This window comes from Pleurodeles waltl, chromosome 3_1 (genome assembly GCF_031143425.1).
Source record: "Pleurodeles waltl isolate 20211129_DDA chromosome 3_1, aPleWal1.hap1.20221129, whole genome shotgun sequence".
NCBI classification, from domain to species: domain Eukaryota; kingdom Metazoa; phylum Chordata; class Amphibia; order Caudata; family Salamandridae; genus Pleurodeles; species Pleurodeles waltl.
In genome coordinates, this window is record NC_090440.1 from 1791079999 (window position 1) to 1791368356 (window position 288358).

Below are 288358 nucleotides of genomic sequence, written 5' to 3' on the forward strand. Positions count from 1 at the left end.
GATGGAAACTTCCAGAATCTGCAGGAATTCACAAAATTCCTACCACCCAGCATTTTCGCATCTATATCGATAAGAATTCTGCCCCACTTATCAGCCTAAGAATATTTTTTTTCAAACTCTCCTTTTGGATCTGCTTTGGTTCGCCCTCAATTTCGACATGTTTTCGGCTCTTCCCTGGCACAGACACTCTCTCTACCTACACAAGTGAGGTATCATTTTTACTGGGAGACTGAGGGGAATGTTGGGTGGTAGGAAATTTGTCCCGGTGCAGTGATCCCACACAGAAATGTGGGTAAAATGTGATTTTGTTTTGTTAAATTTGAGCTTTGCTGAGGATTCTGGGTAAGAAAACACTGGGGGATCCACGCACGTCACACCTCCCTGGACTCCCTCTGGTGTCTAGTTTTCAGGAATGTTTGGGTTTGGTAGGTTTCCCTATATGGCTGCTGAGCCCAGGACCAAAAACGCAGGTGTCCCCCCCTAACCCCCTACCCACCACAAAAACAGGTAGTTTTGTATTTGATAATTTTGATGTGTCCAGATAGTGTTTTGGGGCATTTCCTGTTGCGGGCACTAGGCCTACCCACACAAGTGAGGTACCATTTTTATCGGGAGACTTGAGGAAACGCTGGGTGGAAGGACATTTGTGGTTCCTCTCAGATTCCAGAACTTTCTGCCACCGAAATGTGAGGAAAAAGTGTTTTTTGGCCACATTTTGAGGTTTGCAAAGGATTCTGGGTAACAGAACATGGTGAAAGCCCCACAAGCCACTCCATCTTGGATTCCCCTAGGTGTCTAGCTTTGAAAAATGCACAGGTTTGGTAGGTTTTCCTTAGGTGTCGGCTGAGCTAGAGGCTAAAATCCACAGCTGGGCACTTTGCAAAAAACAGCTCTGTTTTCTTTGGGAAAATGTGATGTGTCCATGTTGTGTTTTGGGGCATTTCCTGTTGTGGGCACTAGGTCTACCCACACAAGTGAGGTACCATTTTTATTGGGAGCCTTGGGGAAACGCTGGGTGGGAAGAAATGTGTGTCTCCTCTCAGATTCCAGAAACTTCTATCACCGAAATGTGAGTAATAAGTGTTTTTTTGACCAAAGTTTGAGGTTTGCAAAGGATTCTGAGTAACAGAACCTGGTGAGAGCCCCACAAGTCACCTCACCCTGGATTTCCCTAGGTATCTAGTTTTAAAAAATGCACAGGTTTCGTACGTTTTCCTAGGTGCCAGCTGAGCTAGAGATCAAAATCCACAGCTAGGCACTTTCCAAAAAACACGTCAGTGTTCAATGTAAAAATGTGATGTGTCCATGTTGCGTTTCCTGTCGCGGGCATTAGGCCTACCCATGTAAGTGAGGTACCATTTTTTAGCAGGAGACTTGGGGGAACACAGAATAGCAAAACATTTGTTATATCCCCTTGTCTTTCTCTACATTTGTTCCTTCCAAATGTAATACAGTGTGTAGAAAAGACGTCTATTTGCTAGTATGGGTGCCCCGAAATTCAGAGATGTGCAAATAACCACGGCTTCTCAACACCTTATCTTGTGCCCATTTTGGAAATACAAAGGTTACAGTGATACCTATTTTCCACTCTTTATATTTCAGCAAATGAATTGCTGTATACCCGGTATACAAGGAAAAACCATTGCAAGGTGCAGCTCATTTATTGGCTCTGGGTACCTAGGGTTCTTGATGAACCTACAAGCCCTATACATCCCCGCAACCAGAACAGTCCAGCAGACGTAACAGTATATTGCTTTTAAAAATTTGACATCGCAGGAAGAGTAAAACGTGGAGAAAAATGGCTGTTTTTTTCACCTCAATTTCAATATTTTTTTATTTCAGCTGTTATTTTCTGTGGAAAACCTTGTGGGATCTACACAAATGACCCCTTTCTGACTTCAGAATTTTGTCTACTTTTCCGAAATGTTTTGCTTTTCAGGATCCCCCCCATTTTTGTCACTAACTGAAGGAGGCTAAAAGCACAAAATATAGTAAAAATGGGGTATGTCCCAGTAAAATGCCAGAATTGTGTTGAAAAATGTGGTTTTCTGATTCAAGTCTGCCTGTTCCTGAAAGCTGGGAAGATGGTGATCTCAGCACCACAATCACTTTGTTGATGCCATTTTCAGTTGTATTTTGGCTAATTCCTTGGTCTCCTCCAAGGGAACCCACAATGTCTGGGTACCTCAAGAACCACTAGGATGTTGGAAAAAAAGGATGCAAATTTGGAGTGGGTAGCTTATGTGGACAAAACGGTATGAGGGCCTAAGCGAGAACTGCTCCAAGTAGCCAAAAAAAGGCCTGGCACCTGAGGGGGAGAAGGCCTGGCAGCGAAGCGGTTAAAAATAATTTGCATAAATTATTTAAAAATATTGGTGGTCATTATGACATTGGCGGTCAGCTGACCGCCAGGCCAGTCGATTGCAGTAGGTCCGTCGCCAGTCTGGCGGTGAAGACCGCCAGATTATGACCATGGCAGTGATCCCTCCTGTAGGCAGCTGATGTACCACCTGAACCGCTAGTGTGGTCCGTCCACTGACCATGGCGGTTGACATCTTCAGGATGGCAGAACAACATTACCCGCCCACCATATTAGGACATAGCAGACCACGGGGATTTCCGGGGCGGCACCACCGCCACCAAAAGCCTGGCGGAAATGAATCATATAAAGGAGACACTCACCTCCAAGGACACAGAGGAGTCCGGCCGCCATGGAACCCGAACTGGAAGTCCTGCTGATGCTGTACCACGTGATGGCAGTCCAGGAGCAGCAAAGCTGACAACGACAGTGAGTCCAGCCGCCTAGCACACAAGGGAGGGAGGGGAAAGTGACACACCCACACGCACAACACACACCATACATACATACCACACACCGAGAAATATATGCAGAGAAATAGAACAGAAGCCAGCAGCAAAGAAAGCCAGGAACCATACCTTTGGTCCAACCACTGTAATTCCGTAAAACAGCTACCCCAATAAAATAAATTATATATATAAATACATATACATAAAGGGCCATTGGCCAGTCCAATGTCAGTAAAAAGCCACAGGTCCAAGGCCCAACTGGACTCCTGACAGCCCAATCACTCCACAGGGCAGGTAGATCTTGCAGATGGTAGGCAGGCACCTCAGGGAGCCAGGGTGGGGTTCTTAGGTGGGAGTGGGGTCCTTGGACTTGGATTTGGGAGGGGGCGGGTCCTTGCTCCGTTGCTTAGGGGTCAGAGGTGGTGGCTTGAAATGGGGGGCTGGAGTGCCACTCTTGTGCCCCTTAGTGGCAGGTGTAGCTGCAGGGGGAGGGACATGAGTGGACTGGGAGCTGGAGGTACTCGCCTGGGGGAGAGGGAGCTTCCTCTTAGGGGCAGGACGGGTGGAGGAGTAGGGAAGAGGTCAAGGCGGGTAAAGAAAGGTTTCTTAGGTCCAATGGGGGGGGTTGTGGGAGGAGGTTTGGGAGTGGAGGTAGAGGGAGTGGTTGTAGGAGGAGTAGGTGTGCTGGGCTGTGTTGCAGGTGCATGGACAGTGTGCGTGTGTAAGGTGGGTGGCTGTTGAGTGCCTGAGTGGGAGCGTGTATGTGTCTTTGGAGGGGGGCAGACAGGGTGGGAGAGGACAAACAGGACGTGTATATGTATGTTGTGGTGGTGTGTGCTGCATGAGGTTGTGATGGTGGTGGTGACTGCGCTTGTGGTGTATGGGGTGCTAGTCTGTGTGTCTGCTGTTGTGACTGTGGGCAAGGCTGTACAGGTGGCAGGATCTGGGACTGAAGATGCAGTGCTTGGAAGTGTGAGTGTTGATGTGACTGTGAGAGAGGAGGAGAAGGTGAGACAGTAGAGGCAGTGGCTGTTGTTATATGTGCTTCTGTGTGTTGGCTTTGTGTGTGCTTGTGGATTGAAGTGTGGTGCCTGTGCGAGTCCTGTCTGTTGTCTTGGGTGCATGCTGGGGACAGGTAGCTGGAGTGGGGGCGGAAGAACCAGAGACACTGGCCACAGTCAAAGAGGAAGCCAGAGGGTGAAATGATCTTTGTAGGGCAGCCAAGCCACTGTGAATGCCCTCCAAGTAGGCATTGCATTGCTGCATCTGGGATGCCAGTCCCTGGATTGCATTCACTATGGTTGACTGCCCTACAGAGATGGATTGCAGGAAATCAATAACCTCCTCAATGAGGGCAGCTGGGCTGACTGGTGCAGGGGCTGAGGTTGAAGTACCTGGGGCGAAGGAGATGCCCACCCTCCTGGGTGAGTGGGCACGGGCAACTGGGTGGGGGGCTACTGAAAGGGCAGTGCTGGTACGGGGATGGCAGAAGATGTAGCTAGGGTGGCCCAAAAGGGTCCACCACCACCAGAGAGCTTCCATCGGAAGAGGAATCTGAGTCAGATGTCGTAGCTCCTGTCTCTCCTGTGGTGCTCCCTTCACCCTCCAACCCACTGGTCCCCTTGGCTTTGGTGGACGCTGCAGCTCCTCCACTCGCCGGTGACCCTGCTCCTTCACCAGATGATGCTAATGCACACAAGGACAGGATGAGAAAAGGAGAGAGGGTAGGCGAGAAAGAAAGAGCGCACAGGGTCAATCAGAACAACAACAGCACATATGGCATACACATCACAATTACTCACTGAGACTAACACTGTGAAGTATGAACCACAATGACAAACCATTACCTGGGAACAACAGCAGAAATTAACCAACACACTACCATCTGCACACCTACTGGGACTCACTAAGCCATGTCTGCCATGGTATGCCAGCTTCTTGCCATTACTAAATGTACATACCACCCTACATTGCCTAGCAGGACTCCACAAGATTAGCTAAAGCGGCACATTGGGGCATCCGTTGACTAGAACCTTGCACCCAAACACCATGGCAGGCAACAAAAAAGAATACCACACATTGTGTACTCACCCCCTTGTGGCTGCTGTGCTGCCCTTAAGCGCCCATCCAACTAAGGATTGGCTACCGCCAGTGTGCGGGCCATTAGGGGGGTTAGGGTCCGACGGGCATCCCTCCCTCATTGGGAGGCCATCCCCAGCTGAGCCTCAGCGGTCTTCCGGGCCCAGCATCTTAGGTCCTCCCAACGTTTCCTGCAGTGGGTGCTCCACAGGATATGGACTCCCAGGGTCCCCACGTCATTGGCTATGGCACAACACAACCCCTTCTTCTGATGGGCGCTGACCTACATAGGGAACACAGACGAATCGACACTATGAATTCAACACTCCAGTATGTAACAGAAATGGCTTACATACTTCAAAGATCTCACATCAATCCCACACATGACCCGTACCTCTCCATACACATTGCATGCAGCAAAAATACATTCCACAAATGACACACTGCCAGCTCACACATATATCTCCATACAGCCATGTTGCATCCAACATATTCATAAGGTACTCACCTGTTGGTCTGGAGGCCCATACAACTGTCCATACAAGGGTAGGACCCCATCCACAAGCTTCTCCAACTCCTCAGATGTGAAGGCTGGGGCCTTTCCCCTGTAGCACGGGCAATCACGGGTTCCAGACACAGGACACAGCAGCACACACAGTGGAGGTGTTGACCTATAAAGTCAGGAATCAAGTGAAGTGGGACAGAGAAAATAGCGGTCATGTCCGTGGCGGTGAATACCTTCACCACCGGCGTTGATCATCATTGGTTCCTGTGCTCCATAGACCTCCATCTTGACCAATGAGGAGTTGCACGGCGGTGCAGACTGCCTTGCGCCATGATGCCAAATACCGGCAAAGTGAGGTCACTCCCACCTGTACCTGCATGCAGGACAGGCGGTTGTCAAATCCTAATGCTGGTACTCATGGCGGACAATATAATGTGTGTTGTAGGTACCAATGACACACACCAAGACAATTCCAGGCTGCTATATACATATATGCTCTGTGTACTGTGATATTGTGTGTCCATACTTCCTGTAGTCACACACATCTCATGTTTGGTTTACCTAGATACCTACCACTGCAGAGGAGAAGGCAAGCACCTGTGTACAGACCCTTAGTGAACTTGGCTATACTGGAGGAATGCAACATCATTATGACCTATCGTCTGGACAGGGACACAATTACTGAACTGTGTCAACAATTGGAGCCAGATCTGATTCCTGCTATCTGTAGCACTACAGAAATACCCCCTGCAGTACAGGCACTGTCTGTACTCCACTTCCTGGCAAGTGGTTCCTCCCAGGTGACTGTGGGCTTGGCTGCAGGAATGTCACAGCCAATGTTTTTTCGACTGTGCTTGGAAGAGTATTGGCTGCCTTGCTAAAACACATGTGCTCCACTTCCTGGCAAGTGGTTCCTTCCAGGTGACTGTGGGCATGGCTGCAGGAAAGTCACAGCCACTGTTATTGGATTGTGCTTGGAAGAGTATTGGCTGCTTTGCTAAAACACATGAGCAGCTACATCGCCTTCCCCCAGAGTGAAGATTTACCCACTGTGAAGGCTGAATTCTATGCCATGGGACACATACCACGTGTGATTGGGGCCATTGATGGGACCCATATTGCCTTGGGCGAATGAGCAGGTCTACAGGATTAGGAAAAGTTACCACTCAATAAATGTCCAGATGGTGTGCCTTGCTGAGCAATCCATCTCCCATATCACTGGCAAGTTTCCTGGATCTGTGCATGATGCCTATGTGATGAGGAATAGCAACATCCCAGAGGTGATGGCATGACCACAGAGGCACAGAGTGTGGCTCATAGGTGAGCTTGAGTATTCACCCAATGTATGTCACTGTATGCCACCTGAAGTTGTACTCTGTGCCACTGAACATGAGTAATGTGTGTCCCTCACTACTTCCAGTTGACTCTGGCTACCCAAACCTGTCCTGGCTGTTGACACCAGTGAGGCATTCGAGGACAGAAGCAGAAATGTGTTACAATAAAACACATGGGCATACCAGGAGGGTTATTGAATGTACATTTGGCTTACTGAAAGCAAGGTTCCAGTGCCTCTATGTAACTGGTGGATCCCTATTCTACGGCCCTAATAAGGTCTGCCAGATAGTGGTGGCTTGCTGCTTGCTGCTTGCTGCTTGCTGCTTGCTGCATGCTGCACGATTTGGCACTCAGACGCCATGTGCCCTACCTGCAGGAAGAGGGGGGGAGACAATGCACCTGTGGCAGCAGAAGGCACTGAAGACAGTAATGATGAGGAGGAGGATGTGGACAACAGGACACATATGATACAGCAATACTTCCACTGACACTTAGGTAAGACTGTACTCCTGTTCATACCTCCATTACAGTTCAGTGCTGTGTGGCTGCTGTGTTGTGCCAAGTACTACCTTTACTTCTTAATTGACTGTCACTTATGCTTTCCCTTTTTGCAGATGTTGGTGTGGGCACAACTGTGTACTGATGTGATGACTACAGACTGCTTACGCAAATTTTTTGGATGGATTCACATATAACAGGACAATTGCACAACATGATGCAGTTTGAGACATTGCATATTGTTTTATGATAAAGCACAGAAACTTCAGTTGTGTTCAAGATTGTTTATTGAAGTGACAAAAAGGATGGGATAGTGCAATAGAGTAGGGTGATGGTAGCGGTAAACTTCAGTGTAGTGGCCCAGTTGGTTTGTTGCAGTATCCATGGGGCCATAGGAAAAGGAGCAATGGTAGTCCAAAGTGAACAAGGTATCTCAGTGGCACACAAGGGAGACATTCAGGAGGAGCTCATTTCCTGGCGGTGGTTTGTCTTGGCAACAGTCTCTGGTATCTGTCTGGGTCTCAGGGAATGTTTGCGGGGTGGTTTACCTTCTGCAGGGGGTGGGGTGCTGGTGGCCTGTGAGTGATGTGGCAGGTCCTCCTGTTGACTGGCTTCAGCAGATGTTGTTGGCTGGTGAGTTGATTTTCTAGTGGAAAGGGCCGGCTGGTGTGCTATGTACTCATGCATCGTGTTGTCCATGTCACACAACACCCATGCAATGGTGGCCATGTTGGCATTTAGGGCCTGCAACTGCTGCATGACCTCTTGGTGGTGTACCCCCTGCAGCCGTTGGTTCTCCTGCAAGATGGTAATCACCTGGCCCATCCTGTCCTGGGATTGTTGGTAGGCCCCCAGGACATATGTGAGTGCCTCCTGGGCAGTCGGTTCCCTGGGTTGGGCCTTCCCCTGGCGCACAGCTAACCTCCCGCTAGGACTGGCCCACTGTGCCTGTGTCCCCTGAACGGTGTGCGCACTCCCACTTACACCAGGGCCTTCATCGTCTTGCCTGTGTGGTGTTGACTCGGGTCCCTGTACAGGTGGGCACACAAGTGATCGACATGTCCTGGGGACCGAGGTTTGGGGACATTGGGTGGATGCTGTAGTGTTGGAGTTCAGTTGGGGGTGCCCTGTGGAGGACTGGGTGTGGGATGTGGAAGCCGACTGACCAGTGGTGCCAAATGGGCCAGGGATATCATCAAGATTGGGACATCCAGAGTTGCTGTCATCACTGAGGACATCTTCTGGTGGGGGACTGGGTTGCCGTGGCACATCCTCATCACTGACATTGGCTGGTGTACCTGTGGACATGTGAAAGATTTGTTACAGTTATTGTGTGTCACATATTCAGCATTTCTGGCTTTCCCTATGGGTTTTGTGTTGTCTTCCCACTTTTGGTTAGTGTATGCTGGTGAATTGTGGGATTGTAGTACAACATGCTGCCCATGCATTAGTGTTGTGTGAGCATGCAGAGCTGGGAGGGATGTGCTTACAGCGGGTAGGGTATACAGGGGTACACCATTGAGGGTGGTTCTCTGCATGGGATTGAATGGGGTGAAGGGAGTCAGGGTGAGATGCCATGCAGGTATTGGTGGTGGTAGGGTAGTAATGGTGACTTACCAGTGTCCAGCCCTCCAGTGACTCCAGGGAGGCCCTCAGGATGCAGGATTGCCAAGACTTTCTCCTCCCATGCTGTCAACTGTGGGGGAGGAGGTGGGGGGTCCACTGACAGTCTTCCTGATGGCAACTTAGTGCTTGGAGGCCACTGCATACACCTTTCCCCCTAGGTTGTTCCACCTCTTGCGAATGTCATCCCGTGTGCGTGGATATGTTCCATGGAGTTCACCCTGTCCACGATCCTCTGCCATAGCTCCATCTTTCTGGCAATAGATATCTACTGGACCTGTGGACCAAACAGCTGTGGCTATACCCTGACGATTTCCTCCACTATCACCTGCAACTCCTAAGCTGTGAAATGGGGATTCATCTGTGGGAACATGCCTATTGTGTGCTGCATGTGCTGTGTGTGTGCTGTGCAGAGTGTGATAGGTGTTGGGGTATGGTGTGTGGTGTGTGATGCGTGTAAGGTGAATAGGTAGCTATGGTTTGTGTGTGCAGTTCTTGTATTGTCATTTGCTGACAAGGTGTAGCAGTATTTTTGTGTTTGCAAAGGATTGTGGGTTGTGGTGGGGTGTGTTTTATGGTGCTGTTGGTGGGTGTGTACGGTGTGTGTATGTGTGTCAGGTGTGGGTTTTTCAATCTGGCCAATGTTGGCTACTGTTGGTGTTGGGTGCCCAATTCTGCTGCGGCGGTGTGAACTGCCAATGGCTGACTGCCATTGAGTGGCCAATGTGGTGATTCGTGGTCCATAATTTGGAGAGGGGTGTATTGCTGGTGAGGGTGGTGGGTCCGACACTTTTTCGCCTCCATTGGGTCTGGTGGATTTGTGGTTGTGGCTGGTTTCTGTTGTTTTGTGTTTGTGTGTCATTATCCTGTGGGTGGATTTTTGCCCCCGCTGTGGTCTGTTGGCGGCCATCACCGCGGCGGTAATCGGAAAAGACCACCAATGTCATAATGACCATCATTATGGGGGGCATTTTGACCTTGGCGGTCTTTTTTGAAGACCGTCGAGGGACCGCCGTGCGGAAGACCGCCAGTGGTGGCGGTTTGCCACTCTGCCTATTATGACCGTTGGCAGCTCTCTGTCCTTTTACGGATGGAGAGCCACCAACAGTCATACTGGCGGGAGGCGGGGAAGTGGAGGTTGCTCCACCTCCACCGCCACGCCAACAGAACACCGCCCAGCGAATCACGTCCTGTGTTTCGCCGTGGCTGTGTTCTGTTGGCGGTGTGGTGTCGGCAGAGCTGCCCCCATGGCTCCCGTCCCCTCCCGGAGGATCGTCGGACCAGGTAAGTCGATCGTCTGTGAGGGGTGGGGGGTGTTGTGTGGGTGCATGGGGGTGTACTTGTGTGTATGTAGAGGGGGTGTATGAGTGCGTGTATGCTTGTGGGGGTGTTGTGTGTATGGGAACAAGTGCGTGTATGTCTGTGGGTATGTCTGTATGGATGTGTTCGTGTATGTTTGAATGTGGGTGTACGTGTCTGACTGTGTGTGTGGATGTAGGCATGTATGTGTGCGTGTAAGTGTGTAGGTGGTGCCTGCGTGCGTGTCGTGTGGGTATGGGTGATGTGATGTTGGGGGTCGGGGGGGGGAGGGGGGCCCTGCCACCTTTGGGGGGTGGCAGGGGTGGTGGGGGGGTAGGGGAGGGAGTCGGGGTGGGGGTGGGGTGTGGGGGAGACCCCTATCAGTGCCAGGGAAGGAATTCCCTGGCACTGATAGTGCTTACCACCATGGATTTCATGGCGGTTCAAACCGCTGGAAATCCACGGCGGTAAGCCGGGTCCAAATACCGCTGGCGGTCTAGTGACGGCCGCCGGGCTGGAGACCCAGGTCTCCAGCCCGGCGGTCGTCTCCGCCCTGGCAGGCGGAACGGAGAACCGGCGGATGACCATGGCGGTAACCGCCATGGTCATAATTCCACAAAGTAAGACCGCCAGCCTGTTGGCGGTCTTACCGCCGGTTCTCCGCCTTCTGCCAGGGTCATAATGACCCCCTATATGTGTTTTAATTTACCCTAAGGGTCTTATTTAGATATTTGCATAATCGGTCCCGCCATCACTTTATCAGATTTCCCCTTCGCTGCCTTGGTGGTCCGTCCACTCTATTTAGCTGTTGGCAATCCCAAGCCGCCAATGGTAAGCATTACATATTATTAGTAAACTTTGTTTGGCCAATTAATCTTAGCCCAGGGAACAGTGCAGTAGTATAAGTGACACAATCATATTGTTGAAAACATAAGGTGACATGCATATGTCCAGAAAACATCTGTGTCAGACATTAATAGAGACACACCTATATTATAAAAATATGTGTCTATATACAATGTATATTTTGGTGTAAATATCATAACCAAATGAATGCTTGCACCAACATAAATGAACATCACAATTGTAAACTATGTCCATGTGTACACATTGAAATGGGACCTGTAAGTGTAATATAGTGCTTCCAGTTGTGAATGTGAGTCAGTACATTTATTATGACAATGAAACTCATATGTGCCAATAAAAAATGTTTGGATGGTACAATTTCCCCTGGCTTTGTCTATAGTCCAGGCATCTATTGGGCACATATCTGGCACTTCTAAGCTTTTACTTGGGAGGGGTGGTAGTAGATTGGCTTGTTGAGGTAGGTGAAGCTGGAGGGTGTGATGTGGTTTTGTCTGTATGTGTGCACTTGCATATGGGTCTGATAGTTGTGTATGTTTGGTTGTGTGTTGTGATGTTGTGTGCAAAATTCTGGTGGGTGCTGTTGTTTGGTTGCGGTCATTGTTTTGAAGTGTGTAGTTCTGCCTTTGAGTATGTTTGTGCAGATGAGTGTGTCATTGTATTGGTAGTTGTGGTTGTGTTGTATGTGGGTGTAGTTTCAATAATGTGTGAATGTTGTGTGTCGAATGTATGGCATTGTGTGTCTCCTGCATGCAAATCCTGTGTTTTGGTGGAATGGCAAAGAATCATGGTGTGTACATAGTGTGTTGTGTAGTGTGTTATGCAGGTGTACACATATGGCTAAGGTATGTGGGGTGTGTGTAACTTGCATCTTTTCCATTGCCACTGCCACTGTACATTGACTCCCGCAACCGGCTTAATGTGCCAGCAATCCGCCGCCAGTACACTGCCTGTGGAACTGTAACATCTAAAAATGGTTGGCTGGAGCCCGCCAGCCTGAAGGCTAGGAAGAGCACTCCGTTGTGGCGGTCAGTTGTTCACTCATAATACATCTAAATACGGTGGTCGGAACTCTGTCGACCAGACAGAGTACATGGGACCACCGTGGTGGCAGGATGGTGGTATTCCTACCAAGATCTAAATCAGGCCTAAATGTTTATACTCAGATATTTAGGTTGATACCTGAGAATTAATACACTTCCCCACCCATTACCCTTACATTCCTAACATCCCTTTCTTTACATATTTTAAAGATAATTTGCATACATTATTTCAAAAATATTATATCTGTATTTTAAAGAACATTTCATATTTATTATCTGGTATCTTAGTTGGTACCCGAGTCTTAATACCATGCTCCCCCAAATTACCCCAAAATCCATTACATACTTCTAAAATTTTATTAACCTAATTTTAAAATAATTTGCATACATTGTTTTGGAAATACGTGTTTTTTCTAAATTACATTAACTATGTAATACTCAGTTTTCTTAATGTATATCTGGATATTAATACATTTCCCCACCCATGTCCCCTAAATCCCTTACATCCCGCTTTGAAAGCTTTATTTACATATTTTTAAAATATTTTTTAAAAATATTATGAGTTGTATTTACATTACCTAATTATTACTCATGTGCCTTAGTTGATACCTAAGGATTCATATACATCCATCACTCATTACTTCTATAGCACTAACATCCCACTCATAAAACCTTACTAACGTATTTTTAACATAAGCTGCATACATGTATTTTTAGAAAAAATAATAAATGCTTTATGGCAATATTACATAGTTAATACTGAGGTATCTTAGTTGTTACCTGAGAATTGATACACTTCCCCACCCATTGATCCTATCTATATCACTTACGTTCTACTTTAAAATCTATATTAATATATTTTATATTTACAAATATATACACATTGATAATATTACTTCTTTTAAATAATGAAAACATATTTTTACTTACCGATACCTACATATATTTGCCATGATGCGTGGAAAAGGCAAGCATGGTCATGGCATATGCCTGGTAAATGCACAATTGTGGTCTAGACTGCTTGGAAATAGCATTTTGTGATAAAGATTCGGTGTTAATGGATGTTTCCCTTAAACAAAAAAGGGCCTCAAATAGGGCCCGTAAAACAACTGAGCCACACTCTGACATCGTTCAAAAAAGAAAACCAAAGAAAGGCTCTCGGTGAAGAACACCAGATCCCCTACCATATGGGTGGACTCCCTGAAGACTAAAATTCGCATCCCGCATCCAGAGGCCCCCACAATGCAGGTAAAGATCTCAGCAAGCCGGCGATGGAGGAAACAAGCCCAGCAGATGCCTCAGCGTCTCTGCTCTTGATCCAGCCAAACAGGACACAAAACAGGATGTCTTCAGGTAAGGCTATGACCTATAGCCCTAGCTGAAGGGTGGGTGGTGTAAGCTAAGCATTTCCTGTTTTGTTTCCTGTTTACGATTGGATGACAATCCTCATTTTGAATTGACTGGGTCGAAGACTAGTGACGTAGAGGTAATGTGGGGTGTACAAGAGTGAAGGGGCAAGAGTTAATTGTATTTTTGGGGACAGGTGAGGCTGAGCACCTACAGCCAAATACGTTGGTATTGGTGAAAAGTGGGATGTACATGAACTACTTTTAGGTAATTTCTTTTCCTGTGTAGGAAAATCAAGTTATATAAATCCATATTTTTATTTGCACATTTTAAAGAGCAATCTCACGATCGGCTAGAACTTGATCCGTTTAAACAAGTAGTGGCGACGCAAGCTAATTCTTTTAAATAATGTCATAAAGCAAGACTTTTACTTAAACAATAGACTTTGGTTCAGTTAACAATCTCATATGGGTTTACATTTGCGGCTCTGAGGTTAATCTGTGTGTTTAGTTATGATGTTTCAGCCATTTTAAAACTTGAACTATCTCTCTATTTGAAAAGACAAATTACGTATGCCACCATTAAACATAACGTTAAAAAATATGGAAAATGTCAATTTGAAATGTGGAGAAATTCTCAAGGAGGAGATATATTGCCTATCTTTTACCATCTTTTTTAAACTTGATTCCACAGAAATATCGACAACCAACTCCAGTTCACTTAAAAAGGCTGAAATTGAGATACTTGAAGACAGATATTGGAATTTATTTTTCCTTGAATCCTGCAGTCAGATAGAAAGGAGGTTGCCCGTGTTACCTGTCAAAGGACACATTGGGGCAGATTATTTGCATCTGTTGAGGTTTGCACTTTTCATGGATACATTTTTCAAAAACTGTTGTTTAAAATCCAGAATGTCAAAGCATTGAAAAATGCGGTTTTTATGTGTAAGTTCTTAGTCCTGCCAATTGGCTGTAACGCTAGTGAAGTTTCTTAATTTTTTTTAATTGATCTTCCTGAATTGTAATAGTCAAGTGTGAGTAAGCTATTTACGCAACAGGTTTTTACTGTTCTTGATTTTGTAATGTAATTTTTCAATGTGTGATTTAGAATTATTTTTGTTAATAATTGGCAATAGAATTTATTATTAGCTTAGTTCGTAAATGTTTTTGGGTCAGCTGACCTTTACTGAAAGTATATAGACACTTCTGCTCGATCAGTATTTGCACTTGGCAAATACATTTATAATGTATGTTAAATATTTATATTTGTAAATATAACAGGTCTATAGAGTATGTTAATAATGCTTTTCATTAAAAAAATGTGTTGTATAAGGCTTGTGTGGTAAAGGTATGCATGGTAAAAGTATACCTGGTATAGGTATTTCCTATGTTACCCTATGAGGATGCATGGTAAACATATGTGTGGAAAAGATTTATGCGTTGTAAAAGCATGCATGGTAAAAATGCATGGTAAAGGCATAAGTGGTACAGGAATGTGTTGTTCTGTCATGCTACCTTTGTTTAATGGCTTTGGATTAAGTTATCGGAGCAGGGTATGGGGTGTACTCTTCCGGCTCCAGAATGTACTGGGCCTTCCGCATTATGTGAAGGCAAGTGCATGCGGGTGGGATTTTAGCTGTTTCCCAATCCACACATGCTCTGTTCTGTTTCTCCTATTAGTGTATTTGTGGGTGGAACCCGCCTGAGGTGGTTCCAGGTGTTTTTTCCTAGTTATTGTACCTGGGATATTTAAAGTTTTATTCAGGTGGCTGATTGCCATTCTGTAATCGGTTTTGAATACTGCGGAATGAGTAAACATTCGGCAAAGAGGAAACATTGTTCTCCTTCCTCATCATTGAATGAGGTTGGACCTTTTCCTGGCAAAAAATGCCGCTCTGGTGATGATGAAACAATACATTTTGGAGACTCTTCTGTCTTTGAAGAAAAAGAAGGAGGTCCCTCTCACTTTTTCATGCCACAAGAGTATTTACTCTGATATTTCTTACTCTGAGGACTCAGATGACTAATCTAAGGTGGCTCTGGATCATAAGGAAAATTGGATTCAATGTGACATGCTGCCTGGCATGTTGTGACATATGAGGGATAATATGGGTTTTCTCAGGATGAGGCTTCTTCTTCATCCAAAGATACAGTGCTACCTCAATTCAAGAAGCCTTTCAGCACCTCAGTGCTCATCCATCAGTTTGTTCGAGTGGTAATTTTGAATGAGTGGAAGACCCGTAGTGGATTTCCGTTCCACAATAGATGGCGAAACTGTATCCATTAGAAAATGTGGAGGACTCAATGCCTGATGTGGTACAGTGGAGAGAGCATTGTGTTACTTCAAGCACCATGTGGAGGGGTTCAATGCTGTAGGGAGCTCAGACAGTGCTGTTTCTGTTGCATATATCAACCATCAAGGCAGTACTCACAGCCAGTCTCTAAATCGTGTGGCTGGTTCTTTGGTCCAGTGGGTGGCCATCCATCTACTCTCATTGTCAGCTATTCACATCAGAAGACTGGACAATTAAACTGTAAATGTGCTCACTCACAGGTTTCCATCTAAACTCAATCTGAGGTTGACCTAAAGGACTTTTTGGTGGATCTGAAGAAGATTTGGTCATCCAGTGATTGACCTTCTCTCATCCAAGAAGGAACCACTACTCCCATTGTTCTGTTTGAGAGTGATCGAAGTGGGGGCATGGGGCATGGACGCCTTGACTCTGCCATTGCCTCATCTTCTTCTGTATGCTTTTCGTCCTTTCCCTCTTATCCAGAAGTTTCTGGGGAACGTCCAGCAGGAGAGAGCACAGGTGGTGGCAGTTCTTCCCTTTTGGCCTCGGAGACCTTAGTTCTCTCTGGTGAAGAGTTTGACTATGGGGCTCCATGGGTTCTATCCCTGATACCTTCTCCATTATAGTCCCTGGTCTATCCTTTCCTGGCTCCTCTTACCCCTGCTGTTTGGAGGTTGAGCAGAGTGCGTTAGAGAGGCAAGGCTTTTCCTCTCATATGGCTTCAGTGGTGCAGGGATCCAGGAAGATGAGCACTGGGCTAATTTTGATGGATGGTGTTCTTCTCATAATCTATCTTCTTATTCTTGTTCTACCTCTTTGTTTCTACAATTCTTTTTCGATGGCTCTGAGAAGGGTTATTACTACCGGTAAGAAATGAAGTCATTAACCAAGAAATACCTATTAAATAAAGAAGCTCCTTTGTGAAAGTTTACTATTCTTTTGGTATCAACAAATTCCGAGTTAAATTTTTACTAATAGTAATTCTACACTGGCCCATTTTTTATGTGTGGGGTCGCCACAGTCCTAAAATGACTATTAGTACAAATAAACTCGCAGTTTGTGAATACCAAAAAAAGGCCCCCAGTGAACATGGAGCCTGGATCCTCCCAATATCAATGAAACATCCATCTGTCTGCCTTTCTACATAGGACTATAGGACCTCTTTTTTCTTATGTTTGCTTGCTTGTTTGCTATGTGAACCTGTGTGTATTGTGTGGAATGAATTTAGGAATGCATGTTCACTGTCTTTGCGTCACTCATTGCCTCTGTCCCAGAGTTCCAGACAATTGGACCATTGGAGTAACATAAAAAAGCTGCACTTGTGCGAAGCACTAGCGGTCCAGAGTCAGCACATAAAGCACGCAGTATGTTCTTGTTTGGAGAAGTCTTTCTCCATAGTGTTTATTTTTACACTTCATTCTGTCTGGGTGGACTTTTATTAAATACCTTTTGCCCTGTACACCTTGCAGGGAGTTGTGAAGGAGTGCTTTGTGGCAGATTCACTTGAAGAGTTTTGGAATACAGCATATTCTGAATATTTGTCATTTATGCACTCTGCGGCTCTATCTATTTAATAATGGAAGTTGGATGCATATGCGGTTGGTGGTCTTGTGATTGTCAATAAATTCTCTCTGATGTCTGTGTAGAATGTCGTTGTTCTAGATGTGTGCTTGGATTATTTTTTCTCATATAGCACAGAAGACCTCTTTCATTCCTTTGTATGCAGATGCTATTGTACTTATATAGGTTCTAGCGGTCACGATTTTGGCTTTATGGGGGTGATGACGTCCTTGGACCATGCAAACATCCGCTCAACTTAGAATAGATAATAGAATTTCAAGTGTACCGATTTAGAGGGAAACTCCAGTATATGCAACCAGCGAAAACGCTGACGCTTTGAAATAGTCCAAACCCTTGCTTAAAAACCTGCGTTGCCTGTTATTTGTCAGAGATGCATCATGCACAGCTTGCTGAGCGCCTATCCTGTCAGGTACCTGCCTCTTTCAAGGACGCAGGATTGATGATGGATTTTAAATTCAATGCACCGAGTCCAACACCAAGGTCAGAATCAATGAGCCTGAGCTAGTTTGCAGACAGCTCCCTTTGCGCCATCAAAAAATGTGTGCCTTCGGTGATTGCATGACACGGATAGTTAAGGCTTCCTTTAGAACAATGATCGTCGAACTTTTTAATGCAGCGTCCCACATTCGAGTAAAAAATACTACTGGCATCCTCAGAATGAAAAAACATATTTCCTTACAATAATTTGATCAAATCTTCGGCGCTAACATATTTGACAATTCAAACATTGAGGTTAATTCAGCTTTCCCTTTTGTCTGGCACTTTTTTTTGGCAGTTTGGCCTCTAAAATGTAAACGTCTGAACGTCTCTACAGTGAGATCCTTTATCAGTAAGGGGGTGAAGCCCCCCCACCCTACTTTGATACCCACAGTGCATGAATGACATAAGGTCACAAGACGGTACTGATGGCCCATTACAGAGTGGCTCACGCTATTCTAGTTGTATTCACTAAAACATAGCCTTATTTCATTTTTCCCCAGAGGCAAAGTAAGTGCCCCTCTTGGCCAGAGACTGAAGTACCTTTGAGATCAATTCAAGAACCACCCACAGGGCGGTATGCTGCACAGTTTGATGACCTCTGCTTAAGATAATTGAAGATTAACACAAAGTTACAGTACCGTTTTCAGAAAATAACAATACATAATGTAATGCTCACACCAATCAATTCAAATTTAAAAACTAATTAATAAAAGTGTAACTAAGAGCTGGAAGATAGGGTTTGACATATACGATTTTCACCTGGATAAAAACTATATTTAAATTCAAGCACATAGTTGAGTTGGACAAAATGCCATTTTGCTCCAAAGCCAGAAATTTCCAGGTTGAAGAACATCCAAGAATCGTAACTGGAAATCTCAAGAAAATAATGCCTTCCTTTGTCAGATTCATATGTTGGAAATATCAAGTAACATCCACTGGTAGGACTGGAAAGGTAAGGTACATAAGAACATGGTTCTTTCTGCCTCCATTGAATAGGAGGCAATACAGCGACTTATGCTGGGGAAATTATGTTGGGTCATTACGACCCTGGCGGACGGCTGTAGTTTGGGGAAAGGTACTGCCAGCAGGCTGGTGGTACCTTTTGCCGAATTATGGCATTGACAGTTTGGCTCAAGCCAAAACGCAAATGTACTGTTCCGTCCACCAGGGTGATAACAGCCGCTGGGCTGGAGACTTAGGTCTCCAGCCCGGCGACCGTCACAATCCCACCCGCGGGATTATGACCGCGCCTACCGCCATGGTTTTCGTGGCTATGTTACTGCCACGAAAACCATGCCGGTAGGCACTATCAGTGCCAGGAAATTTCTTCCCTGGCACTGATAGGGGTTTCCCCCGCCCCGTCCATCTCCCCAGAGTCCTCCTCCACCCTACCCCTCCCAACGCCCCCAACATCCACACACCCACACGCACATACAAACACACTAATACACACAAGCATACCCACACACTGCAACACACACTAACATACATTGTCGCACACACGAATTTACAACACACAACAGACATGTACACTCACATTCAGCCATACATGCATGCATTCCACGCGACTCACACCTGCATGCACGCATACAAACACAGACTCACACACCCCACAGTCACAGACCCCCTCCCACACACACACACACAACACCTCCCACTCCCCTCTCCTGTCGGAGAACCCGACTTACCTGCTTCCAGGGGGTCCTCCGGCAGGAGGCAGGATGTGGCGCTGCTGCCAGCAGCAGCATCCGCCAGCAAAACACCGCCAGGCCGTATCATGCAACATGATACGGTCAGTGGTATTTTGCTGGTGTGGTGCTGCTGCTGGCAGCAGCGCCACCTTACCGCCGTCCGCCGCCATAACTATCGATGAAATTCCACCAGCCTTCTGGCGGTATTCCTTCTATGGTCATAATGCGGTTGGTGGCTGGTAGCCACGGCGATGGTATAAGGCAGCATTTGCCGCCAATGTCATAATGAGGGCTTATGACTACTAATTATAACTGTGATCACATCAGCCCGTAGAGAGGGTAAAAGGGTAAGGGGAAGAGATAGAAAACAGTGATGTGATGATTGCCACATCCCCTCCTGAACGGGTATGGAAGTCTGTAAGTAACAATAACACATTAGTAAAGAACCTTGTATCTTAAGTATAATATACAATCCTTCTACCAAATTCCCTTACATAATAAGTTCTTTAACCTAGCCCTTTCTAATCTAAACATAGATGCAGTTCTCTCACTGAAATATAGAAAAACAATGATTACCAATATCCTTTGGAAATAATGCAGTGTGGTTTTCATGTATGACTCTGCAACCGTACTACAGATTTCAAAGCACAGGAGTCCAAACTAGTTAATTGTTGAACATTATGATATGTACAATGGCGGTGATAAAAACTGAAGGGCCACCAAGTGCAAATAAGAATATGCCTGCAAATTAGAAATGTGATAAAATAGAGTGTTCAAATATATTTATAAATATATAAGGCGTTGAAATTGTAACCAATCGTAACTACAGTTTGAATGGGCAAGATAGTGAGAAAAGCAGGAAGCCAGATTTTTAACCCTCCTTGTAAGGAAATGCCTCCTTGGCATGGTTACCCCCTGGCTTTTTGCCTTTTGCTGATGCCAGTTATGATGGAAAGTGTGCTGGGACCCCGCTAACCAGGCCACAGCACCAGTGTTCTTTCCCTAAATTGTACCTTTGCTTCCACAAAACAGACCTGGCACTCAGATAAGTCCCTTGTAAATGGTACCCCTGGTACCAAGGGTCCTGATACCAGGGAAGGTCTCTAAGGGCTGCAGCATGTCTTATGCCACCCTGGGGACCCCTCAAGCAGCACATGCACACTGACTCACAGTATGTGTGTTCTGGTGGGGAGAAAATGACTAAGTCGACATGGCACTCCCCTCAGAGTGCCATGCCAACCTCACACTGCCTGTGGCATAGGTAAGTCACCCCTCTAGCAAGCCTTACAGCCCTAAGGCATGTGCACTATACCATAGGTGAGGGCATATGTGCAGGAGCACTATGCCCCTACAGTGTCTAAGCAAAACCTTAGACATTGTAAGTGCAGGGTAGCCATAAAGAGTATATGGTCTGGGAAATTGTCAAACACGAACTCCACAGTTCCATAATGGCTACACTGAAATCTGGGAAGTTTGGTATCAAACGTCTCAGCACAATAAATGCACACTGATGCCAGTGTGGAATTTATTGTAAAATTCAGCCTAAGGGCATCTCAGAGATGCCCCCTGAATACCAGTCCGACTCCTAGTGTTAGGCTGACCAGTTTCTGCCAGCCTGCCACAACCAGATGAGTTGCTGGCCACATGGGGAGAGGGCCTTTGTCACTCTGTGGCCAGGAACAAAGCCTGCACTGGGTGGAGGTGCTTCTCACCTCCCTCTGCAGGAACTGTAACACCTGGCGGTGAGCCTCAAAGGCTCATGCCTTTTGTTACAGCACCCCAGGGCATCCCAGCTAGTGGAGATGCCCGCCCCTCTGGACTGCCTCCACTTTTGGCAACAAGGCTGGAGGAGATAATGAGAAAAACAAGGAGGAGTCAATCACAAGTCAGGACAGCCCCTTAGGTGTCCTGAGCTGAGGTAACCCCTGCCTTTAGAAATCCTCCATCTTGAGATTGGAGAATTCCCCCAATAGGATTTGGCATGTGCCTCCCTCCCTTCAGGGAGGAGGCACAAAGAGGGTGTAGCCACAATCCAGGACAGTAGCCATTGGCTACTGCCCCCAGACCTAAACACACCACTAAATTTAGTATTTAGGGGCACCTCAGAACCCAGAAAATCAGATTCCTGCAACCTAAAACAAGAAGAAGGACTGCTGACCTGAAAGCTCTGCAGAGACAACAGAGGCGACAACTGCTTTGGTCCCATCCCTACCGACCTGTCTCCTGACTCTGCAACAGCGATGCATCTGACAGGGACCAGTGACCTCTGAAGTCTCAGAGGACTGCCCTAAAAAAAGGACCAAGAAACTCCAGTGAGCAGCAGCTGTGTTCAATAACAGCAAAAACTTTGCAACTTTCTTGCAACTTTTAAAGACCTCACTCTTCCCGCCGGAAGCGTGAGACTTCACCCTCTGCACCAGATGCCCCTGGCTCGAGCTCCAGAGAACCAACACTACAGGGAGGACTCCCAGGTGACTGCGACCTCATGAGTAGCCCGAGACGACCCCCCTGGATCCCCACAGTGACGAATGCAGAGAGAATCCAGAGGCTCCCCCTGACCGCGACTGTCTGTAACAAGGAACCCGACGCCTGGACCAAGCACTGCACCCGCAGCCCTCAGGACCAGAAGGAACTGAACCTCAGTGCAGGAGTGAGCCTCAGGCGACCCTCTGCCTAGCCCAGTTGGTGGCTGGCACGAGAAACCCCCCTGTGCCCTGCCTGCACCGCAAGAGTGACCCCCGGGTCCCTCCATTGATTTCAATTACAAACCCGATGCCTGCTTTGCACACTGCACCCGGCCACCCCTGTGCCACTGAGGGTGTGTTTTGTGTGCCTACGTTTGTACTCGCCCAGTGCTCTACAAAACCCCCGGGTCTGCCCTCTGAGGACGCGGGTACTTACCTGCTGGCAGACTGGAACCGGAGCACCCCTGTTCTTCATCGGCGCCTATGTGTTTTGGGCACCTCTTTGACCTCTGCACCTGACCGGCCCTGAGCTGCTGGTGTGGTAACTTTGGTGTTGCCTTGAACCCCCAACAGTGGGCTGCCTATGCCCAGGAATTTAGACTTGTAAGTGTCTTACTTACCTGACAAACTAACCATTACTTACCTCCCCCAGGAACTGTTGATTTTTGCACTGTGTCCACTTCTTAAATAGCTTATTGCCATTTTTACTAAAACTGTGTATGCCATTGCTCTAATTCAAAGTGCCTAACTTACCTGTGTGGAGTACCTTGTATTTTATGCATTTACTTCAAATCTTGAACTTGTGGTTCTAAAAATAAATTAAGAAAATATATTTTTCTATATAAAAAGTATTGGTCTGGAGTTAAGTCTTTGAGTGTGTGTTCCTCATTTGTTGCCTGTGTGTGTACAACAAATGCTTAACACTACCCTCGGATAAGCCTACCGCTCGACCACAGTACCAAAAATAGAGCATTAGAATTATCTAATTTTGCCACTATCTTGCCTCTAAGGGGAACCCTTGGACTCTGTGCACACTAACTCTTACTTTGAGATAGTATATACAGAGCCAACTTCCTCTACTCCTCTACAATGATCCTCGACAACGGCGAACTAAAGGCTGTTTTGAGAAGCAATTAAACTCTCATTCTCATTTTATACATAGCATCTGGGAAATTCTGCTTTCTGTCAAATTCAAGTGAGTTCCATTTTGTTGCAGCGGTTTACAACTGCACATGCCACCTTTCATATAAAAGTGATCATTACCATATCTAGCACTCCAATTGTGTTAAGCACGCAGCAAACACCATTTAAACATATTATTTCCTGCATCTTTAAAGTTCCTGACAAATGTGGTCTTGACAGTAGCTCCATCTTTATGTTTTTTGGGATTGGCTTTACGGAATGTTTCTATTGTTTCAGTGGCATAAAAACGTTGTGTTGGCTCTTCTATACCATGACCCTTCCATTTGAAGAAATATTGCAATGTCTTATTATTGGTGAGTCCGGGATATCCTGGTATTGATATTCAATTTCAGAGTCATGAAATGTAGGATGTAGTGGTTTTTCAAATTGAGTATCCTTAACTGGTTCTATTAAAAAAACACATGAAATATTAGGTGAATTGTCATTGTTTCTGCTGATATCAGTTCCATAGCCACAGAGTTAACTATGTTGCATATAGAAAAGGGTCCAAAAACCTGGGCTTGAATTTTCTTTTACCATGCAATGGAAAGTTAAAGTTCCAACCTGATGCACCTACCATGACTGCTCAATGAGCAGTTGTGAAGATGCTACTCATAACTTACCTTTGTTAATAGCAGACAATTCTAAATTTACACAAAATATAAGTTTACCATTATGATTCAGGTCCAAAGTGTCTGTGCTCCCCCTTTAAACATGGTTGAATAAGCTTAAACCTGACTGGAACATTTAACTTTCCTGTAAGGTCATAGTATATGGTGCAAAAATACACCCATGACCCATTGTTGGAAATGTAACTTTTAGGAAGTTACCCTTTCCCTGCTTGAGCTTTCACAAGGCTACTTAGAATTAGCCGTTGCCAACTTCTAGCCTAATTGAAGTGTGAAATTCCTCCCAGGGGCTACACAATGGCTCTGCTTAATTGACAGGTCATCCCGAATGGCCAGGGATGAGTCCTCTGAGTTCAGCAGAAAATACAAGGTGGGAGCTGTGGGTATCCTGTTGGCACAACAGTGTGAAATTCTACCTGATAGGTGTGTCTGATGCACTTAAAAAAAATTGGTGCACTTGAAAGGGAGCAAAGAGGATGCCTGGATAATTCATGTTTTATTCCCTGTCCTAATGCTTCAGGGCTACGATTTCGTCCTATCAGACTTCAATCTTCAGATTTTTTGTAAATAAAGGGCCTCCTGCTTAAAGCTGGATTTTAGGGTTAGATGTGGGAACTGACTAGTGATTTCCCTTCTGACACTCCCACCAAAAACTTCAACTGTCAGGGCCCACGTTTTGTGTGTCTGAAGTCTATTGCCATATTGAAAGTACCCTGGCACATAGCATCGTGGGCCTGTTTACAGTAGGACAAACAGGAACTACTGAAAATAATGTATAGGGTTGCCGCCAGGGAACTCTTACTCCATTGGTTAAGAGTGCCCATTAGTCACCTCTACTCATTTGCTGGTGCCAACCATGAATGTGGTACTCAAAGGCACATCCACTTCAGAACACTTTCTGGACATGAGTATGAATACAAGAGTACTGGACATGCTGTCTGTGACCTGAGAGGTGCTCCGAAGGACGAGGCCTTCTCCCGTTTGTGCTCAGGGCAAGATAATGAACTCCAAGAGTCAGGTGACTGACCTGTATGGCTACAGGAATACAACTAGCTGCAAGATGCTTTTTCCTAAAGTATCCAGCTTATTAGTGGCAACTGGACTTAAACTGGACTTAGGTGTTGGCCTATGCCAGATACACCAGGAAACTCAATATGCCTTCCCCCTAGGGCCCGGGGTCCATGGAAGTGCATTCCTAAGGTTGTTGGTGTGCTAGAAGAAAGTTTAGAAACTTTTGAAAACTTTTGCTTCACAGTTCAATAGCTTCAGGGGACCTTCTGCAAAAAGTATCTGCCCAGAAGTTTAACAGTGTTCAATGTTCAGTTGAATTCCTGCTTCGTCCTGCTCAAGGCTCCAAAGAAGATTAAGTTATATTATGCATTGACATTTTGAAAAATTTCACCAAGCAAACTCCAGAGCTTTAGCTGGACCAGCAGGACCATTCAGCTTGAAGTATCTGCCTTTGGTTTCATGGCAGCAGCTACTATTTCAATGGCGACTTTCTCATGGAGAATTGTTCTTCTCAAAAAGTGAAAAAAGTCCCTTTTTGCTATGAGACTTAGAATAAATTTTAACAGTTTTCTTCAGAGAAGTGAAAAAGTCTCTTTCTGTATTGGAACTTTTTTTAAACATTTTGACTTCTAGACTTTCATTGGGACCTATCCACTTGATGTATTCAACAGGGCTCCATTGGCACATTGTACCTTTTGGTTCTATTTTATTATAAATCTTTGAAATTCATTTCTCCTTGGATTTTTGTCATTTGGGTGTCATTTTCTTTATCAAATTTTACTGTCTCAATCTAAAACCTTTTGAAATTGTTATTGTTTGGTGTTTACTATGTGTTAGAAATTGGATTGTTAGTTGACTGGGGTGTAAGCCCTGGTCAAGCAGCAACCACAATCCTTGTCAGGGAAGACACAAGCGAGTCCTAAATTAAGCTGTGCTCACCCTCTGGTAGATTGGCACAGAGCAGTAAGGCTTAACTTAGAGGCAATGTATAAAGTAATTGCGGAACACTTCAAACAGTAAAACTGTGAAAATACCACGCACAAAGATTCCCCACCAGGATAGAAAAATAGATCTGAATTAAATAAATAAAACATGACCAAAACAGCAAAATCCAAATATTAGAAGTAGAGTTCTTTTATTACAAAGTTTTAAAGTACAAATTGTGCTAAAAAGCAAGAAGGTCTTTTGGGGATACATGCTTGCGCTGGACCAGGACAGAGTAAAAAGTTCAGGATGACTCAGATGGAGCACAGACCAGCTAAAGGGGCTCAGTATGTCTTGTTGAACCAAAGTACCTTAAATCCTGTCTGCGAAGCGGTGCATGGATCTGAGTCAGCTGAGGTGATGCATTGGTTTCATGATGCAGCAAGTCCACAGTGCGAGGGCCCGTTGCACTGACATTGAGGATCCTGTCACCACGGCTTGCGATACGAAGGCATCTGTTGAGGATGCATTGCGCAGTCAAGGCAGTGAATTGGTTCCGAAGAGCGGTGAAGCTGCGATGCGGTGTTCTCAGCTGTGCCATCGAGGCTGCCATCAATGGGAGATGGAGGGAGCTTGAGCCGGGAAAAATGTTGAACAGCTGTGGTCCAAAGGTGATAAATCAAACCCAAGATGTGAGAATGCGACGGCGATGCAAGCCTTTTGTGAGGGGTCTAATCCAGAAAGCAGTGGCGATGCATCGGTTCTGCTTGAGGATGTGCCGCTCAGCCAAGGAGATGCATTGGTTCTGCTCAGGTATGCATTGCTCAGTAGTTCTGCTGGCAAGCAACTTAGGCCCATTCCCCAAAGTCCAGGATTGGGGTGACAGCACTTGTCACAGTAGACACACAGCTGGCAGAGTTCAGGTGCAGACGCAGGGTGGTTGGAAGTCTTTTAGGTCCCTGAGACTTGAGATCAGGAGGCCAGCCAACTAGTCCTTGGAGTCACTCTGGATTGTGGGGTCAAGTGGTGCAGGTCCAGTCTTTCTCAGGCAGGCAGATGACAGCAGGTAGCAGGTCAACACAGCAGAGCAGGAGTCCAGGAGAGTAGCAGTCTAGCAGAGTGTCAGTCCTTGTAGCAGCTCAGCTGCCCTTCTTCCTGGCAGAGTAGTCATAGGACCAGATGTGTACTCAAGTGGTGTCTGAGGTCCTGGTGTATACCCAGTGGTGCCTTTGAAGTGGGGCAAACTTCAAAGTTGTGCCTTTTAAGTGCACAGAGCTCCTCCATTTCTGCCCTGGTTCCAGACTCACTACAGGGGGGTATGTATCCCTTTGTGTGGGGACAGGACACTGCCTATTAAGGTGTAAGTGAGGCTTGGTCTAGCTCCTCCTTCCCAGCCTGCCAGGATGCCACATCAATTCACACCTAAGCTCCCAGTACGTGTTTTAAAATATGATTCCAGAGACACCAAACTTGGAGGAAATATCTATTCCCATTTGGAAATTACATTTATAAAGTAGAATAAGGTGATCCCAATGTTATTCTATGGGGGATATAGTGCTTGCTATGGTGAAAAACGAATACATGTCCTGCCATTTACATAAATTGCACTCTGCCTCTAGGTTAACCAGGGACTACCTTAGGGGTGACTAATAGGTGTAAAAAGGCAAAGTTTAGTCCTGGCAAAAGGGTTATTTTGGCAGGTTAACAAGACAGTGTTAGACTGCACATACAGGCCCTGCAATGATAGGCCTGGACAATCGTTAGAGTGTTAGAGGAGCGAGCACAAGCATGTTAACACTGCTTAGCAGTAATAAAGTGCATAGAGTCCTAATACCAGCAAAAACAAGGCCAGTAAAGTTGAGGAGGTAGGCAAATGTTGAAGGGAAGAGCCCCTAAGTCTATCAGGTCTAACATTATTGTTTTGCTATCTCAGAAATGCTTCATACGTGTTAACTTAAGCCTGTCGTCTTTGTCCCATAGCTACCAGGGCTCTGGGCCCATGTTAATTTAGTAACTTTGAGATTTCATCCTGACAAGAGCTGTGATTATCCCTTGAGATGGGCTATCACTAAACACAAAAAATAATCAAGATTCCTGCAGCCATTATTTGACTTAAAATTCTTCTATTGTGCCATCTGGCAGTTGAAATTATACATAGAAGACCGAGGATCACCTTGAAGATATTTCAGTGAAGCTTTGCAAGAATTTGCTGGATTTATGTCAATGTAAGTGTTAAGGAACTGTGGGGGTCAACGACCGCGGGAGCACCGCCAACAGGCTGGCGGTGCTTCCAAGGGCATTCTGACCGCGGCGGTTTGGCCGCGGTCAGAAAGGGAAAACCGGTGGTCTCCCGCCGGTTTTCCGCTGCCCTAAGGAATCCTCCATGGCGGCGCAGCTTGCTGCGCCGCCATGGGGATTCCGACACCCCATACCGCCATCCTGTTCCTGGCGGTTCGGCCGCCAGGAACAGGATGTCGGTATGGGTTGATGTGGGCCCCTGGGGGCCCCTGCAGTGCCCATGCCAATGGCATGGGCACTGCAGGGGCCCCCGTAAGAGGGCCCCACAAAGAATTTCAGTGTCTGCTTAGCAGACACTGACATTCGCGACGGGTGCAACTGCACCCGTCGCACCCTTCCCACTCTGCCGGCTCCATTCGGAGCCGGCTTCCTCGTGGGAAGGGGTTTCCCGCTGGGCTAGCGGGCGGCCTTCTGGCGGTCGCCCGCCAGCCCAGCGGGAAACACAGAATCACTGCGGCGGTCTTCTGACCGCGGAGCGGTGTTCTGGAGGGGGAACTCTGGCGGGCGGCCTCCGCCGCCCGCCAGAGTTAGAATGACCCCCTGTATGTGTTAAGGGACCCACACTTAGTTTTGGCTCACTGACAGCCACAAAAAATGTCCTGCTCATGAAAATAGTTCAATTTCTAGTGAAGAGCAGCAGTTCCTTCTTTGTTGGTATCCATAAAGCAGACAAAATGTGAACTGGCAAATCTCACAATCTCACAGCCTAGCCACATTGTTAAACCTGTCAGCTTTAGGTTGGGTCCTGAGCACAAACTCCCGGAGTAGGGAATCCTCTGCCCACTGAGAGAGAGCCCATAGTGAGGGAAGGAGGCAGTGTGACTTTGGAGAGCCTGTCCTGAGAGGAGTTGGAGAACAGGAAGCAAAAAAGGGAGCTCAAACTACAAGTGTCCAAAATGAAACTGGCGGCGGAATAGAGGAAGTTTGAGGGCCTTGGCAGAAAACAAAATGCTGCTGGAGCATAATATAAACCTGAGGCAGCTAGAACACAAAGCTAGACAAGCCTCAGGGTCCAGAAGCAATGGTGGCACCATTACCCCAGTGTCCACTGGAGAAAAGAGGGGACCACATCCTGAAATATCTGGTGACTAATTGTGTTGTGGGGGATGACATAGGTAACTGGTTTGAGGCCTATGAGTATGCCTTAGAGAGGAACAGGGTCCCTAAAGAGGATTGAGGGGCAGTCTTTGGAGGCACATTCCCAGTGAAGGGAGGGATGACCTGTTAGCCCCAGGGTGAAATATCCCCTCATGAAGGATTCCTAGCCCAGGAAGTATGGGCCAGATGTAGTAACTGTTTTGCATGGCGCAAACTGCAAAAATCGCAGTTTGCGCCATGCAAAATGGCCATTGTGATGCACATTCCCATTTTGCGAGTCGGCACCTACTTTCAAAATGGGAATGCGACTCGCAAATAGGAAGGGGTGTTCCCTTCCTATTTGCGACTCGCACCGCAATGCAGAATTGCTTTGTGACCGCGAAAGCGGTTGCAAAGCAATTCGCAGTTACCACCCACTTGAAGTGGGTGCTATCTCATTCGCAAAAGGGAAGGGGTCCCCAGGGGACCCCTTCCTTCGTGAATGTCGCTAAAAAAAAAAATCAGAGCAGGCAGTGGTCCAATGGACCACTGCCTACTCTGAAAAAACAAAAACAAATGTTTTTTTTCTTTTGTATTGCAACTCGTTTTCCTTTAAGGAAAACGGGCTGCAATACAAAAAAAAAAAAAACTGCTTTATTGAAAATGCAGTCACATACATGGAGGTCTGCTGTCTCCAGCAGGCCACCATCCCTGTGAGTGCAGGGAATCTCAAGGGGATCGCAAATTGTATTTGTAATATTAATGAGGTGGGTCTTTGCGACCCCCTTGAGATTCGCAGGTGTCTGAGACACCATTCTGCATACGATTTTGCGAATCGGAAATTGCGAGTCTCACCAACTCGCAATTTCCGATTCACAAAATATTTTTTTGCTACATCTGGCCCTATGACTTGACCCTGAAAAAGTGTAGGTAGAAGTTTAGGGACAGCCAGAAGCTGCCATAGCAGACCTGGATAGATTATGCGGATAATTTTTGCAAGGCATAGGGTAGTTTGGTGGAGGACAGTGAAATAAAGGATTACAGAGAGCTGTGTAGTCTGAATTTTGGAAAGCATATGTTCAGTCTTTGTTTTACAGATCTGCTCCAACGCCTTATGGACAGTGAGATCACTGATCCTAGGCAGCTTCCTAGGGAAGTGGACAGCTGGATCGGCAGCAGGGTCCACAAGAAGATATCTCGGGGGGACACCCAAAAGGATGACTAGGTTTCCCACGATAAGAAGTAGGGGGGGAATAAAAACAAGAAAGAGTTCTCTCAAGTCCCCCAAAATAGTTCATAGAGGAAAAGTAACTTTTTCCAATCTATCCAACAGAAAAAAGGCTTCATAGATAAGAACACTGGTAGGTGTATCCCTAATTGTTATTGGTGCTACCAGTATGGGCACACAAAGGGTGATGCCAAGTATCAAAGACGGCACAGCCCCCCAATGGTGGGCAGTCCCAAAGGTTGGCCCGTGTGGGGCTCGGGGAGTAAATGGTCGCAGTCAGTACGGAGGGCTTAGCTGAGGTTCTCTTAGTGTCACTGGGTGACAGAGAGATGGTGCCTAATGCCCACATGGCTTCCATTACTTCCAAGTATAGGCAGTGGGTTACTGTCAATAGGCAGAGGGTGGAGGCTCTGAGAGAGAAAGGCTACTGTCAGGCGTCATTTGGTGTTCTCAGAGCAGCTGATACCCAATAGATTTCCCCAGTTGAGGTAGCAGACAACCGTGAGAGCCACTGGTTCCCTTCAATTGAAGTGGTGGGACTCAGGATCTCTTAATGTAGCTGTGAGCAATGTCATGTCCGGGGACTGTTTGCTATGGAATGACTTGGAGGACAAGGACACTGCCTAGAAGGAAGTGGAAGTTATGTCACACCTGAAAATGTTGGGGCTACCTGTGTGGGTATAAGTGACCACTCTCTCCATGGTTGCCCATGAGGGGTGTCAGGAGAGACTGGAAGAATGGCAGAGGCATCTATAAAGAAGGGGAAGGGCAAGGGCTGGGAAAGCACCCCTGAAGTTCCCGTGGTACTGAAAGGATGTCTCCCCAGAACTGATCGTGGAGCACATTTCCTCCTAGGAGACCTGTCTAAGCTTTCTGGGCAGCAAGTTGAGGGTGGGCCCTCCAGGGAGGAGTTCTGCAAGACGTAGAGAGTGCCTAACCCTAGAGGGGCTGACGCCCAGACAGTTGATGATACTTTTGGAGATCACCTTATGTACTGGGAAAATAGCCTCCTTTACAGTGGGCCTAAGGTGCCTGAGCATTGGGCAGCACGTGTGCTGGTGGTCCCCCACTGTTATGGGCCTCAGATTAATACAGCCTCTGATGCTCACTACAGGTCTTTCCTCACCTGAGAGGCCAGTGGGAAGACAGGGAAGAAGCTCAGTGCTCCCCTGAATCCCATGTCTGTCACTGGCACCCCTTTTGAGAGGGTGGGCATTAATATTGTTGTGCCCGTGGACCCCCAAACAGCTCTGTAAAAAAGGTTTATCCTGGTTTTGATTGACCATGCCACCAGGTACCCAAAGGCCATCCCTCTGCGGACTGTGACTGCACTTCCAGTGGCTAGGGCATTGATGGGGTTTTTTCACAAGTAGGTCTCCCCAAGAAAGGTGTGTCTGACAGCTGCATCAGCTTCATGTCCTCATACATGAAGTCCATGTGAGAGGGATGTGGTGTAAGCTACGAGTTCTCCACATCTTACCATTCCTAAACTAATGGGCTTGTTGAAAGGTTCAAAAACATCCTCAAGTGCATGATTATGGGTCTGCCTGAGCCCATGAGGAGGAAGTGGGACATCCTCTTGCCATGCCTGTTCTCTGCATCTAGGAAGGTACCACAGAAGGGAGTAGGTTTTAGCTCTTTTGAACTCCTCTATGGTCACTCTGTAAAAGGGCATCTCATTTTGGTAAAGGAGGGGTGGGAGCAAGACCCTGCATGCTAACCCTTTGCAACTAAATGCAGAATTTTTAGAAGAAGGCTTCCGAGGGTTTAGAAGCTAGCCAGGGGGTAATGAAACAGTGGTAGGACCATAATGCTACTGTGGTGAGTTTCAACTTGGTCAGACGGTCTGGGTGTTGGAGTCAGTTGAGCCCAGGGCCCTCCAAGATTGTTGGACAGGGCCCTATGTGGTGAATGAAAGGAAGGGAGAAGCCTCCTACCTGGTGGAACTCAAGACCATCAGAAATTCCTTAGGGTTCCTCCATATCAATCACCTCAAGCCCCACTATGAGTGCTCCGAGATCACCATGCTGTTGGTGACTGATGATGCAAAGAGGAGGATAGTGAACTTCTCACTGATCTTCTATCATCCAAGGACAAAGATGTGTCAGTGGAAGGTGTCAACCTCTCTCCTACCCTGACCCCAGAACAGCAGAGAGACTTCTGCCCAGTATTGGGACAGTTTGCTTCACTGTTCTCCCTCACCCCTGGGCTTATACACTTATGTACCTATGACAGTGACACTGGTGACAGTTCCCCTGTCAAGAAAAACATCTACAGGCTGGTAGACAAGGTGATGGCCACTATCAAGGAGGAAGCCTCAAAGATCCTGGAAATGGGAGTAATTGAGAACTTCAGTTGTCCATGTTCCAGCCTTAAAGGACTGGTTGCCAAGGCTGCCCCAATGGGTGCTACATCAGAACTCTGAATCTGTGTGGCCTACAGTGGGGTTAACACAGTCATGGAGATTGATGCTCAACCCATTCCCCCAACTGAAGAGCTCATTGGAGGCTGCCACGTTCCTCATGTTTGACCTAAATCCTGGGTACTGACATATCACCCTAACTGAGAGGGCAAAAGAGAGGTGTGCCTTTTCCACTCCAGAGGCTTACATCCAGTTTAAAGGGATGACCTTTGGGCTCAACAATGCTCCAGCAGTTGGTGAATCAGGCCCTAGCTAAGATGGAGACCTTCAATGCAGCTTACCTGGATAACATAGCTGTCATCTGTAGCAGCTAAAAGAACCTCTTCCAGGAGGAGCTTCATGCTCCTCCGCAGGTAGCCTGACTATCAAGGCCAATAAGTGCAAGATAGGGCAGGGGTCAGTGGTGTACTTGGGACAACTCATGGGTGGGGATAAGGTGTAGCCCCTCCAGGCCAAGATAGAAACCATCATGGCCTGGGAGCCCCCCAAAACATAGTCAGAAGTGAGGGCCTTCCTTGACCTCACTGGTTACTGCAGGAGGTTTGCAAGGTTTGGCACGTTGTTGCCCCTTTGACTGAGCTGACTTTGAAGAAGCAGCCCAAGAAAGTGATCTGGACAGAGGCCTGTTAGAAAGCCTTTAACTTCCTCAAACATGCATGTATACAGTCCTGCTACTCACAACTCCTGACATTTCCCAGGAGTTCCTTGTGCAAACAGATGTCTCGTAGCAATGTAATAGGGGCAGTATTGTCAGTCACTGTTGAATGAGGAGGGCCCAGACCAACGTGTAGCCCTCATTAATAGGATGTTACTACCCACGAACAGAGGTGGAGTGCTATTGAGAGATAAGCTTTTGCTGTGGTCCTGGCACTGAAGAAGTTGAGACCATACCTGTTTGTGACTCACTTCCAGATTCACATGGACCACAGGCCCCTCAGATGGTTAATACAGATGAAAGTTGAGAATCCAAATTTGTTGAGGTGGTCGATCTTCCTCCAGGAAATGGAATTTATAGTGGATCACCATCCTGGGTCCGACAATGCCAATGCTCGGCATGGTCTCTCCAGGTCTTTCCGCTTTAGTGATAATAACTCCCAGGAGGTCGGGTAGTTCTCACCACTGTCAGCTCGGGAGTGGGAATAGCATGTTAAATCTATCAGCCTTACGGTGGTCTTCCCCTAAACACTTTGCCTTCACCCCATCTGTTTTCACTGATCTCATTTTTGTTGACCATAGGACTCGCACTTTACTACTGCTAACCATTGCTAAAGTGCTTGTACTCTGTCTCCTAAACATGGCAGAATTATCTTATACCCAATTGCCACATTTAATTTACTTGTACGTCCCTATTACAGTGGTACCCAGGGTCTGTAAGTTAAATATATTAGTGAGCCTCCATTTCTGATTGTACCACCCTTAAGTAGCCCTGTAAAACATGCCTCAGGCCTGATATTGCAGTCTTTGTGGGCAGTTTTAAACTGCCATTATGACCTAGGAAAATAAGCATTTTCTAGCCCCAAACCTTTCTTTTAAGTATATAGGTCACCCCTATGTAGGTTCTAAACAGCCCAGAGGGCAGTGTGCAGTTTACTTAAAACAGTAGACATGAGACTTTTACATTTTACATGTCCTGGTAGTGAACAACCCTTAAATTCATTTTTCACTACTACAAGGTCTACCTCTCCTATAGGATAGCATTGGGGTTCCTTATTACATTTAATAAGTGATAACTTTCAATTGAGAACAGGTAGATAGGCCGAGTTTGGTGTCTACGAAATTGTCATTAAAATCCCACTTTAATGGTAAAGTAAAATTTTAGGTGACAATTCTGAAAATGCCGCTTTTAGAAAGTTGGCATTTTCTTGTCCTAACCAGTTGGTGCCTGTTTCCTGTCTAGGGGACACATGACTACTAGGTGTAGCTGGCAGTTGGTCCTTGTGTACTGCTCCCAGACAGTGAGACAAAGGGAAAATAGTTGAAGCGGGATGGGCCATTGTGACTTAACAAGTGGGTGCAGCTATTACCTATCTCACTTGCACATCACAAAGGCCCTGCCTCAACACACTCACATAGAGCTTGTCACCAGTCCTCTGTGTCCTGGCAAGCTGGAGCCAGGGCATGGAGTAAGGGGATAAAGGGGTATAAATAATAGTCCCTCAGATCCATCTCTTCAGCTGGACCTGTGGAAGACTCAGAAAAAGGCTGCTGTGCTGCTTTGCTGCTAGAAGGAATACCATTCTACTGCTTTGCTGTGCTACCCTGCTGCCCTCATGCCTGAGTAAGAAGAACTGGACCTACATCTTGAATCCACAATCATCAGAGTAACTCAAAAGGATAGTTGGTTGACTTCCTGATCCGATTTTTAAAGACAGAATGGGCTCCAACAATTTTGAACCCAGCATCTTGCCTCTTCCAGCTGTGAGTCTTGCCCTCCCAAGTGGTGCCACCCCAGTCCTTGACCCTTGGAAGTGGGCCTGACAGTGCTCTGCCAGCCCAGTTGTGGTCCCAGCAGAACTGAAGCAGCGCAACACATTACCTTGCAGGACTTCTCTTCTCAGCCGTGGAACTCATTGGAACCGCCACTGGGTGACACATCCTTGACACAGGCCTTCACATTGCAAGCCCCTCATCGACGGCATTCCTGACAATGGCACAGGACTCTGGATTGCAAGTTCAGCAATTTTTTCTGAACCAGCCAGTGCGCAACATAGCTTTGACGCAGGTCTTCACATTGCAAGGCCCTTGTTGAAGGCATCCTTGATGGTGACGCAGGACCTCCAATTGCAGCCTCACAACTTCAGGAAACTACTGTTACGTGACACAACTTTGCACCAGGGCCTTGCATCACCTCTTCCACAACACAGCCTTGACATAGGACTTTGCATCACTCCACAACTACGATTTAAGGCACTTTGTTCAGTGTGCCTAACTGGGTCCCAGTAGCCGGCCCCTTTCAATCAAGGACAGCCTGAATTTGTGCCTGTACCCAGGTCTAGTGCGACCAGATAACCACAATTGGTGCTCTGTGCTTTTTGGTGCTATTTTCAAAAAATCTTTAAAATTGCATATATCCAGTTCTACTGAGTTTTTGTTGTTTTGATCTTACATTATTTATTAGAGATGACTCTATTCTATTTTTCTAAATTAGTGTGGAATTTTCTTGTGTTGTGTTTCACTTTATTACTGTTTGAAGTGCTGCATAAATACTTGACACATTGCCTCTAAGTTAATCATGTGTGCTCTGTGCCAAGCTACTAAAGGGTTGAGCACAGGTTAGTTTAGGGTTTGTTTGTGACTTCACCATGACAAACAGTGATTGCTGCATGAGTAGGGTTTCACCACCATTAACCAACAACCCAACTTCTGTCATTCCAGGTAAATCTCATACAAAGTGATTATTATATGACTATGGCCCTCATTATGACATTGGCGGTAAGTCCCGCTTACCGCCATGCCGACTGCCGCCAATATACAGCGACCGCAGCGGTATACCGCTACCCATATCATGACCCACACATAGCAATCCGTCACTATACGGACACAAACACAAGTCCGCCAGCCCAAAGGTCAGTGAAAAAATGGCAGTAGCAAAACCCACCCTGTTACGCCAACAGAACTATGCCCGCAGCATTAGGACCCACGAATCACCGTGGCGGACATTCAACCACGGTAAACCATTGGAACTACATACCGCCGTGCTCAAAATACACATACACACATACAAAATACCACATTGGACAATTCAAACTACACACACCTGACACTCATACACACACCACACCCACACCAATATAAAACACACAACCACAGTACCCACAACCCTTTCCGACACAAAGAAATTGACAACTGAGAGAGAGACACACCAAGAGCACCCACAGAACCAGAGCCACAGAACACCATCACCCATACACCATCCACACACCTCACAGTACACACCCCAACACATCACCCTACACACCCTCACACACACCACACACATTACACCCCTGGCACCACAAAGACACCCCAGGTTCTCAGAGGAGGAGCTAAGGGTCATGGTGGAGGAAATCATCTGGGTAGAGCCACAGCTATTTGGATTAGAGGTGCAGCAGACATCCATTGCTAGGAAGATAGAGCTATGGCAGAGAATCGTGGACAGGATCAACGCCGTGGGACAACACCCCAGAAAAAGGGATGACATCAGGAAGAGGTGGAACGACCTACGGGGGAAGGTGCATTCCATGGTTGCAAGACACCAGATAGCTGTACAGAGGACTGGCGGTGGACCCCCACCTTCTCCCCCACAACTATCAACATGGGAGGAGCAAGTCTTGGCAATATTGCATCCTGAGGGCCTGGCAGGAGTAGCAGAAGGACTGGACTCTGGTAAGTCAACTCTTTACTACTTTCATCCCCCCACCTGCATGCCATCACATACCCCCACCCTCACCCCATCACCCCATCACCCCACCACCTCACATACACCCCACCATCACAACCCACCCATCCCAGTACCCAGCACTGCATGCACCACCAATGCATGGACATCACTCACAGCCCTGCATGGACACCCATCACCACAGCACGCACACTAGAGAGAGCCACCTAGTCCACAAAATAACTACTCACACAACGCAGAGCTGACAGGGCACTCACAACGATACAGGGCAACACACCCATGCACAAGATGTCACACACAGAAACATTAATACTGCATTTACATCCTCACAGGTCCCACACCCAACGTCACCGGAGAGGAGGTGCCAGCAACAACCAGTTCACCCCTCCCAAGAGGTCCACAGTGATGACAGCAGCTCTGCTCGCCTGGATCTGGATGGCCAACCTGGCCCATCAGGAACCTCCGGACAGTCGGTTACCCAGGCACAGTCCCATTTCACCACAGAGACTCCTCCCTCAGGAAACACCACCACAGCACCCATCCAGCGGGCCCATACCTCTGTCCCCAGGACACATCAATCAGCAGTGTGTCCACCACTACAGGGAGCCCAGGCACCCCCACAAACACAGTACGATCAGTGACCTGGGGGTCAGTGGCAGTGGACACACGGTTCAGGGGACAGAGGCACAGGACAACAGGGAAATTGGGAGGACTGCTGTGCAACAGGGGGAGGACAGGCCCAGGGAACCAACTCTCCACGAGGCACTCACTGACATCCTGGGAGTATACCACCATTCCCAGGAGATGATGGGCCAGATACTGACCAAGTTTCAGGAGACCCAGCGGCTGCAGGAGGGACAGTACCTGGGGATCAGGGAGGACCTGAGGGACATCCACACCACCCTGGTCACCATTGCAGGGGTGCTGGCAGACATGGTCAACAACATGAGGGAGACAATGGCGCACCAACGGGCCCTGACACTAGCCACACACATGATGAACAGCCCTCCACCTCCGCTGACGCTAGTGGACAGGAGGCCCTGCCACAGGAACAACAGGCCACCAGCACCCCTCCCCCTGCAGAAGGAGAATCACCCCGCAAACGGTCCCTGCGATCCAGGCAGAAGCCAGAGACTATTGCCAAGACCCCCACCAGGAAATAAGACTCTCCTGATTGTCACCCTTGTGTCGCAAACTCTCCCTGTCCACCTTGAACTGCCATTGCTCCACTTCCTATGCCCCCTTGGACAATACACCTGTGATACAAATAGACTGGACTCTATCCTGGACTCTCCTCCACCATCACCCAAACCCACTGCACATCCCCATTAAATGTTCAGCAAATAAATAAACACCATTTGAAAAAATACAATTATGTAGTATCAAATGATTTAAGTATGTATTCCTTAAACAATCTGTAGACATTGCAAGTAGACTGTACAGTAATGTATACATAGGTATGACCTGTATTGTGCTGCAGTCAGTACACCAGGAGACAGAGTAGGGCACAAATATCTGTGAATAGACATGTCAAAGGGTACAGTAAGTGGCCATAGTAGTGGGAACAGCAGCCTGCCAGTGAAAATGTACGACACACAACTGCAATGGAAGGTGAAGTTACAATGTCTTACCTGTGTGTCACTGGAAGTACTGTCGAATGATAGATGTTCTGTTGTCCACATCCTCATCCTCTGGCTCCTCTTCGTCACTGTGCACAGGCTTCAATGCTGCCACACTCCCATCTCCAGCCAGCTCATCCTGCAGAAAAGGGCCCTGGTGTCTCAAGGCAAGGTTGTGCAACATGCAACATGCCACGATGATCTGGCACACCTTCTTGGATGAGTAGCACAGGGAACCACCTGTTAAATGGATGCACCGAAACCTGGCCTTCAGGAGCCCAAAGGTTTGCTCTATAATCCTTCTTGTTCGCCCATGTGCCTCATTGTAACGTTTCTCTGCCCTTGTCCTGGGATTCCTCACTGGGGTCAGTAGCCATGAGAGGTTGGGGTAACCAGAGTCACCTGCAAATATCGAGGGATATCTGATAGCCAGACACTCACCCTTAGAGCCAACCCCACACCCATATACCAACATACACTGAGTGGGGACCATGGGCTCACCTACTAGCCACACCCTGTGCCTCTGGAGTCATCACATATGGGATGCTGCTATTCCTCAGGATATAGGCATCATGCACAGACCCAGGATACTTTGCATTCACATGGGAGATGTACTGGTCCGCCAGGCACACTATCTGCACATTCATCGAGTGAAAGCTCTTTCGATTTCTGAACACCTGTTCATTTCTCCTGGGGAGGGCAATGGCAATATGGGTACCATCAGTTGCCCCAACCATGTTGGGGATATGTCCCATTGCATAGAAGTCAGCTTTCACTGTGGCCAAATCCTCCACCTGGGGGAATACGATGTAGCTGCGCATGTGTTTCATCAGGGCAGACAACACCCTGGTCAGCACGTTTAAGAACATTGGCTAGGACATTCCTGCTGCCTTGGCCACTGTCACTTGGAAGGAGCCACTTGCCAAGAAATGGAGCACAGATAGGACTTGCACAAGAGGGGGATCCCAGTGGGCTGAAGGATAACTGAGATCAGGTCAGGCTCCAATTGTGCACACAGCTCTTGGATTGCGGCCCTATCAAGTCTGTAGGTGAGGATAATGTGTCTGTCATCCATTGTTGCCAAGTCCACCATGGGCCTGTACACGGGGGGATGTCTCCATCTCCTAATCATCCTCAGAGGTTAAAATCTAGGGGGCAAAATGATGAGCATCTGGTCAGTTGCATTGCATGTTGTGACAGAAACAGTATGTTGATGTTTAGTCCCAAAATGTGCTTATGTCCACTGTGACGCAGTTAGGTGCCATGGCCTGCCCCCCCTGAAATGGCGTCCGCCTGTCCTGTGTGGAGGGACAGGTGGAAATAAGGTAATGCCGCTGGCGTGCGCCAATGCTAGGGGTATCGAGGACCACTGTGCAACTCCTCATTAGTTGTCATTGTGCCACGTGGGTTACAGTGGCCAATGATGATGTACGCTGGTGGTGACGGTACGCACCGCCGCGGACGTGACCGCCATTTTTTATCTATTCACTCACTTGCTACCTGATCTTCAACGGGAGAGGACCTACACTGCAGGTGCTGCTGTGACCTGTGTCTGGAACCGACCATGGCTCGAGTCACTGGGGAAAGGGCCTCTGCCTTCACCGCTGCGGAGTTGGAGAAACTGGTGAATCGATTGCTATATGGGTCTCCAGACCAACAGGTGAGTACACTGTGGCCACGATGCATGGGGCATGAATGCATGGAGTGCTGTGTGTAAAGGCCTTGAGTAAGGGAGGGTGGTTAAGGGGTCCTGGGCAGCGTGCTGCATGTATGGTCGGCAATGTATGTGCGTAAGGGGATGGGAGGGATATGGTGGGCCATGGGTGTAACAAGCCGGATGGTATGACTGATCCCTTTTTCTATTTTCCTTTTTCTGCAGGTCAGCGCCCATCAGAAAAAGGGTATATGGCGTGCCATCGCCAAGGATGGGCAGACCCTGGGGGTCTACGGCAGGCGGAGCACCCACTGACGCAAACGGTGGGAGGACCTGAGACGCTGGGCAAGGAGGATGGCGGGGGCCCAGCTGGGGATGGCCTCCCAACGAGGAAGGGGTGCCTGTCGAACCCTGACTCCCCTGATGTTCTGCATACTGGCGGTGGCCTATCCGGAGCTGGATGGGCGCTTGAGGCCATAACAGCAGCCACAAGGGCGTGAGTACAGTTTCCAAATCTGCAAATTGCGTATGGTGGGGTGGTCTCTGGGTGGGGGGTGTGCACCTGTGGGTGCCCCTAGGCCAGGCTGGACATTGCAGGGTAGGTGCCATATTGGGCAGGGGCTGATGCACTCCACCCCCAAACATACTAGTGAGCATCTACTACTGGGCAGGGATCTGTGGGTCTCAGGTATGCTGCTATTGGGGTTAGGTATTCCTGTCCATGGCCTGCTGACTAGCATTGTGACTGGTAGTACATTGCCTAGTGCGTAGGGCTGTCCCCTGTGTGTTGTGTACGCCAACGGTGGTGTTGTTGCTGGCATTGACCAAGTGTATCCTCTGTCTCTCCCCCCACCCCTTTTTGTTATGTCACCCTGTCCTTCTGTGCATTAGCATAATCTGGCGGAGGAGCAGAGGCACCGGCGACGGAGGTAGCTGCATCCCACATGGCCCCGGAGGCCGAATACACCGACTGTGAGGGCACCCGTGGGACGTAGGGCGAGGGGAGCACCACGGCGGAGTCTGAAGGGGACAATTTGGAAAGTGATACCTCCTCCGATGGAAGCTCCCTGCTTGTGGTGGACACCTCTCTGCCCACCCCAGTACCAGCACTGCCCTCCCAGCAGCCCCTCAGCAAGTTTCCCATGCCTGCTCACCCAGCAGGGTGAGCATCTCCTTCGCCCCTGGCACCTCAGGCCCTGCCCCAGTCAGCCCTCCTGCCCTGAGCGAGAAGGCTATTGACCTCCTGCAATCCATCGCTGTTGGGCAGTCAACTATAGTGAATGCCATCCAGGGGCTGTCAGGGCATTTGCAACATACAAATGCATTCCTGGAGGGCATTAACTCTGGCCTGGCGGACCAACAGAGATCATTCCAGGCTCTGGCCTCCTCCCTGATGGCAGCCAATGTCCCTGTCTCTAGCCTCCCCCTCTAACTTCCTCTACCCAGTCCCATTCCCCTGAACCCCAACCAATCCCGAGCACACAATCAGACCAGCATGCACCCAAGTCAACACACAGGAGTGGCTCAGGCAAACACAAGCACTCACACAATCACCACCCAGAAGCAGACATACCAACATCCACTGCCTCCACTGTGTCCCCCTTCTCCTCATCCTCCACCTCCCTCCCAGTAGTGTCTCCACTCACACCTGCATGCACTACATCCTCATACCCTACCACCATCACTTCCATCAGTACACGCTTCTCACTGACAGTCACCACCCCCACATCCATGCCCATGTCCCCTGTGTCCTCTCCTACTGTGTCTGTGCCCCCTCCTCCCAAAGTACACAAACGCAAGCACTCAGAAACCCAACAGCCATCCACCTCACAACAACATCCATCCCATGCACCTGCACCCAAACACAGCAGACGGACACCTCCTACAACCACTCCCTCTTCCTCCACTCCCAAACCTTCATCCTCTTCCCACTCCAGTGTCCCTAAGAAGCTTTTCCTCTTCACCCTTGACCTCTTCTCCACCCCTCCCCCGTCCTTCACTTCAGGCCAGGGTGGGCAAAACCCAGGTTAGCACCTCATCCACCCAGTCCACGGCCACTGTAGTTTCGGCAGCTACTGCAGGTGTGAGAGGCTTGAAGGAGACACCCATCAGCACTGGCAGTGTACCTGCACCAGCTGGCAAGGGCAAAGGCAAGGAATAACCACCAGCTGCAAGGGCAAGAATGGACCACTAGCTGCCAAGGGCAAGAAGGAACCTCCAGCTGCCGAGGGCAAGGATGCACCACCAGCTGCCAAGAGCCAGCAGGCACCACCAGCTGCCAAGGCAAGGAGGCACCACCAGCTGCCAAGGGCAAAGGGCCTGCCCGTGCAGGCAGGAGGGACAGGAGGCCTGGTGCTGTGACAGGATCTGAGACCCCACCACCAACCATGGCGCTTCAGCCGTCTGAGGCTGCAGGGGAAGGGCTGAAGCCTCCCCCCACCACTGGCAGCACTGCCACCAGCACCACTGGCAGCAGCCCCAGTGGGCAGCCATCTGAGGCTGCAGGGGAAGGGCTGGAGCCTCCCCCCACCACTGGCATCTCTGCCACCAGCACTGCCACCAGCAGCACTGGCAGCAGCCCCGGTGGGCAGCTGTCTGAGGCTGCAGGGGAAGGGCTTGAGCCTCCCCCACCACTGGCACCGCCGCCACCAGCACTGGCACTGCCACCACTGTGCAGCCGTTGCCGGCGGCGGATGGACTGTAGTCCTGCCTCCATGGAGTGTCATGCATCCTGCCCTCTGCAAATCTTGTGGGTATGACACCTAGGTGAGAGACTGTGACCTTGCACTCCCCATGTGCTGCATCACAGGGCACAAGGCCCCCTCCAGAACTAGTGGAAGAAGGTATCCACTCACCCCCTCCTTGCCAGGACGAAGCACACTGGGCATAAGGCCCCCTCCAGAACCATTGGAAGAAGGCATCCACTCACCCACTCCTAGCCAGGATGAAGCACACTGGGCACAAGGCCCCCTCCAGAACCAGTGGAAGAAGGCATCCACTAGAGAGACTGCGGCCTTGCACTCCCCAAGACCAAGCAGTGGGCAAACCACCCACTTGAGAGACTGTGGCCTTGCACTCGCCAGGACCAAGCAGTGGGCAAACCACCCCCCTTGAGAGACTGTGGCCTTGGACTCCCCAGGAGCAAACAGTGGGCAAACCACCCACTTGAGAGACTGTGGCTTTACACTCCCCAGGACCAAGCAGTGGGCAAACCACCCACTTGAGAGACTGTGGCCTTGCACTCCCCAGAACCAAGCAGTGGACAAACCACCCACTTGAGAGACTGTGGCTTTGCACTCCCCAGGACATCGCAGAGGGCATGTAGCCACCTCCAGGTGCAGTGGCATTGTACCATTTTCCAGCTGAAGTGCCTCCCCTTCCCCCTGAGCTGAATGTGTATTTTCGACCTGATGTCCCAGCAGTGTTCTCTCCGTATTGAGGCAGGAGTCAAGTGGGGCCTTGGAGTAAGTGATATGGCACTGTGGCCCACGGACATTATGGACTGGGCAGAGTCCCTACATTTGTACATCTGCAAATACTGTTTTGATTTTTGAGGATGTATTTCTAGTATTTGATTGTATTTCACTCACTTTCTTCAAATCATTTTGTCCTTGCATTATTCCCGAGGGGTACGGAGTGAATATGTAATGTTACTGAATCTGTTTGTGTGTATGGTGGTGGGGGTGTTGTGTGTTGCATATATGTGTCACTCTCTTTTTCCTCCCCTGCCCATGTGTGCTAGGCGGCAGTACTCACTGTGGTGGTCGTCGCAGGCATTGGTATTCCTGGTGTAGGAGGAGGTAGACCAGCATGGGGAACACCTGCAGTTCGGGCTCCATCACGTCGTGGTTCTTCCCTGAGTCTTCATAGGTGAGTCCCTTGCCTTTTGTGTACTGTTTCTGCCATGCTTTTGATGTTGTTGGTACCGCCCCGGAAAAGGTGGTGGATAGGCCAGTTGTAATATTGTGGGTGGTACATTGTCTTCCGCCTGGCTGTTGGCGGTTCTTTCCGCACTACTTGTTGCTACTGCTGTGGCGGTCGGGGTGTTAAAGTGGCTGTCTGTGTTGGCGGTTTCCGCCATGGTCAAAATTCTATTTTTGTTACCGCCGGCCTGTTGGCGGTATTACCACCGCTTTATCACCGACTGCCAGGGTTGTAATGAGGGCCAATATCAGATACATGCAGTGCTGTCTACTGGGGAATACAATGACAAAGACAGATCTGGTCTTGCCTCAGGTAAGATTAAATGCAATGTGGAGCTGCCATTACATAATCCGTGTTTTCACAAAAGCAGTCAAGACAGGACAAGGCTTTGCTTTAGATATAAAGGAGCTAGGTATTGATTTGGCTTATGTTAGCTATCACTTAATATGGCAGAAATACAATGGTGTATTCGTTGACGGTCAGTATTTCTAGCAAAACTGGATGTGGCAGAAAACCCAATAGTTTAAGTAAAGATGTGAGGAAAGATTGTAAGAGAAGACCCACAGTGAAGTTAATACACATACAAAAAAGGAAAATAGGGGAAATGTAAAGTGGCCCTTTACTCTTTATTTCTAATACCACATTTATATTAATGAAAGTTTGTTGTATAAATAAATAAAAGCTGTTGATTGCAGGTGTCTGAAGTGTAACCTGTATTTTCCTTCTTACTAACATATTTGAAGATGATCTTGGCTAAATAAGAATGAAAATGTTCTAGCTCCCTCAGAAAATTCGGAGTTTAATATTTTATCCACACTCTTACAGTTCAACAAATTGCTATTTTTAATTAAAGAAAGGTATCCCTTAAACCAAGGTATGTAATTATTATTTCAGACATGGCCTCTTTGAAGGCTAGCTGTTATACTTGGTGTTTGAGAGATGCACTATTGATATTAGGAGATCTGGCTAAATGTATTTAGGATGTTTTTGTGAAACATACAAAGGTTGTCATAGGTGATAAACATTTACAAACATTGCCAAGGTCACTTGGTTTGACATTTACAGACAGAATGCAGAGATGCACCATAGTCATGAGCACGCACATTGAGATAGATGGCACATTCATGCAATTATGATGATAGAGTAACTTACCTACAAACATTCATACAAAGACCAAAACACCACCATGTAGATCATAAGCTGACACCCACGAATGTAGACATACAGGCACTCTTAGGCATACTTGCAATCATACACGCACAGACTGGGAGTCATGTCTGATATTATGTTGATTGTGAGTAGAAATGAGAGCACACAATAGAAAGATGAATAAAGGGCCATATGAATGCAAAGGTAATTGATAGCCCAGCGGGACAGAGGGAAAGGAAAAAATGGAGAGCTACCTCAATTTCCCCACAAAATCACTACAATATCAAGAGTGGTAACCTGCATGAAAAAATGCCTCAGAAGGGCATGTCTCCTGTATTTTAGCATATTCTCATCCCCACATTTCTATGTGGTGTGGTTCATCATTGAGTCCTCACCTGGTACCTTTTGACGGCTGCTGGTGGGCTCAACCCCTCTTGTGGGGGAAAGACTCTGTTGTTACCTGCAAATATATTCTGCAGATTTGGGAAAAGAGAATTAAAATACCTAAGTTTGTTTGTATTTGGAATTCAATTTTAATAGAAAGAGCTCCCTTCGCACAAAGAGGAACAAGAATGGGCCATATATGGAGAGCTGAATGGCTTCCCCGCCCCCAGGTCAACATGTTTCAGCTGGTTATGATGTAGCTTCACAGGTCATCCAGCTTTCATCAGGACCATCTGAGTCCCACAATTTTCAATGGTAAATACTGCCAAAATATTTATAGCTAAAGATTGGTGTGATCCACTCATAACATGCACTGACTTATACTGCATACTAATACTACAATTCTCAATATCACCTTCCTAATTTAGGGCTTGGGATTTCTTTGGGTATGGAAATTCATTAAGGGAACCCTCTTAGCCCCATGGGAAGTCACTGGCGGGTTACTGTCAGTGTCACACTTTTGTCATGAAGGAAACCAACCCAGCTTGACATCTAGCCTTGTCCAATGATTCCTGAATGTTCTTGATAGCCAACGTTAAGAAAAGAAGTGTGAACCAAGAGGGTAGGAGAAAGGTTAAATGATTAAGGCCTGGTTGACAATCGGAGCAGTGTCATTGTCTAATCAATCCAGATAATCTCTTTAGGGCAATCACTTCTACTGCATGGGGCACCGATGCCAATTAAATCACTGCCCTCTTTTTAATAATCACCTGTTGGTTACAACGTTTGTAACAATGCAATGCTTGTTGTCTACCTATTCCATCCTTTGTAACTGTTACTTAAATGTATATATGTAGCACTACATTTGCATATCTTCATTTATATAATACTCATATATAATTCTCATAGGTTTAAAATATCAGTCTATGTACATCACCCATTGTGCATCCAGACTGTCCCTTTACATATCATTTTGTATTGGCTAATTAAAGTGCATAAACACTTAATTGTTAAGCAATGGTTTGCAACCTAGACTGTGGTACAAATGTAAAAGGAGCACACCAGGTAAAGGTCTTCTTCTTTTCCTGCCACTGATTTCAAGTTACATGTATTTTGGGATTTGACTAGATGCCAAGTAAAAGAAAATGCTGTACAATGCTTTAAGTCTTCTCCTGTCCCAAGCATACATTTGAAGTTTAGAAAATCATATTGTCATAATCATGCCTTTAAACGAGTTAAATTATTTGCAATGCCTATACCAGTTCTTATTAATGCGTTTACCAAGCTGACCTACGTGAGTCTGCTCACTATATTTTTGACAATTACTACCTTGCAATTAATCGATGTAATGGCACGTGTGGATCCCTTCCTTGACAATGAGGGTATATTACCACCAGTCAGGCATGCGTTTAATGTACATACCTCTAGGAGCTAATAAATTATATAGTCAAGCCCCCAATCTCTTTTGGCATGGCAGGAGCACCACTACTTGAGCCCCAAAATGGAGAAAAAAGGTTGAAAAAGACACTGGGCAAGGAACCGGACTGTGAGAATGCAAATGAAAGGAGAGCATAAGGGCAGTCAATCACATTCAACAATAGTGCCTAAGGAATAGCTAACTCAGGTGGTGGAAGTCCAGATGCCGCACTCCACAATATTTTGCTCTAGGATGTCCTACTCGTGACATTCTGCATAAGGAAATTATCACACATGGAAGGTGTGAAAGTATAAAACTTACCTCACCTAAGGGTAGAAATATTCATGTGCTTCATAAAGTATAGAGGGCCCCAATTCCACCTGGCTCAATAAGTGACATTTTAATTTAACTCCCCCCTCATTTAAAATTACTTTATAGAAAGCTTGGAGAATATCCATGAAGACATTTTGGAAAATTAGGGGTGAACAATGTGTTCTAAACATTTTAGGGCTGAATTGTGAAAACTAATTTGAATTTAGATGCCATTTTACAAGGGAATATCCCACAATGAATTCAACTGTAAGGTGGTAACAAAAGATTGATTGTTCAATTACATTTGATCATAACCACCTGTCAAAACTGCATGGACTTGAAGCAGGCTTGGACATTGGCAAACACCCTCCTCATAGTTACAGGCATGTAGTGCGGAAGATGTTGCAGCAAAGGAAGCCTTTCTTAGACATCAACCAGTAAGATAGGTAGGCATGCAAAGGATAGGTGATTGTGTGAACCTGCGATGAGTCCCTCTAAGGCACGTGACCTAACTGGAGACATTACTTTCATCTCCAGTTTCAGGAGCCAAAGGTGGGTAGATACCAGCACTGCCTCTAAAACTCTGAGTTGTGATTTCAAGGTTTACTCCTCAGATAATGCTCTGTATTAACATCTCTCATTGATGCTGCTTGCAGGTTACCTCCCATTTGGATGCTACAAAGTCCTCCACTTCCAGAATTATGGACAATCTCAACTCTTTCACATGCAATAAACTCTTTGCATAGAAGCTTCACGGTGGCACCCTCTATGTGACTAATATTGCTTGATTGAGCATGCACTTTCAGAGTGGTGAATTTGGAAGGTGTGGAAGCCTGACATGTTTTACTAAAAATTTAAAATACTTACATGCAGAGGGATTGTTTTGGCATTTCTACAGATGCAGATAAAAATCAAGCTTCATTTTACAAAACAGTTAATAGACTGCCATATTTGAATGTACACTAGACAGCCAAATCGTCTACTTAATGGAACTTGGACTTCTCACCAAGTAGGTTTTACTTTTCAGTGACTATACCAGAAAATGTAGGCATGGCTGATATGCATTAAAAAACATTATAAGCTATAAATGTCACTTAAACTTTGCTAGCAGCTTTTCTCCATGTGTATCTAGCTCTCATTTTGCCCCTTTAAGCTCTCTCCTACTTTCTCCATTCTCTACCCATCTATCTACTAATCTCTGTCCCCACTGCCCCCCTCAACCTTTTCCCCAGCACCCCTTTCTGATTGCTGCTCCATCTATAGTCCCATTCCTGACTCTCCTGCTCTTGCTTGTTCTATTTACGCTTCTTTCTTTCGCTTAATATTCTCAACTTTCCTAAAACCTTTTTTCCCTCTCTTCTCTGTACTTCTCGATATATTTTATTCTCCTTCTAGCCCTATTCCCCATAGACAATGTATGGCAACTAAAACGTTCTCTTGTCTGTGATTGGCCATAACAGCACCTGCTACATTTCTTTGCTGACTGGGCTTTTTGCTATTCCCAGTCTACCATCCTGGGAGCCTTCTGGAACTGGAGAAGCCCCTACGATCATGGAACAAAGATGTTAGTGCTATATGGCCATCATATCCCTGCACCTTGTGTCAGTTCTTGTTGGACAGGGCATCAGGCTGCATGGATATGGTGAGTTTTAACTGCTTTAAGACAGAGGACCCCCCTTTGACGTCCACCACACTAGACCAGTGGTCTTCAACATGTATTTCACAGTACTAGAAAAGAAAATGTTTCAGGTAAAAACAACAAAAACATTTTGTTTTCCAAAACCAAAGTTGGAACGTGAGGTAAATTCTTTCTCCGAGTCAGATTTTTTGTTTAGCTGTGTTGTGCAAACACTGAGTATGCTGATGTCACAGAGAAAAACAAAAGTGAAAGGAGATAAATGTTTTACCACAAGCTTTCCTACACTTCTCTCGATAACAATAGTACCACACTTGCGTGATGGGGATATGGCCCATGAAGGAAAAGGCTCCCTAAGCCCCCTAACACATGGAAACGTCCTTTTTTTGCCATTCAAGTTAACCCATTCTGGGGATATGCGTAACTCCGATATTTAGACCAGGGCTCGGTCGACACCCAGAGAAACCTGCTAGGCCGAGACATTTATGTTATGTTATTTTATAAAATGTATAAAGCGCATAGCTACCCTAGGGCCTCCCAGCGCTGACGGACCTCAACCTGAACTAGGCCGAGGGAACAGACAATTCTAAAACAGCCAAGTTTTAAGTGCCTTACGAAAGTTATATTCATGGCTTAAAAGTCGAAGTCTGGGAGGAAGGGACTTCCACAACTTGGCTCTCAAATATGCCATTGTGGCACCACCCCATCTAGCTTTTTTAACTCTAGGTAGGGTGGCCAAAGCTGCTGAGGCTGACCTGAGGTCTCTGTTAGGCTTATAGAAGGAAGCAAGGTTCTTTAGTAGCGGAGGACCTCTGTTGTAAAGAGACCTGTGAATTCAGCACAAAGCCTTACATTTTATGCCCTGTTTCACAGGCACCCAGTGTAACGAAACTAATGCTGATTTAACAGAGGTACATCTGGGGATGTCCAGTAGAAGGCGGGCTGCCGCATTTTGTACCAACTGCAGTTTCTTTTTCACATATGTAGGAGAGCCAAGAAATAAACCATTGCCGTAATCAAGTTTGGAGAGAATGATTGCCTGAATGATAAGTCTTTTTGCCAGGGATGGAAGAATTGTAAAAACCTTCCTCAAGAGTCTCAATAAGCCAAAGCAAGTGGCCGATATATGCCTAGCATGCTGTTCCAGTGTTAGTAAAGGGTCCAACCATATCCCTAGACTCTTAATATGTTTCTTCGGGGGAGGGAGTTCCCCCAGGGCGCTTGGAATCATAAGAGGCTTGCCTTGACCAGGATCATTAGCTCTGTTTTATCACTGTTTAGTTGCAACCTACTGTCCGTCATCCATCCTGTGACTGCTCGTAAACAGGAGGACAGTAAGGAGCCCTCCAGGGCAGAATTTGATGAAAAAGAGACCACCAATTGGGTGTCATCGGCGTAGGACACCAATGATAATCCAAAGGATTCCACCAGCTCAACCAAAGGTGCCATTTATATGTTAAAAAGCGTGGGGCTAAGCGATGAGCCCTGTGGCACACCGCAGCTGAGGTGGAGTTTATCCGAGAGGAGGGATCGGTCAAGGACCTGAAATGATTTACCCTCTGGGAAAGAGGTAAGCCATGCAAGGGATGAACCCTCAATTCGATCTTCCTCATCCCTTGGCCCAAGACCTGATGGTCTACGGTGTCGAAAGCCGCACTCAAATCAAGAAGTATGACAGCTGTAGTCTGTCCCTAATCCATGCACTTCCTAGCCTCTTCCATGACTGCAATCAGCGCTGTTTCTGTTATGCGCCGGGGTCTAAAACCCATCTGGGTAGGATGGAGACAGTTATTTTCTTCCAGAAAGGTGGAGAGTTGAGTATTAATATGCTTGTCTAATATTTTGGCCGGAGTGGGTAGTAGAGAAATGGGTCTGTAATTCTTGAGAGCCGCGGCATCCAAGGTGGATTTCTTTAGCAGTGGTTTAACTATAGCATGCTTCCACTGACCAGGGACTGACCCCCTAGATATTGATCCATTCAGAATTTCTGTCAGGACCAGGACAATCGCCGCCACCCCTCGAGCTAATATATGGGGAGGAGCAGGGTCCAAAGGAGATCCTGACTTGAGCGAGGTGAGAAGCGAAGCAACCTGCTCCTGGGAGAGGAGAGTGAACTGGGAAATAGTCACTATGCCGTTATTGGTGGATTTATCCTGCTCTCCAAACCTGGGCATACTGTTAGGAAAATCAGAATATATGTCCAGGATTTTTTGTTGGAAGAAACCGGCTAGCTTATTGCTAGGCTCTAGGGAAGCTTCAATGAGATTCTCCTCTAGGGGTACCTGGAGAATTTCTTTTAACACCTGAAAGACTTCTTTGGGAGAGCCAGAGGCTTCTCCAGTTCTGTCAGCATAATAGGTGCTCTGTGCTGATTTTATCTCGGCGTGGTAGAATCTAATTGCTTTCCTAAACACATCCCTATCAGCCAAGTCGTATGATTTTCTCCACCTTCTCTCTAACCTTCTACACTTTCTTTTAAGAAGATGCAGGTGAGGGGTAAACCACAGAGCTCTAGCTTTCCTACAAGTACCATGTTTTACCTTACGAGGGAGTGCTATATCCAGACTGTCAATGATCCAATCATTGAATGACTGAAAGCAAAGCAAAGCACCTAGGATAGTCTGTTGTGGTGTTGCTTGCATGGATCCCAATACATCTTGTTACCCAGAATGTCCTACGACCACCAAACATTTTCTATTTCACAAATCTTCATCATTTTTCTATGAAAATTTCAGAATCTACCAGGATCCATTGAATTCCTACCACCCAGTGCTCCCATGTGTTTGCCAAAAAACATGTTAACCAAATGTTCACAAACTATTATGCATTTAGGGCAACTGATTAAATAGGAACTCAAAACAGCAATTTATTTGCAATGACCTTAAACTAGATTAACATACAGCAAATTTTCAAAAGATCTTAACATGAAGCAGAATTTCAAAAGTTCAATACATTTCGAAAAGCAAATTAACAGTACACAGACCTTAGATTAGTGTATATAAAAATCAGAAAATGTTGGTTGTTGTTCTGCAGGACTGTCTAGAGATTTCAATTATAATACAAATGCTTTTTCAGATGCCTTAATTATGGAATACACAATATCTCATTCAAGCAGATGAATCTTCAGCGTGTTGACTCTGGCAGGGTTATTTAGATATTAATCTATTTTTGTAAAGATAGTTGGTCTGTTATAGCAGCCCTTTGTGACATGACATATTATGTTGGGTCATTTCAGATTCACACTAGTGCTAGTTATGGTATTTACAGACCTCCACTGTATCCACATTAACCTAGGAAACTATCTGGCTCATGTAAATGAAATAAAGATCTGTGGAGCAGATACATTATCTCATCAAGCTATATTTCACAACAGACCAGACTAGGCAGGAGTGATGCGAGTCTAATGTAAGTCACACCTGACTTTTGATGATTCTGCCCCAGCCCAAAAGGCTAATCAAAATACAATGCCATATTGGAATCTGGAATGTCCTGACTTGGCATTGCTTCTGAATGGTTTGTAGGTTTAGACACTGACAACCATATATGTATCAGGAATAGGAAAGGTAATGAAAGTTGCTGGCTTTAGAACAACATGATTCAATGTCCTGTCCAGTTAAATCTTTTCCCACAGCAAATTCTTGTTTGACATACACTATGTAAGAGGTGAGGTGGCGTTCAGCTACTGGCCATTGAATTATTCACCTCTCAGGTGCGAGTTTGAACTAGTGCTGGTACTACCTTTCACATCAGTTTCTCACACAACACTGTGGTATCCCTCAGGTGGTCCATCATATCACCTCTGTTATTCAACATCTACCAAGTCCTCTTACCAAACCTGATTAACTCATTCAGTTTCACCTGTTACAACTATGCAGATGACACCCAAATCTATTTTGAAATAGTTGGTCTGGTAGACCTCTACAATTTAAAACTTGATTGACTGCCATTGGGCAATATACATATGGAAAATGAATAACCATCTAAAACTAAGTACCGCAAAGACAGAGATTATGAACCGCAGGCAATGGCAAAAATGCCAGCCTACTGCATGGGAACATGAGGCCCCTTCAACAATATCAAGAGAATCCAGAAACCTCGAAGTAGCCATGGATTCTGATCTAGGTATGATACCACTTGTTAATTATGTCAAACAGAGTACCTTCAACACAATGAAAACATTAGATTGCATCCTTCCATACCTTGAATACCAATAGAACTACAAGCCATCCTCACACTTGTAATATCCAAGCTTGACTATGCCAATAGCCAATGCCCTGGTGCACCCGGGTTCATCATACACAAGGTACAACTCTTCAAAAACGCTGTTGCAGGACTTCTTTTCCGTCTTCACCCAGGAGAAGACACGACTCTAGTATTGCAATCACTCCACTGGCTACCTATAGCAAGAAAGGCAATGTTCAAGGCACTTTGTCCACAGAGCCTCAAAGGAAAAGGATCGCTATACCTACAAGCTAAGTTCAAGCAATACAAACAAAACACAATACTCCACTCCAGACCTACACCACTTATTATTATACTACCCTGCCATAAGAAATAGGAGAGGGACTGCTTTCTCAGTACAATCTGCCAAGCTCTAGAACTAACTACCAGCCAACATTCAAAGCATTCACGAGCATATACACTTCAGAAGACAGTTGAAAACATTTTTAAGACACCTATAATACCACACATTCCGCACCCTGAAAGACAGTCACAACCTGAAGTTCAATCTTCAACTTACAATCCACAGATTGGAAACAACCCAACCAACAAAAAATTTTGATAGGCAGGTAAGTTAACGGTGGGGGTCTCTGGGGTATTATATAGTTATGTAATTTCATACATAACGTTTCTGACACACTAATATTAATAATATCACAGTCACAGATTTTCAACCCACTGTAACTTACACCACGTACATTGACATAAGACACATCTGATACGAGCTTTGTCTACTACCATTACTGTGTAGTCAATAAGCCAGCCATCACTAAATGAACGGGCATGGAATAAAGGGAGAAGTCTGTCACACACTGAGGGTCAATCATAAGACTTTCATTGGTCCACAACTGCAGGTCCCATATACATACATTATGGCAACTTCTTTACATCTCAAAATGACACTCAGATATGGGACGATAGTAACAATGCATATCCCAGCCGATCTCTCCTTACAACCAATCCAAGTCAGGCCTACATCTAAACACAAAAAGTGTGATTAGACAGCCCAGTACAGTAAGTATATAAGCAGACTATAATCATAAGAAATATAATAAAGAGACCTGCAAAGCTGTTGAAAGCTGTCTACGTACTGAAAAACCATAAACTAGACGTCTGTGTCTCACACCTCATCATCCACCACACAGCTATGCGCTGAAGCCCATAATATGATGATTGCATCTTGTGGTCAATATGCAATGGAAACACTTCCCACATAGGTTCACAGAACAAAGACAACACCCTTCCAACCACAAGCTCTCCTATAAAGCGTAGCTTGCTGTCCATGTATGTAAGAGCTTCAGTACCATAAATGGTGTAGTAAGTGCTATACAAATGCTGCAGTACAATAAAATAAAGTATTTAACATTTGTGTATCACTCTAATTTGTTTTGATCCTATTAAAATCATCGTTTCCATCACACTTCAGAATTACAAAACAAAATGTGCTTCATTGGTGCTTTCATAACTGCTGATATATGTTGAAATATGTGTACAGTTTATATAAAGTAATCTGTTTTTTGTGTATTAGAACAAATTTACATCTTACAGTTTTTCTTTATGCACACCCTACATGCAGGGCCACTGGAATTATGAAATTCTGCTGCGCCTTCTGCATTAATATCTATTTTCCACATAATCTGCAGATTTTAACTAAAAGAAATCTTGGGGCTTATTTACAAGCAAGCCCCTTGTGCCAATGTAGCATCACTTTTTGTGATGCTGCGGCATCGCAAGCAGTCCCCTACGCCACATTTACAAACTGGTGCAATGGGACCATTGCACCAGTTTGTAAAGCACTGCTTCACATTATACCTGCTAATGAATGCAGGGTGGTGTTGCCAAATTAAAAGCCACACAGAATTGGGGCAGTGAAATTTACTACCTTTCACAGCACCATTCTATAATTTCACTGTGTCATAAATGTAATGCCTGCTCAGAGCAAGCGTTAAACTGGAGAAGGGATTTTTAACAAGAGAGCCTTATACACATTGCTGGAGTGACATCATTTTTTTACACTAGTCCAACAAAGACTAGTGCCAGTTTAGTGCCACAGATGCGTCAGAATTTCTGACGCATCTGTGGAAACGTGCGCCATGGAGCACTGTATCATAAATACACGGTACCATGGCATTGTTAAGGGGTTCAGGGCTGGTGCAAAAAAACTGACACTTGATTCGGATGTACTCATTTCTTGTAAATGAGGCCCCTTGTTTCTTGCTCAAACGGACTTAAAGTTGTTAAAAATATTGTAACGTGCTGCTGTGCTGTTGGGAAGTCCTTCACAAAGATTGACTAGTCACCCTTCAGATACTTATATCTGTATTTATATATGGAACTGGTACTAATAAAGTGAAACTTTTACACAGACAGTGCTGATATGCAAACAAATGACAAATAAATGACGGAATACTATAAAAAATGTGCCACATTCAACTGCTTAGTTTGTGTTTTCTTGACGCATAATTTAGTCAACCTAGCTGAATAATTTGGGGCTCCCCCTGCTGCATAATTCCAGTGACCCTTCCTGCACCCCAAATATTGTCACATTTTTCACTTTACAAAATCTTCTCACTTTTCAGACAGAGAAAGAAAGGTAAACAACATTTTCTCATTGAAATGTATCCGAATACATAGCTGGCATTTAACCTCTTTCTTTAAACATGCAGCAGATGTAAGGAGATAAAAAAGGCATTTTTATTGTGCCTTTGCCTTCTGAACATGTCAGCATTTTTTTTTTTTTTACAGTTAAACTGTATCCGTTCAAATGTGAATGCAGTTTGTTTTGTTTCATAAATACTGTGCCAGCTGCTTTGGTCATTTGAGGGGCAAAAGATTAATAAGGGCGGGCAGGCCCTCAAATGACCCCTGTGGTAACGGCCCTGATCAGGAGAAAAAGTCGAAAGTCAAAAAGCGAGCAGCAATTCTTAAATCAAAAATATAAACATGTAGGATCTAATGGCGCATAGGAATACTGAAAACAAACATTTCAGAAAGCATTTTTTCAAGAACGCAGCTCTTCAGTTGTTTCAACAATGTGCACGGGAGAGTTTGCTCCGAAAGGAGGTCATAAAACAGAGAATGGGTTTGCTTCGTTTCCGAATTTGGAACGCCCAGCGTTCATGAGATCAATCAAGTCATCTGATATAGTTACCTCACTGAAGTTGAGAGCTTTGTGTGCTACCTTTTGCACTTTCGTATTACTGTTTAATTGACTTTTAGAAAACGCCCATCCTTGATACAGGTAGTCACTGAAGACTTCAGAGTATGATTAAGATGATCTCTCCCATTCACTTTCTTAACAAGTGGATGATGTTAAAGCGTTGTGAATTGTATTGGAGCACTTCGGGCACAGACCTTTACTGTGGTCCAAGTGTTAGTTTTGTGCAAAAAAGGTGGTGAGTTGTCATTTTCAATCTTTCATTTTTGGCCTGACCTCAGTTGTTGCTTGCATGTAAACACAGCCAAAGTTAGAGGCCTTTACAAGCATTAGCAATGTCAATAGATCAGGCTTTAAAGGAATGTTGTATGGTAATGTGAAATATTACAAGTAGATAGCATGGGAGTAGATATGTATTTGTGTGGGAGCAAAGAACTGTAGAATTATATTGGTGTAGGTTAAGAGGTCAGGAGACGTTTCTACTGTCAAGCCAGGCCTAAAACTCCATGTAGGTTAATGACTGCCCTGCTTCCAGATGTGCTGCTGAGACAGAAACGTACCATAAATTATCTAGTTATCTAAGACACTTTAATAACTTCACATAACATATTTATGTGTATGCCCCTGAATGTACAAGCTGAGGCAGCTGGATAAATAAACGATTCACAGCTGTGTGGAAGGCAAGCTTTTTATTGTGGAAGCAGAAAACTTCTGCCCAATCAAAATGCACGCCTGGCTTCCAACTGGAAGGCAGAGCCAAAGCCCCTCTCCTGGTGATACATAGACAGCTGCAATGTCAAGCCGGACCATAAAAGCTTTGAAGAAGCGAGCCTTTAATCCTCGGCATATTCCACATAAATTCGACAGCTAAAAATATCAAAGCAAATATTGTTTGCAGTATAAATACATTGCAATGGACACGATAAGATAAGCTCATCAAGAACGAGCAAGCACAAATTCAAAGTACAGAAGTGCAAAGGTCTTAAATCTGCAGTGTGGGAATGAATATGTAAGATAGTAATTAGACAGCAATCACGTTGTTACATCTTGCATAGGGAAACAAACTGAAAACAAGGAGAAAAAAGTCAATTAGATAAAAAAGATTAAATAGGAAACGGGGCAAACGGCTTTGTATTTCTTTGCGATCTTTTGTGGATTTTCTGGATGTTCAGTTTCAAACTACATCCACTCTATTTTTTCTGTTTTCTTTACATACATTTTGGTGACATTATTGACAGCTGTTGCACTCAGCACTTTATACCGGACAAGCACTACTTATTAATCTGTAATAGTGCTTTTGGCACTGCCTAAGGTTTACAGGAGAAGCAGTGAGCGTGAGGAGGATTCATTCATTGTCCATTGCCTCCTGTCACATACTACTGGCATATGCAGGGCCTTGCCCAGCCCTCTTTTTCTGCTCCAGTCACCAATCTCCAATAAGCCCCAGGCACCCATGGTGCTTTCCACTCCTGTAAAATCACTCTGGAGGACTATGTCCCAAAGAGCAGTATGCTCCAGGTCTTTCAATAGCTAGGTCGAGCCAAGCTTTGACTATTACAAAATTAGGTAAAACCTACACTCACTAACCAACAGTTTGATTTTTATAACTCTATTGTGATGCTAAAATGGCTCCGTTCTCACAACAATAATACATCTAGGCCCATATTTATACTTTTTTAGCGCCGCATTTGTGTCGTTTTTTGACGCAAAATCGTCGCAAACTTACAAAATATAATTGTATTTTGTATGTTTGCGCCGTTTTTGCGTCAAAAGGCGGCGCAAATGCGGTGCTAAAAAAGTATAAATACGGGCCCTAATGTTTACTCTTTAACTTTGTGTCTTTCTCCGCCACAGTCCTGCTTCTACATGCTGGTTCTTGCGGATTGTAGACAAATAATAACAGCGATATTATGCAAAATCAGCAATTCGTCTTAACTCATTCCTAATTTTCTGAGATTGTATCTTGTCCTCGGGAACATGATAACATTTCAGAAGATGAAGGTGCCTGTGCTGTCAGTGCTTGAAGTAATAATGTTATTGCAGGAAACTTTACAAGGCACCCTGGAATCCTCAGTATTTGTATTTGTAGAGCAGTCAGCACAGACTAATTTAATAGAACAGATTGTGGGTCATCTAACTAGACTCAGTTGGCCATTTAATAATGAAGGGATTTCAGAGGATTGGCCTCTAACTAACCAAGCTATCCCAGAGAAGGAGGGCCATACTACATTTATTTCCAAAATCCCTTATCGAATTGTTAAGTGCTCAACCAACTATCAACTGGTTTATTTTGTCATTGACTCGTGGAGCTGAACATTTAGGAAGGCATGTAGAGCATTCTGAAGAAGAAGAACTCAGAAATAAAAACTTGTAGAAAGAAGCATAATTTACTACCAAACTATGTGTAAACTTGTTGGCAATCATTAACCTGTTTGGAAGGCATAAAGAAAAAAGAAAAGTAGGGGAAATAAAAATAAGGAGGAAAATAGAAAGATTTTGACAAATAAACAAAGTGTTTTAGAGAGGCACAAAATGAATGTATCACTTGACAAAGGACTAGTGCCAAACATCGTGTCACAGACTTCTAATTTGAACTTTCGGAGATCTAGAAAAAACGTCAGATATGAAACATTTTTAAAATAAAAAATGCAATTTTACACAATAACTGAGAACATTTGGCTTATTCGATTATTGGGGAGTCATATTTTACCATTTAAACACACTTCAAATTATGGTACTGATGACACTCTGGGCCAATATTCTTATTTTTCGTCTTTCAATAGATACTTGAGAGGTAAAGGAGAGTTAAAATCACCCTTTCAATTCAATTGACTGTGTAACCTAAATGGTCACACATTAAGATCCAAGAAAAGATAAGTAAGGTTCAATATTTATTACAGATTAAGAGCCAAACTGATGTAAATGAATCTCAAAACATGCTGTATAAGTACAAAATTACCAAAGGTGAAGTAAAACACTGAATTCAGTTAAATCATATAAGCATAAGGCACACAAGAATTGCAGTTGAAGCAATACAAAAGAAACAGAATCTGATCATCTATATACAAATTGACATCTTCTTGCTTAATCATTGGAGAAACTAAGGGCCAGATGTAGCAAACATTTTGCATGGTGCAAACTGCGAAAATCGCAGTTTATGCCATGCAAAATGCCATTTGCGATGCTCATTCACAATTTGCGAGTCGTGAATGCGACTCACAAATAGGAAGGGGTGTCCCCTTCCTATTTGCGACTCGCATCGCTATGCTAAATTCCTTTGTGACCGCGAATGCGGTCGCAAAGCAATCCGCAGTTACCACCAGTGTCACACTGGTGGTAACCCATTCGCAAAAGGGAAGGGGTCCCCATGGAAACCCTTCCCCTTTGTGAATGTTGACAAAAAGGGATTTTCAGAGCAGGCAGTGTTCCAATGGACCACTGCCTACTCTGAAAAACCGAAACCGAATGGTTTTGTTGTTTTTTTTATTTTGCAACTCGTTTTCCTTTAAGGAAAACGGGCTGCAATACAAAAAATAAAAACTGCTTTATTTAAAAAGCAGTCACAGACATGGAGGTCTGCTGTCTTCAGCAGGCCACCATCCCTGTGAGTGCAGAGACTCGCTATGGGGTTCCAAAATGCGACCCACCTCATTAATATTAATGAGGTGGGTCTTTGCGACCCCATAGCGAATCGCAGACGGTGTCTGAGACACTGTTCTGCATCCGCATTTGCAATTCGGAAATTGCGAGTCGCACCGACTCGCAATTTCCGAATCGCAAATGCGGGAATTGCTACATCTGGCCCCAAGACACACAATATATGTATTGTTGATTACATTATTATGTCACTTCTGTAATGCATGATGGTGTAACCAAAATTATGCATCTCCAGTACTGTGAGTTTTTCACCTTGTCACTAGGCTATTGTCTTTAACAGGTTACAACATTGCTTCTATGGCTGTTCCATACGATGTGAATGCAGAATAAATTACAGTTCTCACATCTTCCTCCCAAAATGTGTTTCATCTTTTGGTCTTAGTTAAGTAAAGTTTATGAAACTTGGTCTCTGGACTAATAGGGAAAGAGAGTTAAACTAGTAGAGTCTTACAGTACTGTAGGCCAATGCTTTGCGCCTTCTCTGATTTCATAAACCATCGGTCATCTGGACTATAGTTCTGGAGCTTGGCCCTGAGATTCATGTTGAGTGATTTTCACCCCTTAAGGGTAGATATGTTGATTGATAACTGCCTAAAATATAACATCGCTGCCTTTTTCAATGACTGTTGGGTCCCAAAAGTTAGGTATGACACTTCTCACAACTGAGAGTTTGCCCCTTTACCCTAAGCTTAAACTGGGAGTTTACCATTTTCTAGATTATCCCCGGGAATATAAATGGTTTTAACTACTGGTCTAAATTTTTTTGTGATTGTACTAATTTACTGACTAACATGTCAATTCTATATCTCCAAGAGACTGGGCTATCAGAGCCTCTCTATTTAAATGTTTATGTAATATCCAACCAAAATGGACCACTTCATCCAGCAGGATATCAATACGGACATATAGTGCAACATCATCCATGTTGAGAGAAATCAGGACAGGGCGCTGCCAAAATGCCAACCACCTATGGTTGTGATGCTGGCGTAAACAATGCGCAAGGGTTTCCATAGCCACTGCGAAAAGAAGTGCTGAAAGAGGGCAACCCTGACGAGTTCCTCGAGCAATCGAAAAAGAGTCCAAAAGCGACCCATTAACCCTCAAATGAGCAGTCGGCCTAGCATACAACAGACAAATCAGCTGAATGGATCTTGCAGTATGGGCCACCCTGGCCAAAAGAGCAAATATATATACGACCAGGCCAGTGAGTCAAACGCCTTTGCAGCGTCTAAAAAACCCACCACCGGACGATCCTCAGGCCTGATCATATGGGAAATTGAAAAAAGGTACGAAGATTATAAGAAGTTTCGCCTAGATCTTAGTATTTATGTTTATGAGCGAGAGAGGTTGGTAAGAATCACATCTGCTAGGATCTTTCCAGGGTTTTAAAATCGGCAGTATGAGAGCTTTTTGCAGCGAAGGCGGGAGGACACCACCATCAAGCGCTTCAGCATAAACCTCAAGAAGACGCAGCACCAGAATATCGGCATATGCCTTATAAAAGGCAGGCGTCAGCCCATCTAATCCCAGAGCCTTGTCACTGGGGAAGCTACGTATAGCCTGAATCACATCGTCAAGTGAGAAGGAGACATCAAGATATTGCCTGAGGGAGTCTTCCAACCAAAGCAGACTAATCTCCTCAAAGTAACTAATGGCATCCAAAGCAGACAATCCCAGGCGTTCAGCGTACAGGTCAGAGTAAAAGTCAGACATGGCGCACTGAACCTCAGCCATACCCATTCGAAGCATCCCCCCAGAGTCGGTGAGTTCAACTACATAATTCCTGGCCCATGGCTTGCAGAGCATAGCTTTCAGCGTCTTCCCAGCCCATTAGCCCTCACCATAACGCTGTGCCTTCGCCTCCTTACCCAAATAATATACCTCAGGCTGTGCTGCCTCCTCATTACAGGACAACATCTCCCAGAATTCAGCCAGAAGGCTTGCTGACCAGGCAGGCGCTAATCTCTTTTCCAAATCAGCTAGGCGAGCCTCCAACCCTGCCAGTTCCCTTCGAAGTGCCCTCAGCACCGCATGTTGTTTAGCAAAACAAACTCCCCAGATGACAAACTTGAAGGCTCCCCAAAGGGTGCCCGCCGAGGGCACCAAACCCTGATTTATATCAAAGAAGTCTACAATAGCAGTATGAATTTCTTCCCGGAAGACAGGATCCCTCGGCGGCCCACAAGGCAGCTGCCATGAAAATGAGCATCAAGGGCACCCAGGCACATGTAGCTCCATCAGGACCGGAGCATGGTCCAACAGTGTACCAGGCATATGCTCAACAGAGGTTGTCCGGAGTCCCACATCCCAGCTGCCCTGCGCATGGACAATGCACATTCCCTGCCTGTCCTCGCCATGCTTGGCTCTCCATAAATCCACAAGAGCACCTTCGTCCATAATATGTGCCAAAGCCCTCGCAGCCACTACATGTTGAGGTCTGGCCCTGCTCTCCTTGTCCGCCACTGAGTCCAGAACCATATTAAAGTCTCCACCCACAGCAGAGAACCAGGACCCAGTGAGCCAATCAAGCGCCAGACCTCCACAAACAACCCAGTATTGTCAACATTGGGGCCATGAAGGGAGACGACATGACATATCGACCACACAAATCTAACAGCACCCTTCCCATGTGCCACGGTAGTCCCTTCTGAATCGAAATCTCATAGTCTAGTGCATATCCCGAGTATGTCATCATATGACTCCCACCAATCCAGCCAGCCATCACCCTCATCTTCATTCCATCAGACAGATGTGTTTCCTGCAACATGCAGACATCAACTGCATGCGCTGTACATACGCTGACAACAGTCTCATCTTGCTGCTATCATTCAGCCCCATGACGTTCCAAATGAGGCACCTAACAGCAGGCGCATCTGTAGGCACCACCCCGACAATCACTAAAATGCGTGCCATCTGACAGGAAACGACAGCTGCTAATAAAAGAAAAGAAGAAGGAAAAGGAAGAAAGATAGCACCAACGCCCTCAAAGAACCCAACAGCTAACCCCCACCCACGCTGGCTCCCCAATCGTGCCAGCCCAGTAGACCGGCCCCACCCAAACTCAAAACCTGCAGCAAAACAACAAACATCTGATTAGGACTCATCCACTAGGGCATCAGCGAGGCCGTCCGATAACCGCCCCAGTAGGGGTTGGGTGAGCAGGGGCATCAGGATAGCGTCCAAAGTCCAGCATCAGCCACCAAGGAACCGGTTCCTCACAAAGCGAGGTTTAGGCCTGGCCCGCAAGCAGAGGTGCAGAGCGGTCGGCAGCAACAAACCAAATTCTAGTCATTATCACTTCCATTGGGAAGTGCATCGCCCGCCCCCTCCGCCGGGGCACAAGCTGGAGGCGCCTTCTTAGGAATAGTCTTAACATACTTGGTCGCCAGCTTTGGGTAAGTAAAAAAGTGCAACTTGCCCTTGTGTAACACACGTAACTTGGCAGGGTAAATGAGAGAAAACTTAGCATCTGTCTGGCTTAGGGTACGCTTGACAGGGAAAAACACCCAGCGCGCAGCCTGCACTCCATGTGTATAATCCTGAAAAATGCTGAGCTCATTGTTGTTATAAATCACTGGACTTTGCTCCTGAGTCAGCCGAAGTATTGCATCCCTATCGTGATAGTTCAATAAACGCACAATGCTCGGCTCCGGAGGAGGCCTGGGGCCAAGCGATTGATGCGCCCGCTCCACCACCAACACCTGAGAGAGCTCACCTGGGCACAATGATGTAAACATAGTCTTCACGTAGTCCTCCATGTGGCCCATGGCTGTCGAATCAGGTAGACCCAAAATGCGAACATTATTGCATCGGGATCGGGCCTCAAGATCTTCATTTTTATTACGAAGGAGCTCTAGCACATGTTTCATCCTCAACAATTTCTCTCCATCCTCGCAGCGGTTATCTTCCAAATCCGACGTCTGAGAGTCCACCTGGTCGAGGCGGGTGGCATGTCCATCCACCTTTTCCTTTAGGCGATCCATCTGCGGAGTCAGGTGGTCCAGCTTCCCATCAATACTGGCCAAGCTATGTTCAAGACCTGCAAACATAGCCTTCACAGTCAACAATTGCATGTCCTCTTCTTGGGGAAGTCCATCCATCAACCTACTCGCCTGGCTACTTTTCTTTTTGCCCTCGAATGTCAGCTTGGGCTGTTTCTGATCTGCCTTCCCCATGTCTGGGCACAGTCACCACCACCCACCGGTGGTCACTGTAAACGTCACCTGCCCAAATGCTCACATGGGACAAAAAAATGCGCTGGGGTCCCACCCGCCTCTTTGCCAGGCCAAGAGTCGTGCACCAACACCGGCAAGCACCAAGTAGAGCCAGTTGAGCGTGCCAGACAGGGCCAAGTCGCCATGTCGTAAGCACGGTGGTCAGCAAAGCCAGGCGTTGTCATGGAGCCTCCAAATCCGACACCAGCTCCAGGGGCCGCAATGCACGAGGTTACCGCCCGAGCCGCGAGGCCAATCGTCCAGCCCAGGGGCAACTTCTCCAAAAAGCCAGGGCAGGAGCAGGGCCAGTGCTCAGTTGCTGCCCTGCGGTGACTTCCAGCTCTCAGGGCGAAACGCGGCAGCAGGGCAGCTCCAGGCGCCTATTTTACCTGGCAAGCCCATATGCACAAAGCGGAGTAAAAGCACAGCTCCGATCACCCTACTGGGCCACCAGCTAGCCAACTACAGTGCCTGCGGGCCGATCCACCTGGCGACCTGGCCCCCGAGCAGCCCACCTGATAGCGTTCTGCGCAAACTGCAGCGTCTCCCAACTCCCCCATGTGGGGAGCAGAAAGGGGCCGAACCACTTCAGCCAGCCACGGGAGCACCGAAATTCGGGACGCTCCCGGGGTACAGCAGGGAGGGGGACACCAGGCCTAGCCCCGCCCCACCTCTCCACATTGCAGCCACTGGTTCCGCAAGGGAATCTGTGGCGCTCCGGGCTCTCATAGCTGCACCTCGACCCCCCACGTCGAGGGGAGCCCCAACCAGCACCCGGCAGCCGATCCTAGAAGGGGAAATGACAGGATAAGATCCCCTGCTCGGCAGAGCCTCACAGAGTGGCAGCCATTAGCAGGAAGGCCAAGCCATGCCCACCCCGAACAATGAGAGTTTATACTCCTGAATATACATTAAAGACCATGCAAATGTTTAGAAGATTTTTCAAAACATTGTTGTTTTGTTACAGATGGATATTGCACATGTGCAAATAATTTATTGCGCAGCAATGTTCATACTGTAAGACAACTGAAATGTTAGAATTCAAGCCCTCAGGTTAATAACGTAGATAACGCAGATCTCATAAAAGCACTAGATCTGACATTGTTTTGAATACAACTGTGTAAACGGTACAGTTTTAGCAACATTACTTAGCCAATTTAATTTATGCATTTTAAATGGATGCTTTAGAGTTGATTCTTCTGCATGTTGAACATTCATAGTGTCTCCTACACACCAACTATTTTGCTGTATTGATCACCAAAAACATACTTATGGGCTGAAAATCAGAACTGAAGACTTCTGCACAACTAATATATATATTCGGGAGATCTAATTTCCCAGATAACATCAAAGTCATCAAATAGTTCTATTGAGGAACTATGTCCTTGAATTGGGGGAATAATATCATAACTTTGTCGCATACAAGGTTGTTTCAATGTCCAGCTAACTACAAAATCAGGTGCACTGTAAAGAACTGCCATAAGGGTGATCTGTAGTTTTCGCAACAAGCCCTAAATTGTCAACTATTATGTTCTTCTTATAAGGTATAGGTTTGCAGCTGTAGTTCTGCCACACCTTGAGTGGCTTGTTGGCACTAGAAACAAGCACTGGGAAACCCAATATATTCGTGTAAGCTGCTGGCATTTTGGCTTTCCTAAAGCATTTAATTTCTAATATTTTTGTAAAGCTTTTACAAAAACATAAAAAACAGGTTCCAGCATGTGAACATGCTTGAAAACACAAAGGGGTAATCTTTCAAAGTTTCAGTACTAACACCTTACAAAAACATTGAAAAATGGCTATCTGTGGATGTGAATGCGTGAGCATACACAGGTGTACATGACTGAATTTTAAGTAATCTGCTGATTCAGTTAAGCCTGTTTACTAAGTGCAAGAGTGGGCAAATCATTCACCTCAGCCAGTTTTTCACATCCTCCTCAGTAACTGCCTCCTCTTCAGACTACGGCCCTTTAAAGAACCTCTGAAACACAGTCTCTATGTCTGAGCTATTTGTTCACTTCTCACCGATCTGCCCACAGTCAATCTCCTTAATAACATTCCTGACTTTAACCACCTTGATCTTCCAAGCTAACAGCTTCCCTGCCCCCTCTCCATACTCAAAGTGGCAAGTTTACTAGCTTCCCATTTCTTTTTGAACCTAGCCTGTAATAGTTCATCTAACTGATCCTTCAACAATCTCAACCTGTTTTCTATTGGGAGTCTTCCTTCTGTTCCTAAACTTGACACCAGTTGTTTCTCTAGCTTAGCCATCTCTGTCTCTAAGTATCTTACTTCATTCTTATACTTCTTATTTCTAATACTCATGAGGCTTGTGATTTTCCTTCTTATGTCAGCCTTAAAGATGTCTCAAACCACAGTCAAGGGAGCGGATACCATATTTGCCTTAAATACAGAGGTGGGAAACTATCCAACGATACTGTACAATCAAGGGTCCATCTCCTTGCCACTTCTTTTCAAATAGGTTTGATTGTTAATACTACAGCTGAGTGGTCAGATAAATGGGCAGCTAGATACGTGATATCATGGACTGCTTCTTTTAACACCTGATCAAGAATGAAGTAATCTATTCTTGAAGCAAGGCCATACTTTGTGTTGTAAAAGGAACCACCCTGTTGTACCCCTACTCCATGCCTCCATAAATCACACAATCCTAACTGTTTTATCATTCTCTTGAGATATGCCTGTGATTTAGGAGTCCCTATCGGCCTGCTCTTAGTAGGCCTATCCAATATATTGCCCAGGATCACATTAAATTCACCTGCCATTATAACAAGGTATGGGAAATCAAGGAGACTGTAAAAAACAGCCCTAAGTGGTTCAATGTCATCACAGATCAGGCTGTAAAACCCTACTAATGCAAAGATCCTATCATCTGATTGGAATTTTGTTATGATCCACCTCTCAGATTTATGTGTCACGACTCCCAATATCTGCTTTAACCTGCTGCTTCACAAATATGGCCACCCCCTCTGTGTTAAAATTCTGGTCTGTGCAGACATAAAATTAGACTGACTTTTGGGACTTAAAGAATTCTACACATTCAGCTTTGATCAAGTGCATTTCCTGCAGGATTACTATGTGTGCTGGTGCATCCTTTAAATATTGTAAAATCTTTTCCCTCCTTCCTGTGGTACACAACCCATTCTCTCTCTGAATCAACCCACCTCTTTCTCCCTGGTATATGTCAAGACTACACATTTAATAAACCAACTGAGGATCCATTTTTTTCCTAACTGCTCCCCACCCTGTGCTCCCCATCCCATCCATGCCCGTGCCACTGCCCCACCAAACCCTCAGAGAACCCTACCCAGCTTCCACATAGATGATTGTATGATGGAACCACGCATGCTGGAATAATGCATGCCTTAACCACGCGATCGGAACCACGACCATGTTGTTTCCACATATGCCTTTATCCTGCATGCATTTACGACATACTTTGTTGTAAATTAATGCCTAGTAAAGGCATATGTGGAAACAGAATGCAAAACGGCATGTGTGTTTCTGTCATACAACCCCCTAACCTGCCTTGAGGCCCAAAACTACCCCACCCTAATACCAAAACTACCCCTACCCCTACCTGCCCTGAGCCCTAAAAATAAAACTACTTCAACCCTCCCACCCCCGGCCCTTAAAACGAAACTACCCCCACACCCACACTTGTGCAAGGAAAACAGCCAGACCAGGGCACTCCGAAGTCAGAAATAAGTCCATATAATTCAAGTTGCCGAAGACATATTTATTCTTCTGAGAATGGCAAAAAGGAATTAGCGTTCAATAGATAACAAGTCCATAAGTGACACAACAGAAAACAGCCAACACGTGTTTCGTCCTAGCGGACTTTTTCAAGGCTCAGAACCTATGGTGGAGGACAGATGCTGTGTGAAAAACAATGCTTCTGTTGAGTTTACAGATCAAGTTGTATGTATCGAAAATAGAATATTTCGGTGCGAAAATCCGTAGTGTAATAAAGCAATGAGTTTCAAAGAATTAAAGACATCTAGCGTTCGGTGTAATCTCAATTTTTGGAAGGAAATAAAATGCAGGTCTGAGACTGGACCAGTATCTGTATGTTCGCCCGTCAACAGCGTAAGAGGTGGGGGATTAATAGAGTGTCAAGGTTGCAGCGTAGCGCATGATAACGCTGCCAGCAATAGGTGTAACCTTCCCCTGCCCAAGCCCCACTTACCTCACCGCGTACTCCGCGTCCTCTCCTGAACAACTCATGGCTTTTTATGTGACTTAATCACGCATATGCGTAGTTTAACACATGCGTGGTTAAGGCACAAAAAAGCCATGCATTGTTCCGGCAAGTGTGGTTACACTTGCGTGGGAAAGCTCTGTGTTGTTTGCAATGCGTTATTAAGGACGTTTCCCCACATAGACTGGATGGTAGTCCCATTTTAGATCGTTGTTGGGATGCCCCGGCACAAGAGAAGAAAACAAAAAAAGTTTGCACAGAAAGCCCCAATCCGATACAATCATTAATCATCAATGAGATACATATTATTTTTCAAAATTAAGGGATTTCCTCCCCCCCCCCAAAAAAAAAGAACATGCATGCTGAAATTCCTATTAAGTACCTGGGCTTCCCCTCTTAATGATTTCCAGTAACACATCTGCTTCTAAGATACTTCAAGTTGTACATTCTATTTTTGTACATAACATGCATACAGGCAGGGAATCTGAGCTGGGCCGTTGCTCCTAAATTTGTAAACTCCTCTTACTGCCTCTCCAGCTCCCATTGCATTTATTGTCACTCAAGATAAATCCAATCTAATCTGAAAGGAGAAGTCCTTCCCTCTCAATGATTACATCTTTAATGCATTTAGCAGAATCTTTTCTTTCAAGGCTTAAGTTTGTAAGTTTAGGAGGATTTTCTGTGGTTTAGTTTTATTAGGATTTCTCCTAAGCGGTTCCCTGTGTATTCTCTGGATATCATTTGCTATATTTTCTTCCCTGTCTTCCTAATATGTTATGAGGGAAACCATGTATGCTTTTAAGTCTTCACCTTCAACCACCTCTGGAACATTTAGAATCCTTAAATTGTTTAATCTTGAGCTGTTCTCCAATTGTTCTAATTTGTCCTGGATTTCCTGCTCACTTCATCTTAGTGTCTGTATTTCCAACTGATTTCTCCCCAACTCAACTTTCAAAACCTCTACTGTGTCTTCAAGGGCCTGGGTCCTAACACTCAGCCAAGAGTGATAGAATCATAGTTTTGAGGGAAGCATTTATCACTGGGGTTGGTTGCTCTATGGTCTTTAGGGATGAAGACTCATGGATAGACTCACGTATAGACTCCTGAATTGATGCAGAACCTATAGGAAAAGGGCACGCTTCGATCTAATTGAGAGTTACTTCTTCCCCTGTTGCATTGAGGTTCTCTTCCAGACTCTCCAGAGCCTCTAACCTATTCTCCCTTTCCTGACTGTTTTCACCTCGTTAGCCATCACTTGCAGATTTTGTGTAAATTCTTTCCTTAGTTCCAATCCCTTTCTTGAGTCTTCTTTCAGTTCACCCCCTTAATATCTACTTCTGTAAGCAAAACCTTAAAAAAAGAAAGTGAGGGGGTCATTTTTTGTTTCCTCTGATCAATTGGATCAGCTCTTTTACCCACTTTTTCACTTTGTTGTGAGTCTCTCCTTGAAGGTGCTTGCTGTACCTGCGGTAAAGGACATAAAGGGTGGGAAAAATCCCCTACAGCTTCAGATTTGAGCCCAGCCTAAAGTACTTACTAATAGAACCAGGTGTTTTCCAAAGCCGGCCATTACCAGTGCTTTTCCCAACAGAAGCAATTGTATAAAAATTTGAGTGTACCTCAGTTCTCTATCCCCTGCCCTTGCTTGAGGAGCATGGATGCCTGCCCCAGCTTCCTGGTAAGGCCCCCCTGCGATCACAGCTTCCAAACTCACATCCACTGCGGTTGCAGGGGCTGCGCTTGTGCTGGTGTTGCCCACACTCCTCTGGAGGGTAACGCGTGTCGCTGCCCTGTGACTCCTCCAGAGCTCCAGGGTGGCTCAAGACCAGCGTTCGAGCTCGCTGGACTGTTTACCTCTGACCACCTTCTCCTCCACTGCAACACCATCAAATACAGTAGGGCGGCACATGTAATCCCCTTTACCTGAAATACTAGGGCTTTTCTTTCGCCAAACACAGGCCAGAGAACCCAATTTACGAGCGCTACAGCAACCTGCTACGGCGGGAGCCGCCATGTTCTCCCATAACTGATAGCAGCAATAAGATCTAATAAAGGAGGCAAAGCGACAGGCCTGGATGGTATACCAGTGGAGATGTGTAAGGCTTATTAGAGATTTCATTCTACTTTATTTGTTTGGGGAGATTCTGGAGGATGTTGTTTTGTTACCGAAATCCTGGAACGAGGCAACTGTTACTGTGATTTGAAAACTGGGAAAAAATCCTACAAGCGAATCTTACAAACCAATTTTGCTTCTGATTAGCGATTTTAAATTATTTGCAAAGGTGTTGACAGAAAGGCTAAGCGGAGATAGTGGGGAGGCTTTTACATTGTGGTCAGAAGGGTTTTGTGAGAGGAAGATTCCTGCATGAACTAACTTTCGACCTTATTGGTTTTACTGATTTGGCCACAAACTATAGTGTTCCCCTTGCAGTCTTAACGCTTGATGCAACGAAGGTCATTTACAGAGTTAACTGGACCTATCTGACTACAATCATAAAACAACATAATATGTATGAAAAGTTCTGCAGAGCAGTCTTTTGGATCTATCAAGGCCCATCTGTGAGAATTTTAGTGAACAGGAATCTAACACCATCTTTCAAAATATCTAGAGGAACTAGACAAGGTTGTCCCCTGTCTCCATTAGCGTTCAATTTATATATTAAACCCCTCGCTACCAGGATTAGGCAGGATCCTTCAATGAGCCCCTTTTTTTGTCTTGGATGGGAGAGAAAAGTTTCCCTTTATGCTGATGACCTCATGGTTTACTCGTCCGATTTATTACCAGCTCTTCCTGTTGTACTGGAGTTTTTGGTAAGGTTTCGGGCTATTCTGTTAATGCAGGGAAAACTGAAATCATGGTCTGGAACCAGAGGAAGGGTAACCCTTTCATTAAAAATGAGATGCAATACTTTGGACTAATGATCATGCATGATATCAACAAAATCCCGGATGTAAACCTTGAGAAAGCTCTGGTGGAAACAAACAGGTTTATGCTGGGGTAGGCTCATCTCCCTCTGATGATTTTTGGCAGAATTAATCTAGTGAAGATGGTGATTTTGCCTAAGTTGAATTTTTTCTTTAACACAATTCCATTAGATCTGAATAAGATTTTGTTAGCGAAAATATAGCAGGCAATAAACTTTTTTGTATGGGCATATATGAGCCCAAGGATTGCATGAAAAAAGCTGTGCAGAAGGCGAGACAAGGGGGTTCTCTTCCTGCCGGGCATGCAATATTATGCCTGGGCCTTTCAACTGAAGAATGCCTGGATGCTTTTTACCTCTCCAGATTATTCAGAGATGGGGTATCTGTTGAAGGCATGCTACGAGGAGTTAAAAGAGTGACAACCCACCTCCTGTTTAAATTGAGAGACCCCACAATTTCCAAAATGGTTAAGCTGAAAGTGCTGCAAGCCATGGTGAAGGTGTGGTCTAGTATGAGACATGCAATGAAAGTGGCATATTACAGCTATTTAGCTCCTATATGGGATTCCCCTGCCACCCCAGAGTGTAGGAAAGATAATCTGTCCCTAACCATAAAGGAGGCAGCTATGAAATACTGGGTTGATCTCTCCTATGATGGTATATTACTTTCCTGGGAAGAGCTAAGTAAGGAAATAGGAGGGAACCTTATAAGGTTCAAGTACTTACAGTTGAAAGGTTGGGTGCAGAGTATACAAGTGGATTTTAGATCTATGGATCATCTGGAAGAACAATTATCGGGGAAACCCCCAGGGAAGAAGGAAGTATCAATCTGGTACTGGGAAATCTTAGAGACTTTGGATGGGAAATTCAAGCTGGCCGAAGAACTCTGGGAAGGATGCTTGCCGAGGGAGCAGTCACAAGACATCTGGCAAGTATTCATGCACACTTGATTCTCTGTCAGCAAACTTGTTTTTTAAACAAGAAATAATCTTTTTTTCATTCATAAAGCCTACTTATTGCTGTACAAGATTTCAAAGATGCAGAAAGTGGGCATTGTCAAATGTACCAAATGTGGGTTAGAGAAAGCAACAGACATCCACAAGTTCATCATGGAATGCCCATAAATACAGATATTTTGGGAAGAAGTGGATAAGACCATCTCGAATATTTTGGGGGTGGATGTTAAGGTTACCCTTTCTTTGATTATTTTTGGGATGGCGGAGGGGCTGGAAGAGTAAAGTGACAAAATAAGAAAGCTGCTTTTCTCTTTTATTGTTCTGGCGAGAAGGGAAATCTGTTGAAAATGGGTGGGTGATACTTCTCCTCTTTATTCAGAGTGGCTTGATGCACTTCTTTATATTTCAAGGATAGATATAGCTGGGGGAGCCTCCAAGGGAAAAATGCTGGTGGTCACTGATGAGGTGGATCTGGCGACAGGAGGCTTAATAAGGGTGTAATGTGAGGAGCACATATTACATCTGATGATTTCACCTTTTTAGCTGTCTTCGCTGCACATACAATGAGGATCCCAAAGTTGGGGAGGGTGAGTGAGAGGCAGTCTCCTTGGTCAAAGGTCTTCTTCTACGAAAGCTACAGGCACAAATCTAAAAGGTTAAGGGAAGATCTTAGTCTGAGGTAAATGAGGACAAAAAAAAGATTGAATTTTCAGTTTTACAAAAACATTCAAAGATTGCAACTGAGTGAGTGACCTTTGAAAGGTTGACAGCATATTCTAAGATGGCTGCACATGCTCACCATTGAATAGTTTAGAAGCCGTTTCTTTAACAGATTCCCCTTGCAGTGTTCATTTGGGATGCAGGACACTGCAAATGGTGGTCAGGGCTTAGAAAGCTGCTGTTTTTAAAAATAATATAGCGACCTTTGCAAAGTTAAAAAAAAAAAATAAACATAAACATTTTTTTTTTTAAAGAATTAGTCTACAGTCCCATACTCTGAAGGGGACTACATTTTTGGTGGCACTCCAAGGAGATGCCGTCAGTCAACATGTAGCTAGACAGTGGCTAAACAGGGCCGAAGCTTTCATCAGCAGACAAATAGATGAAGGAGGCCTTGCTTAAAGCCCATACAATTGTGTGTGTATCTTTATATAAATCAAAATATTTTGACCAGTGCCAGACTTAAAAAGAGCTCCCTAGCCAAACATGCTTGTAATTGCAAGCACAAGACCATAAGGATCAGTCAGATTGTCTAATAGGGCGGTACAATTTCATGTGTGAAAATAAAAAGAGCTTTTGACCATGTGAAGAAGGCTCCAGCATCAATAGCATCAAGTTTCTTTGATTGTTTTACTCAAGTATTTTTTCACTGATATCCTCTCTGGCACCAGCAACATTATGTGGGTGTATTGTGGGAAAGTTGTAAAATAAACTTTCAGCTGGTCTAACTACAAAGGCACCATGGCATCTACTCTGACACACTGAAGAAGTGTAAGTCTGGGTGAAATTTGAATTCTGCGACAGTAATCAAAAGTAATTTTGGTAATTTCACATTACCAGAAAATGTGTGATTACACCCACTTGGTTAATTTAGAGTAATTTGGGGTGAAAATGCTTACTGCAAGCCCACAGAAACAGAGCGCCACTGGCTGCAGGCTGCTGCGGTTAGTGTTCTGTTGCATGTACAGCTATTTTCTTAATGCACATATCTTCCACTGGTACATTTTGGACATGAAGGATGCATTTTGCGCTAAGAAAATAGTGCTAAATGCAGGGTTATGCTCCTTGTGTAATCCTGTGTAATCACTCATCATTTTTGTTAGAAAATGGCCTCTCTGAGGGTCACCCCAGACTTTTTAATTCCTCCTCTTCTTTTTTTTTACTTCTTCTTTGCTGGCTTTAGGATTCTGGACACTTTACCAATTAAACCAGTGCAAAAGTGCATGTGCTCTGTCACTGAAAACATGGTAACATTGGCTCAAACCCAACTGGCATATTTGATTTACTTACCAGTCCCTAGTAAAGTGGCATACATGTGCTCAGGGCCTGTAAATGAAATACTACTAGTGGGCCTGCGTCACTGATTGTGCCACCCACATAAGTAGCCCGTTAAATGTGTCTCAGGCCTGCCATTGCAAGGTCTATGTGTGCAGTTTCACTGACACTTCAGCTTGGCATTAAAAAGTAGTTGCCAAGCCTTAAACTCCCCTTTTTTCTACATATAGATCACCCCTACGGTATGCCCTAGGTAACCCATAGGGCAGGGTGCTATGTAGGTAAAAGGCGGGACATGTACATATGTGTTTTATATGTCCTGGTAGTGAAAAACTCCTACATTTGTCTCCCACTACGGTGAGGCCTGGTCCTTTCATATACTAGCATTAGGACTGCCCTCATATACTTTTTATGTGCTAGATTCTTATCTGAAAGGGGTAATAAGGTCATATTTAGTATGGCCAGAATGGTAACAGAAAATCCTGCTTATTGGTGAGGTTGGATTAAATATGACTATTTTAGAAGTGACACTTTTAGAAAGTGAGCATTTCTCTGCACTTAAAACCATCTGTGCCCTACAGCCTGTCCCCAATCAATATCTGATCTGTGCTGGTTGACAGCTCCCTTGTGCATTTCCCCCTAACAACCACAAACACAGGACACACAGTCACGTCTGTGTTCATCTGCATACTGAATGGGTCTTCCTGGGCTCTCTGGGAGGAGGGCCTGACACTTACATTTAAATGGCCAGTGGCCTGCCCTCACACAATAGACTGATAACCCCTCTTCTGGTACCCTGGCAGGCAGGGCTGTACTGAAAGGGGAACTTGTGCACTTCAGAACCACTCTTTGATGTCTCCCCCACTTCAAAGGCATTTGTGGGTATATAAACTGGGTCTCTGACCCCACCAACTCAGCCACTTCTGGACCTACACCTGCACCCTGTCAGAATAGCTGCCCGGCTACTCTAAGGTCTCATCTGGACTGCTTTGCTAAGAAGGTCCTCTGCCCTGCTGTTGCCCGGCTGCCCTGCCGGCCTCTGACTTTGCTGGAATGACTCTGCCTTACCCCAAAAGTGCTGTCCAAGGACATGGATTGTGGTGTCTCCTGTTTCTGAAGTCCCATGACCAACAAAGACTTCGGGGGTTATTCCAACTTTGGAGGAGGTGTTAATCCGTCCCAAAAGTGACGGTAAAGTGACGGATATACCACCAGCCGTATTACGAGTTCCATAGGATATAATGGACTCGTAATACGGCTGGTGGTAAATCCGTCACTTTTCCATCACTTTTGGGACGGATTAACACCTCCTCCAAAGTTGGAATAACCACCTTCATCTCTTCAGGAAATTCCTTATGCATCAAAAGTCAACACAACGCCTGCTGAAAACTACGCGAAGCCTGCATTGGGACTGGGAAATCGCCGCACCGCCGACTGGAATGACGCAGCCCAACTGGAAATTAAACGCAGCGCCTACCTTGCGACAGAAACATTTGAAGCATCGCCTACCAGCTTGACACAGAGCCTGTGCCTTCTTCCATTGTGTCAAAGATTTGCATCGTACCTGGGTGTCACAATGTCCCCACATCGCAGTAAGGAACCAAGACTGTGTGCCGAAAAACAACTCAAACTCCTTGCAGTATGGAAAGAAACAACGCATTGTCTGTGCCGCATCAGAAAATCCTACACAACACCTTATTTTTCAACGCCTCTCCTCCTCTGCAGTCTCCATGCATCATTATTTTTTATGCATATCAGGTACTTTGTGTAGCAAAGAGACAACTGTTTATTTCTAAGGATTGAGACTCTTTTAAACCCATTAAAAGTGATATTTCAACTTGTGCTTATTGGATTTTTGTTGTTTTTACCTTATTTTATTCACAGACATATTTCCTATTATTCTAGACATGTGTGGTGTACTTTTGTGGTGTTTTCACTGTGTTACTATATGGTTTATTGCACAAATTCTTTAAACATTGCCTTTTAAGTTAAGCCTGACTGCTCAGTGCCAAGCTACCAGAGGGTGGGCACAGGATAATTTGGATTGTGTGACATTTACTCTGACTAGGATTATTGCCCCTGCTTGGACAAGGGTGTATACCTCTGCCATCTAGAGACCCAATTTCTAACAATCTTGCAGTAATTTCTCGTATCTATGCTACAGCAAATTATAAGAGATATGTCGATGACTATAGGAGAGGTATGGGAAGCATAGGTAGCATTGCACACCCTAAATCGTCTCTTATTGCACCTAACATTTACAGTTCTGTCCAGCCTAGATACTGACAAAGCAAGAAATAAGGGAGAATACAAATAACCAAAAGGTGCTGTCTCATGGAGAGGGATAAAGTGGGGGAAGTAGTGCAATTTATGTAAACTGTTTCCTAAGAAATCTGAATGACTCTGGTAGAAAGAAGACAAATGAACCTTAAGTTAGTTGTGGGAGATGGCTATGGGCTCAATGTAGGATGGGACAGGTGGACCAGGTGGCCATTTCTGCATTTCTTTGTATAAACCTGTGCACATTTTGGATGGCACTGGGGTACACCGTGGTTTAGGGTCCCAGCTACCAGCCTTTCAGGCAAGAGAGAAGAGGAGCAAGACGGCAGCGTCAGGACAGATAAGTTTTCTTTTTGTATTATTATTTTATTGTCCCCCTCCCCCTTGAGATTTCTAGCAGCTGCCACTGCTAATAACTGAGAAATGTCAGTCCCTTTTTTCAAAAGTGTCAGCTGCCCAGGAGGACCCACTTCAACTGTGTGAATAGTAGCTGTGTGTATCGGACGAAGCAGGTGGGGTCCGACGTCTGCTCCTGGTTATGTCTCTTCTGGTGTGCCGTATTTTTTACGTATTGTAGTCTCTTTAGCTTTACGGGATGAAGGTTGAACTTTTGGTATTTCCTGATTGTGTGGGTGGTGCTGGTGGTCTGCAGTCTCTTGCAGCCATCCATCTCTGTATACATAGTTAATTACAAGGATGTCATCTGTGAATGTTCGGTACATTAGGCACAGTGCAAACTTATGGCTGTGTCACAGAGAAGAATTATTATAAACACAACACTTACGATAGAATGTTTCCAGAGTCTGGCCCCTACAATCGAATCCATTCTGAAACTCTGATTAAAACAAAAGAATGGTAACTACAAATTAAATATTAAAGACTGCAGAAACATTATTTTTCTACAAGTTTCAGGAAAGTTTCAATCCAATGACCAAATGATGAAATCCACCACAGAGCTGCGAATGAAAAGAATGTCCAGCTCAGGTAAGTGTTCTCAACATGTTGGCTTTACGTACAAAAAAATATCGTTAAACTAGAAAAAGTGATTTAGCATCACTGTGTGAATGTGGCACACTGCACAGTGCCATCCGAGCATCATAAAAAGTGATGCTCCTGTGGCACTAGGGCCTTGTAAATCTGGCCCGTAGTGTATAGAGATTTGTGATTGTCAAGGACAAGGAGGCAAGCATTATGCGTTAACCTTTATTTAATACTTCCAAGCAGCAAACACTTCAAAGTTCCTGACTAAAAATGGTGCAGGACTCATAAAGTAAAACCCTACAGCATTCCAACTTTTCCCTCTTTTGGCACTGCTGTCTCTGTTCATCCTGCTTGTTCATCTTTCTGACCCACCCAACGATGTTTACTGATTATCTACAAAATAAAATGAAGCTATAACACCTCATAAACCCCAAATTACCAAACAAATCATTGCAAGTGAAAATAAAATCTGCAAAGCTAATCATATCAACCAGTGGTTCCCAACCTGTGGTCCGGAGACCCCTGGGGGTCCGCGAAGCATGCTGAGGGGGTCCGCGAGAGCCTGGAAAATAAAAAAATATTGGCAAATTAGGTCCCCAGCTTCCAGTAATGACTTAGGAGGGGGTCCCCGGATTCCCATGATGATTCAGTAGGGGTCCCTGGGTTCCATTAATGTTAAAGTGTGGGTCCACAGAAATCAAAAGGTTGGGAACCACTGATATAAACCTTTAAAGTAACCTATTACAACACTTCCTTATAATATAACAAATTATGAAACTTAATTTGAAAACACACCCCCTTTGTTTTTTTCTTATTTTTTTCTTTTAAACACATGGTAAAGCCAGAGAGGTATAATGCCATCTTCCTTGTGGTTAATAAAATCCTTATTCTAGAAGCACTACAGTTTTGAGAATCAGGATTTATGGCAAGACAGGGAGTTAGGACTATGCATGTTTAAAGCCTCTAAATGTGATAAACTGAAACGTGTTCAATAGGTTTGAAATAAGACTTTCTGAAAACATCCGCATTTGACCAATCTACTGCTTTCATAATCTCTTCCAACCGAGCCACTGCAGAAAAAACTCTTGAAGGAATCGTTCCTCTCACAGAATGTGATTTAAATTTATTAATGTCCACTTATGCCTCCTTCATAATTGTCTTAATCCATCTAACAATTGTAGCTACTGAAAGAGCCCAATGAGAATTAGAAATTAAAAAAGCAATAATTGATTTCACACCATCCTTTATGAACCCTGCACCCTATAGTCACACTCCTCCACTCAAGCCACCACACAAAACATATGATAATCCTCAAATCTTTTAGAAAAAATGGATTCTGTCATAGTCTTTGTCCGCCTTCATAACTCAAAAAACACTTTGTCAGGCTGATAGAAGCTATTGCTTAAAACCAATGCTTGCACATCAGAAACCCTTCTGAAAGAAATTAAACCAAGTAAAGTCACAAACTTCCAAGTTAATTCCTTTCAAGGTAAAAACCTATTAATAGGTCAATTCTCAAATTACCTTAACACCAGATTCACACCCCAAAGTCTCTCACAACGTGACCTAGAAGGTCTATTCAAACAAATTTCTTTCATTACCCTATACATCAAAGGGCTTCTTCCTATCAATAAACCCTTCAAAAGGGGAATGCCCTACCACTATAGCCAACCTAAAATAATTTACCATCCTCTAGGAAAAACCCTTAGTAAACAAATCTGCCAAAATGTTTGCTACTTCTAGCCCTTCTGCCTCCACAGGATCCAATCCCATGCCAAGCACCAACGTACCCAGACATTCAATGCACTCCTGTATCCCGTCCTTGATCCTGGAGTCCATGGTTCATTGGGAAGCTCTGAAGCCTCACCTGGAAGAGCAATGAATCTTCCTGAATTCCCAAATATTTTCAAACTAGGAGCTTGAGCATGCCTGATTCCACTAAAGGATGCTTTTCCTTTTCTACACCTTCCATTATCCATGTGCAAGACTGGATTAAAAATGGTATCACCACAGCAAATTCAATCACCAACAGAAACCAAAGTTACTCAAGGCATCACCAAGATTATCTGACACCTCTGTCACCTTACCTGGACTAACACTCTTTGAATCATTGATAATGTAGTAAAGGTATAACCATTGCCCCCGGATCTGGATGGCAACTGCAATACTACTTCTTTTGAAAAATCAAACATGAAGCATACAAATCTACTTCTATTGGACCCAGATTTGACTCTATTCTCAGAAAAATGTCCTTTCTCGACTTCCATTCACTTTAATACCTAAGATTACGTGAATTCTAAACTGCTATCACATTTTCCTTCCCTGGCAAATACTGAGCTGTAACATGTTTCCCATACTCCTAGCAAAATTTCCCATATTCCTTTGAAATCTCTGATAATGTGCTTGATCTGCTTCCCCTAATCTGTTTGTATAAATCACTGCTGTTATATTGTCCATGCTCAATAACACTGATCTTCCTTGCAAGTGATTCTTGAAACTGCTAAGAGCAAACAGACCTGCAGTAATTTCCAATGAAATTATGTACTCCTTCTTTTCCTCTCAATTCCACTTCCTTCCTATTTCCTGACCTAAATTCATTGCAACCCAGTCATAGCCACATGCTTCTGAATCCAACACAAAATCCAGCATTGTCCCAAAAAGCGTCCAACCATTCCATACTTTCATATTCTCCAACTACCATGTCAACTCTTCCTTCACATTTTCTATCATTTTCTACTTGTTGCCATACCAAAGACCCTTTGATAAATCTGATGTCTTTAAACATAACAAGACCCTGTAATGCTGAGGTCCTGGCAAACTGTTTGAATCGATGAAGAGAGACATACATGCTAGCTCCCTCAAAGACGCCTCGTGTTTACCTCTCTTGTGCCTTGCCTCTCTTTTTATTGAATTTATCTTTCTCCCCAGTAATTGAATCTGACGTTTCACTGTATCTATAGTAAAACTCTTCCTTCACTTTCTCTGTCATTTTCTACTTGTCCCCATACCAAAGACACTTTGACAAATCTGATGTCTTTAAACATAACAAAGACCTGTAATGCAGAAGTCTGGAAAAACAGCTTGAATCGATGTAGACAGAAGTCCAAACACACATGATAGCTCCCTCAAAGACACTTCCTGTTTCCCTCTCTTGTGCTTTGCCTCTCTTTTTATCAAATTTATCTTTCTACCAGTAGCTGAATCTGATGTTTCACTGTGTCTATAGTAAAACTTAAAAAATCAATCATCTGAGAAGGATGAAATATTGAATTCTCATGATTGACAATTAAACCCAATCTTTTCAACAGATCCTAACCATAGACAGATGTTCCTTCAAAATTCTGTCTTTCTGATTTAGAATGAGTATATCAATAAATAAATAATCATTCTCACACCCTGCTGTCTCAACAAACATACTACCAGTTTCAACATCTTTGTAAAACAGCATGGTGCAGAAGAAAGTTTAAATCGTAGACATTGGAATTGGAGTTACTGACCTTACTATCTGAACTGGAGAAATCTCTGACTCTCTTTGTCTACTGGAATAGTAAACTAGGAATTTTTTCAGATCGAATTTCACCACTCAGTCTGATTCCTGCAGAATATATCTTAACATATGCATCCAACCTCCAACCTTTTTCTTTCCTCTCTAGTGAAAACAAAATGCTTACAAACTTCCTTTCCCTGTCACTTATTGTTACTATTGTTTCTTTTTCTAATATCTGTTAAATTTCACTTATTACAGTTTCCTTCTGTTCTTGTCTGAAAAGCAACTCTCTCTGTTCTTTCTCCTGAACTGGAACTTCCTCGACCTCAGTACATATCCTTTCACCATTGTGGTAACCCAAGAATCTTGAGTTACCAATTTCCACACTTGCACCAAATGTCTTAAACTGCCTACTACCTTTCCTAGGATAAAACCAGAAAAATCCTCATACTCACCTTGTACAGAACAGGATTGCTGACCTCTTCCTCCTGAGGCTCTAGATCTTCCACCATTGCTTCTCTGGGGCACAAAACCATCTCCAGCATGACTTCTCTTATAAGATCCTCTTCCTTGATTATATTCGGACTTAAAATAGCCTTAGCCAAACGTTTGCCCTCTCCTTCCGACCCTACCATACAAAATGGGTTTGCCAATCACCTTTCTCATTGAATTGTGCATGTTATCCAAGGCTGTTAAAGTAAAGTAGACACATATTTACTGAGGATGTAACTATCCCTTCTCCAAACACCCTTCGGTTCATCAGATGACTGCTTTCTGGCTAAGTTGCCCAGTTTTGGGCTTATACACAATAACACTGCCTTCCTTCTTTCAGCTATAATGCTAGCATTTGCATTATCAAGAAAATAAATTGCTTTTTGGCTCCAGCCTCTTAAAAGCTCAACATCAACATTGCTTCCTTTCATGTACGCTTCCTCCACTAGATCAAATATTTTGGCCATTAGGCCTAAACCATCTAACATCTTATCACACTGTTTCAAAGCATGTTCAAAACATTTCCTAGGCTCCTTTCCTAGATTAAACAGATAAGTGAGATGTTCTGGGTCTAAATTTGGTATTGTAATCTCTGTCTCAACCACCACTGGGTGAGAACATTCTGTTCTCTTCTCAGTTCTCTCATCTCTGCCCAAAGGCTTGATAATCCTCTGTTTTATATATTCCGCAACATATTTAAAGGCCACCAATCCAAACTTCTTGGATGTCTTACATCCTTAGGATCAATTAACTTCTGACCCAGCAGATCCCTCCAATCTGCACTGAAGAAACTTCAATTTCCTTAATTAATAAAAACTAATTTCCCGGACATCATACAGTTCAAAAATATATTCACCCAACTCCTTTTTCTTGTCTCCAGCATTAGCATGGCTATTCTGCCTCTTTCTGATGCCACTTCAGGCACCTTTTCCTTGTGAGTTGCTTTGGACTCCTTACCAAGAAGACCCAAACACTTCAACAAATGATAAATGCCTCATTATCTTGAGATAATTTCTGCTTGGTCCTCAGTGAGAGATACCCTCTTCAGCAGACAATGACTAAAATTCCTCTTCCTCATTAAGAAAGGATCTCCTTTTCCTATCATCTTTAAAATGGATTTAACAATTTTCTGAGCTGTTTCTGTGACTTATTTCATTGCTATGTACTTTTATTTCTCCTCCTAAATTACCTGCAAGCACATTCTGTTTCCTATCCTAGCAGCAGACAAAACTTTCCCTTAAAAATTACCCTGATTCTCCAAATTTCTTTAGCCCTTTAAATAAAGCACTTGTTGTAGATTATGTTAAAAGGAGTCACCAGGCGATTTTTCCTAATAGGGGGTTCTCTTTGTTTCTCTCTTTTCCCTCTTGTTCTCACTTCAGAGTATTTAGTGTCTCTCTTCCTTTTTAATGTAGTCTCTTTTAAGGTTGTATTTTCTTTCTGGTTTTCCTATTTTGGGGATGTCTTTGGCCGCCCATGGTACGCCAACCAATCCGCCTTGAAGCAAGAGTGAGAGGAACAAGGAACCGGAGTCAGGTAAGTGCTTCAGATCCTGGGGTTATGGGTGGGAAAGCCAGGGAAGTGCTCGTGAGTGACCAGTGCGGGGGGATAATTATTCTTTGGTGATATACACCCAGGTGGTGATCCCATGCGGAAAAGTGTCTAAAAAAGGCCCTTCACCATAAGCCTCAACTGTCACACACACAGTGTGTTCTCTTTCCCTGTCGCTGCATCTCTCTCACACGTTTTATTGTAGGATACGGTTGGATAGCAAAAAGACCGTACCTTATTTAGCCATGCTCCTCCAGGAACATGGCTGTCTTGCATCGATTCTTCTTCTGTTGGCTCCCCAGGCCTCCTCGCAGAGCCGTCCTCCTCTGTCCTTGTGATCTCCCTAGGCAGGCTTTTCTGTGGTCTTCATTTCGGGTCCCATGTCTTCCTTCCTGTGCGTCCCCTCCTCTCGTCCAGGTCCTGCATCTTCTTTCTGGCATGTTCCGTCCTCTCACTCAGATCCTGTGTCTGTGATCCCATCAAGGCATGGCCGATTGGGCCATGCGGACACCGGGTTCTGTGACAGGTAGTCCGCCAGGATCTAAGTTTCTCTGGAGAATGAATTGTCTGAAAGGAAAAGGGTTTTAGGGCTAGAAACCGGGAAAGAATTCTCGGGTTAGTGTTCTTTTTATGGGAAAGCCATGTCAATGGTGTGTGGTCTGTGAGTACAGTGAACGACCAACTCAACAATTAATATTGGAGAGCTTTGACTGCCCCTTTAATACATAAACCTTCCTTCTATATGGTTGGGTACCGCTGTTCTTGGGGCAACAGTTTATGACTGATGTGCACCACTGGGTGGACCTCCTACTGACTGTCCGGTTGTAGTAGTACTGCCCCCAATCCTTGATCAGAAGGGTTGATCTGTAGGACAAATGGTTTGGAGAAATCGGTACAGCACAGGACTGGGTGGGCACTGAGAGTGTTTTGGAGAGTATCAAACTCCTTTTTCTGGGTTGTCATTAGGGATGTTAGCTTATTGGGTCTTTTGACTTGTAATAGATTCGTAAGCGGGCCACCTTGTCAGCAAAGTGCGGGATGCATATTTGGTAATACCCGACTACTCCCATGAATGATTGCATCTTTTTTTTTTGTTGAGGGATACAGGATATCCTGTATGGCATTGATTTCATCAACTTGGGGTCCAATAGTACCCTGTTGGATTTGTTAACCTAAGTATTGGATGGATTCCTGGGCCATTCTGCACTTAATGGGATTTTTTGTCAGTTGTGCTTCCCTAAGGGTACCTAGGACCACCTCTAAGTGTCTCAGATGTGTATTCCAGGAAGGACTGAAGATGACAATGTCATCAAGATATGCGGTGGCATGGCCGTGTTGTGTCCTAAGAATTTTGTCCCTGGAAGGTAGCGGAGGCCCCATGCAACCCAAACTACATGACTTTGAAATGATAAAGACCGGAAAGGGTGGGGAAAACAGTGTTATTTTGATCTTCTGGCTTCAAAGGTATTTGCCAATAACCCTTTGTGAGGTCTAAAGTGGTGAGATACTTTGCAGCTTGATCATTTCATCCACCCTGGGCATGGGATAGATATCAATGGTTGATATGGAGTTCAACTGGTGGAAGTCTATACAGAACCTGATGCTACCATTTGGTTTTTGGACAATAGGATCGGGGCACACCAGGGACTTGTGGAAGGTTCAATAATACTGCCTTTCAAGATCTTGCTTGCCTCTGCAAGCCTCTGGAATACGATAGGGTTTCAGGCGTATGTGTTTCCCCTCCTCTGTATGAATGTGATGGATAGCAAGTGCCGTTCACCCTGGGACGGTGGAAAACACTTCCCTATGGTGATCTACTAGGTTTATTACTTGTTTCTTTTGGTCCCCTGTATGATTATCATTTGTGTCCGGCAAGGGCTCTTTTATTCCTAGAGCTGTTGGGGGAAATTGTATGTTGAGCGTATGGCTGTTGGTAACTAGGGACACAGGAGTAGGCACGTTACTGATTTATTTGATATATCTGTTCATTTTTTCTTGTATGGGGTACTGCTACCTTATATGTAACAGAGGACACCCTTGCTGTCACCGTGTATGGTCCCTGCCATTCTGCGAGTTTGTGTTCTGAGGAGGGAAGCAGATTAAGGGGGTGATTCTGACCGCGGCGGACGGCGGTCGCCGCCCGCCAAGCGGTTCCCGCCGAAAGACCGCTCCGCGGTCAAAAGACCGCGGCGGTCATTCTGGCTTTCCCACTGGGCTGGCGGGCGACCACCGAAAGTCCGCCCGCCAGCCCAGCGGGAAACACCCTTCCCACGAGGACGCCGGCTCAGAATGGAGCCGGCGGAGTGGGAAGGTACGACGGGTGCAGTTGCACCCGTCGCGACTTTCAGTGTCTGCAAAGCAGACACTGAAATTCTTTGTGGGGCCCTCTTACGGGGGCCCCTGCAGTGCCCATGCCATTGGCATGGGCACTGCAGGGGCCCCCAGGGGCCCGCGGCACCCCCTACCGCCATCCTGTTCCAGGCAGGAGACCCGCCAGGAACCGGATGGCGGTAGGGGGTGTCAGAATCCCCATGGCGGCGGAGCGCACTCCGCCGCCATGGAGGATTCTCAAGGGCAGCGGGAAGTCGGCGGTACACCGCCGACTTTCCGTTTCTGGCCGCGGCTGAACCGCTGCGGTCAGAATGCCCAGCGGTGCACCGCCAGCCTGTTGGCGGTGCTACCGCCGACCTCCGCCATGGCGGTAATTACCGCCAGGGTCAGAATGACCCCCTAAGTCCCATACTACGGACCTAGAGCTCCCGTAATTTACTTTTTTGGTCGTAGTATTGCTTTTGTCTCTTTTCGCTACTCTCCATCTGTTTATGGACCTATGGACCTCAGCCCATAATTAGTGTAGATTCTCCTTAAGGTTCTGGCATATTCCAGTAGGATTCTACCCTCATCCTCCTCCTCTTCCCACTGTTCTGCAGCCATGTCTAGGAGAGTTCTCGGTTGGTGTCCGAAGACCAGTTCAAAAGGACTATGGCCGGTGGAGGATTGACTATGTGTACGGATAGCATATAAGGCGCATGGTAGTTTATTATCCCAATCTTTACCAGTATCTGTAATATTCTTCTTGAGGAGACTTTTATTTGGGCAGTAGTACCTCTCCACAAGCGCATCTGTCTGGGGATGATATACAGAGGTTCTCAATTGTTTGATACCTAGCAGGACACATATTTGCCCCATTAGCTTCAACATAAAGGGAATCCCTTGATCAGTCAGTAAAGTCCTTGGGAAATCCGACTCTCGAAAAGACTTCTATCATGGCTTGTGCTACAACCCGAGTAGAAATACTTTTCAGTGGAACTGCCTCTGGGTATCTGGCTGCGTAATCTACCAGCACCAAACTGTAACGATATCTCCGGGAGGACGTGACTAATGGACCGGCCAAATCCATACCAGCCCTAGAGAACGGAATATCAATTATAGGTAGGAGAAATAAGAGGGCTTTGGGGACTATTAGTAAGTTGATATCGGGAGCAACAGGCAGAAAACCATCGGATATCTGCATAGACACCTGGCCAAAAGAAACGGCTGAGGAGATATGATTCAGTTTTTTCCCTGCGTAGTGCCCTCCCCCTGTCTGTTATGAGCTAAGTGTAGGACTTGGGATCTATACAGAGCTTGGACGATCGGTTGGGTTTGTGTTCTATTACAGTTTGTTACATTTTGGTACAACAACTCCTTCTTGATCGTAAAAAAGATTCCTACCTTGTCCTGGACCTATGGTATAACCTGTTCCCAGGCATTTCTGAGTGTGGGTTCCTCCCTCTGACATGTTCGAAAGTTCCTCGGGTTAGGCTCTCCATGGGTTGCTGTGGGAGAGAAGGAAAGATCATGTGGTAGTACTAAAAGTGAGTGTTTCTTACTCTCTACCCTTTTCTCCCTATGACTCATTTTCTTCCTTTCCTTACCGCCCTCTGTTTCCCCATGATAGGTGCCGCTAATAGGAGCCACCAGCTGTTTTCCTGGCTGATGGCTTGATTCAACAGTAGCAAAAAATCATTATAATCTGTATCTATTATGAGGTCTTCGATCAAGTTACGGATACCTCCGACGTTAACTAACTCCATTCACCCTCTCCATTCCAAAGCCACTTGGGCTATAGGGTGGATTCTAATTTCCACATGTACACATGTAATAGCTGTATTATCCTCTTTACACCATTGTTGAGGAGTCACCCTATCAGCATCCAAAATGGACTGACGACATCTGGAATCTATCAGAACCTGGGCAGGTTGAACATTCAATTTCAATTCAAGAATAATTCTGGGGGTTCCATCTGCCGCACATAGTACTCTTTTTTTGAGAGTCCTACTTCCATTGGTTCTGGATGCTGGACCCGCCGGGGATAAATCTGGGTGATGTGTCCCCACTCTGCACAGTTATAACACTGGGGTTGTGGCATTATTTCTCTCCTCAGAGGTCTGGAAGACCCAGGGAATTCTGGAAGTTGTCTCTGAGGGTCTTTTCTCCAGGGAAAGACCCAAGGACTCCCCAAGGCTGGTGTCCCTTGTTTTTTGTCATCTGGTGATAAGCACTAACCGATTCAATGGCTTCAGGTACTGATATATTCGGATGCTGTCAAATCCAGAGCCGGGTAGCACTGGGGAGGGCCTCTACTGTTCCAAAAGTATTTTGTTTACCAGCTCTTCCTTGGTGGATTCCTCTGATTTTAACCACTGTAGGCCGAGGTCTTGTATTCTGAAGAAAAATGCCCTCTGATTATCATGGCTACCCCATTTTTCTCGTAGGAACTTCAGTCTATAGTGTTCTGTGTCATATCCATGTCTTTCCAACATTTCCTTTTTCATCTCATCTTAGAGTGTGGTCCCTCCTGGATTGGCAGCTTGATATGCTGTCTGAAGCTCCCCTGTTAACAAAGAGAGGATGTATTGACACCATCGTTCCTTAGGCCAAGTGGCCGAAGTGGCGACCCTCTCAAAGTTGGTAAAGAAGGAATCAGGATCTTCCCTGATCTGAAATATTGAGCTAGGTACATTGGGATGTACTTTAGAACTTGCAATGGTCTCTGTTAACTGTTGTGGGGCATTCTCATGAATTAGTTGATTTTTAGCAGTTATGGTTGCTTGACTGTTCAATACTTCCTGTAACTGTTCTCTGTCTCTTTGTGCTGTTTTTGCTTATTCCTCTATTACCAACTGTAGGTGCCTTTCTCCTTCTGCCAGTTGGCGTATCATGTCAATTCCCATCCTCGTTTTCATAAAAGCAGCTAGTAGGGCTCTTGGGGTGAAATTTTCCCACTTCCATCACCACTGTTGTGCATTATGTTAAAAAAAAGAGTCACCAGGCAATTTTTCTTAATGGAGGCTCTCTTTATTTCTCTCTTTTCCCTCTTGTTCTCACTTCAGAGTATTTAGTGTCTCTCTTCCTTTTTAATGTAGTCTCTTTTAAAGTGTTTTTTTCTTTCTGGTTTTCCTAGGTTGGGGACTTCTTCTGGCCGTCCGTGGTACATCAACCAATCCGCCTCAAAGGAAGAGTGAGAGGAACAAGGAACCTGGAGTAAGGTAAGTGCTTCAGATCTTCGGGTTATGGGGTGGGAAAGCCATGTGAGGTGCTCGTGAGTGACCAATGGGGGGGATAATTAATCTTTGTTGATATACACCCAGGTGGTGATACCATGCAGAAAAGTGTCTTAAAAAAGTCCCTTCACCATAAGCCTTAACTGTCACACATGCAGTGTGTTCTCTCCCCCTGTCTCTGCACCTCCCTCCCCTGTTTTATTGTAGATACAGTTAAATAGAAAAATGTCTGTACCTTGTTTAGCCACGCTCCTCCACTGGCGTGGCTGTCTTGTATGGATTCTTCCTCCGTTGGCTCCCCAGGCCTCTTTGCAGAGCCGTCCTCCTCCATTCTCGGGTTCTCCTAAGGGAGGCTCTTCCGTGGTTTTCATTTTGGGTCCTGCGTCTTCCTTTCTGTGCGTCCCCTCCCCTTGCTCAGGTCCGACGTTTTCTTTCCGGCTCATTCCCTTTTCTCACTCGGGTCCTGCGTCTTCTTTCCTTCTCATTCCCTCCTCTCGCTCCGGTCCCATGTCCTCTTTCTTGCACCTTCTCTCTCCTCCCTCGAGTCCCACGCCTTCTCTCTAGTGCATTCTCTCTCCTCCTTGGGTCCCGCATCTTCCTTCTCTTTTTCTTCGGGTCCCCGTTCGCCCTCTTCTTCCGGCCAGCACAGGAAGCAGTTCTCCCTTCGGGCAGAACTGCTCCTCAAGGTTCAGGGATCTCCGAATGAGCTGACCAGATGAACCTTGCTGGAGACGCCGTTGGAACCCCGTCACAGCACTCTTGTTCATTTAATTACCAACTACCAACTAAACGCGCGCAATGTACTCTTTAGCATATCGCCAAAGTTAGTCACAACATTTCCTGTTTAGTTTAAGAGCCCATTTACCTTACAAAAAATTGCTGTGCGCTTGTAGACAAAGTTGTGCGGTACACAAAAAAAGCGTCAACCACCCATAGAAATAGTTCAAATGCAGATCATATCCAAAACAATGATGGTCACCTGCTTTATTTTTATAAGCCTAAATGGCTGAAATTGTCCTCGCTTCTAGCATGAGCCCAAGATGCTAGTTCAAATGCCGCTCAAGAGGTCTGTTAATTAGAAATATCCCTTTTCTAACTACGCAATTAAACATAAGGATGTCCAAGTTTACTGGTATTTGGATACATTTCTAAATTTAATTCCAGTAATACATACAACATTCTACATTACTTACTTCTATAAAACAGCCTTCTCTTTTAAAGTTAAACAATTTAGAAACTCCATACAAAGGCTAACCTTCAAATAAACATACATCATACTAATCCTCTATCATACAAACCCACAAATTGGGTTTAACCTGATATTCTATTTATCAAACACCAACTTAAGGTATTCAAAACTTAAGTAAGAATGAATATACTTGTACTGTAAAGCAGCAAACAAAGGAGGGGAAAGTTGAATTCTCTAGGGTTTTTGGAATGAGTGTTGTCTTTTACTTTATGAGTCATGTAGTATTTATTTCTGGAACACTGAACTGTTTACTGCTTGGAAGCAGTAATTAAAAGTACATGCATAATGCTTGAGCCTCCTTTCTTGCTGTAAGATTACATTTTCAGCAAATCAAAACATTGAAAGAAATAGTGTCATAAAGCCTTACCTCCAAAGAACTATCCCAATACATGAATATTGATTTAGCCCACTCTATGGCATTGTCATCTGGAGTTGTCAGAATATACTAGTTACAAAACAACAGTGAACCACTGTGAAATACTGGGAGCAGACAGAAGAACTTTGAAGAAAGGTTATATTACTTAGCCCATCTTAGAGAGACTTCTCTGAGAACATCATCATTTGGAAATAAACAAACATGACTTGCGTGAAATTAATCGACAGTGAATGTGACATGATGAAACATCCATTTGAAAAAGATGGTGTTGAGGCCCAGTTGAAGCTCAGTTAGCATAATCCCAGAAAAGGCATTTTAACAGGTCATATCAAAATCGTTTCAAAGGCAATAGCATCACATAAGTGTTCACAAAAAATGTGAGTGTAGAAGACTAGTCTGCACGTCACAAAACAATGTACAGTTTTATGACCTATGGTCGAATAAAGTATATGATGATGATGATGAATGTACAGTTCTATTATTGAATGAAAACTTATACACTAGCATGACCACTGTGTTGATAAAACGACACTTGGTTTTCTATGTAGGAAATAGCAAGCTGCATCACTCACTCTTTATTACAGTCTGTATTAACATGATACTAGCTGCTTCCCAGTTTTGCCTGCAGGTTCAGTAACCAATTTACCAGAATTCTGTGTTTTTTTTTTAGATAAATGCAACACTTGGCTTCATAGACTGCTCATTATTGCCAAAATCGTGAAGTGTACTCTGTCCTGAAACACTGCAGGTTTTCCGTTTTAAATTGTATAAACTTCAGTTCACTACTTTCAGTTTCACCTGTGGTTATCTCCCAGTTGGTTACTGTTAGACTTCCTCTCAGTTCTCTTGAATCAACATCCTACTTTCAAAGTTAGTTTCTTTTTTTTAAATAATCCATTAAGTTTTAGATTAATTGGTTTGTGTTAGCTAGTTATGGTTAGGGCTCGTGGTAACTACTTTTGTGATTTGTTATGAGAGTCAAACTGTTAGGTTACAAGGCTCCTTTCCATATGTTGTTTTTCAAAGGAGAATGATCTGGACGATTGATAGCTTCATTATGAGTGCTATAATAGCATTCCCTGGCTGTGCCACATTGAGACTTTGGCCCGGTAATTGGGTTGCCCAAATTTGTTCGCCTCCCCTGAGAATCTCACCAAGAGAGGCCTGTGTTGGGTGAAGAGACAATTTGTGTCTATTACATCTGTGGAGCGGGGCACAAGGGAGCTTTCTAAACCCACCGTAAGGGGGTATATTCTGTTAAAAACTCGTCCTTTGACAGAACCTTATTTACTTAAGTACTTATTATCTTCTCACCACTTTCTATTAACTAGTTTTAGATTAACTATGGCACATTTGTTACTTGCTGTACTTCAGAGGAGACAGAAGGTGGAGAACTCTGTTCCCTGCACCTGCGATGATTTTTCCACAAAGTAGACTTCACTTTGGTTGCTGCTATTAGATATAGGTAAACATCTGAGAGGTAGGATTATCACTGCAGCATATTTTCTAGCAGAAATACATGCTGTTTTGCAGTAATCGTGTATATATTTTTTCTTTATTTAAATCTCTGTAGCAGCTTGTTTAATGTTTTTAGAATGTTTTTAACATATTTGTGCTTTCCTTATCTTTTTTTGATTTTTATTTGTGTACTTTTATGATTTTATGTAACCGAATAAAGTAATTTGTTAGTCTGAGTCTGAGTTCTATACAAATAATCTGGCTGGATGGCTGACTGACTGACTCAGTTCGTCACATGTACAGGTGGCACAATTCACTTCCTTTAAGAGAACAAGGAATTCGCAAAATCGGAATTAGCACTCTTAAAACAATTTACTTATGCTCAGTATTCTTCCATGAATATTTAATATTTTGCATTAGTAAGTTCTACACTGAAGGTGGGGCGTGGGTGTTCCAGAGTGGGGACGCGTTGGAATATTTGGTATTGCCCACAAATATTTTCAGTTTCTTGATATTCACTAAACGTTTATCTTTTGAATATCCATAATGGAAAAGGTAATAGATTAGTTCCTGTCAAGGGCAGGATGAAATGTTTTTGCAGGGTAGAAATGGATTGCGAAGGTCCGAAATTTTCATGGGTGTGTGGAGGAAAGGGTTTTGCTAGGAAGAAAAATAAATCAAAATGGTTTATGCAATTGCACTTCTCTGTGCTCACCTGTAACCTATGTAAAATTATGCATTCAGAAAGCACTTTGCATAGTTATAAATGCAAATTAACAACTGTTTCCATGAGAAGACTGGAAAACCTGGGAATTAAGCTGTTTTCTTGAAATTATTTGTCAAGCCTTAAAAACAGAACAGATTTCCCACATTTTTGTGTGAATGCAACCTAAGGTGTTTTAATGGTTTGCAGTTTTGTCAGAACCCCAATATTTCAGTGACGCTACAAAGTCACTGATAAGAATACTTTATAAGTTATTTACACACAGTGACCTCGTAGTTGTCTTGAAAATACTAAAAGGTCGATTTTATTGTGTGTCGATTTTTTAGCGTTATAAACAGAGTGTTGTGTTTAATGGAGTAGTGCTGCCCCTTTTGTACTTTATTAAAAAAGAAAAGAGTCGTAACATGCAATCAGACTTCAGAAGTGCCTACTATGCTATTTACTTTAGGACATAACTTTATTGTAATTAATGCAGAAGAGTTTTCAGAAGATGAGATGTGTAGGAGTTGAACTGAATCACCAGTGAGTCACTCAAAAATGTGTCGCCTTGGGAAAGGACAGGCTGTTGAGAAATGTTTGATTTTCTCCTGCAAGAGGAATGTGTCAGCCGGAACACAGCAGGAATCTTGTAAAATCACTAGAAAAGGCTATACTTTTGCAGCAAAGAAGAATAAAGAAAATAAATGCATGAAGGCTCGAGCATTTGCCTTGCTTTATAAAGGCAAAACCACAGGAGCTTGCAGCCCATCGGTGGTCGACCTCATAGATTCTTATTGAAGACATTTAAAGAATCTTACCGGCACAGCAGTTTGTGTATGTAGGAAGAGAACAGGGCGGGTTATCTATTACACTCTATTAAATTGGTGATTTGTTCACTCAGGTCATATTTATAAGGGTGCAAGTGTCCCTCTCCGGAATCGAACCGAGGTCTCCCTCATGTTATCAAAAACTACTGCCACAGAGCACAGGAAAAAACTGAAAGTGGAATTATTACGTTAGAGCATTTCAACAAGGCTCAAGACTTTAACATATCGTTCGAATGACCAGAGGCAAAATGTAAATAGGCACTTATCTTATCACACTCTAAACTACTTTATTGTAAAACAACCTAAGATAGTATGTGGAAGTGGGATAGCAAATATGTCATAACAGCAATACGAGCGATGAATAGTACCAATCCTGAATGTGTGTGCGCACTGCACCATAGGCTAGAAGGCAGTGAAAGTACTCACCCCACGTTGATATCAATGTGAGATCAGTTGTCGTTTTACTATAAACGCATGTATCAGAGGAAGGGGTTCAGCACAAGAAGTGCAACAGGGTTTGTGGAGGTTTCCACAATGGCTCCTGGAAGATTCAGCCTCCCTAAGGTTCCAGTCCAGATAGGATGTCAAGGTCTTGGCTACCACTGCTAGGAACGTTTGGGGATGCATCACACTGTCAGACTTCCAGATTTAGGGGGTCATTCTGACCTCGGCGGTAAAAGGCTCTTACCGCCGGTCAGATGACCGCCATCATACCGCCACGGCGGCGGTAAACCGCCACGGTCATTCTGACCCACAACTGCCAAACCGCCAAAAACCCGACATCCACTGAAGGCCGCCTCATCAGCGGTCAGCGATAAACTGGAGATGACCAAACCTCCACCGTCACGCCAACACAAACACGCCCATGCCATTACGACCCATGAATCCACGCGGCGGTCCTTCAACCGCGGTATTCCATTGGCGGTACACACCGCCGCGCTCAAAATACACACACCTTTACAAAACACATCCACATTGGACAATTACAAATACACACACCTGATACACATACAAACAACACACCCACACACCCATCACCATATAAAACACACACCCACAACCCCCCACAAATCTAATTTCAGAGACAAGGCGCAATACACAGAGAGAGAGCACAGGGAACGCAAAGCACAACACACACAGGAACCCTACATCATCACCCACACCACATCTACGCACAAAACACCACACACCACCACACTCATCACCACAAACACCACGCCACACCTCATCCACACCACCCCATGGCACCCTAAAGACACCCCAGGTTCTCGGACCAAGAACTCAGGGTCATGGTGGAGGAAATAATGAGGGTAGAGCCCCAGCTCTTCGGCATACAGGTGCAGCACACCACAATAGCCAGGAAGGCGGAGCTATGGCAAAGGATCGTCGACAGGGTCAACGCTGTGGAACAGCATCCCAGAAATCGGGAAGACATCCGAAAGCGCTGGAACGACCTACGGGGGGAGGGGCGCTCGATGGTGTCAAGACACAACATAGCTGTGCAGAAGACTGGCGGTGGACCCCCACCCACTCCACCCGAATTCACAGCATGGGAGCAAGAGGTCTTGAACATCCTGCATCCTGAGGGCCTCGCTGGAGTAGGCGGAGGAATGGACTCTGGTAAGTCTAATCTCAACTACTTCACCCCCCCAACCACCAGCATGCCAACCCACACCCCCACTCTCACCCCCAACCCCCCAGCACACATCCTCCCTGTTAATGTCTCACCAGAACAACCCACCCAACCCAACACCAACCCCTGAATGCCAACACAAACCATGGACACCCATCACCTAAGCATGACCACTGCACATACCCATCCCCCCCCCAAACCACCCTCACAACTCCTCCTACAAGGGACTGCCAGCACTGGGGGACAAGGGCACCCACAAATCGCACGCCATGGCACACACAAAAGCAATAACCATACTCTTTTACCCCTGCAGGGCCCGAACGCCAACACACCAGCCAGGAGGGTCCAGATTTGTCCATCCCACCCCCAGAACAGGCCCCCAGTGATGACAGCAGCTCTGTCGACCTAGAACCTGATGACCAGCCCGGACCATCGGGGACCTCTGGACAGTCTGTTACCCTCAGTCAGCTACAGGCCACAGCAGACCTACCCCCCTCTGGAAACACCAGCACAGCACCCACCCAGCGGGCCCATGCTTCTGTCTTCAGGACAGGTCAAGCAGCGGTGTGTCTACCAGTACAGGGCACCCAGGGTAACCCACAACCTCAACAACAACAGGGTCCTGGGGGCAGTGGTAGTGGGCACACCGTCCAGGGGACAGAGGCCCAGGAACAAAGGGGAACTGGGAGGGCTGCTGTGCGACAGAGGGAGGACAGGCCTAGGGAACCCACTGTCCAAGAGGCCCTCACCACCATCATGGGAGCGTACCACCACTCCCAAGAGACGATGGCGACGGTCCTGGCCAGGTTGCAGGAGATCCTGCTTCTGCATGAGCAACAGAATATGGGGTTCCGGGAAGAACTGCGCAGCATCAGTTCCGCAATGGGTACAATGGTGGTGGCACTCAACCAGATTGTCACCACTTTGCGGGACCATGTGGCCCCCCAAAGGGCCCCTGCCACTAGCATGGAGGAAGAACAGCCCACCACCTCCGCCGGCCCTAGTGGTCAGGATGCCCCGACACAACAGCAACGGCCCACCCGGACCCCACCCCCTGCAGAACAAGAACCACCCCGCAAGAAAGGCCTGAGATCTAGGAAGAAGACAGAGTAGGATGTCAAGACCCCCGCCATGCACGGAATCCCCCGGATGTCATCCCACTGTCCCACTTGTTCACCCTGTCCAACCTTGAACTGCCCCTGCTCCACCTTCCACAGGCATATGGACAATGGACCTGTAGGAACGACAGTCTGGACACTGCCATGGACATGCCTCCACCATCACCCATCACCCTTTTTGAACTATACACCTATTTTATAACTTTAATAAACACAATTATTGCACAAAAACCAACTGGATTCTGCTATCTATTTATTTAAACCAAATGTATTCGAGATAACCAACAAAACATTTCTATTTACTTTGTGATGACAACATACCTGTTAGGGTTTGTGCACAGCAAAGAGCATGTCCCCTCTCACTGCACTAGTGGGTTCTGTAATAGCTCCCTTTTAAACTTACTATTGAAAGCCTTTCTTGTTATCTCACCTTCCCCCCCCCCCTAGGCTTCTGTGTATGTTGTTTAATGTGCTGTTTTGTTTACACATTGGGCCTTGCTTTTACCAAGGCTTCTTTAAAACACTCCTCTCTAGGCCATGTGTTAATTTAACTCATTTGCATAATAACTGAAACTCTGCACACCTTTCAAGAACATGTGCAGCATGTGAGGACCACACCCAGCTCTTCAAACCACACCCAGCTCTGCACACCTTTCAAGAACATGTGCAGCATGTGAGGACCACACCCAGCCCTGTCTATAAAAGGCAGCCCCCGAGCCTCACCCAGTGCTTGTGCTCGTCTACCTCCCGCTTACCTGAGGACAGATCCCTCGGCGCTGGCACTCCTGCTCTCTACAGACTTTCATTGGCTTCAATGGGCGCAGCTGCTGGCTCTTCCTTCTTCCGGTTTCCGGTTCCTCCTTGCCTCAGCCTCTCTCCTACAAGCAACCTGCAAAAGAGAAAGAAGACAAGGTTAGACTGATCAGTATCTCTTGCCAGCAACAAGTAAGTGCAAAACTTTTATTACCTGAAAGAACTTTGACAACAATTTCTGGATTCGTGTATAGACAATTTGAAACAAGATACCTTCCACGAACATTGTGATTCAAACTCTTTGTTACAAGAATACTTTGCGGAACTTTGTGAAGCAAACACTTTTTTTTATTTTTTTATGGAACTTTTAAGAATCGAACCGGGGAAACCATTAACAGCAAGGCAAACAGTAAATCAAGGACTTGCACAAATTACATGCTGTATTTTGACGTAAAAGTACAGTATTTGTTTTATAAAAGATTCTGGAAATATGGGAAAAGTGAGTCTGCTATTGGGAATTTAGGCTTTAGTTATATTAAGATGAATGTTTGATATTGGTAATTCTGATAACTGTATTTGTTTAATGTTTTAGAAGCTTTAGAGTAATAGAAAGCACAACCCAGAGCAGTAACACATTCCAAACCTGGAAACTAGAGACCAAGATCCAAGAGGTACTTTTAGAAGAACATTTCTAATAAATAAAGGGATAGCCAGGAACCCAGTTAGGAATAGGTTGTACTTATCTGTTCTTTGTTTATGTTTCATTAGGCACCAGTTTCTACAGAAGTCAGAGAGGGCCGCAGATTTGTGCAGCACTTCAACAGTGGAAACGCAAGAACGGTGTTGTCTCTTTATTATATTTTATCCACTTCCCCCCTTCCCTTGAGCTTCTGTTCTTAGTGCACTGTTTTAAAAGCTAGTGTGCTGGAACAAGCAGTTTCAGGGTGGGGTCGGATTGTCTTCAACCTCCATCAGAACTGAACAAGGACTCAGGTGAGCTGGGCTTTGACAGAAGCACAAGCCTTAAAAAAAAAAAAAAAAATCAGTTCTGGTGGACGATGAATATCGGGGAAGAAATAGAGGGCATTGACGTCACGGATATGGCGCAGGCCCTAAATGAGGACTTGGCTCATAATGAATCAGTGTCTGGCATCTTGCAACATATGCAAGAGGAAATAGAGAGATTAAAGATGGAGAATACCTCTTTAAAACAGGATTTAAGCAGGTATAAATTTAGGGTATCTCAGTGGAACACAGCTTTTACGCCTTTGTTTAAAACCTCCTCAGAGACAGGGGCGCCATCAAAACATACAACTTTGCCTCCCCCAGTTGAGGTCACTGTTAATGTTCCTAATGCTGTGCCCTTAGCAGCACCTGAACGTTTTCATGGAGATAGTAACAAATTCCATGTTTTTTTCAATCAATGTCAATTACACTTCGTTTGTAAGCCACAACAGTTCCCTACTGATGCTACGAAAGTGACATTCGTCTTGTCTTATTTGGGTGGCACAGCAGCCAATTGGTCAATTCCTTTCGTGGAGAGAGATGATCCCATCCTCCATAATTGGAATCAATTTAAACGTACCATGACCAGCCTTTTTGCAAAACACACTTTCATGCAGGCAAGTGATAATGAGCTTTTAAATCTTAAACAAGGTAACAAGGATTTATTGACCTATCTCACTAGTTTTAATCGTTTACTCACCGAGACACAGTGGCCAGAAGAAAAGCGTGTCTCCCTTTTCTATAAAGGTTTGAGAGACGAGTTAAAAGACGCGCTGGCTCATATCGTTGATTTGCCAGAAGACTATTCGGACTTCGTAGATTTAGTTGTGAAATTAGAACAAAGACTAGGAGAAAGAAAGGGAGATAAATACAAACTGGAATCACGGTTAACTTTTATTAGACACGAGAAGAAAGACCCAGATAATAAACTCCCTGAACCTGAGCCTATGCAAATAGGGACACTCAGAGGTCCACTCACATCAGAGGAAAAAGAAAGAAGGAGAAAACTTCAATTATGTTTATATTGTGGAAGGGCAGGTCACTTTGCCAGAGAATGTCCAGTAAAGCCTAAAAATCCACGAAAGGGTGCTGTTTCCTCCACCTCCTCAACTGAATCGGGAAACGATTAAGCTCGACAAGGGGAGAGGTTACTTGTTCAAGAAAACATCTTAATCAAACCTCTAATGCTGCAGCCTTCATGGTACCGCACATACCTAGACATTTCCTAATTCAGGTCGTTTTAATTGTTACTACCCAAGTGAGGCATTCTCTCCCTGTCCTACTGGACTCAGGCGCGACAGGAAATTATGTGGATAATAAGTTAGCTGAAAACTTAGGACTTCCTATGTGCCTAAAGCCTTGTCCAGAAGCAGTATGTGCAGTGGATGGGTCAGAATTGACCTCTGGATTAATCACAAAACAAACAAGTCCACTTGTTAGGGTCTGTCAGAACGGGCACACAGAGGTGATTAGCTTTGATCTGATAGATACTCCTAATTTTGGTTTGATTCTCGGGGTACCCTGGTTAACAACTCATAACCCAAAAATTAATTGGGTGAATAGAACTGTTACTTTGGATTCCTCTTTCTGTAGAACCAATTGCTATCAAGAAGCAGGTACAGAACAGAGCACAGTATTACACTGTGCTAGTGTTACACAAGATGAACCAAGTCTCCCTCCTGAATATTCTGACTTTAAAGACGTCTTTGATCCAGTAAAGGCTAGTGTGCTGCCCCCACATAGGTCTTATGACTGTCGTATAGATCTTATCCCAGGGGCCTCTTTACCTAATAACAGAGTATATGCTTTGACTGACGAAGAAACCAAATACTTAAGAACCTACCTAGATGACCTACTACAGTCTGGGTTCATCCGTCATTCCACATCTCCGGTGTCATCTCCACTCTTTTTTATCCCGAAGCCGGATAAATCCCTGCGCGCGTGTATCGATTATAGAGGACTAAATAAGGCTACAATAAAGAATAAATATCCTCTTCCTCTAATACCTGTGTTGTTGGATCAATTAAGACATTCTACTGTATACACTAAACTAGATCTGCGGGGAGCTTACCACCTGGTCCGAGTAAAAGAGGGGGATGAGTGGAAGACAGCTTTCAAGACAAAGTTTGGTTTATTTGAGTACACAGTAATGCCCTTTGGGTTATGTAATGCCCCTGCGGCCTTTCAGTTCTTTATAAATGAGGTCCCACACTAATTCCTGGACGTTTGTGTCATAGTATACATAGACGACATCCTCATTTACTCTAAGAACTCAGAAGAACATACCCAACATGTTCGTGCAGTATTATCAAAGTTAAAAGAAAATCATCTTTTTGCTAAGTTAGAAAAGTGTACTTTTAATGTCAGCAAGGTGGACTTTTTAGGATACTGCCTGTCACCTCAAGGAATAACTATGGATGTAAAGAAAATCAGTGCTATTGCTGATTGGCCAGAACCATCCTCTGTAAAAGATATTCAGAAATTTCTGGGTTTCGCCAATTTTTATAGGAGGTTTATTGCACATTTTGCAGACATTGCGGCCCCAATAACTACCTTGTTGCGGAAAGGGCAACCATTTCTTTGGACTGATGAGGCGGCACACGCCTTTCAACTCCTAAAACAAAAGTTCACTTCAGCCCCAATTCTGAAACATCCTGATCCTGACTTGCCTTTTTTTGTTGAAGCGGATGCTTCACAAGTAGCTTTAGGAGGAGTTCTCTCTCAACGAGATGCAGTAGATGGCCAGTTACATCCTATAGCCTTCTATTCCAAAAAGTTATTACCAGCTGAACAAAATTACACTGTGGCTGAAAGGGAACTACTAGCTATCAAAGTAGCCTTTTCAGAATGGAGGCACCATTTAATGGGAGCCAAGTACCCAGTTACAATCTTTTCTGACCATAGGAACCTACAGTTTTTTGGATCACTTAAAGCACTAACACCACGTCAGATGCGCTGGTTAATTTTTTTTAGCACATTTGACTTTGTAATAACCTATAGACCAGGTGCACAACAAATTCAATCTGATGTGTTATCTAGATACGGACATACCTCAGACATGAAACAAGATAAAATAGGAGAACCCATTATTCCTCCCCAAAAGTTTTTGGCACCAGTACAACAGAAGGATTTCATCACAGATCTATATAATGCACACATGCAAATAGCACCTCAGGATTGGTTAAAGGATTCCCATAACACAATACAACGAGGTTTATTGTATCACGACAACATGCTGTTAGTGCCCACCTCTGAATTACAAACACAGGTGATAATTTGGCATCACGCCTCACCGTTGGCAGGTCATCCTGGTTGGGTAAAAACCCTGGAAAATGTGCAAAAACACTTTTGGTGGGACACTATAAGAAAGGACATTAAGCAATTTGTCACTACCTGTCCAATTTGTGCAAGACATAAATCTTCTCATAAGGCCCCTGACGGCTTGTTAATACCAATGCCAACACCCAAACAACCTTGGCACACTGTGAGCGTAGACTTTATTGTAGGTTTACCCCCTGTAAAATCTTTCACAACAGTGTTGGTTATAGTGGATTTTTTATCTAAAATGGCACATTTTGTACCATTACGGAAATTACCACGGCGGCAGAATTTGCCGATATTTTTATAAGGGAAATTGTGCGTTTACATGGTTTGCCAAGCAAAGTAGTGTCAGACCGAGGGAGCCAGTTCAACTCTAAATTTTGGAAAAAATTATGTAAAAAACTGAAAATGGATGTGGCATTATCCACTGCTTTCCACCCCGAGACAGATGGACAGACTGAACGACTGAACCAAACCTTACTTCAAACGCTACGTTGTTTATTGGCTGATTATTCTAATGAATGGTTGGAAGCTCTCCCTGTAGCGGAGTTTGTTTATAATAATACTGAGCATTCAGCTCTACTTTGCTCACCATTCTATTTCTTGCAGGGGTATCATCCAAGAGCTATACCCATTTTGTTAGAAGATTCTCTGTTACCTACAGTAACGGATAGACTAACGAGGTTAGGTGACATACAAGACAAAGCCAGGAAACATTTATTAAAGTACAAGGAAAGCATGAAAAGACAAGCAGACAAACACAGATCTGAGGCCCCAATGTATAAAATCGGTGACAAGGTATGGCTCTCCACAAAGAACCTAAACATAGAGGGATCCCGAAAGCTGCAACCACGTTTCATTGGACCCTTTAGTATAACTGCCATAGTAAACCCGGTAACAGTAAAATTAGATTTACCAAAAGAATATCCAGTACATACTACATTCCATGTGTCCTTGCTTAAGCTGTACAATCCAAAAACCCGACCTGAACCACCACCTCCACCCATACCAATTAAGGGAAATCTAGAATATGAAGTTAAAAGCATAAAAGACTCAAAAAGAATTAGTGGACGTCTGTTTTATTTAGTAGAATGGAAAGGATATGATGAATCTGAGAATTCATGGGAACCAGCATCATATGTACATGCCCCACAGCTGATTAGACGGTTTTATTTAACAAATCCAGGAAAACCCCGTCCTGTAGGAGGGCGTTTGAGGGGGGCAACTGTTAGGATTTGTGCACAGCAAAGAGCATGTCCCCTCTCACTGCACTAGTGGGTTCTGTAATAGCTCCCTTTTAAACTTACTATTGAAAGCCTTTCTTGTTATCTCACCTTCCCCCCCCTAGGCTTCTGTGTATGTTGTTTAATGTGCTGTTTTGTTTACACATTGGGCCTTGCTTTTACCAAGGCTTCATTAAAACACTCCTCTCTAGGCCATGTGTTAATTTAACTCATTTGCATAATAACTGAAACTCTGCACACCTTTCAAGAACATGTGCAGCATGTGAGGACCACACCCAGCTCTTCAAACCACACCCAGCTCTGCACACCTTTCAAGAACATGTGCAGCATGTGAGGACCACACCCAGCCCTGTCTATAAAAGGCAGCCCCCGAGCCTCACCCAGTGCTTGTGCTCGTCTACCTCCCGCTTACCTGAGGACAGATCCCTCGGCGCTGGCACTCCTGCTCTCTACAGACTTTCATTGGCTTCAATGGGCGCAGCTGCTGGCTCTTCCTTCTTCCGGTTTCCGGTTCCTCCTTGCCTCAGCCTCTCTCCTACAAGCAACCTGCAAAAGAGAAAGAAGACAAGGTTAGACTGATCAGTATCTCTTGCCAGCAACAAGTAAGTGCAAAACTTTTATTACCTGAAAGAACTTTGACAACAATTTCTGGATTCGTGTATAGACAATTTGAAACAAGATACCTTCCACGAACATTGTGATTCAAACTCTTTGTTACAAGAATACTTTGCGGAACTTTGTGAAGCAAACACTTTTTTAAATTTTTTTATGGAACTTTTAAGAATCGAACCGGGGAAACCATTAACAGCAAGGCAAACAGTAAATCAAGGACTTGCACAAATTACATGCTGTATTTTGACGTAAAAGTACAGTATTTGTTTTATAAAAGATTCTGGAAATATGGGAAAAGTGAGTCTGCTATTGGGAATTCAGGCTTTAGTTATATTAAGATGAATGTTTGATATTGGTAATTCTGATAACTGTATTTGTTTAATGTTTTAGAAGCTTTAGAGTAATAGAAAGCACATCCCAGAGCAGTAACACATTCCAAACCTGGAAACTAGAGACCAGGATCCAAGAGGTACTTTTAGAAGAACATTTCTAATAAATAAAGGGATAGCCAGGAACCCAGTTAGGAATAGGTTGTACTTATCTGTTCTTTGTTTATGTTTCATTAGGCACCAGTTTCTACAGAAGTCAGAGAGGGCCGCAGATTTGTGCAGCACTTCAACAGTGGAAACGCAAGAACGGTGTTGTCTCTTTATTATATTTTATCCACTTCCCCCCTTCCCTTGAGCTTCTGTTCTTAGTGCACTGTTTTAAAAGCTAGTGTGCTGGAACAAGCAGTTTCAGGGTGGGGTCGGATTGTCTTCAACCTCCATCAGAACTGAACAAGGACTCAGGTGAGCTGGGCTTTGACAGAAGCACAAGCCTTAAAAAAAAAAAAAAAAAATCAGTTCTGGTGGACGATGAATATCGGGGAAGAAATAGAGGGCATTGACGTCACGGATATGGCGCAGGCCCTAAATGAGGACTTGGCTCATAATGAATCAGTGTCTGGCATCTTGCAACATATGCAAGAGGAAATAGAGAGATTAAAGATGGAGAATACCTCTTTAAAACAGGATTTAAGCAGGTATAAATTTAGGGTATCTCAGTGGAACACAGCTTTTACGCCTTTGTTTAAAACCTCCTCAGAGACAGGGGCGCCATCAAAACATACAACTTTGCCTCCCCCAGTTGAGGTCACTGTTAATGTTCCTAATGCTGTGCCCTTAGCAGCACCTGAACGTTTTCATGGAGATAGTAACAAATTCCATGTTTTTTTCAATCAATGTCAATTACACTTCGTTTGTAAGCCACAACAGTTCCCTACTGATGCTACGAAAGTGGCATTCGTCTTGTCTTATTTGGGTGGCACAGCAGCCAATTGGTCAATTCCTTTCGTGGAGAGAGATGATCCCATCCTCCATAATTGGAATCAATTTAAACGTACCATGACCAGCCTTTTTGCAAAACACACTTTCATGCAGGCAAGTGATAATGAGCTTTTAAATCTTAAACAAGGTAACAAGGATTTATTGACCTATCTCACTAGTCTTAATCGTTTACTCACCGAGACACAGTGGCCAGAAGAAAAGCGTGTCTCCCTTTTCTATAAAGGTTTGAGAGACGAGTTAAAAGACGCGCTGGCTCATATCGTTGATTTGCCAGAAGACTATTCGGACTTCGTAGATTTAGTTGTGAAATTAGAACAAAGACTAGGAGAAAGAAAGGGAGATAAATACAAACTGGAATCACGGTTAACTTTTATTAGACACGAGAAGAAAGACCCAGATAATAAACTCCCTGAACCTGAGCCTATGCAAATAGGGACACTCAGAGGTCCACTCACATCAGAGGAAAAAGAAAGAAGGAGAAAACTTCAATTATGTTTATATTGTGGAAGGGCAGGTCACTTTGCCAGAGAATGTCCAGTAAAGCCTAAAAATCCACGAAAGGGTGCTGTTTCCTCCACCTCCTCAACTGAATCGGGAAACGATTAAGCTCGACAAGGGGAGAGGTTACTTGTTCGAGAAAACATCTTAATCAAACCTCTAATGCTGCAGCCTTCATGGTACCGCACATACCTAGACATTTCATAATTCAGGTCGTTTTAATTGTTACTACCCAAGTGAGGCATTCTCTCCCTGTCCTACTGGACTCAGGCGCGACAGGAAATTATGTGGATAATAAGTTAGCTGAAAACTTAGGACTTCCTATGTGCCTAAAGCCTTGTCCAGAAGCAGTATGTGCAGTGGATGGGTCAGAATTGACCTCTGGATTAATCACAAAACAAACAAGTCCACTTGTTAGGGTCTGTCAGAACGGGCACACAGAGGTGATTAGCTTTGATCTGATAGATACTCCTAATTTTGGTTTGATTCTCGGGGTACCCTGGTTAACAACTCATAACCCAAAAATTAATTGGGTGAATAGAACTGTTACTTTGGATTCCTCTTTCTGTAGAACCAATTGCTATCAAGAAGCAGGTACAGAACAGAGCACAGTATTACACTGTGCTAGTGTTACACAAGATGAACCAAGTCTCCCTCCTGAATATTCTGACTTTAAAGACGTCTTTGATCCAGTAAAGGCTAGTGTGCTGCCCCCACATAGGTCTTATGACTGTCGTATAGATCTTATCCCAGGGGCCTCTTTACCTAATAACAGAGTATATGCTTTGACTGACGAAGAAACCAAATACTTAAGAACCTACCTAGATGACCTACTACAGTCTGGGTTCATCCGTCATTCCACATCTCCGGTGTCATCTCCACTCTTTTTTATCCCGAAGCCGGATAAATCCCTGCGCGCGTGTATCGATTATAGAGGACTAAATAAGGCTACAATAAAGAATAAATATCCTCTTCCTCTAATACCTGTGTTGTTGGATCAATTAAGACATTCTACTGTATACACTAAACTAGATCTGCGGGGAGCTTACCACCTGGTCCGAGTAAAAGAGGGGGATGAGTGGAAGACAGCTTTCAAGACAAAGTTTGGTTTATTTGAGTACACAGTAATGCCCTTTGGGTTATGTAATGCCCCTGCGGCCTTTCAGTTCTTTATAAATGAGGTCCCACACTAATTCCTGGACGTTTGTGTCATAGTATACATAGACGACATCCTCATTTACTCTAAGAACTCAGAAGAACATACCCAACATGTTCGTGCAGTATTATCAAAGTTAAAAGAAAATCATCTTTTTGCTAAGTTAGAAAAGTGTATTTTTAATGTCAGCAAGGTGGACTTTTTAGGATACTGCCTGTCACCTCAAGGAATAACTATGGATGTAAAGAAAATCAGTGCTATTGCTGATTGGCCAGAACCATCCTCTGTAAAAGATATTCAGAAATTTCTGGGTTTCGCCAATTTTTATAGGAGGTTTATTGCACATTTTGCAGACATTGCGGCCCCAATAACTACCTTGTTGCGGAAAGGGCAACCATTTCTTTGGACTGATGAGGCGGCACACGCCTTTCAACTCCTAAAACAAAAGTTCACTTCAGCCCCAATTCTGAAACATCCTGATCCTGACTTGCCTTTTTTTGTTGAAGCGGATGCTTCACAAGTAGCTTTAGGAGGAGTTCTCTCTCAACGAGATGCAGTAGATGGCCAGTTACATCCTATAGCCTTCTATTCCAAAAAGTTATTACCAGCTGAACAAAATTACACTGTGGCTGAAAGGGAACTACTAGCTATCAAAGTAGCCTTTTCAGAATGGAGGCACCATTTAATGGGAGCCAAGTACCCAGTTACAATCTTTTCTGACCATAGGAACCTACAGTTTTTTGGATCACTTAAAGCACTAACACCACGTCAGATGCGCTGGTTAATTTTTTTTAGCACATTTGACTTTGTAATAACCTATAGACCAGGTGCACAACAAATTCAATCTGATGTGTTATCTAGATACGGACATACCTCAGACATGAAACAAGATAAAATAGGAGAACCCATTATTCCTCCCCAAAAGTTTTTGGCACCAGTACAACAGAAGGATTTCATCACAGATCTATATAATGCACACATGCAAATAGCACCTCAGGATTGGTTAAAGGATTCCCATAACACAATACAACGAGGTTTATTGTATCACGACAACATGCTGTTAGTGCCCACCTCTGAATTACAAACACAGGTGATAATTTGGCATCACGCCTCACCGTTGGCAGGTCATCCTGGTTGGGTAAAAACCCTGGAAAATGTGCAAAAACACTTTTGGTGGGACACTATAAGAAAGGACATTAAGCAATTTGTCACTACCTGTCCAATTTGTGCAAGACATAAATCTTCTCATAAGGCCCCTGACGGCTTGTTAATACCAATGCCAACACCCAAACAACCTTGGCACACTGTGAGCGTAGACTTTATTGTAGGTTTACCCCCTGTAAAATCTTTCACAACAGTGTTGGTTATAGTGGATTTTTTATCTAAAATGGCACATTTTGTACCATTACGGAAATTACCACGGCGGCAGAATTTGCCGATATTTTTATAAGGGAAATTGTGCGTTTACATGGTTTGCCAAGCAAAGTAGTGTCAGACCGAGGGAGCCAGTTCAACTCTAAATTTTGGAAAAAATTATGTAAAAAACTGAAAATAGATGTGGCATTATCCACTGCTTTCCACCCCGAGACAGATGGACAGACTGAACGACTGAACCAAACCTTACTTCAAACGCTACGTTGTTTATTGGCTGATTATTCTAGTGAATGGTTGGAAGCTCTCCCTGTAGCGGAGTTTGTTTATAATAATACTGAGCATTCAGCTCTACTTTGCTCACCATTCTATTTCTTGCAGGGGTATCATCCAAGAGCTATACCCATTTTGTTAGAAGATTCTCTGTTACCTACAGTAACGGATAGACTAACGAGGTTAGGTGACATACAAGACAAAGCCAGGAAACATTTATTAAAGTACAAGGAAAGCATGAAAAGACAAGCAGACAAACACAGATCTGAGGCCCCAATGTATAAAATCGGTGACAAGGTATGGCTCTCCACAAAGAACCTAAACATAGAGGGATCCCGAAAGCTGCAACCACGTTTCATTGGACCCTTTAGTATAACTGCCATAGTAAACCCGGTAACAGTAAAATTAGATTTACCAAAAGAATATCCAGTACATACTACATTCCATGTGTCCTTGCTTAAGCTGTACAATCCAAAAACCCGACCTGAACCACCACCTCCACCCATACCAATTAAGGGAAATCTAGAATATGAAGTTAAAAGCATAAAAGACTCAAAAAGAATTAGTGGACGTCTGTTTTATTTAGTAGAATGGAAAGGATATGATGAATCTGAGAATTCATGGGAACCAGCATCATATGTACATGCCCCACAGCTGATTAGACGGTTTTATTTAAAAAATCCAGGAAAACCTCGTCCTGTAGGAGGGCCTTTGAGGGGGGCAACTGTTAGGATTTGTGCACAGCAAAGAGCATGTCCCCTCTCACTGCACTAGTGGGTTCTGTAATAGCTCCCTTTTAAACTTACTATTGAAAGCCTTTCTTGTTATCTCACCTTCCCCCCCCCTAGGCTTCTGTGTATGTTGTTTAATGTGCTGTTTTGTTTACACATTGGGCCTTGCTTTTACCAAGGCTTCATTAAAACACTCCTCTCTAGGCCATGTGTTAATTTAACTCATTTGCATAATAACTGAAACTCTGCACACCTTTCAAGAACATGTGCAGCATGTGAGGACCACACCCAGCTCTTCAAACCACACCCAGCTCTGCACACCTTTCAAGAACATGTGCAGCATGTGAGGACCACACCCAGCCCTGTCTATAAAAGGCAGCCCCCGAGCCTCACCCAGTGCTTATGCTCGTCTATCTCCCGCTTACCTGAGGACAGATCCCTCGGCGCTGGCACTCCTGCTCTCTACAGACTTTCATTGGCTTCAATGGGCGCAGCTGCTGGCTCTTCCTTCTTCCGGTTTCCGGTTCCTCCTTGCCTCAGCCTCTCTCCTACAAGCAACCTGCAAAAGAGAAAGAAGACAAGGTTAGACTGATCAGTATCTCTTGCCAGCAACAAGTAAGTGCAAAACTTTTATTACCTGAAAGAACTTTGACAACAATTTCTGGATTCGTGTATAGACAATTTGAAACAAGATACCTTCCACGAACATTGTGATTCAAACTCTTTGTTACAAGAATACTTTGCGGAACTTTGTGAAGCAAACATTTTTTTTATTTTTTTATGGAACTTTTAAGAATCGAACCGGGGAAACCATTAACAGCAAGGCAAACAGTAAATCAAGGACTTGCACAAATTACATGCTGTATTTTGACGTAAAAGTACAGTATTTGTTTTATAAAAGATTCTGGAAATATGGGAAAAGTGAGTCTGCTATTGGGAATTTAGGCTTTAGTTATATTAAGATGAATGTTTGATATTGGTAATTCTGATAACTGTATTTGTTTAATGTTTTAGAAGCTTTAGAGTAATAGAAAGCAAAATCCCAGAGCAGTAACACATTCCAAACCTGGAAACTAGAGACCAGGATCCAAGAGGTACTTTTAGAAGAAAATTTCTAATAAATAAAGGGATAGTCAGGAACCCAGTTAGGAATACGTTGTACTTATCTGTTCTTTGTTTATGTTTCATTAGGCACCAGTTTCTACAGAAGTCAGAGAGGGCCGCAGATTTGTGCAGCACTTCAACAGTGGAAACGCAAGAACGGTGTTGTCTCTTTATTTTATTTTATCCACTTCCCCCCTTCCCTTGAGCTTCTGTTCTTAGTGCACTGTTTTAAAAACTAGTGTGCTTGAACAAGCAGTTTCAGGGTGGGGTCGGATTGTCTTCAACCTCCATCAGAACTGAACAAGGACTCAGGTGAGCTGGGCTTTGACAATACCAGTGTCACACAGCGGTAGTCGATGGGAAAAAAACCCAGAGGGCACTCGGTGGGGATCAGATCACTGAAATAGGAAGTGAAATACACAACTAAGTTACCATACATTGGGGTGGAAGGTCAGACAGTAGAGAGCCTCTACAGTTACAGATATAATACAATGCAGGAGTAGATTCTTACCTGTGTGTCACTGGAAATACTGCAGTATGACTCTGTCCCTGTTGTCTGTGTCGTCCTCTTCGTCTTCCTCCTCTTCACTCTCCGCAGGCTCCACAGCGGCCACAAAACCACCATCTGGACCATCCTCCTGCAGGAAAGGCACCTGGCGTCGCAAAGCCAGGTTGTGAAGCATGCAGCAGGCCACGATGATATGACACACCTTCTTTGGTGAGTACATTAGGGATCCACCAGTCATATGCAGGCACCTAAACCTGGCCTTCAGGAGGCCGAAGGTCCGCTCAATCACCCTCCTAGTACGCCCATGGGCCTCATTGTACCGTTCCTCTGCCCTGGTCCTGGGATTCCTCACTGGGGTCAATAGCCAAGGCAGGTTGGGGTAACCTGAGTCACCAATTAGCCACACACGCTGTCTCTGTAGCTGTTCCATCACATAAGGGATGCTGCTATTTCGCATGATGTACGCGTCATGCACTGACCCTGGGAACTTGGCATTTAAATGGGAGATGTACTGGTCAGCCAAACAGACCACCTGGACATTCATCGAATGATAATTTTTTCGGTTCCTGTACACCTGTTCATTGTCTTTTGGGGGAACCAAAGCCACATGGGTCCCATCAATGGCACCAATGATATTGGGAATGTGTCCAAGGGCATAGAAATCACCCTTCACTGTAGGCAAGTCCCCCACCTCAGGGAAAATGATGTAGCTCCGCATGTATTTCATCAGGGCAGACAACACTCTGGACAACACCTTTGAAAACATAGGCTGAGACATCCCTGATGAAATGGCCACTGTAGTTTGAAATGATCCACTGGCAAAAAAATGCAGTACTGACAGCACCTGCACTAGAGGCGGAATCCCTGTGGGTTGGCGGATGGGTGACATCAGGTCTGGCTCCAGCTGGGCACACAGTTCCTGTATAGTGGCACGGTTGAGTCTGTAGGTGAGTATGACGTGTCTTTCTTCCATTGTCGACAGGTCCACCAGCGGTCTGTACACAGGAAGATTTCTCCGTCTCCTCGCAAGTCCCACCGGACGGTGCCTAGGAAGGACAACATGGAGCACAGAGTCAAGCAACCCACAGGTAAGTGCCCACAGCATGCACAGTACACGAATCTCTCAGTATTGAATGGCCAGTATGAATGCCGGTGAAAGGCCTAGCCATGTGTGACGCAGTAGGAATTAAGCCATGTGGGCCCTTGAAATGGTGGCTGCCTGACCTGTGAAGTGTGACAATGTGAAGTGAGGTCATTGCGCTGGCGTGGCACACCGTGGCGGTAGGCGGTCGCAGTCCGCGGCGCAGAGCCGCATTGGACAACATTGAACCCTATGGGTTTCAGGAGCCAATGGCGGTGAGCGCCGGCGGCCGCGGTACGCACCACCGCGGTACGCACCGCTGCGACCGTAACCGCCATTTTCTCTATGCTTAATCACACGAGACCTGAGCATCCACAGGAGAGGACCTATACTGCAAGTGCTGCTGTGACCTTGGTCTGGAAGTGACAATGGCTGCTGCGACTGGGGAAAGGGCCCCCGCCTTCAGTTCCGAGGAGTTGGAGAAGCTCGTGGATGGGGTCCTCCCCCAGTATGCGCTACTCTACGGGCCTCCAGACCAACAGGTGAGTACACAGGGGGCAATGCATATTGCCCAATGCCTGGGTTGAGTGGGGAGGATGTACGATGGAGGGGAGGGCAGCGAATGACGAATGCATGGCACGACAGATGAGAGCATGTGCCACATGGCAAGGTTGGGGAGGGGGGGCCACTCACATCGAGCATGCAGAAAAGTGATGATGTTTCTCTTCCCCCCTTGTACATGTCACATAGGTCAGCGCCCATCAGAAGATCGACATGTGGCGTGCCATCGCCAAGGACGTCCGGGCCCTGGGGGTCCACTACAGAAGGGGCACCCACTGCCGCAAGAGGTGGGAGGACATCCGCCGCGGGAGCAGGAAGACCGCCGAGGCTCTGCTGTCGGACCTTGACCCCCCTGATGTCACGGATCCTGGCGGTGGCCTACCCCAATTTAGATGGGCACTTGAGGACATCACAGCAGACACAAGGGGGTGAGTACAAGCACATTCAGCTATTTTGCGCGCAGTGGAGGTGCCTGGGTGGGGGAGGAGGGCTGTGGGTATCCCTAGACCAAGGCGATTTCTGTAGGATAGGCCCATCCGTGAGCTATGGTCCTGTGCCCCCGCCCCCCACCTCTGTAGGGTGCCTAGTGACGCCATTCATGGACCAGTGTATACTGTGTGGGCAGTTGTCGCCCATAGGCTTGTAGGGCATGTCCCAGAGAATGAGTAGTGTACCCCAAGTGCGCAGCGTAGTGCAGGGGGCTTCTGTGTCTGTCCTCTCCGCCAACGGTGTCCCCAATGCATGCACTCAACCTGTCTTTATGTTTTCCACCCCCCCCCATTTCCTTTGTTTTTCTGTGAATGTGTGCATTAGCATCATCAGGCGGAGGAGAAGTGGCATCGGCGCAAGAGGGAGCTGCATCTCCCATGGCCCCGGGGGGCCATGCAACGGACTCCGACATGACCAGTGAGACGGAGGGCGAGGGGGGCTCCACCACGGGGACCCGTGGAGACGTCAGCGACACCGACACGTCCTCGGAAAGGAGCTCCCTTGCGGTGGCGGCAACATCCGTGCCCACCGATCCTACAGGTACAGCCGCCACTCAGCGCACCAGCTCCGCCCTCCCAGCAGCCCCTCGGCCTTCGGCCCGTGCCCGCAAGGCCAGGAAGCCGGCCATCTCCTTCGCCCCAGGCACCTCAGGCCCTGCCCCAGTTACCCCTGCTGCCCTCAGTGAGGAGGTCATTGACCTCCTGAGGACCATCATTGTTGGGCAGTCTACCCTTCTGAATGCCATCCAGGGTGTGGAGAGGGAGGTGCATCAAAGCAATGCATACCTGGAGGGCCTTCATTTGGGTCAGGCTGCCCATCAACGATCGTTCAACGCTCTGGCCTCAGCACTGACGGCAGCGATTGTCCCTGTCTCCAGCCTCCCTCTTCTGACTTCCTCCACCCAGTCCCACTCCCCTGTTCCTCTGCCTATCCCATCCACACCTACAGACCAGCCTGCACACACCTCAACACCCAAGGGCAGCTCATCCAAACATAAGCACCACAGAACACACAAGCATTCACCCAAGCAACATCCAGATGCAGACATGCCAACAGTCACTACCTCCTCTGCGTCCCCCACCTCCTTGTCTCCCTCCTCCCTCCCTGTGACGTCTCCACACACACCTGCAAGCACACCACCATCAGCCATTGCACCCATCACCAGCAGACCCTCCAGACCAGTCCGCACACGTGCAGTCACCACCCCCACTGCCATGTACACGTCCCCTGTGTCCTCTCCCAGTGTGTCTGTCACCCCCGCTTCCCAACCACACAAACGCAGGCAGGCACCCAAACAACAGCCATCCACCTCACGTCAGCCTCCAGCCCAAGCACCTGCACCCAAAGACAGAACACCTGACTCTCCTACAACCACATCCTCTTCCTCCACTCCCATACCCACTCCAGCTACCCTTTCCATGGCTCCAAAGAAATGTTTCCCCTCTAAACTTGACCTCTTTTCCTCACCTGACCCAACCCCTCCGTCCCGTAAGAGTTCCACAAACACCTCAGCCACCACCAGCCCAGCAACTCCCAAGCACGTCGTGCCTGGTTTTTGGAGTCCGCCATTTCCTTGGTCTGGGACATCGACCAGCAGCAAAGGCACAGCTAGCCCCCCCCCCTGGGAAGAGGAGCAAAAAACTCAAGGGCAGGCGCGACAGGACTGATACGCCTGCCCCCAAGGAGGGTGGCCTCGCACCGTCACCTGCCACATCGGGTAAGGGAGCCAAGGGCCACGGCGAGTCTGCCAAGGAGGCCAAGGGCAGCAAAACAAAAAAGGCAGGGAGCAGCCGACCTGGCCATGAGGGCCCCACCAGCCCCATTCCAGGGGTATCGGAGGAGACCCAGGGCCCCAGGGCTCCATCAGAGGAGGGCCCCGCAACGGAAAGGTCCGATGCAGACTGAGCGGCAAGTATTGGCCAGGTGTGGTTCACTGGATACACAAGACAGGCACCGCTGAACAGGGCCCCGCCGTGAGAAGCACCGCTGAACAGGGGACCGCCGTGAGAAGCACCGCTGAACAGGGCACCGCCGTCTCAAGCACCGCTCCGCTGGGCCCTTCCTGTCAAGCACCGCTCCGCTGGGCCCTTCCTGTCAAGCACCGCTGAACTGGGCACCGCCGTCTCAAGCACCGCTCCGCTGACCCCTTCCTGTCAAGCACCGCTCCGCGGTGCCCTTCCTGTCAAGCACCGCTGAACTGGGCACCGCCGTCTCAAGCACCGCTCCGCTGGGCCCTTCCTGTCAAGCACCGCTCCGCTGGGCCCTTCCTGTCAAGCACCGCTCAACTGGGCCCTTCCTGTCAAGCACCGCTGAACTGGGCACCGCCGTCTCAAGCACCGCTCCGCTGGGCCCTTCCTGTCAAGCACCGCTCCGCTGGGCCCTTCCTGTCAAGCACCGCTGAACTGGGCCCTTCCTGTGAAGCACCGCTGAACAGGGCACCGCCGTCTCAAGCACCGCTCCGCTGGGCCCTTCCTGTCAAGCACCGCTCCGCTGGGCCCTTCATCTCAAGCACCGCTCCGCTGGGCCCTTCCTGTCAAGCACCGCTGAACTGGGCACCGCCGTCTCAAGCACCGCTCCGCTGGGCCCTTCCTGTCAAGCACCGCTGAACTGGGCCCTTCCTGTCAAGCACCGCTGAACAGGGCACCGCCGTCTCAAGCACCGCTCCGCTGGGCCCTTCCTGTCAAGCACCGCTCCGCTGGGCCTTTCCTGTCAAGCACCGCTCCGCTGGGCCCTTCATCTCAAGCACTGCTCCGCTGGGCCCTTCCTGTCAAGCACCGCTGAACTGGGCACCGCCGTCTCAAGCACCGCTCCGCTGGGCCGTTCCTGTCAAGCACCGCTCCGCTGGGCCCTTCCTGTCAAGCACCGCTGAACTAGGCCCTTCCTGTCAAGCACCGCTGAACTGGGCACTGCCGTCTCAAGCACCGCTCCGCTGGGCCCTTCCTGTCAAGCACCGCTCCGCTGGGCCCTTCCTGTCAAGCACCGCTGAACTGGGCCCTTCCTGTCAAGCACCGCTGAACAGGGCACCGCCGTCTCAAGCACCGCTCCGCTGGGCCCTTCCTGTCAAGCACCGCTCCGCTGGGCCCTTCATCTCAAGCACTGCTCCGCTGGGCCCTTCCTGTCAAGCACCGCTGAATTGGGCACCGCCGTCTCAAGCACCGCTCCGCTGGGCCCTTCCTGTCAAGCACCGCTCCGCTGGGCCCTTCCTGTCAAGCACCGCTGAACTGGGCCCTTCCTGTCAAGCACCGCTGAACTGGGCACCGCCGTCTCAAGCACCGCTCCGCTGGGCCCTTCCTGTCAAGCACCGCTGACCCATTGGCAGTCCTGGTTCTGTGTCGGGCAGGCCTTCGCGACGCACTCTGCCCACCATGCCTCCTCCATGACCAGTGGTCTCTGTAATCCACCTGATGAACTGTGGCTTTGCACTCCCCAGGATGGCACAGTGGGCAAGCCACCCACTGTAGAGACTTGTGAGACTGTGGCTTTGCCCTCCCCAGGATGGCACAGTGGGCATGGAGGCCCTTCGTGGATCTGGCGTCTTGGACTCATGTGGCTGAGGTGCCCCCCCTTCCCCTCCCCCTGAGGTGCCTGTTTTTACTTTTTGTGATGCCCCAGCAGTGTTCTCTCCAATGGACTCGATCTCGTGTGTGGGCTTTGCCCATGTGTTGCAGCACATTGGCCCACGGACATTTGGACTTGGAAAGACTGGGCCGGACTTTTGCCACTTGTATGGATATATTTCTGGATGTGTATTGGTTCTTCATATATTGCTAAGATCGCTATACTTTATTGTTGCAATAATATAGTTCTACTTTTATATTCATTGCCTTTTGTCTTTGCTTTTGGGGGGGGCTTTGGGGGCGTCACTCTGACTTTTTTATCTGCATAGGTGTGTAGGTTTCTCGGTGGGGGTGAGGGTGGGGGTGGGTGTGTGGCGTATGTGTGTGCCCGTAACCTTTCCTCCTCCCCCCTCCCCTGTGTCGTAGGTGCAGTACTCACCGTTGTCCTCTGCGGCGAGGTTCGTGATCCTGGAAGAAGAGCAGGAAGGCAATGGCTGGGAGGATGTGGAGTTCGGGTTCCATGCTGTTCCGATTCCGCATGGAGTGTGTCGAGGTAAGCGTTTTCCATTGGAGATGTCTGTTACTGCCGTGTTTTTATCGGCGGGGCTCCCGCCCCGGAGAAATTGGCGGATTGGTGAGTCGTGATAGTGTGGGCGGTACATTGTCTGCCGCCTGCCTGTTGGCGGTGACCGCCGCGCTGTTTGTTTGTACCGCCGTGGCGGTCGGAGTGTTAATGCGGCGGCCTGTGTTGGCGGTTCCCGCCAGGGTCAGAATTCACTTTTTTTGACCGCCAGCCTGTTGGCGGGTTGGCCGCTGCATTAACACTGACCGCCAGGGTCAGAATGACCCCCTTAATGTTTATACAATGGTATTGGACCATTTTATAAATCAAACGAGATATGAGTGGAATGGGAAGCCTTCACCTGAAAGCAGCTTCTACCTGTGACAAAAGGCATGAGCCTTTGATGCTCATCACTGGGTGTAACAATTCCTGCAGGGGGAGTTGAGAAGCACCTCCACCCAGTACAGGCTTTGTTCCTGGCCACAGAGTGACAAAGGCACTCTCCCCATGTGGCCAGCAACTCGTCTGGTTGTGGCAGGATAGCAGAAACTGGTGAGCCTAGCACTATGAGTCAGACTGATATTCAGGGGGCATCTCTAAGATGTCCTCTGGGTGCATTTTACAATAGATTCCACTCTGGCATCAGTGTGCATTTATTGTGCTGAGAAGTTTGATACCAAACTTCCCAGATTTCGGTGTAGCCATTATGGAACTGTGGAGTTTGTGTTTGACAAACTCCCAGACCATATACCCTTTATGGCTACCCTGCACTTGCAATGTCTAAGGTTTTGCTTAGACACTGTAGGGGCATAGTGCTCATGCACATATGCCCTCACCTGTGGTATAGTGCACCCTGCCTTAGGGCTACAAGGCCTGCTAGAGGGGTGACTTACCTATGCCACAGGCAGTGTGAGGTTGGCATGGCACTCTGAGGGGAGTGCCATGTCGACTTAGTCATTTTCTCCCCACTAGCACACACAAACTGTGAGGCAGTGTGCATGTGCTGAGTGAGGGGTCTCCAGGGTGGCATAAGACATGTTTCAGCCCTTAGAGACCTTCCCTGGCATCATGGCCCTTGGTACCAGGGGTACCATTTACAAGGGACTTATCTGAGTGCCAGGGCTGTGCCAATTGTGGAAGCAAAGGTACAGTTTAGGGAAAGAACACTGGTGCTGGGGCCTGGTTAGCAGGGTCCCAGCACACTTTCAATCATAACTGGCATCAGTAAAAGGCAAAAAGTCAGGGGGTAATCATGCCAAGGACGCATTTACTTACACCTCTTGTATTTCTGTAGTGAGAGTGTCCTTTCGCGTCATATTCCCTCAATTTTCACTTTTTTAGATGGTGTTATATGTAGTGGCATAGCTTGACTTTGTGCACCGAGGACTGTGAAAAATGTAGCACATAGCTGAAACTCAAATGGCTTTTCTGCGGTTTAGGTGATACTACAGTATAATGGCGCTGAAATAACAACAGAACAATAAATGCAATATGACAAGTGTGCTTTGTAGATTTACACCACCCATATGAGTGTATTTAAAATATGCTTTAGGATTGCTATTTCAACTGTGTTTCCTTTAACCCCAAAATGTCTTGGTGCTTAAAGTCTAAAACCAGGTCTTGTCTCACATTAAGAATGTTGTGTTCTTTCAGTGAAAACAACCAAAAAGCTAATTTATCACTCCATACTCTGTGTTAGGCTTTTCACTGCAGTAAAAGTCCACTTGCGACTAAAGATCTACTTTTCCATGTCAGGCTAGGAAAAAGCTTAGCGTGATCATCCACATACTAGTATAATATTTATCAATAATCAAATTCATTGGTAAACATAAAATTCCATTGAATGTAGTGAAAATATGATTCGTAAGAACTGGTTTGTCTCTGCCTTAGAGTGCAGACAGTGAATAATTCAGTTCTGCCCTGCTTTTTGTTTCCTCTACTTTCTTCTAGTGGCAATAAGTGTATTTAATGCAGTGAGCTCAGCTCTGCCACGGAACCAAGACTTTGCAAGGGAGGACACAATAAGCCTACAGCTGCTGTCAGGAGTGATGGGAGGAGTAATTACTACTACCTGTCTTGCAATGTGGCAAATGGGAAGGAACAAAAACATCACCTGGCCCTGACAAAGAACTGGATGGAACATTCTTCTGTCATATGTATTTACTGAAAATATAAAGGGGGTCATTACGGCTGGGGATTACGACACCCCCTCTCCGCCAGAGGTTACATGGCGGTAGCATTGCCGTGTAAACGCTGGCAGAGACAGGGTGCCCCAGGGGGCCCCGTCATGAGTGAACATCGCAATGGTTGCTGCTGCACACTATGAACTACAGCATTGCTGCCTGCTTCATTATGAGCCCTCATCAATGTTGTAGGCCATTTCCCACTGGGCCAGGGGGCGGAAACACTGTCTCTGACCCAGAGTGAAACTCGAAATGGGACTGGCGGCAACCTGACCGATGGGACTTCGACGGACGGGCTTTTATGTCTGCCTAAGTCATAATCGACCTCACTGTCAAAAGGCCTTAAAACCTCCCTTCTCTTACTGTCAGACCATTTCAGCTGCCTGTTTTGGGAGAGATGGGGGGCTTGGATTCAGAATCAGCTAGGATTGATTTTCAGGAGTAATTCCCTCAACAAAATAATATATTATCTGTGTGGGAATCCAGAGCTCTCTAAACTAGTCCTGGGTTTCTGTCATTTTAAAAGCCTACCATAGCACAATAGGAAGTGCTGACACAACAGGTTGGTTTGGGCATATGAATGTGGTTAGGATTAGAGTCAGAGTTGTCACCAATCACTGGCTTGCATACTCTATAAGAAATGTATTTTACCATCAGCTTATCAGAGCAGAACTGATCTTGGAAAACACCAGAATAACATTGCAAGTCTGTTTGCTGTCTGCTGTCATCCTGGAGAATGGCACAGTGAATCAACATTCTCCTTCTACTCTTGCTTTGGAAGTGCTCTCAACAGGTGGCCTCATGGTGACGGTCAGACCGCTGTAACTGTGGCGGTTTGACCTCCACATTACAACCCTGGTGGGAAGACAGGCTGACAGCAGTCGGAGTTGTACTCCGCAAGGGTGGCGCTGAACTCAGCACTGCCTAGATGATTACATCTCATCTTTCCACCAGCATTTCACGGCAGGGAACCTGCCATGGGAAGGCTGGCGGAAAGCCAGCGCCGGGGATCAAGGGGGCCCCTGCACTGCCCATGCGCAACCTGGTAGGTCCACCTGGCCTCTGCTCTAGTGTGGTCAACCTGAAATTTCTCATAGGTCCTGGTCTACTGTAATCAGTAACATTTTATGTTTTCTCTGTTTGACGAAAACATTTCAAAGTGCACATACCTGGCTCTCCTAACACATCTTTGATTATTTGTATGTCATTTTGTTTCTTATATTTTTCTACTACATACTAAACTGTTTAAGGACTTTATTGGTTTATTTGTTGGCTTCAACATCGTATTGTGCATTTTTTTTGGTTAGTGCTAGTTTTTTACGAAAACATCCCCAACCATGACTCCTGAACAACGAAGTTGTGAACAACGAAAGCAGAACAATGCTTCCGTTAACCACAACTTTGTTGTTCTGTGCCTTAACCACACATGTGCTGAACAGCGCACATGCTTGATTAAGGCACAGAAGAAGGGAGTCTGCTTCGTCGGAGGACGCAATCAGGTAAGTGGGGCTGGGGCCATTTTAGGGGTGGGGATGGGGGGTCGGGCATCTTTAGTTTTAGGGGCAGGGTTGCGGGGGTCGCTGTAGTTTTAGCAGCGGGGTGGGGATCGGGGTGTTTTTAGTTTTTAGGGGCAGGGGTGAGTGGCCGGGGTTTAGTTTAGGTTTCGGGGTGGTGGTCGTGTAGTTTTAGGGGTGGGGTGGGGGGTTGCTGCAGTTTTAGGGGCAGGGGAGGGGGTATCGGGGTATTTTTTGTTTTTAGGGTGGGGCGGGGGAGTCGGTGTAATTTAGGGGTGGGGGTCGCTGTAGTTGTAGGGGCGGGGGCAACGTATTTTTAGTTTTTAGGAGCAGAGGTGGGGGGTCGGGGTAGTTTAGTTTTTAGGATGGTGGGGGTCGCAGTAGTTTTAGGGGTGGGGAGTTGGGGTATTTTTTAGTTTTTAGAGGTGGGGTGGGGGTCAATGCAGTTTAGGTTTTAGGGGCAGGGTGGGGGGTTGCGGTAGTTTTAGAGGTGGGGTGGGGGGGGTCGCTGTAGATGTAGGGGTGGGGGTGGGGTAAACATTTCAAAGTGCACATACCTGGCTCTCGCAACACATTATTATTTGTATGTCATTTTGTTTAATATATTTTTCTACTACATACTAAACTGTTTAAGGACTTTATTGGCTTATTTGTTCACCACTAAAAGACACTATAGTTGTGGCTCGAATCCATGTCTAAACTGTCCTCCACCTTGACGGTCTTGCAGCAACAAAGTTTTGTTAACTGTGAATGTTTGCCATCTTGAATTTCTTAGATTACTCACAGCATCATCATTCTTCTGACATCTGTCACCAACAGTGTTTTTCTTGGTGACAGAGGGAACACATGATGATTGATTTGGGATGACATCTTATGAATGCACCGAATGATCACAGTATCAGAGATGTCTTTGTACACATGTGAGGGGTACTATAATCTCATAGAAACGTGTAGATGGCCTAATTTACATGGTCATTGTCTAGTTCAGCAATCCTAATTACTTCATCAGGTGTCCTCATTAATTTTTCAGCTTCCTCGTTTGTTTTTGGCCACTTCTACATTATTTCCCTATATTTGTAATTCAAAGAATTAAAATATGCTGAAGTTCATGACCTTGAAAAGGAAACCATTGTTACTCCGAACTTCATGTGGACAGTCATTTGTGACAAATATCTTCTTGAACTTTGGTATTATTTCCTCAGCTGATGTTGAAAAGACCAGTTCAACTTCATCAAACTTGCTAAGTTCATCTATTACTTCCAGCAAATGTTGACTTACTGGTAGGATTGCAAAATCTTGAATTATTCAGGTCCATGCTATTGCAGGAGCATCTTCAGACAGGATAGGAGGTGGGGTCTCTGGCTGTCCTACCATTTGACATGATAGGCATCCATCAATTGTTTTCTCAACATAAACATCAGGATCCATGAATCAGACCTTCTTCTGGAGCCTCATTCTTTGGTTTCAATATCCTCTGACATGTCTGATGGACGACCTGCATGAGTCAAAGTGTCAAATAACCTGGATTTATAAGCCAGGTGCTTTGAAGGAGCAGACCATCTTCGGCTACTCATAACTCCTGTTGGATGTTAGATACTCATTGGATTTGCATATGAGCTTTGGGAGTCAAATTAGTCAGTTCTTTCAAGATGGACCACCAGCTGCTCATCTCAAGGGCCCCTCCTATGTGTTAGAAACTTTCATCTTCAAGGGAAGCCTTGCCCATTTCTTCAAGTATGAGTGTTTGAGACAGGAGCTGCTGCTCACCAACTGAATATATTCCTCTTTGTCTGGCTTGTTCAGCAATAGTCGCAGCTCTGTAGGGGTACTCTTGAAGCTGTAACAACCGCTTCTAATTCTAAGTGACAATTTGGATTTTGACCCTTGACGTAGGGGTACGATGGTTTGTGGTCACTACACACTTGGGCTTCTGTAGAAATAGAGGTGGAAGTGTCTGCATCCCCACAATAGTGCAATCACGTCTCTGACTTTTTGTGAATATCTCTGCTCTGTTGTTTCTGTCAGAGCTCAGCTTGCATATGCCCAGGCATCCTTTGTCATGGAGTTGTTTTTTGCATTAACATGGCAAGTTCAGTTTGTTTAGCAGGGTCATAATATTTCATGGCGGTGTCTGCCAACAGGGCTGGCTTAGTATTGCTGAATGGTTGTTGTTGGCTTTCCTCCAACATCCATGGAGTACTTGCTTTGAGCAGGTCTCTCAAGGGTTTTTGGAAAGTTCTACTGCAGTATGTGGCCAAGCCCAAGAAACTCCTTACCTCTGAAACATTGGTCAGGGGGCAGGGTAATTGGACATGTTGGACTTTCTTTGGATCAGGGCAGACACCTTCATCGGAGAAAAGTTATCCAAAGAATTTTGTAAGGAACTTGCACTTCTCCTGATGAAGAATCAGACTGCTGTCGCTGATCCTTTTTAAGCAGAGCTCATAGGAGGTCATGGTGCTGTTCAGTGGAAGTTACGTAGACCAAACTATCATTGCTGAAATTGAGTACCTCCTACAGACAGGAAGAAATGTTTTTTTAATCTGAAAATCTTCTGCTTCGCTGCAAATAACAAAGTTCAGTCGATGGTAGCCTTGCATCCCTACGTATGTGGAAAATCTTGTTATGTATCTTGACTCTTTGCTTAGATGATTTGATAGAAGCCTGCATTCTAGTCTATTTGTGGTGATACCCCATCTAGGACGATCAATTGAAGCTGTAATAGGAATATATTTCTGTTGAACTGATAAGGGGAATAGCTTTTTATAGTCATTCTTTGACACAACACAGACAGTGGCTCCTATATCTAAGAGACTGGTAATTGAACACCCATGAATGTATACTTCACACATATCAGATGTGACTTTTTCTGAGGGAGGTAAGTGTTATTGATATATGAGATCAGGTGAACTTTTTCTAGGATGAGCAATATGGTTTGATCTGAGTCTACTCATGGCTGTGCGCTGCTGTCACTCAAATGTCTTATTGTAGACTTTGGTTTTCCGGGTGCATTCTCTGTGCTTGTTCATGCTGGATTGGTTGACCTGCATATTTTTGCGAAGTGCTTTGCTTTGCCACAGGCAGAACCGGTCTTGCCTTTGGCTGGGCATTAAGGTTCCTGGAATTGCAGGTTTCCGTAGTAGCTACAAGGCTCGTCTACTTCCTTCTCTGTGGTTTCTTGGAGCTGGCTTGGGCTTCTGCACTCGGTTTCTTTGGTTATATCTTGCTGGTTTAGATGTTAGTGAGGACTCAATGTGCTCAGCTCTTGCAAACAAGTGACTGCCTTCAATGAGTTAGGCAAGCAGTTCTTTGTTGACATTAATATATGTTAACGTGCTAACCAACTCATACACACAAGTGTAAAATGCATCTATGGACTAATTTGGTCCTCCTTTCACCAACCTCAGGTTAAAAGTTCATAGTCCGCTTCACCTGTATGTTGGACTGCAGATTCAGTGCAGTCAAAGTAGTGGTGTAGTCATTGTCTTGGCCAATGTCTGGGAGGGTGAAAAAGATATTATGCACCCTTTCACCCACCAAGTGCAGTAGGATGGATCTTTTAGCTTTATGGTCAGTGTCTTTTGCAGTGGATAAATAGATTTCTAACTTGGTGACCCGTATCATTCACCTAGCTGCCACTGATGATGAGACAGACAGCGTATCAAAATGTTGGATGGCATTCGCAGCACCAAAGGCCCCATAGGCGAGGCATACACAGTTGTGCTCGAGACATAGACATGTGGGGCCAAAAGACTTCTGAGTGTTTGAGTCAGGTTGCTGGGGGGAGGAGTGGGTGAGGTGCTGGTACCACAATGTGAAGTGCATAGCTTACACAGTCATTTAGACATAACTCTATGTATATGTGCCCACGGAGCTGGTAGAAGGATGCTCACATGTACCTCCTAGTTTATGAGGTCACCTGTATGTCACTCTTTCTCTAAGATCACTGCAGTTTGTTCATGTGTCTCTTATATGCCGGGCCTTTGCCTGTGTACCTTATTGAGTTCTTGGAAATAACTGCAGCAGGACTGCAACGCCTATGCATACCACTAGGAGGAACAACAACATTTTTACCAGAAAACAGCAAGCATGCATCAGAGCAGCAAGATGCGCAGGATGACAGTGGTCCAGGTGGGCAACCTGGCGGCTGGAAGCAGATGCACTGTGGCACAAGAAAGCAGAAGCAAGCAGAAGGTCCTCATCCTCCTCACCACATTGTTTAGGTGAGGTGAGGCCCTCCCCAGCCCCGTGGACACAAACTCTGGCAAAACACAGGTTTGGTTACTCATTGTGCATGCACTGCACTAGGCGGGCATGTGTTATTTATTTATAGCATGTCTGACAACACAGGGACCGGAACACTAGTGCTAGTGGCGTACGGGAGTGTCAACTCCTATCCACTCTGATGACACTGCGGAGATTCATTTAAAACATCAGGTGTTTTTAAGGAATAAACCCTGCAGTGTATTGGCAATAAAGCCCTATGAAACTATGCAATACATTTTAATTTAATGAAGGAGTACTGGATCACTAGTTGAGCTTTCCCAAACTGAAACCTAGAATACAGACATTACTTTAACTTTAGGTACTTGACAGTTAACAAAAGCCTAAAGAAAGCATGTAGCCGTCTTCAAGAAACCAGTAGGTAACAAATGTGACGGTCCACTTTTCTTCCTGGGAGTGCTACTGGACCTGAGGTAAACAGATATGCACACAGTACTAAAAGGCAACTGTACCCCAATTGCAACAAGGATGCAGCACCTCTGCATGGGCTTGAAATGGCAGCCACTAACCACACTAATTACTGTACAGGGATTGAAAGAATGTAATGTGGGCAATATTTCCTATGGAGTATTTAATCATATCACTTGAGAGGAGTGTAGGCCATAGGACAGACCTAACTTTCACGAACGCTGCATTAACACATACCTAATACACTAATGTATGCAGTGACTGCTGGTGCATGATTATCCTATTCCAGAACTCCTGGGTTATGTTGCACATGCTTAGCAGCCTTAATATAACCAAACCAGGGATACCCACCCAGGATACTGCCATAAACCAGTACATAAAAGGAACTCCCACAAATAATCACTCTGTTCTCCTCTTGGGGAAGTGCTGATTGGATTTTTGTGGACCTTTCAGACAGCACACGGCCCCAGAAGAGACTGGGTCTCGCTGCCACCACATATACGTGCATGGGTGCTCAATTATGCTGGCAGTACACACAATTAGCACAATACAACAGAAATGGCAACACATTGGATCTTGCAGCAATGCACTTGAGAGATCCCTCGGTATAAGCTGCTCCTGAAGGACAATGCATGAGCAGAGTATTAAATTCTGTACAAGTTTAGTATTCACAGGGCGATGGTAATGAATACAGTAGGTTGAAGATGTGTGGTTTCTTCAAAACCATGGATGTTGGCCACATCCCTAGGCAGAAAGTGAGAGAAAGGAAGAAAGGAAACAAGAGAACAGAAAAGTGTTGTGATTGATAAATAGGAAGGAAAGATAAGGTAAGATCATGAATAAAGAAAGAGGGAAAACATAGAAGAAACAAATGCATAGAAAACTAAAATAGAGTGAAAAAAAGCAAGGAACAGAAAATCTGACTGAGAGAAACAGATGAGCACAGCAAATTAGAATGATAGGCAGTGAAAGGTAGAAGAGATGAAGAAAAGAAGCTAGGTATGTGGTGGAAGGCAGGAATACAGAAAGGTAGCTAAATAGAGAGACATCTCTTAAGTATAGCTCTAATGCCTTTTCCATATTTCCATCTTTTACAAATTGCAGGGGCATAGATGAAGGAGTAGGTGTGGACATTTTGGAGGAATCTGTGTTCTTTTCATTTGAGGAAAACAGCAAAGCTGTAGCATTATTAAAATCAGCTAAGGCACCAGGCCCTGTTAAAATTCCTGGTGGTTTGTATAAATTGGAACCATTAATCTGGACAAGTTATATTAACTTGGTCTCTAAAGCTGCTATTGGGGCTAGCCCTGATACTTAGAGAGGGGCAGAAGTTATCCCTGTTTACAAAAAGGGTGACCCAAGTATTCCCTCCAACTACTGGCCAATCAGCTTGAACGATAACCTGCAGAAGGTTTTTGTGCAGCAAGTTCTTGACAAGCTGTTGTCTTAGGTAGACTCAAATCATGTAGTATCTTCCTTCCAAGCTGGCTTTAGGCCCAAGATCAGTACTTCTGATTAAGTATTTTGCTTGGCTCTTCTTTATTGGAAGTATGTGTTTCTTACTGAACAGAAGTTGTATGTGGCCTTTGTCTATCTACAGGTTGCATTTGATCTGATCCCTCAGGAGAAGCTGTGGGAGGTTTTGTGTAGTATGGGAGTCCTGAGGAACATGGTGTTACAGTTACATGAAGATACCTATGCTCAAGTTCAGTGGGGCAGCAATGGCGAACTTACTGATTGTATTCCTATCCAACATGGCATCAGACAATGGTGTGTTCTGGTGCCAACCTTGTTTACATTATGTATAAATGAGGTGGTTCAATGGCTGCTCACCTACGCACCATTTTTCAATAATAAAAAGACTCCCATTCTGACGACTCTCTTTTGATTTCTAAGACACCAATTGGCCTTCAAACTCTTGTAGACAGGTTTGTAATGTTTTGTAGGTCTAGAGGTCTGGATTTGAACGTTGCAAAAACCAGATTTATGATTCTGAGTTCGAGACCTGTCAAAAACTGTACTATTACAGTGTATAATGTACCTCTTGAAAGAGTTTGCTTGTTTGACTATTTGGGTTTTAGGGTATCTGATACATTTTGCTGGGATGACCAGCTTCTTAAGAGTTCCCTTCTTATCCAGCATAGGTCTCATGCTATCTTGCCTTTTTGCCTTATCACACAAAAGTGCAGAGTGCAGCAGTTTTTGGAGCAGGAATATGGGGGTACTTAGAAAGTTACAGCAGCAGAAATTATTTTGCCAGATCACTGCTTGCATGTCCAGTCTAAATCGGATCTCGGACTTGGCCTACTCCAGAACTTGTTGAATAAAGGAAAATGTTTTAGGGACTTAATGACAAGACAAAATGGACCTACAGTTCCATGGTTCAGACATGTTCTTTTGTTGTTAGAGAAGCTTGGTTTAAGGTGCTACTGGGATAATTCCAGTTGCATTAATAAGGTGGGAACTACTATCTTAAGGATACGATACTGGGCGTATGTTGGGGAAAACTGTGTTCTACATGCCTCTAACGTCTAACAGGTGTCTTGCAAATCAGTTTTTTTAGTTGAAGCTGTCTCCCAGCTTTGATCCCTTCTTAGATTTTATTGCAAAACCACTTCCTAGGAGTCTTTATATGCATTTCCGGTATGGCTGTTTGCTTTTACAAGTTGTTGGTTAAATGGCTCATTTTCAAATCATTGTTCTGCATGTAACACATCTTCTGAGACTAGAGAACATATTTTATTCTTCTGCCTTCCATATGCTGCCCTTTGTTGTAAGTTTATGTGTCCAATATGTCTGAAATTAGGAGTTAGGCAGTATGATGTGTCTTTTAGGATTTTGAAGAATGATACTTCAAATGTTATTGTCTCTGCTGTTAGCAAATACTTGGAGGCTGTTTGGTATAGGCAGATTTTTTTTAGGGAATGGTTGATATATATTTGGATGCATTATTATAGATCTGCTAGTATCTATGTATCTAGTCATTTTAAATGTTTTATTGTTTGTATTATGTTTTTAAACTTATGTTTTTACTTTGTATGCTTTGATGGTTTATTTATGACCAAATAAAGCTTGTGTATGATTGAGAGACATAAAAAGAGAAAAAAGGGAAGTGGAAGTGAAGAGTGGGAAAGCAAGAACGGAGAGTGGGGTATAGGTAGAATTGGACAGTGAATGGGAGAAAAAGGAGAAAGTGAGGGGAAGGGGAAAGAAGCAAGAATGAGAAAAAACATTTGCAAAATCAATACGTTTTGCCTTTATAATGCAAGTGCCAAGTAATCGGCATTGCCATTTTTTGTAAGGCACTGTTAAAAATGTTGAAGGAAAAAGATTAAAAATACTGGTGGAAAAACAAACATATATCGTGTTATAGCTTGAGACTGTACATTGAATTCAATATGTCAGTCTTTATAAAGGGCATGGTTTATTTTTCGAATACTTTTTTGACCAAAACTTAGAAAGCTTGTTGCATGTGATCCACCTGAAAAGAAACACAAAGGACTCACTGAAGGTACCTAAAAGAGCATATCAGTTGTTCAAGGCCTTGAATCAGAAATTCCAGAATATAATGGCAAACAATTGCCAAAGCCTTATTTACTTTCCACAGGACTTGGAGCAAAAAACAAATGCATTGGCCATTTTTCTCTGAATCAGCTGAGGGAGCATATTTATTGTCCTCCAGGAGAAGACATGTCTGCTTAGAGTCAATCTAGAATATGGAATTACCCATGCTTTAGCAGTATCATTGTGCAAAAGAGCCAGACTTGTTTCACAAGAGTGAAGGCAGTTACATAGTGCAGTGGTTCCCAACCTTTTGACTTCTGTGGACCCCCAGTTTATCATTCATGGAACCCAGGGGCCCCCACTGAATCATCATTGGAATCCGGGGACCCCCCACTGAGTCATTACTGGAAGCTTGGGACCTAGTTTGTCAATATTTATTAATATTTTTTAATTTTCTAAGCAGTCGCGGACCCCCTAAGAAGTCTTCACGGATCCCCAGGGGTCGCAGGACCACAGGTTGGGAACCACTGACGTAGTGTACAACAGAGGTGGAATTGTATCTACAAAAATACTTTACCATCCTCTCAACCAATGCTCTTACATCTTGTGGCTCATTTAGTTAGTCTCTCACCCCTGCCACAGAATTCATATGGACAGTTTATGTAAAAAACGCACAAGGAGGTAAATCCATGCAATCTCTTCTCCCCAGCCTCTTTGTTATTGACAAGTATTATAGTGTCTTGGGAAGGACAGGAGTGTTCTAAGAGGCGCTCACTTATTTTCTATTATTTATACTCAAACACCTGAATAATTAAAAGCAAAAATAACAAGATAATGTGGCCAAACAAAAGAAAAACATCTGTGATTTTAATTAGTGATGCAGATCAATGATAATTGCATCTGTTTTTATGTCTACTAAATAGTTCTTTGCAGCCCACATGCTTAAACAAGAAGTGAACATATTTGTATAGTGAAACAAACCTCGTAAGGTATGCCTTTTGAAATCAAAGGAATCTTATTTTATTCGCCCATTTGAATGCTGAAATATTGAATTTAATGCTCTCTGTGTGAACCAAAGTGATTGTTTTGATAATTAAAGAGAGTATAGAACGTAGACTCACTGATCAATAATTCCGAGCTTGCTTGGAGCATTGAGCCTTCTTAGTTCCTAGCCCTTCCTGTCTTCCAACTTTGTGCTCTGAACAAGTTTCACTACTGGAAGAGCCATTTTCCTGACTTGGTCCACAAGAATATTTGGATCCCTCTCTGCTGAGAGAAAACTGTGAGTCTGCTACAGGGAGCTGTAATTGTAATTGCGTGCTCACTTTGATATGGAAATAAAACGTAGCCGCATCATATACAGCTAATTAATGTCTGTAAATATATTGTAGTGACAGCAACAGTTTTACTTACCCTGTTTTTTCCCCTTGCTCAGCCGCAGGGCACTAGTGCCAGGCCAGACCGCATACAATATGCAGGCAAGAGAGGTCTTCCGAGGCAAGGACACCAACATATCTCCTCCATCAGCCCCTTAAACTGCTGGGGAAGATCCTACACTAGTCATACACCTCCAGACCAGAGGGGGAATTCGATGGTGTCCCCCTGGCCCGTTCAGCACTGTTTAAGAGTAATCTGTCAAACAACCACAATCTCCAACTCAGAAATTCTATATGAAAGTGTACATGGTGCAGCTTTCTTCGGTTTCTACAGTGGGGATGTGGTGCAAGAAACACCCCAATGTCTCTCCGTGTGTTTGAAGAAATTACAGTAAAATAGTTGATGTTTTTCTGCTTCTTAGTTGGACCCCTGTAAAAAAGATTGTGTTGTCTATTCTACGCACTGAGAGTGCGAAGTACGTCAAGAATGCCTTTGATTATTGTTATGCACATACAATGCAGTATCAACTTTTGACGCTCTACAATTTATCAGCAGGATGTGGAAGCAGGGGATGGGTAATCTTAAAAGCACAACTGCATAAGTGAATTGTCAAATGATTTTAATTTATGATAAATAGCAGCAGAGATAGGCTGCTTCTTTAGTGATGGTTTTCTTACTTAGCCAGCGATTAGTCTCTCAAACGCTGTACCTAAGCTGACAACAGATCGGGCTACTCCTACTGTGGTAGCAACTGGGCTGATGAAGTATCTCTGGAAATGCGACTCATGTGAACCCCTCTGCAAGCAACTTGGGCCAATACATGGCATTGTGTCACAGAGTAGCTGTTGGGTATTCATTCCTCACTGCCCTTAAGCATGCGCCGTTCTGCCAAGTTCGTACCCACCCACAAATTAGTGAAGAATGCCTGGAAGTTTGCTTTGTCAACCCCTCTCGACTTCTGTATTGAACCAAGCAGAAGGTGATACAGATCTGTCTATCTCTGTGTTGATTGATTAATTTGAATTAATTCCTGCTAATGTTGACTTGACATAGATAATATTGCTTGTCATCATTATTTGGAATCACTGACAAAATAATGTCATAAAAAATATTGTTGGAAGATATATTGTATCAAAAATATATTTTACCACAATAGTGTGTCCCTATATTTATAATGGTAGAAACAAAAATATCACAAAAACATATTGTTCACATTAATATCTTGCAAAATCATACAAAAATATCAATTGTTGAACAAAATCAAAGTTTAAAGCTAAGTTATAGTTAGAGCAACTTATTTTTCCTGTACAAACCAAGTTTAAACTACACAAACCTTGAAAATCCTAAAGGTCTAGTTATAACCTTAATTTATAATTTATCTACCATCTTCAAATTGTTATACGTAGTGCACCTTATTACACACTCTTTTCACGACAGTAACTAGACAACACTATTACTCACCACTCTGCCATGCACTATGTTCTGACAAATAATGTAATTTGAGAAGTGCTAAGTGTTGTTATGAATGCTATGACTTCACATGCTATAAGTGATGTAGAGTGCAAGGGTATAAACAGTGCATGGAAAAGGCATGAAGGTGGTGTGTTAATTATAAATTGTAGCTATGATTATAACTTAGAATTTTTAATGTTTGTGTATTTTAAGTTGGGTTTGTATAGAAAGAATTCAGAAGCTATTTCTAACTATAAATTATCATTAAGCTTTGTTTCTTTATTGTATGTTAATGATTTTTAGTTTTTAATAAAAATGTGTTTGAAATCACAGTGTGGAGTGTCAAAAAGTGGACTCTAGTTCAGTACAGTGATGGAGAGTGTTTTGGAGTCTGGTGTCGTAGAGTAGAGTAATGTAGAGTGCAATAAATTGGAGTTGAATAGAGTGGAGTGACTTAGTGTACTGTGGAGTAAAGTGTTATACAGTGGAGAGATGTGGTGTGTCGTATCGTGGAGTATCGTGGAGTCGAGAAGTATGTTGTACAGTGTAGTGGCATGTGGAACAGTAAAGCTGAGTGTTGTACAGTAAAGTGTCGTCAATTGGAGAGTTATGAAATGGAGTCTGGTGGAGTGAAGTGTCATTGGGTAGACTGTCATAGAGTGGCACAGAGTGTAGAGTTCAGTGGAGTATAGTGTTGTATAGTTCAGTGTTGTTGAGTGAATTGTAACGCAGTAAAGTGAAGCAGAGTCTTGTACAGTGTAGTGTTGTACAGTGGAGTACTATTATTTGTGAGAACATGGTGCACGGTAGAGTGATGAGTTATAGTGTTGTCTGGTTAACGACCTTAAAAGATATAACAAGGTCTGCTACTTATAATAATTTGAAGATGATGGATAAATTGTAAATGAGAATTAAATATGTAAGTTTAGAATTTTCAAAGCTTGTGTAGCTTAAAGGTGGTTTTATAGGGAAAATAGGGTTTCCTAACTATAACTAAGCTTTAACCTTTGTTTTTATCATTCAATTACATTTTCTTTGATTTGTCATAAAAATGTGTTTCAAATCGTAGAATCCAGTGTCGCCAGTGGAGAGAGTTGTTAAGTGGAGTGTCATACAATATAGTGGAGTACAGTGTTATAAAGTCTATTGTCATAGACTTTGTAAATCGGAGTTCAGTGGACTAGAGTAGAATGTAGTAGTGGATCTTCCAGTGTAGTAAAGTATTATGTAGTGCAGTGGAATGGTGTCTCATATAGTGAAGTCAAGTATCAGACTGGAGCAGCAAGTTGTACGGTGGAATGGCATGTCAGCAGTAGAGTAGGATGTTGTAGAGTGGAGTAGAGAGTTTTAGAGTGGAGTACTGTGAAATAGAGTGTCATAGAGTGGTGTATCATCAAGTGGATTATTGTAGTGTATGCTGGAGGAGAGTGTCATAGAGTGGAATGCCGTGTTATATCGTAGAAAAAAGTTGGGAGTGGTGTGTCGTTGAGCCTCATGCAGTGTAGTACAGTGGCGTAGAGTGGATGGACATAGAGTGGAGTAGAGGGTCATAGAGTGTAGCACAGTGCTGTTGAGTGAAGTTGCATACAGTAGAGTGTCAGATGGTGTAGCAGCACAGATTGAAGTATAGTACAGTGGCGTATAGTGGGATGACGTGTTGTAGAGTGGAGTACACTGGAGTAGGGTAGTGTAGAGTAGAGTAAAGAGGCATAGCGTGGAGTGGCATGTCGTAGACAATAGTAGCCTGGAGTGCATTAGAGTGGCGTAGTATACAGTAAAGTGTCATACATTGGAGTACCATGATGTGCAGTAGAGTGTAGTTGGTGATGTACAGTACTGGAAAGTGATGTCGACTACAGTAGAGTAGAGTGGCATACAGCCTAGTTGATTTTTTGTAGAGTGGAGTGGTATACAGTACAGTGTTGTAGAGTGTGGTAGAGTGGATTGACATACAGTGTTATGAGTACAATGGCATTGAGTGGCTAAGAATAGAGTGACATAGTGGAGTACTGTGTCAGACTAGAGTGGACTGAAGTGAGGTGCAGTGCATATGAAAAGTTTCTTACAGTGTTGTATAGTGGACCAGAGTATTGTAGAGAACTGTGGAAAAGAGTGTTGCACAGTGGCATACAGTATAGAAAAGTGTTGTACAGTGGAGTGTAGGGGAATAGAGAGGGGTAAAGTGTCTGAGTAGTGTGTGAAACAGTGGAGCTGCATAGAGTGGATTGCTGTATGGTAGTGTAGAGTGAGGTAAGGCCTCGTACAGTGGAGTAGAGTCAAGTGGAGTGGTGTAACGTAGTATGGACTAAAGTACAATAGAGTGTATTGGAGTGGTATGGAATGGAGTGTATTTGCATAGCGTAGGTAGTAAACTGACATAAACTGGAGTGGGGTTTCGTACAGTAGAGAGGAGTGCTGTGTCATATAGAAACTTGTAGTATAGTATAATAGAGTGTTGTACATTGCAGAGTACAGGCATAGAGTGGAGTTTAGAGTTGGACAGTGGAGTGTACAGGGAAAGAGTGGAGTAGAATGTCATAGAGTGACATGAAGTGTGGTAGATGTTTATAGAGTGGAATTAAACAGAGTGGAGGAGAGTGTCATACAATGGAGCATTTTAGAGTGGAATGGAATACACTGTAGTGGCATAGAGAGGATTAATATAAAGTGAAGTAGAAAACCGTGGAATAGCATACAGTGGAGTGTAGAAGAGAAGAGTGGCATCGAGTGGAATAGCATAGAGCAGAGTGGTGTATAATACAGTGTTGTAGAGTGGAGTAGGGTACAGTGAATTAGCATTAGTGGGGTGTCAAGCATTGAAGTGGTGTAGCATAGAGTCAAAGAAACTGCTAGAAGTTGGATTGGCGTCTCATACAGTACAGTGGAGTGCTGTGTCACACAGTGTTGGAAACTATTGTAGAGTGGAATAGACTGTTGTACAAAACAGAGTGTATGGGCATAGAGTGAGGGAAAATTTGGACAGTAGAGTATATGGGGTAGAGTGTAGTAGAGTCTAGTAGAGTGGCATAGAGTGTAAGATAGTTTTGTAGAGTTGAGTTATATAGAGTAGAGGGGAGTACACTGGAGAGGTGTACAGTGGAGTGCCATAAAGTGTAATAGCATAGAGTGGAGTAGTGTAGACTGGAGGGGTAAACTGCAGACTGGTGTAGAGTATAATAGCATTTGGTGTAGTAGTGTACAGAGGAGTGGTGTTAAATGTAAAAGCATATATTATAGTAGCATACATTGTAGTGGCACACAATGAAGTGGTTTAGACTGGTGTGGTGTATTTTGGAGTGGGGTAGAGTGAAATAGCATACAGTGGAGTGGGGTAGAGTGCATTATCGTGCAGTAGAGGGGCAAAGACTGAAGTTACATACAGTGTAATAGTGTAGAATGGAGTGACTTACAGTAGAATAGCGTAAAGTGGAGTACCATGGAGTAGTGTGGAGTGAAATAGCTTAGAGTGGAATAGATAAGAGCAGAATAGAGCAGAGTTGAGTGGTGTACAGTGGAGTGGTTATAGGAAAGTACCATCTTGCCTGGCATGTTACCCCCTTATTTCACTCTATATATGTTGTTTTAGTCTATGTGTCACTGGGACCCTGCCAGGCAGGGCCCCAGTGCTCATAAGTATGTGCCCTGTATGCGATCCCTGTGTGATGCCTAACTGTCTAACTGAGGCTCTGCTAACCAGAACCTCAGTGGTTATGCTCTCTCTGCTTTCCAAATTTGTCACAGGCTAGTGACTAAATTTACCAATTCACATTGGCATACTGGTACACCCATATAATTTCCTAGTATATGGTACTGAGGTACCCAGGGTATTGGGGTTCCAGGAGATCCCTATGGGCTGCAGCATTTCTTTTGCCACTTATAGGGAGCTCTGACAATTCTTACACAGGCCTGCCAGTGCAGCCTGAGTGAAATAACGTCCACGTTATTTCACAGCCATTTACCACTGCACTTCAGTAACTTATAAGTCACCTATATGTCTAACCTTCACCTGGTGAAGGTTGGGTGCAAAGTTACTTAGTGTGTGGGCACCCTGGCACTAGCCAAGGTGCCCCCACATCGTTCAGGGCAAATTCCCCGGACTTTGTGAGTGCGGGGACACCATTAAATGCATGCAATGTACATAGGTCACTACCTATGTACAGCGTCACAATGGTAACTCCGAACATGGCCATGTAACATGTCTAAGATCATGGTATTGTCACCCCAATGCCATTCTGGCATTGGGGGGACAATTCCATGATCCCCTGGGTCTCTAGCACAGAACCCGCATACTTCCAAACTGCCTTTCCGGGATCTCCACTGCAGCTGCTGCTGCCAACCCCTCAGACAGGTTTCTGACCTCCTGGGGTCCAGGCAGCCCTGGCCCAGGAAGGCAGAACAAAGGACTTCCTCTGAGAGAGGGTGTAACACCCTCTCCCTTTGGAAATAGGTGTGAAGGCTGGGGAGGAGTAGCCTCCCCCAGCCTCTGGAAATGCTTTGATGGGCACAAATGGTGCCCATCTCTGCATAAGCCAGTCTACAGCGGTTCAGGGATCCCCCAGCTCTGCTCTGGCGCGAAACTGGACAAAGGAAAGGGGAGTGACCACTCCCCTGACCTGCACCTCCCAGGGGAGGTGCCCAGAGCTCCTCCAGTGTGTACCAGACCTCTTCCATCTTGGAAACAGAGGTGTTGGTGGCACACTGGACTGCTCTGAGTGGCCAGTGCCAGCAGGTGATGTCACAGGCTCCTTCTGATAGGCTCTTACCTCTCTTGGTAGCCAATCCTCCTTCCTAGGTAGCCAAACCTCCTTTTCTGGCTATTTAGGGTCTCTGCTTTGGGGATCTCACCAGATAAGGAATGCAAGAGCTCATCAGAGTTCCTCTGTATCTCCCTGTTCACCTTCTGCCAAAGGATCGACCGCTGACTGCTCAGGATGCAAAACCGCAACAAAGTAGCAAGACAACTACTAGCAACCTTGTATCGCTTCATCCTGCCGGCTTTCTCAACTGTTTCCAGGTGGTGCATGCTCTGGGGGTAGCTTGCCTCCTCCCTGCACTAGGAGCTCTGAAGAAATCTCCAGTGGGTCAACCGAATCTTCCCCCTGCAACCGCAGGCAACAAAAGACTGCATCACCGGTCCTCTGGGTCCCCTCTCAGCACAACGAGCGTGGTCCCTGGAACTCAGCAACTCTGTCCAAGTGACTCCCACAGACCAGTGACTCTTCAGTCTAAGTTTGGTGGAGGTAAGTCCTTGCCACCCCACGCTAGACTGCATTGCTGGTTACCACGTGATTTGCAGCTGCTCCGGCTCCTGTGCACTCTTCCAGGATTTCCTTCGTGCACAGCCAAGCCTGGGTCCTCGACACTCTCACCTGCAGTGCACAACCTTCTGAGTTGTCCTCCGGCGTCGTGGGACTCCCTTTTGTAACTTCGGGTGGACTCCGGTTCACTTTTCTTCTAAGTGCCTGTTCAGGTACTTCTGTGGGTGCTGCCTGCTGTTGTGAGGACTTCCTACATTGCTGGACACCCCCTCGGTCTCCTCATCCAAGTGGCGACATCCTGGTCCCTCCTGAGCCACAGCAGCACCCAAAAACCCTAACCGCAACCCTTGCAGCTAGCAAGGCTTGTTTGCGGTCCTTTTGCGTGGGAATACCTCTGTGAGCTTCTTCACGACGTGGGACATCCATCTTCCAAAGGGGAAATTCCTAGTCTCCTTCGTTCTTGCAGAACTCCAAGCTTCTTCCAACAGGTGGCAGCTTCCTTGCACGCTCAGCTGGCATTTCCTGGGCTCCTGCCCACTCTCGACACTGTTGCGACTATTGGACTTGGTCCCCTTGTCTTACAGGTACTCAGGTCCGGAAATCCACTGTTGTTGCATTGCTGGTGTTTGTTCTTCCTGCAGAATCCCCCTATCACGACTTCTGTGCTCTCTGGGGGTAGTAGGTGCACTTTACACCTACCTTTCAGGGTCTTGGGGAGGGCTATTTTTCTAACCCTCACTGTTTTCTTACAGTTCCAGCGACCCTCTACAAATTCACATAGGTTTGGGGTCCATTCGTGATTTGCATTCCACTTTTGGAGTATATGGTTTGTGTTGCCCCTATACCTATGTGCTCCTATTGCAATTTATTGTAACTTTACATTGCTTGCATTACTTCCTTTTGCTATTATCTGCATAATTTTGGTTTGTGTACATATATCTTGTGTATATATCTTATCCTCATACTGAGGGTACTCACTGAGATACTTTTGGCATATTGTCATAAAAATAAAGTACCTTTATTTTTAGTACTTCTGTGTTTTGTGTTTTCTTATGATATGGTGCATATGACACCAGTGATATAGTAGGAGCTTTACATGTCTCCTAGTTCAGCCTAAGCAGCTTTGCCATAGCTACCTTCTATCAGCCTAAGCTGCTAGAAACACCTCTTCTCCGCTAATAAGGGATAACTGGACCTGGCAGAAGGTGTAAGTACCTCTGGTACCCACTACAAGCCAGGCCAGCCTCCTACATTGGAGGCAGCGAAGGGATAAGTACTTGGAACTACTTACCACTTTGTCATTGTGTACTTTTCATAAGAGAATAATATACAAAACAAGTTCAGTGTATGTACACCTAACCAAAAAGTTTTGCTTTTCTCCTCTTACACTTTCTACTAAGTGCTGAAAAGTACTCTAAACCTTCTAAAAGTTTCCAAAAAGTTAGAAAAAGTGTTTTTCTTCTCACTGTCTCTAAACCTTCTTCTATCATGTGTGATGTAGAGTCTGCTCTTATAATGGTCAATACTACTTATGACAATTTGAATTTCAAGAGTCTAAGGAGTCTCTGCTTAGATAGAGGTTTAGTGATAGGAAAGAACCCCACAAAAGAGTTTCTATATAACATGCTGATTGTGAATGATGAGTCCCAAGCTGGCACTTCAAATGAGAAGTTAAGAGATGGCTCTTATTCTGACTCAGAGGATCACCTTGAGGGAGGTGGGGAGGGTTCTGTTCCAAATCTGCCCCTTAGCAGACCACCTAGCAATGCTGGTAGTAATAGAAGCTCCCATCATAGTAGGGGTGTTTTTATTCCTGGAGGCCAGGTTGTTAGAGTCCAGTCAGTTAGGGACAGATCTCCCTCTGTTGTTTCCAATTTATCTTCTGTGTCCAATCATTCCCAACCCACCCACCCGGAAGACAACATGTTAGAAAGGGAACTCAAAAAGTTGAGAGTGGAAGAGACCAGACTGAAGCTTAAACAGCAACAGCTGGCTCTAGATAGGGAATCCCTGGAGAAGGAGAGACAGAGATTAGGGTTTGGACCCCATGGTGGCAGCAATAGCAGTATTCCTGGTAGTAATCCTCTTAGAGAGCATGATTCCAGGAGTCTGCACAAGATAGTTCCCCCTTACAAGGAGGGGGATGACATCAACAAGTGGTTTGCTGCACTTGAGATGGCCTGTATGGTACAGGGGGTCCCTCAAAGGCAGTGGGCTGCCATATTGTGGCTATCTTTCAATGGAAAGGGTAGGGGTAGGCTCCTTACTGTTAGAGAAAGTGATGCTAACAATATTGCTGTTTTGAAGGATGCACTCTTGGATGGATTTGGCTTAACCACTGAACAATACAGGATTAAGTTGAGAGACACCAGAAAAGAGTCCTCAGAAGACTGGATAGACTTTGTTGACTGTTCAGTGAAGGCCTTGGAAGGGTGGTTACATGGCAGTGAAGTTTCTGACTATGAAAGCCTGTATAATCTTATTCTGAGAGAGCATATTCTGAATAACTGTGTGTCTGACTTGTTACACCAATATCTAGTGGACTCAGAACTGACCTCTCAACAAGAATTGGGAAAGAAGGCATACAAATGGGTCAGAACAAGAGTGAACAGAAAGTTCATACAGGGGGTGACAAGGATGGCAAGAAGAAGGATGGTAAGTCTTCTGACAAGGGTGGGGACAAAACTAGAACTGAGTCTTCATCAGGCCCACAAAAATCCTCTGGTGGGGGTGGTGGGTCCAAATTCTCTTCAAATCAAGTTAAAAAGCCTTGGTGTTATTTGTGTAAAGTCAAAGGCCATTAGACAACTGATGCCAGTTATCCAAAGAAAAACACCAAACCTCCCACTGCCACAACCCCTACTGCAAATTCTAGTGCCTCTAGTAATAGCAGTGGTGGTGGGAGCAAACCTACTAATAGCCAATCCAAGGGAGTAGCTGGGCTCACTTTTGGTAATTTAGTTGGGGTTGGTCTTGTTAGGGAGACCACAGAGGCTGTGTTAGTCTCTGAAGGTGCCATTGATTTGGCCACCTTGGTTGCTTGTCCCCTTAATATGGATAAGTACAAGCAACTCCCCCTAATAAATTGTGTTGAGGTTCAGGTCTGCAGGGACACAGGTGCCAGTGTTACCATGGTAATAGAGAAACTGGTACACCCTGAACAACACCTACTTGGTCAGCAGTACCAAGTGACAGACGCTCATAACAACACTCTTAGCCACCCCATGGCTGTTGTGAATCTCAAATGCGGGGAGGTTACTGGTCCAAAGAAGGTTGTGGTTGCTTCAGATTTAGCTGTAGACTGTCTACTAGGAAATGATTTAGAGACATCAGCTTGGGCAGAAGTGGAGTTGGAGGCTCACACAGCAATGCTGGGCATTCCTGGGCATATTTTTGCTTTAACAAGGGCTCAGGCCAAAAAGCAAAAAGGACAGGGTAACTTGGATCCTGGAACAATGGACCAAGTGCTCCCTAAAGCTAGGGGTAGCAAGGGTAAATCCCTACCCACTATCCCTCCCTCTACAGATGATTCTCCTTTTGAGGATGAAGAATTTCCTCCCTCTGCAGAACCTACACCAGAAGAGCTTGCAGCAGATACTGCTGAACGTTTGGGTGGAGGAGGGCCTGCCAGGGAAGAGCTGAGTGTGGCACAGCAATCCTGTCCCACATTAGAGGGTCTCAGACAGCAAGCTGTCAAGCAGCAAAATGGGGATGTCAGTGACATACATAGAGTTTACTGGGAGAACAACCTCTTGTACACAGAGGCAAGGGACCCAAAACCTGGAGCAGACAGGAGATTGGTCATTCCCCTGCAGTACAGGGAGTTCCTCCTAACTCTGGCACATGATATTCCTTTGGCTGGGCATTTGGGCCAGATCAAAACATGGGAAAGGCTTGTCCCCCTGTTTCACTGGCCTAGGATGTCAGAGGACACAAAATATTTTTGTAAGTCTTGTGTGACCTGCCAAGCCAGTGGCAAGACTGTTGACACACCAAAGGCTCCCCTTATTCCACCACCTGTGGTTGGGGTCCCCTTTGAAAGGGTAGGGGTTGTCATAGTTGGCCCCCTTGACCCTCCTACTGCTTCAGGCAATAGGTTTATATTGGTGGTTGTGGACCATGCCACAAGATATCCTGAAGCAATTCCTCTAAGGACCACTACAGCACCTGCAGTGGAAAAAGCCCTCCTGGGAATCTTTTCCAGGGTGGGTTCCCCAAAAGAGGTTGTATCAGACAGGGGTAGCAACTTTATGTCTGCATACTTGAAAGCTATGTGGAAGGAATGTGGTGTAACCTACAAATTCACCACACCTTATCATCCATAGACTAATGGACTGGTAGAGAGGTTTAATAAAACTTTCAAAGGTATGATAATTGGAGTCCCTGAAAAACTCAGGAGGAGATGGGATGTCCTGTTACCTTGCCTCCTTTTTGCTTACAGGGAGGTACCCCAGAAAGGAGTGGGCTTCAGCCCCTTTGAACTCCTCTTTGGACACCCTGTAAGAGGTCCACTAATACTTGTGAAGGAGGGTTGGGAACAACCTTTAAAAGCTCCCAAACAGGACATAGTGGACTATGTACTTGGCCTAAGATCCAGAATGGCCGAGTACATGAAAAAGACCAGTAAAAAACTTCAGGCCAGCCAAGAGCTCCAAAATCAATGGCATGACCAGAAGGCTGTTCTGATTCAGTACCAACCAGGACAGAAGGTGTGGGTATTGGAGCATGTGGCCCCAAGAGCACTCCAAGACAAATGGAGTGGACCCCATCTAATTCTTGAGAAAAAGGGTGAGGTTACCTATCTGGTAGACCTGGGCACAGTCCTCTTAGGGTGATTCATGTCAACCGCCTAAAACCCTACTATGACAGGGCTGATCTCACCCTGCTCATGGCAACAGATGAAGGACAGGAAGAAGATAGTGACCCTCTCCCTGATCTCTTCTCCTCCACTGAAGAGGATGCTTTAGTAGAGGGAGTAGTTTTAGCAGATTGTCTGACTGCGGAAAAGAAAGACAACTGCATAAATCTCCTTGGACAATTTTCTGAACTCTTTTCAACTGTGTCAGGCACCACAGCTTGGTGTGAACACACAATTGATACTGGAGACAGCTTGCCTGTCAAAAGTAAAATCTATAGGCAGCCTGACCATGTCACGGACTGCATAAAACAAGAGGTTCAGAAAATGCTTGATCTAGGAGTGGTAGAACCCTCTGAAAGCCCATGGGTGAGTCCTGTGGTGCTTGTACCAAAGCCTCAGGCAAAAGATGGAAAAATGGAGATGAGGTTTTGTGTTGATTACAGAGGTCTCAATCAGGTAACAAAAACTGATGCGCACCGTATACCCAGGGCAGATGAGCTCAGAGATACACTGGCATCTGCCAAGTATCTAAGCACCTTTGATTTGACTGCAGGGTATTGGCAGATCAAATTGGCTGAGGATGCTAAACCTAAAACTGCATTTTCAACTATAGGAGGGCACTACCAATTTATAGTGAGGCCCTTTGGTTTGAAAAATGCACCTGCCACTTTTCAGAGGTTGGTGAACACAGTCCTGAAAGGGTTGGAGGCTTTTAGTGCAGCATATCTAGATGATATAGCTGTATTTAGCTCCACCTAGGATGAGCACCTGGTCTACCTTTGGAAAGTTTTGGAGGCCCTGCAAAAGGCAGGCCTCACTATCAAGGCCTCAAAGTGCCAGATAGGGCAGGGAAAGGTGGTTTATCTGGGACACCTGGTAGGGGGAGAACAGATTGCACCACTTCAGGGGAAAATCCAGACAATCATGGATTGGGTTCCCCCTACAACACAGACCCAGATGAGAGCCTTCTTAGGCCTCACTGGGTATTACAGGAGATTCATTAAAAACTATGGCTCCATAGCAGCCCCACTTAATGATCTCACCAGTAAAAAGATGCCTAAAAAGGTATTGTGGACAGCTAGCTGTCAGAAAGCTTTTGAGGAGCTCAAACAGGCCATGTGCTCTGCACCTGTCCTAAAAAGCCCATGTTACTCCAAGAAATTCATTGTTCAAACTGATGCATCTGAATTAGGGGTAGGGGCAGTCTTATCACAACTGAATTCTGAGGGCCAGGATCAGCAGAAGGTTGACCCCTAGAGAATAGCGTTGGTCTGCCATAGAGAGGGAGGCCTTTGCTGTGGTCTGGGCACTGAAGAAGTTGAGGCCATACCTGTTTGGCACTCACTTCATTGTTCAGACAGACCACAAACCTCTACTTTGGCTAAAACAAATGAAAGGTGAAAATCCTAAATTGTTGAGGTGGTCCATATCTCTACAGGGAATGGACTATACAGTGGAACATAGACCTGGGAGTACCCACTCCAATGCAGATGGACTCTCCAGATATTTCCACTTAGACAATGAAGACTCATCAGGTCATGGCTAGTCTTATTGTCCTTCATTTGGGGGGGGGGGGGGTTGTGTAGGAAAGTACCATCTTGCCTGGCATGTTACCCCCTTATTTCACTGTTTATATGTTGTTTTAGTCTATGTGTCACTGGGACCCTGCCAGGCAGGGCCCCAGTGCTCATAAGTATGTGCCCTGTATGTGTTCCCTGCGTGATTCCTAACTGTCTCACTGAGGCTCTGCTAACCAGAAACTCAGTGGTTATGCTCTCTCTGCTTTCCAAATTTGTCACTAACAAGCTAGTGACTAAATTTACCAATTCACATTGGCATACTGGTACACCCACATAATTCCCTAGAATATGGTACTGAGGTACCCAGGGTATTGGGGTTCCAGGAGATCCCTATGGTCTGCAGCATTTCTTTTGCCACCCATAGGGAGCTCTGACAATTCTTACACAGGCCTGCCAGTGCAGCCTGAGTGAAATAACGTCCACGTTATTTCACAGCCATTTACCACTGCACTTAAGTAACTTATAAGTCACCTATATGTCTAACCTTCACCTGGTGAAGGTTGGGTGCAAAGTTACTTAGGGTGTGGGCACCCTGGCACTAGCTTTGGGGATCTCACCTGAGGAAATCTCCCATGGGTCGACAGAATCTTCCCCCTGCAACCGCAGGCAACAAAAGACTGCATCGCCGGTCCTCTGGGTCCCCTCTCAGCACGACGAGCGTGGTACCTGGAACTCAGCAACTCTGTCCAAGTGACTCCCACAGTCCAGTGACTCTTCAGTCCAAGTTTGGTGGAGGTAAGTCCTTGCCTCTCCACACTAGACTGCATTGCTGGGTACCACGTGATTTGCAGCTGCTCCGGCTCCTGTGCACTCTTCCAGGATTTCCTTCATGCACAGCCAAGCCTGGGTCCCCGACACTCTAACCTGCAGTGCACAACCTTCTGAGTTGTCCTCCGGCATTGTGGTACTCCCTTTTGTGACTTCGGGTGGACTCCGGTTCACTTGTCTTCTAAGTGCCTGTTCAGGTATTTCTGCGGGTGCTGCCTGCTGCTGTGAGGGCTCCCTACGTTGCTGGGCGCCCCCTCTGTCTCCTCATCCAAGTGGCGGCATCCTGGTCCCTCCTGGGCCACAGCAGCATCCAAAAACCCTAACCGCAACCTTTGCAGGCTAAGCTGCTAGAAACACCTCTTCTACATTAATAAGGGATAACTGGACCTGGCACAAGGTGTAAGTACCTCTGGGACCCACTACAAGCCAGGCCAGCCTCCTACAGTGGTGTAGACTGGAATAGTGTATGATGAACTGAGGTAGAGTGAAATAGCATATGATGGAGTTGTGTACAATGTAAAAGCGTAGAGTGGAGTGATGAAGAGTGAAGTTTTGTACAGTGGAGTGGCATAGAGTGCAATGGCGTATAGTGGAGTAGCATACAGTGAAATGGTATATAATGGAGTGGTGTAGACTGGAGTGGCGTACAGTGGGGTGGGATACAGTGTTATTGCATAAAGTGGAGTGCCATACATCGGAGTGGGGTCCAGTTGAATAGCGTAGAATGAAGTGGCATAGAGTGACGTATTGTGGAGTGCCATACACTGGAGTGGCATAGAGTGAAATAGAGTAAAGTGGAGTGGCATATAGTTGAATAGCCTGCAGTGTAGTAACATAGATTGATTTGGCTTACAGTGGTGTTGCATACAATGTAATAGCATAGGGTGGAGTCTCTTACAGTGGAGAGGCGTAGAGTGGAGTGATGTACAGTGGAATAGCGTATAGTGGAGTGACTACAATGTTGTGGCATACTGAGGTATGTGAAATTTAGCGGAAATGTAGATCATGGTGTGCAAAGTACTGTGAAACAGTGAATTACACTGCCTTGCGCTTCCCCAGATTTACCTTGCGTCCTTTTGTAAACCTGATTTAAGTATTGCATTGCCCACGAGATGCCATGAGAGAAGCAATGGTTCACAATCCAATAATATAGCTAGTTCTTAGTTATGATTTGGGCCATGGTATACTGTGAGAATTTTGCAGTATACCATGGTACATGACGATGATAAGCCAGTATATAATTGAGCATTAGCTGTTATTTTGAGCATGAAACAGCAGTCATATTTTTTTTACTACGCTTTGGCTGTGTTCAGGATTAGGGCTCTAGATATAGGTAAATAGTATGTCCCTAACCATTACCACTTTATTGGAATGGTCATAGGTAGGGAAATGTATTTATATTTTTAAAATAAGTTTATGGTCGGGCACTGCAGTAGTTTCACAAACGTTTGTGAAATTACATAAAAAGTACAGAGGTGACTGAAATCACTACATTTAAATGCCTTATAACTTAATAAAAAATTACCTTACTTAACTGCAGTACCCAAAAAGCATAATCTCTGTACCATAATGTATAAGCCTGCCATATTTCATGTAAATCCATTAAGCTTTTTTTCCTGCTGCATCAAATACAATAGTCTATGGAAAATACATTGATGGAAAAACACATTTTGGGACCCCCTTTTATCTTTGCACCCACTTAACGGTTCACCACAAAAATTTACATCATCACAAAATGTAGGAAATGCTGTAGGTCTAGAATGTTTTGTGATCAAATGAGTGGAAAATTATTAGAGAGACAATATCCAAGGAATTCCTATGTTTGGGAATGCTAACTATAATTAGAGAGAGGCAGGCAGATTTGATGTGATTTATTTTTTGTATCTATTGTAGTTATGTATTTCTTTATTGGGTTAGATCAGTGGTTCCCAAACCTTTTCGACCCGTTGCTCCCATGACATATTGGCCGTTGGCCACGGCTCCACATTATGTTACAAGTGGGGAGACCTACTTCTATTTTTCTCCCTGAAGATAAGAGATGAAGCTGATGAAGTTATTATAATCATAGATGTAACAAAATAAAAATATAATAACAGTTGTTTAACACAAAACCTTAATTTGCTTAAGTGATGGGCTGTACTGTGGAAAGACCTGTAGGGGGTAGCATGTGGTTAAGTTGCAGGTTGTGGTAAAACAATGTCCTATGCATTGTGTATGTGTCAGTGTATGAGATGCTGGAATGTGCACATAGACATCCCCTAATCTGGAGATGTCAATGTTGTTCCAGGCTTGGATGCCCTCCAATTTTACTGTATTTGTGCCAGTTCTCAGCCCAAAGCAGTGTTTCAGCCTTTGGCACACCATGCCTTGATCAACTTTAATTTTGTTTGGTGCCAGCTTGATTACAATATCTGTGTTGCGGGTGGGAGGGGGGTGTGGGTGTATGGGTCATCAAGTAGGTCTAGTGTAATGTGTTGTTCGAGAGCCAAAAGCTCTACAGCTATTGCAGGATCATCCTGATCTGCAAAGAGTCAATAGTTAATTAGCACCATCTGACTAGCAAACGACTCACCCACTTCTCCCTCTCGGGAACAAGTGATCATTTGCCTTATTCTTGTATGAGGTAGGGGCATCGGATCTGGAAGAGAATGAACATGGGAAGAAGGCAATGCTTATGCTTCACTGAGCTGTGTATTTGCAAGGACTTTATGTTTTTTGTTTTAAGTTGAACAGTAATGATCTTTACTGCTGCCTGCCTTGGAAATCCTGCAAGCCTGAAGGGATATGTGGGTTAAGAAGAACCAATCCACGGATTAACATCTACCTAGCAAAACATTCTCTGCTGTACACAAGAGTATCTTTCAAGCCATGTTGGAGTTCAGAGCATTTCTAAAGCAGCCCATCCTTGGACCACACTACTTTATGATCCAGGGACTCCTGTGTGGTGTGCATTGTTTTACTGTGCTTATGTTTTTTCAGGCTAATCTGATAACTCTATTTCTGTCAGAAATACCATTGCAGATGTGCATTGGACGATCAGAACTACACTACAATTTCTGAGCATTTCAGTGTGTTTTTCAGCATTTTTCAGCCTAAGTTAAATATTTAAATAAATCCTTCAAAGTTCTACTGTTTTTCACACATGATTATTGATGTTTTGATTCTGAATGAAAAAAAAAAAATAGGCAGCGTGCTATGGAACACGGTGGTGGACATAAATTGGAGACCAAAAAGTTCACGAAAATCTGTAAGACTGCCTCTGCTGTGCAAGAAAAACCCACCAGTTAATTACATGGTGACCTTTGAACACTGCACAGTAAACTGTCCTTCCCACCGCTATGTAACCTATATGTGCAGCTTCCCAACAATGTAATACCATAAAAATGTGCAGCATAAGTCTCTGCAGAGTTTGTAACTTGTGCGTTTCCCCACTGATTGGTAAATTATTGAATTGTGTTGTAGAATTATTGGCATTTACAGCTGATATTAGCATCCATCTGTCAGCTTTAACAGCAACTCTTTGACCTTTGTGTTGGCTAAATCATCAGCTTGTAGTCAATCATGTAACTGCTAATTAGAGGAAAAGTATCAAGTACAGTGAATCATGACTTCACGAAGTAGTATTTCACATCTGTCTAGGCATGGGAATAGCATTTCCTCTAGGAACTTAAAATATTCCTGATCTTTTTTTTCCAATCCAAGTGCTGCAGAAATGCTATAGCTTTCATGCAGTGGAAATTTGTCGAAGCACTCTGGTTTCAAATTTGAATGGTTTAAGTTACAGTCTTTTTGGAGTTTTTGTTTTAAGAGAAAAGACCCGTGGCCATTGCATGCCATAATGCACATTTAAACGAAGGTATTATCCTACCTCTTAGCCACATTTCTATGTATCACATGCCCATGACCCACTCTCCCAACCTCTCCTTGACTTCAGGACCACACACGGGGAGGACCGCAGGGACTTTTTGCTCTGCCTGTAGTGCTCCCAGCTAGTTTTAAGGATGCACCAGGGTGCCATAGCTCACAGATTGGGAATCCCTGGTTTAGATAATCATATGACCAGAAATGTGTCTTTTAGTTGTTCATGTAATAATTCTGAAACTTTACATATGCAGTCTAGTTTATTTCTTGGGCTTCCTTGCTACTTTTAGTAGGATTGTGCTACATATGAAGCCCAAAGGGAATGAAAGCCGATCATTTGTGTTGTTAGAAAAATAAGATTATCATTTTATTTTTTCCAAATCACCAATTATCATGTCCTCCACATAGTAGTTTGTGACGCTCACTACTAGGTCAATTTTCCATTTTGTCCATAGGGAAGATAGATTTTGTTTGGCTTGTTGGGCACAGTTTTATTTTGTGAGCCAATAGAACATGCAAAGAAAACATATGTAGATTAAAATGGATTTTTTCCATTATGTACTTGTTTATAGGTTTCCATTAGCATGTGACCACACATTGGTCTTTCACTTGTTCATGTAGTAAATCCAAAACTTTACATAAGCACCCTTGTTTAATATTTTGGATTCCTTGCTACTTTTAGTAGGATTGTGCTACATATAAAGACCAAGGTGAATGAAAGGCAATCATTATTGTTGTAAAACTGAGATAATCATTTTTTCCTAGTGGCCAATTATCATGTTCTCCAAGTTGTAGTTTGTGTGGCTCACTGCTAGGGAAATTTTTCATGCTGTTGCAGAGGGGTACATAAGAAAGATGATTTTTGCTTGGCTTGTTGGGCCACTTTTATTTTGTGAGTCAGAGAACATGCAAAAAAAGTATGCAGATTAAGATGTATTCTATTCATTATGTATTTGTTTATAGGAATCAGTTCGCATGTGACCATAAATGGGTCTCACAGTTGTCCATGTAGTAAATCTGAAACTTTACATATGCAGTCTAATTTATTTTTTGGGCCACCTAACACATTTTAGTAGGATTGTGCCACATATAATGGCCAATGTGAATGAAAGGCAATCATTGCTGTTGTTACAAACATTGAGATATTATTTTTAAACAGTGACCAATTATTATGCCACCCAAATAGTAGCTTGTGTGGCTCACTGCTAGGTCAATTTTTGATTTTTTTGCACAGGGGTGCATACAAAAGATGTTGTTGTTTGGCTTGTTGGGCAACTTCTATTTTGTGAGCCAGAGAGCATGCAAAGAAAGCTTATGTAGATTAGGATGTATTATATCTGTTATGTATTTGTTTATAGGTTTCCATTACTATGTGATCATAAATGGGTCTTTCAGTTGTTCATGTTGTAAATCAGAAACTTTACATATGCAATCTAGTTAATTTGTGGGCTTTCTTGCTACATTTAGTAGTATTATGCTACAAGATATCAATATAATGAAAAACCTTATCACTTATCATAGCCTTACTGTACTAACCTGCAGCCCCCACCAAATCATTTGCACCCCCTAATATGTGATAATACAAAATTTCATTAAAAATTCCAGCTGATGTTTTTTACGATATGCCAAATACAACTGTCTATGGAAAACGCATTGGATTTGAAGCCTGTTTTGGGACCCCCACCTATTTCTTTGCACCCCCTTGACCAAACGCTTTGAAACTTTTATTCCTCCAAAAATGAAACCGGGGCAGCAGGTCTGCAAAGTTTCACACACATTTGTTGAATGGGTGCAAAGTTATAAAGCGACAAAAATCTGAAAAATCTCTATCTCCAGTCATCACCCCAACTATAACTACAGAATGGCTACTGCCACTCAGGAATATATATCCACATATATATAAAAAAAGTCCACAAGTAATGGAAGCAAACCTGCAATTCATAAGTGCTGTGCCCAAATATTTTTTCCAGCATTATCCCAACGCATTTTGACCATGCTTCAGCCTTGTTTACGAACAAACACTATTGTGCACAAGTGTATTTCAAATCACAGGGCCTAATTTAGACTTTGGTGGACGGGCTATTCAGTTACAAACATGACGGATATCCTGTCTGCCGTATTATGATTCCCATAAAATATAATGGGATCGTAATACAACAGACGGGATGTCAGTCACGTTTGTAACTGAGTAACCCCATCCGCCAAGCTCTAAATCAGGTCCAAAGTCAGTAGAAACAAACAACGGTCATGATAACAGTGGCAGTCCATCAGTAAAATAAGTGCCATCTTGAAATGCCTACTATCAATATGCTTCTCAATGATCAAAGAAAATTCAATACACTTTCAAGAGTTGTCAAATAATCCGTATATACTTAATTGTAATCTTTACAAAGGACAAGTGTGCATAAACACCAATTGTATGCTTACATTATATTGTCTTTCATTATTATTATATCATCAATGGTGCATTATAGGATACGCACATAAGAACAAACTGATGACATAGGATAAACATAATTACACTACAGACAGTATACCCAAAATATACAGGTGTTCTGAATGTTAATCAACTTAACTATGGCTAATCTGTCAGTACTTACCAGCTACCTTACTCCTGATAGATTTAAAACATTTGTCTACAACAAATGGTACCCAAATATTGTGCCATCCACTGGGTATACAAGTCTGTTTAATTTTCCACAATTAATATATAGAATACTTCCTTAGTTATCTAAGGGCCAGATGTATCATGCCTTTTTGCATTCGCAAACGGTGCGAATGCCTGTTTGCGAATGCAAAAATGCCTTTCAGTATTTATGAAAGGCATTCGCATTGCAAATTTAAGGAATCTTTAAAATAGCGATTCCTTAAATTTGCAAGCCTGTACAATATAGAGAATCGCAAATTGCGATTCCCTAAATAAGAAATTGAAAATAAGGAATCCTTATTTGCGATTTCTAAACCACATGTAACAAGCAATTCCTTAATGCGAATTGGGCATTAAGGAATCGCTATTACCACCAAGTTGAACTTGGTGGTAACCATGTGCAAATTTTAAAAATGCATTATAAATGCATTTTTAAAATTGACATGTAACGCACACATGCCCCTTTGGCATGTGTGTGCCTTACATGTCCTGAAATATTTTTTTGGGGTGCAGCAGAGGGGGCCTTAGGCCCCTAGCACCCTGGGGTTTTGCATTTCCTAAATTGCGAATTCTAGTTAGGAATTTGCAATTTGGGAAATGCAAACAATTCGCAAATATGGGCCTACAGGCCCAGAGGTGAGAATGGGGTCTGTATCGCAATTTGCAATTCGGTAATAGCATTCGCGATTTTTAAGAAATCGCTATTACTGAATCGCAAATATGATACATTGCACTTTGCGAATCAGAAATAGCGATTTCTTAAAAATCGCTATTTCCGAACCGCGAATGCCTTTTTAGTTACATCTGGACCTAAATTTCTTCCACTGCCACGGGTGCTCCCCAGGTTGAATGTGACATCAGTCTTGAAAAAAGATAAATATATTACATCACCAATTCATATAATTTTACTGTTCATCTCAGACTTGTACAGAGTATTGCAATAAAGCTCAAGTGGGAAATGTAAGATTCATAAACAAAAGAAAAACTAATCAAACATAAAGCTTAGCTGCTGTAGAGTCTTGATATCCATCTCAAAGCACCAACGCCACCTGTATAAAAGCATAAAACCATGAAAACCACACACAAAATATCAAGATTAAAACAATGTATACATCATGCATTGGAACGTCACTCACAATTGTTTACAAAATTACCCTAGATGTACATTGAGCTCCTCCTCCATGTTCAATCCATATGGGATCTTAATTTCTAATTTAATGATGTACTTTGTCCCCAACCCACGAAGGGAATCTTCCCAGTCCCCTCCCCTTTCTATAGGTGCTATTCTGTCAACAGCATAAAAGCTGAGCAGGTTCCTGTTGCCCTTGTGTTCCAAGGAGCTTTGTCTTGCTACAGGGTAGTGAAAATCTCTATTTTTTATTGCCCTCAAGTGTTCTAACACTCTTTTTGACAGCCGTATCATGCTCATGGAAAGCTGTGGCTCGAGGTGGATGACCTGGGAAACAAGGAGCACTTTTATACAGTCTGACTAGACTGATAGCTGCAGACAGCTTTGAGCAGGATTGATGTAAATCCTTGAGGGATCTGTACTGTGTTGTTGCATCATTTGTCACTTTACCTAAACAAGACATCCATATTTGACAATAAATGGAAGATGGGAGCAGATTCCAAATTCTTTGAATCTGTGGGAGATAAATGAAAGGAGAGTTGTCTCAGTGTCTGTCATTATATTGTGACCAATTGTTTCATTGCATGTATGTTCTATTACCACTGTCCCAAGATGGCTGTCAGTTTTCTTATTTTTTCTTATGTTTTGAATGAGAGACTGTCCCTCTTTTATGTCTGTGCACTGTTTATGGTGATTGAGCCCATTGTTCTAGTCATGTGATCAAGGCTTTTGCCCAAATGTGTCTGTGGTGTTTTACTGAATAAACCTATGGTCCTTTGGAATACCTCATATTGAACAGTTTTTTGGTGTTTGTTGGATAGGATTCTTTGCCAGATTTGCTCCCATGGATGCTGTTCCTCCTCCCGTGAGGATAGGGGTAACCCCTTTCTGGGGGGCCTCAGTAGCGGAGTTATCTATCTATCTATCTATCTATCTATCTATCTATCTATCTATCTATCTATCTATCTATCTATCTATCATCTATGTATCTATCAATGCTATATTTATATACGCTATATATATCCACTATATATATAGTATATGTTATGTTATACAGTATTTGAAAAGCGCACGTGCACCATAAACATTTCATGGTGCTAAGTAAACAGAGAAGGGTGAGCACTCAAAGCTTAGCCATACACCGGTCTAAAAAGGCAGGTTTTTAAAAGGGTCCTTAAATTCACATAGGAAGTTGTGGCTCTGATATGAGGGGGGGAAGGAATTCCACATATGTGGGGCAATCGCGGAAAACCTAGTTCCATCCTGTCTCATCCTTTTAAACTTTGGAACTTCTAGTAGGTTATGATGGGCTTATCTGATATTACATTTGGAGGTGTAGTTTTGGATTCTAGAGGCCATAAATGTTGGGCAATTGCCAAGGTGAGAGTTGAAAATAATATAACCAGTTTTAAAAGTAGTCCTCTTGGCAACTGGGAGCCTGTGCAATTTTTCCATCAAAGGCTTGATTTGGCAGTGTCCTTTTATAAGTGCCAGATAGAGAGAGTTGGCATAGTCAATCTGGAACATATATATATATATATATATATATATATATATATATATATATATAAATATATATAATAATCCTCAACAGATGGAACGATAACCATCTGACGGCTGCACCAATCCCATTAGTTGAATCTCGACCATTTGAACGAAATCATATCCAGCAATGCCGAATTAAATTAAATTGTATAGTCAATCTGGAACATATGTATATGTATATATATATATATAGATATATATATATATATATATATATATATATATATATATATCAATATATATATATATATATATATATATATATATATATATATAGATCTATATATATATATATATAAAGTACCTAGTGGCGGTCACCACTAGGTAGTTATAGTTAGGACCTACTTTCTATAAAAAAAGCATTTTTTTGTTTGCCTACATCATTACTGCCGCTTGATGAATCTTCACGGAAATTTCCCAAAAACGTCACGTGAGCTGCTGTCTGAAAAATGTCGGGGTGCTCTGTCAAGCAGGGACTGAGCTAAAGGAAGGGTGAAATTTAGAGCTTTTCCAATGTTAATTCCCGTAGGAAAAATTGAACAGCAATAGCGTAAAAACCACTGTACGGAATTACACCAAATTTGGCAGAAAATATGGCAGAAAGGTAGATCTTGATCCAGTAAGAGCCCTTTGTGTTATTTGGGTAAATCCGTTTAGTAGTTTTTGAAAAATTTAAAGAAATCCTAATTTGTACAGTATATACAGGGACGCAAAAGATTTGCAACCCCTAAAGATCTTGTGCAGAGATCTGATTGGCTGATAGCACTTCAACAACAGAAGTGTTATCTCATTTAACTATAACTGCTCAATTTCACTGGTTTTGTAGGTTTAAATTGTTAACCTAACTATAATGTACCTATACCCTTTGTTTTTTTTGAATGAATACATATAAATATGTATATATAACAGAGCCTTAGCAAGTCGGGATCTTGCTTCTTTTGACATATATATATATATGTATATATTATCTACTGGTGGTTGATAGTTCGGACCATGTTTCCATTGAAAAAGTGTTTTTTGACTTGCCTATCTCTTTGCAGCGGTTTGCCAAATCTTCACAAAATTTTCCAAAAATGTGTTCCTGGGAATCTTGTTGTACATGAGAAGTTTCGGCTTGATTCAACAGCGGGGGCCAAGTAAAAGGGGGGTGGGGGGGGTGGAGTCAAAAACCGATTTTCCCATTATAATTTCCATAGGGAATTTGGACACAACTACAGCCCGAACCGCTGGATGGAATTGCACCAAATTTTGCAAAAAGATAGCTGTTGGTCCATAAACTGTGCTTTTTGTAATTTGGTGCACTCTGCCCTGGGAGGTACCCAGATCACATGGCAGTACCCCAGAGCATGGGGTCTCCAGGGCTGAGATTGGCCCTGGTGAGGGGGGCCACGTGCCCCCCTCTCAAAATAATCAAACAAAAAATAAATAAGTAGGGGGTGGGGTCCCCGGGGTGAGATCAGCCTTGGGAGGGGATCAGGGTGCCCCCCTTCCCCTTAAAAAAATTAAAATAGGCCAAGCCCCGGGAGACGGGGTCCCCAGGGCTGAGATTGGCCTGGGGAGGGAGGTGCCCCCCTTCTCAATGTTTAGGCTGGGCCCAGGGGCTTGGGGGCCCCAGGGACAAGATTGGCCGGGGGGGTACGCAGCTTCCCTCCCCCCCCAAAAAAGTAATAATTAGTCGGGCCTGTTTCAACCCACAAGATGATGCACAAATAAAAGCACAGAGCTAATGACAACTTGAGCAGGGACACAACTGAGAACCATCCATCAAGTGAAGTCGGGAGCGGTTGGTAAATATGTCACTACTGCTGATGTCAGTCTGCAGATAGTAAAGGAGAGAAATACAGGGGCTTCAGGCTCAAATGGAATCCCACAAGCCATCTATATGACTGACCAGTTAAAATGGCCTGAGGCTATGATGCCACTCTTTAATCATGCGCTGGCAGGAGAATCAATTCCATGCACCTGGAGAGGATCGATAATCTCCCCTATCTTCAAAGGAGGGAATACATCTGCCTCAGGGAGCTACCAGTTGATAGCACCGATACATAACAAGGTGAAATACCATTGAGCCAACCGGAACTCCATGATCCCCCTAACCAAACGGGCTTTACAGGCAAGTCAAAGCACCAAAACAAACATCATGGCCTAATAATTAATACTTGACTCCTCAAAGACTTCCAAACTACCAATCTATTTTTGCTATATCGACTTTCAAGCTGCATTCAACAGTGTCAATCAAAGCAAGCTCTGAGAAAAATGTATCAACTGGCAAATCTTGTTGCAGCTTTTGAAAGCCATTGAAAATTTACACTCTAAAACCTGGGTTAGGATAAAATTAAGGAACGGATCTAAACTCTCATGGGCGATTCAAACAACAAGGGGCCTCAAACTGGGAAGCATCCTGTTGTTAACGCGTCCGTCTATGTTAAATTATACACATCAGGACTCGTTTTAGGTTGATGAACCTTTTGACCCAGTGGTGAGTCTCCGTAAGACGGAATTACCAACCATCAACATATATTTCACAAAACCATTTAAAAAATCTTCAACGCATTCAGTTGTTTTCTGACACAATAATCACACCTTAAAAGAAGATTTTGTGAATTTATTCCCTATTGCTTACAATCTAATAATAAACGTATTATTCTTAAAACCAAGAAGCATATAAGCACAATCACAAAGTGGCAATCATGATGAACTTTCAACAATGCGATGATCAGAATCATAGAATAGATATGTTAGAAGAGAATAGACCATATTGCATGATAAACAACAGAATATCAGTTCAGCATAGCTACATGTCAGTCACGTCAGTTCTGTCCGTCAAATGAATACCTCATCTAACCTCAGATTAGCATTAGCATGTTGGGCTTCATGCAAAAACATTTTAGAACATCAATTTGGAAAACATCTAACTATGATACCTAAATAAACATACAGCAGTTGGTACCTAGAAAGAAAGGCATATAGATTCTGTTAGCGTTTATAATTACCCTCCTCGAGTTAAGTCAGCATACAAGATCAGTCTTCGTCTTCAGGACATCAGATGGTTCACCGTCAATCTATCTAAATGGAGTCAAGGGACACTCTCCTCATATGGAGGAAAGTATAATAGGGCGGGTTATAGGCTATGGTAATTTTGTCTAAGACTCAAATCACCAAATAGAGAGACAGAGTTTCTGGATGCAATTGATGTCATTCCTTCCTAACTGAACTTCGTCTCTTGTGTCATGAGTTTTTATCCCTTTTTTCATAAACCATTCCCCTAAATTCTATTGGTTATTAACTACACCCCATCATTGGTAACCAATCAAATTATTCATTAAGTAATGCATTTGTTATTTCTTGATATTGAATTGTCTTTCAATTGGTCTTCATAATCAGCATTTTCGTAGGTGGTACGTCCGGGGTTACTTCACCATCTTGGCACACGTCTCGGGTCAGGAGTTCTTTTTCCCCTCGTCTCATCGTCCTTGAGAGTGTCCATTACTGTTTCGAAGCACATATCCTTTATACTAAAACTGCTAGCATGCGGATGGGAAGATTCCTCCATGTTTCAAGTTAATACAGAAAAGAACAATAGCTGGTTCATGGTTATTTGCGAGTCCACACACAGAAAAGCAGGAAAAATAAGCTTTAAATGAGAGTTTCACAGCGATTTCGCAACTCATGCTAACTTAAGACATACACGTTTTAATGAATACAGTTTTGATTGTAATAATGCATTTACCCTATTATTATTATTATTATTAGTCAACATTAGTGTTCATAAATGAGTAAATCTTCATGTTTATTAATGCATTTTAATTATTATTTATTAATATTGCTTTGCCAAGTGTAAATGTTTCACGTCTATAATATATGATATTTATACTACGCTCTCTCACTGTCACCAACTTTAGTTAACCTTTTCCTGGCCAACCTCCCTACCACTCTGTCCTCTATAAACTTGCATGCTCCTAAGCTGGGGTCAATCCAATTTTAAAATCTCCTCTATACGGATGAACTGGTACTGCTTAGCTGAACCAGGGTTGTGATGCAACGACTATTGGATGCAACACAATCCTACTCCCTGGTGAATGGTCTGAAAATAAGCAACAAAAATACCAAAATAATGATTCTTGGTGGGGGATCAAAATAAAAGGAAAGGCAACCTGGAGTCTAGCTGGGAGTAAAATTAGATGAAACGGCAAGCTGTAGGTATCCTGGCCTCCTGTTTGACAACAATGGCTCTTTTAGATTACACAGGGATGAAATCAAGAAGAAAGGGATTGCTCTGCCTACAGGGGTCCTGGCCTTACTGGAGAAACTGAATAAGTAATCGCTCAGCCTGACGTTCAAAAAAGCTAGAGCAAAGGTGGTCCTGCCCTAGCCTATGGCAGTGTGGCCATCCGTGGAAAAGATTCCATAGTTCTGAATGTCACAATAGCACGTCTATACAGGCACAACTTGAAGCTTCCCCAATCTACTTTGCTTGGTCAGATCAGGCTGGAGTTTGGCTTAACTAAGCAGACCTATTCTAGGCATGCAGCATTTGCCACCTTCTGCTATAAACTGAAAAACCTGGGCAATACCATAAACCATTATGTATGGGAAGATATTATCAAGAAGTCTCTTTCACCAGCTCTGAACTATCTCTACGCCACAATTGACCAATTAGGCCTGGTGGACTTAAGGTCATCGGCATTATATCACAACATCTTCAAAACAATAGTCAAAAAAGCTACAAAAATAACTCATTAGAAGACAAGACATCGGTAGAGAAACACCCCTGTACTTGGCTGACATTAAACAGCTACAAGACCCGGAATCCACAGTCAAACCTGGGAGAAGCCTTAAACTATAGCACAAAAAGGAAATACCTGAACTTCCGGCTTGGGATCTTACATGTAATAATTCATGAATGTCCCTGGCTGAGACCGGAAAGGACTTGCCATGTTGTTTATGTGGGCTTGCTCTAGAAACCTTGATCCGCATGTGTTGTTTCTGTAACGCTAACCTGACCACACATTGAAGATGGTTGTGTTCCCTCTGGAACCAACAGGGATTTGCACATGTAGGCAAGCCAATCTGTGTTGCCTCAATTCAGCAAATCGGAGAACAAACTGTGAAGTGCCTTTCAGGAGTTGAGCAGGCCCTGACTTCCGTCATTGCCACAAAACCTCCCTTGGTCCAACAGCAGGGCCATTTCCACACAAACTCTGGTCAAAACTATTGCACATAATCTTTTTAATAAGCTAAGTGTTTTAAATGTGTACACTTTCCTCACACTTTAACCTCTATTTGTTATTTTATGACAAATTTCTTATGGTATTTTGCAATGATTTCAAGTAATCGTACAATAAATGTTTCATTCATTCATTCAACTTCCCAGCCTATACCCCTGCTAACCCAGCCAGCGATTGCCAACAACACTTTGTGCAAGGGAGGTGTTAGACCTGGCATCCTTGGTGTGGGCTCTCCTGTCTTATTTGTCTCTGCTTCCTATGTTTTGACTGTGTGCTGGGTTTTGTTTTTGTTGGTTTTGTTACTCTGGACTCCTTACCACTGCTGACCAGTGCTAAAGTGCAACTGCTCCATGTGTAAATTGCATGTGTAACTGTTTTTTTCATGATTGGCATGTTTGATTTACTAATAAGTCCCTAGTAAAGTGCACTAGAGGTGACCAGGGCCTGTAAATTAAATGCTACTAGTGGGCCTGCAGCACTGATTGTGCCACCCACATGAGTATCCCTGTAAACATGGCTCAGGCCTGCCACAGCAGTGTCTGTGTGTGCAGTTTCAAACTGTCAATTCGACTTGGCAAGTGAGCCCACTTGCAGGCCCCAACCTTCCTTTTTTGTGTATATAAGGCACCCCTAAGGTAGGCCCTAGGTAGTCCCATGGGCAGAGTGCAGTGTATGTTAAAGGTGTGACATGTACTGATGTGTTTTACATGTCCTGACGGTGAAATACTGCCAAATTTGGTTTTCACTGTTGCAAGCCTATCTCTCTCAGAGGTTAACATGGGGGCAGCCTTTACATTTCTTTTAAGTGCAGTTACTCTTTGGGAGCAGATAGAGGGTTCCTAAACTCACAATTTAAAAATACATCTTTTGGTGTAGTTGTTTTTTAGATTGCAGTTTGAAAATGGCACTTTTAGGAAGTGGGAACTTTCTTTCTTAAACCATGCTGTCTGCTTGTGTATTTCCTGTCTGAGTCAGACTGACAGTTGGGCGGTTTTTGAACCTCCACTAGACAGTTACACAAATGAGCTGGGGTGTAGCCTGCATAGCCTGATGGGTCAACTGGGCTAGAGTGGAGGGAGGAGCTGACACTTGCACCTGAATGGGCTGTGCCTGCCCTCACCCAATGCAGTCTCCAACACCCTAGTGTGTGTCTGTGGCCAGGCCTGAGCAAGGGAGGATCTTGTGAACAGCAGAGATTTCCCTTTGAAGTTTTCCTACTTCAAAGGCAAAAAGAGATTGAAGTAGTGGAACCAAAAGCCTAGATTTTTAGGTTACTTCTGGAACCAAGAGGAACCTCTGCCAAAGAGAAGATCTGAAATGCTGGATGAGGAGAACTGCCCCTTTACTTGTGACTATGCTTTTCCTGGGTTGGCCTGCAGTTGCTGCTTCTGCCTGAAAGAGGACAAAGACTGGACTTTGTGGCATATTCCTGCTTGTGAAGTATCCCCAAGGGCTTGAACTGAGTTTGCCTCCTGTTTTGAAGTCTCAGGGCCATCAAAGTCTTCCTCTGTCAACACCTGGACCCCCTGCTTAGACTCCTACCCTGCTAAGTGGTGCCCTACACAGTCCCTGGGCCCTTGAAAGGTGAAGCTGGTGGAGCCAAGGTGGAAATCCATGCACAGGAGCATTTTGATGCACCACCTGCAACGTGGCTGTAAAAATGACATGTCACCCTCATCGTGGCTGAAATTGATGCATCACCTGCATCGTGGCTGGGAAATTTACACATCATCTGCCTCGCAGCTGGAGAAACGATGCAACACTCACTTGTGGCTGCTGAAATCGATGCAAACCCCACGCAGCACAAATTCTCTTCCTTGCGCGGCTGGATTTTGTGCGCATCTTCGCTGGGTATCAAAATAGACGTGAACCTGCCCGGACTCAAAATGCCCGTCTGGAAATCGACGCATCGCTCTCTTGCAGGAGAGAAAAATGAAGCATCACCTACCTGAACGGAGAAGAAATGACGCACAACCTCACTTGAAAGTAAGGAATTGGTGCATCGCTGACTTTTCCGATGCACGCTCGCCCGTGCAGCTTTATTTTTGATGCAAACCAGGAACTTTGTGTAACAACGTTTCCATTGTTTTCTAAGAAGTAAGAATCTTTTATCTTGAAAATTTCTAACTTTACTTGTGTATGTTGGATTTTTGTTGTTTTGGTCTTGTTTGATTTAGATAAATAGTGGCTATTTTTCTAAACTGTTGTGGTGTCCATTGGGTAGTGTTTTCATTGTATTACTGTGTGTGTTTGTACAAATACTTCACACATTGCCTTTGAGATAAGGCTGACTGCTTGTGCCAAGCTACCAAGGGGGTGAGTGCGGGCTATTTTATTTTAAGAGAGTATCTCCCTTGTCCTGACTAGAGTGAGGGTTCCTGCTTGGACAGGGTGGAAACTGACTGCCAACCAGAGACCCCATTTCTAACAGGATGTATTTCAAGAGCAAAGGGGTGGGATTTACTTGCAACACATAGGGCCCTATACCTGTTATATGACACAACACACAAAATAGGTACACTTTTCCACAACATCACTGTGAGAAAACAGGGCTGATTGCAGAGGCCCCCTAACTTTTTGCCCCCATTTTCCACTTCATGCTGGTGTTTTCCTGACTCTGATGGTACCCTGGGTACTGCTAACCAGTCCCAGGGCCTGTGCTCTGTGTAAAATGGATATGCAAATTAGGCTAATTACAATTGGCTAAGTTAACCTACCTATAAGTCCCTAGTATATGGTAGGGCATGTAGGTTTAGGGACCACAGCATAGGTGGTGCACACCTAGGTGCACTGCTGAGGTGCCCAGTGTCATTTTAAAAGCAAGCCTGCCTTGCTGGCTGCTTTTAAATTAAAGTTATATGCAAATTCGACTTTGGAATTAAAGGTACTTCCAAAGTCTTAAACTACCTTATTTTTACATATAAGTCACCCCTAAGGTGTGCCCTATGTGCCCCTAGGGCTGGGTGCCATGTAACTATAAGCAGGGACTTTATAAAAATAGATTTATAAGCCCTGGTGAGGTAAAAACAGCCAAATTCGTTTTTCCCTCATTGAAGTAAATGGCCTTCATAGGCTAGAATGGGCAGACTTTATTTTAAATTTTAAAGTCTGCTTAAATGTTACATACCAAGAATTTGGTATCAAATTAATTGTTGTAATAAATCCCACAACTTCCAGTTGTTGGATTTAATATAACTTGTTCAGGTAAAAAGTTTAGACTTTACCTAAAAAGTTGCCAATTTCAGCTCTGCATTGTTTTTGCTGCTGTGCTCTGATTGGCCAGCCTGCAGCAGCTTCTGCCAGGCTGCCTTGATGAGGTGTGAAGTGGCCTGGCTTCACACAAAGGAATGTGCTTGGGGGAGAGAATCTCCTCTCAGCAGATGGTGAGGCAGGAAGGGGGAGGGCTGCCAAACTGGTCTTCAAAGGCAGAGAAGGACATTTGCAGCACCCAGCAACACCCCCACATCCTGCAACCCCAGACAATTAGGTGCCCCCTTGATTAGATTAGGAGAGGGCAGGAGAGGGGTGTGTTTATGATTTTTAGCCACACCAGTGGGTGGGCTCAGCCAGATGTAACCTCCAAAAATCAGATTCATCCATGTTGGATTTTTAGAGACTGTTGCCTTCTGGGATGGATTTTTGCCACACTTCCCAGGAAGTGGTCATCACAGGGGGACGACCCTGTCCCTGATTGGAGACCCAGGGCCCCCCTGCTTTTCACCCAGGAGCAAGGATAAAACTGGCAGACCTGCACCCACGCCTCAGATCCCCACCAAATTTCAAGAAGAAAGAACTTAAGGAGAAGAAGGACTGCCCTGCTGGACCCCTGGCCTGCACCTGGAACCTGCACTCAGAAGGACTGCACCAGCTGCACACTTGGGCTTCACCACAAGAAGGACTTTGCCTGGCTTCAACTGGTTCAAGGAGGGACTCCCTGTTTGCTACAGGTGAAAAATTGCTAACCAGAGTCCCCTGCACCAACTCCTGAAGAAAGCGACCAGCTGACCACTGTCCAGTGGCCAAAAAGGAGTTTGCGCCAGGTGCATTCTGGGAGTTGAAGTCCGCACCCCCCCAAGGACCATCACAGAACTTCTGGACCCTTGGGGTGAGCTGTGGACCCCAAAAGAACCTTAAAAGAACATCTGGGTGAAGCCCCAGAAGTTTGGAAAAGATTTGAGAATTTTTGGAAAAAAGCTCCAGAGAGGGACCGACCCGCCGCGGAAATTCTAGCCGGCTTGCCTCAACCGCGACCCGGCCTGACTTCGTGGTTCGTCCCGGTAAAGAAAAACATCCGAAAAAGAGACTAAGTCCGAACGTAAAAAGTTGACCGGGACCTCCCAGCCATCGTATCCGAGAAGGGCTCCACGGACGTCGGATCAAGATCCAGGTTTACCCCGGTCAAAAGATTTTCATCTCGAAAAAACGACTAAGTCCGAAGGTAGAAATCACCACCGAGGAAACCCACATCGCGTATCCGGACAAGGGCTCCAGGAGGTCGGATTCAACTGGCAGGTTCGTCCCGGTGAAGAAAAATCTTCAAAATAAAGACTAAGTCAGAAGGTAACTTTTTAACCGAGGCCTCCCGCGACCTGTAGCCGAGCAGGGCTCCATCGCGGTCGGCCTGAAAGTTTGACTTTGCCCCGGTCGTGGTGCAACCAGATGACCCGATTGGCGCTTTTTGTTTCTAAGCGCTAGAAAAGTAATAATTCTTTAAAAATTCATATCTCCGGTTCCCTTTATCCGATTTTATTCGTTTTGGTGTCATTTTAAAGATAAAAATATAAACTATTTTTATAAATTGGTTTTGGATTTTAAACTGTTTCCTGTGTTTTATTTAATTACTGTTTTGTGATATTTGAATGCTTTACACTTTGTCTCCTAAGTTAAGCCTTGACGCTCGTTGCCAAGCTACCAAGGGTTGAGCTGGGATTAATTTACTGAGACCTAACTGTACCTAGGTGGAGGTTAGTGGCTTGTTGCTAGGTGTAGGTACCTACCTGCCCTACCAATAACCCATTTTCCAACATTTTTGGAAGCAGCGACGGGATCCTGTACTTGTGTTCAGTATCACGTTACGGTTTTAAGTAAAACAAATTAAAAATCCTTTAAATTGACTTAGTGCAAAAATTATTATTTTTTTATTTTTAATTTTTTTTAAATTAATTTGGATTAATTTCAATTATTGAATTTTTGTAATTTTTCTAAATTCTTGTTTCCAATTTTTGCAAAAGGTTTTTGTTGACACAAAACTAGGGAACCATGGAGCTTGATCTGGCTAGCCTACCCACACTGACAGTAGTCCAGCTTAGTGGGTTGTGTATTGAAAGAGGGTTGCCTGCAACCACTGATCTCAGGAAGCAAATCCTGATCAAATCCCTGACAGCATGGGCTGAGGCCCAAGAGGTAGACTCAGAGGAAGCTCCAGAGGGAGAAGTAAGGGAGGATGCTAGCTCTAACCACTCAGGGGAGGGAAGGCATCTGAGCCTAAGTGAGGACGAGGAAGAACAGTCCTCAGTAAATACAGTCACTAGGGGCAGACCCAAAGCTAGTGGTGGGAAGGGGGTCCTTTCAGGAGGAGAGAACCCATCCATCAGAGAAAGAGAGCTGGAGGCCCAGCTAGCATACATAGCTTTGGAAGCAGAGAAGCTGGCCCTAGAAAAGAAAAAGTGGGCATACAAAGAGAAAAGAGATGGAAGCAGCGATAAAGAAGCTGAGGTGTCCATGGGTGGGGGAGTTTGCCCCAGATTACCCAAGGGGGTGGTTCCTGCTTATGTAGAGGGGGATGACATAGATAAGTGGCTGGGGGCCTTTGAGAGGGCACTCCAAATGAGAAGGGTTAGGCCTCAATACTGGGGTTCCCTTTTGTGGGAGTTGGTCCCCAACTCAGGGAGGGATAGGCTTCTGACCTTAAGGGGGGAGGAGGCAGATTCATACCCTAGTATGAAGAGGTGCTTAGCCAAGAAGTTTGGTCTGACCCCAGAGCAATATAGAATGAAGTTCAGGGACACCCAGAAGGTCAGTACCCAGTCTTGGGTTGACTTTGTGGACATTTCACTAAAGGCACTAGAGGGCTGGATTATTGGTAACAAGGTAGATACTTATGAGGGGTTATACAATCTGATCATGAGAGAGCACATCTTGACCAATTGTATCCAAGAAAGGTTACGCCAGCATCTAGTGGACTCTAAGCAGACCAACCCTAGAGAGCTAGGGGAGGCAGCTGATGAGTGGTTGAGAACCAGGGTGGTTGTCAAGTCCCAGGGGGGAGACTCCAAGAAGGGGGGGACAGGTCCCCAAAAACCTAAGGAGGGAGGTGGTAAGCCCACCACAGAGACTCCCTCTGTACCCCAGAACCCTAAGAAGGAGGAAAGTAAATCCCACTCCCACTCTGACAATCAGAGACAGGGAGACCCAGGGTTAAAAAAGCTCTTGGACAGTAGGGCTTGCTTTGACTGTCAGCAGACAGGTCACTTCAGAGGAGATGCAGCCTGTCCAAAGAAGGTGGTTAGCACTGGGCTGTCCAGTGTAGCCATAGAGGAGGACTCCTCAGATGATGAAGTCCTCCTAGCAATGAGCTGGGAGACAGGACCAGATGGTAAGCTGGTAATCCCTGAGGGTGGGAGTAGGCACTTCCACCACATTCAAGTGAATGGGATCCCTACCACTGGCCTGAGAGACACCTGTGCCAGTCACACTATAGTGAGTGACCGGTTAGTGACCCCAGACATGTATGTCCCAGGAGAGACAAGGAAAGTCAGGATAGCCACAGGGGAGGTCACCTCCAAACCTGTAGCCATAGTGCCCCTAGAGAGGGAGGGTATCCTTGACTGGATTAGGGTGGTAGTCAGTGCTGACCTCCCCCTAGATTGTATCCTGGGCAATGACCTCCCAGAGGTGAGTCTGGTCCCAGATGGGGCGGTCGCCCAGGGCGCCCCCCCAAACCAAAGTCCTGGGGAGTCAGTCCCTACAGTTAGGAGACAGGGGTCCCCAAGAAAAGGAAAGAAGAAAAGGAAGGGTAGGCCACTCTTAAAGAGAATTCCAGGGAGCCAAAGGCCTTCTGCCCCAGTAGGGGGGGAGCCCAGAGTTGGCACTGGTGAGGCCTCCCCTGACCCCAAGGAAGTCCTGAGTAGACAGGCAGCTGTCCAGATGCAGGGTGTTGCCCCTGCACTGACAGAAGGGAGAGTGGAAGGAGGGTGTCCGCCACAGGAAGTGGTAGCCCCCCACTCTAGACAGCAAGAGGGGTGCCAGGACCTCACAATTGCCCCTAAAGCAGCTCAGCCACATGTCAGTGGAGAGCTTAGGGTGTGGTTCTGGGTACTGACAGCTGTCAGTAGCCTCTGCTGGGTGCTAGCCTTCCTGGCAGCACTGTACCTAACCTGGGAGGCAGACCCCAGGGCCAATAACAAAGTAGGCCCCCTGACCCTATTGGTCATGGTGGGGTTGCTCAAGTGTTGGGTGACCTCTTTGGGTAAGCTAGGTGTTGCCCTAGCAAAGTTTGGAGTAGGGGAGGTGGGCACCTCACTACCCAAGTTGGCAGAGAAAGAGGAGGAAGTCCCCCTAGAAGGGAGTTTCAGTTTGAGATGGGTCCTTTCATTGTTGGGGTGGGTTCACTACCCAGAGGGAGTGACCCTGACAGGACGATGTAAGGCAGAGTAGGCCCTGCAAAGGGACAGCCAGTTTTCTTCACTGTCTTCCTCACCTAACAAGCCAGGAAGACTCTCCCAGGGTTGGGCTGAGTCTCCTGGGCGTGTGGGCTGGGGGGGGGCTGTGTGAGAAAACAGGGCTCATTGCAGAGGCCCCCTAACTTTTTGCCCCCATTTTCCACTTCATGCTGGTGTTTTCCTGACTCTGATGGTACCCTGGGTACTGCTAACCAGTCCCAGGGCCTGTGCTCTGTGTAAAATGGATATGCAAATTAGGCTAATTATAATTGGCTAAGTTAACCTACCTATAAGTCCCTAGTATATGGTAGGGCATGTAGGTTTAGGGACCACAGCATAGGTGGTGCACACCTAGGTGCACTGCTGAGGTGCCCAGTGTCATTTTAAAAGCAAGCCTGCCTTGCTGGCTGCTTTTAAATTAAAGTTATATGCAAATTCGACTTTGGAATTAAAGGTACTTCCAAAGTCTTAAACTACCTTATTTTTACATATAAGTCACCCCTAAGGTGTGCCCTATGTGCCCCTAGGGCTGGGTGCCATGTAACTATAAGCAGGGACTTTATAAAAATAGATTTATAAGCCCTGGTGAGGTAAAAACAGCCAAATTCGTTTTTCCCTCATTGAAGTAAATGGCCTTCATAGGCTAGAATGGGCAGACTTTATTTAAAATTTTAAAGTCTCCTTAAATGTTACATACCAAGAATTTGGTATCAAATTAATTGTTGTAATAAATCCCACAACTTCCAGTTGTTGGATTTAATATAACTTGTTCAGGTAAAAAGTTTAGACTTTACCTAAAAAGTTGCCAATTTCAGCTCTGCATTGTTTTTGCTGCTGTGCTCTGATTGGCCAGCCTGCAGCAGCTTCTGCCAGGCTGCCTTGATGAGGTGTGAAGTGGCCTGGCTTCACACTAAGGAATGTGCTTGGGGGAGAGAATCTCCCCTCAGCAGATGGTGAGGCAGGAAGGGGGAGGGCTGCCAAACTGGTCTTCAAAGGCAGAGAAGGACATTTGCAGCACCCAGCAACACCCCCACCTCCTGCAACCCCAGACAATTAGGTGCCCCCTTGATTAGATTAGGAGAGGGTAGGAGAGGGGTGTGTTTATGATTTTTAGCCACACCAGTGGGTGGGCTCAGCCAGATGTAACCTCCAAAAATCAGATTCATCCATGTTGGATTTTTAGAGACTGTTGCCTTCTGGGATGGATTTTTGCCACACTTCCCAGGAAGTGGTCATCACAGGGGGACGACCCTGTCCCTGATTGGAGACCCAGGGCCCCCCTGCTTTTCACCCAGGAGCAAGGATAAAACTGGCAGACCTGCACCCACGCCTCAGATCCCCACCAAATTTCAAGAAGAAAGAACTTAAGGAGAAGAAGGACTGCCCTGCTGGACCCCTGGCCTGCACCTGGAACCTGCACTCAGAAGGACTGCACCAGCTGCACACTTGGGCTTCACCACAAGAAGGACTTTGCCTGGCTTCAACTGGTTCAAGGAGGGACTCCCTGTTTGCTACAGGTGAAAAATTGCTAACCAGAGTCCCCTGCACCAACTCCTGAAGAAAGCGACCAGCTGACCACTGTCCAGTGGCCAAAAAGGAGTTTGCGCCAGGTGCATTCTGGGAGTTGAAGTCCGCACCCCCCCAAGGACCATCACAGAACTTCTGGACCCTTGGGGTGAGCTGTGGACCCCAAAAGAACCTTAAAAGAACATCTGGGTGAAGCCCCAGAAGTTTGGAAAAGATTTGAGAATTTTTGGAAAAAAGCTCCAGAGAGGGACCGACCCGCCGCGGAAATTCTAGCCGGCTTGCCTCAACCGCGACCCGGCCTGACTTCGTGGTTCGTCCCGGTAAAGAAAAACATCCAAAAAAGAGACTAAGTCCGAACGTAAAAAGTTGACCGGGACCTCCCAGCCATCGTATCCGAGAAGGGCTCCACGGACGTCGGATCAAGATCCAGGTTTACCCCGGTCGAAAGATTTTCATCTCGAAAAAATGACTAAGTCCGAAGGTAGAAATCACCACCGAGGAAACCCACATCGCGTATCCGGACAAGGGCTCTAGGAGGTCGGATTCAACTGGCAGGTTCGTCCCGGTGAAGAAAAATCTTCAAAATAAAGACTAAGTCAGAAGGTAACTTTTTAACCGAGGCCTCCCGCGACCTGTAGCCGAGCAGGGCTCCATCGCGGTCGGCCTGAAAGTTTGACTTTGCCCCGGTCGTGGTGCAACCAGATGACCCGATTGGCGCTTTTTGTTTCTAAGCGCTAGAAAAGTAATAATTCTTTAAAAATTCATATCTCCGGTTCCCTTTATCCGATTTTATTCGTTTTGGTGTCATTTTAAAGATAAAAATATAAACTATTTTTATAAATTGGTTTTGGATTTTTAAACTGTTTACTGTGTTTTATTTAATTACTGTTTTGTGATATTTGAATGCTTTACACTTTGTCTCCTAAGTTAAGCCTTGACGCTCGTTGCCAAGCTACCAAGGGTTGAGCTGGGATTAATTTACTGAGACCTAACTGTACCTAGGTGGAGGTTAGTGGCTTGTTGCTAGGTGTAGGTACCTACCTGCCCTACCAATAACCCATTTTCCAACAATCACTCTTCAGCAGGTTTAAAGTGAAGGCACTAAGGGCCACATGTCAGAAAAATGGTGCATCATGTAAAGCAGTGCAACTTTAATTGTGCCCGTTAGTGCCACCCTACCCCTACATGTGTGTGCCGTATTCAATATATGGCGCACCACGGCGCAGAGTAGGTAGAATAGTGTCAACATAATGGATGCCATAGATGGACTGTGTAGGAATATTGCCAAATTTATGGTGCAAGTCATGTACAGTATATAGGGGCCCATTGAAAGCAATGGTGTACGCCGTACTGACACCGGCTCTGTGCAGTTGTCAAAATTACCAGCTATAAATGACACATTGGAACATATTATAGTCCTCTGCGCCATTTTTTCATTTGCCCTTACAGGGGGAACACATCCCTTGCATACATGATGCCTGGCACAGTCATAATGTGGCGCAAAGGGTCACTAAGTGTTGCACTGCATGGGTAGTGCCACTTTGTAAACATGGTGCTGTGCTTTTGGCCTTGTTGGGCCACAATAGTGTCAATAAAAATTAGTCTAATGGGGTGCAAGGAGGAGATTCTCTTAAATTTGGGCACTAGGCTCAAATATAGACAACACCACACATATTTGGCATGGGTGAACTGTCAGACCAGAATTTCAATTACAATCACCAGGTACCCAAGGCACAACCGATCCTAGGAAAGTGCACCACCACACACCAATGCAACTATCCATCCAAACAGGAACATGCACAATACCAGATGCAAGCCTGATTTACCACTCCACTCAAAACAAATATGTGCCATGGCACATAGCAAATATCTAATATGCATGATTGACACATGTTCTCACATTCCTTTGCAGCTGACGAAGGGTACGACATCCAGCCATGGGTCATAACACCTTTTGGAAATCCTACAACAGATATAGATCAGACGCACAATGGAGGCCACAGAAGGACCAGAAATGTGGTGGAAAGGACATGTGGTCTTCTTAAATTAAGGTTCAGGTGCCTACATTTAACGGGAAGAGGACAGTTATATGCACCACCCCTTGTCTGCAAAATGATCCCTGTGTGTTACATAACATTTGTCTAAGCACCAATGTCCCCTGGGATGAACAAGTAGATGTCCCCAATGAGGAGGATGACAATGGTGTACAACTGAAGAAGGGGGAACAACAAATCACTGCTGCTAGAGTACGCAGAAGAGAACTAATTGTACACAACTTTTTCACATTGCCACTGTACTCCAAGAATCACCATGTAAATAATTCACTGAAATCACTTAAACTCAGAATGCTCATGGCGTATTCATTTACACCATCACATACCATATCTCAGAGAGCATGACTACACCACAAAAGTTGTAAACAACTTTGAACATGGACCCAGTTTTAAGAGGGCCTAGTGCATCCTTGTACAACATCAGCATCACACATCTTACGCAAATGTGGCCCAACTATGCCAAAATCTAAGCACTAGAAATTCAGAGTGGCACAAGCATAGTCTGTAGAAAATATATTTTACATTGTCACACTCATATCACACAAGTGTGTTGGCTTGACGTATGCTTGTATCAATCCTGGAAATATATGTGAAGACTGCTGGGCTAGGTAGGAAAAGGCTAGCAATGAACTACAATGGCAGGTTTGTGTCTGCTTGGTAGCCTATCAAAGTCTGACTGACAATATCACACTTTAGTACTGAGAACATACTTCTCAGTGCCACTCCCATGTTTTAGCAACAGAGTGACATACATGGACCAATACACATAAATATCTAGGATTATTACACCCAATCATTTAGGAATGTGCATGTAAGTCAAGCAATGTACAAGCAAGTCACAGACCCTTGGCAATTTGTATGTGTGATGAATGACACAGAACGGTTGATTATGCCATTCCTCTACTTATAGCTGACATGAGTAATCACAGTACCAACATACACTCATTGCGAATGTGACATAGGGTGTGAAATGCAAATGTGAACATGTGGCCATGTTTGACAAATTATGTAAAGCTGCAGTAGAACAGTTGAGAGAGAAGTTGGAAGACTTAGAGGGCTGGTCCTGCTGAAATAATGTGTGGATACAAGGGGTACCTTAAAACACCAAGGTTCTGGCCACGGACCTGTTCATGGAGGATCTCATCCTGAAACAGCTACAACCATGTGGACTTTCCAAAATCATTTAGGTGGATGAAGCCCTCGCATCCCAGGTGCACCATCAAAGTGTGGAGCACATCCTTGTCCCCTCATAGCAAGAACCTTGAACTTCTAATACCGGGACATGATTGTCCAAGCAGCTCGCAGTGCTCCCCCATTCCATGTAGGTAACGTTCTGGTTACCTTCTTCCCCGATTTCAGTCTTCAGATGCAGAGGCGGCAGCGCTGTTTCCTCTAGGGGAAGAAGGCTCTGAGGGAATGGGACAGAGGTATTCAATGATTTACTTGGTGCAGCTTTGATTAGTCGCAGTGGGCAAAGTACACTTTTTATCAACCCCAGAAGCTGGCCAGGATTGGATGGATGTCAGGTGACCACCCTAAGAGGCGCCAGGGTGGCGGCACTGCAAAGGAGAATTGTGATACACTCGAAATTGCCTACTTCTGGGCATCTTCCTGATCCCCGAAGCGGATCTTGGGACCTGTGGGAAGATGAGAGGGGCCTGTGGGATTGTAAATGTGGCACTGGAGATGCACCCAGAGTGTCTTGTGGGTGGGCTGGAGGCAGCCCTGAATGGCCCTAAATCGGTTTGGGGCAAGCTAGAGACTGAGGATATGAGAAACCAGCTTGGCAAAGACATTGGCTGAGTGCGGTCCAGAAGGCGGTAGTGATGCTGCCTAGTTAGTAGTATGTTTAGTTGATGCAACAGGCGCTATCCACAACTGGAGAGGTGGGCAGTTTGGATTCTGCAGCACAGTGTAGCAGGGAGGGAGGATTCATAATTGGAGAAGGCCTATAGGATTATTGTTGTAGTTTATGTTCAGGCAATAAACATATGCCCAGTCAACATAGCTGAGGCACACAGGACATCCACTCTCACAGTCTGAACCACACCCAGCATTGGCTCGGTCCGGGTGTGGTCTGTTAACCATACAGTGAGATGGGCAAAGTTAGTATGTCAACCCTACGGATACTATCCTGGAACGTGACTGGCCTAGGCGGCAAAGTCAAACCGGGAGTGTTGCTCCAGTACATCAAACAAGACTCCCCTGATATATTTCTCTTACAAGAGACTCACCTCGTGGGCAATAGGTGCCATGTCCTGGACCGTTGAGGATGTAAAAAGGCTGCTCATGTGGGCCATACCACCTCCTCTAGGGGAGCAGTAATCTTGGTGAGGAGAATGCTGCCCCTGGTCATTCGGCAAATATGGCCGGATCAGCTGAGTCACTGTGTGAGAGGGGGCATCTTAAACATACTTTCAGTATGTTTGCCAATATGAATTCACGACTTGGTACTACCAGCCCTGACCGCTCTGCTACAGTCTTCCATGTGGGGAATTGATCATGTGAGGGGACTTTGACGCAACGCAGAGAGATTGCATTTACCAAATTTCCCCCAGGCCCCTGGACACAGTTAGACTTCCTCACTGTCCAGGGATTGGCATTGGTATGGTATACCCTTAACCCAGTAACCCGGAAATGTATCCTTTAACTTGGGGATGCATGATAATCTCTCCTGAATTGATCACTTTCTCATGCTGGCTCTCCGGCTGTTAAAAGTCAGTGAGATTACTAACTTATCCAGGGGTATTTCTGAACATTCTCCCCTGTGGTTGATATTCTGTGATGTGGTGGGGGGGCAGTCATGTGGTCTAGCAAAGCCTGGAAAAGGGAGAGATACTATTAGTTAGCCAAGAGAGGAGGCTATGTCCATCTACAAAGTACACAAATCTGACTTTGTATGCTGTGCATGAATAGAGACAATGTTGATGATGAAGATGAGTACTAAGGTTAATCTGCCAAAATTATGCCAGATATGTAGATTTAGTACCATACATGACCAGATACGCCATCAATGTGTGTGAAGGAACATACACAGACTAATACTCACTGTATAACAGATATATATTTCCTTGCAACACTAGACACATTTTTGCAGAGAATGTGTAGGTCAATACATATTCCAGTCACATAGGCAATGACTACAACTATGTGTTTCACCAGCACAAACAAGTGTGACAGAAGCTAGTGACAAATGACAGTATCTGTACCCTGGGTCTACAGACATGAACCAGTACCCCAGCCTATTAATGACCTAACCAAGACTCTTAGGAATAATCTCACCTATTTATGGCAAGTCATGTAAAACCATGGCAAGTGATGAGACATGTCCTACACAAACAAGCTGCCAGTCCCCAGTGTATAATAGGGCAAGCCTGACATCAAGATCCCCAAAGGCAGCAAACCATACTTGGCCATGGGATCACAAATGTGCAGATGTATGTCTGCAGGGGACTGCACATTGCAGTGCTGATGATCCATCATGAGGATGGCAGATCACCACAATCCTCAGAAGAGGCTACATTGACTCTTGACACAGTCAGGGGCCTGCTGATTGTGCTCAGTGAACTGAGCTGAGGTGACCACAGTCAACCTGTATCAATACATGCAACAATGGGCCTGTGTGGCCATTCAAAGTGCCGCAGGAGCACTGATGACTAGAGTGCCATCACTGCATGAGAAAAGCCTTGCCATACAGATTGTATTCAATTTTAGAAATCTGGCAAAAACAACAAAGTTTGAGTCATTGAACATTCCAAATGTATGTTGTTACCACATAAGACCTAAATCTTTCCACACATGTCCCAGCTAGGTGGATCAGGCTTGGTGCACTCTAGTTGCGTATGGACAAAAGAGTACAATTTACATGAGAAAATGTGTATGTGTCACAGGATTACTTACGAATTATTATGACCAGTAGAAATGTATGCACATTGTGAAACATATTTTACACAGATATGACTACGCAGCCTTCAGACAATGACCTACATATAACACTGCTGGAATCAAGAATTGGCATGTGTCTAATCCCTAAACTCACCACTGTATCGTGCACCACTTATCAAACATGATCATATAGTTTCACATACAAACATGTCACATTTGTACCTACAATGACACGTCAGCACACCATCTCCACCATTTTGTATGAATGGGGAACTATGCGTTACACGTGTTGCTTGGCATCATTAAGTCTGCTCCTTACAACACACCAGAGTGTGCACATACATGCACTCACTTTGGAATGGCTTAGAGTATCTAATCCCAGCCTTAGTCAACAGCATCCTTTGCTAAATATTTGTTAAGGGTATCATATGCATGAAAATATATTGCACACACCCGTTCTGTTTTGAAACGTACAGTAATTTTTACATGACAATGTGGTAGACCCACAATATGAGTAGCATCACATATGTGCACTCAGTACACATGTGTAAACATGTATGTAGCAAAGACTCTTCATACACATGCAGATTTGCAAACTGTATCAGTCCTCGCATGCATCACACACACCTACAAAAAAATGCTAACACATTCCTATGTTAACGGTACACAATGAAATGCACATTCACACACATGTAGCTATACCATAGAAACTACATAGATGCATAGCCCGTGTAACAAGTGCACTGTCAGCCTTTCATCCAAAATCCACACATGGCGGATATGCGTTAAAAGAAATTACGCATACAACACTTCTCCCTACACCACAAATCACTAATATGATGACTGGCACTATGCACATCTGATTTGTCTTGCATTATCAGCCTTCCCTCCAAAATCCATGCAAGCCCGGCATGCGTCAAATAATTTGACACATACCGTTGTCCTATAAACATCGAATGTGCCAAAAATGATGCCTGGCACTTGCATGTCTATATTAAGTAGACAGGTGTTAAAATGAGTCAGACCACGGGTACGTAGGCAGATTCTTCTTTATTTCTAAGTTAGTTGTTACACAGCCCAGCCATCCGTACCACCTCTAAAACAGAGCCTCCTGACAGGCGGTGAGGGCACACTCCGTCTGTCTCTCCAACCTCCACCACGTCTCTCTCAGTTCACCCTCAACGCTCCCACGATTCTAGAACAGTGTTTGCTTCTAGAATACTGCACCTCCCCACAACAAGAACATCAAACAACACAATAAAATGCCAGAGATAAAATGAGGAAGGGAAACAAACAGTAGAGCAAAATAAAATTACACAAAGGGGGTGATTCTGACCCTGGCGGTAAAAACCGCCAGGGCCGGGGTGCGCGGGAGCACCGCCAACAGGCTGGCGGTGCTCCTTTGGGCATTCTGACCGCGGCGGTACAGCCGCGGCCAGAAACGGAAAGTCGTTGGTGTGCGTCGCCATGGGGATTCCGACCCCCATACCGCCATCCTCTTCCTGGCGGTTTCGGCCGCCAGGAACAGGATGGCGGTATATGGTGTCATGGGGCCCCTGGGGGCCCCTGCAGTGCCCATGCCAATGGCATGGGCACTGCAGGGGCCCCCGTGAGAGGGCCCCACTTTGAATTTCAGTGTCTGCTTAGCAGATACTGAAATTTGCTACGGGTGCTACTGCACCCGTCGCACCCCTTCCACTCCGCCGGCTCCATTCGGAGCCGGCTTCCTCGTGGAAGGGTGTTTCCCACTGGGCTGGCGGGCGGCCTTTTGGCGGTCGCCCGCCAGCCCAGTGGGAAACCCAGAATGAACGCCGCGGTCTTTTGACCGCGGTATGGTCTTCTGGCGGTTCCCGCTTGGCGGGCGGAGAATCAGGGCCAAAGTCTTTGAGATATATAAGTTACATATAGGGGGTCATTACGACCCTGGCGGTTGATGGTAAAGCGGCGGTAAGACCGCAAACAGGCAGGCGGAAAACAAAATGGAATTATGACGTTATCCGCCACCTCAGCATTCCGACCACCATTGTGGTGAAGACCGCTGGGCTGGAGATTGCGGTCTCCAGCCCGGCGGTCGTCACTAGACCGCCGACGGTATCAGGACCCTGCATACCGCCATGGATCTCAGGTGGTTGGGAACCGCCATGAGATCCATGGTGGTAGGCACCATCAGTGCCAGGGAATTCCTTCCCTGGCACTGATGGGGTCTCCCCATCCCCCGCTACCTCCTACGAATCCTCCCCCCACACCCCTTACTCCTCTGCCACCCCCCAAAGGTGGCACAACCCCCCTCCCCACCCCGACCCCGAACATGCACATATACACACCCCTACACGCACATACCCCCAACATGCACATATACACACCCCTACATGCACACATACACCCTGACCACATATACCCGCACACATACAAACAGACATGCACACCGTCCGACCCACACACATTTCCCATACACACAGCACCGCCCTGCACTCATACACTCACTCACTCACCCACTCTACACTCTCACACCCCCATGCACGCACACAGCACACAACACCCCCCCACCCCCTTCCCTAACGGACCATCAACTTACCTTGTCCGTTGATCCTCCGGGAGGGGGCGGGATCCATTGGGGCAGCTCCGCCACCAGAACACCGCCACCAGAACACCGCCACACCGAATCATGGGACGTGATTCAGTGGGCGGTGTTCTGTTGACGTGGCGGTGGAGGTTGAGCAACCTCCACTTTCCCGCCGTCCGCCAGTATGGCTGCTGGCTGCTTTCCATACGAAAAAGGATGGCGGCCTGCCAGCGGTCATAATACGTGGCGTGGAAGAGCGCCACCACTTGCGGTCTTCAGCTCGGCGGTACCTCGGCGGTCTTGCGAAAAGACCGCCGAGGTCGTAATGACCCCCATAGTCTTTCAGATAAGCAGGACTCTGCAACTTCCTATTAGACTTCCTCAGCAATGTTTTTTCTTCCAACTTTCCTGGATTGCCTTCAACCTTGAACGGATCTTCCAGTACCACTCCACCCTTATACACAACTACCCTATTGAGATTCCACACCTGATGATCACAGGTTTTGACAGCATTGGTAAAAGTCTTGATGACTCTCATTGGTTTAGATAATTTACTCCCACCAATTGACACTCCAGGACGTTTTATCATGACCAAGTCTCCGACTTTCACTTTCGTCACCTTGACCGCATGACCACGATCAAAAGAGAATTTGCTTATCCTCACTTTGGAAAGTTCTCTCTCTTTCCTATGGGTATTTTTATCAGGGCGACCCCCATCATCCAAAAATTTGTTTACCCAACCAGGTTCCAGAACAGTGTTAGGACACCTCCCATGAAACAAAACAAACGGAGGTACTCCAGTGGTCGTATGAGGCGTAAATCTATACACTCCAACCTTCTTGATGACTTCATCTTTCCAGTTCTTGTTGTAATTCTTGGCCAACGCTATTGATTCTTTCAAAACCCTATTAAATCTCTCTACCATACCATTAGCTTCTGGATGATACAATGCACATTTTTTGTGTTTGACCCCACACAGCTGAAGGAAGTCCTCCATTTCTCTGGAAACAAGTTGAACGCCATTGTCTGTAAGAAGAGTTCCAGGTAAACTTTCCCTCGGAAATAAATCCTTGAGAATGCTTATCACACATTGTGTCTCAATACTTCTAGAAAAATGAATTTCAGGGCAACGAGAAAACATATCAATGACAACAATCATATACATATCCTGACCATTTCCAAGTACCGGACCCAGTATGTCTGAAGCAATATCACTCCAAGGCTTATCAGGCCGATTTCTCAACAACATACGTTGGACTCTCGGTTTCATAATCTTCTCACTCTCTGCACATTGAACACATTCCCTTACCAGACGTTCAACTTGAATATCCACACAAGGCCACAAGTAACTAGATCTCAATCCCTCCTTCGTCTTGGAGATGCCAGAGTGTCCCTCATGAGCTAAGTCTTATAACTCTTTTCTTAGTTTGCTTGGGGGCACCAACCTGGTACCCCGTAACAGCAAACCATCTCTGGTTGCTAATTGGTCTTTAATAAACCAAAATCTTTGCACAGGTCTCCAACCACACATGATGAGATTTATAACCTCCTGTAGAGTAGAATCATCCTCCAGCTCATGGCGCCATCTCTCCTCCGAAATCACTGCTTGATTAATCTCACAAACTAAATCCACATCCTCCTCACACACACTGTCATCCATAAAGCCTGTTGCATTCTCAGAAACCAATCTGGATAAGGTATCCGCTATCACATTCTCAACCCCAGGAATGTATTTCACTTCAAAATTGAACTCTTGGAGGTCAACCACCCACCTGGAAATCCTAGAGGATATGGAATCTACGCCCCAACTTGTTTAAAACTTCACACAAAGGTTTATGATCAGTTCTCACAATGAAAGTGGATCCCCACAACACATTTTTCAGCTTCTTGATGGCTCAATGTACAGCAAGCGCTTCTCTCTCAATCACTCAATCACCGAATATTTGCTCTCAGCACCTTTGAGACTCCTAGATAAAAACATGATGGTATTCTGAGGCCCACATCCACCCTGCTGTAATAAAGCCCCCAACCCTTTAAGGCTGGCATCAGTTGTAACAATAGAATTTTATTTTGGATCAAAATTCCTGAGACAGGGAGCCAAAGATAGATTCCCCTTGATTAAATTAAACTCCTTTTCACACACCTCACTCCATATAAAATCCACTCCTTTCCTCAAAAGGCCTCTCATATTATAAGTAATCTCTGCAAAGTTATTTATTTATGGTAATATTCAACCATCCCCAAAAACCTCATGAGCTCTTCTTTTGTGGAAGGAGAAGCCTGAATAGTGCTCACAAGATCGGCTTTGGGGCCAACACCCTCACCCGTTATAGTGGCCCAAATAATCAATTGTCTTAGTACCAAACTTGCACTTTTCCAATTTCACTGTTAGATTGTGATCACTCACTCTCTGTCAGGAATAGAACCATGCGCGGTCCAGGTCCCACCTGAAACTCCGCTGCGCAGCTGTGCGGCGCTTTCTGTGCATCACTTGTCATCCCCTCTTGCTCCAAAGGTGGCTATCAGCGTCGTTTGCCCTGTGCCAAAGCTGCAGGTTCAGGTTATTGGTGGGCAAGATGCACTTATAAGTGCTATTCCATGAAGGGACTACAATTCCTATGTTTTTAGAGGCAGCAGCCACCTTGGGGTGTGGCAGGCCTATAAAGCCAAGCCCCACCCAAGCACATTGCTCACTATTTTGAAGACTTCGATGCAGCCAGACCTCGTGGGGATTTCTCTGGAGAATAGCAGAGTTCCTGAATGGCAGAGTGTCATCCAACCGAAGTATCCTTGTTTCCATGGTGCATTCAAAAACGAGTAGGTTGTACTCGTAGCGGTAAGGCCTTGCTGAATCCAAGTTTGAAGGAAGTCGTTAATTCCAAAAGGTAAAGTACCCCTTAGCATAAGGAGAAAAGTGTTTCAGGCCACACTGGTAAAGCGCCCCGGGCACGACATTTAAAGCGCTTCGGTTCACAGGAGTAAAGCGCACTTGGCATGGTATTCAAAGTGCTTCAGTTCATAGGAGTAAAGCGCATTTGGCATGGTATTCAAAGCGCTTCAGTTCACAGGAGTAAAGCACACTTGGCATGGTATTCAAAGCGCTTCAGTTCACAGGAGTGAAGCACACTTGGCATGGTATTCAAAGCGCTTCAGTTCACAGGATTAAAGCGCACTTGGCATGGCATTTAAAGCGCTTCAGTTCACAGGAGTAAAGTGCATTTGGCATGGTATTCAAAACACTTCAGTTCACAGGAGTAAATCGCATTTGGCACAGCATTCAAAGTGCTTCAGTTCACAGGAATAAAGCGCCCTTGGCACGACATTTAAAGCGCTTCGGTTCACATGAGTAAAGCGCACTTAGCATGGTATTCAAAGCGCTTCAGTTCACAGGAGTAAAGCGCACTTGGCATGACATTCAAAGCGCTTTAGTTCATTGGAAGTAAAGCGCCCTTCGCACAGCAATCAAAGCGCTTCAGTTCATATGAGTAAAGCGCCCTTGGTCCAATAATCAAGGCGCTTCAGTTTACATGAGTAAAACTTTCAGGCCTAGGTGGCAAATGTGAAAACATCTCAAAGATAAGCAAATCATAGATTCATTGTTTTTGGAAGCATAATATGTGAGAGACATAGTTAAGCCTTTGATGATATGTGAGATACACATTTAAGTCTTTGCGAATTTCTAGACTGAGACCAAACGTTTTATGTTTATGAATGCATAGTAGTTGCATGATTGATGTTCAGAGTATGTCCAAGGTCCAAGCTGTTGCCTTCTCAAGGTTCAGAGGTCTCAGTTCGTTTTTGTTCTATGATTCAGAGAAGGGCCATGCCCAGTTTTGTTTAATGCTCACGCCATCCTGAAGTATCATGATTTTACTAATTGTTCTTGTTCCATGATTCAGAGAAGGGCCACACCCAGTTTTGTTTAATGCTCATGACATCCTGAAGTATCATGATTTTACTAATTGTTCTTGTTCCATGATTCAGAGAAGGGCCACGCCCAGTTTTGTTTAATGCTCATGACATCCTGAAGTATCATGATTTTACCAATTGTTCTTGTTCCATGATTCAGAGAAGGGCCACGCCCAGTTTTGGCTAATGCTCATGACATCCTGAAGTATCATGATTCTACCAACTCTTGCACCCACGGAGACACCTTTGTTTATTCAATAAGGGTCTCAACTCTTGCATCCACGGAGACGCCTTTGTCTATTCCATAAGGGTCTCAACACTAGCATTCACTGAGACGCTTTAGTCTGTTCCATAAGGGTCTCAACACTTGCATTCACGGAGATGCCTTTGTCTATTCCATAAGGGTCTCAACTCTTGCACACAAGGAGACGCCTTTGTCTATTCCATAAGGGCCTCATCACTTGCATTCACGGAGACACCTTTGTCTATTCCATAAGGGTCTCAACTCTTGCATTCACGGAGACACCTTTTTCTATTCCATAAGGGTCTTAACTCTTGCATTCACGGAGACCCCTTTATTTATTCCATAAAGGTTTCCACTCTTGCACACACAGACGCCTTTGTCCATTCCACAAGGGTCTCAACACTTGCATTCACAGAGGCGCCTTTGTCTATTCCATAAGAGTCTCAACTCTTGCATTCACGGAGACGCCTTTTTTTATTCCATAAGAGTCTCAACTCTTGCACACACGGAGACGCCTTTGTCTATTCCCTAAGAGTCTCAAAACTTGCATCCACGGAGACGCTTTTGTCTATTTCATACGGGTCTCAACTCTTGCATTCACAGAGACGCCTTTGTTTATTCCATAAGGGTCTCAACACTTGCATCCACGGAGAAGCCTTTGTTTATTCCATAAGGGTCTCAAAGCTTGCACACACGGAGATGCCTCTGTCTATTCCATAAGAGTCTCAACACTTGCATTCAATGAGACGCCTTTGTGTATTCCATAAGGGTCTCAAATCTTGCATCCACTAAGACACCTTTGTTTATTCCATAAGGGTCTCAACACTTGCATTCACGGAGACGCCTTTGTCTAAATGTATACTTGAATGTTAATGCTGTTATGAACAAGTATATACATACATGCTTAACCATTTTTCCTTTTCAGATCTCTCTCCCTGCTGTTCCCTACCCTAATTCCCTTCCCCCCGATTGGCTTCACCATAACTCTGTGCTATAATAGCTTTCTGAGTTGGTGACGCCGGAAGGTGAGCCTGTTGCTCGGTGGCATGCAGATCCTGAGGAAAGGATACTGTGACACTCTCCTTAACACCTGTCTGACCCTAGTATGATGTTCAGCATGATCTTTCCCATACACAAGAATATCATCCTGGTAGACACAAACCCCCTCTAAACCTTTCAGGATCCTCTCCATAACCCTCTGAAACACAGAAGCAGCTGAGATTAAACCAAACGGAAGACTAGTATACATGAATGTACCAAATGGTGTTATAAACTGTAAAATTTGCACTTGTTTAGCGCACTACTCACCCGTTAGGGTCTCAAGGCGCTGTACTCATACCGCTATGGAACCCCTCCTGGCTTTTCCCTGTGAGGTGCCCACTTCTGGGCACCCCCAGGGTGAAGCCAGGCATCCAAGCGCTGTTGGGGCCGTTGTGGAGATTAAGCAAGCTATTGGCCAGAGTTGCAGAGTGGGACTCATTAATTAGATTAGGCACCGAGGCGAGAACTATCTGGTCCAAGGGAATTGAGCCCAAGACTTGCCAAAGCAGGTCTTGAACCTTGTTCTTGAGCCAGATCTCTGCTTCAGGGTCTGCCGCTCTAACCATTGTGCCACACTTCTCAACTTCTGTTATAAAGGCCTTGAGATCCATTGAATCCTCATCAAGTTGAATATGATGATATGCTGAAGCCAGATCGATAGTGCTAAACACTTTTGCATCACTAGTCATCATGAGTAATTGAGCAATATTTGGTAAGCAAATTGAATAAGCACACATTTGTTCAATTGCCTGAGGTCAACACATAACCTGAGTGAACCATTCGACTTCCTGGCCGCAACTACTGGGGCCAACCAAGCAGTGCCTTCAACCTCCTCAATGATGCCTTGAGACTTGAGCTTATTCAATTCGCTTAGCATTTCTTCCCTCATATTATTTGGAACATCTCTAACCTTGCTGCAGAAAGGAATTGACCCTGGAACAATCTTGATGTTATGATGATAATCTTTTAAGCAACCCAATTCATCTCTGAAAACACACAGAAAATCTTGAGACAAGACTTTTTGTAAATTCAAATCAGTACAGGAAACCTGACGTGACACACACTTAACAGAAGAAATGTCTTTCAATATATTGGGATTATCGCTATTAGGATCCAACATAACTCCTAGATCCTTTTGATGCAATCAGCTTATAATACTGTCTCCTTTTTTCGACACATAAATCTTCCCAGACATAAAACGTCCTTTGTATTCAATTAGACCTATAAAGTATCCATGCAAATGAATTACTTCACCACTATAAGCACATGGTCTGATGTCTGGTTTGAGAAGAGGGACATTGCCTTTCAGCCAACAACAGAAACAATCATTGGAGACAATGGTAATTTTAGCCCCAGAATCAAACAAAACTTGGGTCTTCATTCGAGTCAAGAGGGCCTCTATTCCTGCCTACCTGAAGCACAATTTGTCCACAGTCAAAACCCTTTGTCACCAGAACTTCATCATTATCAGTGTGAACATCATAGACACTGTGTTTAGCCTTTCTTAGTCTACAGACCGAGAAACAATGTCTTTGCTTGTTGCAAAACGTACATACTGCTCTAAGAGAGGGACATTTTTTATCATTAGCAAAGTGTCCCTGTTTGTCACACCAAAAACATAAATTCTCTCTACCTGTAGATGAAGAATCAAATACTTTTTTCTTAGCATTGAGCACTTTCTTGTTATTTTCTGTAACAGCACAAACCACACTAGAGGAATCCATGCTAGAAGAATCCTTCTTAATCACATCCACACACTTTAAGGTATGCTCAATTCTTTGTGCAACCATCAAAAGATCTTCTAGCGAGGGTTAATCTCTGAGCCACAACTCCTCACGAACATTCTCGATGTTACAGCCTAACATAAACTGATCCCTTATCCTCTCATCAGTGAGCGAAGCAAATTTGCATGAAGAGGAGAGTTGTCTGAGATTTGTCACATAGTCCTCAACTGATTCACCCTCCCAATCTTTTCCCAAAATAATATTGTTCCAATATAGTGCTCACTTTAGGAAGATAGTGAATGTCCAATTTCTGTATACAAATTTAAAACTCATTAAGATCTATTGCTTCATTATCAAGAATATCAGGAAGATGATCGAAAACTTCCTGGCCTTCAGACCGCAAACAGTGAAGCAATAAAGCAGTACGCCGTTCGGCACTCAAAGAAGTGCTGCATACTTTAGCATACCACTCAAACACTTTCTTCCATTTTGCCCATTTGATAGGGGGTTCACCGAAGAAGACGGAAAGAATGGAGGTGCTGTGACATTTTGCATTTTTACAACCCCAAGCTCACACCACTCACAAGACTGCACAAAACTAAACAACCATTACTAAAAGTCTGTAATTAAAATGATATATATACGAAGCTGTGTACATCAGTGCTGCACGTTGTCATGTACATATGAAAGTCCAGAGCTGTGTACAAAAGCGATGAGTGATGAACTAAGTATGTATTCAATAAACAATTTTAAGCTGTGCACGTTATTGACTGGAGGTTTAGGGGAAATAAATAACCATGCTGTGCACATCAGCGTTGAAGAACAAATAATGCTGGTGGAAATGTACAGACAAAGATCCAAAAGCTGTGCACATCAGCTTTGAAGATAAACTGAAACTGGATGATTTAGAAGTACACAAGGAATGTCCAGGAATAGTGGCGTTGAAACGTTTCTGAGCCACCAAATTAACAAAATAAATTGTTTTATTCCAAGAATGAGCCAGCAATAGTGGAATGCCTAAGAGAAATGCAGCATGAGATGGACGCTCTGTGTAAAACAATGTGCGTCGCTATGTGCGTATAGCCACAACTACAGGAAAACTATATTCGTCTCACGGTCCAGTAGCATTGCCTAAAAACCTAGAACAAGAATGCGAGCAAGGAGCGTGCGTAAGTGTTTTCGAGGCCCCCATTGCTATGTAAACATAGCAACCAGAAGATGAATGTTTCTAGGAGCGTGCGTTGGCGTTCTCGAGACTCCCTTGCGCACCAATTAAAAAACAACATGAGGGTGTGCGAGCGTCACACGTGTAAGATGCAAGGTGTGAAAGAAAAATGATAGAGTACCTTAAACACCGCATGATAAAGGACGAAGTGCAGTCAGGAGAAAGTACCAAGCGTCACAGGATGTTGATCCGAAAGAAATGCCGTTCACCACCTTCGTTGCCAGTGTTAAAATGAGTCAGCCCACGGGTATGTAGGCAGATTCTTCTTTATTTCTAAGTTAGTTGTTACACGGCCCAGCCATCCGCACCACCTCTAAAACAGAGCCTCCTGACAAGCGGTGAGGGCAGACTCCGTCTGTCTCTCCAACCTCCACCACATCTCTCTCCGTTCACCCTCAACGCTCCCACGATTCTAGAACATTTTTTGTTCTAGAATACTATAACAGGCCTTGTCAGCCTTCATAGAAAAATTCCAAGGATGGCCCTAATAAGTAAAAAAAAAACTGGACATACCAGGAAAAGAGACGTATTCACCCATGAAGTGATGTAACAGGACTTCCATGCTGCACACATGATATAGTGAATTTACTTTCACTTTTACTTTACAGTCTTCTAGTCTGTGGTTGAGAGAAGTTCTGTGGAGATTGAGCTGGTGTGAGGAGTGGTGGTTTGTGAGTTGTGTCCTGTCTGTGTCAAGTCCAATTTGTTATATTTGTAAGTGTTTTTGTACCTTGTTGTCCTGTTATTGTATTAGTATTGTCAGGTGTTTGTCTTGGGGTAGGGTAGTGTAGTTTGTTGGGTTATTTGGGGTTAGGTGGGATATTTTTTTAATAATTGTTGGGGGTTATTATTTTTGCAGTGGAGGGAAACTGCAAGAAATCGGAGAAGGGAAGAGCCAATCGTATGAGTGGTGATGAACTGGGAGGGTTCATCTGGTAAGTGTGCACTGCCTCCCCAACATGGTGGTTATGGGTAGCTGGGTCATCATGGGCTACCCAACGGAGGCAAGGAATCTGTGGAGGGGCAAAGTTCTCTACCAGCTTTGCAGGATCTTTTCAGTGAAGAAGACAGACCACCAGCTAAAACAGTGGTAGGCAGATCTCAATGCCCGTGAAAGTGATCCCCTGGATCACCTGTTTATTAGGGTTGGCAGACCTGTTGGAAAGTACCCCTTTTACATTGCAACATCCTAATTTGCATGTGCATGACAGTAGGACATAAGGATAACTGCAGCTTGTGATGTAAATCTACATTTATGAGAGTGCAGCATGCCCCTTCTAGCAGACAAAGTGCAGATTCCACTCTGGGTAACTTGTGTACTGCTTATACCTAATGAAGTGCCAAACATGGCACACACATGTGCAATGGTGCAAGGGTTCATGTTTCCCAGGCACAAATCTACATGTCAATCATGGGCATTACAACTGTGGAAATGTGCTAAGTAATGTTTAAGTGATGACAAACATGATGCAGGAGTATTCGTAGACATGGGTGTTTGCCTTGAGTCATGTATGTGCAGAGTGACATGACAAGAACACAAATGTAAGAAAGAGTAATTGGCTCATAATGCAACATCTGTGTCTTAGTTTTTGAAGGTAATAGAGCTGATGGAGGCAAGTATAACCTACATCTGTCAACATTTGGTCAATAAAAAGCATTGTGGCAGTTTTAAAGCCTGGTGCCACATGATGGCAGCTCCAGGCCTGAAGAATGCAAGGGGTGTATTCCTGCCATAGGTGGCACACAAAAAAGAGCCTTCAAATAAACTTGGTTACACTGTGCCTTTTTTTGGCATTAACTAGTATTTGTGCCTAAACAGGTTGCTTGCATGACAATTCCATTGTTATCAAAATGCCTAATTTTACTTAGCAGGCATAGCATGTTTATGTATAGTGCAAAATATGCTAAGACCAACCATAATGTCATAGTTTACAATTTCAGTGGCCTGACATCTGCCATGATGTGCCATATGTTACAAGGCCATGGCAGACGGTGGTATTCAGGGTCCTATGTTTGGTGCACTGTATCAACCTGGTTTTGTATGACTTTTTTTTAAAAAAAAGGCATAGTCAGCAACCTACTGACCACCTCCACATTTGCACTCATTTGAGCAATTCTTTTAAAGCACGGAAACAGTTGCAGATTATTCAGCGTGGTAACAGAGTACCAGTTAAACCCTTGATATAGGAGGTGCCAACATGTTGGAACTCAGCCTATTATATGTTGCATGGTCTGTTTGAGCAGTACAAACATATCAATGACTATGTCATTCAAAAAGGAAGGCATGTAAATGGGAAAGCTGTGACCATGAATACGAACAAATGAGGCATAGTCAAGTGCCTCACACAGATGCTGCTCCCTTTTGAGGTTTTCATAAGGAATGTTAGCGAGGAGGACAGTACAATGGGCCAAGCTATCCCGTTATTGCATCTGCAACAGGAGCAGCTAAAGGAGGAACCTGAAAGGTTCGCTTTCCGGGGGGTGAACGAAAACCCAGAAGCACATGCTTTAGTTGAGAGCCTAAGCTATCACTTGACTTGTAATGCAAGGCTGCAAAATGAAATGATGTCCTCCAAAGTGTACATCTGTGCCATCGTACTTGATCCATGCTACAAAAAAAGTATTTCTCTTGCATTCGCTTATCTGAAGAGAATGTTTCACAGTACAAGAGGTGAATTGTTGAACAAACAGGAGAACTGAAAGATGAGTGGCTGGAACTTAGAGACCCACTCAACATTTCTGGGGTGCCACCTTCAACTTCCAGTAAAGGCAGTGTTGCCTCACATCCACCAACCCCACCAGTAAGAAACCAGCGACAACAGCAACAGAAGGATTGGGCCTAACCACTGCATTGGCTTGGTTTCAAGTGTCAGGTCGTAAGTCCAGTGCAAAAGTGGTCGAGCAAGTGGCAGCTCCAATGACCATTCAGAGGAATGTTCTAGGAGTATCTGGATGATCTGAAAGCACTGTATGTGAATCAAAACCCATTGGTGTGGGAAGATGCACCAATGGCCAGAGCTCAACAGGCTGGCAATAAAGTATCTGCTTTGTCCTGTAACCAGTGTGTCTGCTGAACATGTGTTCAGTGCAGCTGGTGCATTTGTTACAGTGAGAAAGATCATCCACTCACCTCAAAATGTGGAGAGATTAACCATAATCAAAATGAACCGGCATTTTATACCACCTGATTACACTGTTCCTGAAACACCACAGGAGGAGGAGGAGAGGGATGATTGGTCAGAATCAAGTGTGTTAGTTGAACAACTTCTGGTTGAACCACCAGAGTCTGAGGATGAACTCTACTTCCTGGACTGAGTATGCCAGTGCCACCATAGAGTTTTTTAATTATTTCTATTTGAACTTCTTTTTTTCTTTCTGTGCAAAACAAATACTACTGGAATATTATGTATGTGTCGGATCTATGCTGCCACACCATTTTGTGTTCATAGATGAGCCCAGTTTGGAGTTGGACCTGCGTGCAATGGAGAAGCCCTATATACCCTTCAGAACACTGGAGATGATGCCTGCCTCCCTCACATGCCATTGCCTATTCTATTTTATTTACAGGGATAGGGCTGCCCTACAAGATCATTGATTAAAAGACTGCCTGTGCAATGCCAAATTCCAATGTGCTGATACCATTAAAAAGGAGACATTTCATCCAACCACCATGCTTGGATTGGAAGAGGTAACAACTAAGTAACTGTTGTACCATTGATTGAGTGATTGTGAATTTGTGAGTAATGACTGGCGATTCTGACTCGCATGTGTTGAGCAGATTTAGATGGAGACAGACGCTAGCGGTCCCATATTTAAAAGATTTGTTTACTTGGGTTTGTAGGTTGAAGTCCCCTGGTGTGTTGTTACAGAGCCTATTTTTGCAACCTGTTGTATTATTTAACAACACTGAGTCATGATGATGGTTTGACGGACCTCTCACTGCCCCTACAGGCTGAAACATTGACATCACCTTCTCATTTGATGAGCTCAATTGAAAGTCCATAATATTGCTTGAACTGGGTCTGAAAAGCAGGCAATTATTGTGCAGAACTGTATTCATGAGGAGGGATATAGCCCCTTCCTGTATCTGCAGTTGGGATTCAATCTTATGATCTAGAGGGGTTATATACAGTGTTGTGAAATGTATGTATACGAAACATGTAAATATGCCTGCATCCCATATCTGTACATGTTTTTGTGGGCTAACTATGGACCAGATAGTAAAGAAACTGGCGCAGCACCGTGCTGTGCCATCAGCAGCGCCATGCCAGTTTTTAAATGGAGTGCTGCCCCGCATGCACTGCTCTGTTTCCCAGTCTTGTTCTTGCTTGTTCCAGTCAGAGCCTGCTCTCTGTTTCCTAGTCCTGTTCTTGCTTGTTCCAGCCAGCACCTGCTCTGTGTTTTCCAGTCCTGTTCCTGCCTTTGCTTCAGCCTGAGCATGTTCCCTGTTCCTGCCTTTGCCTCCTAGTTTCATCTGTTTCTGTTTCCTCTTGGGTTATCATGTCTGGTAAGTGTACTATCAGTCCTCACCTGTGTATAAGTGTTTTCCTTTGTACTGGGGTTGACTCATGGTTTCCAGGAGGCAATTCCAGCCCCCATCCTTTGTCTAGTGTTGTATGTAGTCTTTAGTGCCTAACAGTGACAGTGTGCTATTGCTGTTTTCCAGGAATTGCCACTGTATTTCCAGCTGGACGCACAAGGGCTAGCCTTGTGTATATAAGTACAATCCTTGTTTGTGCCCTAAGGGTCCAGAGACAGAATCACTTCTGCTGCCTCCTTTCTATGGGGTTTGCTGGGTGACTATTTGTAAGAGTAATCTGCACAGAGGCATTGACGTTCCCTGTTCCTGGGGAAGTTCTGAGCCCTACCCTGTGTACAACATTAGTGTTAACCCCAGCGTGTTTGTCCATTACTGATACGTTCCTTGTTTGTTCACACTATTGCTCTGCCTTCACTTTCCTGTTTTCTGTGACTTACCATAGCTGTCCTTTCCCCATGTATGCCTTTAGCTCGTCTTCTGCTTTGGTACACTACCTCCTTGGTAGATATTCTGTGACCTCAAGGGGTGCTCCAAACAGAGTCCTGACTAGACCCTCCCGAAATCATGACAGTATCATGTTCATGTCACAGGGATAACGGCTATCTAATGTTACATATTAGGACCTAGATTTAAGTTGGGATAGCATCTCCTTGTGGCACATTAGCTTCATCATTGATGTGGCCCCACAAGACCAAAATCCCTGTGCCTTATTAACAAACTGGTGCAATGCATGCATTGCGCCACTTTGTCACCCCTTGCACCACATTATGCCTTGGCCAGGTATCATGTATGCAAGGGGGTGTTCCCCTAGTAGGGGGACAGAACAAATGGTGCTGGGGATTCTAAGAGATTCCACAGCATCATTTAGTTTTGCTTCTTTTAACACCTGCTCAGAGCAGGCGTTACAAGGTGGCACACCATTGGATACAATGGGCCCCTATGTACAATTCAGGGTTAGTGCCAATGTATTTTGCCTTAACCCTGAACAGTACATCAATAGCATCTAAGCATTTTGCCCTATTGCCCCCTACCCTGTGACATGGTGTGCAGAATTTCTAATGTGGCACAAACATTGTGGCAGCAGGGGTGCGCAAAGGGGCACAGGAAAAGCGGGGCTGCACTGGGTGCAGCGCCACTTTCCTCAAATTGTACCCTATCTGTGCACAAGCTATTTTACATCTCCTAAGTACCAGGTAAACACTCACCATTCACATCTCATACACACATGATGTGAGTATACCCACCCACAATTATCATGATGGGTAGATCATGTAGGGTAATCTGCATACATTTTGTTTGCTACAATCCGTAGACATGTGCCACATCCATCTGTAAAAGAGCTGAAATATCTATGTGTACTCAACTGACCATTACCCTTCACAAAAAGCTCCTTTCACGGCCAGTGCCTCACCTCATTTCTGAAGAGTAGTGAAGCACTGATGGTGCAAGTGTCTCATTAATAATCCATTTGGAGACCTCAGCACATGTACATACACTTTACCATGTCCAGAGTACATAAGTGCAACGTGTGGCACACAGTGCAGCAACACGTGCTGTGACAAATATGTTGGCCACTCTTATAGTGACGCTCCAGTGGCGCTTTTCACTGCACCTTATGTACAAGGAGCTGTAATGCCACTTTTTGTGGCATAAAGCCTCCCTGTAAATATGGGACACTTTGATGCAGTTTTCTGCATCAGAGGGGCGTGCAATGGGGGTTTCAGTGGACGTCCCAACGTAACACCCATATCTTTTGACGCTGTCCAAGATTTACGAGAAATCATTAATTTGTGGCAGCGCCAAAAACAAACGCCAACCCAGGGGCAGCGTTAGCATGGCAAAACTAGGAGGAATGCTTTTATTCCTCCTCGTTTCTTGCTTTTTAGACGTGTGCTGCATTCTGCAGCACACACAGGAGAAGCAAAATACCATGGATGATTGCTTATGTGCAGGAAGGTGTCCATGCACACAAACAATTGTTTATAAATGCTGCTTTGGCATTCTGCAGGACACATACAAGTGGCAAATCACCATTGTAGATTGTTAATGTGCAGGAAGGGATACCTTCCTGCATATAAACAATTACTCCCCTCAACGCAGACAGCCTTGCACTATGGTACAAGGATGCCTGCTCTGGGGCATGCAACTTAATTTGGTGCCAGGGCAGGCAAAACGAATGGCTGTGCCGAATTCCTGTACATGCGGGGCAGCACTGCGTTTAAAAACTGGCACCGTGCTGCTGATGTTGGCACAGCACTATGCTGTGCAAGTTTCTTTAATATCTGGTCCATGGTTAGCCAACAAAAACATGTACGGATACGGGATGCAGGCATATATACATGTTTCATATACATACATTTCACATTTTTGGAGGACAGGATACTGTCCATTGACATTAGCTTAGAACTTTGTAGTTGAGCAGAGAGCAGGCTCTGACTGGAACAAGAAAGACCAGGACTTGAAAACAGAGAGCAGGTGCAGGCTGGATCAAGCAGGAACAGGACTGGGAAACAGAGAGCAGACTCTGGATGGAACAAGCAAGAACAGTACTGGGAAACAGAGAGCAGGCTCTGACTGGAACAAGCAAGAATAGGACTGGAAAACAGAGAGCTACAACAAGCAAGGAAAAGGCTGCGGAACAGAAAACTGGCTCTGACAAATACAAACAGGAAAAAAGCTAAGAAACAGGGAGCAGGATCTGGCTGGAACAAGTAGGAACAGGACTGGGAAAACAGAGAGCAGGATCCGGCTGAAGCAGAACAGGACAGGTACACAATCCAACAAAGGGCCTGGTACACAAAGGAATCGAACTCCAATGCATGACAAGGAGTTTCAGGAAAGGGCAGCTTATAAGCAGTTCCAAGCAGCAGCAAGCCCAGTTTCTCACAAGTCCTGGAGGAGGAATCCAGTATAAAGAAACAACCAGACTTTTCCCATAGGAAGCAATGGAACGAAGATTACAGGTCTTACTGACTACCAGGCAATGCATTATGAAACCTGAAGTCCATGGAAGCAAATGTAGGTCTTCCAGTGCATGCCATTTCGAAAAGAGAAGCAAACAGGAGTCAGAGAGGGACTCTGGGTGAGTGTTAAAGGTGATTCCCAGGCTACAGATAGTCCATTTACAGTGCCCCTAGGGATGGGATGGCAGTGTAGTAACAGATCCTATAGATGCCTGGTAGGCAGATTTGTTTTGATTTGGATCTCAACGTTGTTGTAGTATGTCTGATGGGCAGCATGTGTCATCTCAAGATGCAGTATACATTGCATGGTTGTTTTCTTCCTCTACCCAATACAGTTTTTGATGTCATGTCCTCCTCAATTTTTAGCAGCCACAATGGCCCCAGCACAGAAGCATGCATTTGAGAAGAGGGTTGTGCGTTTCCTCCACATATTGTAAGTACTAGGAGGTTACCGCAAGTCATCAGGCTCATGGCTGGCATTCCCATATGGGGGAACAGCTACACAGCTACCAGCAGCAAAAAAACTATAACTTCTATGCCAAGGGTCAGGGGTGCCTCAGCAGATCGCACACCCTCCACATCCACAGCAAAAACTATGACAACAGTCCAGCAACAGCCACCACCAGCTGTCATAGCCTCCACCCTTGAGGCTAATATGCGAAGGGACATGGCAGATGTAAAGTCCAGGTTGGCAAAACTTGAACAAGACAATGCCCGCAATTACAAACTTTTAAAATTCACAAAGAAGAAGCTAAAAAAGCTATGAGTGTGCACATTTACCGATTTCCAGTTCCTTCGCTTCCCCCATTTTATATTGTAAATAGCTTTAGTGGGGTTTAGGTGGATAGTCATAGGTTAAGTAGCTTTGGTTAGGTTAGTTGTAGGACATAGTATAGGTGGGGGAGTGCGATTTTTGGTATTTTATTTTTTGGGGGTGTTGGGAGGGGGGTTATGTATGGGTCTGTATGTAAAAAAAAATATATGTATATATATATATATATGTATATATATATATATATATATATATATATATATATATATATATATATATATATATATATATATAAAAGAACAATTAGAAAAACATATTTGTTTAGGCAATAGGTTTAGTTAGTCTATGTGTAGCTTTAGTTCATTTTGTCCTACTCGTCTTTTGTCTCTTAAGGGGGCCGGGGGAAAATGTTTATTGTATGGCCTTACATGTATAAGATAAGTTTAGATTAGGATAGACAGGTGTAGGGATAAGTTAAGATAAGTAAGTATAGGTTAGCTTAGTGTGGGTTAGTGTCTAGTTCAGGTTTTTCATTTTTAATAGGTTGTGTTTTTTAGTAACAATAAACCCTGCTAGTTTTTGACAATAAGGTGTCCATGATGATTGACTGTCTGAGTGCTCTCATGTCTGCACTTGTCATGTTAGAGTAAAGCCTTTCGGTATGCATTCAGTATTAATCTACATGTGTGACTATGTGTATCTCCTATGATCAAGGAGCTGTCTGATTGGCAGCAGTATGACATCTGCTACTTAAGACAGATTTCAGTGCAGTTCCTGACACAGATTGTGTATGGATGCAAATTCTTTGACAGGTAATAAGGCAACATCAATTTTTATTGCTAAGGTCTGTAACAATCATTCTTGAAAAGTTTAGTATATTAAACTCCACCTTTTTTGGGGAATGGATACCGGCAGATTAACAGCTGCCCCTCACAGTCTTACATTTGCCTATTTTGTTCCTCACATAGATGTTGTACAGGTATAATAATCAGGGAAATTTCCTGACACTTGTGATTGAACCACACATGCCATATGTCTACTTTCATGGATATCTGTTTCATACATTCTTCAAAGCCTCAGAAACTTGGTTGTAGTCCCCAATACTATCAGTCACCTTTAGCATGTTGAGTCCTAGTGTGTGCCCTTGTGTCTGACAGTAAGCCACACATGTCCTTTGGTTCTGTACTCATTGACATAGCTTCACACAATGTATACATTATAGACGTTGATAGAACACAGAAAAGCAGGACACGAGAATATGGGGCCAGACGTATCAAAGCTTTTTGCATTCGCAAACGGTGCATATGCCTGTTTGCGAATGCAAAAAGCTATTTCAGAATGTATCAAAGGCATTCTGAATGCAATTTTAAGGAATTGCAATAATAGCGATTCCTTAAAATTACGACCCTGTTTAGAGAGTTGCAAATTGCGACTCTCTAAATAAGAAATCGCAAATAAGGAATGCTTATTTGCGATTTCTAAAGCACGTGTATGAAGCAATTTCTTAATGCGAATTGGGCATTGAGGAATCGCTATTACCACCAAGTTGAACTTGGTGGTAACCATGTGCAAATTTTAAAAATAAATTTTTTAAATTTACATGTAAAGCACACATGATCTTGTTAAAAAATGTTTTGGGGTGCAGCAGAAGGGGCCTTAGGCCCCCAGCAACATGGACTTTGCATTTCCCAAAGTTGCAAATTCCAGTTAGGAATTCGCAATTTGGGACATGCAAAATATTCACAAATATGGGCCGACAGGCCCATAGATGCGAATGGGGGCTGTATCGCAATTTGCGATTCGGTAATAGCATTTGCGATTTTTAAGAAATCGCTATTACCGAATCGCAAATATGATACATTGCATTTTACGACTCAGAAATAGCGATTTCTTAAAAATCGCTATTCCCGATTCGCAAAAGGCCTTTTTCATACATCTGGCCCATGGTGATTTATTTACATGTGCAAGTTTTGTTTCCAATGATGTGCAATGTACTGTTTAATGACTCCATGAGAGATCCCAAGCCATTGAATGTCGGATCAGAGTCCAAGGGTGAGGGACATGTCATGAGACATGTGTAGGAGAGGTGAGCATTTGGGAGGAGGTGTCCAAATTGACAACAAGTAGGGATTGAGACATTGACAGTTCATACATAATAAGTCAACAGTGGTAGAGGGAAGAGGGCACATTGCCAGCTGTCACAACACAGGCATGATTTGTAGCACATAACTAAAAATATAGTGTCATGTGGCACACACTGGAGCTACCGGGTAGTTTTTTGTGTGAAAAGTGTTCCTTCCACATCTTCATCCTCTGATGTGTGTGGTGCCTCCTGTGCTATGGTGGTGCTGTTGTTGAAATTGAGGGGGGCAAACACACATCAGGGGTTAGAGATGTGGAATCAAAGGTCCTGAAAGCTGCCATTTGTGGGAATGCATCACTGCAGCAAGGAGAAACTGCTGGTTTTGCAACACTGCTGCTACATCAAGGTGGTAGGCAGCCATGTTTTGACTGAGGGATGCCACATCACCCTGCATGGACTCTCAGGCATTTTGTATAGCCCCCAGCCTGTTATCAATCATGTTGCTAGCACTCTGGGAGGGAAATTGGTCAAGCCTCTGCCTCATGACAGCAGCTATGTCGGCCAAGGATTGCTGGAGTCCACGTAGTGGGGACTGGGTGCCTCTGATGGCAACAGAGCTGTCCTTTTTCAGACAGAGGCACCTCTGCACTCCCTCTAGGCTGCCCGCCATGGTCTCCATCCCTACCCGCACCTGCTGTGCCAGCTCCTGCTGGACTCTAACACTGTCCCCTGAAAGGTAATGTCTGGATCCTCAGAGTCCAGGGCTGTGGCAGCACTAGTTGATGCTGTGTGGTGGTAGTTGCGTGGTTCATGTGGAGACCCCACAACACTGTGTGTCTTCTCTGCGACTGGAAGGAACCCAGAACATCCTGGAGAGTCTCAGCATTGATGATCGGCAGCTTGTTGTCCATATCAACCGTTAAAACCAGGAAAGGCAGGTCTGACGGAGGTAAGGCATCATCCTCTACAATAGGATAGTGATAGGTCAATCTTTGATTGTAGTGGCTGTTGACATGACTCATCATTTACTTACTACTGATGGCTTAGTGACATGGTACAGACCCCCACATCAAGGCACACATTTGTGGACCCCCTATTGGAGCACTGTTCCACATGAACATCATTTGTGTGTATTCACCATTGTGTGTAGTCACCATTTGCACAATCTGCCAGTCCACAGTTCTCAGTGTGTTACACACACCTTGATTGTTTAATCATGGTCTTCAATATATGTACTCCTTTCATTGACTTGACTGTGTTAACTTTGCAAGCCATGGGTGTAGTTCCAGATGTGTGCTTAAATGGGAAAGCTGTGACCATGAATACGAACAAATGAGGCATAGTCAAATGCCTCACACAGATGCTGCTCCCTTTTGAGATTTTCATAAGGGATGTTAGCGAGGAGGACAGTACAATGGGCCAAGCTATCCCGTTATTGCATCTGCAACAGGAGCAGCTAAAGGAGGAACCTGAAAGGTTCGCATTCAGGGGGGGTGAACGAAAACCCAGAAGCACATGCTTTAGTTGAGAGCCTAAGCTATCACTTGACTTGTAATGCAAGGCTGCAAAATGAAATACTAGGAATTTGTTCTCACAGATATTTGAGTTAGTAACTGACTCATCTGCCCTCCTAAATGTGTTGCTGAAGTGATGGCAGGGAGTGAGCTGTCCACATGCATCCTAATAACCACTTTGAGTGGTGTGTTTAGCATCCTGCACAACCCATTGTGAGATTCAACCACATTGTGTGTATGTGAGAAAGCAGGATTTTCTCCCTTCCTGCAGGACAACACTCATCCGTGCATCTCAGGTTTGCCTGTGGCATAGCTGTATTGCTGTGTTGTTTTGGTAGAAGGTAGACCTTCCTATTTTCACACATACTCACAAGATGGTTCATTGTTATGTTGTGTGGTGCAGGATGCAGGACACATGACTCTGGGGCCAGATTTACTAGGCCCTATCGCCACCAGAACATCACTTTTTGCAACGCTCCAGGGGAGCTTTTCACTGCTCCATATTTACAAGGAGGTAAATGACACTTTTTGTGGTGTTACGTCTCCTTGTAAATATGGGCCCTTCTGATGCAGTTTTCTACATAAGAGGGGCGTGCAATGGGTGTTGCAATGGCAGTTCCACCTCAAACTCCATTGCTTTTGATGCTGCCCCAGAGTTACAGGAAATCGTAAATCTATGGCAGATGCAATTACTAAAGTCACCCCAAGGGTGGCGTTAGCATGGCAAAATGAGGAGGAATGCTTTTATTCCTCATCGTTTTTTGCTTTTTCTATGTGTGCTGCATTCTACAGCATACATAGAATAAGCAAAATGAAATGGATGCTTGTTTTTGTAAAGGAAGGTGTCTCTTCCTGCACATATACAATCTATCTCCTCATCGCCAACACTGTTGCACTATAGTGCAAGGATGCTTGCATTGGCGCATGCAGCCTAATTCAGCGCCTGCACGGAGGGAAACGCAGGGGTGAGCTGTATTTCTATAGATACGGCTCATCCCTGCATTTCAAAAGTGGCGCAGGGCGGTGCTGCTATTTTTGGCGCAGAACCACGCCACGCCACTTTGTGATACATCTGGGCCTAAATGGCTAGAAGGAAGCATGTGGAAAGCCCACTCACGTCCTTCACTCTGTCAACACACGTGTGGTGGGAGACAGATATGATACATTTTGAGGCTTGTTGATGTGTGGATGCATCATGGTGGGACACAACATCAGGGGTGGCATTGTAGTTGTGGTACTAAGGACAGATATTTTAGTAATACTATTGTGGACTACTTTCAATGTGTGTTGCATCAAACATTGTAAGCAGCAGACAGCATTGCTGTTAGTAGATTTTGCATGATGTGTTCCTCCCTGCAGATGTGCATTAGGGTCAGCAAGAGGGACACCACTACACTATGCAGGTTGTGTGGCAATGTTAGTGAGATCAGTCATATATTTTTTAATTACCAAGGTTAGTAGAGGGCTGCATTAACCTTCTGTGACAAGCACACATCCCTGCATATTTGAATTGATGCTGCACAGCGGAATAAGATGAGCTGTTGCACTGTGTGTTTCTTAACCCATTCGCTGCCAGGCCTTTTCCCCCTCCTGTGCCGAGCCTTTTTTGGCTATTTGGGGCAGTTCGTGCTTAGGCCCTCATAAATTTTTGTTCACATAAGCTACCCACGCCATATTTGCGTCCTTTTTTTCCAACATCCTAGGGATTCTAGAGGTACCCAGACTTTGTGGGTTCCCCTGAAGGAGACCAAGAAATTAGCCAAAATACAGTGAATTGTTTTTTTTTTTTTTTTAAATGGGAAAAAAGGGCTGCAGAAGGCAGCTCGTGTTTTGTTTTCCTGGAAATAGCATCAACAAAGGGATTGTGGTGGTAATATCACCATCATCCCAGCTTTCAGGAACAGGCAAACTTGAATTGAAAAACCCAATTTTTCAATACAATTTTGACATTTTACTGGGACATACCCCATTTTAAATATTTTTTGTGCTTTCAGCCTCCTTCCAGTTAGTGACCAAAATGGGTGAGAAAACAATGCTGGATCCCAGAAAGCTAAACATTTGACATCTGAAAAGTAGACGAAATTTTGAATTCAGCAAGGGGTCATTTGTGTAGATCCTATAAGTGTTTCCTACAGAAAATAACAGCTGAAATAAAAAAATATTGAAATTGAGGTGAAAAAACTGGCCTTTTTCTCCACGTTTTCCTCTGTAACTTTTTCCTACAATGTCAGATTTTTTAAAGCAATATACCGTTACGTCAGCTGGACTGTTCTGGTTGCGGGGATATATAGGGCTTGTAGGTTCATCAAGAACTCTAGGTACCCAGAGTCAATAAATGAGCTGCACCTTGCAATGGATTTTTATTCTCTACCGGGTATACAGCAATTCATTTGCTGAAATATAAAAAGTGAAAAATAGGCCTCTGTGATTGTCAGCGCGCAATCGTGTCCATCCCTGCCTTGGGGGGGAGAACCCCACAGAGGGAGCGCTAGTGCTCCCTCTGGGCTCTGTGCCCAGGACGTAATGGTTACGTCCTGGGCACATGAGCACTGTGCCTCAGGACGTAACCATTACGTCCTGGGCACAGAAGGGGTTAATAATTGGGCAATTATGTGCCAGTATATCCAGACACAGACATCAAAGTGCTCAACCCAAGCATTTTAATATGTTGACTTCTACTCGAATGGTCGATAGTGATAGGTCATACTTAACATGCCAAGGTGGGGCACCTTGCATACCTTGTCCTGGTGTATTTTCCATGTGCCCCTATCACACCTGACACTGTATATATTAGGCATTCCATGTGTATATTTGTGATCTTCCCATGCAACAAATATGTGACCCACCCACCTTCTGATGCCTTTGAAAAGCTCAGCACATCTGGATTTGGTTAAGTGTAGTCCACGAACTCAGGGTTGTGAGGGAGTGACAAGTAGGTGTGCAACAAGACCGATTGTAGCTGTTTATTGTGTGTTGCATTATGCATCACACATAGGGCAAACTTTCAATGTATTTGGTGCATTGATCCCACACCACTATTTTCCTTGCAGGCTCCTTCCCCCAGCCAAAGACACCATGGAAGCACATTATTGATATTACTGGTCACCATGGTGTACATTTCCACAGTAGTCTTATGAGTTTTTGTCACTATATTGGTGCTTTACTGCATTGACACCATAAATTATGGCACTAGTGCAGCAAAGCACAGGGAGATCCATTGCTTAAAATGCTTGTGTCACTTTGTTATCTGCCTTTAGCAGGCCTCACATATGATGTTATTAGATAGCACAGTGCACACTTTATGGATTGTCAGCCCCATTAGTTCTTCCCTCCCTGCATAAGGAATATTTCCTTGCATACATCATATCTGCCACAGGCATATAGTGGTGGATGCATGTACACAGTGTATCAATGCATGCATTTTTTGACTTTGTTGATATAGCACAAGGGGAATGGGGAGCTTGGATCCATATTGGCAACAATTTGTATGATGCTAATGTTGCATTATGGGTTTGTAAAATTGGGCCCCTAGTGCGACATTGATACCACTTGTAGCTGTTGTTACGCATGAAGGTGCCCCTTTGAACACGACATCAACCATTCCTACAACACAAGCAACCTTGCCACATGGTGAAATGGAAGCTACTTGTACAGCAGCACAATTAAAGATCACAGACATGCCCTATATGGTGTACCTGTTCACTTTTTTGCCCATTCCTAAATGGTGCATGGAGGCGTGTGGCAGTTCTTTTTGGGCCACCCTGTGTAACAAGCATAGTACATGTCCAATGAGTGTTACTCATGGGTAGGTGGATCAGTGGCAACAGTGAAGTGATTGCTGGGATGGTTGAGAAATGGTTGGTGCCTATATGGGGGAAGGTGTGGGCACCTCTAAAGTGTTTGGCCATTATGGCCCAGATTTCAGGGAAAATGACGGAGCACAATGCTGTGTCCCATTTGGCAGCACTGTACTCTGTCATTTTCAATATGCAGGGATGCACTGTTTTAAAGCTTATACTGGGCAACCCTGTGTTTGCCTCTGTGTTGGCGCTATATTTGCTGCTGAGCGCCAATGCAGACAACCTTGCGCCATGGTGCAAGGATGGCTGCTCTGGGGGGGATATTGTTTTGTGCAGAAAGGGTCACCTTGCTGCACAAAAACAATCTTCTATGGCCATTTGCACGTTCTGGCCCCCATTACGAGTTTGGTGGCCTTTACCAAAGACCGCCATGGTAGCAACCATTAAAAGACCATAATGGAGGTGGTAATCCTAGTGGCGTATAATGAGTCACACACTGAGCACTGTCAAAATACAGCCACAAATCTGAGACCACCAGGACAACCGAGGGCGGGACAGAGGTGGTTCCACCACCAGCACCGCTGCATCGATCACATTCCACTCTCCAGGTTATGACCCACAAATCAGCACAGTGGTCATTGCACAGCAGGAAAACCATTGGTGGTGTGAACTGCTGCAGTTAAAAACACACCTCCAACAGAACACAGCACCACATTGGACAAATCGAACACATACACACATCAGACACACCTACACACACCACTATAAAACACCCCCCCACCCAACCCACAATCCTTTGCAATCAAAAAGACATTCACTGACAGGGAGGTTCACACAAACTAACAATACTGCATTTGTACACCATACGCATTATCACACACCACACAAATGCACCATTGACACAATATACACATCGTTACAGCACACAAACACCACAAACAACCAGCACACACAAGCAAGCACTCCCCTCCCTACCAACACTACACTGCACCCTTGCACACTACACACACACCCCCACTCACAACACTACCAGCATGTCCTGTCAAAAACACCCACGCTTTACAGATGGTGAGTTGAGAGTCATGATTGATTAAATTGTCAGAGTAGAGCCACAACAGCTTGGAGCACAGGTCCAGAAAACATCCATAGCCAGGAAAATAGAGTTATGGCAGATAATTGTCAACAGGGTCAACCCAGGGACTGTGGGAGGGCAACTGTGGGCCAGGGGATGGGGCCCACAAGGGGCTTGACAGGCCAAGAAAACATCTCCAAAGCCCTGGGAGCATACCAGCAATCCCACTGCAAGATGGGCCAAATACTCACTATTTTGGACGAAAACCAAAGGCTGCAGAGGGAATACCACCGGGAGGCCCTGCAGCAGTGACAGACACCCAATGCCACCATGGCCTCCATTGCAGGGGTGCTCAAGGAGCTCACAACCATCCTGCGTGCTTTTTCCAACCACCAGCAGGTCCCTTCCACTAGCCAGATACCAACAAAGTAATCAATATCAGCCTCAGCTAGTGGAATGGAGGCCTTGCCAGAGGAACCACAGGCCACTGGCACCCCTCCCTCCATAGCTGAGGCTGAGGAATCCCCCTTCAAACATGGTTGTCCAACCAGACATCCTGCAGGAGCAGAAGCCAAGACTAAGTCCACTGGCAGGAAGTGACCCTCTTCTGAACACCCGGTTGGCTGTTCAATGTCATTTCTCTATTTTCACATATCCCTTGGGTACTGGACCTATACTACCTACAGCTAGGCCACCTACTCTGATGATTACTCCAACCATGACCCCACTCATCAGCTGTTCGACACATTGTGCACAATAAACACCATAGAACACAGGAACTGCCTTTGTGTCTTTATTGTTACATGTACAAATGTATTTTTGACCAAAATGTAATGTGTGTTCATTTCCCTTCACCAAAAGTCTGTTACATGGACAGCAGAGGGAGACTTTCCCTGCAGGTGACACAGTACTTCAGATATGTTCCAAAATCCAGTTGCAAGAGAGTCACTAGTCCAGCCACATACCAGAGTAGCTCCACAAATGCAACCTGCAAATAGACCAAGACAGGGATAGTAGGCATGGTGCAGTCACAGCACATATGCAGTACATTGTTGTTGTTGCCCAGTGTGAAGTGCCAACAACACAGGGGAAAACAGAACACAATGCCATATCCACAAACTCAGGAATCACATGACTATTATGCAGTAGCTCACATACCACAACAATTGCCGCATACCATACTGGCCATGTACATAGGTCATGTAAACCATCCTTGCTGCCCATTGCAGGCCATGACCAACAGCATGTCACGTACCAGTGCCAGTGCCCTATATGATTACACAGCCTATGAGGCACCAAGTTGCTGGACATACACTGGAATTGACATCCGCCCATCGAACACCACTATGGGCTCAGCCATGATGGCAGAACATATGCCTACACAGCATTCTGTACATATGTCTAGCATGACACACTTATTTATCCTTTACAAACCATTGAATGTTCCTAAAATGGCAGCCGCCTGTCCTGCATGCACTGGACAGATGGAAGTGACCTAATTCCACTGGCATATGTCGTCATGGTGGTAGGCGGTTGCAACCGCCGTGCAACTCCTCATTGGATTACATTGCTGCCTATGGGAGACTGGGGCCAATGATAATCACCACCGGGGTGACGGTCATGTACATGGCAGCTGTGACTGCCATTTTCTAATGCCTAGCTCAGTTGACTCCTGACACTCCTGCAAGCAAGACCTCTATGACGTGAGCTGCTGTGTACTGTCTCTGGGAGCCACCAGGCCATGTTCTGCAGGTGATAGAGCCCCAGCCTTCACCCAGGAACAGCTGGAGAACCTTGTGGACAGAGTCCTACACCTGTACGGACAGCTGTATGGGGCACCAGAGGAGCAGGTGAGCCCAATGCCATTATCCTCTGTGATAGGGGTGTGTGTGTGAGGGTAAAAGGTGTTGCACACCGGAGAGGGAGTGGATGCATGCAGGGTGCATGGAATACAAGCGTCTGTACCATGACAATAGGTTTGTGTGGGCATGTGGTATGTTTGATGTGTGTAGTCCACTGATGTTGCTGTGGTGCCACTCTACATGACCTTCTTCTGTCTATGTCACCCATGTAGTGCAATGCCCATCAGAAGAAGGGGATTTGGCGTGCCATCGGCAAGCGAGTGCGGACTCTTGGGGTCCATATCTGGCAGAGCACCCATTGTCGCAGTTGGTGGGAGGACCTGAGATGCTGGGCCTAGAACACCACGGAAGCCCAGCTGGGGACGTCTGCCGAATGAGGGAGGGGTGACCGTCGGACTCCGATCCCATAATGGCCTGCATTTTGGTGGTGGCCTACCCTGAGGTGGATGGGAACTTGAGGGCAGCACAGCAGCCACAAGGGGGTAAGTACTGACTGTTGTCTCACACATGAATGGCCTTGGTTGGGATTGGGTGGCTTACTAGTGTCAAGATGTACTCATGATTATTGGTACATCCAAATTGACAATGTATATCAGTCACCCTGGCAGGCTCACTATCGTTGATGTGTGACAGTACTAGATGTACTATTCTGATTTCCCATGGTCGGGTGGGTTTGGACACATGGATATTTTACTGCAGCTGCCGTCAACTGATTGTGGGGCTGACATCACAGTTCCACCACATGAAGGGCCTCAATGGGACAGGAGTATTGCCATGATAGCTGACTATGAAGTAATATGTTAACTTCAGTGTGGAAATGTGCAGGGATACAACAATGGGATACTGATACATGTGATTCAACGAGGGCAGATTTCACAGCAAAATATGTTTTAGAACCCATTGTTCTCTGGACTTGTCATTACAACAATGGGATGGTATTAGATGTGGTAATTCCCCTGGGAGGTCCCTGATGTTGCACTATTGTGTTTACATGTCATGTGTGACATAGCCCTGGCAATTAAAATGCTCATATGCTGAGTCACAGCCTTCATCATGCCACTATGTCAATTTGTGTGCACATCTGTTGTTCAATTATCATTACAGCTTGCCTTGGCCAATAGGTAGTAGCATACTTGTGGTGCTATTGTAATGGCATGCTCTGCCATGATATGTTATGTCAGAGATGTACATGATAATATGTGTCTATGGGAGGTGTGTATGGACCCTTATCCACCCTATCTTTCTCTCTCCTTCCCTCTCTTTCTCTTTGTTTGTGTGCATCAGCATCATCAGGCAGAGGAGAAGGGGCACAGGCGAGTGGGTAAGCAGCAGCCCACGGGACCTAAGAGGCTGATACCAGTGAGGCAGAGGGACCCAGTGGGATGCACTGCACTGACTCCCCTCCACTGACTCCCCCACAACCCGCTGCATCACAGAAGCTACACCACTCACACCTGATGGCAGGACACCAACACTCCCTGATCCAGCCCCATGTCCCATCACACCCACCGTCAGCACAATAACAGACCTACATACATCCACCCCTTTCCCCACATGTGCACTCATCACAACCACTGACACCCCCACATGCAGCAAATGTATGATACCTGCAGATACCACACCAAAAGACAGTCACCCATCCAGCATGGCATCTCCCACCACTTCATCCCCCCTCTTCCGAAGACACCTAAACGCCCGCACTCACCCACCCAACAGACAGCCAGCACACACATTCAATCCACGCACGCACCTGCACCCAAGACACTGAAAAAAACACATCTTACGACTACTCCCATTCCCTCCACTCCCAAACGCTTTTCCAATGACTGCCCTTGTGTCCCAAATAAACATTTCCTTTATGAGTTTTCCCTGCTCCCTACCCCTCCACCACCCCATGGTTCTCGAAGCACCCTGTGTCCCTCCCCAAGTCCAGCCCTTCCACCTCCTAGTCCTCCCCTGTCACCTCTGGTATTGCCCAGGCCTCTCCCCCTGCTAAGAAGTCAACTCCTCCACCCAGGTCCCCCCTCCCAAGGCAAAAGCTAAGGACCCTCCTACTAAACACAAACCCAAACCTAATCTAGACAAAAACACAATGACCCCCCTTGCAAGTCCAGACCCCCACCTCCACTAGCCCCAAACATCCCTAAGGTGCCTGTCTGCCCCCTTGATGCCCCTACACTGTGGAGGTCACTTTGCAGTCAAGAGTCAAGTTGGGGCACTGTGTTGTGCCATATGTGCCATGGACACGATTGACTATGGACTGGCTAATGGCTTTATTTTGCCCATAGTTCTTTTACATACTGCACTTATTTTATTATATCTGGACCAACCTGGTGTTGTTATCAATGGTGACATAAATGGCTTCATGGATGTGTTGTGTTTGTGGGATATGGTTAGTGTGAGTTGGTTGTGCTAGCTATTGTGCCTGGGCTGCATGTGTGTGTGTGGGCCTGCCATTCGTCCTGCTGCTATTGGTGTGTTTTGTGTTTGTGATATGATTGTGTAGCTCCATCGTGTGTGTTGCAGAGTTGTACATTGTACGTAGTGTGATGTGATGTGGTGGTGTTGTGTGCCTTTGTGTGGTTGTTGTGTGTGTGTGTCTGTGTGTGGTGATGACTATGTCATATGTGTAGTATGTTGTGTGGGTGTGGTGTGACAATTGGTACGTTGTATGGGTGTGGGATTGGTTGTGAGTAGTATCTGTGTGTTGTTTTCAGTAGGTGTTGTCATGTGTCAGTGTGCAGTTCTATGGGTTGGCAATGCATTTGTGTAGTTGTGATGTTGTGTGAGTCGGTGGTGTTGTGTACATTTGTGTTAGCCTGTGGCGATGATGTGTCTGCGGGGTGGGTTGTATGACATGTGTGTGTTAGCTGTGGTGTGTGTATTGGTTGCATGCATGTTTTTGTTTTGTGTGTGCATGTGTGTGTGTAGGTGTGTGTGTCCTGGTATGGTGTGTGGGTGCCTGTGTGTGTGGCAGTCGCTAGCTGTCTCTAATGTGTGTGTTATGTGTGCGTGTGTTCTAATACCTTTCTCTCCAGTATGTGCTAGGTGGGTGTACTTACGGTTGTTGTCGTCTTCGTCATCTCCGTCACTAGTTCTGGAGACCCAGGATGATCAGGAGCCATGGGAAGACTTCAAGTTCTGATTCCATGGCGGCTCCGAATGTGTCTGTGTTCCCAAAGGTGAGTGTCTCCTTTGATTGCGTTTGGTTCCGCCAGGGTTTTGGTGATGGTACGACCACACCGGAAATTCTGGAGGTGTGCAACCTCATAATATGCTCGGCGGGAACATAGTCCCCACTGGCATGGAGATGCCTAACACTGTCTGCAGAGGCCCCTTCGCAGTGGTGGTACTGGGGGTGAATTGGCTGTGTTCCATTGGGAAGACATCCAAAGTCGTAATGAGGGCTTCTATGTGTGCTGCAGGATGCAGCACACATGGATGCAGCATACATAGGAAGAGCAAAAACACGAGGAGGAAGGAAAGCATTTCTCCTCGTTGAGGGATGTTAACGGCAGCCCTGTGGTGGATTTTGGCACAGCTTCTTGTTTACAAAAACTCATAAATCTGGGGCAACATCAAAATGCAACACTGATTGCACGCCCCTTCCAGGCAAAGTGCTGCATGTGAAAGGGCCATATTTACAAGGTTGTGTTAAGTCACAAAATGTGGCTTAACGCTACCTTGTAAATATGGCGGAGTGCATAGCGCCACCGGAGCATCAGTTAAAGTGACTCTATGGTGGTAATAGGGCCTTTTGATTCTGGCACTATGGGGGTCATTATGAACATGGCGATAAACACCGTTCCCCGCTGTAGCAACAATGAACAGAAACCCGCCATTGGCGGTGAACAGAAACTCACCATATAAAGATGCAAAAATCAGAATCCGCCAAAAATTTCCCAGCCACCAGTCACCACCAGGACCTTGTCGGTGAAAATGCAGGACATCCCACTCCGCCACCGCCGAGGACACAAACTCCCAGCCCTCCAAATAATAATGCGCAAATCACTGCGGCGGTCAGTGGAAGTCGAACAACCATTGGCGGTACAGACTACCATAGCCAGCAATGGAACCCAACAGTAAGAATTGTACACATTGGCAAGTTTGAAATCCACACACCTGACACACATCCACAACACTATAAACCACTCACAGACATACCCCACAATCCTTTGCATCGCCAATAGCACAACTGAAATTGAGAACTCCACAAGCAGACACTGAACGCCACAAAACATAAATCACACACCCAACCACACAACAGCACCTTCACCCAGATCCACACACACACCACTCAAAACACACACCAGGCACCCAAGCTTCACAGAAAGGGAGCTCAGGGCCCTGGTGGACGAGATACTGCTACACTGACTGGGAGGAAGAGGTACTGGCCATCCTGCACCCTAAGGGCCTCACTGGACTCACTGGAGGAATGGACTTGGGTAAGTCGTCTACAATTACCCCATATCCATCATACCTGTACTGCATGCACCACCCGATCCCTCCAGCATCCACCAGGACCACTACCCCAACCAGGCCACGTTCACAACATCCAGTCATCCTGCATGCCCACAATGCTACCAACAGACCAACATATCTTCCCCTTTGCACAGCCACCTACTCCTGCAAGGAATCACAAAGGCACTACACCACTCACAATGCACCTCCACATCCTAAGCAAAATGCAATGGCAACCTCACAAAGGCACCCTGCATGGCCCAAAAGTGGAAAACCTGCACAAAACAGCCCAGCCCTGTGCACCCCATCTGATTATACCATTGTAATAGACATGTCCATTCCCCCCAGCAGGCACCACCACCCAAGCCACACTGACGGACAGGACAAGGAGTGGCAGTGCCCCACATGGAGACAGAGGCAGGACCCTGGAGAGGGAACCCTGGACAGTGAGGAATACCCTGGCCCCTCCCCCAGTCCTGGACTGTCACCATCCAGAAGCCCCACCCAGGACACCACTGACACACCAACCACATACCCACCAACATCAGGCCAGGGCAACCGGACGCACACCTGTGTATCGAGGCCACAGACTGGTGGAACACAAGGACAGAGGCCACAGTCACCACCTACCACAGACAGGAAGACGATGGCCCCAGTACAAGTGATACCTCCAGACCTGTGCAGGGGACACAGGCACAGGGGACTAGGCCCAGTGGGAGGGCATCAGTGGCCCAGGGGGGGAGGCCACAAGATGGATGCTGCAGCCCAGGATGTGATCCCTGAGGTCCTGGGAGCATACCACCGTACCCAGGACAGATTGACCTAGATTGAGGCCACCCTGGAGCAGAGTCAAAGGCTGCAGAGAGAGAGCCCATGAAGAGACCATGGAGTAGTGGAAACTGCACAATACCACCATGGCCACCATAGCAGGGGCACTGCTGCACCTTGTCCCAACCCAGCCTGAGACCCCCACAGACCAGGAAGCCCCTACTACAGCCCAGCCAACAACAGCAGCAGCAGCAACTGGACTTGTGCCACCATCTGAGGACACACAGGAGACCTGTACCTCAGCCTGTACAGGCCAACACCAGGCATCCAAACGGTCCCGGAGGCCCAGATATGGCACTGGAACACCTGCCAAGGCCAAGGCTCCCTCTAAGAAGTGACTCTGACAAGAACTGTCCTCCAAGTGTGCCACTGAACCACCGTCCACATCATGCAATAACAACCCCAAAAACTGTAAATAGCAGATGGACACATTATACTGCCAACAATCGCTGAGACCATGTAGCCAATATGGACATCCACCAGTAGCCCACTCCCATCACTGGAAAGAGCACCATGGCATCCCTAACACCAAATAAAACACCTGTTCACCAATGTAAATGTCCCGTGTCATTATGTTGAATCAAATGGAAGTGTGTATGCAATTGTCATTGAAATAATTTATTCTTTTCTTAATTGCAGGAATGGCACCCCATGCATAACATGGGGTTGTGCCAACAAAAATGTCAAACAAGTTGTCCATAATCTCACATTTCCCATGCACACCTAGTCACAGTGACAATGGCTATAGACCCAACACCCCCTTTGAGGATAAGGCATACCAACAGTATGCTGCACAGACAGACTTAGTTACTGGAAGTACAGTTTGATCAATTGGTTCCTGGAGTGTACATCTTCCCCCTCCTCATCATCACCATCACTTTCATCCCCTCTCTGAGGAAGCTGGTCTGGATATACAGCCCCCTCCTGCTCCAAGAGGAGAATAGATTTCCTCACAGCCATGTTGTGCAGCATGCAGCAGGCCGCCACTATTCTACACACCTTTTCAGGCTCATGGGCCAGGGATCCCCCAGAGATATGGAGGCAATGGAATCTAGCCTTCAGGAGACCTATTGTGCGCTCTATCACCCTCCTAGTACGTCCATGGGCCTCATTGTAATTCCTCTCTGCATCTGTCCTAGAATTCCTCACTGGTGTCAGGAGCCAACGCATGTTGGGGTAGCCAGAATCACCTGCAAAAGGGGGCAAAACAGGACTGTCACTGACAACCCTCAGTTGCAGACAGCCTGGCTGTCTGCTATGTGCCAAAAAGTGTCAGACACACTTACCTATGATCCATCCTCTGTCCCCTTGTAGTTGTTCCATCATGTGTGGCACACTGCTTTTCCTCAGCACAAAGGAATCATGGACTGATCCAGGGAACATGGCAATCTACATGCTAGATGTACTGGTCAGCAGTACACACCAATTGAATGTTCACAGATTGAAAGTTCTTCCTGTTTCTGTTCACTTACTCGCCGGGGCTTGAGAGCTATGTGGGTTTCATCGATGGCACCTATCACATGGGTAATGTTGGCAAAGGCATAGAATTCTGACTTGGTGGCAGGGAGCTCAGCACTGTGGGGAAACCTCACATAGGACTGCAGGTGTCGTACAAATGCATTCAGGAATCTGGACAGTTTAATGCAAAACATTGGCTGTGAAAAACCTACACCCATGCCCACTGTCACTTGAAATGAGCCCGTGGCCAGGAAATGGAGTGCAGAGAGCACTTGCACATCAGTTGGGATGGCATGCTGATTCCAATTAGCCGGTCTCAGTGCTGAATCCAGTAATGCACAAAGTTCATGAATGGTAGCACAGTTTAGTCTGCAATTGATAATGATGTGATGCTCCACCATGGTCCCCAAATCAACAAGTGGTCTGTACACAGAGGGGGCTCTCCCTCGCCACATGGGTCTGTACCTAGGAGGAGTTGAGAACACATGTGAAGAACACACATACATCTGCCCAACATGCTAAATATTCAGCACTGCTGGCATACAAGTCGATGACACATATGCATAGTAGGATGTTACACTGGAGTGACATGTCCTCAACGATACATCAGGAGTGTTGTGGTGAGTAAATGTATATTTGTTAATCCCTATGGGGGTTGGGGACAATAGGGCCTGCATGGGGGAAATGAGAAGATAATAACTGCATAGTAATGGCCAAAATGTCTGCCCCCTGTAAACCAGAAATGTTGCAGTGGAAGTGACCTCATACCGCTAGCGGTTGTTGCAATAGTGTAAGGCGGTGTTCACCGCAGTGCGACCATTCATTGGTTACCATGGTTGTCAATGGGGAATATTAGCGTATCATGATCACCGCCGGCAGTGACGGTGCACACCACCAAGGAGCGTACGCCATCTCGTCACCCAAACTTCACTTGACTCCCAGATTACGTGTATGCAGGTACTCCACTGAGTGTGCTGCTGTGTCCTGACTCTGGTCCTGGAAATGGCACGAGTGGCAGGGGAAAGGGCACCGGCCTTCACCTGCGAGGAACTCGACAAGCTCATGGATGGGGTCCTACCCCTGTACCCCAAGGTCTATGGTCAACCAGAGGTACAGGCGAGTAGGTGGATTGGGGGGCATGGATGTGTGTAGTGGTGGTAGATGGATGTAAACGTGTGCACGTTTGACACTGTACAGTTGTGGGATTCATGACATGCTGCATGTGTGAGGTCCTGTTCTGCTGTTGTGAGTGTCCGTCCCATTGGGGACTTCTAGCCAGCTGTATCTAATGGCCATTGTCTGACCTCTGTGTTACTTTTTCTGTGTGTCCCACATAGGTCAGCGCCGATCAGAAGAGGGGTCTCTGGCACGCCATCGCCAGGGAGGTGCGGACCTTGGGGTTCTACAACCGGCAGAGCACCCACTGCAGGAAACAGTGGGAGGACCTGCAGCGCTGGGCGAGAAAGACCTGTGAGTCCCAGCTGGGAAAGTCCTCCCAACGAGGAAGGGGTGCCGGTTGGGCCCTCTCCCCCTAATGTGCCACATTCTGGCGGTGGCGTATCCGGACCCGGATGGTTGCTTGAAGGCTGCACAGTAGACACAAAGGGGTGAGAACAGAAACCGTTGTATGCCTCCTTGATGGATGTTTGAGTGTGCTGTAGTATGTATGCTGTCTATTTGCAGGGACTCTGACTGATGTAATTTTACATAATGGCCCACATGGGAAATAAGGTTCCAAGGGACAGGTCTGCAGTACTTCAGGTCCCTCTGTGTTGTAGGAAATGGCTGCAGAGTAGGGTTGTGGCCGCTTGTCAGGGTCATAGCCATGTGTATAGCTGTAGGTGCTGCATGGTGGAATATTTGCAGGATGGGTGTATGTGTGAACCAGTTATGTACCTCCATTCAGCTATTTACAAGTGTCTCTCCTGTTTTGTCTCCCCATCCCTGTTCTCTTGTGTTGTCTGTGCACACAATCAACATCTGGCGAGGTAGCTGTGGCACTGGAGAGTGGGGATGTAGAGGCCCAAGGTTCCACGGAGGCAGAGTCGAGCGACACCAAGGGGACCAGTGGGTTGGAGGGTGAGGGGAGTCCCACGGGGGAGGCAACTACCGCTGAAGGTAGTGACTCTGATACCTCCTCCGATGGTAGCTCCCTGGCGGTGGCGGGCCCTAGTGGGCCCACCCATTCTGTGTCATCTTCCGCCACCCCTATACCATCACCGCCCTCCCATTTGCTCCCCACCGAGTTGCCCGTGCCCACTCACCCAGAATGGTGGGCATCTCCTTCGCCCCAGGGAACTCATCCCCTGCCCCAGTCAACCCTGCTGCCCTCACGGAGGAGGCTATTGACCTCCTGAGGACCATCTCTGTAGGGCAGACAACCATTGTCAATGCCATCCAGGGCCTAGCATCAGAGGTGCAGCAGACAAATGCCTACCTGAATTGCATTTACAGTGCCGTGTCTGGCCTACAGAGATCTTTTCAGGCTCTGGCCTCCTCTTTGAGTAAAGTGTCCCTGATCATTCCGTCCCCCCTCCCACCACCTCTACCCCTTCCAGCACCCCACTCCCTTCTCCAATCCCAAGCACACATTCTGACGGCCATGCACACCTCAACACACAAGAAGCACACTGAAAAACACAAGCACCACACTTCCCACCACAGGCATACACACAGCCAACATACAAAGGCACACATACCAATATCCACTTTCCCCAGTGTGTCCACCTCTTCCGCCTCCCTGTCTGTCACCTCTACATGCACACTCACAGACACTGCACCCTCATTCACTGTTGCTGACTCCAGTGTGGCAGTGGCCACAAAATCAGACATCCATTCATGTACCCCATACACCACATGTGCACTCACCACAACGACTTTGGTTGACATATGCAGCATACTCACCAAACTTGCAGACACACAGACAACATACATTTACTCTGGCAGCCTGTCTTGTCCCAGTGCGTCCACCCCCTCTCCTCCCAAGACAGTCAAACGTTCCAAGACACCCACCCAAGACACATTCATCACACCTCAGCATACTGTACAGTCACCTGCTCCCACGTCACACACACCTACACTTATCACGGCCACTCCTTCTACCTCCACTCCCACACCTTCCTCCAGGTCCACCCCGATTGCCCCTAAAAAACGTTTCCTATCCTGTGTTGACCTATTCGAACACACTGGCCCACCCCGTCTCGTCCCTAAACGTGCCCACCTCCTTGCCCTGTCCACTCCTCCCACGTCACACCCCATCCCTGTCTGCCCTTCCCATTCCCGTGCTACCTCCCCTGTGAGCAAGAGACCCGTGCTGGCCCAGGGACATCTGCCGCACCCTAGTCCAAGGCCGCTCCACTAGCTTCAAGGACCAGACCCAAGCCCCCTCCACCACTCAAACGTAAAGCCAAGCCCCCCCTCCCAGTCATAGGTCCCCTCCCCCACCACCCCCTGCCCCTGTTCCCTGAGGTGCCTGGATGCCCCATTGTTGCCCCTTAAAGGTGGAGTACCATTTGCACTTGTGGGAGTCAAGTTGGGGCTATTTGGACCCACTGGACCTTGAAATATGGACTGGCCATTGGCCTTCTGTTGGAGCTTAATAAAATGTTTGTGTGGCCAGTGTTAATTTTGGCACACTCTGGATCCGTGGTTCATTGTTTCTTTTTGGGGGGATGTTGTGCACATCTGTGTGCCTTGGGCAGGTTGTCTTGGCCTTGTGTCGGGTAAGAACCTCTTGCTCTGGGGTGTATGGCTTTTGCTGTTGTGAGGGGTTGTGGGTGCTTTGCAGGGTGGGTGGAGTAGGTGGGTATGTAACCGTGCCCTTTCTTCCCTTGTTTAGTAGGTTGTGGTAATTACCATCATTATCTTCATCGGCGGTCTCGGTCGTGGAGGTATATGGCAAGGAGCAGGATTGGCATGATTTGCAACTCTCTCTCCATGTCTGCTTCGGCGTGTTGTGTGAGCCTCCGGTGAGTGTTTCCTTATATTTGGTTCGTTTCTGCCTGGCTTTGTGTGGCTGTGGTTCCCGCCCCGGAACTGATGGTGGTCTAGTGCTTCATTATTTGATGGGCGGGTAGGGCCTTTCCGTTGGCCTGTGGGCGGCCTCTGCCGTTGTTGTCGGCACTCCTCTGCTGGCGGAGAGTGGTTTTCAGGCTGCCTGTTTTTCAGGTGGTTCATTATTTGGCAGCCCAGACCGCCTGACTGTTGGCAGTAGTTACCACCATCGCCGGTGGAGCGGTCTTTCCCGCTGTGTTCATAATGAGGGCCTATGTGTCTCAATGTGACCCTTTTGCATGCATACAGTGTGTCCTATGGGCCTCCCCCTTCTGACATTCGTTAATTTCTAGATTGTCCCCCACTGCAACTTACTGTGCAGTTGTGGTAGGTCTTGGAAGTCTGCGCTGTCTTGCGATTCCAGTGACCAGCTCCTCTGGTAAGATGGCTGTCACCATCTCCTTCAGCTCATCCAGGTCCTTCTGGGATGCTGGACTTCCACTTGCAGTCTGCAGTGAATGATTGCATTTCAAACAGACTCATTTTTACATTCCCTAGGGGTAGAACTCTAAAAACCTTCTAATGTCCAAGTTCCCCTATTAGTACAGCACAAAAACCTTTGATTATTCTCATCAAAATACCGGTTTTAACCTAAATTGTATCCTACTTTTCACAACAGAGCTGCCAGGTTAACTCATACTGCAGTTATAATCAATGTGTAAATCAATTAAACTCCAATCCTTTCTTAAATTTCTCATTAAATGGCCAAATAAGCCTGCACTCATATCAAAGTAATTACTATTAAAATACAATCTCTTAGTCAACATCAATTTAGTGTGGGACCCAACTAAGAGGGACAAGTATTGCTCACCATATTAACATAATATCTGTTTGCATAAAATCAACATTATTTAATAGAGAACGAAAACAGAGCACAGTGACAAGTAATAAGTGTAATAAATTGCGTCACAATAAAAGTAATCAATATTGACCCAATTTTCAGTATTGTGATTCATCTAGTTACAAAACAAGAATTCTAATTACTGCAACATATTGGAGGGACTGATGTGAGCGTGTCCGTCCTCACTTTCTAGTATGTAACTATGAGGTGAACATGGCGCCTGACTAAAACTCTGAACAGGAGTGTACTCTCTCACTGGTATAGCAACAAATAAGGTAAGACTATTCTTACTGATTGATGTTTAGCGATCACCAATGGATTCCTTGGAGGGGCATAATTTGGATTCTACTTAAATTGTTCTGTTTTAAATTAGAGGTTGAATGATAGGAGTGTCACTACTGGAGACTGAATTTTTTCACAAGTTTTTCATTACAAGTTATTTGCATGGTGGGGAAACAGATATACTTCGTCCACAATATTTTCAGTATAGGTGCAATACTAATTCTGACACGAGTCTCTCGGCAAAATGTACTCATTTGTGCGGGACCAAGCTAACTTGAGCTAAGGTTTTTTCACTTTGGATATTATTTCACATGCACTCAGTAGATGGTAATAACAGTATAAGATAGATCACCGTGTGAACTGTTCTACATATGCCAATCATGGTACACTTTAGCCCTGGATAGCAGTGGTAAAGAGCCCAGAGTAACAAAAAACAGCAAAGCAGAGTCCAGCACATATTAACAACCTTGGAAACAGAGGCAAAAAGTTAAGGGGAGGGGAGACCACCCCAGGGATACCAAGTCTAACACATGTCCCCTCAGCTGAAAGTGGGGAGCAACTACCCAACCTCATGGGAGTTCTCATTACTAAGGCGGAAGAATATGGACAGACCATCAGCATTGGCGTGTTCTGTGCCAGGGTGGTGTGCCACCATAAAGTCCATCCCCTGTAGGCAAATGGACCACCTCAACAGTTTTGGATTCTCACCCGTCATCTGCATTAACCATCTGAGGGGCCTGTGGTCGGTCCGAACCCGGAAGTTAGTCCCAAACAAGTAGGGTCTTAGCTTCTTCATCACCCAGACCACAGCAAAAGCTTCACACTCTATGGCACTCCATCTACGTTCCCTGGGAATTAACTTCCTGCTAATGAAGGCTACAGGCTGATCTAGGCCCTCTTCATTAAGCTGTGAGAGTACTGCTCCTTTACCATGTTCTGAGGCATCTATTTGCACATCAAACTCCTTGGGGTAGTCAGGTGCCTTCAGCACAGGTGCTGTGCACATGGCAGCCTTCATGGCATTAAAAGCGGTCTGGCAAGCCTCGCTCCAGATCACCTTCTTTGGTTGCTTCTTAGAAGTCAACTCATTCAAGGGGGCAGCAATGGTGCCCTATTCCTTGACAAACCTCCTGTAATAGCCAGTGAGGCCCAAAAAGGCTCTCACCTCAGCCTGGGTCTTGGAGACTCCCAAGCCAGAATTGTGTCAATCTTTGGCTGTAGGGGTGCCACCTGGCCACTCCCCACCTGATGTCCCTGAATCCTGCCCTAAGTGGCCCTTGCCTGCCTTAATAGTGAGCCCTGCCTTTTGTAGGGCATCCAACACTCTGCTCCCAAATACAAAACTGAACCCTGCCCTATTTGGCATTTGCCTACCTTAATAGTGAGCCCTGCCTTTTGTAGGGCCTCCAACACTCTGCAGAGGTGCTACAAGTGTTTCTCCCAAGTGGTGCTGAACACTGCAGTGTCATCCAGGTATGCTGCACTGAAGTCATCCAGCCCAGTCAACATCTGGTTGACCAATCTCTGGAATGTGGCAGGGGCATTTTTCATCCCAAATGGCATCACCTAAAACTGAAAGTGTCCATCTGGGGTAGAAAATGCTGACCTCTCCTTTGCCCCCTCATTTAGAGCAATCTGCCAATACCCAGACGTCAAATCAAACGTGCAGAGATATTGGGCAGCTCCCAACCGATCTATGAGCTCATCCACTCAGGATGGAGTGCGCGTCAGTTTTAGTAACTCCGTTTCGGGGTGGCACCAGGTGCAACAGCCTGTGGGACCAAGATCACAGGGCTGACCCAGGGACTGCTAGAAAACTCAGTCCTCCTTAGGGCTAACTTCTTAGACACCTTATCTTTGATGCTAACCCTGACCTTATCAGTCACCCTGTAAACCTTCTGTTTAATGGGTGGACTGTCCCCAGTGTCCACATTGTGTTTACACAAGTGTGTGGCCCCTGGGATCAGGGAGAACAGGGAGACAAAATTACCCAATACCTTGCGACAGTCCCTCTACTGTTCTGAGGTCAGGGAGGGGGAGAGGTACACTCCCTCCACAGACCCATCTTTCTCTCCAGCAGACAGGAGGTCAAGAAGAGGCTCACTCTCTTCCTCCACTCCATCATCTGTTGCTAGGAGCATGGTTAATTCAGTACGTTCAAAGTGTGGCTTGAGATGGTACACGTACAGGCCCCTCATGGGGTTCCTGGGAGTCCGCAAGTCCACCAGGTAGGTGACCTCACTCTTGCGCTCCACCACATCGAATGGCCCTGTCCACTTGACCTGGAACGCCCTAGGCTCCACTGGCACCATCACCCACACTTTTTGCCCAGGCTGAAACTCGAGCAGAGTGGCTTTCTGGTCATACCACAGTTTCATGTCTGCCTGGCTTGCTTCCAGATTCTCTTGGGCAAGAGCTCTGAAGAGGGCAATCTGGTTTTTGAAGGCCAGCATGTAGCTGAATAAATCCTGGGGAGTTTTACTGGGGCTTTCTCTAAGCCCTGCTTTACCAGACTTAAAGGTCCCCTAACAGGGTGGCCATACAGTAACTCAAAAGGACTAAATGCAAGCCCTTTTTGAGGCACCTCCCTGTAGGCAAACAAAAGGCAAGAGGAGGTCCCACTTCCGCCTCAAGGGCTCTGACACGCCCATGATCATGCCTTTTAATGTGCGGTTAAATCTCTCAACAAGACCATTGCTTTGGGGGTGGTAAGGAGTGGTAAACTTGTATGTTACCCCACACTCTGCCACAGAGACTTCATGTACGTGGATATGAAGATGGTACCCCTATCAGATACCACTTCCCTGGGGAACCCTACGCAGTTAAAAACCCCCATCAATGCACGATCCACTACAGGGGAAGTGATTGACCTCAGAGGAATGGCTTCTGGGTACCGGGTGGCATGGTCCACCAAGACCAGGAGGAACTTGTTGCCATGGCTGTCTTGGGATCCAGAGGCCCCACAATGTCAATACCGACCCTCTCAAGGGGGTACTAACCACTGGAAAAGGTTGGAGGGGAGCCTTACATTTCCCCCCACTCTTGCCACTTGCCTGACAAGTCTGGCAAGACCTTCAATGAGCAGCTGAGTGCCTGTGCATTAGGGGCCAGTAAAAGTGGGTGACAAGCCTTTCAAAGGTCCTGTCCTGCCCCAAGTGTCAAGCTAAAGGCACATCATGAGCCAGACACAGTAGGAAGGCTTGAAGCACTGGGGTACCACCAGTACACAGGCTGACCCAGGCTCAGCAACCTTAGGCTCACTATACAGGAGGCAGTCCTCCCAATAAATCAGGTGAGATCCTGGCTCCTTGCCAGCTGCCTGGCCTGCAGCCTGCTGCCGCAAACCTACTAGAGTAGGGAATGTCTTCTGTGCCTCACAGAATTCCTCCCTGTTGGGTCCCCCTTCCAGCTGCCACTGTGACAGCTCAGGGACCTCAGTTAAGCCACCTGTTCCCCTGTAGACTGTAGGGCGTCACCCTCAGGTTCTGCATCCTCCTGGACTGTGGGGGTGTCTGGAGCCAGTTTCCCATGCCCCCTCCTCTTCCTCTTTTTGGCAGTCCCCTGGGCTTCTGTTTCAGGCTCCAGGGGCTCTTGACCACCCTGACGGGCTGCCATTGACCTGGTGGATACGCATACCCACCCAGGCAGACCCAACATCTCCAAGTGTGACCTGAGTTCCACGTCCTTCCAAGGGAAATCCTCCAGGTCATTGCCAAGCAAACAATCCACAGGCATGGGTGGACTCACAGCTACCTTCAAAGAACCTGAGACCCTCCCCATCAAAGGGAACCTTTGCCACTCTGCACAGGCACTCTGAGCTGTCCACTGCAACTACTTGGTGAAGTACCCGGGGACCTATCTGCTCTTCAAACACCAGGTGACTCCTCACTGTAGTCATTCTGGCTCCTGTGTCTCTCAGAGCCTCCATCCTCTGTCAATTTATGGTCACCTACTGCCTGTACCTTTTAGTGTTCTCAGGCACTAGGGTTCTCTGGACCATCTCACTGTCCCCTAGTGAGACAAGGGTCATCTCAGCTGGCTCCCACCCACCTGAACCAACTCCTAACCAAGCACTACACTAGCCAAACCCTGCAACTGTGCACCAGGGGCATTTGGGGACCCCTCACATGACCCAGCTGGTCACATACATAACGCTTACATGGGAGACCCCCTTCCACAGGTCTCCCATTGGAGAACCATGGCTTCTTTTCACTGCGGGGCCTGGGAATCCTTACCCTGGGAAATGGGTTGGGGCCCTTTAGAGAACTCCCCCTGTTTACCCTTAGCCCCCTTTCTTCTGAGAGGGACCCTGCCCACCATTGGCGTGGTCTCCCCCATTCCTCTTCTGGACCCTGGTGCTCTCCCAGTGGTCCGCTTCCTGTGCAAGCTTCCTGGGGTCAGTCAGCTTGCTGTCAATTAGGTGCTGACACAGCTCTGGAAAACATAAACTGTACAAGTGCTCCCAAGCAATCAAATTGTAAAGCCCCTGACAATTTGTCACCTTACTGCCCATCACCAAACCATCCAGTGACCTGCAAAAAGAGTTCACACATTCCAACCATGTTTGGGATTCCTTCTTCTTTTAGGACCTAAACTTGTCCTTGTACTGATCAGGGGTGAGACCATACCTTGTGATCAGGGTTTCCTTCATGATAGGGTAGGTGAGCTCTTGGGAATCCCCTCAGGATGTCAGAGCATCCCTCCCCTGTACCTCAAAGTACTTCCACAGACCCGCCCCCCAATAAGCGTCAAGGACGAGATTCATATGGAAAGCAGACTCATACCCTTTAAACCACAACAGTATGTCATCCTCCCTCTTGTAATCCTTCACAAGGTCCTCAGGAATGTGCACCCTCCTCTTAGGCTGCACTGTGCTATTGCTGCCACCATCTCTGCTAGGGTGGCTCCTCTGATCCAGCTCCCTTAAACTGAGCTCATGAGCCAGCAGCATCTTTTTCTCCTCTATGGGCAATTTTCTCTCCTCCATTTCCATGTTAAGTTTCTCTAATTCCAGTGGATGAACACTCTCTGACTGTCTGTCCTGTACCTATTCAAGAGTCAGAGCCTTAACTGAGACACTGCTACCTCCCCTGGAGACCCTCTCCCTGGACATAACAGGCCCACCCACCATACCATTGTGTATGGATTGCTCCTCCTCCTCCTCATCCTCCTCCTCCTCTGTGTGCCCCTCAGCTTCCTTGGTTGTCACCCAGGCCCTCAGTGCCTTTTGCAGCTCCTCCTTCCTGGTGGAGCCCTAAATGGGACAGGCAAGATTTTTTGCAGAAGTGCTTCAACTGAGCCACTGTTCAGCTCTCCAGTTTTCCTAAGTCAAAAGCATCAAAAGCAGGTCCAACTGATGCACCTCCAGATTGGGAGATGATGAAAAGTCAACAGAAGTGCAAGGTACCAAAGGCAGAAAACAGGCTCCTAATTAAGTTTAAAAAAGTCAATCAAGGATCACCAAAAATATGGAAGTAGGAAAAAGAAATCCAAAAGAGAAAAAGACAAAACAAGCGGTATGTGCTCACGTAGTAGTCAGTACTGAAAACAGTAGTGTACACTTAATCACTGTATGTCAAGTACAAATAAAGGTCAAATCCCAACTGCTATATCACCAATGTTAGAAATAGGGTCTTTGGTTGGCAGTCAGGTTACCCCCTGTCCAAGCAAGGACCCTCACTCTAGTCAGGGTAAAGGAGAATAACCCTCAGTTAACCCCCACTCATCCCCTTGGCAGCTTGGCACGAGCAGGCAGACTTAACTTCAGAAACTGTGTAAAGTATTTGCACCAACACACACAGTAACTCAGTGAAAACACTACAAATTGACACAACACAGGTTTAGAAAAATAGAGAATATTTATTTAAACAAAACAAGACCAAAATGACAAAAAAATCCAACATACACAAGTCAAGTTATGAATTTTCAAAGAATAAGAGTCTTGGGCCCTTATTATGACATTGGCGGAAAAAACGCTTACCGCCGTGCAGAAGACCGCCACCACACGGCCGAGGCCGCGGAATTCCACCACAGCTATTATGAGCCACAGTTCGGAATCCGCCAAAATTCAGACACCCACACAAGTCCGCCGCACCAAAGGTCAGTGATAAACTGGCGAAAACAAAACCTCCATCGTCACGCCAACAGAAATAAGCCCACACTATCACAACACACAAATCCACATGGCGGTCTTTCAACCACGGTATTCCATTGGCGGTACACACCACGGCGCTCAAAATACACACACATCTACAAAACACAACCACATTGGACAATTCAAAATACACACACCTGATACACATACACACACCACTCCCACACACCCAATACACTATAAAACACACACCCACAAACCCTTACGACAACAAACCACGACCGAAAGCCAGAGAGAGACACCACCATCAACAACACTAGCATCCACAGGCACACAACACCATCACCCACATAAATTCCATGCACCTCACACAACACCCCACTACCTATCAGCACACTTATCACCCCACACACCACCCCACGCATCACCTACACCACCCCATGGCACGGCAAAGACACCCCAGATTCTTGGAGGAGGAGCTCAGGGTCATGGTGGAGGAAATCGTCCGGGTAGAACCACAGCTATTCGGAGCACAGGTGCAGCACACCTCCATTGAAAGGAAGATGGAGCTATGGCGAAGAATAGTGGACAGGGTCAACGTAGTGGGACAGTACCCAAGAAATCGTGAGGACATCAGGGAGAGGTGGAACGACCTACGGGGGAAGGTGCGTTCCGTGTTCTCAAGACACCACCTGGCGGTTCAGCAGACTGGCGGCAGACCCCCACCCCCTCCCCCACAACTAACAACATAGGAGGAGCAGGTCTTGGCGATTCTGCATCCTGAGGGCCTCGCAGGAGTAGGTGGCGGAATGGACTCTGGTAAGTCAAACCTTTAACTACTTCATCCCCCACCCACCTGCATGCTATCACCTACCCCCACCCTCGCCCTCACCCCATCACTCCTACTCCTCACAAATGTCCCACTATCACAAACCACACATCCCAAACCCTGCATGCAACACCAAAGCATGGACACCCATCACTAAAGCATGCACACTGCACATACCCATACACCCCCCTAAACCATCATCACACAAGGTCCCACACAGGAATGCTAGCACTGGGGTACACTGTCACCCACCCATTGCACACCTTGACACACATAGATGCAATAATCATGCCCTTATACCCCTGCAGGACCCCTACCCAACGTCCCTGTACAGGAGGGTCCACACATGTCCACACCACCAACAGAAGAGGCCCACAGTGATTACAGCACCTCTGTCCAACTGGATCTAGATGACCAGCCCGCACATCGGGGACCTCGGGACAGTCGGTTCCCCTCACCCAGTCCCAGGCCACTACAGAGCTTCCCCCCACTGGAAACACCAGCACAGCACCCACCCAGCTGGCCCATACCTCCGTCCACAGGACACGTCAATCAGCAGTGTGTCCACCACTACAGGGAACACAGGCTAACCCATCACCCCAACAACAACAGGGACCTGGGGGCAGTGGTAGTGGGCACACGGTCCAGGGGACGGAGGCCCAGGAACACAGGGGAACTGGGAGGGCTGCTGTGCAACAGGGGGCGGACAGGCCCAGGGAACCCACTCTCCACGAGGCCCTCTCCTCCATCATGGGAGCCTACCACCACTCCCAGGAGACAATGGCAACGGTACTGGCCAAGTTTCAGGAGACCCAGCGCCTGCAGGAGGAACAGTATATGGGCTTCAGGGAGGAACTCAGAACCATCAATTCCACCCTGGGCACCATCGTAGGGGTGCCGAAGGAAGTACTCAACACCAGGAGGTACACTGTGACACTACAAGGGGCCACTGACACTAGCCTGGACGATGAACTGCCCACCACCTCCGCCGGTGCTAGTGGACAGGAGGCACCGCCACAGGACCACCACACCATCACCCCACCCCCTGCAGAGGGAGAACCACCTCGCAAATGGTCCCTGAGATCCAGGGACAAGACAGAGAACAATGCCAAGACCCCCGCCAAGAAATGAGACCACCCTGATTGTCATCCTACTGTCCCACTTTGTCACCCTGTCCATCCTTAAACTGCCCCAGCTCCACTTCCTATGCCCATTTGGGCAATCCACCTGTGAGACTAATAGACTGGACTCTGCCATGGACATTCCTCCACCATCACCCCTCACCATTTTGCTACCCCCTCCAATTTTGAGCACTAAAATAAACACCATTAAAGCACAAAACAATCTGGAGTCTGTCAGTGATTTCGGAATACTGTTTTAACAATAACTGTGGCAAAAAGCTCTTTCATTTGTAATGTCAACATACCTATGTCACACAGCTCTAGTCCATGAGGAATCAAAGCAGATGTCACACTGTGGGACCCAGATCTGTGAAATCGTAAGGGAAAGTGACAACTCAGTGACCATACACTGGGTGAAAACGACAGACAGTAGAGAGGTAGTAGTGTATAAGTACATGTAGTAGGCAGGTTTGTATTCTTACCTGTGTTTCAGTGGAAATATTGCTGGATCACTGAGTCCCTGTTGTCCATGTCTTCTTCCTCTGCTTCCTCGTCTTCACTGTCCACAGGCTCCACAGCTGCAACAACACCGCCATCTGGACCATCCTCCTGCAGAAAGGGCACCTGTCGTCGCAAAGCCAAGTTGTGAAGCATACAATAGGCCACGATGATCTGGCACCTTCTTTGGTGAGTAGAATAGGGATCCACCTGTCATATGGAGGCACCTGAACCTCGCCTTCAGGAGGCCGAAGGTGCATTCGATCACCTTCCTAGGTCGCCCATGTGCCTCATTGTAGCGTTTCTCTGCCCTTGTCACTGGGGTCAGTAGCCATGACAGGTTGGGGTAACCAGAGTCACCTACAAATGGCTAGGGACAACTGTTAGACACACACTAACCTGGAGGTATATCCCCAGACCCAGACAACCATTCCCACTGACTAGCTTCCAGGTGCTCACCTAATAGCCACACACGGTGCCTCTGGAGTTGACCCATCACATAATGGATGCTGCTATTCCGCATGATGTAAGCGTAATGCACTGAGCCAGGTAACACGGCATTCACATGGGAGATGTGCTGGTCTGCCAAACATACCATCTGTACATTCATCGAATGATAACTCTTCTGGTTTCTGTACACCTGTTCACTCCTGTGGGGGGGGAACCAAAGCCACATGTGTCCCATCAATGGCACTGATGATGTTGGGGATATGTCCCAGGGCATAGAAAGCACCTTTCACTGTAGGCAAATCCTCCACCTGAGGAAAAACGATGTAGCTCCGCATGTGTTTCAGCAGGGCAGACAACACTCTGGACAACACGTTGGAAAACATAGGCTGGGACATCCCTGATGCTATGGCCACTGTTGTTTGAAATGACACACCTGCAAGGAAATGGAGCACTGACAGCACCTCCACTTGAGGGGGGATTCCTGTGGGATGGCGGATAGATGACATCAGGTCTGGCTCCAACTGGGCAGACAGTTCCTGGATTGTGGCACGGTCAAGCCTGTATGTGATTATCACGTGTCTTTCCTCCATTGTCGACAGGTCCACCAACGGTCGGTAAACCGGAAGATACCGCCATCTCCTCACATGTCCCAGCGGACGGTGCCTATGAAGGACAACAGCGAGCACAGAGTCAAACAACTCAGAGGTACGTACCCACAGCTTACACAGAACACCATTCGTACTCACAAAGTGGCCTGTATGTGTGTTGAGTCTAGGCCTAGGTATGTGTGACACAGTTGAAAATGAAGCCATGTGGGCCCCTGAAATGGCGGCTGCCTGACCTCTAAAGTGGGACAATGGGATGTGAGGTAACTGCGCTGGCGTTGTACACCATCGCGGTAGGCGGTCAAAGACCGCGGCGCAATGCTGCATTGGTTAACATTGGACCCTATGGGTCCCAGGAGCCAATGATGATGTACGCCGGCGGTGACGGTACGCACCGCCGCGGACGTGACCGCCATTTTCTATCTGTTCAATCACCTGATACCTGATCTTCGACAGGAGAGGACCTACACTGCAAGTGCTGCTGTGACATCGGTCTGGAAGAGACAAGGGCTCGAGTGTCTGGGGAAAGGGCCCCTGCCTTCACATCGGAGGAGTTGGAGAAACTTGTGGATGGGGTCCTCCCCCAGTACACGCTACTCTCCGGTCCTCCAGACAAACAGGTAAGTACACTGGGAGCATGATGTATGGGCTATGCCTGTGTGGAGAGGGGTGGATGTAAGAAGGAAGGGGGGAGAGTGCGGCGTGCATGAAACGACGGTGAGTGCATGTGCCACATGGCAAGGGTATGGATGGGGGCCAATCACTTTGACGGTGCAGTTGGTAATAACTTTCTCTTCCCCCTGTACAAATCATGTAGGTCAACGCCCACCAGAAAAAACATATTTTTGGCGTGCCATCGCCAAGGACGTCCGGACCCTGTGTCCTCTCCCAGTGTGTCTGTGACGCCCTATCCGAAGATACACAAACGCAGGCACACACCCACCCAACAGTCATCCACCTCACGACAGCCTCCAGCGCATGCACCTTCACTCAAAGTCAGCAAACAAACACCTCCTACAACGACAACCTCTTCCTCCTCTCCCAAACCCCCTCCAGCTACCCGTCCCAGTGTGTCAAAAAAACTTTTGCTGTCCAACCTTGACCTCTTTCCCACACCTCCCCCACCCCGTCCATCTCATAGGTCCCTCAGCCACAACATCTCCGGGACCAGTGGTGCCTGTAGTCACCGGAATCTGGAGTGCACCAGCCACCAGGGCAGTCAGTATGGCACGGAGCCACAGCACAGACAGTCCCCCACCTGTGAAGCATCAGAAGTTGGCCAGTGCCCGGCGGGAGAGGGGGAAGACTCCAGCCACCAAAGCTGCTCCCAGGGTCCCGGTGGGAGTGTGGAGTCAGCTGTGACACCTTCCAAGGTGGGGAAGGGCCACAAGAAACCCGGCAAGTCTGGTTAGAGCAGCATGGTGGAGAAGACTGCCATCATCCTCGCTGCCCAGGAGGCCACCGCCAGCACCAGCCCAGCTGCCCAGGAGGCCACTGCCAACACAAGCCCAGCTGCCCAGCAGGCCACCGCCAGCACAAGCCCAGCTGCCCAGGAGGCCACCGCCAGCACCAGCACCAGCCCAGCTGCCCAGGAGACCACCGCCAGCACCATCCCAGCTGCCCAGGAGGCCACCGCCAGCACAATCCCCGCTGGCCCATGAAGGACTGCCAGCACAAGCTCCACTGGGCCATGAAGGACCGCCAGCACAAGCCCCGCTGAGCCCTGAAGGACCGCCAGCACAAGCCCCGCTGGGCCATGAAGGACCGCCAGCAAAAGCCCGGCTGGGGCATGAAGGACCACCAGCAAAAGCCCCACTGGGCCAGGAAGAACCGTCAGCAAAAGCACCGCTGGGCCATGAAGCACCGCCAGCACAAGCCCCGCTGGGCCATGAAGGACCGTCAGCACAAGCCCCGCTGGGCCATGAAGGACCGTCAGCACAAGCCCCGCTGGGCCATGAAGGACCGCCAGCAGCTGAGTCCCTGCAATGGAGACCGCCATCTCAAGCACCGCTGAACAGGGCACCGCCGTCTCAAGCACCACTGAACAGGGCACCGCCACCTCAAGCACTGCTGGCCCATGAGCACCAAGAGCACTGACGCTACTGAGTCAGTCACGGGCAGAATGATGCACTCTGGGCACCATGCCCCCTCCAGGACCAGTGGAGAGATCCATCCACTACCTATGTCCTTAGCAGGATGAAGCACTCTGGGCACCAGACCCCCTCCAGAACCAGTGGAGAGATCCATCCACTACCTTTGTACTTAGCAGGATGAAGCACTCAGCACCATGCCCCCTCCAGAACCAGTGGAGAGATCCATCTACTACCTCTGTCCTTAGCAGGATGAAGCACTCTGGGCACCATGCCCCCTCCGGAACCAGTGGAGACTGTTATCCACTTGAGAGACTGTGGCTTTGCACTCCCCAGGATGGAACAGTGGGCAAACCACCCACTGTAGAGACTTGAGGTACTGTGGCTTTGCATTCCCCAGGATTGAACTGTGGGCAACCCACTCACTGTATAGACTTGAGAGACTGTGGCTTTGCACTCCCCAGGATAAAGCAGTGGGCAACCCACCCACTGTATAGACTTGAGAGACTGTGGCTTTGCACTCCCCAGGATGGAACAGTAGGCAAGCCACCCACTGGAAAGACTTGAGAGACTGTGGCTTTGCACTCCCCAGGATGTAACAGTGGGCATGTGGCCCCCTCGTGGATTTGGCATTGTGCACTCAAGCGGCTGAGGTGCCCCCCTTTCCCTCCCCCTGAGGTGCCTGTTTAGTTGCTGTCTGATGCCCCTGCAGTGTTCTCTCCGTCATGGTCGGGGATCTTGTGTGGGCCTCGCCCATACCGTGTGGGCCCAGTGTTCCACGGACTTGATTGGAACACTACCTGGACTACTATGCTTGGTATATATTTTGTAAATGGTGAATATATATATATTTTTGCCTACTTGATTTTAATATAACACAATGGTTAGACTAATTTACTATTGTCTTTGCATTCTTCCGGGGGGAGTAGGGGGTGTAACTGTGATGTATTAATATGCATTAGTGTGTGTGTTGTAGTGGGTGAGGGTGGGTGTGGGGGTGTTGCATGTGTATGTCCCTGTTTTTTCCCTCCTCTGTGTCGTAGGTGCAGTACTCACGTGGTCTTCGCCGTCGGCGTTCGTGTTCCTGGTAGAGGAGCAGGAAGACTATCGCAGGTAGAATTTGGAGTTCCGGGTCCATGTTGTCCTCGTTCCTCGTGGGGTATGTGTAGGTGAGCATTTTCCCTTTGAAATTCCTGTTTCCGCCGTGTTTTTATCCGCTGTGAATCTGCCCCGGAAAAGGTGGCGGATTGGCCTGTCATAATAGTGTGGGCGGTACATTGTCTCCCGCCTGTCTGTTGGCGGTGACCACTGTGCTGTCTGTTTGTACCGCCGTGGCGGTCGGAGTGTTAAAGTGGCTGTCTTTGTTGGCGGTTTCCACCACGGTTGTAATTGACATTTTTTTACCGCCGGGCAGTTGCCGGTCTTACCGCCACTTTAACACCGTCCGCCAGGGTTGTAATGACCCCCTTAATTCCTTAGAAAACTGTAAGAATGCTGTTATTTCACAAAAGTACCTGGGTAGCATCAAAATAAAGCCGCACAGGCGAGTGTGTGTAGGAAAAGGCCAGCAATGTGTCGATTTCTCACTCACAAGCGAGACTGTGCGTCGTTCCTCCTCCGGTCGGGTCGGCGTGCGCCGTTTCTTCTCTCCTGCAAGAGAGCGATGAGTCGATCCGGACAGGCACATCAGATCCAGGCAGGCTTTGCGATGTTGCCTTGAAAAATCCAGTCGCGGGGCATCACAAAACCGCACTGCGTGGGGTTTGCGTCGTTATCGGCTTCCGTTTAGCAGGTGTTGCCTGTCATTTCTCCAACTGCATTGCATCAATCTTCCAGCCGCGATGCAGGTGGAGCATGGATTTCGGCCACGAAGCTGGCGGGGCGTAGTTTATCAGCCGCATCACGGAAGGTGCATTGAAAATTTCCCTGCTCAGCGGTCTGTGGGTAGATTTTCAGTCTTTGTCTGCCAGCTTTACCTTTCAAGGGTCCAGGAACTGGATAAGGCACCAGTTGGCAGGGCAGGAGTCTCAGGAGAGAATCCAGGTGCTGGCAGGGGAAGTATTTGATAGCCCTGAGACTTCAACAACAGGAGGCAAGCTCAGTTCAAGCCTTTGGAGATTCTTCACAAGCAGGAATGCACAACACAGTCCAGTCTTTGTCCCTTTTCACAGGCAGAAGCAGCAACTGCAGGATAGCTCCACAAAGTACGGTCACAGGGAGGGCAGAACTTCTCCTAGGCTCTTCAGCTCTTCTCCTTGGAAGAGGTTCCTCTTGATTCCACGTACCCCACAGGACCCTACGCTCAGCCCAGCTCTCTCTTGCAGAAGTACCCCGCATCAAGAAAATAAGAACAGGGGGACACTCTTTCTCCCACCTCGTAGCCTCAGCCTGGAACGCCCTTCCGCTCCACCTCAGATGAACTACCCCCTCCTCATCTTCATGAAGGAGCTGAAGACATGGCTTTCTGAAGAACCACGTCACCGATGGACACTACACACCCCCTCAGCGCCTTGAGACTCTTGTGGGTGAGTAGTTGTGCTTAATAAACACCTGATTGATTGATTGATTGATTGTAGGAAAGTACCATCTTTCTTGGCATGTTACCCCCAGTTTCTGCCTGTTTGTCAGTGTGTTTTTACTGTCTCACTGGGATCCTGCTAGTCAGGACCCCAGTGATCATAGTTTGTGGCCTATATGTCAGTATGTGTGACTGTGTTGTCAGTATGCTTGACTGTGTCACTGGAGACCTGCTAATCAGAACTCCAGTGCTCATGCTCTCTTTGTTTCCAAGTTTGTCACTATAGTCTAGTGATTACTTATTTTACTCCAAATTGGCATATTGGACCCCCCTTATAAGTCCATAGAATATGGTACCTAGATACAAAGGGCATTGCGGTTCCAGGAGATTCTTATAGGCTGCAGCATTTGTTTTGCCACCCATAAGGAGCTCATGCAAGCACTTCTTCAGGACTGCCATTGTAGCCTGAGTGAAAAACCTGTAAGCACTATTTCACAGCTATTTTCACTGCACCAGGTCACTTATAAGTCACCTATACTGTATATCTAACCTTCAGGCCCCGAAGGCTGGGTGCATAGTACCTGTGTGTGAGGGCCCCCCTGCACTAGCAGAGGTGCCCCCATGCCATCGAGGCCCATTTTTCCCGGGAACTCTGGGAGTATCTGTGTGGCCAGTGCCAGCAAGTGACATCAGAGACCACTCCTGATAGGTGCTTACCTGGTTAGGTGACAAATCCCCCTCTCAGGGTTATTTAGGGTCTCTCCTCTGGGTGTTTCCTCAGATTTGGTTTTGCAAGACTCCAGCAGGAATCCTCTGCAATCTCTGCTTCACTTTCTACCATCGGATGAACCGCAGAACTGCTCCAGGAACTCTACAAATCCAACAAAGTATCCAGGAAGGCTACTGCAACTCTGTACCTTCACCTCCTGCCAGCAACTGCAACAGTTTCCAGGTTGTGCACACTCCGAGGACTGCCTGTCCTGCACCAAAAGGACCGAAGGAATATCCAGTGGAGTGACTGAGTCACTTCCCTGCTTCAGCAGGCACCTCTCTGCAGTAACAACAGGTACTCTGGGTCCCCTCACCTGACAACGAACGTGGATCCTGGAACACAGGTGGTAGACCGAAGTGACCCAGACTGTCGAAAGGTCCAACTGTCCAAATTTGGTTGAGGTAAGAGCTTGCCTCCCCGAGCCAGACAGTACCCCTGTGCACCGCAGGCAGTATTTCCCTGTCAGGACATGTAAAACACATAAGTTCATGTCCCACCTTTAACATATACTGCACCCTGCCCATGGGGCTACCTAGGGCCTATCTTATGGGTGTCTTTCATGTATGGAAGGTTTAGTCCTTGCCAGTGGGTCCACTTGCCAAATTCAATTGGCAGTTTAAAAATGCACACAGAGACACTGCAGTGGCAGGTCTGAGCAATGTTACAGGGCTAATAATGTGGGTGGCACAGCCGGTGCTGCAGGACCACTAGTAGAATTTGATTTACTGGCCCTGGGCACCTCTAGTGCAGTTTACTAGGGAGTTACTAGTAAATCAAATATGCCAGTCATGGATAAGCCAATGTACACATACAACTTACACTTTAGCACTGGTCAGCAGTGGTAAAGTGTTCAGACCAAACAAAACAGCAAAAACAGAGTCCAGTACACAGAAGCAACCAGGGAAGTATAGGCAGAAATTTAGGGGAGACCATGCCAATGATGCCAAGTCTAACAGTGACTATTTCTTTCTTGATTTTATGTTTCAAGAATATCAGATTTTTGATTTCCTCAGGCCCACGAAAAACCCTCAGAAAATGAGAGATAAGACTAAGCAGTGGCTGTTAAGGCGCAAGACTAAATTATTTAAGCATTACCATATGCCCGTCACTATGGTGTTACCCAACTGGCAGATATACTTAATGGGGATCGACCCCTTCTTGAGAAAAACATTATTTCCAAATGGGAAAGCAATTGCTTCCGCACAGTGATGGACTTTACTCAAGGTGAGTTCTATACTAAATGGCTTTTAAATAGAACCCCAGCTTTCATGCATGAAGGCTATACTCAAATTCCCAAGAAATGTTTTCGCTGCTCATTATAAGAGGTCGGTGGTTGGACGCATATCATTTGGGGTTGTTCTAAAATAAGGCCACTATGGGAGGAAATTGCCAGGTGTTGCACTAGTATGCTGGGAATAGGACAGCCGTTGGACACTCAAATAGCAGGACTTGGAGTCTCATCTGAAATTAAAAGTAGCTCCTTGCAACCAAAATGTCTCTATATCATAGCTCCAATAGCTAGGTCATTATTTTGCAGAACTGGTGCACTGAAGTAGCTCCATCATTTCAACAATGGTGGTCTAAGCTAGGCAAAACAAAGGACTGTGGAAGGAAATACGCTTTAAGATATGGATCCTATAGTAAATATATGAAGCTTTGGGAGTTTGATGGGTAAGGTGCAGTGATAACGTGGGATGTTATGCAATATCTAAGTTTTACAGAGACAGATTGTTTTTATTTTAGATGATAATATATGCGAAATTCTGACTTATGAAGCTTTAATGAGTAATGACTAAGATATTTTATGAATTTAATATTCTAATGATTTTGTTTTCTGGAAATTTCGCTCAAAGAAAAAATAAATAAAAATAAAATAAAATATATATATATATATATATATATATTTTTTTTTACGTGAGGTACATGCCTTTTGCCTTTGCTGGCAGTGTTTAGCAACATGTGTGACTAGATGATTTGCCTATGGACAGGTATCTGTCAGGTTGGCCATTGAATTACATGAGCTGTCTACAAGCATCACTGAGCAGTGTAGATGACAATTTAGATGTGAATGGATACACAGCTCAACACAGGTATTCACATGCAGTTGCTCTGTATAGGTAAGTCATAGGACATGCATTGGTGGGATGTTGTTGTTATTGCACTCACCCTAATCTAAGGATTTTTAACTCACACACTGATGCCTGCCCCTTACACCCACACACAAACTTGCTTCATTTGCTTGTCACTGCAGTGTTGTTTGGTTGCTACTATCCATGCTTAGCCCAGCCACCTGTGGTGCGAGTTACATCAGCTTTAACAATGACTGCATGATACCTGTTGCACTTCATGCTTGAGAGCTTTGGTAACTGCTTGCTCGTCAACATACATGTCATGTTCAGCAAATATGTTTCATTCTGTCTGTGTGGCTTTTTCCATGGTTCCAATCTACACATGTCCCTTTAGCAAGTAGTCAGTGTATTTGCATCACACAATGTAACATGTTCAAATTAGTCCTGCTTCAGACACACATAGAATACACAGGTTGTAGTTAGTGCTTTTATTTACATGTGAAAAATGATATGATGTTCAGAGGTACAATTCATCAGACAACAACCCCAACAGATGTGTCAAGCCAGTGGATAGCTAGACAGAGTCCATGGGGAGAACATGTCATGCAACATGTGCATGAGGGGAGTGCTTCAGTGAGGAGGAAGGCTCATTGCTATTAGGGTAGATTGGCCAAAATAACAGTCCACAAATGTGTAAGGTCAACAGATGGAGAGTCAAATTGAGGACAGTGCCAATTGATTTGACACTGCCATGTTCTTCAACACAGGGCAAAGAAGAAAGGTTGTATGTGCCACATAGAAGTTCTACAGGCACTTTTTGGGGTGAAAGATATGCAGGCCATATCTTCTTCCCCTGATGTGACATCACCAATAACAGAGCTGTTGTAGGTGTCAAAGTAGAGGGAGGCACAAACACCAGGGGCTGAAGATGTAGATCATGTGTCCACAACAGCTTTCATGTGTGGCAATGCATAAGGCAACACAGCAGCAAGGAGTATCTGCTGGTTTTGCAACACAGCAGCAACGTCACAGTGGTAGGCACCCAAGGTGGCAATGAGGGAGTACTGCTTTCCCTTCATGGATTCCAAGATGTTTCTGATTGCCCCCAGCCGGTTAGCAACCTCACTGGTGTCACTTTGGCCGGGCATTTGCTCATGCTTCTGCCTCATGACAACAGCGCTGTCAGCCAGGGACTGACTGGAGGCCATGAAGGAGAGAGTAGGTGTTGTGTCTGGCAGAGGAGTTGTCCTTATTTGGGCTGGGGTACCTATGCACTGCCAATAGGGTACCTGCCATGCTTTCCATCACCGTCTGCACCTGATCTGCCAGCACCTGCTGCACTCGTTCCGCGGTCAGTTGGAATGTTAGTTGTGGCTCCTGGGATTCCAGGGCTCTGGGTGGGATGACAGATGGTGTCTGTTGCATGTTGAGCAGATAATCTTAAGACTTTGCAACGCTATCAAGCTTCCCCACAACTGGGAATGGTTTGTGGGTGGCGCCAAGGTGTTGCTGGAGGGTGTCCAGATTAATAGTTGTCATCCACATCATCGGTACAGTCCAGGACAATCAGCTGGCCATGAGGTATAGTTTCATCCTCTGCAATGAGATAGAGAAATGTTAATGGTGGTTTCTGTTAGATGTTAACATGAGTAATCCGGTTGACATTCAAGGTTTTAGATGTAGCACTTTCAGTTCAACTGTGATGTATAGTACACCTATTAGGCATGTGTATTGATGCAAAATTGCACAGTATTTCCATTACAGATGGCAGTATCTTTGCACTGTTCTCACAAGCACTGTGTGCCTACTCTGTGGGATGGGCCCTGTCCTACTGCATAGATGACAATCACTGACATTCCCCCCATTTATGTATGTTTACATGCCTCCTCTGATTAGCCACTTTTGGGTCCTGGGGCATGGATTAGTGCCACACAGTGATGCTATCCAGATCATACATTCATTTTACATATGACACATGGATTATGTGTGACCATATCCAATGGTGCTACATGTTGCTTTGGTATTGAAAGCTATGGGTCAGGCATCACTCCACATGGTAGTAGTGCTGTAAACAGTGGTAAGCACCTACATATGATTCCCACATTATTAGGCTCACCCACTTCAGCCTGGGTGCTTCCATGACTTCTGTCATTTGTGATGGCTGAGTGACTCTTGGTAGCCCTTGTCAGGTCCATGTTTGACATCCTCTAACTTCTACATGTGGCACCTTGAGGCAAGGTTGCATCAGACTCCCTCTAGGCATGTGCTACATCTTCTCCCAAGTCCACATGACATGACATGTAGGTTGTAGTCCACCAATCAGCTGATCTCTGCCATCCGTCCCAGTGTGACGCAAGTGTTGCACAGTCAGACCCAGCAGTGCATGTGTACTTATGAGGCTACATTACAGCACACATGTGCATTCTCATCTCCTTAGTATGCATAGTCTCCCTCTTTGGACCAAACGGCAGTTTGACATGCACAGTCAGCACCTACAATGCATAGCAGTAGCAGTGGCCCACCAGGCACACACATCATCATTAGTTGTTACACATAGGGGGCCTCATGTTCAAGGCCCTAGCGGCACACTGCACCACTGAACTGCCATTTATTTGGAGGCTCCGGTGGCATAGCGTGCCGGCCCATATTTACAATGCCATGCAAAGCCACCTTGCATGGCTTTACATGGCCTTGTAAATATGCCCCCCTTTTATGCATAACTTTACGTGAAAGGCGCGTTCAATGGGTGTTTCTGTGGGTGCTCCCATGTGACACCCATGGAACCTTGCAGAATCTGACACTTTATAAATAATGCAGCGTAGTGCAGCAAGCTGGTTTGCAGCACCATGCTGAGTCATTTCCTAGTAAATGAGGCCCATGGTCCTCTGGTGTGCAGCTCTTGCAATCCCACACACCCATGGCAATTTATTACATGAGAGGGGTTCCTGTGGTCCCTTCAATGGCAGCTGACACCTGCGTGCCAGGTCAGCTGTCTGCAATATAGTTTCATGCAGCGTACTATCGACATGTCTCTTGCCATGTCTATAGTGTAGATACTTCCCATAGCCCACTCCGACACTCTCTCAGATGAGTTGTTTCTCCTGTGATATGGCCACTTCTTCCTGAGGACTTACATTCTAGATTAGTGTGCATAGGCCCAAGTGATACCAAGTAACTACATGGTGCAAGGTGGCTTGTATTGTCACAGGCAGGTTGTGCAGGGTAGCAGTGTCCATGCTTGATGTATTGTTCCAGTCCATGTTATTTTCTGTGTATTCTGGGAGTTGTAGTTGTGGTTAATGCTGTTGTTCATTGCACTGCAAGTGCCAGACTACAAAGAAAGGTACACGTGGACTGATGCTGCACTTCACACTTTGCAGGGAGCATGGTGAGGGATCTGGACTGGGCTGTGCAAATTGTGACTGGTCAGTGCACATGACATTTATTAGATGTTTAACCATAGATGGGCCAACATACTACCCTTTGGCCTGCAGACAGCGCGTTATAGCGATGGGACAAAGCTTCCTGCACGTTTTGACATTACCTAGTTGCTACATTTCCCCCCACTGCAACTTACCATGTGGTTCTTGTTGTTCATCATAGTCCGCAGTGTCCTGTCCCAGGACGCCTGTCACCAAATTCTTAGGGATGATAGCTGCCACCATCTCCTCCAATTCACCTAGCTGCTCCTGTGGCTTAGGGCTTCCATCTCTGGTCTGCAATGCAGGCTTGCGGTTGCTGACCAGTTTCTCATTTGTCCTGCCCACGCAATCATGCCAGTGCTTCTTACAATCAATCACTGTCCTCTTTTCTTTTGCCATACTGTTGACCTTGTCCACAATGGACTGCCACATGGCCTCTTTCCTCACTAATGGCAATTTTGAGATGACGAATAGTTGGTGTTATTGCTCTGTCACCTTACTTATTAGGATGTTGTTCTCTTCTTCACTAAAGTTGCACTTTCTCTTACTCTTCATCTTCCCCTATGAGTCTGTCTGAACATCAAGGCTGGTACTGGAGTTGCTGCGGTTGTCCCAGGGTCTGTGGTCTCTTCTGTCCTCCATTTCTGATTCTGGAGTGTTAATTGTTTTTTTGCCAATGCAGCGTTTTTTAACTTTTTTAATGCTTTGGGCACACAAAAGTGACACTGGGATGGGTAGCGCTGCTTTACATGCTGAACACGCTGAACAAGCTAGTGTCACTTTTTTAACTCAGTCAAGATCCTAATGCCATGGTGCGCCGAACTGCAAATATGGTGCAAGCATGATGTTAGAATCTGTCGTACCACAGCATTAAATTGTTTTACGCATCGCTGTGTTGTGGCAGCAATGCATAATTTTTTGTAAAAAAGGCCCTAAAGATGTTCCAGATCAGCGCTGAAGTATGAACCGTCGGTTTGACAATCAGTTTCTTATGTATGGTCTCCTAGATCAGTAAGGTGAATTGCATAATGGTTACCCACAGGTTTAGCTTTGTAAAAAGTTTGACTCACCCACAAAGGATTGGAATATCTTTAACCAGAGTGAGATATCGACAGATCGAGTATTGAAATGTATTCATTAAGAGAGGCGATTTGCCAGACAGTAGGACTCCACATGGGGTTGCCACAGTCCACTGTATTTGGTATCAGCATCCATTTTGCATGTCTTTAATTGAGGACTCATTGATCCACAAACAAAAGAGGAAAGGAAAGGAAAGGGCCATGTCTATGCTAGAAACAACACTGGATTCTGGTAGGGGAGGAGGTCAAAATGGGCATTATATTTAGGGGCCACTGTCATTATGATTATCTGGACTCTTCCCTATAAAGGGAATTGGAGACCAAACCCTTGCTTAGAATCATTATGAGGCTTGATCAGAAGGAGTTTATGCTATTTGTATTAGGCCCTTGTTCACACACATCTGAGGTATGTGGACATGTCCGGGTACCATTTGAACACAGTACCTTCTATAACTGCTCTGAACCCTTGACATAGGGGTCATTTCACATTTCACCAGTTTTTTTGTAACCAAAGAAGGTAGTTGATGACTATATTAAGGACAATGAAGCATGGACAGAGGCCCTGGGTCAGTAGAATATTGCCTACATAGAACAAGACCTTAAATTTCCCATAAAGTGTGACAATACTGTTGGAGTTGGCCTGTAAATGATATGCCTTAGAAAAAGACTCCAAGGCCAATATGAACAGCAAGGGTGATATTGGACAGCCTTGTCTCGTGTCCTTCCCTATGTGAAACATCTGACAAAAACCCATACATGCCAACATTTTTAAAGCGTAAGGTAGGAGATTTAAAAAAAATAATTGGGAGAATGTATTTCCCTCATTAGCTTCTATTGGAGACATCGCAAATTCAGGTGGGAGACAGACAAAATGAACCATTTTTGGCTTCAAAAATCGGGAGTCTCCTGCCTGAATCAGATTGGTTTGCATGTATACAAACCCTTCACCGCTCACTTGTGTCTTTGTGTCCATTCATAGTCATTTGACATAAAAATGAACTGGTGATCAAGACCTGCCCTTTCTATGGTCTTAAACAAATACCAGTATTTGATGTGGTTGAAGGCTGTCTCCACGCCGAAGGAGAGTGCAACTCGGTTTTCTGGGGAGTCTCTGGTTACCCAAGGAAATAACAGCAGGCTTCAACATGACTCCATGGGAACTGAGGCCGGGCATCACCTTAGGAAGACATTTTGGCAGTACTTTGTCTAATAATTCTATGTCTTCATTAATCAGAGATTTTGATAAATAGTTTGCACATTATTGCAGACCTTTTCTCAGTGTGAGCAGTAGAGAGATAATGGCATTACTAGAGACCAAACTTAGAATTCCTGTGGATTTAGCTTCTTTATGAGCATCATATCACATTGATAATCTAGGGTTCCTATTTAGTTTATACAATTCTGTTGGGAATCCAGCTTCTCCAGGATACTTATTGTAAGGTGGGACAGATATCATCAGTGTGATTTTGCCCACAAATAGACCTTCCAGCATAGCCTTACCGGCTTCAGAGTGTTCATAGAAGTTAAGAGATGACATAAAGTGGTGCTGTGTTTCTATGTTGTAATTGCTTCTGATGTATGAAGATCCCCAAAACAGGATGTAAAGGCTGTAATATATCCAGAGAATGTGTGTACCTCTCACCCACGTTGTTATAGACAGCATCATTGTTTGCCTGTGATTCCCTTTGTCGTAATTGTGTTGCAAGCAGTTGTCCAGCTTTTTGCCCTTACTTTTAAAGTCACAATGTCAATCTGTTTCAAGCCTATTTGGCTCTCACTGTGAAATGAGCACTGATCGCATACTTTCCCTTTTCCAATAACAAATCTGCCACAAGCTTCAACAAATTTGCTGATAGATAACTGCAGTTATTCCCGGTCCAGTTTAGTCCTTCTCTTCACAATAGCTGTATTCCTCATCATCTTGCCTCTTAACAAGGCATTACTCACTGTTTGGAGGACCTGATTTGTATGTTGGCGGTAATGGCCTCGCCATTGAGTTTCGACTGAAAACCCATCTGCCACACTGATGGTCTGCCCGCCATATTTAGATGTTTTCATAAAGTTTTCATAGCCAAGATCCCACATTCGAACCACCATCTCTGCCAACAAACACCACCCGCATTGAAAGCAGTATATGGAAAAGGGCTGCCAATGGGACCCCAGTCGTGCAGATTTGGATGTGCCTTACCTCCAAGCAAAAAGTTGCGGACCAACCCCCACTTCTGAGTTGGTGCATTGGGGGGGGAAGGGGTGAAAACTCACCTTTTTTTCCTCTAATCCACCTCCGGTTTTGACTGGACATGACTGGACAACACCTGCTGTCAATTCTGCCACTGTCCCATGGGGAAAACACGAACTTCCCTCACCCTCACCCCATCGCCAGACTCGAAGGTAGGTACACCACATTGCCAGGGTACATAGGATGGGCACTGCCCGGGAGGTCGGTTTCACTACAAGCATATATATATCACAGTAATTTCTTGAAATTACTGTGACATACATATGTCAGGGAGACATTTTTGTCACACATAGCGGAGGACACACTGGCACAACACCGATATTGCACACATTACACACATGTCATTGTGTTGTCATCATTCATTACCAAATGAATGCTGGCACCACAATGAGGGTAGATTCACACTTGACAATGGTGTCCATGTGTGCGCATTGAAAGGGGACATTGTACTGGTAGGTTTGAGCTTTCTGTTGTGTGTGTGAGTCAGTATGTGCGTGTGTGCGTGTGTGGATTGGCTGGTTGAGGTGGTGGAAGTTGAAGGTGGTAATGTGGTTGTGTCTGTATATGTACCACTTGCATGTGAGACCGACGTTGTTGTGTATGTTGTGCTGCTGTGTGACACATTCAGGTGAGTGTTGTTGTGTGGCGGAAGTTGTCATGATGTGTGTAGTTGTGCTTGTGTGTGAGTGTGTCTGTGTAGCTGAGTGTAGCTGTGCTGGTTGTTGTGGCTGTGTCATGTGTGGGTGCAGTATTAATGGTGTGTGTGTGGATGTATGTCAATGTGTGTTTTCGGCATGTATGGGTTGTGTTGAGTTGGAATTGTAATGGATGATGGTGTGTACGTGGTGTGTTGTGTAGTGTGTAGTGCAGGGGGACACAATGGCTAAGGTACAGTGTGTGTGTGTGTGCCACTTACCTCTGTACCCTAACCCCTGCCATTGTACAAAGTCCACTGGGTCCCGCCGCCGTCTCCCCCTGTCAGCAATCTGTCACCAGTCTTCCACTTGCAGAGCTGTAATATCTAAATACGGCTGAACATCATCGACTTGATGGTCTTCTCTGGTCTGCTGTCAACGCAGCTTGGCGGCAACACCACCAAGATCTAAATCAGGCTCAGAACCTCTTTTTTTCTGTAAGTATATATTTAAGGGTCGTCTTTTCACATCATGTCATGTTCTTAGGAGTAATTGTTCTCCAGAGTTTGAGTGGATGTTCCATGGATTGCCTATTCATTGATTATGTAGTAACCAGTCAAGATGTGATCTACTATCGCATGCCCTGTCACTGGTCTGTCACAGGACCTACAGGTAGATTCCAATCTCCAGATATAAATACATCTGTGTGACTGAACTCAGTTAAAAATCTGGATAATCATGACATAAAAGGTCTTTTAAAGAGGTTCAGGTCAAATATGATGCCTATGTCTAGGGCCTTATCCATAACAGATAATTTAACAAACGCATACCTCCTTTGGGGTCAGTGTAGGTTTTTGAAATTCTATGGGCCAGCAATTTCCTGATCAGTATAGCTACTCTGCATCTCTTAGAGCTATTTGAAGAAAGGGGAAGGGTTTGCAACACTGTGGTTAGACTACTGTACAACACTTTACCCACTCTACCGTTGCTAGATGTGTTTCTTGAAGGAGGGCAATGTCAGTTGTTCTGGAGGATAGGTAATATAACATTGTAGGAGGCTGGCCTGGCTTATAGTAGGTACCTTGTGGTACTTACACCTTGTGTCAGTTCTAGGTATCCCTTATTAGTAGATTAGAAGTGTTCTAGCAGCTTAGGCTGATAGAGGTAGCTATAGCAGAGCAGCTTAGGATGAAATAGGAGACATGCAAAGCTCCTACTATACCACTTATATCACTTAGCACTATATCATAAGAAAACACAATACTCAGAGTTACTAAAAATAAAGGTACTTTATTTTAGTGACAATATGCCAAAAGTATCTCAGAGGATATACTCCCTTAGGAGGTAAGTAAAATACACAAAATATACACACAAGCCAAAATCAGGTAAGTAAAACTCTTAAAAAAGTAGTGCAAACACTGTAGAACACAATAGAATGCAATAGGAGACAATAGGACTAGGGGCAACACAAACCATATACTCCAAAAGTGGAATGCGAACCACAAATGGACCCCAGGCCTAGCGTAGTGTGTAGAGGGTCGCTGGGAGTGTAAGAAAACCCTAAGGGTGTCCAAGATACCCCATCCCAAGACCCTGAAAAGTAGGAGTAAAGTTACCCTACTACCCCAGAAAGACGGTAAAGTCGAGATAAGGGATTCTGCAAAGTCAACAACTGACTGCAAAGCACTGAAGACGGATTCCTGGACCTGAGGACCTGTAAAGGAAGGGGACTAACTCCAAGAGTCACGCAAGTGTCCGGAGGGGGCAGGAGCCCACTAAGCCCTGGATGAAGGTGCAAATGTGCTGCCTTCGGGTGGAAGAAGTCAAAGATTCTGCAACAACGGAAGGTGTCAGGAACTTCTCCTTTGGTCAGAAGATGTCCCACTGTGTGCTGGAGGATGCAGAGTTGTTTCCACGCAGAAAGACCGCAAACAAGCCTTGCTAGCTGCAAGAGGCGCAGTTAAAGGTTTTGGGTGCTGCCAGGGCCCAAGAAGGACCAGGAGGTCGCCCCTTGGAGGAGGAGACAGAGGGGGCACTCAGCAACACAGAGAGCCCACGCGGAAGCAGGCAGCACCCGCAGAAGCACAAGAACAGGCATTCAGAAGATCTGAACAAGACTGTTGACTCAGCACAACAAAAGAGGGTCCCACGGAGTCAGAGTCCAACTCAGCGAGCTGGGCAATGCAGGACGGACTGCTGGGGACCTGGGCTAGGCTGTGCACACAGGAAGTCTTGCAAAAGTGCACAGAAGCCCTAGCAGCTGCAGTTCACGCAGTACACAGGATTACTGTCTGGCGTGGGGAGGCAAGGACTTACCTCCACCAAATTTGGACAGAAGGGCCACTGAACTGTCGGGGACACTTGGATCCAGCTCCTGTGTTCCAGCAACCACTCTCGTCAAGAAGAGAGGGGACCCAGAGGACCGGTAATGCAGAAGTTTGGTGCCTGCGTTGGCAGGGGCAAGATTTTGTCGACCCACAGGAGATTTTTTCTTGGCTTCCAGTACAGGGTGAAGGCAGACAGCCCTCAGAGCATGCACCACCAGGAAACAGTCGAGAAAGCCGTCAGGATGAGGCGCTACAATATTGCTGGTAGTCTTCTTGCTACTTTTTTTGCGGTTTTGTAGGCGTCCTGGAGCAGTCAGCGGTCGATCCTTGGCAGAAGTTGAAGAGGGAAGTGCAGAGGAACTCTGGTGAGCTCTTTCATTTGTTATCTGGTGAGATACCCACAGGAGAGACCCTAAATAGCCCTCAGAGGAGGATTGGCTACAGAGAAAGGTAAGCACCTATTAGGAGGGGTCTCTGACGTCACCTGCTGGCACTGGCCACTCAAAGGTGTCCATTGTGCCCTCACACCTCTGCATCCAAGATGGCAGAGGTCTGGGACACACTGGAGGAGCTCTGGGCACCTCCCCTGGGAGGTGCTGGTCAGGGGAGTGGTCACTCCCCTTTTCTTTGTCCAGTTTCGTGCCAGAGCAGGGCTGGGGGGGTCCCTGAACCGGTGTAGACTGGCTTATGCAAGGAGGGCATCGTCTGTGGCCTTCAAAGCATTTCCAGAGGCCAGGAGAAGCTACTCCTCTCAGGCCCTTCACACCTATTTCCACCCTCTCTCAGAGGAAATCCTCTGTTTTGCCTTCCTGGGACTGGGCTGCCCAGGCCCCAGGGGGGCAGAAACCTGTCAGAGGGTTGGCAGCAGCGGTAGCGGCAGAGAAAACCCCGGAAAGTTAGTTTGGCAGTACCCGGGCTCCATGCTGGAGACCCGGGGATGCATGGAATTGTCACCCCCAATACCAGAATGGTATTCGGGTGACAATTCTATGATCCTAGACATGTTGCATGGCCATGTTCGGAGTTACCATCGTGACGCTACGTATAGGTATTGACCTATATGTAGTGCACGCGTGTAATGGTGTCCCCGCACTCGCAAAGTCCGGGGGAAATTGCCCTGAACAATGTGGGGACACCTTGGTTAGTGCCAGGGTGCCCTCACACTAAGTAACTTTGCACCTAACCTTCACTAAGTGAGGGTTAGACATATAGGTGACTTTTACAGTACTTAAGTGCAGTGTAAAATGGCTGTGAAATAACGTGGACGTATTTCACTCAGGCTGCAGTGGCAGTCCTGTGTAAGAATTGTCTGAGCTCCTTATGGGTGGCAAAAGAAATGCTGCAGCCCATAGGGATCTCCTGGAACCCCAATACCCTGGGTACCTAGGTACCATATACTAGGGAATTATAAGGGTTTTCCAGTGTGCCAATCAGAATTGGTAAAAATTAGTCACTAGCCTGCAGTGACAATTTCAAAAGCAGAGAGAGCATAAACACTGAGGTTCTGGTTAGCAGAGCCTCAGTGATACAGTTAGACACCACACAGGGAACACATGCAGGGCACATTTTATGAGCACTGGGGTCCTGGCTAGCAGGATCCCAGTGACACAGGCAAAAACAAACATGTATACAGTAAACCTGGGGGTAACATGCAGGGCAAGATGGTACTTTCCTACAAACATTTATTTTCATTCATTTGGTTACACAAGGAAGGACATTACAGTTATGGACGGAATGGCATATGGTGACCTTGAATATGAGCCCTTTAGTTTTGGAGGTTTAAAAAAAGAGCTGCCTTGAGGTTGTAGCTGTATGCAATGCATCAGCCGGGCTAGACGATGTTGATGAGGGAACTCAGCATGACTAGAATGGCTTGTGAGCAAATGTATTTGGAGTGGATGAATAGGTAGTGTAGTTAGGGTGGGTAGATATGCTAGGTAGTGACAGCTGTGGAGAAGTGTGATCGGTCTATGAAGATAGACTGGGAAGTGTTCAAGTAGCAGGATAAAACTACTAACTAGAACTGTGGTTTAATCAATGTAAAATAACATAGAAATAGTAAATAACGTTTCACAGGTGAGTAGTCCTTGGTACCCTATGCCTCCAGCCACCAGGCATAAACGTGACTTGGTTGGTGGTATGAAAAGAAGGTGCGGGTACAAATAAGTGAAATAGATTGCAAGGTTTAGAATAATTTGACCATACATGGGAGTGGTATGGGGGAGAAGGAGGAGTTATCTCTTACTCACAAAGTGCTTATGAACATTGTGTCAGAAAGCTAGGGGTAACCTGGTCATGTGACTGGACTGCCAACTGATACAATTATAGATCGCATGGATGACTATAATGTGATAAACAGTGTTCTCCTTGTCGAGGTCAGAGGTTGCATGCAATGGGATTAGCATAAAATTTAAAGAATGTGATGATCATGGAACTCCAGTTTTGTTTTGTTCTATTCAGTTTGGCTTGTCATCAAAATAACTGTCTACACATGTTTCAAAGACTATCTGGATGTATTTGAGTCTCTATCAGTGCTTAATTCAAAATAGAACAAGTGCTGGGGCCCAAAGTTTTTCTCAGAAGCTGGCGCTATTGAATGTAAGCATGTTGAATACCAAGGCGGTACCACAGTCTTGATTTCACCTCATGCCTCTTTGATTCACCACAGATAGTCCCCGCCCCTTTACCTCACTCTTGCATGTTCCTACTTCCTCCTTTTTTCATGGTTTTTATGACATTCTCCTCTTTCTTGCATGCTTTCCCTCTCTTGCTCTGGGTCATAGTCTAAAGCAGAACAATACATGCTGATCCCCAACCATGGGTGCTGGTGGCCCTCCTTGCAACCCCTGGCCCAAATTATGCTGGTCCCAATGATTTGATTAAAGATTTCCTTGTCTTGCATTTTTGCAAAGTATTCAGACTTGTTTTGGATTGCTGTGTCTTTTTTTGTTTCTCCATCAGACCAGGGCAAAGTTTATGATCAGTGTGTTACAACCTATCACGAAAATATTCTAGATCTTCTGTTTCAGACCAACCATTGTCACCATTAGCGTGGCTAGTTCAAGTAGTTAATCCTTAGTGTCCTATTTTTGTCAGGGCTTAGGGGTGGGTGTTGGGGGTGGTGGTTGAGAGCCAGGAACTCGTATCGTTTTCTATTTGTCTCAATGGAGAATACTTCAAAGGCATGGATCATGTGGCCTGCAAAGGAGAAGATTTCTTTTTTCTTATTAGTTTGGATGCTATATAATAGATTCTTCCCGACCCAGCCAGTAACTGATCTCGGTTGGAAAGACGTGACCATGTTCCAAGGGTGTATCCTGTGAGCTATTTGGAATTCAAGGGGAGATTAAATACTCTACATACAGCGGGTCAGACAAGAAAGGCAAAATGCAATTTCTCACATCATCCCCCTCTAATTTGTCTGGAATTCCATATAGTCTTATATTATTGGACTGTGTTCATCCAATCAGCAAACTGCCAAAGGTCTTGGCCCTGGTCCAATATTTATCTATGTGTTTATCAAGATCATCATTGATTTGTCAATTGTATCAAGCTGCTGTATGAACATTGCAATGCCTGTTCTAATTGATGTAGTTGCAGGCACCATTTTGAAATTCTGCCCTCTACTTCGCCTACTGAAGTAGTTAATTCCGATGATCGCCGATGAGAATAATATTTGTGTCAAGGCTTGTGCATTGGACATCATGATGGATACTGTCAAGAACATGCAAAACACTTGGGGCCAGATGTACGACCCCGAATTTTGCTACTTGCAGTTTGCCACCCATTTGCAAGTCGCAACTTACGAGTCGCAAAACCATATGTGCAACAGTGTACCTCACACTGTTTGTGATTCCCAGTGGGGTCGCAAATGACCTACCTCATTAATATTCATGAGGTAAGTCGCAATTTGCGACCCCATGGGGAATGGCTGCACTCACAGGGATGGTGGCTTGCTGGGGACAGCAGATCACCATGTCTGTGACTGCTCTTAAAGAAAACATTTTTTTTTTCTTCTAAATTATGCATTTCAAAAACAAAAATGAAAAGTTTTCTATTCATTTTTTCAGAGCAGGCAGTGGTCCCTGGGACCAATGCCTTCTCTGAAAAAATATTTTCGCTACCATTCACAAAGGACCCCTTCCCGTCTGCAAATGAGTTAGCACCGGTTTGAAATTGGTGCTAACTGTGATTGTTTTATGACCGCATTCACGGTCACAAAACAATCATACATCGCTCTGCAACTCAAAATTAGAAAGGGAACGCCTACTTCTTACTTGTGACTCGCAAACCTATTTTAAGATTCGGTAAATAGATTGCCAAATCGCAAAATAGGGTTTGTACATACCAAAATGCTTTGTTCTTCTCCTCACTGGCCGATTCTGTGAATCGGACCATTTGCGACAAGAAAAAAGCTCCGTACATCTGGCTCTTGTAAACAAATGATTGGTTAGCAATGCAAGGATGCAGGCATGAAAGGGACTGCATTTCCCTGTGTTTATGAAATAGGAGGGAGATTCTTCTTTACTCGCCCTAGTTTCAATTCACTGATCAGAAAAACACTTTTACAAGTCGTAAATAATTTTCCGACGAGTGAAAGGGCTTTTATACATTTTAAAACTGTGATTTGGAGTCCTAACCGTTGTGATTTCCAAATCAAAGGGTTTGCGACCACAAAACAATTTTGTACATGCGGCCTTTTGTAATCAATGAACTGCTTGTTTTTTTCAGGATTGTTGGCTTTGAACATACAAGAGTATGGAGCTGAATCTAGGCACATCCTTTTTGATTGTGATTTTCGAAGTCCAAACAAAACCTCACACATATTTTTTTTAACGCAAATAGATAGGCCAGTGATTGTATTGGCAAAATAGGACTTTTATTTGTCCATGGATGTTCAGCATAAATAAGTCTTTATTAATAGTGGTCCCAGTATATCTGCTGCATTCATTTAGGAACATGATATATTTCTGGACCCGATATTTTTTTAGTAAAAATAATACTTGCTCTTAGAGCCGTCTCTTCAAGCTTGAATCTGAAGTACCATTGAATCTGAAGTACCATCTTTCTAGGACTTTTAAGATATACTTTTCCTTCAAACGGCTTTAGGAGAGGTATTGATCTTCAACTTTTGCTGTTTAAATTAACATAGATTTTGTCAGTGTAATGCGTCAGGGACGTTTTCACTGTGCCTGAGTCACGCTGATAAGGAAAATGGAGCACCTTTATCTCAAGAAATGTCAGCTGCCGTGATGATGCATTACTCTAGCTTCCTTCTTTCAAGAATGACAAGGAGACAAAAGCTTAGTTCTTTGCCAGTCTTAGCTTGTGACACCGAAACTACAGGGACTATTGAAAATGGACAATGCCATCTGTGTCTCAAGAGTTTCTATTTTAAGTCACCAGTTCAAAGTTATTCCTTCATGCCCAGGGTACGTTTGTAGCAGAATCATGTGGCAACTGCCCTTATGCCTTTGGAATGCACCCTGCCCTTGGAGTCAACTCTCATCTAAGACACTACTGTGAGGTGTGTGTTTCCTGTACGGAGGCAGGGGAAATTCTAAAGTGAAACACAGGCTTCCATATACTGGGAGAAACAAAATGATTACCTGCAGCTTGTGTTAAGATTGTTGTTACTTATTCACTTAGCACTTTATCACAACGTTTATAAAGCATGTTTCATATTTTAAAAAAGAGAAACAAACCAAGAAAAATAAGTGATAAATAACTGCATTATAAAAACAGTTCTAGCGTAGAAATCTTGGAAGACTAGTTTGCGAAAAGCCAGTTGTTTCCAAATGTGATAATTTGCATAAGCCAATGGTTCGTGAGAAAAGCCTTTTATGGATTTTGTTTAGACTCGCCATCTTACTGAATGCCGAAGATATAGCTCCTGCTATTGCACACACGTGTATCTTCTTTTTGTTTACTGTTGACACCAGTGCCATAGGCCCTACATGAGATGTCTCGGATGTTTGGTCTGTAGGCTCCCACACAACCATGCGTTGAGGTTGTTACATGGGCTCAATAAAAGACACATGCCAGGGGCTCAGAGGACAACCTGGAACCGTACTGGCTGCAGGTGTGTCCTTGTGCTTTCAACTACAGGTCATCCCTGGAGCTATTGAAGGCAGTACAATTCACACGGAGCACAAGCTGAAAGTGGACACAATAAAAGAGGGACCCTATGACAGAGTATAGGGCTTGAAATCCAAGTGGCTGGCACACAGATCTGCTGGGAATATTAAAACGAAGAGTGCCTCTTCATAAATAGATTTGGTGCTAGAAGGCTCCTTTACCGTAATAGTTACCCCAACTACGGGGCAGACATGCGCAATGTGTGGAAAAGGACCCATTTCAAGATGTTTTGCATGTTGGAGGGAGGAAGGTGATGTCAAGCAAGTTAGTTATTCCACCACATTTAGGTGGATATGACATGTAAAAAGTGAGGATGTTAATCACTGGCCCAAAGGTTGAAACAGAAGAGATGGAAAGCAAAGAACACTGGATATCTCTCTTATAAAAAGTTTATTAAAAAGTCAAAGTTCAATTGGAATGGCAAAATACAATTTTATAGGCTGTAAATGAAGGTCCTGATAGACACTGGAGCATGTTGCTGCTCATGACATCTGTTGGCTTGTCAGACCTTATTAAGTAAACTTACAAGGGAGAGGCAAATGGGCAGATGGACCTTTTGACAGTGCTTTGAGTTTTTCCCACGATGAACCGCGTACCAATACAAATCAATAACAATAACAATCAATGACATAAATAATCAATGGGAGTCAGTAATTTCCACACACCATGACCTCTTGGCCATGAATAACCACATCTTTATGTAAAGGTAAGAATGTTTGTTTCCCTATATTAACAATGCTAATGTCACGTCTTAATCTTAAGATCAAGTGGTAAATGTACAGAAACAATACTGGTTGATCAAAGTGGCGAAAGAATCGCAAACTAATCAAAGCTTGAGCTACTACACATTCTAAGGTTACAGTAGAGATTAATAGCAAGAATAACTGTGAAAACGATATTATGTAAATTTAGATTCAGCAAAGAAAAGACATCAACTGTTATAACATGTAGCAAACTTCATCAATGAGAACCCTAACTAACATCAGATTAGAATAGCATGTTTGAACTTCATGCAAAACAATTTAGTCAACACAAATTTGGGAAAACATCTAACTATGGCTCTTTCAAAATAGCGGTTGGTACCTAGAAGCAAAAGCAAATACACATAACAATCAGTATCAATGTCAGTATACCTGTCCTGAATATGGTTCAGCTAGCTATGACAGTCTTCGTAAATAGGGCATCAGTTCGGTCAGCAATACATCAGGATTCAGCATCAAAGTTCAGAAAAAGCAAAGCCTCTTTAAACAGTAAAGTTAAGCATGTCTCCTCTCAGGATGGTCTAGAAAATAATGGACTAAACTCTCTAGAAGAATGGGGGAAAATGGCTTCTCTCCTCTCTGTGCAGTCTGGCTAAGTTAGGTTTCCTAAAACTACTTCTCACATCCTACTTGTTCAGGGGATCGCATGTTTACATTTAGTCCAATAAAACGAATCCCTCAAATCTACATTTTACTACTACATTTTTCACGTCGACGATTGGTTCCTCTTCTCCTGCTCCCGTCATTCGGCTTGTCGGGTATCAATATTGTTGCAGCTTATACTCCAGTCAGTGCATCCATTGTCTTCTGTGAAGGTCAGTCTTACACACACTACATTTAACATTGTTTCACTGACAAGTACAGCATCTTCTAGCAAGCAGTTTCTCATGAGAACTAACTTCAGCAACGAGCACATGGTCAGTACAGTGAAAAATCACAATTTAATCCTCTAAGCAACCATTTTATGAAATGCCTTAGCAATGCAGCTTGACATGAGGCTGTGCAACTAGGCCACAAACTCACTAACTTAAGGCCTACAATTAATAAAGCTAATACATAATGCATAACCCTTAATATGACATATTACTACACTAATCAAACATAAGCTCAACATCTCATATTAATAAACCATATATAAGTTCACCTCCTGAACACTGGCGGACGCTCTGTAGGTGCACCTTCAAATGCGTGCATTATATTTCTCTAGATTAATACATTTTCTACACAAATCCAACACTCAAAATACATGAATATTCATTATTAACGTTCAGCATTAACAATCCCTCCTTTGATGACTAAATATGTCAGCACACCAAATCTTACCACACAAAGTTTTGCTTCAGCTAAAATTCTGTCATCCCTATCCTTTCAAATCTTCGTTCCCTTTTCAAATTTTCCCTAAACCAATATTCCCTTTTCATTTCTTCCCTCCTCTGATCATTCTTCATTTTCTTCATTTTAATCATTTTTCACAATTTTCGTATTCCCCATGCTCCAGTTATGCAAATCACAATAATCAATATCCCTTGTGTTATTTTCAATATTATCCCTTTCCCCATGTTGCGGAGCCAATTTCCCACTGAAGCAAATCCTTTGCCAACTTTTTCCCAAACACCTGGTTCTTTTAACTATTTGAAATCAGCACTCTGATTAGTCAGACTAGTGAGCACGCTTCTAATTTCTTTACTATTATCAGGAATAAATGAACAGCAATGCTTAGAATTTAGCATTTTGCAAACTCTGCCATCCTTTGCTAAAAGAATGACTAATGCAGGGCGGTTCTGAAGAGCCATAGCTCTTTCCGCGGCCAATTCTGTACCTATCAGGATCATGGCTCTTGAAAAATTTGTCAGCATGTTATCCACAATATGAGACAACTTTAGAATTTGTATCGAATTCAGAACAACTGCTACTGAAGGAATCGTTGCTCCAAAGATATCTTCCACTATACCAGAAGGAGACTCTCTCCTTTCTTTAGTTTGATGTAATTCAGTCAATTTCAGTAATCTTTTCAAGTCCTCGAGTTGGAAAATCTCTAGGAAAACTATCCCTAAATAACATGTGCCATACCATCCTCTTGGAAGATGGTAATAAGCATTAGGTCCACAAATATAATATATGCCAGGAATTGCTATGTCATGGTTGGAATATAAATATTGAATGTACTCCTGGTTATATAATCCTTTTAGTAACAGACTACAACTTATCCCATTAAGTAAGAGCAAACTATGATAGGTAACTCCTTCTTCGACTGATGAAGGATTCTGCGTACACACATAACAATTCTTCTCATCCATCATCTCAACATACTCATTCAATAAGCAATACAACTCATTTGAAGAAAGTTCCCCTTGAGCATTGTCTACGTCCAGATACTTCTTATCTAATCTAAACATCTCTATCGCCGTTAATACAGTAGTGTCTCTAAAGCTGAAGTATGGTTGGGTTTACTCTTGTCAAGAACAGACTTACCCACAATCAATACCATGCACAATATCACACACACATTTGCCATACCAATATTCATGTATTTACAGCACCTGTTCTTCCTACCTGCTGGCTAATATTATTCATAATTGTACACAATCAGAACGTAGAAGAGAACATTTAGAACTTATGCAGCAAAAATCAAAAACAACAAATCCTCAGTCTTCTTTTAGCAATTATTTACAGCTTTCAGTCTCACTTCCAGGATTCTTTGTAAAAAATCGGTACGTATGTCAAAATCAGTTTAGAAGCTTGTCAAATCAGGTTATTTTGTTAATTCAGGTTTCAAAAAGTATTTTCCCGTTACTTTCAACAGTGTCTTTTCTCTTTGCACTTTGTCTCCAATTTGCCTCAACAGTTCAGTTCATTACTTTCCTTCAAGTGCCAAAATATTGACCTGGAATGTCTCCATCAGAACAAAAAGACATACATTCTCTTTGGCATTCACTAGTAGTTGCGTATGCCCATTCAGGACCTGCGTACCTTCGACTTGCTAGTCTCTTTCTTTTCAACTTTCGCTCTCCATTCAATTCTCTTTCCCTTAGTTCTTCTCTCCTAGTCATATCTATTTGTTCCTCAATTGTTGTCACAACAACTGCTTCTTTTCTCTTTTCTTGGGATTCCGGCCACTTATCTCCTTTAAGTGGACCCTTGGTCAATGCTCTTTTCAGTGTTGAACTTGAAACTTCTTCTTGCTCTGCAGGATTTTCTCTTGACGGACCTGGAACTGGTTCTGGAGGAGACAAACCACATTGGCTTTGATCCTCCTCAACTCCTTCCCCCTCGGGGTCTGGAATTTGCTCTCTTTGTCTCTCAAACTCATCTACTTCTGGAAGAGCCCTCCTCTGACTAGACTCTCCTGCTGCCTCAATTGAGATTGGCTTACTGTCACACTCCTGGAGGTTTTCTCATTTGCCTCTCACAGGAGTGACTGAACCTTCTTCAATGTGCTCAGATCCAGTCTCAGTTCCTCTTTCTTCTCTTTCCGGCTCCAAGGCTTGCCTGGTCATTGTTGGTACTCTCAACAACTCCTCTTCATCATCCAAAGGACATGCCACTTTTCTCGTGTGGCTTGCGTGTGTCCAGTTCGGAACTCCAGCACACTTCACAGCTGTGGTAGTGGTCAGAACTACCTTCAACGGACCTTTCCACTGAGGTTCCAAACACGTCTTCCTAATATGTTTTCAGACCACAACCCAGTCACCCGCCCTCAGGGTGTGTTCTCGATCTTGGATCGGTAGCAGTGTAGTGGCTCCCACCTGCTGAGAGAAAGAGCGAGCCACATCAGCCAGACCTTTGCAGTAGTCCAACACCATATCTTCTGTACTGTTCACAAGAGCATTCACAGGGACCGCTGGCAACCTCATTGCTCTGCTCATGAGGATCTCTTGCGGTCACAATCCTGTCTTCCTGTTGGGTGTGTTTCTCATTGTCATCAGAACTCACGGCAGTGCGTCAGGCCATTTCAGATTCGTGGACGTGCACATTTTTGCCAGTCTTTATTTCAAGGTACCATTCATCTGTTCCACTAGTCCTGATGCTTCAGTGCGGTTACTACAATGCAACCTCTGCTCAATGTTCAAGGCCGCATCTTCTAACTTAATTACTTCATTGTTGAAGTGACTTCCTCTATCTGATTCTAAAGAGATCAGAAACCCAAAATGTTCAGTTCCCTAAGCAGTCATTTTGCTACTTTAAGGCTGTCGTTTCTCTGTGTTGGGTATGCTTCAATCCAGTGACTAAAGATGCAGACAATCATCAACACATATCTCAAAACTCCACACACAGGCATCTCAATAAAATCCATTTGCATTCTGCTTAATGGACCTCCTGCTCTTCCAATGTGGCTCAAATTAACCACTGTCCTTGTTCCCGCGTTCATTTGTTGACAACGCAACAATGGCAAACTGCTTCAGAAACTTGTCTAAACCTCAGATTGAATCAATTCTGCTTGAAAGTGTGAATCATTGCATCCCTCCCAACATATGCTTAGCCAGGATAATACCTAGCTATTTGAGACAACAGACTGTTCGGCAAAACTAATTGACCCTCTTCTGAAACCCACAATTCATCCTGTTGCTGTACACATTTCATTGTGTTCCATGATCGTTTTTCCTCCCTGTCAACATTATTCTGAAGTGTTCTCAATTCTTCCAATGTACCTATTGCATGAAATGTAAAACTTGGACATGTTTCATCTTCTTCCGGTAACAATTCCCACTTATCTTTGAACAATATACAGTTCAATGTGGAAAACCTTGCGACTTGATCCGCATATCCATTTCCCATTGACACAAAATCTTGCGATTTCAGATGTGCACTGCATTTCACTACTGCATTCTTTTCAGGCATTTGGATAGCTTGCAAGAATTCTTTAATTCTCTCACCATTTCTCACAGGTGAACCAGAAGAGGCCATGAAATCTCTCTGTGACCACAACTGGCCAAGTCATGGACTATTCCAAACCCATACTGGCTATCCATATAGATGGTAACTTTTAGCTGAGCAGAAACATGGCATGCTCTAGTAAGAGCTACCAGTTTCGCTACTTGTGCAGAATATACTCCTCGAAGCCAGGATGCTTCTAGTATACCAGTAATTGTGCAAACAGCATATCCGGCTCTCAGTACTCCTGTATTGTTTCTTAGACAGAAACCATCAAAGAAGATAATTTGGTCATTTTCTTTCAATCGGTTGTCTCTAATATCAGGTCTCGGTTTTGTGCATGGATCATGGAACCATGCATGCCTATCACTAATGCATTTACCAGTAATGCCTTCACAACGAAAAATCATTGTTAAGGCATTCGTGGTAAAGGCATTAGTGGTATCAACGTGTCGTTGTTCCGACCTCGTTGTTCAGGCATGCGTTGTTCCAGCATGCGTTGTTCCGACATACATTCTTTGTATGTATCACGATTCCATCATTTGAGCAGGTAATCGAGCACCTAGTTTTACACAGCAAGCCTATGCCCAGTAGGGATACTGGATTTGAATCACAGACTGCGAATTTGTGCAATCCTTTAAAGTTGCCAATTTTAACCTGAACTGCTTCTGTAATCGGGTTGGTCAAATATAGCTATTGCTATTGCTACCTCTACAATCTGGACTGTCTTTCCTAAAAGGGGCAAGTTCGGAATTTCTGCAGTTCTCACCATACAGCGTGTAGCTCTTGTCTCAACTAAGAATGAAACATTGTGACTCATTACCTCTCCCTTCAATTATGGGTCTTTCTGGTCTACTTCTAAAGAAGCTGCAAGCACACATTCTTCCTCATCCAAACTCTCACTCACACAGCCATTGTTTATTCCATTCTCACTTTGTAACAGGAATTGGTAAGCTGTGCTATTACTTTGGTTGGACCTCTGACCTGTGACCTGTTGAGGAAGCATCAACTGCTGCTGTTCAATTGGGGCTTGACGTATTTGAATTTGCTGCCTAGGTAACATTGGAACCTGCTGTTGCATTGGCTGCAACTGTGTCATTTGTACACGTGGCATTTGCACCTACTGCATGGGTTGAAAATTATGCATCTGATTCACATTATTATGACAATTCGGGTTATGACCTTTCATTCTCAGTCCTCTCATGTTTTTGAACAAAATGATGTCCCTTGTTTGCTGAACAACACCTTCCTGCAACATCATCAGACATTCCCGCTTCCAATGTCTGACCGCTCCGCAAGCTTGACAAGGCAACACTCTCTTCATTCCCTGCACATCATTCCAAACCACTACAGTATTCAAGTCAGGACTATTGTTTCCATTATCCATTCCTCTGCGATTTCTGCCTCTCGTCTAATTTTGAAACACCACATTTCCCTGCTGCTGCTGTTGCTGCTGAAAAGTTCCCTGCATCTCTGTTTGTGCCGCTTTAATCTGCATCACCATCACCTTTTCATTCACCTTTCCCTGTTTCAACTCAATCTTGTCACTACAGTACTTTGCATACTGCAACACCTCATCAATCGCCTTTGCTTGCCAGCAAATCAAATGACTCTTAATCATCTGGCTAATTTCAGGTCTCAATCCTTCTACAAATCTGACACAAAATGAATCATGTCTTTCGGCTCAATTGTCTCTGTCACACTGTAATGCTTAAACGCCTGCAACAATTTTTCATAGTATGCATGTATCTACTCCTTGGCTTCCTGAGCTGTCCAGTCTATTCTTTGCCAGTCAATGTTTTTGGATGAAATTCTCGTCTTAAAAAGTTCAGTCACTTTGTAGTAATATTTCATTACTTCAGGGAATGACACACCCGTAATCTGATTTCTCTCTCTGGTTCTTATGTCTGCCAATCTATACTCCTTTTAAATTCTATCCACAGATCAACTAGAACTACTATCTCTAATAAAGTGTTCAAGCCTTCCCACAGGCACTTTGAAAGTTTCACTAACCTCTCTGTCTGCTGGTACATTTCTACTGGCTTCTCTCTCAACCTGGGATAATCATTTGTAAAAGACAGAGGGGGTCACTCTGACCCCGGCGGTCATGGACCGCCGGGGCCAGGGTTGGCGGGAGCACCGCCAACAGGCTGGCGGTGCCCCGCAGGGCATTCTGACCGCGGCGGTTTGGCCGCGGTCAGAAGTGGAAAACCGGCGGTCTCCCGCCGGTTTTCCGCTGCCCAAAAGAATCCTCCATGGCGGCGCAGCTCGCTGCGCCGCCATGGAGATTCTGACACCCCATACCGCCATCCTGTTCCTGGCGGCTCTCCCGCCAGGAACAGGATGGCGGTATGGGGTGTCGTGGGGCCCCTTGTCCATGTTTGGACTTGATGCAAAACAATTTAGTCAACACAAATTTGGGAAAACATTTAACTATGGCTCTATCAAAATAGTGGTTGGTACATAGAAACAAAAGCAAATACACATAACAATCAGTATCAATGTCAGCATACCTGTCCTGACTATTGTTCAGCAAGCTGTGACAGTCTTCGTCAATATGACATCAGTTTGGTCAGCAATACATCAGGATTCAGCATCAAAGTTCAGAAAAAGCAAAGTTTCTTTAAACAGTAAAGTGAAGCATGTCTCCTTTCGGGACTGTAGAAAATAATAGACTAAACTCTCTAGAATATTGGGAGAAAATGGCCTCTCTCCTCTCTGTGTAGTCTGACTAAGTTAGATTCCCTAAAATGACTTCTCACATCCTAATTGGTCAGGGGATCGCATGTTTACATTTAGTTCGATAAAACAAAGCCCTCAAATCTACAATTTTACTACATGGTTCACTTGTCGAAGATTGGTTCCTCTTCTCCCACTCCCATCATTCGGCTCATCAAGTATCAATATTGTTGCAGCTTATACTCCAGTCAGTGCATCCATTGTCTTTTCCTGGTAAGGTCAGTCTTACACACATTATATTAAACATTGTTTCACTGCCAAGTACAGCATCTTCTAGCAAGCAGTTTCTCATGAGAACTAACTTCAGCAGGAGCACATGGTCAGTTCAGTGGAAAATTGCAATTGAATCCTCTAAGCAACCATTTTAGGAAACGCCTAAGCAATGCAGCTCGACATGAGGCTGTGCAACTAGGCCAAGACCTCGCTAAGTTAAGTTCTACAATTATTAAAGCTAACGCATAATGCATAACTCTTAGTATGACATATTACTAGATTAATCTAACATAAGCTCAACATTTCATATTAATAAGCCATTAATAAGTACATTTCGTGAATATTGGCGGACACTCTGGTAGGCATACCTTCAAATGTGTGCATTATTTTTCTCTAAGTTAATACATTTCCTGCACAAATCCAACACTCAAAATACATGAATATTCATTATTAAAGTTCAACGTTAACACATCCAACTGTTGTGCCTTGATCCATTACACAAACAATTATGAAAAGATCTGCTGAGAATCGCATGTACAATCCTGAACAACTTTCTCTCTTCCAGATCCTTTCCTGCCCCTTATTCAGCCTCAAGATTATTATTTTCTTTTTAGGATTGTTTTTTAAAAAGGAACACACTCCTAATTGCTGCAGTATTCAAAACCAGGTACATCTGCACATCCTTGTGTGCAGAAAACATCTGTTTTTGGTGTTGAGGTACACAAGTCAGAAAACTGGCTAAACAAAACATAAAAATCAAAGGTTTTTACATGCATATGCAAAAATAATACAAATCATAGCTTTTGCTCCTGGGCCATGAGACTGTGGCATAATGCAAAATGATGAGGCTCACTTGCAGAATGTGAATAGGGGCCCATGAGTCTCCCATATCATGCAGATATTCATTGTCCTTGGGCTGAATGAGGGCACTCCTGAAGGGTTGGGACCCCTGTTCTGCACTGCGAGCCAGGTGTTAGGTCCCTGCCATGAGGCTAAATTAGTATTGTTTTCTCACTCCCCAAAAATAAGGCTACTTGAAAAGCATCTTTGAGCGACTGACCAACTATTTGATTTCTTGCACATAACATGTATTGGTAAAGCCAAAATGTCTGGCTTGTTTTACAATGTAAAAACAACAAGGTAATGGATGGAATGTTTGAATTATTCTCAGCCTCTGGCAATCGTTAGGGCCACATTTTGGTCCATCGTTTTTAGCCCACAATGCCACTTTACACAAAGGCCATGTGGAATGGTGGTTGAGAATAAAGGGCCTGATTTAGATCTCAGCAGGAGGTTTACTCCTTCAAAATGGTGATGGATTTCCCATCGCCAAAATCTAAATCGAATTGAAAAACAGTGGGATTTTGATTTTGGTGGAAGGGGTATGTGTCATCATTATGACAGAGTAACCCCTCCGCCCAGATCCAAATCAGGCCCAAAGAATTTATTTTTAAGTTTCTGAAACTGTTGTTTGGGACTTTCCCTTTCTTGATGGTGCCATGCCTTTCTGTTTTTCTCTTTCAAGGTAGTAAGCCACTGGCAGTAGTACCCACAGAGGAAAAGGAGTTAGGATCTCCGGTAAGTATAGAAACCCCAAAAATAAATAAATAAACAAACTTAACAACCTAGTAATTAAGAGTTCTTTTTTGTCTGTGTCTGTTCCTAACGAGGTAGGTCTATCACATTCCCCTGCTTGGGTAGACTCTTATTTCTATGCAAACCTGGTGGCAGCTAAGCAGCTACATATAGAAAACAATAAGAAAAATAAAAGAAAGCACTGGTAACAAGGATATCGGGTAGTTTTTCCTTGTCAGTGTTTTTCTTTCACCTTGAGCCAGATAACTGTCTGACAGGGAAGTGCCCCCCTTTTATGGCAAACATCATTCCTGCTTTAAAAGAAATCCTCAAGATCTGCTGTTTTACTCGACTGGGACTGACAGTCGGCATGAAGCCACTCTGGTTTCATCCCTTCTTCCCTTCTCGCGTCTCCATGATTGTGTATAAAGCCTCTCCCCATTACGTCCTCCTGTTCATACACAAGCAAAAGCAAATTCAGTTGGCCTGGAACACTGCAGGGAGCGAGAGAGATAAGTAATGAATTAATGCGAGGGGGGACTCAGTGTAATGCAATTACCGGCAAGCAATTGAAGCATTACCTCCTCATCTCCTCGCTTTAATTCCCTACAAAATGAAAAATACTAAGCAAATAAAAATCAGCATAGCTCAAGTGTGAATGCCCAAAATTGAACTAATAAAAAGATGTTCTCTTATTACTCCATGGAGGAAAAAGCCTTTGAACCAATTACATCCTCTAGATCCATCTCCAGCATTATTCTGTAATATTAAACAAAAGTAGGAGGAGAAGCCCAGGCTGCAGTTCTACATATCTCTGCTATGGAAGCTTCCTGCACTTCCGCCAAAGTGTTTAACATTTCTTTGGTCGACATACCCTTGACTCCTAGAGGAGAAGGGTTCCATGTCTCTTTACAGACCAAAGTAATCAAACAATATCTTCTAAGGGGCTGAACTGTAGGATTGGTCCATCTCTTTGGCTGGACTATAATTAACAATAAGAGAAGATGTAGTCCTGAAATCCACACCCTCTTAAGATAACATAAATGAGCACTTCTCACATCTATCAAGTGTAAACGCTTGTCTTCTGAAACATCAGCAGAAGGAAAAAGCGTGGGAAGAACAATCTATTGATCTCTGTGAAAAACTGAGTTAAACTTTGGACAAAAAGGGCCCTAAACTGAGAATGTATTCTTTCATCATAGATGTAAAATAGACAAAGACCCTCAACTCTCCCAAGCTTTTAGCTGAAGTTATTGCAAGCCAAATACTTATATCCACGGATTTCAAAAGCTCAAAAGGGCAATCCTGAAGAGCTTCAAGAGCAACATTAAATCCAATTAGGGTAGTTATGGTTCATACTGGGTCTCAAACTTTTAACTGGTCTGAGTAAGCCATGTACCAATCTCTGATGATCAGAAAATGTAGTCCAACAGCCACTGAACACCCTAATGGCTGACAAATGTACTCATACTGTAGAAACCTTTAACCCCATTGTGAAGAAAGGAAAGGATCTGGACCAAATCTGCTTGGTGAGGAACCAATTCTCTTATATGATTTTAGAGTAGATGCATTCCTGGAAACGTCTAGAGTAAGTACTATTACCCCTAAAAGATCTCTCATTCTTAGCCACTTCCTTTCAACCTCCATGTTGCTGATTGGTTTTCTCCTGTGCCTTAGAGGACTTCTTTGGTTAAAACCTTTTATACAGAGAATAGGAGGATAGCTCATAATCCTTTTTAGATGATTCCTGATGATCTCTGCCCTATGATCTGAAAGATCCAGAAGACCCTCCATTATAAAGTAAATATGGTTCATGTCCATGATTGACTATGTTATTATGGAGTCAAGTTTATCCCCATACAACTTACAGTTCTCAAACTGAATCTTTAGCAAGGAAGACGTCTCAGGGAAATAAGCTTTATCACTGCCTCATCCATTGATTTCTTCTTGCCAACACTGCTGCCCCACAAGCCAGAGCTGCTTCTCTTACAATATCTGCAGAGATATTCGTTCAGAACTTAGCTTCTTGCTCCATTTCCACCAGTAGATTCAGTCAGTGCACTCCTGAATTCCTAATGCTGGGTAGTCAAAATCCCTCACTAAGGGCTGAGAAGTATACTCAGCCCTAAACCTGCCTTGATAACCAGATTGTTAGCAGCAAACAACTTCTTAAGACTACTGTGACCCTTTTAACAACGGCATCCACCTGTGAACAGTTTTCAGGATTAATTTAAATGAATGGAGTTAGTTTTGGTATTATGAGGCATGATCTCAACATTCCATACTGGAGCATAATCCTTTTGCAGAAAACTGAGGATCATAGATTGATCTACCTCTTTCTATCACCTCCAGATTAAGGCCCTCATTATGACTTTGGCGACACGTCTCACTTATCACCATGTTGACTGCGGCCAACATAATGCCGCCGCGGCGGTTTACCGCTACCCATACTATGACACGCACATAGCAATCTGTCCCTATACAGACACACACATAAGTCCACCAGCCCAAAGGTCAGTGATAAAATGGTGGTACCAAAACCCACACTGTTACGCCAACAGAACTATGCCCTCACCATTATGACCCACGAATCACCACGGCGGACATTCATTGATGGTAAACCATTGGTGGTACATACCGCTGCGCTCAAAATACACACACGCATACAAAACAACACCACATTGGACAATTCAAACTACACACACCTGACACCCTTACACACACCACACTCACACCACTATAAAACACACTCCCCACAACCTTTACGGCTAACAAAAATTGCCACTAGAAAGAGATACAGCAAGAGCACCCACACAACCAGAGCCACAGAACACCATCACCCATACACCATCCAGGCACTTCACAGCACACACCCCAACACATCACCCCACACGCCCTCACACACACCACTCACATTACACCCATGGCACCATAAAGACATCCCAAGTTCTCATAGGAGGAGCTAAGGGTCATGGTGGAGGAAATCATCCGGGTAGAGCCACAGCTTTTCGGATCACAGGTGCAGCAGACACCCATCGCAAGGAAGATGGAGCTATGGCTGAGAATCGTGGACAGGGTCAACGCTGTGGGACAGCAGCCAAGAGCAAGGGATGACATCAGGAAGAGGTGGAACAACCTACGGGGGAAGGTGCGTTCCGTGGTTGCAAGACACCAGATAGCAGTACAGAGGACTGGCGGTGGACCCCCACCTCCTCTCCCACAACTAACAACATGGGAGGAGCAACTCTGGGCAATACTGCATCCTGAGGGCCTGGCAGGAGTAGTAGGAGGACTGGACTCTGGGAAGTCAAATCTCTATTACTATCACCCCCACCTGCATGCCATCACATCCCCCCACCCTCACCCTCACTCCCATCACTCCAGCACCTCAGATAATCCCCACCATCACAAGCCACTCCTCCCAATACCAAGCCCTGCATGCAACACTAATGCATGGACACCCATCACAGACCTGCATGGACACCATTCACTGAGCATGCACACTGAGACAATCACCTAGCCAACTAAATCACCACACACACAAGCCTAAGCTGCCAGGGCAATCACATTCTAACAGGGCAACACACCCATGCACAATATGTCACATGCAGAAACTATAACACTGCATTTACATCCCCACAGGTCCCTCACACGTCACTGGAGAGGCGGTGTCAGCAGCATCCAACCCCCCCCCCAAAAGAGGCCCACAGTGAAGACAGCAGCTCTGCACGCCTGGATCAGGATAACCAACCTGGCCCATCAGGGACCTCCGGACAGTCTGTTACCCAGCCACAGTCCCATACCACCACAGAGCCTTCTCCCTCAGGAAACAACACCACAGCACCCACCCAGCCAGCCCATACCTCTGTCCCCAGGACACGTCAATCAGCAGTGTCTTAACCACTACAGGGACCCCAGGACACCCCAAAAACACAGGACGATCAGGGACCTGGGGTCAGTGACAGTGGGAACACGGTTCAGGGGACAGAGGCACAGGACAACAGGGAAGCTGGGAGGACTGCTGTGCAACAGGGGGAGGACAGGCCCAGGGAACCGACCCTCCAGTAGGCACTCACCAACATCCTGGGAGCATACCACCATTCCCAGGAGACGATGGGCCAGATACTGGCCAAGTAGCAGGAGACCCAGCGGCTGCAGGAGGGACAGTACCTGGGGATCAGGGAGGACCTGAGGGACATCCACACCACCCTGGTCACCATTGCAGGGGTGCTGGCAGACATGGCCAACACCATGAGGGAGGCAGTGGCACACCAACGGGCCCCTGACACTAGCCACACCGATGAACAGCCCTCCACCTCCGTTGCCGCTAGTCGACAGGATGCACCACCACAGGAACAACCGGACACCAGCACCCCACCCCCTGCAGAAGGAGAACCACCCCACAAACGGGCCCTGCGATCCAGGCAGAAGCCAGAGAACATTGCCAAGACCCCCACCAGGAAATACAACTCTCCTGATTGTCACCCTTGTGTCCCACTCTGTCACCCTGTCCACCTTGAACTGCCATTGCTCCACTTCCTATGCCCCCTTGGACAATGCACCTGTGATACAAAGATACTGGAACTCTTACCTGGACTCTCCTCCACCACCACCCCAGCCTATAGCAATACCCAACCCATTTATTAGCACATAAATAAACTTCCTTGTAAAAAATACAGGTATTTAGTCTGTCAAGTGATTGAACTATGTATTTGTTTAACAATCTGTAGACATTGCAATTCAACTGTACAGTAATGTATACATAGGTATGACGTGTAGTTTGCTGCAGTCAATACAACAGGAGCCAGAGTGGCGCACAGATATCTGTAAATCGACATGTCAAAGGGTACAGTAAGTAGCCATAGTAGTGGGATTATCAGCCTGCCAGTGAAAATTTACAATACAGTACTGCAATGCAAGGTTAAGTTACAGTGTCTTACCTGTGTGTCACTGGAAGTACTGTTTAATGATTGCTGTTCTATTGTCCACATCCTCATCCTCTGCCTCATCTTTGTCACTGTCCACAGGCTCCACTGCTGCCACACGCCCATCTCCAGCCTCATCCTCCTGCAGAAAAGGCACCTGGCGACGTAAGGCAAGGTTGTGCAACATGCAACATGCCACGATGATCTGGCACACCTTCTTGGGGCGGTAGCACAGGGAACCACCTGTTAGATGGAGGCACTGAAACCTGGCCTTCAGGAGGCCGAAGGATCGCTCTATAATTCTTCTTGTTCACCCATGTGCCTCATTGTAACTTTTCTCTGCCCTTGTCCTGGGATTCCTCACAGGGTTCAGTAGCCATGAGAGTTTGGGATAACCAGAGTTACCTGCAAATACCGAGAGATACCAGTTGGCCAGACACTAACCCTTATGGCCAACCCCATACCCATACAACACCATATACTGGGTGGGGACTATGGGCTCACCTATTAGCCACACCCTGTGCGTCTGAAGTTGAGTTATCACATATGGGATGCTACAATTCCTCAGGATAAAGGCATCAAACACAGACCCAGGATACTTTGCATTGAAATGGGAGATGTACCGGTCCACCAGGCACATTATCTGCACATTCATGGATTGAAAGCTCTTTTGATTGCTGAACACCTGTTCATTTCTCCATGGGGGGGGAACAAATGCAATATGTGTACCATCAATTGCCCCAATGATGTTGGGATATGTCCCATTGCATAGAAGTCAGCTTTCACTGCGGCCAAATCCTCCACCTGGGAGAAAACAATGTAGCTGCACATGTATTTCATCAGAGCAGACAACACTCTGGTCAGCACTAATGAGAACATTGGCTGAGACTTTCCTGCTGCCAAGCCCACTGACACTTGGAAGGAGCTAGTTGCCAGGAAATGGAGCACTGATAGGACTTGCACAAGAAGGGGGATCCCAGTGGGGTGACGGATAGCTGAGATCGGGTCAGGCTCCAATTGGGCACACAGCTCTTAGATTGTGGCCCTGTCAAGTCTGTAGGTGAGGATAATGTGCCTGTCCTCCATTGTTGCCAAGTCCACCAGGGGCCTGTACACTTAGGGATGTCTCCATCCCCTATTCATCCGCAGCAGTTGTAATCTAGCGGGCAAAACGATGAGCATCTGGTCAGTAGTCAACATTTCCAAAATGTACAGCGTATTGCAAGTTGTGACAGAATCAGTATGTTGTTGTATAGGGCAAAATGGAGCCTATGTGTGCTGTGACGCAGTTAGGTGCCATGGACTGCTCCCCTCTGAAATGCACCCACCTTTCCTGTTAGGAGGCACATGTGAAAATGAGGTAATGCTGCTGACGTTGTACGCTGTTGAAGGAGGCGGTTGAGTACCGCCGTGCAACTCCTCATTGGTTGTCATTGGGCCCTATGGGTTACACTAGCCAACGGTGATGTACGCTAGCAGTAATGGTATGCACCACCACGGACGTGACCACCATTTTCCATCTGTTCTCTCACTTGCTACAGAGGACCTACACTGCAAGTGCTGCTGTCAGCTGTGTCTGGAAACAACCATGGCTCGAGTCTCTGGGGAAAGGGCCCCTGCCTTCACCGCTACAGAGTTGGAGAGACTGGTGGATGGGGTCATACCCCAGTACCGAATGCTATATGGGCAACCAGACCAACAGGTGAGTACACTGTGGGCACGATGCCTGGGGCATGAATGCATGGAGTGCTGTATGTGAGGGCCTCGTGTAGGGGGGGGGTGGTTGAGGGGTCCTTGGCAGAGTGCTGCATGTATGGTTTGCAATGTATGTGCGTAAGTGGATGGGGCGATATGGTGGGCCATTAGTGTAACAGGCCAGACCGTATAACTGATACCCTTTTCCTCTGCAGGTCAGCAGAAAAAAGGGTATATGGGGTGCCATCTCCAAGAAGGTGCGGACCATGGGGTTCTATGGCAGGCGGAGCACCCACTGTCGTAAACAGTGGGAGAACCTGAGACGCTGGGCACAGAAGATGGTGGAGGCTCAGCTGGGGATGGCCTCCTGACAAGGAAGGGGTGCCCATCGAACCCTGACCCTCCCTGATGTTCTGCATATTTGCAGTGGCCTATCCAAGGCTGGATGGGTGCTTGAGTACAGTTTCCCAATATACTACTTGTACGTGGTGGGGTAGTATCCGGGTGGGGGATGTGGGCCTGTTGGTGCCCCTAGGCCAGGCCGGACATTGCAGGGTAGGTTCCATGTTGGGCAGGGGCTGATGAACTCCACCTCCAAACAAGCTAGTAGGCATCCACTACTGGGCAGGGCTCTGTGGGTCTCAGGTATGCTGCAATTGGTGTTAGGTATTCCTGTCCATGGGCTGGTGACTAGCATTGTGAATGGTGGTGCTTTGAGTAGTGCGTAGGGCTGTTCCCTGTTTGTGAGTGTGTTGTGTACGCCAAAGGTGTGTTGTTGCTGCCATTGACCAAGCGTATCCTCTGTCTCTTCCCCCCCTTTTTGTTTTGTCATCCTGTCCTTATGTGCATTAGCATCATCTAGCAGAGGAGCAGACGTACCGGTGACGGTGGGAGCTGCATCCCACATGGCCCATGAGGCTGAATCCACCGATGGTGAGGGCACCAGTGGGACGGAGGGCGAGGGGAGCACCACGGCGGAGTCAGGAGGGGACTGTTCTGAAAGTAATACCTCCTCTGATGGAAGCTCCCTAGTGGTGGCGGACAGGTCTGTGGCTACCCCAACTTCAGGTACAGCCGCCTACCCCCATACCAGCACCGCCCTCCCAGCAGCCCCTCAGTGAGTTTCCCGTGCCCGTTCACCCAGGAGGGTGGGCATCTCCTTCGTCCCAGGCCCCTCAGGCCCTGCCCCAGTTAGCCCTGCTGCCCTGAGTGAGGAGGCTATTGACCTCCTGCAATCCATCTCTGCTGGGCTGTCAACCATAGTGAATGCCATCCAGGGGATGGCAGGTCATTTGCAACAAACAAATGCATTCCTGGAGGGCATTCACTCTGGCATGGCGGCCCAACAGAGATCAATCCAGGCTCTGGCCTCCTCCCTGATGGCAGCCATTGTTCCTGCCTCTTGCCTCCCCCTCCAACTTCCTCTGCCCAGTCCCATTCCCCTGAACCCCAACCTATCCGAAGCACACATTCAGACCAGCATGCACCCAAGATAACCCACAGGAGTGGCTCAGGCAAACACAAGCAACACACATCATCCCACAGGTACTCACACGACCATCATCTAGATGCAGACACACCAACATCCACTGCCTCCACTGTGTTCTCCTCCTCCTCATTGATCACCTCCCTCCCAGTAGTGTCTCCACTCACACCTGCATGCACTACATCCACACCCACTGCAACGCACTACATCCACACCCACTGCAACCATCACGATCACGACTATCACTAAACTCCCCTCACTGGCAGTCACCACCCTCAGATCCATGCACATGTCCCCTGTGTCCTCTCCCACTGTGTCTGTGCCCCCTCATCCCAAAGTACACAAAAGCAAGCACTCAGACACCCAACAGCCATCCACCTCACAACATCATCCAGCCCATGCACCCAAACACAGCAGACAGACACCTCCAACACCACTCCCTCTTCCTCCAATCCCAAACCTTCACCCTCTTCCCGCCCCAGTGTCCCTCAGAAGCTTTTCCTCTCTGCTGTTGACCTCTTCCCTACCCCTCCCCCCACGCCCTTCACGTTGGTCCAGGGTTGTCAGAACCCAGACTAGCACCTCAGCCACCCGGTCCACGGCCACAATTCTTTCGGCAGCTGCTGCAGTTGTGAAAGGCTCCAGGGAAACACCCATCAGCACTGCCATTGTGCCTGCACCAGCTGCCAAGGGGAAAGGCAAGTATGTACCACCAGCTGCCAAGGGGAAGGAGGCACCACCACATGGCAAGGAGACACTACCACATGACAAGGCCACGGGCAAGGCGGCACAACCACATGGCAAGAGCCAGGGCAAGAAGGCACCACCACATGGCAAGGCGCACCACCACATGGCAAGGGCCAGGCCAAGGAGGCACCACCAAATGGCAAGGGCAAGGCGGCACCACCACATGGCAAGGAGGCACCACCAGACCGCAAGGGGAAGGGAAAGGGCCTGCCCATGCAGGCAGGAAGGACAGGAGGCCTGGTGCTGGGACTGAATCTGAGCCGCCAACACCAACCATGGCGCTTCAGCCATCTGAGGCTGCAGGGAAGGGGCTGGAGCCTCCCCCCACCACTGCCAGCACCACCACCAGCACCACTGCCAGCAGCAGTAGCCCCAGTGGGCAGCCATCCTAGGCTGCAGATGAAGGGCTGGAGCCTCCCCCCACCACTGCCAGCACCGACACCTGCACCGGCACTGCCACCACTGAGCAGCCGTCACCGCCAGCAGGTAGTGTGTAGTCCTGCCTCAATGGACTGTGATGCATCCTGACCACTGCAAATCATGTGGGTGTAATACCCAGGTGAGTGACAGTGACCTTGCACTCCCCAAGAACTGCATCACAGGTCACTACCCCCTCCAGAACCAGTGGAAGAAGGCATCCACTCACCCAATCCTTGCCAGGATGAAGCACACTGTGCACAAAGCCCCCTCCAGAACCAGTGGAAGAAGGCATCCACTCACCCCATCCTTGCCAGGATGAAGCACACTGGGAACAAAGCCCCCTCCAGAACCAATGGAAGAAGGCATCCACTCACCCCCTCCTTGCCAGGATGAAACACACTTGGCACAAAGCCCCCTCCAGAACCAGTGGAAGAAGGCATCCACTAGAGAGACTGTGGCTTTGCACTCCCCAGGACCAAGCAGTGAGCAAACCACCCACTAGAGAGACTGTGGCTTTATACTTCCCAGGACCAAGCAGTGGGCAAACCACACACTAGAGAGACTGTGGCTTTGTGCTCCCAGGACCAAGCACAGGGCATGGAGCCCCCTCCAGGACAAGTGGTGTTGTACCCTCTCCCATTCCCCGTCCCCCTGAGGTGCCTGTGTATTTTAAATCTGATGCCCCAGCAGTGTTCTCTCCGTGTTGATGCAGGAGTAAGGTGGGGCCTTGGCCTTTGTGATGTAGTCCTGTGGCCCACATACATTATGGACTGAGCAGTGTCCCTCCATTTGTATATATACAAATACTGTTTTGATTTTTGAGGACGTATTTCTAGTTTTTTATCTTATTACACTCACTTCAATCACTTCCTTTTGTCCTTATTCCTGAGGGGTACGGGGTGGACGTGTAATGTTAATGCATCTCTTTGTGTGTATGGTGTTGGGGGTGGGGGTGTTCCGTGTTGCGTGTTGTGTGCGTGTGTCACTCTCTTTTTCACCCCCCCTCCCCTGTGTACTAGGCGGCAGTACTCACCGTGGTCGACGTCGCTGGCATTGGTATTCCTGATGTAGGAGGAGGTAGACCAGCATGGGTAACACCTGCAGTTTGGGCTCCATGGCTGCGTGGTTCTTCCCTGAGTCTCCAGAAGTGAGTTGTTTTCCTTCTGTGTCCTGTTTCTGCCATGCTTTTGATGTCGTTGGTATCGCCCCTGAAAAGGTGGCGGATAGGCCTCTTGTAATAGGGTGGGCAGTACACTGTCTTCCGCCTGGCTGTTGGCGCTTACTGCCGCGATGCTTGTTGCAACCGCCATAGCGGTCGATGTGTTAAAGTGGCTGTTCGTGTGGGCGGTTTTCGCCGTGGTCATATTTCCATTTTTTTTACCGCCGGCCTTTTGGTGGTATTACAGCTGCTTTATCACTGACCGCCAGGGTTGTAATGAGGGCCTAAGTCCTTACTCTTGTCATGAGTAGGCATTGCAATATGATGAGGCAAATATGCAGCAAAAGACCAACGGACCTGATTGGCAAAGTTAATGGATCAAAGCCCAAATTCTCCAATATGAACAAGCAATTGTGGTATATTCTCTCTCCACACATATTTGATCTGGGCTGAAGTGGTAGGCGCTTCAGGGTTCAAACTAGAGGAATAGCGCTCCAGACATATGTACTTCAGCTTCTTATATTTATTTTTTTCCTCCAACATTCTATTCAGCAAAGCCTTGACTACTGCCACCTTAATAAAATACTGCACTTAGGAGACTAACATTAATGCAGGAATACTGTTGGAAATGGGGTTTCTGCTTGGCTACGGTATGCACCTAAGCCAGGCAGAACCCACCATTCTAGTCAGGGGGAGTTACACACCCAAGATAACCCCTGCTGAGCCCCTTGGCAGCTTGGCATGAGCAGTCAGACTTAGCCTGGAGGCAATGTGTCAAGAGTTTGCACAACACACACAATACATGTGACACAGTAAATACATGACAAAGGAAACACAGCACCAAGTTATATAAAAGTAAGCTGTATTGCATAAAACATCATTAGACCAAACACACGATGTCAGTAATACACTGCTACACAGGCAATTGTCAGCACATCACACAGTTACTAGTACTCTGAAAAAGTAGTAGTCATATGAAACACATAGGTTACCTGTTATTCTGCAACACAAGCAGTAGTAAGATAAAACACATAGATTACTGGTATTCTGCAACACAAGCAGTAGTCAGGTTGTCATCATTATTGCCAAAAATACACATGGCACAGTAAACACATCATCATAAATGCCAAATCACCATCATGACTGCACATAAGATGAAACATCACCAAAATGCAGATTATTCTCATCCCTCAAAGAAATGCACCTGCCATGCAGCGTGTGAATCCACAAAAACACTTTGTATGGGAAGGTTGCAGCATGTCCATGCTTCTTTCAAAGGAGTTAAGGTGAAGAAAAACGCACCACATCAACCTAGGAGCTCCTGCGCTCCTATCATGACAAAATCGGTGTTTCCTCCATGCATTAGAGAGCGGACACTGCTGTGCGACCATTAGGGCAAATACGGTACGATCCTCAGCAGGCTGGACCTCCGTTGAGGTTTCCTTACCATTCTGAGAGCAATAACAACCAGGTTCCCACAGACAAATGTGACCCTCCTTCTGGGCCAGGAAGGCCTCTGCTGGGAAGCCATCAGTCCTGGGGATCGAGCTGGATGGCCACTGCCCACGAGCATGTGGTTGCAGCGACGTCCAAGAATGCAGCTCGCCTCATCCCAGGGGACTTCCGGTATTTTCCGGTTGAGCCTCCAGTGCTCCGCAGATGAGCACTGTCGGACCATGCTTCACTCCTCTGGCACCCACGCTACCCAGGCTCCAGAGGCAGCACACAGAGGGAGTGAGTGTGGTGGCAGTCAGTCTCTCCTGTCTCAGGGCACTTTGAAATAGAGCCAGCGGGGTTCTCCGGTGTCGGCGATGCGGCCTCCCAGGGGCGCACTCTTTTCGTCTTCTCACCGCTGGGGGTCTCCCTCGCACTTCATAAAATGAATGGAGTATTAATGGAGTATTCCTTGTGCTTTGAGCAACAGAAGTAAGTGCCCTTCCCGCGCTTTAAAGACAGAAGAAAAATGATGGGGAACTGGGGGCACACCACCCAGCCCCTGGAGACAACAGATGGGGCACAGGGCAGTGGGCCCAAGCAAGCAGGCCAGCACAAAGGTTTGCAGGCAGTGGCAGTTCCTCTTAGTGACCCAGCAGGTCACACATCAGAACAACAGCAGCAGTCCAAAGGCGGTTCCTGGCAAGTCCTTCCAGCAGCATCCTATGTCCATTTCAGTAGTCCATTAGTGTCTAAAAATATGGAGAAAGACCCCCTGTACTTATACTCATTTTGCGCAGTCTCCACAAAAGGTGAGAAGGGGTTCCAACTAGTACTAGCTGGTACCGGGAGAGTCCCCTCTCTCTTCCAGCGCAAGCTTCAGAGATCAGTGGGGGGTAAACAAGCCCTTTGTGTGAGGCCACGGCACAGCCTTTACAAATGCAGGTGTGCCCGCCTCTCCAACTCTCAACCCCGGAAGACCATTCAGTATGCAAATGCACCTCTGTGACTCCTCCACCATCCCTGTATACAGGCTATCTAAAAAGTATGCACAAAGCCCAGCTCTGATCCAGACGTGAATTATAGGTAAGCTGCAAAACATCAGAATCATAGGCACACAAAAATGCCCACTTTCTAAAAGCGCCATTTCTATAACGGCAATAAAAAATCCACCTACACCAGTAAGCAGCATTTCTGACTACCACTACAACCATACCAAATATGCCTAGGCTACCCCTCATAGATCAGACAGTACCACCTAGACATATGGTAGGGCATTTCAATGCAATCCTATGAGAAAGGCAGCACTCACAGCAGTGAGACATCAAATAGGCTGTTTGTCACTACCAGAAGAGGCCGGCAACACACCCAGGCAAATGTCCTGTCTTCTACCTACATAGCACCCTGCCCATAGGGCTAGCTAGGGCCTACCTTAGGGGTGACTTATATGTAGTAAAAGGGGAGTTCTAGGCCTGGCAAGTAAATTTATATGCCAGGTCACCGTGGCAGTTAACTGCGCATGCAGGCCCTGCGGTAGCAGGCCTGAGCCAGGTTTGAAAGGCTACTTCTGTGGGTGGAGCAAGCTGCACTGCAGGTCCACTAGTAGCATTTAATTTACAGGCCCTGGGTATAGGGAGTTGTTGATGCTCCCTGGATGCAAGGAATATTTTCTGCAGAAGTGGCTGAAGTGATTGCTCTCACTAGAGCCTGGTGTGTTTCAGACCAGCTGAAAGTGACAATTTTCAATGATAGGATGGTTTGGTGAAGTGCATGGCTTCAGACAGTTATGGTCTCAGAGGAGATTTATGACCTCTTCTGGAACACCTATCCAGAATGGTGAGCAAGTAAGGAATCTTCTTGAGGCATTGCAGATGCCTGCCCAAGTTGCAGTTGTCATGTGCCCTGCTCATCCTAGTGGAAATAATCATGTAACCTTAGGTAATAGATATGCTGACAAAGTTGCAAAGTACTGTGTTCAAAATGCCTGTTCATTTAATGGAAAATACACAAATGAGGGATGAATGAGACCAATTACAATCGTCTGTTAACCACTGCAGATGGTTGGGAAGAGGTAAAGAGACTTCAGGAAGAGGTGTTGGATGGAGAAAAACATAGTTGGGTCAAAGCAGGTTGTGTCAAGGGAGGGGATGACATTTGGTTTTCAGTGAATGGAAGACCTGTGTTGCTAAATAGTTTGTTGCCCCGATGGCTTGCATTTCTACGGTCTGGCTCATGTAGTGAGGGACGCCAGTTTTCGGTTGTTCAAGAAAACATTATTTAATCCCAAGTTCAGATTGATGGCTGAAGCGTTGTGTAACGGATGTGTTGTGTGCCAACAGAACAATATTGTACAGAGGACTGCAGTAACACTAAGGGCCTGATTTAGAAATTGGCAGATAGAATACTCTGTCACAAACGTGACAGATATCCTGGCCGCTGTATTACGATCTCCATAGTATATAATGGGACTGTAATAAGGCGGATGGGATATCTGTCAAGTTTGTGACAGAGTAGTCCTCTCTGCCAGGTTCTAAATCAGGACCTAAGTCACATAGAGACATCAGGAGGTCCCCTTAACAGGATGCAGTTGGATTTTATTGAGATGCCTATGAGTAACAGGCTGAGATATGTCCTGGTGGTTGTGTGCATCTTCTTGTGTTGGGTTAAAACTTATCCCACCAGCAGAAATGACACTCTTACTGCAGCTGAATTGTCTTTGAGAGAGCTCATTCATAACTTTTGTTGCACCCTTTAGCGCATCCCTTCCACCAAAATGTTTGTACCGTATTCACACCATGGCACACCATGGCGCAGGGTATGGGGCAATAGCGTCATTCGTTTTTACACTATTCATGTACTTTGCATGAGTAGTGCCAACATTATTAGCGTTACAGTTGCAGTGTTGATTGTCATTCTTGTAGGATTATCCTCACCTACATCCTCTACCGTAGATGAACCCCTGCTTTGTGAAACTCATTTGGATTTGAAACCTGTAGGAAATAGGTTGTGTACATTAGATGACAAAGGATTGCATGTGGACAGACCTAGAGGGGATTTTTCTTCAACCACCTATTTTAATCTGCTTTATGAATATGTTGATAGCATGAAGGTAAGGGATTGCTATGTATGTACGCGGTTGCCAGCATCTACTTCAGCAGGAGTTACATATCGCCATATTCCCTTGACCTATGGTGTCTCGAGCAGCTTTTTGCTGAGTTTGTTTTATGGAACAGGACATTTTCAATATTATTTTTCAAATTATTGTTTGGAATTTACTAAAATGTCTTTGCTGAAGCACTTGAATCGTCATTTCCATGCTGCAAATATGGAAACAGGTAATAGCTTCCTTGAACCACTTAAAACAGTAGATACAGCTAATGCCCATAGCCACAATGTGATATGCCTCCTAACTGAAGTTGAGAAGAAATTTCTAAATTCAGTAGAAGACATAAAGAGAGCAATGGAAGAAAGGAGAATACCTGGACAGGATCACAAATATAGAGGACAGTGGAATGAACAAGAGGCACACACAGAGATGCGGGAGTCATGCCAGCATTGCTTTTAGATTGGCAACACAAAGGGAAATTATTTAAAAGCAGGAACAAATCTTCTCTTAACAAGATTTTCATGGGTAAGAGTGAGTGACTATGATTTCAAATATGGAGAAGTTTGGCTTGCATTTTTGGGAATATATGATCCTGTTATTTCCATAGTTTATTTTGTTTGTGGAGACAAAGCCTATTTCAAATTGCCTAAGGGATGTACAGTATGTGCTATTCAGGTGGTGGTGTTTCCAAAAATATATCATGTGGAGCATTAGAATGATCCTGTATGGCAAAGAAAACCCAGAACTAGACGAGGTGGCGGTGGTGCTGAAATTGTGGGAGACACCTTTGGGACAATAACTCCAAATATGGATGTAATCTTGAATGATCAGAAGATTAGGAGGTTGTTCATTGTAGTGGATAAATGGTCTACTAGCACAGAAAGTTCTTTATTAGCTGTAGATACTGAAATGATAGCCATGAGATCTATGGTTTTGCAGAATTGCCTTGTGTTGGACACTCTGCTTACCAAGGAGGGCAGAGACTGCCAGATGTTAAAGGTTCAACAATGCTGTACCTATATTCTGGATAAGAGCAAGGATTTGGAGGCCTATATCAAAAACATATCTGGGTTGATGGAAGACCTAAAGGAATTGGAAACAACAGGAACTTTTGAAGCTATTGGGAATGGAGTTGCTGCAGTTGGCAGATGTTTTAGAAACTTAGGAAGTGGAATGGTGGGCTTTGTTTTGGAACCATTGTTGATCATTGCCCTCTGCAGAATTTCTTTAGTTGTGGTGTTTAGAGTATATCAGAGGATGAAAGCTAGACAAAAAATGAAAAGAAAGAGAGCGGATGTTGAATTAGGAGAGAACCATAGTAAATATTATAATGATATGAAGCGTGTAGAGGAGCCTAGAGGGAAAGTAATGAAAACTACAGGTTTCTAATGGTTCATCTAATCAGATTTTAATTTGAATGTGATGAATTGATTTGTCATCAGACGGGGATTGGTAACATGTACTTTTGGCCATATCTTTATACATTACAAAGGTAATCTGATAATGTAATCAACAGCATTTTTATTATATTCCTTAATGTTACTAATGTAAAGTGAAGCACCCAAATGTTATTATTGAAGGTGCATTCACAGTAGAAGATTTAGAAACTCATGCATGCATGCGCTTAATTGTTGTCTTTAACATGCTAAATTGTGGTACTTATGCACATTTATATCTATGTATTTTGATTTATATGGCTGTATTGAAATAGCATATATTCACATTTCATTCATTATTATTACTTTCATTTATAATTGTAAGAGGCACTTGTAATCATGCATCTTGAATGTGCATTGGATGTTTTAATAAGTTAATATAACCAAGGACCTCAGGAGTTTTATTTCTCATATTTAAACTTCAACCTGGAGTTTTGCTTCAGGTGCAATGTTCTTTCTTTGCAGGTACGTTTGTACGATACAACTGTTAGAGAAAGGCATATTGTGTATTAGAGATAGTGAGGTCTGGGGAGGATACTTTTGCAAGGACAAGGAACCGCTTTCAAACTGAGAAGGAAAGACTCATGTTTGTGTTCCAGGTGTCGAGAGTTGTTCAATGTCATCTTGGTGTTCATTTTGTGCCATGAGAGACGACCTGAGAGGAGTTGTGCATGCCAGCTGTAAGGAAGATGAAAAATTACTGGTGTTGATGATGTGGATTACTCAAAGGTTCTGGAGGTTTAATTTGTATTCACACAGTTAGTCAAGGGCAGATTCCCTTGATACTTGAAGGGCTACTCAACTTTATACCTTTATTCTTTTGTGTGGCTTTTGGGCCATATGTACTAAAGCGTTTTCCCATAGACACAAAATGGGAAAAACCCTTTGATACATCTGGCCCTTTATGCTATGCAACACATCCCTATCCGAACTTCTACAAAAGTTTCTGTTATGCTAACACTTTCCTATTTCCCCAAGAAATACCTAGGGTTCCTTTCCTTAGTTTAGCTCAGGATATTTGGTTTAAGGTAGGTTTATCCAATGATTAGACAAGAAGACTGAATCTCGTATACAGACCATCAAATTCAATTTTTCATCTTTTGTATTGCCTCAACTGAAATTCTAGTATGCCTTATGCGATTTAATTTCATTTGACTCTTTAATTCACCTTTGATGATTTTGTACTTGCATAGTATGTTTTTGGGGTTCATTTATATTTGTTTGGCTCTTAACTTGTAATAAAGCTATGAACATTATGTATTGCCTTCTGGTATTCAGTGTGCCCAAATGGGCCGCATTGTAAATTGGATTGTGAGATTGATTCAAACTCTTCTTTACCCCTCAAGCATCCTAAAAAGGTCCATTGCAGGAGGAGAAAAAAGAACAAGGGCTGAGAGCTCTATCAAGATCAAACTCTAATAGCTTTCCTACTCTGGTGGGTCTTTTCTACTGTATAGAGTGCCCACATAAATGACTGGGATATCTGCAGTAAATTTACTCTGAAAAAAACACTGGAGCAGTCTGCCTGCTTCTTTACTTTTATATCTCTCCTTTACACTTTATTACATTATCATTATTCATTCTCCCTCAACTTTCCCTTATTCACATTCGGTAACCTGGATTTATTCTCTCAAAATACAAATATTGAGCTTAGTTCACAAAACTTTTTTATGAGTATAGCTGAGTCTTAGAGGCTGAATACGAGTATGGTGGTTCATGGACTGACGTACTTGCAGTGTCGGTCGGACTTCCGCAACCTTGGCGGTCTGACCATCACCGCCAGGATCAGAGATCTTAGCGGGTTGGCGGCAGTGAAAGTCGTGGTCAGCAATGGCAGTGTTGAGTTCGGCCAGGAATTCCAGCGGTCTGACCGCCACCACAAGTTTGTCAGTTCGTGGCCCACCAAACTCATAATTAGGCCCTCAGTTGTTTTAAATAATTTGCTATTTTAATTGTATGCTGTTTTAACTGATGCATAAAAAAGTATTTGTTTAATATTGAGTTTAATTATTTGAATTATGCTGGTGTGCACCTTTGTTAAGGTTTCTTAGTTTTAGGGTAGATAGTTTGATTTTTATAACAGGGTTTTGCTATGGATTCTAAGTAATGTACTCCTTTGCTGTAAATAAAGAGTTTTAATTTACATTGTAGCACGTCATAAATTGTATTGGTTTGTTTGCTAATTTTAGGTTTAATTTGGGCTACTGATTGCTTAATTCTTAGCTGTTGGTAGCTTTGCACTTTTGCAGAGCTTCTATTAATTTGTATAGTGTAGGCTGGGGTTTCCCTTGTGTAAATTGAAAGGTATTATGCCATCCTTCTTCTGTGTTGCTTGTTGTGACTTTTTGATACCATGGCATTTGGAATTTGGGTTGGTGTCAGTGTCCAGAGTGGTGTAGTGTGCCAATGCAAGAATCTTTAAAGTAGTCTATTAGAGGGCTTAGGGCCCAATTACGAGTTTGGCAGTCGGACCGTAAAGATGGCAGTTCCGAAAATACTGCTGACTCAACAGTCTCCTGCCCGCTGTATTGTTCCTGATGGTGGTGGACTGGCAGGGGATGCGGTCAGCAAAACAAGGTATATTTTTACATTTGTGTCCATGCAGATGTGTGCGTTCTGACCAAAAGGTACACATGTGCATGACACATGTGCAAAAATACTTTATATGCCCAGTCCAGTCAATGGCAGTAAAATGCTAATTGTACTTACCTGTATCTCTTGTGTTTTTTTCAGGGGTGAAGTTGCTGCTGTTGAGGGGGGCTCCTAACAAAGGGGCCCACACCGGAGACGAAGGGAAAAGAGGGAAATGGGGGTGCTAGCCCCCCATTTCCTACGATTCTGCCATCTCGAAGCAGGCAGTCGCCCTGCCACAGTCAGCTCAGCGGTAAAGCACATTGTAATGTGGATGGCAGTACCATTGCCTATACCGCCCAGTGACAGCTACTTTTCCCCAGCCAACATCAAGGTGGTCGGGGTATGGTTGGCAGTGTCGGCAGGACTCCGGCAGTCTCTAGTTCAGCAAACCACCAACATCGTAATTTGGCTGGCGGACTGCCTAGTCGGCGGTCAGGGTTTCCAATGCTGCCGTGATGGCGGTGACAAGACAGCCAAACTTGTAATCAGGCCCTCAGTTGTGTTCCTTTTATTGCCAGAATTGACATTCTAAATGCAAGTTGTAATGGGTAGTACCTTTGTTACAGTAATATAGGCTAGAGCAATATTTTTTTAATTTTAAGGGCAAATGTGCTGTATGTTGAATATCCTACACTTGCTGCAGATTGTTGAAGGTGTCTCCAGATGGCCTGCGTAAAATGGTAGTAACAACCTTGTGTGGCTGTGTTCACTGTGTGTTGGTGTAATTTAGGTATTGTTTGTACCATGGTTTGTGCAAAGTCATTTATTATTTTATGTGGGCAGTAGTATTTTATGTTCATTTTAATTTGGTTTAGCAGTTTGTAGTAAGCGCTACTTTGTTTATGAGGTGGCAAGGCATATAAGAATTGTGTATTATTGTTTTGATATTCACAATATATGGTGTATATCTGATTGAATGGCTTGGGACACATTTTGAATGTCGCATCCATCATCCATGTATGACATCGGCTTAGTATGTCATCTGCTGTAGCAAATATAAGAATGTGTTTCTCATTGTTAAGATTGTCATGTAGGAGGAAGTGTTCTAATTAAGTGCGGTGGTTAAGTGTTTGGGAATTTAAATATATCGGTTACTTCTAGGGGCAAGAGGAGTATCACTGCTGTTTTTTTTTACTTTGTGCTATTAAGCATTTTAAGGTAGGTATAGCTGGTAGCTGGACTGTGATGTATTACGGTAATCTAGGGAGCATATATCTTTTAGCATTTTAATAGTGGGCTCTATGGAACTAGTGCTTGCCTCTCTTATATCTTGAGTTCATGCCTGACTTCGACTTTGATGACATTTGGAGGATGGTTGTGCCCTCTTGCCTTAATAAAACATAATCTTTTGTATTAGTCCTCCAATAACAAGTATTAAAATAATAATTTGCACCTTTCCAATGAACATGTCCAAAGCTTGTACTTTCTTGGCTGTAAGTGTGGCTCATGTGAGACAGTACCCAGTTCCATTTCTGTGATGTGATTTACCTTGCTCTTTCCGTCACTATGTCTGAAAACAGTTTAACAATGTAATTAAATAATTTTTATAATTTAATGTGCATTTGTAACATTCATACAAAATTAAGACAATTGTTTTCTATTTTATACTTATATTTTGTGTTGATGGTAATTGCAATCCTTTTCTTTCTGTTTTCTTTTGAGGATCTTATAAGGTGGCTTTTTTCAGTTGAGGAAAATGTTTTATTTTTTTATTTTTTATTTTAAACATTTGTTGGTTGGTGGCTAATAATGACTGGGTGACTTTTACATTTTTAGCACTTAAGGCTGACTTGATATTTAGAACTGTTTTCAATTTACTTACTTTTACCTTTTTTTTGTGCCTTTTTCCGAGTCCTGCTGGAGTTTCTTTGTGGGTTTTTAGTTTGTTGTTGGTGTAGTACATTTTCTGTAGTTTCTAAAGTTTATGACATAAAAAATTGAGTATTTGGTTAGCTATTTATTATTTAATGTTTTTAGTCAGTTATATTTATGTTTGTTTAATGTAATGTTTTACTTACTTTATAGAAGGTAATTGTATGTAATTTTATGTAATCTCCCACTTTTGTTTTTTATATTTCTGCAGAAAATCCAACAGATTATCAATATTTAGCAGCTTTCTCAGGTTTTGGTGTAGTAAGTGTTCAAAGTTTGTGTTCCTTTCATATAGCTAGTTTAACTGATTATAAAGTTATATTAGCTACTTTGCTTTATGGTCCTTTTCATTAGTTAGTGTTCATTTAGTTCGATTTTTTTTCAGTTATTGCATTTTATGGTGGCCTCTAATTAGTGTGTATTTCATAATATTCCGTGCATAGTTATGGGTTTTAGTGTTCTTTTGCGTGTATTATTTAAGCATATAAAATTACTTATTTGTGGTACAAATTTTGATTTTATCACTTGTTAGAAATATTTTTATGTCAATTGTAATTTAGTATATTTAATGGTATACTTTTGAGAGTGGTTTCAGTTTATTTTAGTTATATAAAATTATTATAATGCAGTATTTTGGTAATCAGTATTTGTGTTTTTATTAGTTAAGTATAGAAAGGTAAAGTTTTTGGGAATAGTATTATTTTTCTAATGTATTTGTTAGTTGTATCATTGATATTATGTCATTGATCCTTTAATTTGCATCCCCCCATACATTGAAATAACACTTGAGATACCAATTGAAAACTATTATTTTAAATCTACTGCAAAAGTTTGTGAAGATTTATCACAAAGTGGCAAAGTTGTTTTGCAAATGAGCACTTGTTTGCCTCTCTTATAACAGCCCACTTCATGAATCTGCATGGATTTAAAAATACCAAGAGTAATCTCAACATACTGTATGCCATAATTCATGCATTGTTATCAAACAGTGCCAAATGAGCAAATCAACAAATGGTTTTCAAACTGACAAGATATAAAAAAAAGTGCAACCCTTTTAACCCTACACAGCACAGTTTTCAAATGCTATTATCTCACAAATGACTGAATAGATTTAGATCAAACTAACAACAGTGTATTTTCTGAATAAAGTTTTAATTTCATGCAAAAATGTAAAGTGAGGTGTGAATCTGTTCAGTAGTTTTGACTGTAGAAGCAAGCAAAATATCCTATGCAAGCTGAAATTTGGAAGCACATATGTTTTGATCTCTACTTAACTTTTCTTCCCCTGCACAGAACTGCTAGCCATGCTAAATTTGAGCCAAATGTGGTGAAAATCAGCAGCAGGAGACCAAAGTTTCAAGCAAATCAATAAATGTTTTTTCATGTGTTGCCTGCCACTGTGTAATCTGTCTGTCCGTACATCAGTCCATCCATCCATCTGAAAATAAATATGTATATTTAAATTCACTGAAATACGGGGGTTAAAGTGATGTTATACTTAGGTATGGTAATACTTTCTCACTTTAGAAAAAATCGGAAATTAGCACAAACTGTGGTTTTTGGGGATTGCCTCCTTAGTGGGGCTTAGGACTCTGGAGGGAGGGGGGTCTATATAGAGTTTGTGCACTCAGTGCTGATTGTGCATAGAAGAGGTTTGCTCACTTAAAAGGGCTTAGGTCTCTGGAGAGTGTTGGTTTTATGCACAATCTCTGCACTGAGCCCTGGGGCTACCCCTATGCCCCTCCCCTCCAAAGTAACTAATGGCTTGGGGTGCCCTGGTTGCGTATGAGGGCACTCCGTAGAAAACAAAATGCCAACTCCCTGGGGCTATGGGGCTGATAGCAGGGGTCCCTGTGCCCTGGAGCACCCCTCACGGCCCCCTTATTATAAAAAATAAAACAGTGGATGGCCTACGTGGGAGTAGGACAACAAGATAAAGAAACAAAAGCCCAAACTGACAAATAAATGAGCGGCCACAGCTGCTTGTGCCCTAAGGTAACTATAACTTGCGCCTTCGCAATGAACTTTTTACATCACTCATGACATCTTCTATGACATCATTGATAATATCACTGCAACATTTGCATTTAAATTATTAATTAAAAAACTGTGCATGGTGGGGTTGTGTTTTACAGTTATCTTAGGGCAGTGGTTCCCAACCTGTGGTCCACAGACCCACAGGGGTCCATGACACATTCTCAGGGGGTCCGCAGGCCTGGGCTGGGAGGAAGGCACTTCTCCAGCTGGGGCCTCTGACAAACACGTGCATGTGTGTTTTCATAATTATTACTTCCTTTGTTGAGCAGTTTTAAGCGCACTGCAAAACTCCTTGTACTGCAAAAATAAAAGCATCAAGTTAACTCAAGTGATTAATGTATCTGCTGGAGAGAGATGGGAGTTTTGTGCAGTGGCAGTTTTGACTCAAAGGTAGCACAGATGGTTAATATGCCTGCTGGAAAGAATGTGTATCATGCAAAAAACTGTATTTTATGTGCATGGCACAGTGGGTTACTGCTTTTGTCACAGAGATTCTTTTGTTACTATGTAGTTCATAATCATAATCTAGCACAGTGAGCTGTGAACTGCCATTAAAGAGCTGCATGCAAACCGCATGGCACAAATTCGAAAGTTTTTTTTTCCTAGTCTTTCATTTTCCTTATGCTGCTAAAAAAAGGTTGGCTTGTGTAGAAATACATTCTTATTGCTAAAGCAGTGCTTAATTTGCGCTTGTTCTTTCCGGTACTGAGCACCGGCACTTATTTTTGAGGGCCGGGGCTTATTCTTCTGCCTCAAGCATTTGCTGCGAGCAAAAGACACATATGGGAAAGACGAAAGTAGGGAAAAATAAGAAAGGTTCACAAAGGGAGAGAGTAGAAAGCTGCTAGAGTGAGCTGAAGTGACAGGGAGTGGCTTTATATGGATTGAAGAGGCCCGAGATGGTTTAGGATTATGCTGCCTCAGTATTCCGTGTACCCACATTTAATTGCAGCAGCCACTTGTTTAAGAGGAGGGCTTTGGGCACCAGCATGTTTTTATTTATAAATTAAGCACTGTGCTGACGCCATCTCTAATCACTGAACTGTGTTCTGAATCCTAAGTTTGTGCTTCTCCGGACCAAGCACTCTTAGAAAATGCCTACCAGTGTGGATGACGTGAATCCTACACCTTGTAGTCCCCTGTAAAGTGCCCTGACACCCTACAGTAGTATGAGAGGTGCTATAAAACAAATGAAGTACATGTGACAGAGAGGCTAGGGAGAGATGAGAGCCCCTTATGGTTTACTTCCTTTCCCCTTCACTTATTTATGTGAAAAAGCTTTCTCAGATCTTGCATACCTAAAAAATGAAAACAGAAATCGCTCCGGAAATGTAGAATCTGACCTGAGGATTCACCTTTCCTAAATAAAACCAAACATTGAAAAGGTAGTTGCCGGGATGCAGCGCCAACCTTCCCAATAAAATGTTTTGATTTTTGCATATTTTTTCAATATAAAAGAATTTTATCTTTAGTAATTTGAGTATTTGTTTGGTGTGTACTTGTTTTATTTTTTGCAAATTACTGTTTTAATGTTTGAAAATCAAATCGTACAAATTGCTGGGGGTCCCCGGCTTCCAGTAATGATTCACTGGGGGTCCTCAGGAGTCAAAAGGTTGGGAACCACTGTCTTAGGGCATGAGTTGTAGTTACTTAGGTTAGCTGTAGCTGGTGAATTTTGGTGTTATTTATAGTTTAAAATGTTACGTTGCATTTCATCTAACTTTAACATTACTTTAACATTTGTGTTTTTTCCAGTGAACATATATATATGTATATGTGTGTGTGTGTTCATGTGTGTGTGTGTATATCTTTATATATAAATAACCTATTTGAATGTTTGTGGGAAAGAATATAAGCACCTCATGAAGACAACTTTAAGTCATGGTATACACGAAGCTCACCGTTCACAAACTGAGTATATGCAACCTAAGGGTGAAAACACGTTTATTCTTTTTATAGCTTGCCACCTTTGGGAAAGCGAAGAGAATTCCCCATCCTCTAGAAGAACTGGGAAATATGCTTATTCTTCAAATGCAGAACTGCGCACAGACTGACACGGAGCAAACTCAGTGGGGGGTAACTATTATCTGTATTTTCACTCACAGATATACAAGTGCTGGGCTGGATGGCCTCCGGGATTTGATAAAGAGAGATGGTATCGCTGAAAACGTTTCAGTGAAGGGGGGTCCTTAGTCGACATAGCTACAGCTTTGCCATTGATGTATCACAGCTCCATGCACCTCTATTGTGCTTTGATGAAGCGACCAGGTACCTCTGTTTTAGGTTTGGTAGTTCGTTAGGCTGGGTGATGTGATTTTTTCATGCCCTATAATAAATGTAGTGTGGTCTGAGCCTAAGGTGGGCAGGTGAGTTTGCCTTTTTGGAGATAAGACAGTACATAGCCTGGCTATCTTTCGGATGTCTTAAAATGTGAACTGGGCTGAGGATGAGTAACATAAGGGAACGTTTTTAATTAATTCGTTCACGGCATATAAAGCAAAACTGTCTCCAACAATTTTACCACAGGCCTTTTTTTGCCTCATGCACTTTAGCACAGTCATGGCCATCGTCTTATCCGTTACTGCAGTACGCAAGATGATGTTCGTTATCAGATGTATATCACAATGCCCGCCTGTGTTCTCCCTCGCACCCCGCCCCACCACACCCCTACTCTTACGAGAGCTTGTTTTTTTCTGAAATGCCTAATGCAGTTAAAACATTTTTCACACTTTGCACGCTTTCACACATCCTAGAACTTTGCTTTGTGGTCAGGCCTTTCGTGCATTCCTGCAGGACACGCCTCAGGAGGTTATCTGGCGGGTTTGTCCTTGGAAAACAATAACACCCAAGTCTTAAGTAGCTGGTAATACCGGTTACCCATCCCTCAGTTTAACGTGCGTGAAATCCCCCAAATTACATGTTGCAGCTAAAGCTCTTAGCACTGATGTATAATTATCTTTCGCTTACTCATTTGGTAATTGTATTACCGAGTTAAATCAGCTACTCTTTAATGCTATGTTTTGCTTAGGCTGATGTGTTCGCTTCTATTGCAAATTCAAACACATTGTATTCCCCGACTTCCTTTTCCTCCTCCAGTAAAGATATGCATCCGCCCTTTTTGTACTTCCATGCGCAGTCGGTGCTACAATGATTTATCACTTTTTGGAAAGTGATTATCGCTTCTTTAATCTCCGAAAACTGAAAAACCCTTCGTTCTGCTGGTAAAATTGACGACTTCCTGAACTCTATAAAAAACACACTAGCAAAGCTGATAGATGTGTAGTGGCGGCGGCAGAAATGTTGGCTTTGCCAGTGTTGTGCCCTGCGCTATGTTTCATTGGTCGTATACTGTTCCAAGAAAGAAACATATTGGCGAGCTTGAATGGGTAAACTACTGATGATCTTTAACAAGAACTAAGCAACGGAGCAGGCTGTTTTGCCAATACAGAGATACAGGCGGTCACTTTGGAATTCCAAGATGACTGCCCTTGCTTTCACGTGCATGCACAGATGGCCTTTTAGAAATGTTTTTTGGCCTTTTTAAAATGTTTTTTTTACAAAATATTAAAAAAGACATTCCAAGATAGAGGTGCATGCGAATACACAGGTGGCCACAGCTGAGTGTTTTTTCCATATTAATTTTAATAATAAAGAATGAGAAACTCCAAAGATGGCTGGCCACTTCAGTGGCCATGCAGAATGCATCTGCCACCTAGCTGTAGTCGAGTGTGCAAGCAGCGGCCTGGCCTTTGCAAGCCTAAAAAACATAAATAAGAGAAATTATACAAGAAAAAAGGAAATTTAGTTAAAAAGAAACAAGACATTGCTGGGATTGAAGAAAACCGTTTTTTAAAAGAAAGTGTCAATTGAGCACATGCAAACTGTTACCATTCGCTTTGGTGGGCAACACAAGTAGGCTGACCCTTTGCACTATGCTGTATATTGTGGTGGGCAGAAGTGAATGAGAACACTTCATTCCACTGATAGCAATGATGACCTCCTGGATTTTGTAAACATACACTGAGGAAGTCAAAAGATCTCCCATGACTACAGAGCTTTTGGCTTTGCCAATGCTGAGCCCTGTTTTATATGTCGTTAATAGTTTATTGTTCTAAGAAAGTAACACCCCAGTGAACCCAGAATTATAAAATAAGTATAATCTATAACTAATAACATTCTAAGGTGAAGTCTGTGGGTGCACAAGCATGTTGATGCACAGGCAGTCACCTTGAAATTCAACAATTTCTGCTGATGTGTCCACATGCAGGTGCAGGACACCGTCTTAAAATACGTTTTGTAGACTTCTGTGACAAAATCTCTATCGAATTGATCTAAAAAATGAGAAAGGTAACAAATTGCATTAAAAAAAAAAAACACACAGAACACTATCCCCCAACCTGACTCAACCAACATAGAAAGACACCAAAGCAATCTTCCACCACGAGACACGTTCAATTACCTCTCAGAAAAAGATTTTCTCAACATTATCATTGCGAGCAGACCATCGGGTTGACCTTCAGACCTGGCACTTCGAAAAATCTTTAAACATATTGGGCCATATTTATAAGAAAGTGGCGTTTCACTAGTGATGCGCCACTCTTCTTGCTGCCCTCTTGAGTCCCCTAACGGCACCATGGTAGCGCAGTATTTACAATACAGTGCACCATGGCACAAGTTAGGAGCAATAGCGTCCTTTTGTTGATGCTACTGTAACGCTATACTGGATTAACATAAAAAAAATTATCCTAATCCATTATAGTGTTAAGAGGCTTTAAGCAGGTGTTAAAAATGATGCTAGAAATGGCGCAATGGGAATCTTATAGATTCCATTGCACATTTAGTAACCCTCTAATGAGGGAATGCCTGCTTTGCTTACATCATGCATATATTATGCATGATGTGGCGCAAAGGGTTTACAAGGTCATGCCAACCGAGTTTGTGCTACCTTGTAAATATTGTAGATGTCTCCCCGATGTCCATCATAAACCCTCTATTATTTAACATCTACATAACACCCTAACCAACCTTGATAAAATCATTTATCCTCACCTGTTACACCTATGCAGATTACATGCAAATAGTTAAAAATTGGATGGCCAGAGAACATCTACAGCTCAAAACTTGATGAGTGCATCCATGATGATTAAGTACAGAAAGCTCAGTATGAAAAAAATATGACCTGTGGACAATGGCAATACGAACCTCAAAGTCTCTCCAATTACATTGAGACGTCAGAAGCCTAGAGCTAACCACTGATTCAGACCTGTTGTTTATACCACATGACAACAGCATCACCAAGAGTGCCTTCTACATAGGAGTGGATGGTGAGCTCCGCTCCGCTGGTGGAGTTAACCGAGTTTCTGGCACTCCACTTGGAGTGCAGAGTTCAGCCCAAAACTCCGCTAGCCTGGCAGCAGAGCGGAGCTCACCGGCGTGTGCACTGTGCTTACACTGTGTGGGGTCACTAGGCTGCACTTTACACTGGGCCCAAAATTAAGACAACATTTGCCCTATGACAGGAAAGGAGACTCCTAGATAAGGCTTTGCTTTCTGCCGGTCGGTGGCATCGAGCTGCTGCAAGCTGCTGCTGAGGGGCTGCATTGGTGCCAGCTTCGGATCCAGGCCTCCCTCCTTTCACTGTCCTTAGCAGCCCCAGAGCAGGGGGCCGAGGAAGGCAGAGAGCCAGGCAGCTGGCAATGGGGACCCTGGACCCAGACAGTATGAGGTCAGACCCTCGGTTTGATTTCTCTTCTATGTGTGCACACGGGGGCCTGCACAAGGCATGGACAGGATTTGCATATGAGGGGGTCTGTGCTTGGAAAAAAGGAAACTTGCAGTCAGAGCTCCACTTGAAAATAACTTGTCTCCCCAGAGTTCCTGGGAAAGGAAGTGGTGTTATGGGGTACAGTGCTGAGGCCAGCAGGGAGAGCTGGGGACTGGGGGAGCATCAGCTGCTGAGTGTTAGTCCAGTGGCCCCCACCAGATATGGATGTGTGTGGCCTGAGAGAATGTCTTAGAGCCCAGTGACAACCAAGGCTAGGTATTTTGTTAAAATACCAGGCTGCTGGTGGTGAGCTGGTTTGCTGCTGCTAGTGCTGGGCCCTAAAGAAAGGGTGGTCTGAGGCTGAGTGTAAGTGCAGAGGAAGCGATTGCAAGGCTGGTGCAAGATGGAATGTGCTTGGCCCTCCGTAGTAAGTTTGTGAAGGAGGGAAGTTGGTGAAGGAAAGTGTGCAGGTGTGGTTTAGAGCAGCAGCCTCCAGGTCCAGGCTGGTATGCTGTGTCAGCACAAAAGGCCTGAAATGGCAGCTTTCACTGCCTATGGCATAACACCCTGGCCTGAATGTACCAGATCTCGGAAGTGCTAAGCAGGGTGTGGCCTAATTAATACTACTAACCAGGCCCAACCCTGCTTAGCACTTCCGAGATTGGGCGCATTTGGGCCAGGGTAGTAGTGCAGGTGGCATTCTGCCACACGCAGAACTCCGCAGAATTTAACTGAGTTTTTAGCTAACCCTGCGGAATTCCGTGGAGTAGAACTATGTGAGCTCCATTCACCCCTACTTCTATACAATGAAACATTGCATTGCATCTTCCCATAACTTGGACATCAGCAAAAAAACATAAAAGCCACCTTCACTCTTGTAATTTTCAAGCTTCACAATGCCAACTGTGTAGGAAAATGCCACTGTTGGCATGGTTATCCCCTAACTTTTTGCCTTTTGTTGATTCTAGTTATGATTGAAAGTGTGCTGGGATCCTGCTAACCAGGTCCCAGCACCAGTGTTCTTCCCTAAACTATACCTTTGTCTCCACAATTGGCACAGCCCTGGCACACAGATAAGTCCCTTGTAAATGGTACACCTGGTACCAAGGACCCTGTGGCCAGGGAAGGTCTCTAAGGGCTGCAGAATGGATTATGCCACACTGGGGACCTTTCACTCAGCACATGCACACCGCCTCACAGCTTGTGTGTGCTGGTGGGGAGAAAAATACTAAGTCGACATGGCACTCCCCTCAGAGTGCCATGCTCAAAACCCACTGTCTGTGGCATAGGTAAGACACCCTCTAGCAGGCCTTACAGCCCTAAGGCAGGGTGCACTATACCACAGGTGAGGGCATAGTTACATAAGCACTATGCCCCTACAGTGTCTAAGCCAAATCTTAGACATTGTACGTGCAGGGTAGCCATAAAGAGTATATAGTCTGGGAGTTTGTCAAATACGAACTCCACAGTTCAATAATGGCTACACTGAATACTGGGAGGTTTGGTATCAAACTTCTCAGCACAATAAATCCACACTGATGCCAGTGTGGTATTTATGGAGTAATGCACACAGAGGGCATCTTAGGGATGCCCCCTGCATACCAGCCCAACTACTAGTGCTAGGCTGACCAGTTTCTGCCAGCCTGCCACATCCAGACAGGTTTCTGGCCATATGGGGTGAGTGCCTTTGTGCACTCTGTGGCCAGGAACAAAGCCTATACTGGGTGGAGGTGCTTCACACCTCCCCCTGCAGGAACTGTAACACCTGGCGGTGAGCCACAAAGGCTCAAGCCTGGTGTTACAGCACCCCAGGGCACTCCAGATAGTGGAGATGCCCGCCCCCCGGACACAGACCCCACTTTTGGCTGTAAGTCCGGAGGAGATAATGAGAAAAACAAGGAGGAGTCACCCTCCAGCCAGGACAGCCCCTAAGGTGTCCTGAGCTGAGGTGACTCCTGCGTTACGAAATACTCCATCTTGATTTGGAGGATTCCCCCCAATAGGATTAGGGATGTGCCCCCCTCCCCACAGGGACAGTAACCATTGTGCCCTCCAGCCCTAAACACCCCCCTAAATTGAGTATTTAGGGGCGTCCCTGAACCCAGGAAACCAGATTCCTGATGACCTGAAACAGGAAGAAGGACTGCTGACGTGAAAGCCCCCACAGAGATGACAACTGACTTGGCCCCAGCCCTACTGGTCTGTCTCCAGACTCAAAGAACCTGCAACAGCGATGCATCCAGAGGGACCAGCGACCTCTGCCGACTTAGAGGACTGCCCTGC